General features: G+C 38.3%; 1 protein-coding gene and 1 long non-coding RNA gene across 3 annotated transcripts; both read left to right on the top strand.

The window, feature by feature from the left end:
* The first annotated feature begins 29201 nt into the window (after positions 1-29201).
* On the top strand, positions 29202-96708 carry LOC118698892 (uncharacterized). The gene is made up of 7 exons (XR_004981967.2): positions 29202-29304; positions 30046-30164; positions 31051-31248; positions 61520-61601; positions 77060-77156; positions 89273-89414; positions 96591-96708. It is a non-coding gene; the product is annotated as an uncharacterized LOC118698892 (long non-coding RNA).
* A 35069-nt stretch (positions 96709-131777) lies between these two features.
* EXOC2 (exocyst complex component 2) lies at positions 131778-279350 on the top strand. Of its 2 annotated transcripts, XM_036402437.2 has the most exons (31): positions 131778-131968; positions 132081-132202; positions 142248-142328; positions 148030-148064; positions 166794-166949; positions 171610-171786; positions 173236-173362; positions 183216-183329; positions 187546-187670; positions 199243-199323; positions 203157-203302; positions 203400-203481; positions 203972-204074; positions 207049-207167; positions 218704-218829; positions 221932-222056; positions 225390-225458; positions 225721-225878; positions 228910-229031; positions 232250-232311; positions 234583-234663; positions 235593-235652; positions 236489-236550; positions 237450-237516; positions 239469-239585; positions 243488-243629; positions 268453-268508; positions 271499-271621; positions 273886-273947; positions 275801-275860; positions 277772-279350. In XM_036402437.2, exons 5-31 carry the CDS (start codon positions 166832-166834, stop codon positions 277863-277865), a joined length of 2778 nt encoding a protein of 925 aa, XP_036258330.1. In that variant the 5' UTR covers positions 131778-131968; positions 132081-132202; positions 142248-142328; positions 148030-148064; positions 166794-166831; the 3' UTR covers positions 277866-279350. The 2 variants fall into 2 exon arrangements, with proteins under 2 accessions (XP_036258330.1, XP_036258337.1); XM_036402444.2 differs by lacking the exons at positions 131778-131968; positions 132081-132202; positions 142248-142328; positions 148030-148064 and adding an exon at positions 153036-153110.
* Positions 279351-288358: the final 9008 nt, after the last annotated feature.

Below are 288358 nucleotides of genomic sequence, written 5' to 3'. Positions count from 1 at the left end.
GTTTCAGTTGCCAGTTTGTGGTCATTACAGATAGGTAAGTGCCAGTGGGGGTACTTCTGTCACTTTGAGGTGCTTTGCAGCCATACAAATAAGGTCTTGTGTTGCACCAAGTAATATGCTGGCCACCTGTGTCTTGTACTTACAGAAGAACAGTTGTTTTCTGGTAATATTTTGAAGCTTAACTCTTAGAACAATTGATAATTGCTGGTTCAGACATTAGAATCTTATTTCCCTTATTTGTAGATGGTAAAATTTTCTTAGAAGGTCAGCACAGTCTGAGAGAAAAGATAAACAGGTTCACCTGAGTCTAAGGAGTCCACAGGTAGATAAAATGTATGATTTTCAGTAACCAAAGGAGCCATATGAAGTGGTATGGCCAGAAAAAGCTTAGGCTACATTTGATTCTTGAATATAAAAGTAACCATTTACAGGAGCATTGTTTTAAAGTAGTTTTGATGTGAGCTTATAATACACTGACTTCCAGCTGCTTAAACCTGCTTTACCTTGATATGTGCATAAAGTAATGTGAAAATACAGGTTTGGTGGTCATTATGATGATTTGCAATAACCCTTGAACTATTGAAAACAGAGTATATGGAAAATGTGAAATTTTTCTCTTGAAATTACTTCATCTTTTTCTGGTGTAATTATATTTTGTGCTGTTTTCATCTATTTGTACTCCAGCTCACTCTGGCAATAGCAAACCTTTTAAAAATAATAAAGACATAATAAAATAAAAGTAGCAATTTTTTAAATGCACAGGTAGTAGTGTGACTAGAATCATTAAACTATTCAGTTCCTTCAGCCTGACTTGTACTATTAGCAGCATATTTTAGTGTACAGCAAATAATGTGTTCTATTGTGTCATAGCCTACATGAGTGGAAAGAAAGAAGAAACACACAAGATGTACCTGGTGTTTTCAGAAGCAGGAGCAGGTGTGCAGAATCCCTTTTACAATTAGGCAGATGCTGTGAACTTTGTCAAGCTTCTTTCGTGTGTTCTGCCTGGGCTCAGGTTAGTGTTCATGGCTGCTACCATTAAAGTACAAAGCAGTTTTTTGCTGTCCACTAGATCAATCTATTAAATATGAATTAAAGAGAATATGTCAAGAGAATAGTAATGGAAACACCATGAATTTATTTCTGACTTGAACAGAACACAAAAATGAAGGCCTGGTTTAAAAATGGAGTAAAGCAAAAGCTATTCACATTAAAATCAAACACCAGGCCCTTCAAACCCTAACAAAAACCACCTCATAGATGTGTTGTGACTAAAAGAAGAACATTTGTCACCCATCCTTTAGGTCTTAGTCTTGGGGGTTAGAAAAAGTTGTTTGACTATGTAAACTCACTGAGGTCATCACAGATTTTTTTTTTAGATAAAGTTCTCAAATCCTTAATACTGAATTAGGAGTGAAAAAAAAAATCCAAGCAAAAAGACAAAGAGACAACCTTTCCTTTCCTCTGTCTGTATTTCAAATATCTGCTACTTACAGGAAATAAAATCACTTTTTTTTTTCTCTTAGGCAAGCTGGGTGTGGATTTTTCCAGATTGATCCTTGCTCCCTTGGCTACCAGCCAGGGTGGGGAGCAAACTTACTCCTGCACAGCACCCCAAGTTTAGAGCTGTGTTAAGAAGGTAAAATAAATGTTTGAGTGTAGCCTCTCCCAGTCTGGAGAAGATTGCTGCTGAGAGAAATCCCTACGTGAGCTGAATGCTCCTTTGCATGCATAGGCATGGTCAGCTGACCTACTTTAAATCTATGTAACTGTGAAGCTGGATGTGTTATCTTATTCTATAAAATTGATTTCGGATTGTCACATGTTGCCTCAGAATGACTCACCTCTGAAACAAATTAAGCAAATGTAAATTAATGTAACTCCACTAACAAAACTGTGTTGATTTATACCTACAATGCTATGGCCTTAAAGCATTTTTCCCTCGTTTTTTAAAGATGCTTAAGTTTCTTGCCTCCTCTCCAGACAGATTTGCCTGAAATTACCTTCAAAACATTAGATTATAAGGACTTGAGAAATCAGTTTAACAGTAGAACAGTGTGAAATTTCCATTACAATGGAGAAAATGTAAACATTTTATAGCTATTTTCATTACACAGATAGGTGTGGTTCTTATATTGCTGTTTCCCCGTGGGGAGAGGAAAAAGCTGCATAAGTTTTTTAACTACAGAACTATGAACATGTGCAGTGAAATCAGTTGAGAGATTTGAAATCCATTTTTTCTTTTATCTTTAAACAAAGCAATTAAATTAAACACATGTACATTAATATAAAGCTGAAGTTACAATTATGATCATGAGAGTCTTTGAAATCAGTGGCAGAATTCCCATTCTGTAATGATGAAAGGCAACACTCAGGATAAAAAGTAGCAACAGGCGACTTGGCAAAAATCTCTGTTTTCCTCTTGGGACTTTAAGAGGAAGCAGCCTGAAAGTGTTATCACTCTACAGCAATGATGGATAAAAGGCACGCTTATGCTTGCAATAATATGATGAATGATTTTTCTTTTGGAAGTGTTGTCTTATAGAAAATTGTTGCTTATTGCTGCCCCATTCCTTCAGTCCTGGATTTTGGTTTGGGTATGGGGTCTTTTTTTATTATTTTTTAATCCTCCATGAAAGATGTTCTGTATTTAATTTTTTTGTTTTGAACTGTTGTACTCATTGAGGACTTGATTTTTCTTTGGGAATTTGTAGCTTGTGAGATTCATAACCTTGTGTTCTTGGACGAATCAAGCACTTTTGTCATTGCACAGAGTGCTATCTCCATATCCAAGACCTAGTCTTCTTGGGAAGCTTGATCAGGGCTACAGAAAAGAGATGGGAGCAGTCTACTGGCTTCCTAAAATACAAGGATCAAATCTGCTCCTAAAAGTAGCTCTTTGCACTGACTAGAGAGGGAGCCTGGGCAGCTGGTTTAACCCAGGTATCTTTAAATGGCTAAAGCCAGGTGAGATGAGTTGAGTCCCACTATTAACCTCACCTGTATCTCTCCCTGTATGCCAGAGGGAATCCATTTAGTTGAAAAGCAGACTGCTATGAAGTAGGGAATGTGGTGGCTTGTGTGAGGGGACAGGGTCTGATTAACTAATGTTTCTGTACTGATATTTCCTGTGGGCTTCTTGGGAAGAGCGTTCACTCAAATTGTAGCTGGTTGTAGCAGACTGATGATGCAGAGGGGAATGTGGATAAAAGTGACACAGCACTGGATTTCTTGGCTTACTGCCCAGGGAAGAGCCTCAGTACCAGCCCTTTTTTAATGGTGTTTGGGTGAGTCAAACTAGACCAGTTTGATTTATTATTTGTTGCAAATTAACATCTACTCTGTGGTACCACCTTAAGGTCTGACCAGGTCAGGAACTCAGTGTGCTAATCATAAACATAGAGCAAATGACTTTCCTTGGTTCAAAGTCTCATTAGAAATTTTCAACAAATTCTTTCTTTGTGTTCCAGCTCTCCAGTGAGTGTTTACTGGCAGGAATGTTTAGGAAAGCTGTGAGTGTTTAGCACAGATGACGAATGCAGAACCATGAGTATTCCCACCAGCAGCCAACCTCTAGGATTTAATTCATCAGGGAAGAGAAGCATAACATTGCAGATGACCTGTATATACAGCTTGAATTACAAATACTAGCTAGTTAGAGCAAATTGTTCACATTGCTCTGTCTGAACAGGGCAGGGAATACTCATGTATAAACCACAGCCTGTTTGTGGGCAGACCAGGGTAAGAGGTAAAACCTAATCTAAATTTTCCCTATTTTATCACTTGATTATTCATTCATCCTAGATCTAAAAGAGAGAATGGTATGGTTTCAGTGTCCTTGGACACTTTTTACTGGCTTTTTGGTATTAAAAGACACAAAGAAACTGGGCAATAAGTTACAAAAGCCATAAGACCACAACTTGCTTTCTGTTGCCCTGTCCAGGGAAGATAGTGAAACTTTTTGTGCATCAGACAGAACATAACCCAAGGACTCTGTTAATTGTGACAGAGCAACCCTTGAGAAAACCCTAGAGTTTTCTGAACTCCAGAGTTAGGAAGGTTAAAGTTATGGTGAAGTTTTGGGGTTGCAGAACGTGCTATGTTTGATCTGCTGTCTAGGGGAGTAGGAGCAGTGACAGAGGTAGATACTGCTCTGCAGAGCTGGTCCCTGAGCTTCCAACCACTTGGGATTTCATGTTCTTAGAAAGAATTGCAGCATCATATGTAGGAGAGTATTCCAGGAGAGTAGGGTCTTTTAGGCAGTTAGTAGAGATTAGATGCAGATGCATTTTTATATATAATTTATGCCTGTTTAATTTATGCATATTTGCTATTTCCTCTCCCCCTCTCAATCTCACTATACCTTTTCTATGGTGTGTAGATTGCAGGTCAAATCTTTGGACTGAGTCTTGATCTGAATTTACAGTTTTGAACTTGTAACCTAATGCCATTACCCCAGTTTTCCACCAGTCTTTTTGTAGAGTCAGAAAGAGTCCTGGAGAGGTAGAACAGACATTTGTATGAGCTGTGTTTAGTGGAATGCATCTCTGAAGCAGTCCAAGGAGGATAGAATCATTCCATGATTGTATGAGCTGTTTTTGGTGGAAAGTACATCTGTGGAGTAGTCCAAGGATGATTAATACTAATTTACCACAGATTGAAGTTAATTCTTCTGTGTGTATCATAGCTGACCAAATGAAATGGTGTCAGTCTGTGTAAGTCCAGGAGATTGTGCTGTAGAGCTTGGAAAGCTATGGAACATGTAGAAGAGTTCATGCCTTGAAGAAACCTAGAGTATTTCTCTAGCTATTTCAAGCAGTTACAAACACTTCAGTCCTAGATGAATCTAGGCATAATCTATCAGTTTGCATAAAGATTTTAGGTTTTTACAAAATGTTTAAAATCTCTGCTGCTGAAAACCAGAGGATGGGTTTTCTACTAGAGCAGCCAATGTTAATATTTGTCTTTCTGTGGATGGTGAAATATTGCACATGTAAACAGTTCAGCTGAAAAGTAGTTCCTCCACATTGTCTTGGAATGCGTGCTGTGAAACACTGAGGCAAGGTGCCTCTGGAGCACATCATAGATGGTTAAGCAAGGCAGTGAATTTGGGTATTTAAATGTCTATTCCTCATCACTTACATGATTTTCTCTTTTTGATCTCTTGCATGGTACTCAGATACAAAACAGGACCTTTGCACATGAAGAGTAAATCCATGTACAAACTCACACATGTGTGATTTAGTTTTTCTCTTTTACAGAAAGCCAAACTAGAGCACAAGCTTATTCAAGTAATGATGGGCCAGTTTCTCTAAAAGCCTTCAGAAATGTATACCTTGAAATAAGTATTGGATACGTTAGAGAAATCTCTAATTAGACTTTGAAATTGGAGGTATTGCTGTATTTTTTTTTTAAACTGAGCAACTCAGTTTAAATTGTTTGTTCAAGAGTTTGAAATCTGGGAATTTAGACTCTCATTCTGCCTTGCTATATGTGTTTATAGTTTTCCCTCTGGTTTGAGTTAATGAGAATGCTGTATTAACATCCAAAGAACTTTGTTTTGTAGGGATTAAATCAGTAAGAAGGACCAGTTATTAGTTGTCATTTGAGTTAGTTTTCTATCTAGCCTGTGTTTCTGCCTATATAGTAATTTCACACATTCAATTAGCAGTGGAAGTCCTGCTGCCCTGCAACACTAAGTGGTTGTACTTTCTGGCACAATGCCACAATGCAAGATCTGCTCTGTTTCTGACAACCCTGTGTCAAGTAAAATGTTACAATAGGCTGCCTAATACCATGTCCAAGAAGGAATATACCACTATTTGACTTATTCAACATGATTGAAAAAATGGAGGAGTTAAACATTTAAAGATAATTTTTGCACATGCAAGAAAGAAGCACAGAGATCTGACTCTTCTCACTGAAAAACCTTGGGGATCATCTGTATGCTCGTGACTCATCCTGCTTGATATTAGACACTGTTTGTTTAAATTGCACAACATACTGATCCCACCATGTACCGACTGTTTCCTCGTGTTATCCGTCTGGATCTGCTGTCATGCCTCTTCATGCATGCATATTGAATAGTCAAGCCAAGTGACACTAATTGCTAATTCCATCCTCTCATTTGGCATGTCACTCCTATATTCTGGCTGTGAGAAAAAAAAATAATGTTAATTTCAGCCCATACCTTGTCAGCATGTTTAATGTTGTGGGTAAGCAGTTTGTGCCGGAACTTGATTGGGAGAAATTTTGTCTCGTTTCCTTGCTGATCAGACATGTGAATATTCTGCTTACCTGCTTTATTGAAAAAAACTTTTCTACCAGGGAGTAATAATCAGTCTTGATTCTCAGCTGTGTTCTCAGTACCAGGAGTGATAGGGGCTAGGAGGTACAGCTCAGTGCTGAGCAGGGGCCTGTTGTCAAACCTCATGGCACCCAAGTGTCTAAAACTCAGATCAAGCCAAAAGAAATTGAACCCCCGTGTCTAAAATGCCATTGGAGTTTCAGTGCCTGGAATCCATTGCCAAGCTATGTGGTGAGGGTTTAAGTGAGCAGGCCAAATTCTTCCCCTAGGTGCAAGAGGAACAGTAAGCCCACTGGAACTTGCATGCCTGTGTTCAGCACTGACAAAGTCCAGGTCACATCAGCTCCAGTTGCTAAGGACCTATTTCAATATTCAAGTAGACCAGTGCGTGTTTTTCTTTCTCTCTCCTTTGGAATAGAACCAAGCCTTGTGGAAAGCATTTTTCTCCCCTCTGAGTTTATGCTAGAAGTGTTACAATAATCCACATGCAATAAGGAAACATTATTGCATGAGAAACTACCCATGAAATAAAATCTTTGAAGTATATAAACTTGATGGTGTTAGCATGGAGAATCCAGAAAGTAACACTTCTTTCAACATGTGGCATCCACTAATTAGAATAATTAGAATTTTAACCATTAAGGACATTGCATTTTCTCTGTGCTGGTGAGAATACATTTATCATATCTTTAACAGACATCATGCTGTCTGTGTTACTTCTACTATATGTGACAGGCTAGTGAGCTTTGTGTACTGTAATCCTTGACTGAAATCAAATGGTACTCAGATTTTTTTGAGTCACTTTGTAAGTGTTTTCTTTTTGTTGTATACTTCGTCAGATGAGCATACAAAGTAGCAGGTTAATCCTCACTACATCAGAGAACAGGCATTCTTCAGTCTGCTGCAAATGTTTGGGATCTAAGTCCAGCTTGAACATGAAAGTGTGCTTGAAGTGAAGCCCTCCAAAAGCCATGCAGGTTTTGCCAAAATGATTTTAAGTCCTCTGCTTCTGCATTGAACTGTTCCAGATAGCAAACACACCAATGTCTCCTTCAGATAACTCAGTCCAAGAGTGAAATTGTTTTCATGCCCAGAAAAAATTCTTGATGTCTGGTCATTAGCATAGTTTGAAGCTGGAGCTGTTCTATAGATACTTAGCATTTGGAGCAGTGTGTGAAGCCAGTTGGGGATGAGAACACAATGTACTTGCAAAAAGAAATCTTTTTCTTAAGCAAAGGAGAAGTTAATTACTGGGAATTTCTTTACCAAATCCCAAGTGTTCTTTTTTTTTCCTTTCTTTCTTATTAAAATTACAGTCTCTTTAAATCTTAATATTAAAATGTTCATATCAGTGAAATTTCTGACTCAAATGTCAGTTATTTGTGCTTGGATGAGCAATTCTTGGTTGACTAAAAGGCCTCTGTAGGCTGCTACAATTTGTTTTAAAGTTGCTTGGTAGAGCAAGCTGATTAATATTTTCCTTGCTAAGGTCATTCTTAATTTCCTTTGCTGTTATATAAATGCAATACTGCTAATGCATTTATGTAATATGAATTGCATTTTGCAGTGGAATAGATATTTGTGCAATGTGTAACTGCACAAATGTGTAATGATATCCAACTTCTCTTTGGACTGGTTATTTGAACAGTAAAATAGAATCCCTCTTCATTGGCCTCACCTTGGTGAACCTGAGCTGAATTACAAGGCTGATGGTGAAGATGATGGCAATAACATTGAGGCTTATTATTAATTGGGTGGGAAAAATCTGACAACTGGAAAATTGGATCCACGTGACAGGACTCTGGGTTGTTGTGATGGCCTTCTCAAGAGGTGTCCTGAAGCAGAAGGTCATTTTGGGGACCTGCCTTGCAGGCTGTAGGGCTGTAGCCGTCTCTGTGTCCCAGATACATTCCCAGTCCTTCCCTGCCCTTCCTCAGGGACCATGCAAAGTGCCCAGCAGTCAGGGCAGAGTGGGCTTCCTAAAGAGCCCCTTCATAACTTCCAAGGGTGTGCAGACAGCCCAGCACAGGTATGATGGGGCTAAAGCAGCAGTTTAAATGCTGTATCTAGCTGTTGAGTTGGCATTTGTTCACCCAGTAATAAAATATCTCCCTTGAAACCATTGTTAAGGAGCAGCCTCCTTCCTCCATGTGGATCCTGTGTGACCAAGCTGTTGCCAGCTCATGGTGCTGAATACAGATGTTTTATCTCAAGAGTACCACTTGCTTTAGGCAAGTGACAGCTGTGGATATATTTGGTTTATCTTCAAAAAGAATATCAGGGATTAACTTCATCGTAGGATCATTTAGGTTGGAAAATACCTTTAAGATCATTGAGTCCAACCATTTACCCAGCACTGCCCAGTCCAACACTAAAGCCTGTCTCTAAGTGCCACAAACTCACATCTTTTAAAGGCCTTCACAGACTGTGATTGCACCACTAACCTGGGCAGCCTGTTCCAGTGCTTGATAAGCCTTTTAGTGAGATTTACAGGGAGGTTCACCCATGTGAGGAACCTATATTTTGGAATATTTCCCAGTTTGAAGTTTTTGGTCTCTGTTAGTGATTTGCCATGTGTTTGTCCCTTCACCACCTCAGTTTCCAATGCAGAGGTTAAACACACATCTGCCAGATGTGGTTTGGGCACTGCTGATACTGCTTAGATGAACTTTCATTTCATCCTGGGGGTCTCTCGCAGGGCTATTTCATCCCTGTGCTCTCTGATACTGTGACTTTCCAGGCTTAGTCTTATGAGCTTCTAAAAGTGTTTGAAGATTAATGGTTAGCAATGAAATTGCTACTTCCACAGAGCATTCAAGCAGCTGTGATACAATAGGATTGAAAATTGCCAGCAACTTATTGTATATTGAATTTAGAGAAAGTAAATTGCTTCTTGTAAACTTTACTGCTGTGTAATTGTCTAACAACTTTTAAAGAATGTCTCCTGAGAATGTAGAGTTGGGTTTTTCCTTTTTCAGTAAGCTAAACTAAAACTTCTTGATAAATTGCACAATACTAGTTACATAAGGCAACAAAATCCCCTTTTTAAAATTAATTTTATGTAAATAGTAGAAGTGTTGCAGAACATTGCCTGCCATAAGAGTCAAAGAAATAAAATACAGAAATGCTACTCATACTCAGCTGTCGAGGTTAATGCAGTTGGGGGACAATTCATTGAAAGGCTGTAGGACCCCTTGGCACAGCTGAAGCACAGCTCTGTTCGCAGGTGGTTGCCCAAAAGCTGGGGTTTCTTTTTCCCCAAAGAGGCTTGCTCTGTGTTACGTGACTTTGCTGTTCTTATCTGTGGTCCCCCCACCCCACTGTTGTTTAATCGGAGGTTTTCAGGTGAGGGCACGTTACCGTATCCACGAGAAATGTTTCGCTGCCATGTGATTTGGTAGTCAGTCATTACCTTACTATCAGATAAAGCCTATCTGATTTGAGCATTTTATTCACTGTTGAATAAACATTTCTGATAATTTTTTTCTTTTTAATGGGAATAACTGAAAGAGTAAAGCTCAGTTATTGCCCTTTGGAGGCATGCCACTTTAAAAGGCACCATTTATTTCCTTGCAGTTCTCCAGCAGGATTCAGGCTGAATTTCTTTCTGAAATCTTAGGGCAGTTCATGGCTGTTGCAGAGACACTTTTTCTTCTCTTTGTAGCTGGTTGCTCTGAGCTTATCAAAAGTGAGAAAGAGGTGTTACTGTGAGGGTCGATGTGGGCAAAATTAGGTCATGTTTCTATGCCTTTGAGCCAGGGCTCTAGTCAAATCAGAGGAAATAAAAGGAAGTGGAAAGTCTGTAGCACTGCTCTGCATGTCACCTGGAAGCTCTGCTCTTCCACAGAGGCACCAATTGCCAAATAACTCCAACCTGGTTTCCAGCTCTCTTCCTCCTGAAGAGAGCAATACCACAGTCCTTATTGAATATTCCTGGTTTTATGGAAAAAATGGACTGACATATCCAGCAAAAGCCAGGAAAAGCAGCACCAGTGGCCCTAAATCCTCTAACACACATCATCTTCGTGGGTGAGTTTGCAGTCAGTTGGAATTGAGACCCAGTTGTAGAATCACGCTGCTGTTTGCTCTGTCTGAGAGGCAGGGGCATTAGTTATGCAGTCTGGGGCTCAACAAGCAGGAGTTGATGGGAAGAGAGGTTTAAGCAGGATTTCCAAGCTGATACTGTGAATGGCCTTATCTTCTCTCCTCCTCCTCATATGCATCCCCAAGGATGCAGTGATCTCTCTGCTCTCCCAGGAGTGAGGAGGAGGGAATGTGTGCAAACTGAGGCACCGAAGCAAATTGTTAGAAGTGTGCTTAGGCATGAGGGAACATTTTTTCATTAAAAAAAAGGCAAAGTGACAGTGTCAAATTTTATTTCTGATGGGAAAAATATATATGAAGAAAGGCTCTTTCATTCTGTTGAAGGAATGATTTGGAAATTTATTACTTTTTCTTCCTTTCTAAGACATGTTTCTCAGGATTTGTCCTTTTGCCTTTTGTTGGGTTTTTTTTAATAACTGTGGTAAAAGAATTTAAGGAGATGAAAATACAAGTTTCCACTTTTGTTACATCTATCTATGTCTTTCCAACACCATTTTTCAGCAGGGGAAGGTGAAAAGAAGAGGAAATTTTTTTCTGCAATAATTCCTCTCTTTCAAGTCTCTTCTTTTACCTTTAGCTTTTTAAATATGGAAAATCTTTTAAAGGGGAAAACATTCTCTTTCTGGTAGGGTTTGACAGAAAGCCTTTAGCAATCTTTGGCTGGAATGACAAATATCATCATATAGCCAATGTTTCTTTTTTTCTTTATCCCCTGTAATTCTATCTGTGAGTCAGCTATTCTTTCAGCAACATTGCATTAACAGATGTTGCCAGCTTTTTCGTGTTCATGGTAGAGCTGCTCTCTTAATCTGATTTTCCTGGGATAATGGGCTAGTACAAGTATGGAGAGAAATCAAATAGAAAAATGTTTCAAGTAAACAACTTCATCAATAATTATAAAGGCTATAATGTTAACTGCACACAGAGTCCATCCTTTATTATTCACTGCACAAACTCCCCCCCAAGTTGCCTGGATGTTTTAATTCAAGCCCCTTCTCTTAGTTGGACATAATAATCCATAACTTGCACCCCATCCAACATCTTCCAGTCTTGATTCCAGTACAAATTCTCTATAATACCTGGAGTCTAATGCTTCCTTTTTCCATTCTCACAATCAAGCTGCAGTTCTTTTTTTCTTTCTGCCTTTTTAGTGCTGGTATGATGCAATGAAGTGATAATTTCTCTAGCACAGTTAGAAGGTATGTGGAAACACGTATAACAAATCCATTACACAGGACTGGAGACAGGAGTGAAGTGTTGACAAAGGGCAGGGCTTCATGACAGTGTTTGTGTTAGCTCATTCTGCTGCTGGTAAAATTTAGTTTGCCATTTCCATAAACTGGGGCTGAATCCAGGTTGGTGATTGCAATCAGGTTGGCTGGCATTAGCGCTGAAGTATTGTCTTTAGAGAGATAGGCTGGGCTGATTGTTCCATGGGATGGTTAAATTCAGGTTGGATAAACAAAGAGCCCTAAGGCAAGACAAGAGTGCTTGTGTTCTTTACTTCCTTTTTCTTTTTTACGTTTTCCATAAACTGTTGCAGCAGGTTTTTTTAGCATGTTGAATGTCCCATTATGAAAAAATTCCTGATCTCTGAATGAAGCTACTGAAAAAAGAAGCATTATTCAAAGGACATGTCTTCAAAAGAGTAGAAATGGCTTTGCAGTTATTTATGCAAAGGTTCTTAGTGGTATTTATCATTCAAAAAAATTTAAATACTTTAAAATATATTGAATATATTAAAGATTCACACTAGAGGGTGTTGAACTCTCCTGCATTCTCAGTTGCACCTCTAGGTTTTCTGTACCCCAGTTTTCTTGTCTGCTGAAGGGGCTAATGTTATTTGTTAGCTTCTACAAAGTGATTTGAGGTTGCTGTGAGCACACTAAATACACCAAGAGCACTGATCCAGCTAAAAATCCAAACTCTAAAATCTACTAAAATCACTCAATAAGATTTTTAAGACTGTATATAAAGAGGTGGTGAAATAAAAAGAAAACAAGCCAGTAAAAGGTTTGTTTCTACTCTGTGAGAGATTGCCTGGGAAATCTCCTTAATTGCTGCTCTTCAATGAAAATATTTCCAATATGTTTGTCTAACTCAGGCAGGTAGGAATGATGGTGATCTTTCTCTTACAAATGGTTCTTTGAAAGGTGATGGATGTTCCACTGAGGGACAAATCAGATAGGAATCTGAAGTCACATAGCAGCTTGCCTTAGAGTAATGAAGTCTGCTTTTGTTAACGTTCAGATTCTTGTGTAGTTCATCAGGTTGGGTCAAATGGATGTATCTGATCTCTAGCAGTGAAGAAGCATCTGCTCTGTGGTGACCAAACGGTAACAGGGGCTCTCATCAGGGGAGAGAGTGCTGGTGGGCAGGTGTTTTCCTGTGTCCTGCAACATCTTTAAACTCCAGGCCTCTCAAAGGTAGTTTACACAGAAGTTGCATACACAGATGGTTTTATTTTTTCTTTTCCCCCGTCAGCTCCTTTGGAAATCTTTCAAAGTATACCTATGAAGCTGGTAATGATGGTTTTCTGTTAGAACAGGTTTCCTTCTTCTCCTCTGCAGTTTAGCCTGCTCAAAGCCAGCAGTCTCTGTGTGTGTGTATATGTAGTTGTGTCTCCCAAAGATACAATTGAGTGTAAAATAGTTCCTTAACTAAACAGCCCCCTGCTACAAAAGGCAGGTATGCCAGAGGGCAAAAGGGTCATTTCTTTGTTAGATTTCCCCCATCCTACCCAGAATGGAAATTTCCTGTGTGAGATTTGCCTACATATGCATGCATATATATATATAGTGTAGCTTATTTTTTATATATAGTGTGAGGTAAAAATATGTGCATACTTGTATATGTACATATGTATTTGTTTGCTTATATATATGCATATATATATGGCTTTTTGAGCTAAACTATAGACAACCCCTGGTAGATGCAAACCAAACCAAACAACTTCCCAGACAGCCTTACAGGAATACAAAGCCTGTTATGTATTAAGTGGATGGAGTGGAAGAGGTCACAGTTTATTGTTTGCTCTTGGGTTGCTTGCTCAGTTTTGCCAGGGTGGAGGAGAGCAGTGGGGCAAAATTGAAGGTGAAGTAACTGGTAGAAAAGGTCCCTGGTAGAACATGAAATAGGGGTGAGCACCTTGGGATAGGTCTGTGAGCAAGGGAATTGGTTTTTGGTTTGTTTTTTTAGCAAAGGGATGTAAGCTTCTGGAGCATACCTTTCCTTGCAAACATAAGGGTGTGTTTAATGCCAGACTAGCTGCTTGAGAGAGCCAAAGGATTTTGCTGGGGGAACTGGATATGTGAAGAAAGTCCACTCTGGTATGCGCCCTCCACTCAATGCACCAGGAGGTTGTTTAGAAATCCTGAAGGAGGGGAAGGAGAGTTGCCTAAATCTGTGTAACAGCTACTTGGACAGCAGAGTCAGCTAGAAAGACAGGAAAGCAAGAGTGGTAAATTACATGAAATGAGCTTGTAAACATCTGTGTAGACATTTTCCTTAATATAAATGAGCAGTTATACCTGAAGAATTTAATCAAACCCAGTAAAGCTGGACTGCTCTGGCTGAGATCAGAGTTTAGCTCACTTGCTGAGGTATATCAGCTGACTAGGAGTTGTCAGAGAGGTAATCAGGTGAGCAGCTATGTGCACCCCTTCCCATCAGCACAGGACTCCTTTGCAAATATGTTTTATGTAATTCCTGCACGTTCAAGAAAAGATGGGAATGAGGCAGGGAAGCAGTGCTAGAAGTTGTGCTTTGTACAGGGACTTGCAGTAATCATATTTTCCAATTCAGCAGCTCAGGATAGAAGAGACAAGAGATTTTCATTCCTGTGGTGGCACATGCATAGCCTTTCCTTTTAGGAAGGAGTAGGTAGGTAGTCCTTTTTTTTTTTTTTTTTTAATTGCCAGAGGTAATTGCTGAAGATAGGAGATTTAATTGCTGGAGGTAGGAGATTTGTCTTGGCAGTTTAACCCCTGTAGGAAGTAAAAATCCAACAGAAAATCCAAATTGCAAAGGTGTTTTATTCCCCTCTTTCCTGCCACCCCCCCTGAACTTCATTTGTTATTGGGGGAAGCTGGGACACCCCCTATTGCCTCTCCAAAGGGCAACATGCACTGTGCACAGAGCACCTGCAAACCAAACATCTTCTCAGCATTTGGGCTCAGGACATCACCTGTAGCCACAAGATGATGAGGGAAAAGCACCCCATCACCTTTCAGCTCTGTTGTTGGTGTTTCTCACTCCTCCAGTTTGATCTGATATCCTTACTGGGGTGGATGCTGCTAAAGGCCAGAAAAGTTGTCTTCCCTCTGCCTATTTTCACTGCAGAATATTTCCAGTGATATCCCTTGAGTGAACAGGTCAGAGAGCATCTCTTTTGGGTAAGAATAGGGCAAAACCTCTCCGATTTGTCAGGTTATTTGGGAGTGTTGGCAAGGCTGGCACTTGTTGAGTAATATGAGAGAGTTAAGTATGACAGAGTTAAGTATGTGAGACTTCTCCATAGCAGTTTACTTCAAAACATAAATGTTTTTCTTTCAACATAACATCTGTGGTGGTGAAGAGGAAGATTACTCTGAATAAATCACTCTGAGTAGCACACAGGATCCCTTCTAAACTTTTACCAGTCAAAAACCTTGCTTTCATGACAAATTTAATGACATTGATTTCGAGTTATTCTTCATTTTCTGTGTAAATGAGAGAGGAATCAGAAGAACTTCCAATAATATCTTACTAAGTGAGTAGAAGGTAATAAAATATTGTGGATAAATGCCTTCAAAAGAATAAGAAATTGCTTATTGGATTGCCCATTGTTCTGGAAGAATCAAAAGCCTAGCAGCTGCCAGTGTCTGAAAGTTTTATCCAGGTACTTTTAAGATACAAACCGGAGAACATTTCAGTTTGAATTGGTGGACTGAACCTCAGAACAGCCTGAGGATACACTGGTCACCTCTTGATTCCTTCAAATCCAGATGTCAGAATACCTTCTAGAAAACATGAGTTAGTTAAAAGTAAACTTTTAATAATTGTAGAAATATAATTATTTGTGAGATACTGGAGATGGAAAGTAGTAATCTGGAAGGTTTTTTAGACATAAGGGCTATGCATCTGTGAATAAAATCTCAAGTCTGAGGCAGGCCAAAGTTAAACAAAATAAGAGGAAAATCATATTCAGCTTGAGAAGCAAAAACCTGAATTGTGTTATCCACATTCCCACTTAAAATCTGTGCAGTTTCTGTTGCTTGTCTGGATCCAAGGCTATGGTGAGTAAATCTTGCTCATTGTAGTGTCTTGTACCATCCAGTAAATTCCCAGTTCTTGTACAGGCAATTTGAAACCAGAGGTGTAACATTGGATAAGCAACACATATCAAAGAGCAGGGAAAATTCTTTGCAATGGCAGATAGATTCTAGTTTAGTATCAGACCAAATAATGGTTGGTGGCAAGATCAGCTCTCCCAGCTCCTTACAAAAACCAGGGTTGATAACAGACCTTCACCCAGCGATTTTAAGCTGATCCTGGTTATTCAGAAAAGGACATGGATGGGAGACCATGTGAGAGGCCCTGGAGACTCTCCATTGCTGCTAAGGGCTCCTTGCTCCTGCTGGTGCTGAGGAGAGCTGAGGACATGCATGTGCTTGCAAGTAGTCCCTCTTGATAGTGTTTGTTGCACATAGGGGCTCCTGGAGTGGCAGGACTTGTGTGTACAGAAGGCTTGATGCAGTCAGCCCCCTCTCTAATCACTGAGTCACTCACCTAAAAGCCTTTACCTTTCCTGTGATACAATGTGCAGACAACTGCAAGGACCTGCCAAATTCAGTTTATTAGGAAGGAAAATTTTAAGCAGTGTACAGGAAAGCACCACTGCTCCACATCAGAGAAATGTAAACAGAGAATAAGCTTCAAGGTTTTTTGGTATGGGAAGCCTGGAGATATGAAACATCCCTCAGTGACAACTACGAGTTGTTCATATGTAAGTGGGTTATTATAAGGCTGAAACGAGACTCCCGAGGCATCAAAATAACACCAAAAGCAATCTTGGAAAAGGTGGGAGTGGTGCTGTACACTCTCATCACTTTCACAAAAAAACACATCTTCAAGGAAGAGAATAAATTAAAAATTGCTGAGCCTTTGGAAGGAAGCAAGCAGCCTCAGGAGAAGTTTTACAAATGGAGCTCACTTGACAAGACAAAGTTGACTCTCCCACTTGACCCAAACAGGATATCACTATCTCAAATCATGTTACAGCAGCATGCTTTTCATAACCAACAGTATACTTTGCAGCATACTTTTACATTTAGAGGTGTCCCAGTTGCTGTCTGTATGCTCATCACCATAGTTCTGCTTTAATTACTTGTGGTGAGGACTTTAATGGGATCTCACCTGTTTGTCCCTGTAGAGAATTTCGCCTGTGGCTTTCACTCAGGACACTTGAAAGATTCTTTGAATCTGCTTTTGGGAGCTTGGAGTTTTAATTGCTGTGCTTTGAGTGGATTTACTGGAGGGTGAAGAACTCCAGGTTTTAAAGGTGAAGGCATCCTCCACCTGCTTAAATTAAAATACACAAGATGTGGTAACTCAGGAGCAATTAATTTCAATAATAATAATAACTAGTCATTTTAGAGTCAAATCTGGGGTGTAGTGTGCGTGTCAGATTGTGCAGCCATTCTTTGCCAAGTGCATACTTCTTCATCTGCATTCTGATGCAGAGGCTCAACAGATTTTTCTTTAGCTTGGCTAACTAGCATGGAACTGAAAATTTGGTATCTCCTGTGGTTTCTTCTTTGAAACCTCAGCTATACATTTGCTCAGCTGTGCTGGTTGTTTGTGCCTTTTCCTCTCATGTTCTTGCCACAGTCTTGCCTTCCCCATATCTGAACAAGACAGAGTACTCTCGTTGTAGGATAATGTTTGTGTACTTTACCAGCTCCAGAGTTTGATTTCCAACAGTAGGACACCCATTACTGCAGAGAGATTTCAGCAGTAAAAGTGAGATGTGTTTGAATTTACAACTCAGCTTAGAGTTGAAATTCATTTAAGTGGAAGCTTTTCCTGCCTGCCTCTTGTCCTACCTCTATCACACCTGTAAGCAGGAGAGTTTTTGCCTTCACTAGTGGTGGGTGGAGAATCTGACTCCCTTGCTCTCAGTAGGAAAAGGAGGGGTTTGCTTATCACTTCACCCCATCTACAAAGTCTGGCCCGCTAATGTTGTTGCTTATGAACTCGAGTGTGAGAATGTATTTCACAGCTCATACAAGAGTTTGCTGCTTTGACTCTTGAGTTCTTGTGGCTGCTGGTGATGCAATCATCTTGGGAAGGTGCAGCTCCAGGCAGAGCAACTTTTTCTTTGAACTCCTCCTGCTACAGCTATTAAAAATAGGTCAGGTAGAGAAAAAGTAGGTCTAGCTTTCAAAAATATATTAAGCTAATTTATCTCACATTTTAGACTGATACATGTTCAAGGCAGGAGCTTCAGAGCCAGCCTCACAAACAGTAACAATCTTACTCAAAACCAGTTGGATGTGCAAAATACTCTTTCATACAGTCAGTGGGAAGGGTAAAGAGTCTGATGTTTAATATAGCTATTTCCTTTTTTTTATGTTTCACCCTGTCAACCCCCCAAAAAAGAAAACAAACCCAGAAAGTGCACAAAACTCAAAACCCGAAAGGCCTGATTGCCAGCTTCTACCTTTCTTTAATGAAATACTTTGTTCAATGATAAATTAAAAAAGAAGTCACTCAATACCCAATCAAGATGAGCAGGTAAGAGGAGATTTCAGAGCTATAAAGGAGAATTATCATAAGCTAAACCAATGCATGAAAATGGTAAAACTGGATGGCAGAGAAATCAACTGTCTGGAGCTACTGTCTGAATGATATTAAGGATATTAATTAGCCAAAGTAATGTTTGGATAACTTCTGTGAGATTTTCACACAAGAAGAATTGAGTTTTTTATGTTCGGCTGTACTTTTTCCCTGTGCCAGATCAGTGTTAAATAAATGAATCCCACTTAATTTATTTCATATGTGTTTGTGGAAGAAGTATCTTACTGTTTCTGTATGTTTTACAGTGTCACAATCCAAAAGCCCAATTTTTTGGAAAAGCATCTAAGAAATGGGATCTGGAGACTTTTGTTATGAGACTTGTAAAAAACATGAGTTCCCATTTTTGAGGAAGATGCTTCAGGGTGGTGGAAGAGATTCCTGCTGGCTTCCATCTTGTTGTTTGCCCAAGCTAGTTAGAGTGGAAAAAAAAAACCAACAAAATTTCTGTCATCTTAATTGCATTCAAAAACTCTCCCTTGTGGCCTTGCATGTGCTTTTCCTGCTATGGGATCTATGACACAGACACAGAGGGAAGAAGGAGGTCATGTACTTTCGGATGGCTTTAGCTGTGTTATTTTGTGGCAGCTAGGGTAGCACTTCCCACAATCATGGATGAAAAGGAGGAGTTTAGGCCCTGATGAAAAGCTGGGTGACCCTTCTGTTTTCCAGAGGAATAGAAAATAAAACCTCTTCAGTGTTCATAAACAGTAAATACAGGTTTTCAGGGAATGGGATTGGCTCTTTGATTATCCTGGTGCTGATACAAAGTTACTCTTTCATGCTTGGTGGGTTTGTCTCAGAGTGAAGGAAGCGAGGAGGGAAGCCCAGTTTGGGGCCGTGTCAATATACCATTGGTGCTTTCATGAATCACTTTCAAACTTGGTGTTACATTTGGATGCACTCAGGTAACTTACAAAGCAGCCCTCTTCTTGACCATGTGCTTTGAACTGGTAATAAAAATACATATTTAATAATTTCTAGTTTATCACACTATTTTCCTTTCTAAATTTACAGCAGTTAGTGTAAAAAACCAAACAAACAAATGAAAAGCTAGTCCAAACACCCTTTCTCCCTGTACAACTACAGAACTTGTGTGGTTTTGGTAAGGATTTGTTTTGCTAGAAGCATAATCCAGAGGTACTTTCCAGAAATGTCGGCAGCTGTTTGACGCATTGCTTTAATTTGTTGTGGCCATTATGGTTGCTGTGATTTTCTTGAAGCTCCCAAGGGATGACCCTGACCTCTGTTTGAGCATGGCCAGTTCAGGCATCTTTTTGGTAGGTCTGGCAGAATTAAACTTTCTGGCCCAAGGTAAAAGAGCTAATGCCTGTCTGCTCCTGCCACCAAGCTGGGGAAGTGCCATGAAGAAAATCCAGGCTGGCTGCGCTCCTTATTTTGTATGATGAGAATCTGGGGAAAGTAACAACGGTTTCTGGGAGGCTGCTCTTTCCTCCATCAGCCCTTCATGGTGGTAATTCTGCACCCCCACTTCCTGCCCACAGCAGCAGCCTTGGCTTTCCCAGACTGCAGCATAGGCAGGAGCTGCCTTAAGCATCTTCCTTTATTACCTGGGCTGAGACAAAATGCTCACTAATCCTCACCACATCACACATGTCTTGAAATTATTTAGACAGGTTGTTTTGCTTAGTGTGATTGTATCCTGCCCCAGAAGCTTTGGTATCCCCATGTCTTCTCTCTCACCTTGCAAGGGGAGCAAAGAGGACACTTGTGCAGTGACTACGCTGTGGAAGAGATAAAACAGGGATTTTTATTCTATTTTCCAACTCCTGAGTTGGCCCAAAACATCATCACACCTTGGATGTCTGGGGAAAAGGGGAAGAAAACTGAGACACAAGTTTCCTGCCAGTAATTATTTTGCACAGTCTAAGCAGAGGAAAACTGGAAGGAGGGGAAGCCAGTACAGAGAATGATCTCACTGAGGCAAAAACAAAATGCAGAAGCTAGAGGTTTGCTTGGAGCCAGCTGGCCCCTTAGTTGGCCTGATGTAAGGGTGTCTCCAGATGAAAAGCAATCTGTTACTCTTCTCCCATTTTACTTGAGAAAAAGCAAGTGGCTGAATGTTGGATGGCATGGCAGGGGACTCATTTCCATTTTAGAGATTTAAGAGTGTGTCCAAGAACAGAAAAAGCATAACTTCTTCATCTCATGTGAAGGTTTGGCTGTGAAGGTTTGATTCTCTGGGGGCCTGTCTTCCAGGGACTTTCCAGCAGAAAATAAAATTATGAAGCAGAGCTGAACTTATTGGTTCTAAATGGAGCAGATCTCCCCTGGAATGAGTGGGTTGTTTACTGCTTTGCAGCCTGCAGAATTTGATCCAGCATTTGGACTCAGTTTGAAGAAAAAACAGAAAGAGAAGGAAAACAAACATGAATTGTAGAATCAATTTTGCGCTGAATTCTGCTCCCTAGTGTTTTTTTGTTTCAAGTGGATTGCAAACAAACAAGGAAATTTTCCTCATGCAAGAAGTTCTCACCCAGCATAGCATCTGCCTACCCAGCTCCTCTCTTCTTATGTCTCTGCAGCATCTCTTGTGTAGGATAGGAAAGAAGAAATGGAACTGATACATGGTGTGCTGGATACAAACAGAGCTTGACTGCCAGGCAGGTCTTTCAGAGGCAATTCCACCATCATCAGCTCTGAGATGGACAGATGATCTCCATGGACACATGGAGATCATAATTTCACAGTTTGGAAGTGGGATTAGATCTTTATAGCACTTAGGTGTTTGAATTTGTTGAGGATAATAAAGAAATGGCAGGTGAATAGAACAGAACTGGGGAAAACAAAATTTGCATGATCAAGCTAACACTAAGTTTTGCACAGAAAAGCTCTTCTTTGCACTGAAAATACAGATGAATGTGAGTCTGCCTGAAGCAGCTTGGTTTTGCTCTCATGACCACGAGAGTTCAAGTTCCCCGTTAACCCAAGCAATCTAGAAAGTAGGAAGCAGATAATGGAACATTTCTGTCACCACTAAGGAGGGCTCCCATTAAACTGCTTGTAGGTCTTTGAAAAGGTCAGTCAAAGCTTAAGCAACCCCCTGTTGTTTGACAACATCAGAGCTCAAACGCTGTGATTCTGGAGAGCTCTGCTCTTTGAAAGAGGGGGATGTTTAATTACCTTTTGAAAGCTGGCAGCAAGACAGGATGCAAGGATGTTTTCTTTCCTTTGTGTCAGTTGAACAACTTGCTATTTTGGGATATGAGAGCAACTAACCTACTGCACTAGAGGAGACTGTCCCTTCCTCTGGCCTGCTGTTGGGAGAAAAGCAAAGGCAAGAGGATATTAGTGAAGGTGAGCCTGCTGCAGGAAGGAAGCCTTGACACAAGAATGTTTGTGGAAGGGGAGGCAAAAGATCCTAATGCCTTTCTTAATGTTGTATCAATGTGTCAATTCTGTTTGCCTTAAAATATATACTTATTTATTGGTCTTGTTTTGCAGGATGACATTGGTGCAGTTGCAGGAAATCAACTGCTGTCACTTTAATGAAATTTGCTTTCATCATCAAAGGCACTGGCAAACTGTTTGCAGGAGTTTTAATTTTCAAAATTGCGTTGCATCTGCTCCCTCCCAGGGGCACTCTTTCACAGTGCTGGTTTTATGTTCTTCAACTATATGTATAGTTTTTTCTTTCCAATGGTTTGGATTTGTGGCATCTAAACAAGCTAAACAGAAACTATGCCTCAGGGAGAAACATCCTCTTAAGTAACTGAAAATAAACTTGGATGGCATGCTTTGTGTAATGTACAAATTCAGCTGTGCACATGGTGGGAACAGAGCATTAGACATGGTACCTGCCACTGTAAAAAGAACACAAAAATATGTGTAACATATGCTTGTGGTAAGCATAAAAGAGATGTAAGAGGAAAAGGGCATTTGGTTTGTGTATCTCCAGCTAAACCTGCCCAAGAGGCCAAGTATCCATAATTTTAATTTTATGTACAGTACATGAAGTAAAAACAAGTGCTTACTGTGCTAATTCTTCCTTCTAACAGCATTCACAGGAATTTGATGTTCCCTTGGTGGAAAGGCCGGGTTCACCAGGGCTAAGGGGTTATGGCTAAATACAAATTCCAAGGCAGATTTGTCTCACCCAGGACACGCTGCCTTCTCAGCAGGCATACCAGCTCAGTGAACAGGGAAGAATTTGTGCCCTTGCCCTACTGCCTCTTGGTAGCTGCTCAAATGCAGCCTTGTGCAGACTCAGTGTTCTGAGGAAATGAAGGACTGCCTGGGAATAAATGTTGATGCTGTAGATGTACAAGATCTTTATCCTTGGGGGGGATATAAACAACACCAGTATGGAAGAGTCACATCTAGGTTTGATGTAGGCATGGGTTTATCTCTTTATGGTGGGCAAAATATATGGTCTTCCTTTACACTCTTCTTCAGCTATTTACTAGTTTTGTCTGGCAAAGAGTTCATTTTGTTCATAGTAGCTTGTGCAGTGTTCTGTTTTGGATTTGAGGTGAAAGGGGTTGAAAACAGAGGAATGTTTTAGTTATTGCTGAACCATGCTTGCCCAGCATCAGGGCTTTTTCTGCCCTGCCATCTGCCCCAACAATGAGGAAGCTGGGAAAAGACACAGCCAGGACTGCTGACCCCACCTGCCCAAAGGGAGATCCCAGTACCACACAGCACCATGCCCAACAAGAAGGTCTTGCAAGAAAGGAAGAAGGTGGGGGGAACATTTTGAGCTAGGTCATTTGCTTTCCCGTGCAATTGTTATGTGTGGCAGAACCCTGCTCTTCTGGAGATGGCTGATGGGAAGTAGTGAATTAATTTCATATTTTGTTTTGCTTGTGGACACAGCTTTTGCTTTCCCTAGTAAACTGTTTTTATCTCAACCCATGAGGTTTTGCCCTTTTACCCTTCCAGTACACTTCCCCATTCCACAGTGGCTGTGTGGGGCTGAGCTGGGTTTAAACCACAAGGAGCTGGTAGACCACAGTGGTCACTGGCCTTTGCTAACCTTCTGGAGATCTATTTACACAGGTAGCCCAGAGCTCTTGTGCCTTCAGTAGCCATTGTCTCTGGTGCTAATGGTTAGCTTTGCTGTGGGCAGGCAAAGCAAGTGATTAAGGATTTAAGCAATAAGAGAGGTCAGCCATGCATCAGCTGTTCGTCATCCTTCGCTGTACTGTACACATGCAATGACCAGTCTCAGAAGCCCCAGGCATGATAGGTCTTGGCAGGCTGGACATAGCCACACCTGAGCTTGCTCAGCTGGGCTTCAAGGGCAGCCTTGAAACCCCTGCCCAAACAGCTGCTCATTAGGCTTGGAGGTGCTGGGTGTTCTGACTGAAAGCTGTTCTGCTGACAGTCGTGTTGGCTGGTATGAAGGGCTGGGTGGTTGGGCACTGCGTATCCCTGAACTGGAAATGTGGCATTTGCAATACTTGGGTGATTAGTTTTAATGCCACATATTAGGCAGAGGAATATTGGCTAAGACAGGTGAGCAGTGCTAATTACATGCTGAAAGAATGCTGCAATCCTAATAGGCGGAAGCAGGCATGTGTTATATCTCAAATCTGTTGTTGCTGCACAGTGTTAGTGCAGATTGATCCTTCTGGTACTGTGCAGCTTTGGCTTCACTCACCTGTGACAATGCAGCTCTCTTCATGTCCTCTGCAAATGTCACTGACAACAAAAAGAAAAATCTCAGCATCTGACTGTATATATTGGAATCCATATCAGGAGGTGGTGTAATTATGTAAGAGGTGTTGTCCTGTTGTATTTAAAACATTCTGTGTAACGCCTATTCTGGGTGTTACACACAAGTCTTCTATAAATCCTCACCCATTTTCCTCATCAGCTCAAGCCTAGCTGAACAGGAAGGTTTGCATGTTGATTACCCTGTGAACAAGGATATAACCCTCGTCCCATCCTTGCTGGAAATTCTTGCATTATAACTTGTTTCTGACAAAGTGAACATGTAACAAAAGTATTTTTTGCTTTGCCATGCACACCAACAATTTTGTGATGACTATGTTTGACAACTAATTGGCTTCTTACCAAAAGTGAAAACAATAGACACCTATTTTCAGCTGGGAAAGCCACACTCAGTATGTTCCCTGGCCAAGATAAAGCACTGAAGCAGCGTGACACAAAGTGCTCCAAGCTCCCTCCAAGGCTTTTCTTTTTTTAACAGATCTACTGATGAATTTGCCTTTTTTTCTCCCAGGTCTCCGCTGTTCTAGGGCATTGACTATTGATTGAAAGTATGTTTTCCTACAGTTAGGTTTTTCTTTTGCACTAGAACAAGTATCTAAGTGCATGTTGCTTCTTGTAGCTGTGTGTGTTACTAAAGGAGGTGTGCTCACAGACTTGGTGAGAGGTTGGAGAGTCCTGGCATGATGAAAATATGTTAGCTAGACTGAAAATGAAACCTTAGAAAAATGTTTGACATGGCTCTAGTTATTGTTTCCTTGGTGCATACTATTGCTGTGTTTAATATGTGGAAACTGGTGAGAATAAATCAGATTGCTAGACAGATTACTGATACTTGAAATGCTAGCTGGTCTAACTGACAGAGGAATGGTAACATATCTTTACATATGCCAGTGGCTAAAAGAGAACAGTCACTCAGCCTTTGAACATTTGCAGAGATGTTTCCAAAATATACTTCTCAGACATGACTAAAGTTGGAAAAGACTTCTCAAAATCTCTATTTGTGGAATAAAAATGTGTATGTTTTTTTCTAGGGTAGAATACAGTCTTCCATTTTACCTATTCTTTGTAAATGTGGCAATTTCTATTAAACTCAGTCGAGGCAGGATGTTTAAGTACAGAAACAAAAAACAAAATCAAAGTGGTTCCTGGTTCAAAGCATCTTTTGCAATACCTGTATGTTCTTGGAGTTCAGTTTCTTTCTCAGTACAACAGTCCTGATAGGTCATTTTTTTCCCCTTTGCCTTTCCTTTTGCTTGGTCTTCCCCATTGGTAACAGCACACAAGGCAGATACTTAAAATCTTCAGGGTCACAAGGTTCTAGGAGTATTCATAGCCATGAGTCTCTTGGTGGCATACCAGCATCTTTCTGAAGAAGGAGGCATAGCATAGATGAGAAGGAGCTGTGTAAGGAGCTGGATGGATCCCATTGCTGCTGGCTCCCTGGCAGGGGGGGAGAGCACCCACTGTCCCTGCATCCAGCTGTTTAGGATTGTTTATCTTTTGCTCCTGGTGTTTTGTTTAGTCAGTGATGATGCGTAAGATACAAACGGTTTTGACTTCCAGGTAGACAAAGTCCATGAAGCAACCAGGAGTCCCAAACATTTGTTGTTGGCAGAATGCTAAATACACAATAGCAACACCTACCTGTGTAGGTGGCAATTAATCACATCAATCAACCAGATCAGCTAGCAAAGCTTTTTTTTACCTTTTCTTTCCTTTTGTTCCTCGTCTCCTCCCACCTTCTTGTTTCCTGGTTGTTGCTCCTACTGGCAGTAGAGCTGGATTACTTAAACCCTGTGTCACCTCTTCTCTGATGGCCTGACCATTTAATGCTCTCAGCCCAGTTTATCAGGGGACACTCAGCCTACCTTTGAGCATGGATTTCTTCTCTTTCTGTATTTCTTAGAGAACTGACCCAAAACTACCCAAATATAAAAAAAAAATAAATCTCAAGATTAGAACAGTGCCCAGTTCTCCTTTCACATACGCTATTTCAGGTTCCTTCATTTTTTACCTCATAGTGGGATCCTAGGGCTGTTTTTTATCATAATATCTATGCTGCCATCTTTTCTGGAGCTGAATTCAACTCATTACTGATATCAAGAATTTGGCTGGTGATCTGGTGGGATCAACCTTTCCTCCAGCCCTGAATCCACTTGCATCTTTTACACCTCGTGGAAGAGCAACATAACAGGACTGACCTTTGAAGAAAAGAAAGTAAATAGTGTAAAAATGTCCTCCTGAAATTGTGCTCTCTTACACAAAGAAATGGCTGTGCCATGCCAGACTAAGTTTTCTTCTATCCCTGAACTCTGTCTCCAAAGGTTTTAAATGTGGATGTCTAAGGAAATAGTGTATGGAGAGGGCAAGCAGTGATAGGCTTCCAGCTTCCTGTGATTTGTGGTTGTGAGATTTCTGAACCAGAGATTAAGTCTTTGTACAATTATACAATGATATGAAAAAATCCAGTTGTAAAGGAGTATCTATTTGCATAATAAAACATTAATTAATTATCACTGCAATTCTCCTGTACTTGCCAGGGAAGAGCTGTTTTATCTCCCTGGTGGTAGTAATCAATTACCACATAATAGGCTAAGACATATGAGAACAAGGAAAAAAAAAACATGCAGGAAATGTGCAGGTGGGAGATTTTTGCCACTGTCTGTAGCAGGGCAGATAATTTATTTCCATGCAGATTACAAGTTTTGAGCAGTAGTATCTTGCATCTTTTGCATAAACTTAGGCCAGTTTTACAGTCAGCCTGATTTGTGGGTACTCAGAGAATGTAAAATCGTGGCTTTATGTGGTCCTTGTGTGAAGCTGAGGGAAGTGAAGAGCTTCACTTGGTGGTTCAAGTGCATAAGAACCTCATATTTAGGCTGGAAGGCTTGAGGTGCATGTTCCCACTCAGTGTGCAACCAAGGGAGGGTTTCAGGCTACCCTGATCTTCAGGTACTTGGTAAGACACAGGGTTGTCTTGAGGGGCAGCAGAAATTGTTTGTCAATAGCTCACAGGTTATTTTTGAAACTTAATCCATTTAATATCTTTAATGGCTTAGGCAGAAATTGACACTGCAGGACACTGTGGACTTGCAACACAGTATGCACTAGCTTTTAGTATATTAAATAGCTCATTTTAATTCCGTCCTAAAATGGAATCCTTTGCATCTTTCATGTTCATTACATAAGAAACAACCATAAACCATGACCTTAGTCCTTGACACTGGAAAGCATGTTGAATAAATATCTCTCTTCATTGTGGTCCTTGGCAATAACAGGTTTAATTTAGTTAATTTAGAGTTTAAGTTTATTTCTGTATAAGTTAGAACAAAGGCTGCATGTTTCTCAAAGCTTAAAACTTCACTACAAAAAAAAGAATTTCCTAGATTAGAATAGCTGATCCAAAGCATAGGAACCTCTTTGTCTATTGTATAGATTTTATAGTAGATCCAGTTAATGCTCCAGGGACAGATAACGTAGTCAGATGAAGAGTGATGAAGTAATAAAGACTAAAATGATGACATTCCAGGTTTTCATTTCTTCAATGATTGGTTAAAGTGTCAGTGGTTTTTCCAGTGATTTTTAAAATTTCAGTAATTTATTGCTCCATATCAAATCTCTAGCTCCACTTGAATGGCAGTGGCTTAAAAATTCATCATATTTTAGACTTACTCTGCTAACCAGAGTATAAGTAAAAAAAACCCCAAACCAACCCACCAAAAGAAAAACTAAAAAAAAAACAAACTCACCAGAAACACTAAAAAAAAAAACAAAAAACCAAAAAAACTCCAAAACCCCAAAATAAAAAACACTTGTAGAAGCCTTTATCTTAAGAATGACTTCAATCACACAAGGGCGCAGCTGCAGTTTTGAAGGAGTATTGCATCAATGTTTGGTAAAACACTTGCTGTCTAGTGTTGTAGTGTGTTTTTATATTTTGTAATACTTTGAAGTAGTTTTGTTTTGTATCCCCATATTTTTCCCAAATGGTTTATCCCAGACTGTACCCCCCTCCCTTTACCTGTGTTATCCCTCTCCCAGGATGAGATCATCCCCAAACCCTCACCCTGGCTCTCTGTCAATCACTCAGCATCCCACCCCTCCATCCAGAAGTTTTGGTCCAAGGTCGTCGAGTGATCAGCCAGAGGCCAGGGGTCAGTCCCCCAAGCCTTGTCCCATACAGCTGTCCTACATGTCTATCCCCCAGCACCCATCCCTTAGGGTCACTCATTGGTTGGTAAAATGTTATCTACTTTTGGTTTCCACCTCCCTTTAAATGTGACCTTGGCACATCTCCCGGCGCTCTCGGCAGGAGGCCCCTGAGGTGCAGGAGCTCCTTTGGGACTCCTAATAAAACCTTGGATTAACCCCTGCTAAGAGTCGGCCCTTTATCTTCTACCGATGTCTCTGGTGTCTCTTGTGCTGCAAAGACGCCAGCCCAGGTGCCCTCAGCACCCTCGGGGCACACACAGAGAGTGTCTCCCTGCCAGCCCAGGTGCCCTCAGCACCCTCGGGGCACACACAGAGAGTGTCTCCCTGCCAGCCCAGGTGCCCTCAGTACCCTCGGGGCACACACAGAGAGTGTCTCCCCACTGTCAGCCCAGGTGCCCTCAGCACCCTCGGGGCACACACAGAGAGTGTCTCCCTGCTGTCAGCCCAGGTGCCCTCAGCACCCTCGGGGCACACACACAGAGTGTCTCCCTGCCAGCCCAGGTGCCCTCAGCACCCTCGGGGCACACACAGAGAGTGTCTCCCTGCTGTCAGCCCAGGTGCCCTCAGTACCCTCGGGGCACACACAGAGAGTGTCTCCCTGCTGTCAGCCCAGGTGCCCTCAGCACCCTCGGGGCACACAGAGAGTGTCTCCCCGCTGTCAGCCATGTCGGGGCTGCCCCCCCCCCCCCCGGTGTCTGCCGACTCGGGACTGGCCCAGGGCTCCTGAGAGGCTCCCAGAGGGACTGAGACAGCAGAATTCATTATCAGCAAAATTTATAAAAGCACCCCCTTGACAATGCTTTAGCAGATTTTGTCCAGCAACTCTGCAGTCTCCTCCTGACTTTGATATGGAAGGCTACCAGAGGCACTCAGTGGTGAAGTTGGCCAGGTCAGCATGCCTACTACAGAGTCCCTGACTTGAAGCATCTTTCAAATACTTTGGGCTGTCATCTCCCTTTGCTCTTCACATCTATGTACTTTTTAAGGTTATTTGTAAACTGAAGAATTCAGAATCTCATGTCTGGAACTCAGCACAAGGGGCTGCCATACTGCTGAACTAGCTTTTTTGATACCCTTTTTTCTCTCTCCAGATTAGATGATGTTGCTTCCACTAAAAAGGTTGATTCACTTCAGTGATTGACAGGAAGGTGAGCAACAGATTTGAAAGCTTCAGAACAGAAATCCCTTTACTAAATCAGGGATGTTCTGCTTTTAACAAAATTAGGTCCTCCAGTTCTATCAGGGATTAACATTTTTGTAACTCAGAAGATGGTGTACGAAAAAAGAATTTTTTTTATGGTGTTGTTAACAGCTAGCAGTGCCAAAGTAGATTATGCCATTATTTGCTTAAAAGAAAAACAACACTTGAAATCTGACCTTAGTGAAGTATTTGTACTGTGTTCTACTGTTGAAACATAAGATCAGAACACAGCTATATAAGTGGTAAAATGGATAGCATTTATATCTTCTACCAGTTAATTACTGCTTGTGAATTTTGTAACAATTTTTTCTCCCTTAAATTCCAATAATTCAGTGCATTTCCATGTCAGAGTTTTGTCCACTGATCTAGCAGCAGTATTTCTATAGGAATATAAATGTGTTTTACTGATGTTCACAAAGGAAGGCTAAGAGAGTGCAGCTTGGTCTGAATAACCAGTGAGAAATGTGCTGCTTTTTCATTCTCTCCTCTCTCTCACCTTGTCCTCTAGCCCATCCCAGCAGAAGTAGCACTCCTTTTAAGCTCTCCACTCCTTGGCAAGATGTAGGACAGAAGTCTAATGCATATCTAGAGTCCCTTTAGGACAAATAATTTTTAAGTTATAAAGCTCTACCAACCACACAGCCAAGGAGCAAGGATCTCTCCAGTCTATCCATCTCTTTCTTTGTAGACTTGTAGAGAATCCTGAAGTCCATTCAGAGACCAAAGGGAGTGTGTTGTTGCTGGAAAAAGAGAGGAGATTCAAAGACAAGGAGCTTCATGATGCTGTGATTCTGGATGAACACAAAGGTAAGCATCTTGGCACTACCCGTGAGTTTTTTGTGTTCCCTGCTTCATCCTTTTGTTTTCTAGAACAGAGAAGGAGGAATATGCCCTCAAACCGTGTAAAGCATATCTTCCTAAACTCCTTGTCTCCTCCCACCATTTATTTCTTTCCTGCTTAAAATGCCCACACTTCTCTTCCTAGTGCATTCATGTTTAGAGGGTGACATTTCATTGTGTCTTATGTTTAAGAATTTTGTCTCTAAATGGATGCAAGATAATTTGTTGAGGAACACACCTCTTTCTGTTGGTTTGCATATTTTTCTTGTACATAAAAAAATCTGGGAATCATTTTCTTTGAAAAGATTATTTTTAAAGTGTCCTTCTCAAGATATTTTAGGCCTTAATTTTGAAAATGCCCTGGTGGACTTGCTTCAGAATTTTTATTGCTCTCTCCCTCATGTGACAGTCCCTCATGCAGACAAGCTTTCTGTATTTTTCCAAGTTCCCTTGATCTTCAAGAAAGATGGAACAAGTAGTGGAGTAACAAGGAGTTAGTTTGTGATATTTGCAGATGAGGAGTAAATGAGGAATTTCTGGTACCTGATGTTTAAGAAGGAATTGTGAGAATTCATAAAGCAATGAATTCTCTGATAGAAAGGTACTCTAGTTAGGTTTTGCAATGGGCACAAACTTCAAGCCTCAGTTTTATTATCTGCAACAGTTTTGATCAAATTTCTGAGAAAATACAGGTAAGATTTCTAATGACACAAACCCAAGGAAAGATATCACTGAAATGAGAACACCAAAATTTCCGTTTAGTCTAAAATGCCACCCAAAGATGCTTTTCCAAAGACTTTCTGGTTCTCTCTTGGAAACCTTACAAGCTTTTGTTTCCCCTCGGGACTTCTAGAATTTCCCTGTTTAGACTGGAGAGTCTCTGAAGCGGAGGCTGTTTTGATAAACTGTGTGTACAGCACCTTACACAATGGACCTCTGATCACAGCCTGCATCTCCACGTTTTGGCAATGCAAATAAATATATGAACAACTGTCCCTTGAACAGGAAGGAAAATAAAAATCAGATTCCCCAGAGAGTTGACGCATATATGGTAAGCAGTCTCCTATCATAATAATGTTGTATTTGTTGAAATCCAAGATTTACTAGATGTTCAACTTTCTTAGCATGGCAGAAGTACTCTCCCATTTTGTCTTATATCCTCGTGCAGAAGTTTTTTTCTTGTTTGCTTTTTGTCCTGTTTTGCCTGACAGTAGGGGAGACTTTGTTTTAGTAACATTTGTAGCCATCACTTTGATCTGCAGCAGGAAAGCTCAAGATCGGCTTCTTTGCCCATAGGGAAACAGATGAGATCAGAATATGCCAGTTTTAAAAACCTCACTAGATTGGCTCTAGAAGAACTAGTTCTTGTTCCTTAGTTAATTGCAAATTACATCTTTATTTTAACAAAAATGCTACGTTTTCTACACATGATTATTCATTTGTGAAAGCTGGAGGCCGATTTCCATTTATTCCTGACACACATGAGGTTCTTTGTTCCTTGTAAATAAAAGAAATAGTGTAGTTTCCAAAGTCTCATTTACTGCAGGTTTTTGTGCTTGCTTGTTTTCTAATGTTCCTCTGTCATAGTGTTTGTTAGCAAAATTGTCACTCTTGACAAGTACTTCCAAAAATGTATTGTTATAGGCCAGGGTAGCGTAATATCAGATTGGGTGTGGGTAGAAAAGGTTTCTTTGTTTCAGCTAGTGGTGTGCAGCTGCATCAGTGATGGTGACTAAGCTGATTTCAGACCAGCTTCCCTCTTTCCTAACAAGGGAGGAAGCGGGATTTATTCAAGGAGAATCAAGGGGAGGAATACCAGAGGAGCAGAAGAAGGCCATGCCAATTCTATCAGCGTCTCCTGCCACAGCCCTTGTGGTGACTGGGCGCAGAAGCACAGGCAACTGTGCTTTGCCCTCAGTGTTTAGCCTTTGGAGCAACGTGTGCTCCATCTCCTGCACCAGGATTTTGCAGTCACAGGAAGGGCTCAAGTAATGGTGTTTCTGTTAATCATTGAGTCTTCTGATGGGTAAAAAAGTCTGTATGTAAGTCTGAATGTGCTGAACTACCCAGCTCTTTGGTGGTAGCTGCAAGTGACTGGATATTGCAGCACACCTTAAGAAAAAGATGACTGTGTGGCTTGCCATAAAAATTGAATGTGCAAAACAGAGTGTGGTGGCTCAGCCCTATCCCCTGTGCACCCATCTGTGCTCGGCTGGGCCTGCAAGGCATTTCCCTGTTTCTACTTGTTTGCTCTGGAAATGGGGGGGAAAGTCTGTCCACATTCCTTCTCCCATACACTTTGACTATTCAAGGCAGCCTGGAGTTTCACATGATAGACACAAACGGCTGGAGAAGGATCCTCCTCATTGCCAGCTTTCCTCTTCCAGATATTTCCTCCTTGCCTCTACATGTGAAATGAGCAGTTTGCAGGAGTACAGAAAATTATATGGGCTATAAGGACTCAGCAGGTGCTGAGAAGAGTTTTACAGAAATACCTTTTTAAAGTTGAAAACAAATTTTCTTTGACCTTTTTAATGCCCTGTTTGTGCTTGTTTGCCACTGGTGTTCATGTTGGTGCAATTTGGGACTGGGGGGTATAGGAGTGGTCATAGAATAATAATTAAATTCGAGTATTTGCAGCAAGGCTTTTCATTAGCACCAGAGAAGTGACTGACTATAAGAGAGAACCTTAAGGCATCATGAAAGCAAAAACAAAACAGTTATGTCCAGTCAGAACAACTCCAGTTGTGAATTTAGATTTTAACAATCCTTACAAAGTGTTCAGTCATTATTAACAAAATGATGTAATAATAATAGTAATAATTTTGCTTGAATAAATATGAGAACTCTGGAGTAGGTGGCTGCCAACAGTAATATAGTCTTTTTCGTATTGTTCTTTCATCAAATGTTATCATATTGTGTATTAGCTGGTTACCAAGGTAATCTATGATTATAAACAGAAGAGTTTCTTGATCCCATCATAGGTAAAAAAGGAAGTTATTCATAATTGTCTTCACAATTTATGGACTATATAATGTGATGCGGTTGAAGCCCTCTAAGATAGTACCTTTCAGTCTTCTTTCCCCCAAAAGCATGTGCCAAACATTTAGATTTTTGTCGTGCTGGGAAACTACAGAACATACCCATGTGAGTCGCTCAGAAGAAGTACATCACTTTTCTTTGAAAGAACATTTGTGTTTGCTGGCAAACTTTGTCTTGAACAAACATTGTGAAACTTTGGTTTGGGCAGCCATTCAAGAATACCCCAAAATCTGTTCACTGGGAAAGATTCCTGTGTTCGTGCAGCAGTTTCTAGACCAATGCAGTCTCTCTCAAGAATGAGGGTATTTATGAAGGTAGCTTTAAAAAAAAAGAATCTATCTCAAAAGTCTAACTGTTCTAGTTCTAAAATCCAGAAAGCAAATAAGCCAGCTCTTAAGGAGTGTGCCTGGCAGGTACCAGTGAGTTAGATGGTAGCGTGACTTTCACATGAACTTCCTGTAGATAATTCAGCCTTACAGCAAATCCTATAATTCTCTCCTCTTATCCATCTCAAATATTGCAATAATTGCAAATATGACTTGGGCATTTCATGAGGCATTAATCATCTTTATCAGATATTTGGCTTCAGAAATTATTTTGTAATGCTGTTTACTTTGTTACTCAGAGATGAGTTATTATGGAGCAGTAGTGTTGGCCATGGGAAAAGGCTGAAAGGAGGTGAAAGGCTTTATCCTTTACATTAAGAAGCAATTTTGGAATGATTATGTGGCTAGGTGTGCACTTTCAAGGCAGCTATGCCTATTCCTTGCCATCAGACAGTGAATAACGGTCCCATGGTTTGTTGCTACATTTGGTTTTCCATCCAATTTTGCTTTCCACCAAAGTCAGGACACCTGCAAGGTGTAACTTCATTGGGAAAACTAGCACCCATCAGCCATGAGATGAATTTAAAAAAAAGGAATACAACTTATAACTTGGACTCTTGCATCCTGTGGTGTGTGCATATGATGCTTATGACTGACTCCAAATCCTGGCCTTGACTGGAGGTAGATGCAGAACAAATCCCAATTGTTCAAATCCCAGCCTGGGTGTCTGCCCTGCTGCAACTGCAAGGTTACTTAATTGAATTTAATGATGTTGTCCATATGCAGCACAGTTGGCAGATAGTTGCCAGAAGCATCTGGTGAGCTCTCCTGAAATTCTGCTCCATAGGGGCTGAGTTTCTGTCACCAGCAGTGGGTCAGGCTACCACAGAGCTTCTGTGTAGGAGGGTCACAAAGCATTGTTTCCCAGGGGAAAACCAACCTAACTCTCTGCTCTTGAAACAAACTAGTTAGCCAATTTGGAAGAGCTGTCCAGACTTCTCCCCAGATATCTGGATTTAAACCTAGCAGTTCAGCATGTTATATAGAGTTAATATCTCCTGCAACATGTGGGTGGAGTGTCCTCTGATTTTTGCTGTGATTGAGTAGACGGGCATATTGCAGCCCAGATGTGTTTAGCATTACTTTTTACATAGAACTTATGGCTGAGATTTCTAGCATTCTAGCAGTGAATTTAACTCTAGGAGAGTGTGGTTTATCCTCCATACTCACATAATCCTCCAGCAGTGTGTGGAAGCCATGAACTAGACAGTGAAGCAAAATCAGCTTCTTCTTCAGCCTGCATTCCTTCTCTGCCCCTGCCCTGCTCTGGATGAGTCTTTGAAAAATTAATTCCCCAGCAATTCCTCCCCAGATTAAACTGGTACTAAAACATGTTAAAAATAAAAGGAGCCATTTTTCCAATCCTCTAGAGATTAGTTATTAACCTATGTGATAGGTAAAGGCTAGAATACATGAGTGTTTTAATGTTTATGTGTGATTAGACTGAGAATATGAAGTGGGGTGGTTTGGTTTTGCTTTTTTTTTTTGTTTTTTCTTTTTTTAAAAGAAATGTTATCTAATCTTGTTTCAGAGTTTAAGAACAGCCACAGGGAAATGAGAAGCATATAACCTGCAGTTCTGAATATTTTATCACCTTAAAATAGAGATGGCTGGTTTCTACAGAATTTTTTGGTTTCACTTCAGGTGTCTTCAGAAATCCTTTGTAAAAAGGATTTCTCATTTTCTCATTCACTTTCTTTCTTGGTTTGTTATTAAAATAAAGTAAAATACATCTTTTTCACTGCTCTAACAGTTCTGTGTTGTTAAGAAAATGAAAACAACCTTGATGAATGAGCTTGGGAAATTGACAGACAGGGAAAAGCAAAGGCTGGTTTTGCTTTTGGGCCATGAGCTGGCCCTGCAAATCTGAGTGAACTTGCAGTGCTTTTCTTACAGTGGGACTTGCAAAGCTTAGCTGATTCTTATAAAATATTTCTTGCTCAGGGTTCATGGAAGATAAAGTTTGAAGAGAAGGTTCTTTAATTTAAAAAGTGTTATATTAAAGCATGAAACATTTGCAGTATCAAGAAGGTTCCTTCAGAATGATGGAAATTCCCCTGTCTCTCATCTTTGGGACCATCTTCTGTTGCTTAGGCTTGGGGAGTGTGTCTTTCAGGATCATTCCAATCAGAGGGGAACTACTGGAGAATCACTATGATTTTAGTATATTGGCTACATTAGTCTCTGTTCCAGAGAACCATGAGGCTTAGTTAGCAGCCTGGGAATACTTTCCTGTAAGAAACAGCATAGTTCTCATATCTATGTGTGCCTAGTGTCCTGCATTTGGGGATGATGAAGTATTTTCTGCCTCTGAGAAGAGATAGATGAATACCAAGCCCAGAGGGAAAGAAACATTCCAGAACTTGACTATGAGGGATAGTTGCAGAAAAAGGATGAAAAAGTGTGTCTGCAAATAGGAGAACTTCTAAAGGAAGAAATACATGCTTGTGCAAGAAACCTGCATATTGGAGAAAAGTAGATCACACAGAAAAAGGTGCAAAGAAACAGATATGGAAACAGAGCATATGGATTCTGCTAGCAAAATGGAAAAACTTTGTTTTTTTCCTTTGCATTTATGTATAATGCAGAGGGGAAACCCAAATATTTATATTTATATATATTAAAATATTTAGGACTATGACAAAGTCTGTAACAGAAGATGATAGGGGTGGTGTTTGCTTGGAGCAGAATGAAAGGCTGGAAGAAAGCAGGGCGAAAACTAGTGGGTGTAGTGCTGCCTCTCATTAGTTAAAGGGAGTTTTTCATTCTCTTTCTTGCTGCTCCTCCTTTTACAAATCATGTTGCCTTTCTAGGCTGTCTTGCATCATTTGGCTTCTTCTCACCACGTCTTGCTAGCCTATCAAATATTTGTATAAATTCTAAGTGCAATACTGCTGAAATTTCAATCCCCTGAGAAACTTGTGCCAGTGATGATCACAAGCCAATTATCAAAACTAGAACCTTGCAAGACAGGTAATTATTCCAACTTAAAAAAAAATTTTAAAATCTAGTTTTAAATTAAAAATCACTGCCCTACACTATTTAGCCAAGAAAGGGCTTCATACCTGTAGATTTCATTGGTAGTATGGTGTTTAAACAGAATTTAGGATTCTATTTACCTTTATCACAAGGTTCATCACTTTGTGACAATTAATGTTGTAATCATATGCTAAGTTTTTATCCCTTATTTTATAAGTGAAATTGGGAATTACTGATAAATAAATATTTCCATAAATATTTTTTCTTTTGAAGTTTTCCAATTGGGAAGTTGAAATTGATATGTAAAATGGAAGAAACATGGGTTGTTATAACAAAAATGGAAATCAATTTGAGCCAGTTTTGGTGAAGTTTATTTGCTCAGTATTGAAGCTGGAAACTTCTACACTTTCCATCTGGCTTCTTTCAACAGTTATGTGTTGTAGTAATCAAGTATTTTGACAGCTGAAATTCTATGAAAATCCTATCCATTCCCAACTGGATGAATAATACCAGGTATTTCATAAAACTTGAAAGGGTGATGTTTTCTTAAAACATCAGGATATAAGGGAGAGAACCAGAAGAGAAACAATAAAGGAAATTTCTGCCCCCTCTTTGATGGAAAGTTCCATATGTTCATCTCTAGAAGAAGCAGAGCACAGGTAAACTGGCCAGATTCTTATGTATTCTTGGAACATTTCTTGTTCCCATTCTCTGCTTTCAGAATTTGAAATTGTTCAGAGCCACTATTCTCATGTGAACAGAAAAGTTATTTTAATGTGTGTTTATTATAAACTATGATTTTTTAATTTTTATTTTTGCTCTTTCTTGCTTTTTTAAATTCATTGTTCCTCAGTGATCTGATCCTTCCTTCTCAGTAACGTTTGGTGTTGGGGCACTCAATTAATTATAGAGAAGCAGCACTTGCCAAGAAGAGTCAGGTATTGCCCAAAGGTGGTAGTACTGATTCAGAAAGTGGCTCTCCCTTGTGAGTCAGGATGCAAAAAGTCATTTTGTTGTTCATCCTTTGGATGAAAAAGAAGTTTCGATGTTTAAATGCAGCTAGATACAATTAACATCATAGTGCCCTTGAGGTGAAAGTGACTAATCTCTGTTTCAAAGGACTCCAGACATCTTGCACGGTGTGAAGGTGAAATAGGCATTGCAGCACTCACAGTGGGGTTAACATAGATGATTACCACAAAAAGGCACATGAAAGTTACTGCTTCTCTTCCCCCTCCCTCCAGCCTCCTCCTACATTGCAAATAGCACACAAAGGTCACCTGCAGAACATTGTGGCTGGGTTTGGGTTTGTTTGTTTGTTTGGGCTTTTAAATTATTATTTGTTTATTTGCTTTTCTGGATAGAAAAATTAAACAAGGAAGGAACATTGAGGGCAAAGGAGTTGAAATTCTTGGTTTCTGCCTGTTGCTGCTTTTGGTTTTTGAATCCCACTGGCAAAATTCCAAGGTCTGACTCCTACTTCTAAGCTCATGGTGAGCCCAAGTGTCCTTTCCAATATACTCTGCTTAGTAAAAGCTAAGTAGCTAAATGTCAAAGAACAAAGCTGTAGTTGTTTCCTATTAATTTTTTTTTTAATTTTTTAGTGCTAATTGGCCATTACTAGCCACCGTTATTTTTTTTGCTCTGTGTTTCTGATCATTTCTAAGATCCACCTTGGTAGGTTAGTTGAATTGTCTTACCCTGATTGCAGGTTAATTATGACTGAGGGTTATGGAATCAGTTGCCCAGCAGAACTTCAAATGTGCAGTCACTTCAATGTGCAGTGACTTCTAAAAGCCATATTTTCATCTAAAAGACATCTATTCATTGAAAAAGATTGAATAAATTAAAATGCCTTCTCCAGTTATTAACTGAATGCTGTCCTTAATTACTGAAATACTATTGTAAAACTATTTTCCAAAAATAAAGGAAGATCTTGCTCTCCAGAACAGTTTTACTAAGAAGTAGCTACACAGAGAGCCAGATACAGAGGGAGGGCTGATAGATTGGACTGGAGTAAAGATATTTTGTCAGCCCTTGTTACCACCACATTGCATGCTTGTTCAGTCCATATATACTTAAATACAGGACATCTTAATGTCATTCTGTACTGGCCAGAGCTACCAAGGCAACTATGAATGTGGCCAGAATATTTGGTACATCTATCCTCTCCCTTATTCATTATGGAGCTGTGATTGACAAAACCAGGAGAATTTCCACTGAAGCCGCACATGATAAAAGATGAATATGTGCTTTCCTCTGTGGAGTGGTTCTGAGCATGTGCAAATATTTCCAAAGGAAGTCCTATGGACTGCTTGGTCATCATTCCTAATCCTCTGTAAAAACACTCCTTCACTCTTTTCTTGAGGTGTTGGCATTTGTTGGCTTTCTACACATGGATGCATGGACTGGAGATGGGTACTCTTTCAGGCAAAGCATGGTTAGTTGTTTCTTGTTGATCAGCTGTTAGTTGTTGCATGTTGTTAGTTGTTTGGTGGTTTCTCTGGCCTGCAAACCCTTCTTTTCCTGCAGGATATTTGTAAACAGGTTGTGTCCTACTGTCAAAATGCAACAGCTTCCATGAGTAGAAGAGGCCCCCTTGCTTGCCCACAGCAGCCAGCATCCGTGCTGCAGAGGGGAGGGATGCACAACTGAGCTGGACTTGCATCGTGTCCTTTGGAACATTTATGTTCTTCTGGGCTGCTAAAGAGCAAGCTGTAACAATTTTTTCTTTCTAACAGATCTGGCTTGTACATTTATGCTGTCCTTTTAGCTTAAAACATGTTCTCAATGGCAGGGTTTCTTAACTCTCAGCTTTTGCAGGGCACAGTAGAGTTAACCAACCACACATCACACCCACAGTGGATATGGCATGCTCAAGGTGACTACAAAACCAGCATTGGCTCAGGCTATTTATAGTCTTTTCTACAGTGTGATATTTGCAATAGTTTGTACAAAATACAGGTGCAGAGTGGTTTCCTACTCCTGCTGTTAAAGGGATGAAAGCTCATGGGTATCAGCATCTATGGTAAAGTCAGCATGAAGCACTCTAGAAAAGAACCTTTGCTTTTGTCTGATTTCCACTGCTGTGTGATTCTCTGTTCTGTACTAACAAAAGGCACCATAAGCATGATGCCCAAAACTCCAAATATTTGGGTCTAGTAAAACAGCACAAGAAGCTGCAGCCAGCACAGGAAGCTGCAGCCAGCTAGAAATTCTGGAAGATGTGAAAACTGGGAGAAGCTTGTGGTAGCATTGCTAAAGGAGCTTCTTCAAATGGATAAAAAAATACCCAGCACTGGTCAGAAAAGGCTGCAAATAGTTAGTAGGAAGAAATAAAATTCCCAAGAATTGCAGATTAATAACTCCTGATTCAATCAAGTGTATTAGTCTGGCTCACAATTTTTAAGGGTTCACTTTTTATTTAAGGACCCATAATTCAAAAGTTTCAGTGTATGTATTGATGGGAATGGATGTGAGATGCTGCTCTCTAGGAACTGAAGATAAAAACATAATAAAGTTGCCAGCTATGAGTGGCAGAAGTTGTTCAGGGCTGTGTTTTTGGCTCCTGAAGAGGATTAAAATTCCATCACTTGATTCTGGTAAAGATAAAATATTTCAATCCAGATTGGCTTTGGTCTTCTTCTGCTGTGTGTTCCTTAACATGATATAAATCCCTCCACTACAGTTTAACCTAAAGACACTGGCAAGCTGCTGTTTTGTTGTACTCAGTGATGCTGAAGACTGACTTGGTGTCTGTACAGGAAAGCATTTGCATTTCTAACTTCAGTCCTCCAGGCCAGTAAATTTATGAGGAGAGGCAGCCCCAGCCTATCACAGATAATTGGAAAGCATTCAAAAGCAATGGTCAGTGTATAATTTTAGTGAACTCTTGACCTGGAATTTTTGCTGAGGACATCACTTTATAGCCACCTGTCATGAGGTGAAGCACCTGGTTCATGTAATTTAATAATTTTGACCATGCAATCTAGCCCTTTCTGCTTTTTATCAGAAAATGATGCTAAATAGCCACAAAAATATAATTAATTAATATGAGAAGGATATAGAGTTCTTGGTCTTCAGAGCAGTATCCTGCTAATGAAGCTTCAGGTACTGCCCAACCACAATTTCAACATAACTTTATTCTCCAGGGTTCATAAATAACCAGAATTGTTAATTTTCTTAAAGAAAAAAAAATAATGGTAAAGAGCATGGAAAGGAAAGAGCAAACAAAAATATAAGGTCTATCTAGGAATTCAGGTCAGGGAACAGTACATATTAGGCCAAAGTCAAGGAAGGAGCAGAAAACTGAAAGGAATTAAAGGATATAAGAGAAAGGAGTGCAGAAAAAAAAAAAGGCTGAAATGGAAAAATAATGAGAAAGCCACGGATACCCAGAAGTACTTTTGTAGTTCTGACTTTTGAAAAATCATTTCAGGTGCTGACCATCAGCTAGATTTTTTGACACATCTGTTTTCTGAGGGAAGTGTTTTATTCTAATTGCAGTCCTACTAGCAATTGTTTCTGACATGCCTGGCTCAACTTTCCTTTGCACTTTGGTTGGAATTATTTGCTACCCTTGTGCCACTGAGGGTAACTTCAGTACATCAGTAATAAAGTCTAACATGCTCTTATATAGCCAAAGGATTAGATTAGATCAGATCCACAGCTTCTTCTGTCTGTTTCTCTGAATAGTTTTACCCTGACAAATATCTAAATCTTCTTTTCATATCAACAGTAGTCAAGAAACAGTAACCCTAGTAACTACTTCTTCTAGCTCAATATTTTTTTCCAGTTTAAAAAAGTTCTCAGCAAGCTGAAACACAGAAGAGGTGACTGTACAACAGAGCCTAAGGCTAACCTTTGTAGGCATGTGTTAGCTTAGTCATGGAGAGACAGATTAGGAGTGAAAAAAAATGTAATTGGATGTGTTTTATTCTGTAATTTCATTTTGTTTTTAGAAGAAGGTTTCAGGCAAAATGATAATGACAGCAATTTATTCAATTTATCCAATGAAATATCTCAGATTGTATTAATAGGCTAAAGTGATGTTTACATGTGTAGTTTTAGGTAAAGTTTCCTATATAGACAAGCTCTTTAGGTCAGTAGTTAAGCTCCACCTAGATGCACTCTAATGAGATGGACATTGCAAAAACACAGGACTTGCATAATTTGTAATTTGGACTGGAATTTCTTCAAGAAACTGTGTTTTCCTTGGGATTACAAACTGGGACAGCCTCTTCTCTGGGGGACAGACCAGCTCTTGTTTGCCTAAATTAACACTTCTTACTCAAATAATGTTTTGGGAAATTTCATCTGGTTAAAATGACTCATTAGAATATTTTCAGGAAAAAATGTAATTGTGAATTTAAATTGATTTCCCCTTCTACCTAAACCAACAACAAAACAAAAAAAATGAAACTGACTGAGGAAATATAAATATTTTGAACTTGGGGCAATGATCATGCACTTTTTCCCCATCTTCCCTTTGGCTTCCTAATTCAGAAACTTGCTGAGGTGTTTTGTTCCCCACATTATGAAAGAGGATACCTTTCATAGAGTTTTATGATCTTTTAGGAAAAAGAAAATGTTGCTTTCTGGACTCTAGCAGTCAGAGCACAAAACTTGTTTTCTGTATGTAGCAATGCAGTGTATGTAAAGCATGCATGTCTTTCACAATGTAGCCTATTCTGGCTTGTGGTTGATGTGTAGCTACCTATCAGAGATGAGCTTGGGAAGAAACAGATTAGGAAATTTTATGCAGACTCACATTTTTTATTAGTTTATGTGGGCTTTTTTTCTTGTTGCATTTAGTTATATTGAGTGAAGACATAGGTGCTCCGTCAGTGGTTGGAAAGGAATAGCCCTGTTCCAGGCACCTGTACAGCTTTTCTAGGGCTTGACAGACTGTTAGAGCTGACTGTGTTTAGATGAAGCCCATAGAGTGTCTACATTTGCGTAGGCAAATGCCCATGCCAGTGGTACTTGCCCAACACCTCCCAGCTGTATGCACAGGTGACCTGCCTGGCAGCTCTAGTGATCTGCTTGTGCCACAGCCACTTACTTACATAGAGAATCCTGAGCACTGAAGTTCAGTGTCAGAGCTGGTCCATGAAAGTCCATGGAAATGCATGTGAACCCCAAAAAGCAGTTGGCAGGGAGAGAGACTGAAACCCTGCAGAGTCTCCCTGGGGTGTGGTGCCCTGTTGGATTGCTGGAGCAGCTCTTTGGAACCTATACTAACCTTACACCATACAGATGAAAATCCAGGAGGCATGAACTTTGATGTCTGGAACAGTACACTTTCACATATGTTATTTCAAGCTGGACTTGCAAATCCAAATTACTGTGAAGGCAATAAATGGTTTTATATATGTGGTATATATATATATTTATATATATATATATAAAATTTCAGTTCATGTTCCTCCTTTATAGCCATCCTTTCACACTTCCAGTGCCTTCAGCTTGTTTCTTTGGGGTGGAAATCATAGAGCCATAGAATGGTTGGGGTTGGAAAGGACCTTAAAAATCATCTAGTTCCAACCCCCCTACCATGAGCAGGGACACTTTTCACTGGATCAGGTTGCTAAAAAGTCCCCATCTAACCTGGCCTCCAGCACTGCCAGGGATGGGGCATCCACAGCTCCTCTGGGCAACTTGTCCGGTGCCTCAGCACCCTCACTGTAAATCATTTCTTCCTAAAATCTACCTAAAATCTTCCTACCCTCTTGCAGTTTATTGACATTACTCCTTGGAAAAATCTCGGTGCATAGGCCAGAAGAAGTAGCAGATGATGGGATGCTCCAAGAAAAATCCCCTGCATCCCAGTGTAGGTGCAGACACAACTAAATCTCCTTACAGCAGAAATACTTGTCACCTGCCAAGTAGAGATTCTTCTGCTTTGAATCACTAAATATTATTCTCACGAATTTTATTCCAGTTATCAAGGCTCTCTCCAATTTCCTTTAGGTTATTGATTTCTCTCAATATTCCCTTTCAGCACTGGATAGTCCCATATCCCCTATATCACCTTATCTGCATTATAATTCTGCTAATCCACATCTTCTCTAGTTTAAAAACAAGTTCCTCTATGCCACTACATCAGATGTCTTACAGGACTTGACATAAATCTATCACATTTCCAAGAAAATCAGAGAGAAAGATTAAAAGTCATGTCCCCATTTTAACCAACCCAAGCTGTATTTTATGCTATTCTCTATCTGCTTTGCATACAACAGCAGTCAGACTTACAGGTCTCTAGAGGCCATCATATTCCACCTTTCACTTTTTTTTCTTGCTGTTCTCCTCTCATATGGTTTTGTTTTGTTTCCAACATAGACACAGAGTATGGTAGATGTATTTAAAATAGGGAAAATCAGTAAGAGCTCAAATCCTGCAGGAGTTCTTTATGTGAATTTCCAAACTATTCAGGAGGAGTTTGTTACAGAAATCCTTTATGAAATTTATCAAGTTTGACATCAAGTCTGCCAAACTAGCAATTGCACCAATGTGTTCCTCAGCGCAATAATAATTCACTATGCAATGGCAACAAGGGTTTGTCTGTCCAAGTTTATTCCAAAAGCATACAATGTGGAGGGATTTAAAAGTTGGGGAGTGTTTTTAGTTCTGATCATGGTATCTCTAGGTTGCATTCTGTATCAACAAATTGGAAATAACATACCTTTAACAGCTTACTGTGCCAACTTTATTAGAGAGTATCAAAAAAAAGTTAAAAAAAATGTTAAGCAGGAGTTACCATAATTAATTATCATCACTCAAGAGACTTATATGGGACTTATTCAGAACAGAAGCGTGTGTGAGAATGCTAATAACAAAAATTTGTGGGCACTGTGGTGCCCCAGCCAGCAGACATGGCAAGAGCTGAGGTGACAGTCTGGACCCTGTGGTCACAGTCCTGGCTCTGGTCATGGCAATACACACAACTTTGGCTTGAAGCAAAGTGCATGACTATTTCTGTATAACTTCAGTTCATTGCAGTTGTTGATGCTGCAGCTCAAATCAGCATTTATTTGACTGAATGATGTTTAAGATGATGAAATGATCTCTAATTATAATGTGCTGAAAGAGCTCCTGAAAAATTGTCTCCTTTCTGCTTTTAATTTAGCTGGAGGCATTGGAAAAGAAATCCAGATGGTGGAAAAAATTTCTTAAGTCACAGTAAAGGATTCATATGTATTCTTCAGGAAACTTCCATGTCTTTTTTGGTGTCTTGGGCCCTGTTCTAGTACAGCACAGCAAGGTGCATTTGACCCCAAGGATATGGTACATCTTAGTGAGATCAGAGGAGCATGCGCACATCATATCAGTTTTGATTGTATTTGGAGCCAGGCAGATCCAAGTGTTAAACTTTTCATTCAGTCATTTTAAATTGTGTATCAGGCAAACCCATAAAAGTTTGTCTTCTTTTAACTTCTCCCTGTTTGCCCACAAGGTAGCAATTCCCAGATAAATGCTATAATCAAGTTCCTTTTGCCCAAATTATTTTGTGTCCATTCTGAGCAGTAGTATTTTAGTATGCACACCATAAAACTGTTCTGGATTATTTGCTCTGAGCCACAGCACATCAAAAATGCACATGTAGTTTGTTGTTTTCTCTCACTTCAAGCTTGCTACTACTGCTGGTGCTTGCCATTTTTCTTTTGACTTTTGTGCTTCCAGTGCTCTCACTGTCCTGTTCACCAAGTCTCCTCTATTTCATGCTCTTTCCAGGCTAGTGCCAACAATACATGTAATACACTGACTATTTCCTCTGCTAGGTCATAAATTGCATTCTCTGTCTTAGGATCCAGTCCTGCAGTGTCCTCAACAGTGTTCAGGCATGCAAGAGCATGCTGTGAGGAAAAAGTCACATTGGTTTGTACAGGGCTTTTTTAAATGGTGAAACCAAACACCTGCATGGGTCCCTTGCCATCTGGTCCATCAGGAATGGCCTTGAATGGTCGGCCATCACAGAGCTTGAGGGATGGGAGCAAGGTACCAGCTCCTCACTGTTCCCAGCCAGAAAACAATTTTCCCCTTCAGTGCAGAACTCAAGGAGCCCTGGTAGTGCTGAGCATGGCATTGTAATGCAGTCACTCCCCAAAAAGTCACTCCTGAGCTGCTTTCTCCACGGCTCAGCACTGAGCCTTTGAGAGGAGAGCCAAAACGCTGCCCCAGGAGGCTCTGAAGTTGTGTTGGCACAGGCAGTGTTGTGGAGGGAGCACTGGGGAGAAAGTGGTTTGCTGAGCCAGAGGGTAGGAAGAGAGAAGGGGTTGAGATGCAGGCTAATCCAGAAAAATGTGGGTACTTTCCACCTGAGAACTGGCATCTCACCAAAGGATCCTTGGGTCTGCTTGGAGAGGATATTACCCTTTCTTGCTGCAGGGTTCTTTGGCTCCTAGGTCATTTCCAGAGTTGTTATTGCAAAGTAATATTCACGAGAACTGATCTGGGAGGTAAAAAAAAAAATACTCTTTTCATCTGGGTGTGTGACCCATAATGAAGCTTAATCAGCTTTGTAAGGTAGCTTCTGTATCCTACTGTTTCCAATAAATAAAACTTCAGATGAAAATTAGGCATTTAAAGAGACCCTCTCAGTAGGTTTAGGTTTTTTTTCCTTCAATATCCATTCTATTTATAGCTTTTTATGATAAATGGCCACTGTATTGCCAAGCATTCAATAGAGTTTTTATTTGTGCATACTAGCATTTTATGTAAAATAAAGCAACCTAGACTTGCTTTTTGGTTAATTATTACCAGTAATTTCTGATCTTTTTAGAGGGGTGGGTGCTGACTTACTGCAACTTGCCTTGGTGTCTGTGAGTGTGTATTATGACATCCCACTTTACTTGCTTTTCTTTAGGAGAGTGGGACAGAAATCAAACCAAATAAAAGAATACTGAGAACATTTTGAGCAAGCTTGGATCCAGAGAGAGAATGTGGTGCTTGGATTGTCATTCTAAACGTGGGCAAACTGATATTTTTCTAAGTTTTGTTGAGTTCTTTTTATATAAAAAACACATCAAATATAACTGTTCATGTAATATAAAAAAATAATTGGAACACATTACTTATTTTGAGCATAGAGACACATACCATTCAAGAGAATAAGCCCATAAAATTCCTATTTGCATCTGCTCTAGATGTCTGAATGATATTTTCTGCTCTGTGTAATCTCTCAAGCTGCTGTGCTCCATGCCTCTCCTGTGCAGGCTGTGTGATTTTAGTGAGCTCTTTTTGTTTGCCAAGACTGCAAAAGCTGATTAGAGAGGGAGGGGTCTGCCCTGCCAGGACACCAGCAGGGATCTGATCCTGACAATTCTGTGCAAGCCAATATGTAACTCTGGCCATTTTCTAGCAAATTATATTTTGCCTGTAAGTTTGGTAGTATACTTTGCATTTATGGTCACTTAATGTCTCTCACTTTACTTTGGGGTATATTCTGTTGAGTTCTCATGTTATTTTATTCCTATATATTTGCAGCAACTCTTAACCACTAACACTTTCTGAAAATAATTTGCAGGTTTGCCAGTTAGGTGCTGAACTTCAACCACTTTTGTGCTCTATGTATGAAGTATATCATTATAAGAGGCTTTCTTAAAATGTCTTCTCTGAAATTTCAGACCATGTTTAATCTTGCTCACACATCCAGCACTGTAATTTCAAGTTCAGCTTGCAGTTTATAACTCTGCAATCCTTTTTTTGAAGAGCTGCTAACCAATTATTCTCCAACCTATGCGTGAAGAGTTGCATATTTGTGCCAAAACCATAATACTTTGTTCTTCTGTCTACTAAATAAAATGCTGGTTTTGAAGAGCATTTCTCCAATTTTCCTGCAGGCGTGCATATTAATAAAGTTGTGCCCCTAAATCAGCCTTAACCAAGTAATTTAACAAAGGTCAGGGTTGCTTAAATTGTAGTCACAGGAGTCCAAAGAAGTGAATAGATGCAGAGGGTAAAGAGGAGAGCTGTAATACAATAGCTAAAATCATGTTAGTTCAAGCTGTGAAAGCATTAATCCTGAGAATAATTAATCCCTGGAATAATGTTTGTGCTATTGTTGTACAGTTCTACAAGCAAGTATAAGAAATTATTATGTATTATTATGCCAATAAACACAATAATAATTCTTCTTTTGCTAATGACCTGAATACCCAGAATTAAATAATTTTGCAAATTAAGTGGTTTCACAAAATGACCAGCATGTATAATTATATTTTTATAGAGGTGCATACACATATATACTTTCTTTAAGAATTATGGACCTTTATTCCCAGTAAATCTTTAATTAGGTTTGTTCCATAATTTCTGTTCTTCTTTGTATATATGTGTGATGTATGCAATCAGTGGTTGGAAAAAAATTAGAAATCCCACGCGGTCTTATAGTCATGTCACTTCTCATTACAGGAAGTGACAGTGAATGTGTTTAAAAGTGCTGATGTGATCACTGGAATGACTGCTACAAAGCAGCCTAATTCATCTTTTCTAAGAAACCTGCATAAAGTCTGGGTGTTTTTCCTATGCGTGACAGTTAAAATCAGTACAGATAATTTTGGAATCATAAGAATTCTTCAGGCACAAGCCCAAGGAAGTTTTGCACATTTTCTTTGTGTGTATTTTCATCTACAGTAGGCCAGCTGTTAAAAAAATACAGTGCACAGAGAATACAAACACTAATGAGGAATATTAGACCAATTTGGCATGCTAATGTAATTCTTGCGGAAATTCCTCCCTTTCCTCTCCCCTCTTAATTTTTCAAGTGCATCTTCTCATAATCTACCCTGATTACTTGACTGCTGAGATACTATTAATTTCTTTTCTTTCCACAAGATTCCAAGATATTAAAGGTAGATGAAGATAATATTTTTCTATAGGTATAGAACAAACCATAAAACCATGTGATATGATTTCTGCATCAAGCCCAGCATGACTGTTTGAACTGTACCATCTTTTCAGAAAGTAAATCAGCCTCAACTTTAATCTGCAAGTGATGGCAAGTCTACTGCACCTACATTCAAGCTGACCCAGAATTTAGATTCTGATATTAATTTCTTCATTCTCAGTTTCAAAATGCAAACTACCATTGTGCTTTTATTTTCTACAGCCTTTAATGTTAAAAGAAGTTTGCTAGTGGAAATTTTTTAAAGTTTTCTTTAAGAGATTGCTTTATCAATTTTAGCAATGTCAAGATGTTTCCACACTTTTGTAACTCATCAGAATAATATGGCTAGTAAATATGTGTAAATACATTAGTTTGCTTCATTTAAAAGGAAGGAAAAAAAGAATTAAAATACTGGGTCATCTACCCTGTCCCATGCAGCCATGTACAGTTCTGACCTCAAATTTTACTCCTCTCTTCTCAAGTAGCATACCCTTAAAAGTAGTTATTGCTTAATTTTGAAGCTCTGAATGCAAGCTCAGAGAATGTCTTGTAACAGCATTGGGGTGCGCTCAAGTTGTGCTCTGTGCTCTGATCCTTACTTATAAGCTACATTTGTGTCTTGCAAGATCACTGCAAGATTCATCTGTGTTCATGAAGATAAGTCAAAACAGAGGCTATTAAAGCAGAAAGTTTTATTAATTAGTAATTAGATTAGTAAATGAACTGAGTAAGAAGAATTATTTAATTCTGCATGGAACCTATCTTTTCAAATACAGGATAGTTTCCTTACAGCAAAACCATACAAAAAAATTATAAAAAAAGTGCTAATTATACTCCTAGACTTGCTTACATGTCAAAACCATTTTTTTCAGTGTTGCTTCATTATTGAGGGTTAGTGTACTTCACCAGCAAGTGGCAGAACATGTCCTAAGCAGGGATTTTCCATTGCATGCCACAATTACAGACAATTGACATTTGATGATAATAACCAGAAAACTTTCATGAAATAAATGACACCTGAGTAAGCTTCATAACCATTTGCCTCACCCTCCCTTGGAATGCATCTGTGCTGTGTGAAGGCTAGGAGCAGTTCTCGTGATTGCAAGCACAATTATTAGAAGCCAGGGGAGCACAGAACATTTCCTGAGATAGGTTGCACTGGATAGTTTACACACTGCTTGTAGTGGATTTTAGAACTCTTTCTTGTGTGTAGGTCTGAGTGTGCTCCCAGGAACAAAATGGTAGTCTGTGCTGGGGATTATACACTTGCATCCTAAAGTTTCTGTGTTTCCTGAGCTTGGTTCAACCCTGTCTTGTATTTTTGCCAGCTCTCCGCTCATGTCACTGAACCCAAAGTAGAAATGATGCTGTCAAATCCAAATAGTTTGGTAGAGAAGTGCAAGAATGGTGCCACTTGTTTTTGGTGCCTGTGGTTTGAGCAGCAGCAGCAGGCAAAGCTGCTGGCCTGTGTGAACTCGTCACTTTGTTATGTAACACTCTCCTGTAACTTTGCTTGTTTCATGACCACGTCCAGCTAAACTGCTGAGAGCCCACAAACTGTGTGCCAAAAGCATGTGGGTTGCAGGTGTCTCTGGCCATGAGTAGTGATGTGTAAAACTGCAGTGCTGGGAAGATCCATAAAGGTACAACTCAGCAAGTGTGGTGGAATTCTATTCCCACAGACTGAGAGTTTCTGCTTGTGAAGCCCATCAGCAAACACACTTCTGTCACCTACATGGTGAGTAATGTGGAAGAAAAGTTTTCTTCATTCAAAGACCAAAAAGTGATGACTGAAAAAACAGATTTTTTTCCATCTTGATGCTAGCTGGAATGGGATATGCTACTGTCACATTATATAATTGGGACTTGTCATCTACATCATTGCCCTTCAGGACCCTCAAAACTACTCTACCTGTCCATCCCTCCTTCACATTCACCTGCTTATTGTCTGGATCCTACTCAGACTCAGGAGTACATCTAGAGTTGAGAAACCATCCTTCAGCCCTTCTTGCTCTTCTTCCATTCTGAGGGGGAGGAACAAACCTGGCAACTGCAGCAGTCCATTTGCATGTTGGGATCACAGAGTCAGTAAGATGTTTCACATACTTAATTGTTGCACAGTGTTGAGAACGCTTTTGCAGTGTAAACGAATGGTATTTGTCATGTTCCTAGGAATCCCATGAGTTTTGGCCCATTCTCAGTTTTGCAATTTTTCAACAAATGTTATTAGAATGTGGAGTTTTTTCATCTTAAATGCAGAGACCAACTTAACTGTTCTGACATCTGAACTTTAGAGAACCCTTAAGAACTCTTAATTGCTTAGCTTAAAAACAAGCCAAGGCCCAGCACAGAACAGATGTATAGTAATAAACTTATCTCATAATGTCAAATGATTAAACAGTGGATTCTTTTTTACATTTAAATATACAAGACTTTCCATTAAGGGACTTTGTTGACTCTGATAACAGTTTCACAACCATTAAGTTTATTTCTACAGCTATTTGTTAAAAGCCAATAGGGAAAATAATAGAAACTAATTGAAAAGCAAAGCAAACAAAGCAGAGCCTAGAATGTTTCAGTTAATAAGCAATAGAGATTGTATTGATTTCATTTTATAAACAACATTAATCCTCAATAACAATTAAAGTGCAGACAGGTTGCTTGTTTAAGTTATCAGATAAGACGGCCTTCTCAGGTAGATATCTCGGGTAGTAATTTGAAAAGGATATGAGGATTCAAGAATCTATTGATCTATCCATCATGAGCCTGTGTCATGAGAAATGTTCTTGGCAAGGTGCAGTAGTTCTTAAAACCTCAAAGACTGGCAGTGCAAAATTCTTGCTGCTGAAAACATTGCAAGCCTAAATGAAAATGGTACAGTTTCGAAAGTAGCTTTGTGTATTTTCCCCAAATTATGGAGATGAATGAAGTGAGGCATCAGATCTTGTGTGCTCTTTGTTGAAAGGCAGCAGAAGTGAATATGTGGAGCCTCAAAGCAGGATCTACATTCAAAACTCTGGGAAGCTTTGGTCCTGGGTATCCTCTGCTGGCAGAAAATTACCAAAGCTATTCCAGAGACATTTCTACTCCCAAATCAGGAGCAGATACAACACCTTTAGACAGTGGCTTAGAACTCTAAGGAAGGCTGGAAAAGAATTATGTGAGTGCAAATCTCTAAAAATACAAACAAAAGCCTCTGGCATTTTATACAAAGCAGTGCCATATTCAGAGCTCAGGTGTTGACAGGTATTTATTTGCACTTGTTCTGTGACTCTCTGTACTTGGTGGTGAATGAACGCTTCTCAAGGTATGTTGGTGTAGGTGGCTCTGGAGGTGCTCCTTTTGTTTTTCTGGTTCTGTGGCAGCAGCTGGGAAGAGCAGCAGGGCAGACTCCCTCTTTTAGTGTGGTGAGAAATCCAGAGGCTTACTTTTGATTGCTGGTCCCTGCTGAAGACCTGGCTTTGGCCAAGGGCCTCCAGCACAGTCAGACTAACCAGCAAATTGGTTCTTGGCTTGTGCTTAAGCCACTTGTGTGCTCATGAATGAGAGCTGCTCTCTTCAGCTCATGGTGGGCAGGGCCTGATCCAGTGGCTTGCTATCCAAGTCTGTGTGGAAAGGTTGCTTAGCAGGTTTGTGTTCAGTGCAGGGACCCATGGTCCTCCTCTGCCATGCAGAACTTCAAGGCTGTGTCTCGTTATATGTGATATTGGAGGTTGCTCAAAGCAATGTCTCAATATATGTGATACTGGATTGTTGCTCCCCATCTGACCCACTCTGGAACACTTCCAGGGATGGGGCATCCACAGCTCTTCTCTGGGTGACCTCTTGCAGTGTGTCTCCTCATCCTCCCAGCTGTTCTGCTGAAATTGGGCTGAATTTTATGGACTTGTTCAAAATCCATTAGATAAAAATGAAGGAAATTAAAATAAAGAAGGAGATTGAATGTGATTCTATGATCTCATGTTAACAGCACACATAGGAGAGAAGATACTTTGATGTCAGTTCCTGTTTTATTAAACATACCGCACAAAAGTGTGAAATAGGCAGTAGAACAGGGACTGACACGCTGATTTCCTTGATCCAGCTGAATGTCCAAGAGCACTCTCTCTGGCCAAGATAATATCTGGTTGTTCCAAGTAGTGTGGAATAGCTTTCATAGGAAAGAACATTGTTCCCAAACTGCCTTAGGGGTTCTTCAGGGAATTAATTCAAATTCTTTTATGGTGAGAAGGAGAATGAAGCCAATGAAGCCCATTCTTCTGTGGATATGGATGAGATCACTGGTTCTGAGCCAGCAGTGACCTCCTCTGGCTGTATATTTTGAAAAACAGACTGTCCTCCTACCCCAAACTGTATCGGGGTCCTACTTTACAACCAGGTTTTGAAATTCCTGCAGGGTGTCCTGTGTCCTAGGAAAAAAGTAGGGTTTAAGACAAGGTCTTCTCATAGCAGTTTCTCCTATCTGAGCTGAAGTGTTGTTTTTGGGATCAGGTTTATGACTCTGGAGAAGTAAAATCAAATAAGATCATGCTAGAAACTTGTACTTTAGTGTTCTTTGGTCAAGATAAGATGCATTGTACTGTATACAAATCACACTTTACAGTGGAGCAGTGTACTGCATATATTGGCATTCCTGTTTTTTTAATATAATAGAATGGGTTGGGTTGGGAGGGACATTAAAAATTGCCTAGTTTCAACCTCCCTGCAACATACAGGAACACCTTCCACTAGAACAGGCCTCTCAAAGTCCCATCCAGCCTGACCTTGAACACTTCCAGGGAAGGGCATTCACAGTTTCTGTGGGCAACCTGTTCCAGTGTCTCACCACCCTATTATCTAATCTAAACTCACCCTCTTCCAGTTCAACCCCACTACCTCTTGTCCCATCATCACAAGCTCTTGAAAAAAGTCCCATCTCTCCTGTAGGTCTTCTTTAGGTACTGCACCACACAGCTTGGCATGATTGGCAAACTCACTGAGGGTGCCCTTGATCCCACTGTCCATGTCACTGACAAAGACGTTGAACAGCACCAGTGCCTGGACCAACCCCAAGGAACTCCAGCTGTCACAGGTCTCTGCTTGGACCAGGGAGCCCTTGAAAACAACTCCTTGAGCCAGTTCCTTATCCACTGAGTGGTCCACCTCACAAATCCGTGTCTCTCCAAGGCTATCAGGTGGCACAGTGTCAAATGTTTTGTTCAAGTCCAGGTAGATGATGTCTGTCACTTATCTACTTCCCTTATCCACCAACACTGTAAACCCATCTTAGAAGGCCACCAAGTTTGTCAGGCTTGATCTGCTCTTAGCAAAGCTGGCTGTCACCAACCATCTTCTTATTTTCCTTCTGCCTCAGCATGGATTCCAGGCAGATCTGCTCCATAATCTTGCCAGGTCCAGAGGTGAGACTGACCAGCCTGTGGTTCCCTGGTTCTTTCATTTTTCTCTTTTGAAAAATAATGACAATGTTTCCTCTTTTCTTCACTGGATTGTCATGACATCTCAAATATGATGAGTAGTGGCTTACCCACTTCCTTGGCCAGTTCTTCAAGAACTGCAGATGTATCTTGTCACAAGTCCCATGGACTTGTGCACCTTAAGGTTTATTAGATGCCCTCCAATTTGATTTTCCAAGGTGGACAGTTTTTCCCTCTCCCAGTCCCTGCCTTTGGGTTCTACAGTTTGGGCAGGGTGGCCCAAATCACTTGCTTGTCAAGACTGAGGCTATCTCTGTATCCTGGGTAGCCAGGTCTTCTGTTTCCTTCTGGAAAGGGACTACATTTTCCCAAATCTTCCTTTTATGTACCTATAGAAGCTTCTCTTGTTGACCTTAATGTCCCTGGCTGAATTTAATTTTATCAGAGCTTTAACTTTCCTTACATGATCCTGTACAATATCTCTGTATTGCTCCCAGGCTACCTGTCCTTGCATCCACCCTTTATAGGTGGAAGCATATATTTATATAATTAAATAAAAAATTATATTATCATAATAAAATTATATTGAAATATAAGAAGAATAATAGGTATGATTAATTAAAGAAATCAATAGACTGTTGGAAGTAAGAGATAACTGAGAGATAAACTAAAAAAATTTGCATAAATGAAAGCATTTACTCCAAGCACATTTCTGTTTATGATAAGAGTCTTCGGATATAGCAGAGACTAAAAAAGATGGTAACAAAAAGGAACCAAAGAAACCTGCCTGTCTTAAGGCAGAAGCTTGCAGTTGCTTCAGGTAGAAATTTCCTGTTAACTTTTGTAGTCCTTGGAGAGTAGCCGACTGTCATCAATTCCTGGTCAATATTTGAGTAATGCTCTTTGGCAAGTCACACCATTTGCTATTTGCTCGATCAATGTATAATAGCCCAATGACTCAATATTATAAAACTCAATGACCTGTGAAACTTCAACATTTACATTTCTGTTAAAATCTCAAATAGTTCTTTATTAGTAGGAACTCAAGCTAAAATGCCAAAGAGATAAGCATGATGACAATTATTAGCTACTTTTCTTAGTCACACTGAGACAAATTCTAGTGCTTTTACTAAAACTAAACACTATGAAATGAATGAAACTGCTCCCAGGGAAAGTTAAAACTCATCACACATTTGAGGGATTAGAAGATGCAGAGGTCAGAATCTGTCCCGGGCATCCCACGTGAATTTTCTTGTTTTACTCATCCTACTTACTATGGCATGTTGTAACTGTACCCAAATGGGCATAAAATATTTACTGACTTGTAGTAGGAGTCTCCAGTGTTCCACAGGAACTCTCTGCATGAAACACCATCAATTATCTAGTTATCAAATGTCTGTGCAGTTTAGCAGGTTTTAGAGCGGTAAGTACATTATCAGATAAAATCCTGACCCAGTTGAAAACAATGGGACCATACCTCAGACCTGGTGGAGAACCTTCCATTTACAGCCTCCTAAAGTCTTGCAGTTGCAGCCCATTTCCCATACCCTCCCTGGCTCCTGGCAGCCCAGGAGCAGAGCAGAGAGGGCTGGGGCTGTTGCTGCCAGGCTGGGTGCTCCCGCAGACACCGTGTCTCCGTGCAGGGCTGCCAGCCTCTGCAAACACATTTCTGCTGACCAGGCACTCCCTGCGTGTCCCCGTGCAAAGTCAAACCTGGAAACTTGAACTGCACTGTGGGTGACTTACCTTGTTTAAAGCTGCATGTTTGACTGTCCTGAAAGCATCAAAAACACTGAGGTGGGCCAAGAAAGCATATCAGGATCTTGGTCCTTGTGTGGCTACAGCTCCCGTTAACACTCAGAGGTGAGTGAGATCAGCACTTCAGCTCATTTCAGTGCAAGATCAAATGGGTGAAGCTAAACTATTTACTGTCAAACAGAATTTGTAGACACCAAAGAGCAGGCAAAACAGAGATGCAAGCAAATGTCTGCCTCTCATCTGTTGTAATTCACAATCTCTAAGCTCAGACAGATGCCATGATGTTGTGAAAGTTCTGCATCAAATATGGGTGCTGATTTGACCCCCTGGCTTGAGGTAGAAAGTTCATATACTTTAATACTTCAGTGTTCCAGAGTTAGATCTAGAGTGGTGATTCTGTGTTGAAAAAGCAGACTTACATGCATTAGGGCATTGCCACAAACATAATTGCCTCTTTTTTATTTCTTTCCTTTCACTTTCCTTCAAATACAGTGGATTAAAGAATTGTCAACCAGCTAGCTCACAGACGTATTTGCCAGAATAACCATTTGGACAAACATTATTATTTATTTTTCCTATTAAGAAAATGTCCATCAAGCTATCAGGACTGGGTTCAGTTGCCAAGTGAAATCACTAATAAGAAAAGATAAAGATCTTAATAATAATCTGACCAAATTAGTGGTGAGAGCTGGTATAGGAAGTGCTCTGCTGACCTTTGAGGCACAGCACATGGGATATTTAAGGAAAGATGAAGCTAGCAGATGTGAGATAGGGTGAAAGAAACTCTCTACTGACCAAGGCTGTTTCCATGGCAGGTCAATGGAGCATGTGGAGGTACCCAAGTGTGCAGTGGTCACATCATGTAAAGTCCAGATTGGTGAGCCTCCACGTTTGCTCCCATACCTTGCTCCCCAAACCCTTGTGGAACAGGAACAGTTGATACAGGAGGCATTTCAAATAACACACATGAGAGAAAAATATTTTCTGGCTGCAGAAAGGAGAAGAAATATAAGATGTATGGCTGTCCTAATAGCTCTGAAGAGATTTTCCGATTTTCTGACAACTTTGGCAGATTCTGACTGTGTTCGTGTGGCACCTCTGTTCCAGCAGCCCCATGTGTCCCTGCCCTGGCACAGTGGGCTCTGTGTACCTTGCACTGTATGAACGCTCTGTAAACATACAGTGTGTATGTAAGTGCAGGTTGTTACACGCACTTACTACTTGAAGCAACTCAGAGCAGCTCTTGGGTCACTATTTGCATGAAGAATGTGTGTGGGTTTATCATTATGCAAAAGGTTTTAGACACACCTGCTAGAACAAATGAAACATTTCTAGAAAAAAATAAACCTGCCTTTTGCTGTATTGAATATCTGCAGTGTGTTCTCTTGCATATTACACCATTTCACCACACTGGAACGTCAGTACTCCCTTGGGAAGGCGTGTACCACCCCATTTCATTCAGCTCCTTAAACAAATGTTGGAGAAACAAATTAAATCTGAAGCAACATGAAACAGGATAAAGAGGGAAGATAGAGCACATCTAGCTAAGGAAAAATTAAGGTCATGTCAACACAGTACAGTGCTGCACAGAGCCAAGACATTAGTATTCCTAAGAAGTACTGTACATTTGGATGTAACAATATGAGGTAACTTCTTAAACTACCTCCATATGACAGGTGTTTTCTTGTCAGAGCCTGGTGGCAATGCAGCTTGGCATCATCACAGCAGTTCTTTGCCTTACGTGTAGCTTGCACTGTGTTTGTCCTGCCACATCTTTCTTTCAGATGTTTCAACAGCTTGGAGTTGTTTTTGATGGGAAGTAACATCTTCAGGCTGCCTGTGAACCCAGGCTCTCTTGTCCAGGAGATGCAAGTGCTCCTGGCTCCTGGCTTCCTCTGAGGGCAGCCCTCAGCAGGAGTCCCCACTGAGCTCTGGAGCACTCTGACCTCATTCTGCACCAAGGAACATTCCATGCTTTCCTTTCTCCCTTTCACATGCACAAATGGGAGTGTTTTTACTCTCCATTCTAGGAGTAAAAACATGCTTTGGAGGCTAAAGTTCAGTTTACCCTGCCTACCTTTTTTTACCCTTTTATTTATTCTGTTTGCTCTTTATTAAATGCAGCCTCACCCACAGAATGTGGGTATGTGAGGCTGTTGAGGCTTCTGCAAAAGCTCTGTTAATTGTGCTATGTTGAATAAAAAAAAGTGATCTATAGATCATATATGCATAAAAAGAATGAACAGTGCTCCCCTCTTTCATGTAAGCAATGAAAAAGCCAAGTCATATAGGAGGCAAACCACAAATGTTGTTGATTATCCTGATTATTTGAAGCATGTGAACAAGAAACTGCTTTAACATTGAACAAGTAGCAGTGACTATGAAATAAAAGGAATAGTGAAGCCATGAATGCCAGTTTACAGTAAGGTGCAGTAAATAGCCACATGTTAAATGTATTAATACAAGAGCTATAAAGAGTCCTGGCTTTCCTTATTGTTCAGTGTGTTGTTGGGCACTACAATTGTGGTGCATGGATGAAAGAGGGTCTAATAATGGACATGAACATAATAGATAATTTACTTGCAGCATTTCCATTGCAAAGGTAGGAATTAGCTCTGAACATTTGTGCATAACAGGTCTGAAATCTGTTTGCAGTGTTGTGAGAGAAATACACCTGCAGAGTCCTGAGTCTGTCAGAACAATCTGGTATTCTCAGTCAGTGCAGCAGTGATGTGCCAGGTCATCTTGGTTTACTCATCTGCATCACTTGCTATCTCCTTAAGCACACTTTGGCTTGGTTTGGTTTTGCTTCCCTGTGCCCCTGCCCCCACCCTCCTAAACTGTATTTGTGCTCAGACCTTTGGTGGAGAGAGAAAGACTTGAGTATAGTTTCTCAGTTTTTCCCTGGATTTTGTCATCATTGTGGACATCGTTAACCTGTGCTGTCAAAAAACAAGGCTTTTTGTTCATGTCGGGAAGAAGAATGAAGTAAGTGCCTTTATTCTTCATGGCAGGCTGATAAAATGTAACAGAAAGGGAGAGCGATGCTGCCAAGGTGAAGGAAAGAGTGCAGGCTTTCTGCATGCATATATCCCCTTACACCTGCACAAAAACCATGATATGTATTTAGTGAAATCATGCTTCTGTTTCCCAGGGGCATGAATGAATGAATAGGCAGGAAAGCCAATAAGCCAAGTGAATCTTTCAAGTCACTCCATTTAGGTCACCAGTTTTTGGCCAGTAGAGTGATCTCTCAAATGAATTGGTGCTTCTATTTTATTTATAAAAACAAAGACCAAGTCTTTCACCTGCTTTAGAACATTTAAGTAATCCTAAAGAATTGAGCATGATTCTTTGCATATTTTGTACCAGCAATTCTGGCAACCCCAATTGCTGCCAATACGTATCTACATATGAAAATAATTCATTGAATATCCATCCCTTTGTCTGAGAGGCAGTGTCATCTGCTCAGGAACTGGTTGGAAATACTATTGAAAGATGGTGATATAAGGAGAAATAAAGAACATGAAAAAATATGCAGTGCTACAAAAAGAAATACTAGAGATGAACTTAAGGAGAGATATTCAAGTGATACTGACAAATCATCAATTCTTGTCATCCTCTTTATATATTACAAAAGGAGGCTATACAGTAAAATTCAAAGTATACACTTAGAACCCTCAGAGTATGTCTTCTTTTCTTATTGTGCTTTTGTGGCCTGGCAGATATCTTTTCTACTGAAGCATCTAGCTAGGAAAGCAAATTAACTGTTCTTTTCTGTTTCTTGCCCCTCAAAGCAGGAGATAAAAGGAGCAGATACACACAGCTTAGCTAGCTGCTGGTGGTATTAGTGCAGTGTGTTTGTCCCTGAGGTTCCTGCCTGTCATATTGCACTCTCCACCCTTCGATTAATGGTATTCTGGAATGTCCAGAAAAGTCTGAAAGAATCACCTTGACTTTGTGAGACTGTTTAATGATGACTACATCAGCCTACATTTCTCTGTAGAAAGCAAAAAAATGGGTGGAAAGACAGAAAAAGGGAATCTTCCATTCTTCTTCCCTTGACATTCCAGCAGATGATACAAATAATGAAAAATAGCTGAATTCTTCCTTGCTGTTAGTCAATACCATTGACTACTTTCTAACAGCTAACTCCATTATAAAGTTTATATTTCATTTATCTAGCATAGATTTTTATGTACAGAGCCCTCAATGTTTAAATGTCTCTCACATTTTCTTAAAGTTAAATGTATGATCACTACAGGTTCACTCTGCACTTAGGAAGGTAGTAATGGGGCTTGGAAGTTCTGATGGAGTAATAGCCTCTGTTCAGATTACAAATAGTATTTTACCTTTGCTTATAAATGAAGTAAAGGATTATACTGGGGCATCTTTGTGGATGCATCACTAATTTGATGAGGGGTTGTTATATTTTTAACTACTCTGCTTCTCCTGTTACACAACTTGCCAGTGGCTTCTTAACAAATGTGAGACATTTTCCACTTGGCCATTTTGGTTCTAGCATGAGCAATCTCATTTACTAACAGTATGTTAGCTGTGGTTTCTTGTCTATGAATTGAGGACAAACCAATGTGGTCAACCTTTTTCATCACACGATAGAAGGATTTCTTTCTTTGACTCTTTCCATCTTCTCTCCAAATGATACCCTCCTACTTGCTCTTGATGGAAAGTTCTGCATCACTAGCTGAGTAAAGGGAAAATCCCAAGATGTGTGCACACACACAAGTACCAGAAGTGCCTTCTCAACAATGCTCTAAGGCACCTATTCTTAATGCAGAGCACACAGACTGAAATCATCCTCTCTTTTAGGCTTAATTACATCCCTTATATAAGTGGAGCCAGCTGGGGTTTTTTTCCCCCCAGCTTCTTCAATTCCTAGAAGGTTACTCTAGCACAGGGACTCTCAGGTTACTGTTGCCAAGGAGTTTACAGCTGTACTCAGAGAGGATAATATACTATCAGTCATCTCATCTGTATCACCTCATACAAACTTGGTTTCTTTTTTTAATTTTTTTTTTCATTTCTAATGTGCTGTTCTCCATCATCTGGGTGCTCTTGAAAGGAGGAAACTTACTCAAACTTGCCAAGTTCTTATACTCAAAAAAATTCCCTAATGGCTTAACTTTGGCAGTAATGAGGGATGGGGGAGGAGAATAGGGGTGAAGGGGCTTTTCTTCTGGCTGTGAGCCACCACCTGTGTAAAAAACATCCTCATGGTGTTTACAGGAAAGAAATGCATCTCATATTCCAGTTCTTTGTTATGCCAGTCATGTTGGGGGACTTCTTTTGAGCTATGGTAGGAAACCTCTTTTTTTCTATTCAACAGAGAGTGTTTAGACAGTTTGAAGAACTCTTGTCTCCCTTCCTCTATTTGAGCTCAAGTCTTCAATTAGATGTAATTGAAAAAGGTAGAGTAAATGGCAGGTGCCTGCCTCTTTGGAAGGCATAATTATGACTAGCTTGCAGACTTGGAATTTTGATGACTGAATAAATAGACAGATGTGTTTATGTACACACTGACATCAGTACTGACAGGATGACACAAGGACGTTTGTAGCTCTGTAGTCTGTAGGATGAGGAGGAAAATGAGGGGTTTGGGCTGCTTTCCCACCCTCTCATTTAGAAAATGAGAATTTGTTCTGTCTTAATATCTGTGGATGAGGTGTGCTATTGTGAAGCAATAGCTATTTGTGCCTATGAAAGATAATAACAGCTGGAGTTATGTCTTAGGCAGTGATTTGTGCTAGCTAGGGGGTTCCCATTCAACATATTCAATAAGAGATCTTATTTTGTTTCTCCTTCCACTTTTACTCTTGTTTATCTTCTCTATCTTCTCAGCATTCTACAGGTAAGAAATTGCCCTGAGTCTGAATAGAAATTGGAATGTGTTGCCAAGTAATCGTCTCTGCTGGACTCAAAGGTAGGTATTCTGAAAAAAAAAAAATAAAAGCTGTGCAAAGAACTTCAATTTCCTTCAAAGGCACTAAGCACTATCATAGCCATGTTGCTGTGTGGTAATCATTAAAAAAAAAAAAAAAGACAACCCAGGCAACTACTGCTTGGAGGGGAGCAGTAAAATCTTTGGGTAACCAAGGTCTTCACAAGGTCCTCATGCTCCCTCTGCCATGGCTTGTAGGTGGTGATACTGGGACAAACAAACCAGTTGTTATCTAATCTATAGCGTAATAAAATATTGGTGCTTCTAGGACATTAGCTATCTTTTCGTCATATGTTGTTAATCTGCCTATCATTATTGTGTCTGATATCAAAAAATGTTCTCAAAACACTGTTTAGTCAGCAGTCCTCTGTTTTTTCCCCATTGTCTTCTATGTTACAGATCAATGTAGTCATCTATTATGTCATTGTGTTCTTTGTACGCAATCAGAGCATGGTCACTGTTGAAAATGACTCACCATTTTTGAATTTGCAAAGGCTCAGTGAAAACTGTTGGGTATGTTCTTAACACACACCTTGAGCTAAGTTCAAGAATGATGTCTCAGTTTAGGATGATTTCTTTTACATTTGTTACGAAGATTTCATAAATGGTCTGATTTTGCTAGACCTACTCTGATGCCATGTGGAAGGAGTTCTACTTTGTTGTGTATCACAACTCTCTTCTCTTTCACTGATATGTTAATTTAAATTGCCAGTATGTTAATTAAAATAGTGTGATGATTATAGAAGCTTTGGTGGTGCAGGGCTGAGAGATCCCAATTTAAGGACTGGTGACACTAAGAGTGTCTTTATTTGCTCGTCAGTTGAGACTTTTTCTCTGTTGTAAATACAGTTTCTCTTGAACAGTGTCTGAAAAAGACCAAACAAAGGGTGGTTAGGAAATGGCTTTGCTTGTCTGTTTGTCCTGCAAAAAAACTCAATTGCCAGGAATATGCTTTTATTGCTCTCCAGGGAATAATGAAAGAAAATAAAATAACTGAACTAAGTGTAAAATATCTAAGTGAATAAGACATAGAACCAGATTTGAACAGTGTCTCTTCTTACATTAGGCTATTACAAAGTTTTTTAGATTGTGAGTTTCTTTAATTCAGCTATTCCCCATTAGCTCACATTTCTTTTATGTTTCCCTCATCTGTTCTGCTCACTGAAATAAATAACTTTGGTATCTGAGTATCTATGATATTGTGTACTCAGGTCCTTCAAAAAGAAAATACTTTCATACTTCTCTTTCTTTCAATCAAAACAAAGGCTCTCATCAGTGAGACATTGAAGTTATAATCTCTGTACCCACTAGTGTGGACTCCTTTGTTGTGTTTTATAGACCTGCAAAGTCTCATCTGCCTTTACATGCTTGCACAATGTGCATTGTTTGCTCCCACAAAGCTACATTCTCATACGTCCTGTTACTAGCACAGATCTGTCATTATTCCTCAAACAGCTTCCTCATGCCCTCTGCCAGCTTTACACCAAGTGTAGAAAGTCCTGGAGTGTATCAACATCCTGAGGTTTATTGTTGTGGAATTAAGCTCACTTCTGCTTGTATTGCTTTGGTCTTGCACCTCATGGGTGTTTTCTGTCTGCGCTCATTTTAACAAGTGCTGTGCAGGTGCTGCCTGTTTGGTGGGTATCACCCAGGTCATTGCTGTGAGAGCTTGGTTCTGCTCTTCACCAAATAAAGCAGCCACCTGTCCCATGTGCTGAGGTATAAAAACCTAGAAGATGGGAGCATGTGCTTAGAAATTTTCTGGTACCAATTCTTACTGGGAGCAGTCCTACTGGAAGCACTACAGCTAATATTTACCTTTAATTTTTTACATAGGAAATGAGGAATGGCTACATTTAATAAAAATAAAGTAATTTGCTGCCTGAGGTTATCTTCCTGCTTTTACTGGTGTGAAGTAACCCTGGGAAGTTCATTGCTAGAGGAGCTTTTCCTTATGATATAACTACATACATAGTAGCAACAGAGCATTTTTATTTGTATCATTTATTCTTTCTCCTGCTTCCTTTCATAAATTAAAAGAAAGCAACTCTTCCAATTTGCAAATAAAGCTGCCTCTGTGTCACAAACACAACAGCACAGTTCTCTTTGCCAATGGTTGTACCTCTTCACAACCCTTGCTGCTACCAGGACATCAGCTAAGCGTGTGATACAACAGTCTGAATCAAGGAAAATTGCATTGTGATGATTAAGAGAACAGCAAGGAAGAAGGAAAAGGACAAGCTCTTATTCAATTCCTCTATTTAATTTTAAAATAATTTTTCCTAAGATTAAGAAAAATTCAACATTGGGTTTTTTCCTCCATTTGGTCTGGTTAAGGAGAGAAAAAATAAGAAAATAGTTGCAAAATAACATTAGAAGTATTTAAAATATAAAGAATTGGGATACAGCAGTCAATGCACATTCATCTGTTGGGTGGAAGTTACGTATGTTGAATGTTAGAGGGGCTAGCCATGTTGTACAATTTGTAGAACTAGGCACTCTGAGAGAGAGCTGCAGGGGAGAGTTCACATAAGAAAGGAAACAAAGCTAAGGTCTCATGCCATGATATGCATTCCAGCTGTTGTCCTGGATCTGAGAGTCAGAAGTCACTCACTTTCATGAACAATTCTGTATTTTTATGAAATATTATGTAATATTTTGAAGAAAAATATTCCTATGTAAAAAAAATATTTTAAAAGCTAAAAAAAAATAGAAGTCACTCTTTGGATAGCAAGGAAGTTTGAATCTTCTGGAGTCTGAACAACTGCAAAGACCCAGATATATGAGCCACAGCTTAGGAAAGGGAGCATGACTTTGGTAAAAAGATTGCAGTTGGGCTAAAAGATACATTCCTCTGGCCCTTAAATGTGGCATGTCCATTTGCCCTTCAAGTCCATTTTGGGCTGATGATGTGGGCTGTTGTGTAAGAGTGGAGTGCACATAAGTACTCCTTGCTTCCCCAACAGACCTAGTCTGTATGCGCTGATAACACACATCTGTCCACAGACTCTGTCCACAGAAATTGAATTTCTGCCAGCAAAATCCCTCTTCTAGGGTGTTCATATAAAATACACCTCAAATGCACAGAAAATTGCCTTCAAAGTTAGAAGCATATATGCAGAAACTATTTAGTAGTGCCTCATCTGGAAGAAGTTAGGAAGTATTAAAAAATGAAAACTCATTATACAATACATTGGAATGAGGAACATTTAGAATTGTGCAACATGCACTGCAGTGAATGAGAATATTACAAACTGAATGTGACTGATATGACACAAATTATCATCAGTTTGAATGCAATTTGGAACCTTGCCAGTTACACTTTTGATTAAACACTTGATTCTGATGATGTTCTTATGCTGTACAAATATATACCCTATTATATGATATAAACTATGCATTGGTGTAGCTCATGTTACAAGAATGTGTCTCATGCTCCAATAATTACTTTAAATTGTCATGGGAATTCAATGTTTCCGTTGGAAGCTGGTGTTACAGTAGCTGTTCTCTCACATGCAATTACAAAATTTTTCACCTGAAATATTTTTGTCTGTGTAGTGTTAGAACTACTGCAAAAAGTAATCATTTTCAGTGGGAAAAGTATATTAATCTTCTGATTAAAAACAGCAAGCAAATAAACAAAGAGGAAAAGAGTGAGAGAAATGTTTTGATTTAATTACGAGTGAGTGGGAAAGGAAGTGGTCGGTACCTTCCCCCAAAATCCTGAACTGATGTGTCTGTCACATGCATACAAGCAGAGTGCCTCTAGTCACATTCAGGCACAAAATCACTGGTTTTGTACACAGACATTTCATGTTTCTGGGCCATTCCTCACTTCACTAACTACCCACTGCTCTATAATGGTCTGACTTAAAGTAATGAATAGTTGCTTCCTCAAGCAAGGTTTTTAAATACCTGAAAATGTCATTGATATCTGATGTAGAGAGCATATTTTATGTCCTTTGATTCACAGTGATGTTCTGCTTTTCATGCTTCTGGCATAGGCCTTCTACCTTCAAGGGTTAGTTTCTCATGTTTAGACAACAAACACGTAATTAATAATCCATGAAAGATTCCTTTTCTGTTTCATGTGATCTGTTGAGTACACACACATATGCTTCAGTTGTTATTAATTCTGTAGAATAGGAAAATCACTCTTTGGATGTCTAATAAAGCTGTTACATCCTGAACCCAATTTCTTTATTAAGATGTTTTGTGGGGTTGTTGTTCCCTCAGGTACTCTGCGGTGTTGCTACTCCTAGTCCTTGACAATCTCTGTCGAGATGCTTTCCTTCCCTTGCAAGGGCAACACCTGGCACCTCACTGGCAACCCCCATGCAGTACTATTTTTCTTGCAATATAGTTTCCCATCTCTTTGTTTCCTCTCAAACTCACAGAAATTTCAACTCTGGTATTTTCATTGTGCACTCTATTTTATTTCTGGGTTTGTTTTTTATTTTGTTTTATTTTATTTCCTGGAGTATTTTAACAAATTCTTAGGAGTTTTCTCTGCTTCAGCCATTGGCATAGCACAGCACTGCCCTGACAATGTGTCCACAGTCATTTCCTGTTCCAAGTACTGCTGTATCTCATATTATATCGCTATGCATAACTCTTGCCAGGAAAAAGGGGTCTCAAATTGATTTTTCACAGAAAAACACGGATATATTTATTTGGTTTGCTACTACAAATATTCTTTCTCTAGGTTGTGACCGGGTGAATTCCAGGCCCATTGAGGCCAATGGAAATCCGTCACTTGACTTCAGTGGAGACAGGATTTCCACCCAAATTTTTGCCTGTTTGGAGAATTAGAACTGACAGTGATTGCTGAAAAAAACCCTGGAACAACACAGCAATGTAAAAAAATAATAATAACAAGATTGTGCCACTTCTGGTAGTATCAAGTAATGACTTTTCAGCACTGTGTGTGAAAGCAATTAAGACAACTAAGCTTTATATTTTTGCTTGGCTTTTTTGTTTTAAACCATTCCCTGTTGTTATTTGTGTGTTGATAGGATCAAGGAGACTTAGCCACAGATAAGAACCTCAGTGTTGTATAAACAGAGAAAGAAAACAGAGCCTCCTTCAGGCTTGCCAAATAAGTGCTTACCAAGAGGTGAGGGAACATGGGGAAACAGTACATCTACACTGATGGTTGTTGTATGTTGGGCTGTGGAGCAGCGCCCTGAGAGCCTCTTCCCAGGTTTTCCTCTGTGCGATGGCAGAGGAGAGCTTTAGGAGGTGTTTTGAAGGACATAGAGTAGCTCTGTGCTGAGAATTACAGATTTCACTTTCAAAACATGAAGAAAAGAGAAAGGTGTATGAAATGTGAAGAAATGCTGGTAGGAGATTATGAGCTGCTGCCTTTAAGAACAGAAGTGAGGGGAAAAAAGGCTGGGAAGTGAAGGAAAAGCATCTGTGATGTGGTAAGGGCAGTAACAGCAGGACTGGAGAGGCTGGGTGGCCTTTCCTCAGGAGAGGAAGCTGACTCAATTCACCTCTCCCTTCTGTTAGTGTCCTTAACACATCTCTCTGGTATTTCTAGAGTTGTTTGTATTCACAATCCAAAATTCAGAGTCTCAAATAACATAACTGTCCATATCTAGATACTTTTCTCCCACCATCAGCAGTACTTTTGGAACTGGATGCAAACCAGCTGGAAATAAGATGAGGACAGATTTTCTTGAAAGATTTCTCATACAGACAGCTTTTAGCTGGGTTGGAAACATTTCAAAAGAAGTAATTTTTCATTCTATTCCAGCATTTCTTCATCCAGTTAAAGCCAGGGAGTGCAGAGATAATTTTAAAAGAGAAAGGGACTGAAGCCTAATTCCAAAACTACAGTAACTGACACAATAGAATTATGACTAGATTTTTTTTTAAAGAGTAATGGGATTTTCATAAAATCTATGACCTGAATGAAGACTCAAGCAGGCCACTCATTTGCAAGCTATGGTTCATCTCAATTTAATATACATGGCTCCAAAACAAATCCCTGCCCCTAAGTATTTTTAAACTTCAAGGCTCTTTGGAACCTGCATCTACACTGTATTTTCCATATATTGAGAGTTTGCAGCTCATCTAAAGTCAATACTCGCTAAATGCACACCACAATTTTGAAGCGCAGAAGTACCTGAGAAAGGCAACTCTGGAGACCATACTCCTGGTGAAACCAGGTCTTGGGGACTGCCTGGCCTTAGATACAGATGTGCTGCCCTCAGACACTATGCATGTAGCCCAGACCCTGCCTTTATAACTGCTGAGTGGAGTCTGTAGATCAAGGTAGGTGTCTGAAACATGGATTTGAATGCTGAGGCTTGTACCCCTCTGTGTTTGACTGACATCTCTCTTTTTCATCTCCAGTTAACTTTCTTCTCTTGAATCATGGTACATGTCTGCCTCTGCTCCTTCAGATTTTGATGTGCTTGATACTTTTCCTAAACCCTTCCTGTATGAGCACTTTGGTAGTGCAGACACTCTTTATTGAACCCTATATGTTTTTGACAGTGGTGGGAAGAGGAGATAAATTTTGTTCTTGCATGTGAACTTGAGTGTTATCGTGTACGTTCCTTTGACTGCTAACCATATTTCCTGCTGGCTTTGTTACCCACAGCAGTATGTAACTTTCCTTCCTTTGTCCCATTCAAACTCTTAAAAAAAGGAATAATTTCAGAAAGCAGTTATGGGTTCACATTTTCTAAATTTTCTCTTTTCCTCCTTTTTCCTTACCTCACTAGTAGATTCTTTCACTTTATGAGAATAAGCAATTACTTATCTGTGCCATTCCATAGATATTCAACATCTTCATTTTCCCAGCATGAATACTCCTGCTCTTTCTGACCATAGTACATTAAGTGTTTAAAAGGAGTGGTTCTGTGCTTGTGCAGCAGCTTGCTTGATGTTACTATGGCTAGTACTGGACCGGGAACTGCTTTCCTGTCCCCCAAATTGGTTTTGTAACCATGGCTTTCATCCCAATTGTAATCAGTTCAGAATTTTCCCCTTGGGCTGTGGACTTACTTTGCTACTATAACTACCAGGTAGATATGAAGATTTTTCAAACAACAATAAGTTAAAACTGAAATTACCATATGAGCTTTTTTTTTTTAACAAAATATTTTGTTGCTCTGGAAGCATTTTTGTTAATATTCTCTACATTGTGAAATTTATCTAAAGTGACTGTTTCCTGAAAAAAATAAAAAAACACCAGAAAAAACCAAATCAATAACTGGTTTTTGTTTTTTTTTTTTAAATTGGTGTTTTCTGACTGGAGAAGTTGTGTGAAGAAATTCTCATGTGGCTTCTTTACAAGTTTATCGGTTTAGAATACAGACACATTAGCTGCTTAACGAAATTTAATTTCGCTACTCAGTCAGAAGTAATACAGGTTTTATTTAAAGCATGATCCAAAACTTATTGTAGTCAGCCACTCTCTGCATTAAGTAGACTTCACACTCAGAAAAATCAGAACCATTGGCAGCTATCAGTAGCTTCATTTGGCATCTCTGTGGAACTCAAAAATTTTCTGTTTTCCAGCTGTTGAACATGAAGCCTGCTGAAGGCCGAGGCACTTGCCCAAGGACATGCTGTATGTCAGTGGTGAGATCCTGAACAGCAGCAGCATCTCAACACTAGACTTTGGCTTTCAGGCTGTAGGCTCTGAAGGCATATATAAAAGAACTTTCTCCCATATGCATTTTCAGCTTGCTCTGCCTAATGTTGACAACAGTCTCAGAGTCCCAACCCAGACCTGGAGTCTTTGACTGAGTAGCTTAAGCCTTTAAAACACAGTTCTCAGTCCCATGATTTCTTTTCAATGGAGTAATAGCACTTAAAACCCCAGCAACCCTATAGCTGTAACACAACCCACAGGCTGTTACACTCTCTCCGTGGGGTCACATCCTGAGCAGTTGTTCAAGCAAGAACACATTTCATGGTCCGTATTTCATCTAGACAAGGCTTTAAACTTAGATTGGCTCCCACCAAATTTAGTTTGTTACCCCAGACTTTCCTTGAAGGCTGAAATGCACTATCGGCCTCACTTAAATTTGCCTTGCAGATCATATGTTTGGTAGCTGGGAAAAAGTAAATATAGTTGTGCTTTTTTCAAAATGTGTGTCTGGCAAAGATAGTAGAGAGTTTACAGTCAATTTGAAGTTCATAAGGCTCCTACCAGTAAAAATATTAAATATTTTCAATTTGTGTCTTAAAATTGCAGCAGCCTTCTTTCCATCCTAGAGCTCCTGATGTCTCAAGCCATCAGTTGTCAGTTGTGACTGTATTTTGCTGCCAGAACTTGAACTAAAAACTTCCTTGAACAATTTAAATGTTATATTTTCTGATATATAAGCAGTTCTGGGAATTCTTTCATTCTTCCAGTGCTTCAACTTTTTACACTCTCACTGCTCCATCAGGCCATGAGCAACAAAGGAGCAACCAATGAGCAACAAACTTCCCAATACATATTTCATTATTCTGAGCAATATTTTTATTGCTTTTATTGCTTTTTATTGTCTTCTTTGTCTGTGAGAGATAGAACTCAATGGAAGTATCCTCCCTATCCTTACACAGACTCTCTCTTGTTATTGTCAATCTAGCACACCTTTTCTTTTCAAATCATGATCTTCCACTGGTTTTCCAATAGTGAGAAAATGCTGTTTATGTTGAACTTGGTGCCTGCTGTAGATCAAGCAATCTAAGCCCTTGCATGCTCAGATATAATTCTTGTGTCCTGAAATTAACCCAAGTGCAGCTTGAGGAAATCCTGTCATAGGAAGTGCTGCATATGCCTCGAGTTGTTGGGCAGGGTCATGGTAAGCACTGGCTGGCAAAGTGTTTCACATTACAGGGACCATCTCTTGTTGGATTCCAACTTAAACGGCCTTGCTGCCTTTTGCTCCCACTCTTTTGTCATCTCTCGGTTTTCTCAGATAGGCCCACTGCATTCTCATATTTGGGTAAATCTGAGCAAGTTTTCAAGGTTTGTTTATGTGTCCTCTAGTGTTCTGCCACAGGATACCCACAAACTGCGTTCAGTTGCAGACAGACTTTTTTTTTTCCCCCTTCTATTTGTATTCTCTGTTCAAGAATTGCCATCTCTTAAATCTAATTTTTCGCTGGAGTAGAGCCAGCTTCATATTTTTGCCATGTGATCTCACTTCTTGCTGTCTGGATTAATTGAAATCTAAAAATCTACCAGCTGCTTCAGAATCCACTGTTGTCAGAATTAAGAAGATATTCTGATTACTTCTTTTTCCTCTCAGATTCAAATACATTTTTGTACCTTTTCAAGTTCAGAAAAATCTCAGAGAGGCTCAGCCCCAATGGAGCCTCTGGTGGTCATTTTCCTACCAGCAAATGGTCTTCTCTCTTTCCTGTGGATAGACTCAAAGTCCAGTGAACTTTAATGTGCTTAAATTAGAACATGGAACATATGAGTCCTTTATTCTATGTCTGCTTCTATCTGCAGGCTGTAACAGGAGTTTGACAGAAGCTTGAAGAGACCCTCCTGGAAAACTAAAAGCACAAAGACAAAAGCCCCAGTAGGAAAAGGAATGGTTTAAGTGCCATTCACTAAAGGCATGAAAATCAGTCCAACCATTGGTGGCACCTGTGGAGAAGAAGTAGTTTGGAGATGTCATAAAAACCTCTGCAGTGGTGAGCCAGGAACATGTGCAGTTAGCTGGGGTGTATGGTGTCTCAGTTAAAATGGAGCCACGCTTCAGGAAAATGTATTTAAATTAACTTCATTGGGAAACAGTGATCATCCTAGAGTGCTGCTGGGTCTTACCTAGTCCAGTGCATTGCCTGTATCACTCCCACAGGGATGTTCTGTAAGAAGAATCTTAAAAATTTACTGCAGAAGCTTAAGCCACAGAAGAACAGGCAGGACTGACTTGTTACAGCCCATGGACAGCCCAGTGTCAATGTGACCCAGCACTGAGTTCTCTGCTTCATCTTGGAATCAGGTTACCTCTTTGACCCAATCCACAAAAAGACCTGCCATGTAAATCATGTATCCTGCATAATCCTTAGCCTCTGAGGAGAAGAAAGGGGCTTTCTTTGCCCCTTTCCACCTCTGTACTTCTGTTGCCAGGGCTGTTTAAAAATAACCTGTGCGTTGCGGCTTTGCATCCCACCTCCTGAATTTCGGATAGGGGCAGCTGCAGCCAGGACTGCAATGTGGAAGAGAGGGAAGGCAGACTGGCATAAGAGGGCAAAAAAGCTCTGTGGCTTAGCACATTGTGTGTGAAAGGGAGGTCTCATACCCCTAAAGGGAATTACTCTTTTGAACTCTCTCTGGGGTTAGAGCAGCAACATCCTAGCCATCAGATAAAAGATGGAGCAGGCAGATATCTGCTCCTGCACCAGCGTCAGTCTCCCAGCAGTCATGTGAAATCTCCTACTGGAATTTTCACACATTTGCCCAGAAGAAACTGAAGATGATGAGCACAAGATCTGTTGATTGTCACCACTAAAAGAGCTGTGGCAGCAAAACCTGCTAACAGGCAGTTCATACTCAGTCTCCCCAGTTTGGAAGACCAAGGGACAATGAGGATAGCAGCCTGGGGAAAGCATCTTCCAAGAGTAACTCATTATGCATGACACACCACGCAGCTCATTTCTTCACATACATTCACTTTGACATTACCTTCATTGTCAAGTGCATAGTTACGTACCTGTCTTGCAGGTGTCCTACCCCTGCCTATTTTCTACTACCAAAACATCTCTGGGACATAGTTCAACACACATCACAGTGTAACAGGCCTTCATATCATATCCTTCCTGGGGTGGAAAAAATGAATTCTCTCATTTATTTGCTCTATGCATATTGCAAAAATCCTACCAGTTATGTCTCCTGGGGCAGATGCTTTTCTTTGGCTCGCATTGATGTGTTGCTAAAAGCCCAGTGTTGTTAACAATATGGCAGGGACAGGATTCATGAGATTCAGGTGGGCCCGCTGTCTCCCTGCATTTCTTGCCATCCAGGTCTGGAGAGAAATAGGCTAGAACAAGTAGAAAGGCCAGATCTCAAAGAAATGAAAAGTGACAAAAGCCCAAGAATGAACATTTGGGAAAGTGATTCACTCATAACTATAGAAAAGCTCTAGGACTTATTCCTGAGTTTATATAACTATTTTTACACCATCTCTTAAATGGTTTGTAATTGGTCAGTTAAAATCAAGAGAATGCTGAAGTTAACTACCTGCAAGGCTCTGGAATATGGACAGCTTTGAAGTCCAAGAGAGGAGTAGGCATTGGTTTTACAGGATTTTAAATTCTTTGTGCCATGGGCCATTCTAACTTGCAGAGTAAAATACAAAGTTTTGATCAAGTTACTGGAGAACCAGCATTATTAAAAGCCTGCTTACTTGTTTATTTCAATACTGAACTTTTTTACTACTTCTCTTTTGATATGTTGATGTGATCTGTGTTTTGATGGAGAGCGCACCGTACCTGCTTTTCTGGCTGTAGGCACCTCACAGGCGCTCCAGCAAGCACATAGCTGTCATCCAAATGGGGTGTTTGAGACTGAGAGCAGAGTGCTGTGGGGCACAGGACAAAGCTTTTCCCCCAGGTCGATGAAAGGCCCACCCTTGGCTTCTGCTGGAATGCTGTAACGCTTCTGGAAAGGAGAGCAGTGAGATCAAAGGCAAAATAGCGCCAAAGAACGAAATTTAACAAAGATTCCTCACCCTGCCTAATTATCACATCACACTTTGAGTCAACATGCAAGGCTGCTGGTGCCAGCTGTGAAAAAGGCAATTAATAACTTTAAACCAAGCATAGCTTCAAACTCAAGAGGAGAAACTGTGAAGAGCTATGTACAAGTGGTAGAGCCACTGTTTTCATCCCTTGCCGAGATGCTGGTGAAGCATTTACAGCAGAAAATGCCTTTGAGAGACTTTGAGAAACATGGTAAAGTCTAGATGGATTTTAGAATGTCTCTGTCATTCCTAAAAAGATAGGGATGGCATTTCAAGATGATTAGACAAGTACTGCTCATCATCCAGGCTGGTGTGCTGCACTGCAAGTGCTGTGGGGTGAGTAGCAAGCAGTTTGTGTTCTGCTGTCCTCAGGTGAACTTCCCAAAGAGAATGTGTTGTTTACTAACGCTCCAAAAAGAATTTAAGTTGTTTGCAACTAGATTGAAGCTGGTGTTTGTCTGGGTTCAAAATCCCATCTCTGAGCCTGCGCTGGGGTTGTCACAAGAGGGCACTTTCTTGGCACTGGATGGCTCTGGCTCAGAGAGGAAGGCTATGGCTGGGGGAAGTCTGGGAGTCAGGAGTCTTCCTCTTGGTGCCAGTCCTTGAAACAGGACCTCTATTTCATGTTTTTAGCATGGGAATAACCTGTTCCAGATACCTTGTTGTACCTCTCACACCACACACTGAGCTTTTGCTATCAGTGGCAGGCCTGGGAGACAAAAGGGTGTTCCCCAGTACCTCAGGTATGGTTTGTGGAAAGCAGAATTTCATGACCAATTTCACTACACATTAAGGACAAAAAATTAATGCCCAAGCATGTTTTATATATACATCTAGGAAGAAATCTATGGTATTTCTGAAGTTGTTTCAAAGCCACCTTGTTTCAATTTGAGATTTTGCTATAAAATAAACCTCCTAAAAGCTGCATGTCATTATGTTTTGACTTAAAATTAAAGGAACATCGTAACTCCTTTTATTTTGCTAATATTCCAAAAATAAACATTTTTACTTATAAAGCTTTTAGGAAAATTCATTCCTGTTTACAGTCCCAGCACATGCACCGAGCTGGTTCCAATCCTGTCAGCCAAGCAGCTGTCCTGCCATTAACACTCTTTAGCAGCTGTGCTCTCTCCGCTACCTGGGGACCTGTTAGAAAGCGTTTACGGAGTTTCCTGTGGACAGGTGTCCCTGAAAAAGCCATGCTGCCTGCAAAGGAATGCAATAAGAGTGACCTCTCTCCCAGCACCCTCAGATATTTCAGATATTTTATTTCAGTAATAAAAGAGAAAAGCAAATTATGAAGGTGCTCCACCCACTTACCACTTAGATAATTAAAACGAGGAAGTTGTTGTATAAGTTGTACCATTGCAAAAGTGTCCCCTGGCACGTCTACTTCTCTTTGTTTCTACAGAAAGTGAGCTGAAAAGGTTGTAATGAATGAACCAGTGCAGCAGTGACACTGTACATCCCTGGCAGCTGCCTTTTGGTGTAGGCTTAAGCAACTGAAGTGTCTGCTTTCACACTCAGGTGCTTTGAAGACAGACACCACAGAGTATTTGCTCTCAGCTTTGGATACATAAACTGTCCTTTTGTTGGACAAAGGTATGCATACTATTCTCTGTCATATCTAAACACAAAAATATTTTCACTTATGTTAAAATCAATTCAGTTGCAGAACTGGGTGTGATTGTGGTCTTGAGAAAAATAATTCAGGTCATACCTCAGTGGTAACTGTGAACTAAATGTCAGCATTCATGAACATGTTAGTCAGGCCAGCTCACCAAATCTTCAAATGTGCAGAATTTCCAGAAACAGCATAAAAAGAAGCTACCTGCCAACATTTTCACTTATCAAAGGTCAAAGTTAGGTACCTCAACAAAAGTCAGACGTAGGCAATGCAGAACTGAGCTTGTTTGCTCACAGTCAGCGTGGCTTGCTGCTGTGCTATTGGCAAATTCTCCCTTTGATATTGGGAAATGAAGCTGTGGGTTTTTTTGTTTGTTCCTTGGTATAACTGGAAATCTTTCAGAGCCCAGTGACGTCTGCAAAGGTTCCTTGAGAGTGTGATGGGCACAAGTAAATCCGTGTTGTAACACCTCTGTTAATGCTCAAGTGTGTTGTGCATTATGACTTGTACATTTTGTGGTTGAAGAGTGTCATTGTGAGTGGTCTGGCAGAGGCTGCCAGCCACAAGCAAACTGGCAGAAAGCCTTCCAGTCAGGTTTGGCTACCTGTAGCTGAGCTAATAATGTTTTGCTGTGTCTGAGATAAGGAACAGTCTCTGAGGAAAGGTTTTGTCCCTACATGGTCCAAGTGCCTCGTGAAAGTCCTTAGTCCCTGCAGGGATCTCTCCCAAACCTGAGGGTGACCCATTGTGCCTGACAAGCAGGAGGACAGATGTGCACATTGCCAGAGCCTTTCTGTAGAGGTGGATGTAGGGCATGTTGGTGACATGTCTGCACAATACAGGCACCTGGGTAAGCTCCAAGACTGCCGATTTAGCAACCTCAGGCCTCAGATGCAGCACTGCACTCTCAGACTCCTCAGCCATGAGGAGCACTTGTGTGGGAAACAGGGAGTTTTGGTCCGGGCCTCTGTTCTGGACCTGAGAAAGGTAAAATCCAGAAAACATAGATGATATTACTGGAAACAGTCCCTGGTTTCTGGTCTGTTAGGTAACAGATCAGTAGAAACTTATTGTCTGGCTAGTCCGCCTCACATTTTTAACATTCTGGTATTTGAAAAAAAAATCATAAGTAGCTATATATCTAACTGTCTAGCCCTCTCTGCTGGGAAAAAAAGAAACCAATGGAGAAGGACAACCTTGGCAGTCATCCAGGAATGGGAGCTCTCTTCTTATCTGCATAAGACATAGACCACAGAAATCTTGGTTGACAGCAGCCTCTGGATTTCAGACCTCTGCTCTGACTTCACCACCAAAATCCTAACTTTATCTTATGGTTTAAGAAAGTAGTGTTATACTTTTGCTGGTGCTGTACAATCTCCTCACTTCTAGTTTTCTGCCTGACAGCTCCTCTGAAGAGTTACTCTCTTCTTGTCAGGCCTGTCCTGTTTCCATCAGCTTTACAATTTTTCTGGTTGGCTACAGTTAGATCCTCCTTTTATGTATCTCTGGAGTTGGCACATGGCAATGCAAATCTTCCCTTTGAAGATGGTGGGTACAACAAATGGAACACAGAAATTCAGGGAGAAAGGCAAAAATCATCACTTCACTGGCTTAGTGAGGCATCTGCAACTGGAAAAGGACTCATGCTGGCATAGCATGAATCCCCTTGGACAAATTTTTTCTCCTTAACTTTACTTCTAGGGTTAAAAATTTTCAGTTAAAGAAAAATAAACAAAAGTGGCCAGCATTGCTCTCACAGACGTGACCAAAGGGGTTTAACCAGTAAAGGAAATAAGGCCGAGAGATTATCTTAAACTTCTTTCCTATTAAAACAATTCATTTCATATATTGCCACAATGCAACAACTTTATCTGAACTTCCTTTCAACCTCTATAAACATGTCCTTAAAATGAAAGCTGTGAATTAATATTTGAAAAATACAGTCTCTGTATGACATTCGGCAACAATTTTTGAGTAGTAGTAGTAGTAGTAGAATTTGCTTCAAAATGAAGCATTGCATTATCAGATCAAAGAGAATTTAGTTGGAAAATATGCCTAGTGTGTAAACCAGCTATAAAATTAATGTAATTTTTTCTGTCTTTTAGTGAGCTTCATTGCATAAAAATGTGGTTTGGAACTGACACTTACTCTGGGGCAAAGAATCCATTGAAAGAGTTTGAAAAACTCCATTCAATAAGATAGGTAAGAAAAACTATATTTTTTAATTTATGCTACACTGAAGTGAACTGTAAAATCTTCTACTCAGGAATATCCCTTTTTGATACTCAGTCTCATTCTTTGGAAGGTGCAATGTTTTCAGAGAGTGATGAGAAAATAATGAATTGAGAGGCAAAGTGCCTGTTTTAGGCACCCACTCAGCAGAGTGACAAGAATGGTGCTGTCATTCAGCAAGGACAGCATTGTTTTGTTACTGCTGGGTTTATCTGCAGGAGGGCTCTGTGGGAGACTGTGAAAGAAGTTACAGAAGAGGAAGTTTCATATATGCATGACCCCAAAATGAATGAAGATAAATGAGATTGTGTATCTCTTTTTTTTTTTTTTTGAGCCTTTTTTTTTTTTGCGTTAACATTTAAAGCTCTGAAATAGGGATTCTCATATGATTCCTGCTACTATAATATGAGCATGGGTAATGAACCTGCTGCATTAGCTGGAGAAAAACATTCTGGGGAAACCATAGATACAACAGAAAATTTAAGACTTGAGGTCAAGGGAAGGACTATCAGGCCCCAGACCTTTCCCATGGCTTTTGCTCTCCATCTCTCGGCTCACTGCCCCTGTGTGGCTTCCTTCCCTTTCAAAGCTGTTTCATCATACTCCAAGCAGATTTGGCTGCATGGGGATAGGAAGGGTGTTTAAAGATTTTAAAATTGTTGCCTCATGGTCTGTAGTCCAGTTTCTTGTACCATAAATGGGTATCAGCGAATCAGTGTGGGTGAGAAAGCACTTCAGCGTGTTCTGGGTTGGGAACAAGGGGCAGACACAGGCAAGGCTTCTCAAGCCACCCAAGTGTTTGCAGAAGGGCTGCGCTCCTACGCAGCCACTTGTGTTTCCAGACAGTGAAGCGTTGTGGGTGCCCACCTTGATGTGCCATTAAGCAACAATTAGCCAAGAAGCAGGGTAAGAGTCACTGCTTTTGAAAGACTTTCACAAGGAGGCCTCACACCCAAGGCTCAGAGGGGCAAGGAAGAACCCTCAGTGTGTGGCAGACATCCACATACAGGGATGCTCAGGTGCACACAGGGGGATCTTGGCCAAACCCTGTAGTTGCAACAGCAAGCTCATCTTATTTCCAAGTGAGGGCTGGGTCCCACAGGGGACCCCACGCCTCCCACCCCACTCTCCCTTCTCTACCTGTGTGTTCTTTTCTTTCCTGAGGGGATTTTATTTCTTCCTTCCCCTGGCAACAGCTCCATGGCAGTTTTCCCCCGCCAACAGCAGCAGGCAGCAAATGCTTTGTACACCTTGAAACAATTTCTTTTACAGGCCACGCTGTGGAAGGAATCTGAGCAGCTGAGTTGCTGCATGCTGCAGGGGCATGGATCTGCCTAAATCCCACTGGCCTCAGCAGGAGATGGTTACATGTCTGGTTAGGGTTTTGGGGAAAGTTGTGAAAGGCACACAAGAGAATAGAGACCTAAATAGTGGGGATTTGGTGGAGAATTCTGAACTCCTGTGTTTTTGAATTTGAAAAAAATCACTTGAAATGCCAAGGTGAAAGTTGCTGGGGGATTTTTTGTTTTGTTTTGTATTTTTTGGGTTTGGGTTTTTTCTTTTTTTCTTTCAATTGTACTTATTTTGAACACATCCTGATTTGGGAAAGAGAGCTTTTGCTTCAGGAAAGCCAGGTATCCAGAGGAGTAGTTAGATCCCCAGAGTCAGTTTGGAAAATTCAGAGGCTCTTCTGGATGTCACCCCTCAAAGGACAATTTAGTTCGTGAAAACAGTCTGAACCAACTGCAAGACCTAAATTTTTCTGTGCTGTGAAGTTTGCATTTGAACCTGAAGAAACATAAAGAATGGAAACTAGAAACCAAGTTGTAGTAACCCATGTTTTTTGCCTGTGTTATTGCACAGGACTGTGGCATGCGGTCTCGCTGAGAGAGGAGGAAGAGGCTACCAGCATGATGGAAAAATCCTACAAACAGTAGGAAAACTTACAGAATAAAGGCCTTGAATTGAAACATGAAGTTTCAAATCTAAAATACTTGAATATAAGCTATATAGAGCAAGGTAGGGACAATTTCATCTTCAACAGCCACCTAAATTTCTTATGTACAATATTTAAAAATGCTCTCAAGATATTCGTCCCAAATTCCCCATAGAAGAAAGCACCACAGCCTTGCCTGGCAGAAGCACTGAAAAGAGTGTTGTTGCTGTGCTGTTACACATCTGCCTTTTCTGTGTCCCCATCAAAATTGATCTCCAAACCTGCCTGCCTGCCTGCACGCCTGCCTGCCAGGCATTCCGCCCTGGAAGATGACGGTACCTTCATGCTGGCGCTTACCTGGAGAAGCTCATTCTAATTTTCTGCTTATCTGCCAGAGCAGTGTGATCAGACGCGCCATTTGAAAGGTGTATTGGGGTTTCTAAGCCTCATGAAACAAGGCAGAGGTTAACCCAGGCAACCACCAGGCTGTAGTTGAAAATTGGCCTGCCTTCAGAGGATAAAAGAGCAGTGGGAGGGTCTCTTTAGGCAAACAGCTATCTAGTGAATTGCTAAAAAAAAAAAAAACCCAACAAAAAACCCTTGATCTTCAGGGTGCAGAAAGAAGGAGCTTTCTGAACTTGGAGAAGGTTGGTAAACAGGAGGTTGACAGCCAAATGTTGGTGCCCCCCCACATCGAGGGAATGGGGACTGTGTTGCATGGATACGTTCCAGTTGGAGGAGAGCTTTGCTCTGCGGAGATGCTCTTGGGTCAGGTGAAGACAGCAGGATTCTTGCAAACCAGATGGGTAAGTCAGCTCCTCAGAGCTGGATTTCAAATGAAATCTGGGCCCGTTCATTATTGCAGGGTGGAACCAGGAATTTCCATGGCTTTGATCAAAATCCTACAAAAGTAATAGTTGCGGAGATGGCTTGCTTTGAAGTTTTGAATTTGAATTTTGAGAGAATCCAAAATGCAAGCTACAGTAGGCTGAAATTTGTTTCAATAAAAACATTTGGAGAAAAAAATAAATAAAACCCAAACTCTGAACTCTCATGGAAATGAAGAGTTTCTTAAATACTCTTTCAAACTTGATGGAAAATGTACATCATGTTTGGAATCATCTTGGTGAAAAGATGGTAACAGTCTTAAAATGGAAAAACTGTAATATTTTCACAGAAGAGTAGACTGAATTTTACACATTATGTTTTCCCTCTTTTTTTAAAAAATATTTTAATTTCAGCAGAAAAAATACAATACAGACTCTCTTGTGATAATGCAGTGTTTTGAGGAGCAAGATTCGGAATTTTCTCCCTGTTTTCCAGTTTGAAAAAGTGTTGAAAAAGATAAATAAGCTCTCATTCATTCCCTGAACCTTCCTTTGGGAAAATCTTTCAACCTTCCAAACATTTTTTTCTTCCATAAAAATTCTTTTGAGCCAGAATTATAACTTGATATCAATCTCTAGTGCAAATGAAACATAAAATCACTTTGTACAAACACTGGTGATCAGAGACAGCTGACCTTAGCCCTACTCTGTTCCTTCTAGGGATTACTGTATTACTGTAACTGTGGTTATTGAGGAGGTAGGAGAAATATTTTAATGGTAGTCCAGATGTGGTTTGCATCCATGTGTATACATGAAAATATTAAATTTATATGTGTGTGTGTATATATAGGTACTGTGTGTGTGTGTGTGTGTGTGTGCGCGCGCGCGCGTATATAAATTACAGGGATTTGTGTTTTCCACGTTACCGGGAACTCATATTGAGACAGTGACATTTGATTGCATCCTGTGAGATGAATAGTTTACACATAGCTGAAGAACAGAGTCACTATTTAAGCTGTAAAATATTCTGGTTTGCGCCACTTTCATCTTGATAGACGTTAATGTAACTTTCTTTTGCCAAACTGAAGATAAACTGTTTGTCTTGCAGTCTCATTCCAAAATAGAGAAATTACTTAAGTGCCTCACCCCTAAAAGGAACAGTATGTGATGAAATAGAATATGCCTGAACTTATATTTAATTTTGCTGACAAATGTCTTTTGAGTGACTGACTGTTCCTCAGCTTCTTCTCCAGTCCTTTATTTTTATGAGTTTTTTAAAACACTGATCTTTCCACAAACTGGTGACACAATGACATTTCAAGATTGGAATTTGTCAGAACACATTTGATGAAATATATTTAAGTAAAATATGCTGCTTCTTGGATGCCAAAAGATTTTGCAGAGGTGCTGGTGTTGATGAATGGGGAGTTTTATGTATCCCAGGCTGAGGTCTCTGGTTATGTCTGATCTGAAAATTCAATCTCTCTAACTCAGAAATAGATGTTTCAACAAAATTCCACACCCTTCCATTTTAAAATTTCTTGTTTTCATTTCAAGACCATACAAAAAAATTGGAAAACCTGCTCAGTTTTGGAATGGACTTATTCCACTATCACCCAGCCAGCTCTGCTCAATACCTTCTCTCCCACAAATTACTTGTGCCAGGTTTCCAGAAATGGATGTGGGGCTACAGCTATAGGAGTTTTTTTTCCCAGAAGTCACCTGTCATCTCACTGTAGCTTGAGTTTTCACAGACTTCTTTTTTTCCACTGAGTCAGGCCATGAGAGCAGAGCACAAGCTCACTTGCAGCCAGGGCTGTGACTTGGCTGGTTGGCTCCGCGTTGCTGTTCCAGCTGTCCGGGCTGCTTTCAGCAGGGCCACCACTGTGGGTACATTTTTTAAACACAAACAAACAAAAAAAAGTTTACAAATGTTTGTCTTCAAATTCCTGCACAAGGGCAACTTATTTGAAACCCACACCTGGTTGAACAGGGTTAGGCTGTGCCAAAGAAAGCCTCTGTGCTTGTTTCATTTGAAACCAATGGAGGGGAAGATAGTTCGTTAAGTCTGCGGTTTCCAGAAATGTCTCTGATGTGGAGTTTAACTTCTTATGTTTTGAACTCTTGTTTTGTTAAATGAGTGCAATGTTAGTTGTACAGCCTGAATTTTTAATGACTTGTTTCTTGGTTAGAAGATGGAGTCGCATTTTCAACCTTTGAGGCTGTGGTTGGAGATTAGGTAGATAAGTTAAAAGCCTGACCAACTCCCCTAATTAGGTTTTGGTTCTTGCAGTATATGCTGAACTTTACAGGTCATGTTTCCACACACTGAACTCTCAGTCCATTTCCCAACACACCTTGAACTTAGAGTAAAACTTGAAATTTCTTATCAAAAGTATTTTTTCTTTGGATTTCCTGGAAGTCCTGGACTTGACTTGCAGAAAAATACTTTTTTTCTTTTTTCCTTTTCTTTTTCCCAAAATTAATGCATCCTTTGAAATGGTGAATAGTTTTGAAAAGTATCTCTCATGTGAGTCGAAGTAGTAACAGCAAATACCATGTTCTTCTGTGAAAAGAGTAGAAACTTCCATCACACTTCTTCCATAGAGGACATTGTGTTGCCATTCTCAGAAATACACAAGGGGCAAATTTTCCAGGAGGTCATAACCAGCCAACCATATCAGGAATCAAAAGTAAATAGTGCTTGGAGAGGTGGCCTTTGGAGAATGGAGAACTGGTACCTGTCTAACAGACTGTGGGCTCCTGATCCTCCAGGCCATGTGTGAAAATGGGACTTGGGGTGACCAAAGAGCCATAGAAGAATGACCTGCAGACCTTTGGGAGAGGCATCCTTGGGGATGGTCTGTGCAGATGGTTTGACACTGGTAGCTGTAAAATTTAGTCTGGCAGATTGTATGGGTTTTAGCAAGTTTAAACTACCTCGCATGTGTGCTCCACAGCTGGTGGGCAGGAATCAAAGAGGAGCTTATGGGGGATGTCACTGAGATGAATGCAGAACATTAAGGCAAAAACATCCAAGTCCACTTTCTCCAAGTAGGAATTTATCATCGTGCCTAGCTGTTACAGTGGGTGGTCTCTGTACTACTAATATGATGTAGCTGTTAGAAAGGTATTTCCATCTCTCATAATTTTCTAGTGTTTACTTACCCTTGCTGTGACACTGCTATTGACTCTGAAGTTGTAATTATAACTAATAATTCAGTAATCCTGATGATATATTGCAACAAATTGACCAACAATTACACAGAAAACAGTATTGTGGCAGTCAGCAGGGACTGCCTGGCATGAAATAACTTTAATTAGAGCTGACTTATACCTTATCCTGCCTCCAGGGTGCAGCGGATTTTGAGTGCTAAATGCTAACATTTCTATTAATTTATATGATCTTAGGAAATGTCAGTTTGCTAATTGCTCAAATAAAGGAGTCTCTTTTGCAGAAATGGTGTAGTTTACAGAACATGGAGGAAAATCATTTCAGTGACTATTAGCTGTAGCTGAAACCACCAGCATCCTGAGTTGCCAAGATCAATCAATTCTGTAGGGAGGAGAGGAAGCGCTTGCAGAAGTGTCTGGCTCTCCTACAGGCACTAACTTGAAATTTCTTCTTCCTGTATTCAGAAAATATTTTTAAATTCAAAATATGTGTGTAGCAATTTAAATTGGTTACCCAAAGAAGAACTATGCACATGAACTGGAAAGGAAGACCACCCTTCCCCACTCCAGCCTCTGCAAGGATGATGTTTCTATTCTGGTGAAACCTGTGGCATATGTCATTTCTTTTTTCAGTATATTAGTGAGATGCAACATGACAAGTTCTTGGGATTTATAGGCTACTTGTAAGGGATCTTTAAACCACAAATTAGGAAAAGACAGTCCTTATATTCTGTGTCCAACCTCAAAATACATATACATTTGCTTTAAAAAATGTGCAGTTTCCACAAGGGGAAATCACAGATTGCAACAAACACCACAGAAGAGATCATCAGATACCTACCTGTCTGTCATGTGGAGGGCTGCCATTCCAGGTATCCCTGTGCTTTCCTCCACAGCACCTCTAATATAGGCACTACCATAATCCCTGTCTTCCTCTTGAACTGCATTCCCAAATGTAGCTCTCTACAAAACTAGCCCCTCTGTGGTGGCTTCAGGGCAGTGGAAGAAATGCACTCAATTACATACACAAACATAACCATGCAAAGTAAAATGGGCTCAGCTTCTCCCGTACCTTTCTTATCTTGCTTGTTTCCTAAGCTTTGGAACAGGAGCCTTGTTTAAACATAAGTTAGCATAACATGCTAATTTTAAATATGGACCTGTAGGCAGCAGTATAACATAAGTGTTAATGCAATAACTTTGAATGCAGACCTTAGCTGAACCCTAGAGCCCTGGTGGTTCTGCAGTACAAATACAGTCATTCAGGGGTGATCCTTTGCTTGGATAAAATGCTTCCATTCAAAAGTAACGATAGTGTTTGAATTAATTAAGTTATAACTGAAGTTTTTCCATGATGCTATCTTAAAACAATAACCTAGCAGTGGTACCCACAGCCTAATCAAAATCAGGCTTTCTGGTTTTAGGTGATACACAAACACTTCTGTAGACCTGAGGTGAAAAATGTGGAGCATTTGTAAGGGAATTAAAAACCTCAAACTCACCTTCTGAAGTAATCTTGCTACTTAGGAGCAGCTTTTTCAAAGTGTTTATTGTCCCTTTCAACAGTAGCAAAGGGTAAATGATAAATAGAGAGCTGCAAGTCATGGGTAGGGATTTCAGCAAGCCTGAGGTACCAGTGCACACGTCTGCAGCTATTCACACCTATGTAATTCTAGAAACCCAAGCCTGGATACCTCCCTATCTTAAAAAAAAAAAAAAAAAAAAAGGGAATTAATACCACAAAGTCTAACCATGAACAGAGAAATGTGAGTCAGAATACCTTTAGAAAACAATTTTCAAAGGTATATTTTCCCCTCAAATTGTAAATAGGCTGCCTAGGAGAGTTTATTATATGAGGTTAGTTACAGCATTAACTTGACTCTAACAGGTCTGCTTAGCTCTGTTGTTTAGCAAACCCATAGTTAGGCTCCCAAGCCACTGTTGAAAATTGTCTTTAGAGTTGCCCTGAAGCACCTGTACTGTACCTGGGAAAGGAATGCACAAAGGAACAGAGCTGTTAAAAGCAAATACTTACAACAAAATAGGTCTTTTTATGTTAAAAGAAATCATACCCCTTGTGTAGTACGCCTTCAAAATGTTAGAAGCGTTTCTGTCTGAAGCATCCTGTGAAGTGAACAGAAGGTAGAAGGAGAGCTCTTTAAAGGCTCAGGCCCTCTTTGAGCTTTCACTGGTAGAATTGGGGTTTCACTGCTGTCTTGTATAAACTAATTTAATGTCATTTGTTTTGGAAGGACATGTTGTCTCTTGATATTATTGCTCACTGACACTTTTCTTTGTGTACCAGAGAGACAAGAAATCACACCATTTAAAAGAAAGAGGCAGCAAGGATTCTCCCTCTTGCAACAACTCCTCAGCCAAAGGAGTTTCTGTAAATTCTGTTTCACTTCTCCCCTCAGCTTCCCAGCACTGTCCTACAGTTCAGACTGTCACTATCACAACCGGGTTGAGGTGAGATTTTAATTAATCTGGTGGAATCAGGAAGAGGGCTTGAGCATGGCTGCGGTGTAAGATACAATTAAAAGAATTTTTTACTGTGTCTGAACCAAGCTTGAGTTAATCCTGAAGCTAATTTGAGATCAAAAGCACAGAGACTGTTTGAAATCTTATCTGAATCAGATTGCCAGATCATTTAAGGCAAACATTAAATAAGATTGCTTCAGTTACTCCAATCAGTCAATCTTGGTAACTGAGATTGAGTTCTTCAGTTCAGAGGCTGATCAACTACTGTTAGATTCAGGTAATAAATGGGGTAAATTAACTGGCATGTATCCCTTGGTGCTGTGGTGGGGCTTCTGGAAAGAGCTCCTCCACATTTGGACCACACCATGGCTGAGGCACAGCTTGGGTTCACAAGTCTGGGACTATTGTCTCCAGTATACAAAGGGCTCAGAGTCACAGTTTGGGTGTTGACCTACTGTCAGTTTAGGCACAAAAAATTTTTCACCTTTGCAGGGGCACTGCCTTTCTTAGTACACTTAGACCATTAGAAAAAGCAATACTGTATCACTCTGTGAAAATGGACTGGCCATAGGAGATGATCACTGCAATATGAGATAATTATTTAAAATGTTTTAACTGAACCTATAGTACACTGAAGTTCTGGCTGAAATCCAGACAAAATCTGCTCATTTTAAATGTACCTGTGTGTGAGGAGATTGGCTGTTTCACCTGCAGTGGTTTATGTTAGAAGGTAGATAGCTCAGATATCAGATCTCAGGTTATATGCACAGAATTTTGCAGATCTTTTTCCTAGCGGTGCTTTTTTTTTTCTTTTCTCTTTTCATGATTGGTTTTGGCTTGCAGTTCCTGTGGTTTAGAGTTCAGGTTGGGCAGCTGGAACTCAAAACTGGAAATGTGGGGCCAAGTTTCTGGCTTCTGCTTTCCAGTGCCTGCCCCAAGTAAGGTCCCTGGGTACATCCCAGCCTCTCTTCCCAGACTGTAAAATGACTGTCAAAGGGTTTGCCTGCCTCAAAAATGAGTTGAAGCCTCTGATCAACTGCACAGGGAAAAGGGCAAAAGGGCTTTTACTTGTCTCCCTGGTTTTAAGCTGTTTAGGACTTGTAACTCTTAGTTATATCTTTCATTTTGGTCATTCCCTTTCTTTTTTGGAGTAGGAAGAAAGCATAAAGTTGTTAAAAATATTTGTTTGTTTCATAAAAAGACCTGTTGCTCTGAATTACAGATTTTTAGCTCCCAAAACTATAAACTTGTGATTCAAACTAGGACCAGGCATAGGTATCTTCCTTTCCTTGCTATAAATGCAGCTATTTCTGTACCCAAAATGAGACTCAAGGTAAGACCAGCAGATTCCTTGGGCAGGGTCTGAATTCAGATGAAAGGCTGAGGCCCCGAGCCACCAAGTCACCTCCCATGTGAAGGAGGCCAGAGGAATCAATAACATATGTACTTTACAGCATGGCAGTAATAGTGGAATTTTATAGTGGCTTTCAGTTATAGCCTTGAAATTGATTTCTTTACCTTCTGTGTATTAACTATGCATAACACTTGCTGGGAGCAAACCAAGTGATGTGCATTAGATCCCAGTACATCAAACAAGCCCCAGAGTAATGTAGCCACCCATTTATTTTGGCTGCCTATGGTATATGGTAAGCTATGCAGTTCAAATATGCTTGCCTCTCTTTCCACATATACTTCACAAGTTCACAAGACATAGCTTTAATATTATTAGCATATTGTTATTTAAGAAAAAAAAAAGGCAAATTCTTTGGTAAACTTAATAAACATCTGGTTGTGATTGGGGAAGAGATTGCTATTTGAAGTCATTCTGAGAGGTTGATAATTCTTCTCCTGAAACTATCTACAAAATCCCCTCCCTCTCATGCCCCAAGGCCTAAAAATATGTATTTCTTTTCCCCTTTGATATCCTGACACTTTCTCTCAGGAAAGGTCTAGTAGGAAACAATGCTTAAGATCCAAGGGAAAAGTTCTTATCTATTGCCTCAAACTACAGCTTTTACCTGCTTAACACCTGTAGTTTGATTGATAACACTTTACAAGATGAGATAAAGACCCTAAATACCATTAGCAATATTCACACCCTGGCAATCTTTGCTCAGAGAAATGTGCATTAATGTTCTGTTATTACAGTAGTAGTTTCTATTTTCAGCTGCAAGCCAATTTATCGGGGTGTGCAAACTTTGCTGAGGACATGCAGTCCCAGCACAAATATGACCAAGCACATTCTTGTTTCATGATTAGATCTGTATGAAAATGAGGAGGCACTGCCTGCAGTTGCTTTGTGCTGTGAAGCAGCTGTAGACAAACCTGTTGCTGTGACAATGTGAGATAGCAGTTGGGAGATTTGGCACGTAAGCTCAGCCTGAAAATCTTCTCATTCCTGTCTGTGTCTTCTCAGATGTGACGTGCAGCCGGGTGAGATCCCACACGGATTTTCACACCAACCTTCCAACACCTTTGGGAAATGACAGATACTTTAGCAAAAGCACAACCCTGTACTTTGTTCTGCAGTTTTCTTAGTTCACAGCCCCAAATTTTGGAATGTCATGCTGGCTCAGAGATCCTGGTTTTCTCTGATCTAGCTTTTTGTGTTGTTACTGTTTGTTTTCACAAAATGAGTGTATGCTGCTCTGTAGTGGTGTACATGAATTCTCCCAGTTGCCAGGTAGAACAGCAGAGGTTCAAACTAATAAAAAGAAGCAAAGGAAAAAAGGGAAGGAAAATCAGAAAGCAGGATCATCTTAATGTCCCTTGGAGCAGCAGTAGGAAAAGAAAATTTCATCCTGGTGGATCTGGAAGAGAGGGATAGTTCAACACTATGGGACATCCAGAAGTTGAGGGCTATCACTTGGACTGCTGGCATTTAAGGGCAGACCTGCCAGATGAGGCTTAATAGCACTTACACCTACCAGCCTACAGGACAAGACGAGGAAGGATTAGTTCCAGGTCCTCTGAGCATGCCAGGTTTGTCTATATTTAGTCTTCTTCCAAGGTATTGCTGATCTCTGTGCCTCCATAGTGTCAAATCCCACCCTGCCAAAAATCTTTTCAGCCACTGGGGTTTTCTGTAGAAGGACACATCACCCTGATCAGCTCCTGCATTTAGGTTATTAAATAAACAAGTATTCCTACTCATTCCAGGTAAAATGGCAGGTGCCAGCTGGCTGGAGTTCTGTCCGTGGAAGAAGGAAGAGTCCACCCCTCTTTGCATCACAAAAAAAAAAAAAACAAAAAAAACCTTCAGGGGTTACAAAGACAGAGAATGTTTGTAAAGCTCTTCCTGATCACTAGTTCTGTAGGGAAGTGTTTTAAGACTTTTTTTTGGTGTGTGATAATTCTAAATAATAACATCGATGATCTTAGTAAATGACAGAAAGTGATGCCTTAAATACCTGTTCAAAAAGCAACTGTATTACGATCTCATCAGCAGGATAGTTGTGCTTTCTAATTGTTCACTTCCATTGCAGAGAGTTGCTAATTAAAGATGTCATGTAGACCCACACAGGAAGGAAAGAATTTCACAAAATATCCTGTTTCCCACCCATCGGATGGGAATAGAGTGGGGGGTGAGAGAATGAATCAAAGGATGAGCACAAGAATATAAAGTTAAAGCTGCAATAGTGACAATAAGGGTTTGTTCTTTTCCACAGGAGCCTGTCCCAAGAAAGGATTCCTGATGGGACATTTCCTGTTCACATTGCTGTCTTTCTCATGAGAATCCACTCTCAGACCCCATGCCTCCTCGTGGACTCTGACAGATGGTGGCATCCAAGTGGACCCTGACTGAGCAGAGTAAGGGAGAGTCAGTGACATGAGACAATACTGGTGCTGCTGGAGTGTGAGGCATAATCCACAGCCAACACTCCTGTTACAAGAACTGCAAAAAGAATAAAAAATACCTATGTGATTGCTTGTGGCCACTCCAAATGAAAACGTTGCAACAGATCTCAAGAATGCAAAGATGCTTCAAGAGATTTATTGCAATTTGCTTAATGCATGATAAATTATACCTATGGGGTCCTGTTCCTGCAAAAAGATTTCTTGGGAAGTGTTAAGCATATCTGATGCTTATCAAGAATGCTCAGGAATAATCAAATATATTTGATACTGTGTATAATTGCCCTTGGAATAGATTTTCTGCCAGTGGCCCTTTTGGTCTAAATTCCTACTCCCATCTGTCTTGAGGGTTTAAGAAAGCAATATTTGCTAAGTAGATATGCTAAGGATGCTGTTCAGCTGTGCACTGGCATGCTGTGCCTATGTAGTGTCACTCTGCACCTCTTCTTGAGAAACTGGAACTTTCCATTTGTAATTCATGCATTCTGGCCCTAGAAACCTCTGTCATTAACTTGGTACCTCTTGTAGAGGCCAGAAGAAACCTATCCAGACAACACCTGACCTATGGAAAACATTGAAGATTTTTTTTTTAACTGTTGGGTGGCCTCTGGGAAAGGGAATGAAAAAAAAAAAAAAACCAAACAAAAAAAAAAAAAAAAAAAAAAAAAAACAAAAAAAAACCCAAAAAAAACCAAAACCACAACTAAACAAAAAACCCAAAACCCAAACCAACCCAGACTTATTAACCAGATATCTAACTCCAAGTTTCAGAAGTTCAATAGACACCAATATGTGGAGAATATAACTGAGGCATAAAACCACTACAGAAAGCATGTGAGGCAGAAATAACAGTGAAATTTGATAGGTCTGATATAAAATCTAAGATGAATTTCCCTACTCAACAGGACTCTGTTGGTTCTATAGAATTAATCTAAAAGCCACTGAAAAAAAGCATTACTTTTTCCCCTAAAACAAAATTTCCACTTTTTGAAAGTACTTTTATTCCTTATAAGTTGGCAGAAACTTTAAGAAGAATTGATAAGAGAATGGCAGTGCTGTTCTTTAGACTGAGGTACCCTTGTCAAGTCATGGTGATGTCTGCCTGGCTGAGTGCAGCCAGTGAACCCTGTGGGTACCACATGAATAATAAATGCAAAGCCAGAGTCCTGTCCTGACAGAGAACACAGTCAGTGTTGCTGTGGAAAAAGCCTGAGACACAACCTTGGAATATTTGCTGGAAAATTTAATGTATCAAGGGGTTTATGAATTACTAATCTTAGTTTATACCATTATTGGATAATTAATGCAGATGGTGGAAAATTGTGAGAGGGTGGATTTTTGAAAACATCATCACATGCTCAAGTTTCCAGTTTTGTCCCTAGTGACACTGTCCAGAAAGCTGTGGCCTTGACAGGAGCGAAGGCTTGGCCATGCACTTCTATTTTGAATTTTCTTTAAATTTTTGGGCCTCTAGTGGTCTGTTTGGAAGGAGTTAGTAAGGGCTATAAAATAAAGATTTTCTTTGGAATACAAAAAAAAATAATCAAAGGCAATGTAGAACACAAACTTCCACAATTTTCTGTGGACCTGAGGTATTTGATATGTTCATTGCAGAGTTGCAGCAACACAGTTTAGCTGGTTTAAATACACTTAAATGCTCTCTATTACATCTGAAAGAACAATGCCAGAAGAAGTAAAATGGAGAGAGCTTTTTTTTTAGTAATTCCTCATCCAGAATGATGAATTGATGAATTCCTCATCCAGAATGAGAATAACTCTCCTACCACTGTTATTCAGGAATAGCTGTACACCCTATCAGTGATAGCACCCACTGGAGACAAACCTGCACTGCCTGACACCAAAAGGAATATCATACATTTCCTTATCATATCTGTGAATTGCCCATCAAGATCATCTCAAAAGGGAAGAGAAATTGCCTATGGGTTGTGAGAGATGACAGCAAGCATTACTAAAGGCAAGTCCAAGGGATTATGTGCCTCACTGAAAAAAGTTCACACTTGTAGTCTTGTATTTGAGTATTTTCAGTTCCAAATCCTACTCAGGAAAGGTGGTTTAATTTGTGGTTTGTTTTTTCTTTTTCTTTTCCTTTTCCTTTTGACTAATTGTTACTTTTTACCTGAAATCACTGTTTATATCACTCAGTAGTTTATCACCAAGAACACCTGTGTGGGAACTGGAGGTGATAAGGAAATTTTCAATATATCACTGTTTTCTATTAGCAAGGTGTGAGCATGTATAGAAGTTGCTATCTGTCTCCTATTTAAGTTAGATAAGGGAATTATGAAGTGGGGTGTGTCTTACCCATGGTTAATTTGTAAAATCCCACCTGAAGAGATAAACACTAGGAAGCTGTAAATTAAATGCAAAAACAATGTCTCAAAAATGTTCACTAAGGGATTTTATCATTCAGGTTTGTTCCAGGGCAAATCTTGTATTATTTTCTTATTTCTATAAAACTTGTTAACAGCCATGCCACAGAGAGGTATTCACTTACATCACACTTGGGAATTGTGTTTGGGCAGCTTCTGGGTGTTATACTGGATGAGTTGCAAGGTATATGGTTGAATACAAATATAGGGAGAATCCTTAATATAAGAGTTAGTCTTTATATTAAAGTTGCTTGGGGCAAACAAATTTTGAGGGGCTGTGCTGAGCAAATATGAGGGTTCATCTCTGTAACTTCACTGGAAGTAGAGAGGAAAGAGGATTTGTCCATGGAAAATACTTATTTGAAAACATTCTGAGCTGAGAAGGACACAAAGAATGAAGGATGGACTTTGTGGACAGCACTGGCCTGGGAATCAGGATACCTGTCATGTGTTTGCACATCTTTTTCTTTCCCTCACAGATAGAAAGTGCCTAAATAGTGCTGGATTCAGAAGCCTCAGTTCTTTTGTGGGTCTGTTAATTTCCTTCTTGTTTTTGAGTTCCCTGATAGAATACCAATGCCAACAAGCTTCTCACTTCCTTTAGACTGAAGGCTTCTAAACTGCTCTTGCCCTGTGCATATTCCTGTGACAGTGTAAGATTGATCTGCCTTACTCAGACTGATGCAGTTGAGTGCCTGTAGTCAATCCTTCACAGAGCTGAAAATCACAGAAACACTGTTGCCTAACCTGAGGCATTCTCCTACCTCCATGTTTAGTATGCAAATATGGAGTCTGGCTTTTCGATCTGTTGAGTGCCTAAAGCATCTTACCTCTCTTTGAAGAGTGGATTTGGCTTATCTTACTTTTTTGAAACTTCTCAAATATCTGCTTTTCTCCAGCATACGAGACAAGAATTCTCAAGGGCATGATGCAGACCTCCTAGTGTGCTAGCCCATCACTAGCTGGGCTTGGAAAACCTTGCCAGTCTTGTTCTGCACTGGTCAAGATTTATCACTGTAACTACACAGAGACTAGACAGAAGTCATGTTTCCTGTGACATGAAACAACCAGGAGGCTTTTGTCTAGCCCAGAGATCTTGACTCTGCTTCACTGATCAGCTCTATGTCAAAAAAGCCATCCTGCTGCTTTTTAAGGTTCTTCTCACAGCTCCCTTTGCTTCCAGTGTGACTCCCTGTCTTCTGGTACCAGGACTGACGAGTCTCCCTGGGTGAGCTTAGCTCTCTCTGCCCATGCCAGACAGGCTCCATTGCTAGCAGCTGCTTTGCTACATGAAGGGACTTAAGTGTTGCTTCCACTGAGCTGAAAAGACTGGACTTGGCAAGTTCCTTGGCTTAATGAGGTCTGCAAAGTGTCTTTGAATCCAAGACTCCCATGATGGTAATTGTTAGCACTTTTCAACAGAGCAGTCTTTATATGGAGTAAAATATTCAAAAGTGCTTAAGTGAAGGTCAATAAGACCTAGCTATTAAAATAAATAAATAAATAAACCCCGGACCCATAATTAACAGATGTTTGTGGTCCTGCAATAAGTGAAAATATTTTAACAGCGCTTTGGTAGAAACCAAATGCTGAAGTAACCCTTTGGTTAAAAAGCAGCATAACTGTGTAGCCTGGCAGGAAAGGCTCCTTCACTGAGAATAAAGAAGCCTCTGGGTTTGGGGAACAGCTTACTACACAGACAGACCAAAACAGAGCCAAAAGGAGGGTGCTTGGAAGAGCTTCCACCTGCAGAGCTGTACCTTGGGGGAGCATCTTGTCTGCAGCAGGACAACCTGCTGCTTTTGAGGCAGCTGGTTCAGGCAGTGACACCTCACCTCATTTCCCTGGGAGCTGCTTCCATGTCTGGGGCACCACAAAACAGGCAGCACAGAGAAAAGGTGCACAGCAGACTGGCTGCAGGGAAAGCCACAGCCTGGTGGTCCCCCTTAAGCTGAGGGATGATAAGTGGCATCTCCAGGGAATGGACATGGCAGCTTCAAAGACCTTGGAAACCAAAGAATTTGTCTCTTGCATACTGGTTACTGAATCGGAATGGGGAGAACACTGTTTCTTCCTTTATGAAATTTAGCCTTTTAATTTCCTTTGCTTTTACTATGTGTGTCCAAAAAACGAAGTGTTTCATTTTGGGGGTCAGAAGGAGTTTTTCAGTGCACGTGAGGCTGTCCTCTTTTCATTTCATGGAAAAAATTAAGAGCAGGGGAGAAAGGGAAGTTGCATCTGTTTAATGCAAGCTTCCAAAATATTTTGAATTCAGCAGTCACAGTGAAAATAAATGCAATTATTCACACAGCTCTACTCACTTTGCACACAGAAGCAGGGAGATGATTCACAACTAAAGATTCTTTTTTTTTTTTTTTTTAGCATTCATTTACACAGTGAAGTAGCAATATTGAGCATGGGAATATGTGTTTTGGATTCAAGACCTGGGTATGTGAGCATATATGATGGAAATGGAGTCAAAATCCTGCTTAGATTTGAGTTCCTCTTCCTGGTAAAGCCTGCAGCTTGTGCAGTCTATCTGATTGTTACTTGCTTTAGTAGTAATAACGTGGTGCAGGCTGGAATATAAGCTTTTCACAATAAACCTCAGCTCTACTAATCTGGCTAGCTTTGACCCAAGTATTAGACTGCTTTCTCCTGCAGGCTGTGGAGATATGGTGCAAAATGAGAGAATCATTTGCCTTTACGTTGAGCAAATGAAACCCAATTTATGGCAACAAAAACTTTGGAGGCTAACTTGCTGTCTCATTTATCCTTCTAAACGTAAATGAAAATCACATGTAAAATTTTATTAATAAAACAACTGTCACTTTTGGTTATTTTAAGCCTGAACTCTGCCAAATGCAAATACAATAAATAATTTTAGAGAGAAAACCGGGTAAGCCAGCCCAAAATCTGCTTTTGTATTTTTTATAGAGATGCCAAGACTGTTTGATCAGCATGGGAGAGCAATTTGTTGACTCATGAACCTAGCTCTCTCTGATTACTGCTTACATAGCACTTTGGAAAGGTTGGCCAAATACCTTCAAGTCAAGTACCTTGTTATTATGAACATGAGTGCCAGTAACAAAGAAAAAATAGCCTACATGTCATTGAATAATAAATCATGGAGGCAAATAAATGGCTTTTCTAAGAAATGCTCTGTTTACATTTTGTCACGTGATGTGGCTTTGCTTATGTTCGTGGATGTGATAACACTTGAAAGAATACTTCCTTTTCACTGCAGCATCTTGGCATCAATCATCTCAGGGCAACTGCAAATTCTGGGATCTGTTTGCAATCAGGGAAACGAAGCAACAAGGGGGATTTAGTGGTAAGACCAATTGTGAGTGCTGGAGCTGTGTGGGTAAATGTAGCTGGCCATGCTCAGCAGTCACAAACTACCTCCCTCACACGAGCCTTTGGCATAATTACTCATGCAGAACAGGTATTCATCCTCTCCAAGCACCACATAAATGAGGCCATGGTAAAGTTATGCAAAGGAAATATGTATCCAATCTGATAAGAAGTCCCTAATAATTGCTGGTATTTTCCATAATATTAGTTTAGGGCTAGAGCCACAAAAAAGGTTTAGGCATGTAAGCTCTGCCTAACTGCCTCATAGGCATTTGTGGCCAATATTTAGATCCTCAAAACCCTTGTTCAGCTACTGCCTAACCCTAGAGGCGTCTGAAGTCTGCAAGTGCCTATGCTCCTGCCAGTAAAATTCCCGAGGTGCCCAAAGGTCTGCTCCTGGGCATGCCTGGGACTGCCTCTGGTTTTTCTTTCTTCTTTTTTTCTTTTTTTTCTTCTCTTCCCTTCCTGAGCTCAGTAAGTAGATACTCAGCTTGTTTAACCCCTGATGACATCCACCAATGGGAGTTCTGACAACTATCCTTTGAGAAGCCCCAATAGTCCCTTGGCCACAAAAAAAGCCCCAACAAAAAAAAAACCACAACCCCAAAAGTAGTAGAGCTGCTGGAAATAGTAGTTCAACCTCAGTCTAAGCTCTCCACAGTGACAGGACACCTGACATCAGGTCCTTTCTCTGACAGAGAGGGGACACTTCCCCTTACTGCTGTGCTCCAAGCTAAAGGCAAGGATTTTTATCTCTCTAGGGCATCATGAGGGTTTTCCCAGATGAGGCTGAGGCTCTTTTGCAGGGTGCAGACCTGCCTCTCTTGGCTGTGCAAGGGATGTCCCTGGAGCTCTGCCCCAGCTGGCAAGTGTCCCTGTGCCCTGCTGTCCAGCCAGCAGTTCTGTTTCCCTGTCCCAGTTAACACCCTGGGGTGCCAGGCACACTGCCAGCTTCAGCAGGGAGGGCCTGGGAGCCCTGCAGCTTTCTGCCTCCAGCCTGGTGATCCAGGAATTTGGCAGGAATCTCAGGCTGTGCTTCCAATGGCCAAACCAGCCAAGAAGGGGGGGCCCTACTCCCTCACCCCACAGTCACGAGCCCTGCCCTCTCTTGTGGCTGTTCTGGCATCACTGGCCTCTGCTGAGGCAATCCAACTTCCTAAAATGCCCAAAAGGTTCCCCCCAACACCCTTGGCAGGTGTAGCCTTCTGCAGGTTTAGTGAGTTATGTCATCCCATGAAGGGATCCAGCCACCCCCAGAGCTGGCTGGGAGAAAGCCTTGTGAGCAGCCCTGCTGGTGGGGATGAGCTGGTGCCAGTTGCAGGAAAGGCTTTCTTCAGGCATCCCAGAAAACTAAGAAGCCTAACCTTTTTTCTTTCTTTTTCAGAGAAGAAGTTCATTGTCTGAACTGCAAAATCAGCCTGTGACCATCTTGCACAGGAGCTCATGTTCTCAAGAAGTGGCTAACGTGAGTACCCTACACCAAAAGAAGGTGGAAACCAACATCAGACAGCTACTTTTTTGCCAGCAAGATACTTCTTCTAGTGTCTTTTTAACTGTTTTCAGATAAATCATATGAAAGCAGGTGTGGAAATGTGCTCCAGAGTAATAAGAGTCAGGTGAATGGGATGGAGGTGTTTACCCCTTATGCTTCTCACCCTATCAAATGAGATCTTGGAGTTCAGCAATAAAGCAAATGCCCCATGGAGCAGGTAGGAGAGTCAGCAGAAGGAAGGTGAGATAAAAAGTCAGAATATAGCTGGGGTTAGGAGGGAGAAGGACGAGCTCATGGCTTTCCTGGTGTTTGCTGGATTTAGCATCTCACTGCTTCATAGTAAGTGGCCACCTCCACTTCCTCAGTTAAAAAAAAGCTAGAGAATCGCAAAGAAATTTTATTTATGTCCTTCCTCTTGGGCTTTTAGGAAGGACACCTCAGCCTGGGTGTAGCTGGGCACCAGCATTTAACAGGCCCAGATGGAGTGCAAATGACTCAGGTATGGAGCTGTGATTTGCCTTTCTCAACGTGCTAGGACTCTTTTGGATTCAAGTTCTTGTGCACAGGTAGGTGGCTACATAATTTCAAATCTGTCACTGATCCATCTTTTATTTTGTTGAAGAAGCAGCAGAAGAAATTTTTCTGTGTCCATCCAGACTTGGATGAATTGTGTGCATGCACACACACACACACACACACACACACATACACACATACATACTTGCCTGTACAGTTTCCAGTTCTCGGATGTGTTCTTTGACCATGGTTGTACTGGTAGCAGCAGGAGATGAATCCACAACTTTCCAACAGACAGCCCAATACATAGCAGAGGTTATGTTTGGACCAGAGGGTGGGTGGGCACTGGAACAGGCTTCCCAGGGCAGTGGTCACAGCACCAGCCTGAGAGAGTTCATTTGGACAATGAACATGATCCAACTCAGGATCATGATCCAACTCAGGTTATTGTAGGATTCTAAGGAACTGGGGCAGTTGGCTGGGATGGCTGGTGAGGTTTGACATTGAGAGCAGTGTTAAATGCACATGATGCAAGTTTGAGAAGGAGAAGACTTGCACTTCACATCTGCTGGTGGCTCCTTTGTTTAGTGCTAGTTCAACTATGTGGCATCTCTTATTTGGTCTCAAAAATAAATATTTTATTTCTTTGGCTTTTCAATATGTGGTCACTTCATATAAATATGATGACTTGGTAGATACACTAGAGAACAGCAGGATAATGCTCCCAACTTCTTTTCTGTCACGTGTATGTTTATCTTTTCTGTCAATGTTGAGTACTGTACATACTGAGCTGTACATATTGAGCCCTTCTGCATATCTGTGAATTCTTACAGCACCAAAGGCAGAGTCCCAACCACCTGGTTGTATATCACCAGGGGCTTCCTGGTGATATAGAATTGCAGAGTATTATTAACCAGCAGTGTGTTATATCCAGTAAGAAAACAAAAAAAAAAAAAACCAACCCACCCCCCCCTCAAAAAAAACAACAAACCAAACCAAAAAAAAAAAAAAACAACAACAACCAAAAAAGGTTTGCTGTTTAAGTGTCTGCTCCTTCCAGCTTCTACCATGTGGTGGGCTTAAAATACCTGGGATGCTTTTGCTCTGCTTTCTCCATATCTCACCCAGTTTCAAGCATGGTGTAAACCATGTTTTTTCTCAATTAAAGAATTAAATGCAGATTAAATAAATAGTGTTGTCAGCTTCTGCTGTCTTAAAACAGTTTGAATTTGAGACATGTATTATAGGAGGTGTCTGGTCTTCCTGCTCTCTCTCCTGCTCTCAGCTTTGCTACTTGGTCTGTGAGAAACTGTGTCCTCCTGGTAGTGCCATATTAGAAAGGAGGGGTGAGTGTTTCCTGTCTAGTGGAGCTATCATCAAGTTTCAGTCCAAATAAAGCTGAAAGAGTCTGCAGATTGGGAGGCTTTTCTGGTGAGATTTGCTCTGTACATTTGTTTTTATAGTACTATAGTTGCCAATCAAAGAAGCAAGCAAGTCACTGCTTAATCCAATGCAGACTAAACAGCAAGGGGACTGGTTATGGGAATTTGCTTACAAAGAGATTTCCTGTTCTGTTTGGAGGTCAGTCCCAGTAAAAATAAGATAGTAGATGCATTTACTTGGTCCCTCAATATATAAGTGTACAAGTAATCATCCCAGGTTAGCATGTGAAAAACATGGGCAGGGATCTGAAAAGTACCATCAGAGAGAGGCTTTTTCTTGATCGTATTGAGGGGGGACCCTTTCAAACTAACAAATGCCTTAGTATTGTCTTGGTTGCCTTAGTTTTCAGACCATTACAAGGGTGTAGATCCTTGAAAGACAAATTACAGCAGGTTATTCTTTTGCAGGTTAATCATACTGACAAGTTTCTCTCTTAGGGATGAACTAAACTGTTAACATGTTTTACAACCTCATTTTCTTTTGGTTATCCTGAATTTTCATGTAAATGAGGGAGTAGTCACAAAAATCCAGTCTCTAGGCATAATTTTAGAAATTAGTTAGAATATCAGATTGCTTCATCTGATGCAATCACACTCTTCCAAATGGGAATACTAGAGTAAGTTTGTCATTTGTATTGCCTTGGGGAACTCCAGGATGTTTTATGTAATCACACTGCCATACTATGGTGAAGTTAGAAAGATGCTGAGGTCAAATTCACAAACTTAGGACACCCCTGGGCAGCAGTGCCCAGTTCATAAAGAAGCACAGCCTGGGAACTTTTTCCATGAGGCAGTGAGAGTTTGTCCCTACCATTGCCTTCAGAAGAACTGAAGCTGCTTTTCCAAAGGGGCTTTAAATGAATATCCTCATTCTTCCTATACTGCATAATACAAGTTATACAAGAAGGAAGCTTCAAGGATGCTCAGATTGCATTTTTGCTTGGAAAATTCCTCATTGGAAAATTAACCAGTGACAATTTCTATGCAAGTTAGCTGGTGCACTGGGAGGGGCTATGGCTGTCCATTAGTATGGCTCATGAGTGATATAGTTGTTTGGTTTACTCACTCATAGGCCTTCCCATTTCTTCTGAGGAAGGGAGCAAAGATGGGCTTTTTCACACCTGCTCCTGGGTATGATAGTCCAGATGGGAATAGCGCAGGCAAGAGCTACATATTAAGGGCTGGACAAAGAATAGAGCTGCAGTTCTTAGTGACTTGAGGTGTTGGTACCTGCAGTTACTCCTGGCTATGAATTAACATAGAGGAAGGAGTTCACAGCAGTGGTCAGTAATGTCATAAGAACTACAATTACAGCCACTTCCCTATCAAAGCCCTTTTACTCTTCCTCTCATTTAGAAACAAATGTACCAGCAAGCATTTTTGAATTACTAGAGTCCAGTCATAGTTCATCTAAGCCTACATCACAGGAGAACCTTTCTTTTTAGATGTGCTACAGGCATGAGCATGGCCCCTGCCAGTCCAGTCTGTTTCTGGCTGCTCTCTGTCCTTTTTGTTATGAAGCCCCATGAATTTTCCTTGTGTTGAGTAATGTTTTTTGGCCCTGCCCCCCTATATATCCCTCTCTTAGCAGATGTTCTATATTCATTTTTCATGTATATGCTATAAATTTCCTCCTACTCTTCTGACTAACTTTTGGTTTTTAAGCCAACAGAATCACCCTTATGCTTGCCATGGTTTTGTTCCCTTAAATGTCTATTTGCTTTCAGAAGTGTACAGACACCTGTTTTTATCTCTGATGCATTTCCAGCCTTCACTTCCATATATCCAAATGGAAATGTTTGTTGAAAATCTGTAGTTTAGTTCTTAAGATACAGACTATTGATGAACAAATGCAGCTTACTCCAGTAAATTTAGTTGTTGCCTGTTGTGACACTACAATTCCTTTCACATTTTGAGATCCCTTCAATATTTCAAGATTTGTGCATTTAGGCTTAAGCTGAAGTCTGTGAGGATTCTTCTTTAAGGGTGAGGTGTGTGATGCTTGTAGTAGCTAATTTCTTTTCCAAATATGTTTATTGTTTTGCAACCTTGGCCAAAATCTTCATCTGTACTTGTGTGTATACCAAATTGTCAAGCACATGAGCTATATGTTATTATACTCACTGTTTCTGTGAGTCTCCTGGTGTAATGTTAAATCATGTGATACTTGTGTTGTGCTCATCTGCACTTTGTCTTAATAGTGACATGGATGGCAAAGCCAAACAAGAGCAATACAAGAAGGTGTCCTAGTTTGACAGTGAGGTTTGTGCTGCATTTCTTTAGCTGGCAGATTGAATCTTAATATCAGATTTTGCTCATATCAATTATCTTTGCTTATTTATGTTGATTTGGTCAGTAAGTGTCAATTTCTCCAGTTATTTGCTTTACTAAATCTTCCATTTCTTTATTTGGATATGAAATACAGTGCTTCATCATTCTGAGTGTTAATCTTGTTGTCTAAATCAATCCCTCCCTATGACATTGATCCTGAAAGCATTCTGCAGATCTCATAATCTCATTCATCCTTACTTGGAGTGCCCTCATATGAGAACAATTACAGTTTTAGCCAAACACACAATGCTGTCATGTGGAAAGAGCTGTGACATATCAATATTGATTGCTGGTGGTGATTCTAATTGTACTAACTCCAATTTGTTAGTGTTTTCTGTTTGAAATTACTGCACTTATGTTTGGTGAACCAGCTTGTTGCTATTAGCTTCCTTGGTGCTTCTTGGGTTGGCTGGCATTTTTTTGAAGTTAGAACTTCAATTTTTCCACATGTCAGTTAGAATAATTTCCCATTTCCTCTATAAACTTAGATCCTGTAAAGTTGATTCAGATTTCCCTCTATATCATAGGTTGGCTAATCTGATTGGTAGCAATTCTGCCCAGGGATTTCCATGCATGGATGCTATTGTTTGGCAGCATTTGTCTTCCAGTTGGGAAGCAAGACACCTGCCCCACTTCCAGCAGTTTTCCTAAATTCTGAGTCCACCCAGAGTAGCTTGAAGCCCAAGAGTAGGCAAAAATGCAAATTGCCCAGAGACATGCCAGGACCTGCACTTAACTCTGAGCTGAGAAAATAGAGGCACCACTCCTTCTGCCTCTTCCACAGGTGGGGAAGGCAAACACAAAGGCCATGGGAGACACCTGCCCCACAGGGAAGGGAGAGGGGAGGTTTCTGAGGGGACATTTGAGGGCTCTTAACAGAGCCCAGTCCTAGTCAACTCTTTGAAACAAGAGCTGGCAGAGGTGTCACCCCCTCCCCAGGAACAGTGCAGTCTCCCCAAGTGCCACACATCTCACAGAGTGCTCCTTCCTTTAGTCCTCAATCTTTCCTCTTCTCTTCTATGGACTCTGTTAGTGTGCACATTAAAATGGGCTGCTTTTGTTTAGGTTAGTTCTCCCTCACTGCACAAAGTTGAATTTTGTCCTAAGTAAAATACAGTTCTATGTAAACTAACAATAAAACTGCAAACTCTGGACTCATTCTTTCCTCAAGTGGCACAGTCTCTAGGTCTTTACTAAATTTATTGCACTCTATTCCATAAAGAACATTTTTTACTTTCAATTTTTTGTGTGCTTAAAGCAGGAAAATATTTCATGTGATGTTTGGAAGCAAGAGTAGCTATGCAATCTTTCATAAAAAAATCTCTTTTGACAATCTCCATAAGCTTTCTAATATATTTACTTTAAAATTATTTTAGATTCATTATATGTTTGCCACAAATTAAAGCTGATGCAGATCATGTGTTGAATTAAGTACTTGATCTCCCCCAGAAATTCAGTTACTTTTTACTCACTGGCCTGTCCAAACAATGAATTAGTTTCTTTGTTATCTGGATAAAAATGGCCAGCGAGAATGTGTTTTATCTTATTCTTTTGAAGTACTTTCTTAAAAGCTTACATTTCACTCTGAGGAGCTTTTTTTAAACTGGTAAAAATCTGAATGTAATTATGGAATTTTAAAAGATTTTAGTATTATCACTATTGTAGATTTTGTAACACACAGAACCAGAAACCTCAGTAAAACTCTGAAGTTAGGGGAATATTAAAAACCAACGTGTTCTTTTGCATGTAATTTTGCGCCATTCCCTGAAATAAATCACAGTAAAAAGTGTCAAAAAGTATAGCTTTGGCTACTAAAGAATGTTAGTGAATGCTCATATTAAAAGTTTGGTTCTGTTGATCAGAGTTTGAGTTATACAGAAAAACATGAGAGAGAGTTATGCAGAGAAACAGATATGTATGCAGAAATAAATAAAATTAACATTGTTGTTTAAATATGATTATAGAAAGTCAGACTTGTGAACATGAATTCTGGTAATTTTCAGTCTTCTGGAGTGGGAAGATTCAATAACAGCAAAATAGATGTTTTAAATATTACCTATGTCTAAGTATTGAAAAAATGTGCCATGAAATGTGCCACACTGTCATTATCATAATGCCATAAGTGAGCTGCCTCTCAACAAAGAAATATTTTGTGATGTACTGTGTATCCTAATGTGCAGACAATGCAAATGACAAATAGGAGTTAATGAAATATGGATGTTGTCCTAGAACAATATAGGATGCTAAAGCACAACAGATTTTGGAACAGCTGTCCTGTGACACAGAAGTCATGAAATGAGACTGAGGGCTTTTTCTGGTTTAGCTCAACCAAGTTTCAAAAATTTCTCACTGTATTGCCAGAATATGTTCTACTACGTATTTCTTGGTGAACTTTGTACATGTATGACCCCCAATCCTGCCAAGATGTTCTGAGACCTGCGTTATCTTCCACCTGAAAAGGGACAGTAAAAGGTTGTTTCTCAACTTTTAAAGGGAAGAAATTAAAGGTATGTAAAATAACAAGAGATAGAAAGAATTTAAATCTAGTTCTCCTGTTTGGTCCTTCATAACAGGAGGCTTAGAGAACACAGCCATGAACGGCAACAAGTTTGAACAGCTAGAAGACTTGTGTTGCTCTTTTAAAGAAAACACCAAAGCTACATTTTGAAAATACAGCCCTATTAGGTTGTCTTACCATTGAACTGTGAGACAGAGCAGTCAGTGTACTCCTAGAGATGGTCACACCACTTAAAACCAAAATTAATGGGTTGGATATGTTATGAGTCAGACATTATCTGATGAATTGTTTGGATGGTGGAAAGGGCTTTGGCAACAATTTCTTTGAAGAAAGCCCCTGATCATTATGGATAAACCTGCTGGAGAGAGGTAGCTGGGAAGAAAGAGATGTGTGAGGCTTACCTCAACAGCCCCTCATCAGCCGGGGTAGTCTGGGACGATAAATGGGCTAAAGCTGGGCATATCCTATCAGTTGCTGGGTGTGTCTGCCTCCACCTGCTTGTAAGTTGGCCACATATGCTGGAGGTGCATCAGGGGGCAATCCAAGTGTTCAGGGTCCCAGAAACCCTCACCAAACTTACCAGTGAGACTGCCCAAAGAGCCCAGTGTGGTTCATGTTTCAGCTCATGGGGTGGTAGGAAGCTTCTCTGAGAAAGTACAGATCATTGTGGTAGAAAAAGGGGACAACTTTGCCTGCAGCAGCTTGTTCTGACTTCACAAGTCTTTGGGTCCTCTTTCCTCCCACTCAACCATCAGAAATGGTGTGCCTGAATCCCCCTAACTGCATTGTGGTGGAAGTTCCCAGAAGGTGCATTTTGCAACATTTGTGGTTCCTCCATAGACCTTAGTCCTTCCATGGAAAGAGCTCAGGCAGTCCAGCATTTGGAGTGCCATTTGGAGAAAATGTGATGGTCAAACCACTTCAGAGAGACAGAGAAGGAAATTACACAGAAGGTGCTACCTAATCCACATTCAGGAGAAAATTGTTGTACCTCTTACAACCTCCCTTCAGTTTAGGGGGATAAAACTGCTGAACCACACCTCAGACTTCTCAGAAAAATCCTAAAAACCTGACAAGACAAACTTATTTATAAATGATTGGAACAAAATATATCATTAAACTAAAAGAAAAGATATAACAGTAGCCAAAGACAGACTTTTAGCCAACCTATCTGTAGATCGTTTTCTGACCACAGTGAAAATGTATCACATCTACTTTAAGCATTACTTTTTTCAATATAATAGTTCTTTCTTATTCATTTTTAAGCTGAAAAGATATATTATGAATGGAACAAAGGACTCCTACCACTATACTTCAACAGTACTCCATACAATTCACCTCTGACTTATTTTAAGAAGCTTCTGCCTTTCTATTACTTTATAGGTGTTATTTATTGTGAGGAATTACCTCTAATTTTAGGGAATAACTATGGATGTAACCACAACATACAGAACTTTTTTTGTGAAAATCTTCCTTTGTTTACAATAGCATAACTCTTACTAACCTCAGTTAATATGGAAAAAAATCAGGACATTTTAGAACTCATATTTGGATTTAAGATCTAAGTTTAGTTCAGTGAAAGTCCTAACTTTTTCCTATTTTAAGAATTTCTTTTGAAGTTACTGCTTTTGATTGGAGCCATCCGTTTAAATTCCTTTCAAAACTGTTAACCAATGTGATATGCTTTAAGTCACACTGTTAGAATCAGCGCCGAGGCTGGCCCTGGATCATTTTCTCCTGTTGATCTCTCTTCCTACCTGAGCTTTTAGACCTTTCTCCTGATGTTTAAACACTAATTGGTAACTATGCAGATGTTTTCACACTAAAGAAGTCTAACAAAAAAGCAAAGAATGTTTCTTTTTTGAATACCAGGTCAGCCAGTAATGCCTAACCAAGAAAGGCAAAGTGTGAATATTATATGATAGATACAGATATATACATATACAAATGGAAAATTTACCTTCTCACCCCTTCCTCAAGAGATGAAATGTTGCTCCATACATGACTCAAAAGCAAATAGAATCCTAATTACAGCTCTTGCAGAAAGCAAATTACAATCTATTTTAATTTTATCACTGATAACAAATACCATTTTGATGTTCAGAACTGCTAGTGCCTCCTTTTTCATCATGCTATTCTTTGCATCATGAAACAGTCCCAGCCCTTTCTCCAATCCCTTGGAAAGAATCAGCACCTGCATTTACAGGTGGAGAAGTTGTGGCAGAAGCTGTGCTGGAGCAGAGCAGGACAGTGCCAGGGAAGGTGTCCTAGCTGGGTGGCCCTTTCCTTGTCCTCACCCAGAGCACATGGGCTTCCTTCACACACAGCTGCTTGTGTGTCCTTAGAGCTGGGCTGTAACTCTGACAAGATTGCTGAAAAAGCCAAGTGTGCTTCCATAAATGGTATTTTGACTTTTATCACAACCCACAGTTCTTGTGGGTGTGGTAAAGCTCCTTTAAACACTTGGGCTTTGTTTCTGTTGCTAAATAAAATTTGTCCCCGGAGTATGTTTGGGCACTGACTTCTGAGCATCCATGCTGCCTAACTTTGAGTGTGGTCCCTGGTTGTTTTGAGCTGTGCTATATGGTGCTCTCTAAGGCAATACCTACTCCTGGCACTGGGAAAGCAGGGAGCAGCAATCAGTTTCAATAGAGAATACAGAAAAGCCTGATGCACATTTAAATGCCTCTTGCCAGGACAGACCTTTGAGGTTGAGCAGACTCTGCACCCTCCAACATCTCTGTGTGCTCACGAAACATATGTCATATGCATCAGGCTCATATGATCAAAGCACCATTTTGGTGGGCCTGCACATTATTTCAGGCACATTGGATAAAAAAAAACAAACAAAAAAACAAAAAAAAAACCAAAAAAACCAAAAACCCCAAACTAAAATTGTGTCTATGTCTTAGGGACACCATTGCACCATGCAAAGAACAAAGGTGAGGTGGTAGAAAGGACCAAGGCCAAATACAGCAGATGCAGTCAGACTGGCCTTCAGGCCAGGAATATCCCTGGATCTGATTTATTTAAAAGTCTTGACATAGCATTAGAACTTAAAAACAAGTTCTTCCTACTTTTAGGTTTAACTGTAGCAATTGCTAATACTTTTATTTTTTTCTGATTTCTTTAGACTTAAAATCCCTCTGCATCATGCCAGCAGACCTGCATAGAAGTCTTGGGGAAAATTAACCAGATCTAATGTAAAACACCAGTGGGAGTTTCATTATTAAGTTATTGCAATACATCATTATATTCAAACATTTAATATTTAATCAACATTTTTCAAATATTTAAGTAATGACAAAGAGTCAAATTTAATTTCTCTTGAGCTAGGATGATAAAATTTTCAAAATATTTTCTAATTTTTCTCTTTTTAATTTTTTCTGGCATTGCCAGTGCCTTGAAGATCACAGTCCAGAAATATATTTAAACCCCAGGAAAGCATATAGCACTTTAACTCTCTTAACACGTAATTTAAAAATAACAATCTTCATCATTCAGGCAAAACAAAGCTCTTCTGCCATTGATTTAAAGGTTGCAATGAAAGCATGATAGAAAACTAGGAGTGTTGCAGATCTGAGATTTCCTCCTATTACCCAGAATGCACCTTGAGAAAAGCTGTTCCTGTGCTTGTGGAATAGCTGCTGCTCCCAAAGTGGGAGGTGCTCATCTTCCTTCACCTTCTATCAAAAAGCAGAACTGCATCCAGCATGTAAATCTGCCAGCATCTTAGCCTGGTACATTCATAAATGCTCAAAAAGCACATGCATAGGCTTGGTACTTATTAGAACCAATGAGTTACTCATGTGCATCTGAAGGTAATTGAGATTCTTTTCTGAGGGTTTGTTCTCAGAGCCAAAAAGTTTTCTAAGTGATCTAATGGGACTTTGTAAAATAGGCTGGTGTTATAGAATTTTCTTGTCCTTTTGCCCAAAATCGCCCTGTAACTTCCTGAAATAAGTTTTCACCATTTGGGGTTTAAACCATGCCTTCCATTCCACTGCTGCACCAGAAATGTGGGCTTGACTATTCAATCTTGAGATGCCCACAACATCTGGTTCATGGAGCCTTGGAGCAAGCTGCAGATAAGTGCTGGGGACTTCATAGACCTGGGCCCAAAGAAATGTTAAATACTGCCTGAACCAGCTGATTCAGGATATATTTTGAGGTTTGGCATTCTCATAAAGAATATTTCATGAACAGAAAGAAACTTTAATGGAAATGTTTGGGAAGGCTGAAATATACTTTAATCAACTGTAGAAATTTATAAGAGAATAGAAGTAAGTGAAAGTCTGGGTCATAGCACCAAATATTCCAATTCTACACAATTCAATCTTGAAATCCATCTGAAATAATGAAAAGTTGGTTATCTCTGAGGTAAACCCTGACATTAATCAGTGTGTAAATTTCAGTTGTTTTGATTACTTTTAGTTGTTCTGGTGGGGTCTCTGGTTTTTTTTGATTGTTTTGTTGTTGCTGTTTCAATTAATTTTTGTTTCCAAAAGAACCCACATCAGTTCAAAAAAGCACAACACTAGACCTTTTTACTCTAAATCAGTTCAATGCTAATGTATTTCACAGAAAGGAGCATGCTTAGGTCAAGACTGTTAAATCACATTAAGTATTAAATGCAGTCTGTAATTCTACAATGAACAATACTAGCAATCACAGTTTAACATCTGTGGAATATGAATCAGAAATATTTTATTTTTCTGCCAAAGAAAATGTGCAGGAAAATTAATTTCTCTTATGGAGGCAAGAATTTTGAAATGGGAAGTTAAATGGCAAACTGTTTCTTATTTTGGAGTTTTTTCTTTTAAATATGAACATTAAATAAGAGCAAGTAGAGACAGTTTGAACATGTTTCAAAAGCCTCCTAGCTTGTCATCTGGCACAGCAGGTGTGTTCTTTGTTGACTGACTTTTTGAATGGGTCAACACCAAGTATCCTAAAGGTGGCAAGCTGAAAAAAGAAGACAGCGTTAAGGCTCTTTCCAATCTGTAATGCTGAAGTTCTTTGCTTCGTAGCTTCATTTCAAGACAAATATAAATATTTTTGTAACCGTGGAATTACCTACTGCAAAGCCCTAAACTCTCTATTTCTACCACAAGTTATTAAATTTCCTACAAAAATTATGAAGTCCTAGGGTTGCTGTTTTGCAGGAAAGCACTGTTGCTGATTGTGCTGTTGTCTTCTGGCCACAAATTTTCAAAGGCTTGAAAAGTTTCAGCTTGACAAACCCAGCCTAGGACATTTACACTCATTTCTCTGACCTGGCCTTTTTGTAAATGGCAACTTTATTTATGCACAGGAAAGGTGCTAGGGTAGATTAGGGGCTGTTTTCTGATTTCAATGTTTTTGTCTGCTATGATGTACTTCTACATTAAGCCCAGATGTTATGTAGTAGATTTAATATAAATAAAATAAATGTGTTTCAGCTTGCCCAGTATTGGATTCCCTAAGCTCTGTGCAGATGCCTTGGCATAGAGAGCAAAATCCTTTTTGTTAAATGTGGTCACAATGGATGTGATTTGCAGAGGTAAAATTATGTTTAGTTATGTTTCTGGGGACTATGAAGTGTATCAGAGACTTCCATCAATTTCAGTGGAGGTAGAATAATTAGGTCAACACAGATGGTTTCTGATGGACTGATCTTAAAGCAGTGGCTGTTTTCTGTAACAGGTCTAACCTTGCTGCCTTTGGTCAGAACTGGCTGTCATACTCTGAGTTACCTGTCAGCAGCCTAAAGGCTGCTTATTTTGAGGTATATTCTAGGACACTTAAGAACAAAAAGTGCTGTACCTACTGCACTGCTTTGCTTATGTAATTTGTTAAAAAGAACCTGTGAGGTAGCAACTACTGCTCATAGGGACAAAACTTTCCTGAAGCCATGGCCGAGTAATATGGTTTGTTAGACCCTGTGCCCTCATCCATTCATCTTCACTCCTGCACAGTACTGTTATGCCTAGACCCTTTGGAAGGGTTTAAAAACAAGAACAAAAGCAATATTTCTTTGTGTTGTCTTCAAACATATCCCCAGGCAATAGAAGGCATAAGTGAGCACCAAGGCCAGCTGCTTGATTGCTATGTATGCCCAGAGTTTCCTGTGAATGAGTATAGGTCAAAAATTAAGCCTGTTCTGGAATTTAATATCATGAGGTTCAGATGCAAACATCACCCCTGAATAGCAGGAGGGCTATTCCCCCCATTTAACAAGAATCAGACTTCAGTGCTCATTGTCCATCCAGCAAACCAAAACTACATGTACTACCTTCCATCCTCTTCAATAAGGTTCTCAAAATCAGGGCTGCATTGTGAGTAAAGTTTCAATGCTTTTTTTTTTTTCTTTTTTTTAGCTGCGCTTTTGCTGTCCATAAACTGGAAAGTATCAAAGCAATTCCTGAGTGTTTGTTAGGTTCCCTCCACACAAGCAGGGCAGCTCCTTTCACTCCCTCCTTAGTAGGGGCTAGTGTTTTGAAAGCTGAAGACTATTAGGAGTTCTGGTTGTACATGACTGGCTTGTGTGATGCCTGTTTGTACAACACGTGGCTATAGAGTCAGCCAACTCCATCTTGCCCAGAATGTTTTCCAGGCACAGATTGTGGAGGCCAGAACAATTTTCAGGTTAAAAAAAAAATAGGCTAACCTACTTTATAGAGCCTTTTACACAGCAAGATTTAGAGTTGCTCTCAATTCAGATTCTAATAATTTGAAACTCTGAAAAACTTTGTGTGAAGATCATATGAGGGGCTCAAATGCATCGAGGTCTAGAGGCACAACTTAGAAAACTTGCCATCCTTTTTTTTTCCATTTCTAAGGTATTTTAATGTCTCTGAAGGGGACTATTTTAAAATTCTTTTTCTTGCTACTCAAGCTTTCCTTGAAACTTATGAGTCAGAAGAGCAATTTTTGGAGAATCTGGAAATGTAATCATAAATATGCAAATGTAATCTAGAAGAATGGGAACATAAAACATGTTGCTCACTTAAATAAGACATGAGACAGAAATTTTCACTGTGCCAGTTTGAGAAAAATGTTGAAATAATGAATGGAAACTATTATTAATTTTTAAATTATTGTTTATCATTTTGATCAGCATGTTTACCTGTCTAGTTGCAGTTACTAAGGAGGATCCATTGAAGGTGTCTGCTGTGTCAAGGGCTGTGCAGGTGAAATGTGCATCCTGTATGGTAGTCTCTAGTCTAACCATATGATTTAAGACATCTCTTCATGTTATCCTAGAACACCTCTTAAAACCCATGGAGCTTCATAAAAACCTAACAGCTCAGGAGCTATAACACAAAATTCTGAGCTTGACAGGTCTCAGTGCTCTGTTTCTACCAACAAAAATTTCTACCTACCGATGGTTGGTGAGCTGCTAACTGTCTAAATAGTTATGGAAATAACTTATCCAGTGCTACTTACCTATTTCCATTTAAGGTTTAACAGCATTTAAGTTTCTAACCCTCTGAAATTATTCTTAGGCTTATGCTTGTTTTAATGTCAGCTCTCCAATAATTAACATCTAGGCATTTTGAATTAATAAAAACTGACTTTTTTTCTATCTCTGTTTCTCTGTTTACTTATACATAGACCCACAGTTTGTGTAAGTTAATAAAAAATCATATTGTTGCAAGGCAGACAATTGCTGCCCAGCTCTTGTGCTGCAGAACTCCCCACAGTGACCCTTGCAAGCTCAGGTTTCCCATGTTAACAGGGGCTGGGGCAGGCAATCGCACAGTATGAACTTTGCTCTGGCTGACTCCACCTGAAAAGGGCAGGGGCTCTTTCCTTCTGCCCCTTCCCCTCTCCACGGTAAATCTGTGTCTGTCAGTTGTTGATATAAAGTGCTGCAGGCTGTGCCATAGTGCCCCTCAGGTAAGAAACCTTATCAGAAATGCCAGGGTGGTTCTCTCCTGTTGCTGTTAATAATGCTGCTCACCTGTTCAGCAGTGCTGCAGAGAGCTATTCAAAGTGCAAATCAGAGGAGCAGATGGAATTTGGGTATTGTTTTAGTTCTTCTGGGTTCACATGGTTCCAGTGATCTTTGCAAGATCATGCAGGGGCTGAGGCTGGGACACGAGATATAGTGCCATGCTCCCTTGGAGATGTGGGCTCTGCCTTCTGGGAGCTCAGCCTCAGCATCCACCACCAAAGCACTGTGAGATGTACTTGGCACTAGACACGTCCAATTCCCAGCAAAGCATTTCAGCATGTGCTGAGGCATTGGGTGAACAGGGAAAGCATTTTAAGATTTCAGATGGAGTTGTGGGCTTTTTTTGAGTCAGGTTGTTGTTTTCTGCATGCTTTGTTCAGCTTGAGCCTGAGAGATTTTTAGAGATGTTGAGCACTTACTGCAGGAAAATTGAATAGGAGCAGCAAATGCAGGATGCTTTCAAAAATCAGACCTTTCCCAGAAAATAGAAAAAAAGAACTGGCATTTATAGATGCTTCTGTCCTTAATGAATAAAACAGAAACTGGAAAAAAGAAATGTAGCAAACTCTAGTCCTAGTATACCAACTGGCGTATCCCTGGTTTCAGCCAGACACAAATAAGCATAAGAGGATACAAATTTCCTTGAAGCTGACCTAGGAGAGCAAATGATTTATGATCATATTGAGGAAAAGTGGGTTTGAATGAGCTTCCATGAGCTGAGTCATCCTTTGGACTTGACTCGGGCCCTGCTGAGTTCAGAGGAAGCCTGAGTGACTCTCACCAGGTCAAATTCTCCTCTTACAGATGTTAATGGCAGTTTTGCCTGGGTGTAACTGGGAGCAGGTTCAGAGTTATCACCCATAGGAAAAGTTCCCCCCCTCCCACATATATATCATAGTATAAATACAATATCCAGTGGTTTAATTTCAGTATGTATTTCCCAGGTCTCAAACAATGCTCTTATAATAAAAAGCCCTAATAAGAAACAAATGTTTTTGTAAATATATAAATAAATTGCTGAAGTTACTCTTCAGCTTTGTTACATGACTTGTCCATTCTAGCACCCCACCTTTCCAGGAATTTTCCCCAATTAATTCAAAAGAAGGGTGAGGTACATAAAGCCCCAAAGGCCTTTTGTCCATAATAGCACACTGCTTTCAGTGGCAACCAAGGGTCCCAGATGTTGAGCTGTACTGGATACATTTCCCAAACAGCATCTGGCTGCCTGGCAGAACCCCCAACTTGTTGCACTGACAGCTGTTAAGTCCCTTGGAGATGCTTCATGCTCCAGCAGCAGCGTGGCTTTACTGTCTCTCTCAATAACCATGCTCACATGGATGCTACATGCCTTTGACCCTCGTAGTTTAGCTCTTGGTTGTTTTCTCCTTGGCTGTAGAAGTATCGATTGGTCTCCTGCAGGGATTCTTGGGCAGCAGTCTTAATGCACGAAACATTCCAGCAGTCACCATGTATGTGCTGGAGTGTCCTCTTTGTTGGGAAACTTTGCTTCAGCCCTATTAGCAGCATCTCTAAACACTAGTGCTAGCTTGCTTTCCTAACATCCAGATTGGAGAGAGGCACAATTCCTTACCCCAGCCCTGAGCAGCCATCAGGCAGGGTTTCTTTGTCAGGATGCTGGGAAGCCGAGGTCAGTCTGAAACACGGTTTTCTAGGAACACAGCTAGGAGCACTGACAGCAGAAAAGGAAGGGAGAAGAGCAAGGCAGCAGCTTTTAAAAAAAAAAATCCACACACACAAGCATGTATATGTATTTGTATTTGTGTGTGAGGCATTGCTGTTGTTGAACTGTGCACTTCTCCTGCTTCATAAAAGCTTTGGTCAGCTGAACTGTGGCCTTGAGCAAAAAGGAAAGTAGAATTGGCTGAAATTTTCCACTTCAGACCTCAACTGTTTTTTTTTGTTTGAAAGCTTCAGAGGTGTGTTTGCAATTCCTCTTTCCTCACCACATCTTTTTCACAATGAGCTATAAGGAGAAGGTATAACTACAAGGAACAGAAGCACTTCTGGGTGTGGAAGGAAGGGTTAAGAGAGCTGGGGTCTGAGAGGGAAGGTGTAAGGGAGTTGGAAGCAGAGCAGTGTGGAGAAGAGCCAACAGAATTCTCCAGTAGAAGAAAAAACTCATAATTTTTCCCAGTAGCAACTGATGTGTTTTGTGCCATGTTTAGGAAGAGAGGCACATTGCAGGCAGCAGATAGGAAGTGCTCCTCCCCAGCAGTGCTGCTGTGACCAAGCAGTTAAAATAAAAAAAACAAACTTCCTTCTTCAACCCTTCAGCTGCCTCTGAGCCCTGTTACAAACCCTGTGCACAGCAGTCTTGTTGAAATCTTGCTCTGGCACAAGTTTCTACACTGTCTTAAGTCCTCCAAAACTCCTAAAGTCTGCTTAATTTTATTTTAAAAGTTCCTCAATTTTGAGCCACTTCTTATGCAAGCAGTGTTTCCCAAAAAAGTTTTGAAGCTTCCCATGAAACATATCATTCTAAAAGTATTGTGATCATGTCCCTTGCCTTTGATGGAAAAAGGCAGGGTCTGTATGAAAAATAGCACTCTGATTTGGAACATATTTGAGTGAACCCACCTGCTGGTATTAATTGGCACAACCCCGTTGAACTGGCTCAGTCACTTATAGGAAAATGCCATCTAGACCTTGGTTTCTCAACATTGTTACTAGAACCGAAGATTTATGGCAGTGCTCCAAGGACCTTAGAGAGAGTGTCTTGTCTGCTAGAACATGAGATGCCCACATTTTCTGCCTGGGTCAAGAAACCTGAAGGTCATATTCTCCTCCTGGAAATTCACTGCCTTTATTTCTACAGCTGTGTAGCATAAAAACCTGTCCACATGTGCATTTGTGTCTAATGGGCAATGGCTATTGGAAGAAATCTGAATTTTCATATATTGCATTCAGTCCACAGTAACTTTAACACCTAGTGTCAACCCACTCTTTAATCTACTTAATGTGATTAGCTTTGAATTTATGTCCAGTCTTGGCAGGTCAATGCCTGGTCTATCTAATCCTACCTTTAGGCTGGCCATTGCTACATTGATAGAATTATGGCTGTGATTTTTTTCCCAGTCTTCTGTTGACAAATTCTGGATATAGTGTGGTGTGACTCAAATTTAGATCACAACCATTGCTCCTGAGGAACAGGCAGAAATGTTTCTGAATTACATCATTTATGAACACTTACAGAACTTCATAATCTGGAGGTCACCTTTTGTTGTCTCCAACACTGACATAAACAGTTCTAAAATAATTATATGACTGGTTTTTTAGTTAAGACAGAATAAAGCTATAACTGTGTTTCAGATAAATATGATATTATCCTGTACAGAGAAGCTGTATAACAAACAATGTTTTATTCAGACTAAGTAGTCATTATAACTGAGAGCAGGAAAAAAGGTTGAATGTGGAAAAGTTCATTATACTACAAGTATGTTATTATATTTACAGAGCTATTGCATTTAATAAGAAGAACAGTTTGTATCCCAGGAGGAGGGAATACATAAGTGTTCTAAATTGTGGTCAAAACATGCAAGTGAATTGCTTTTTCCAAGTACAAGCAATTATACAGTCAGTCAGAAAATTAGCAAAAAATATTAATTTTTTGCATTTAATTCATTTTTTTTCAATTTGCTTGATTATCAGAGACATTGTTTGTCTTATTATTTGTTCTGATAAAAAATTTTTAGGAAAGAAATCCTTCAAAAAACCCAATTACCCAATTATTTATGTAAGGCAAAAATTGCTTATGTTGGGGTATGTTTATAAGCTTATATTTTCTTTCCATGAAAAATAAAACCATCTGAATATTAATTAAAATAGCTTGATTATTAAAGTCCTCTAATCATTACCACAGACACTGGCTGGGGTTCAGGAAAGTGTTTAAATACATGCTGGTTTATATTTTTCTGTCTCAGGGACTTTCTTAGGTTCTAGTATGTGTCCATAAGCATTCTTCCCAATTTCAAGTCCTCTCCTTGAATTGGGGTTGCCAAACCCTTGTCTCCCTCCACGTGCAGACAAACCCAGGATTTGTGATGCAGGTTCAGGTACAGCACACAATTCTCATGCTCTGATTCTGCAGCTCTTGACTCGTGGAATATAAGACAGAGGTATTTACCTATTATGCAAAGTTGCACGTTTAGCCAGCTGTTTTTTTAACCCCCCTGGAAGCCTGAGACTGAAGTCTGTTTCCTTGCTGCTGCAGAAGCTTTGCTTTTCCATTGTGTGTGCGTCCTGGGTTGTTTTTGTAGGGTTGTGATCTCGGGCTGTTTGGCTAGCTGTGTTTCTTTTTTAGTTTTAGTTCAGTGAAGCATTTGATCTGGAAAAAAGTGAGCTACATGTGAACTGAATTCTTAAAAAAGCACAAATTTGGCACCTGGTATGACTATATCCATAATTCCTAGAATATTTTTTGTCTTGCTATATGTGTGACTTCTGAATAAGTTTCTGGATAATAGAGACACGTTCACCACAGAATCAGTTTTCTGACTGGTGGATTGCTTTGCTCCCAAAGTAGCAGCAGAAATACATCTCTCATGGGGGTATGAAAAAGCCCAAAAAAGTAAAAAACAAACCTTGCCGTGCTGTATCAGCACAAACTGAAACCCTTGCGAGTGGATACTGCAAGAGTAACCCTTGCTAGCGGAATCAGAGGGAATAAAATGCAGAGGGAATAAAAAGGATGCGTCAGTGCTCCGTGCAGGCAGCAGCCCGCGAAATAGCTGCAGAACAGGGTACCAAATCCCCGGCTCTGGGGATGGATTGTCACGGCCGCCCCCCCAGGGGCACCGAGCGCGGTTTGGGGAGGTCTCGGCTGACCCCTGGTGGCTGCGGGGCCGCTCCCGCCCCTCTGCCCTCCCCTGCATCCCTGCGCCTGCTCTGGGAATCCGCTTCCCCTTCCCCGCTCCATCATCTTCAGCAGGTTTAGATCTCAGCCTACCCCTGCATGAAAGGCGACTTAGAATCCTTGTGCAGCTTTTTCTTTTCCTGATAGAATCTTTGCTCGTTTAGTTTTGTTATTTTTTTTTAGTACTTTAAGAAAAAAGGGTTCCTATATACACAAAGAAAAACATTGAATGTTTAAAGAAACTCGTGTCTCCAAACTGTCACAGAAAAGCTAGCAATGCAACTACATGTCCACTCTTAAGAATCCCTATTGCATAAAATATATCTGCACCTTTTTCTTGGAAAAAATAGAGGAGAAATGCATATTTATAGCCTTTTAGCACACCTAACCTTTTGACTTTTCATACCTGAAGCTTTTCAGATTTTCAACAGGTATTGGGTTTGGTTTTTTATAAGAGCACAAAAGAAACTCGGTCAGTGTAAATTCTTCAACAGAAAGTGATTTTTGAGAGGTAGAAATCAATGCAAGTTCATTGAATCAGACAGACACTTGCTGCCTGGAAAAGAAGGCAGAGCAGCAGTTACAGCAAGGGAGAACAAATGAAAACAGAAGAGAGAAAATTTAGAACAAAGTAAGATTACTAATACATCTTAATACCAAGATTTGTTCTATGGATATATTCTGTGCAATCCTAAAGAAAGGATCTTATTCTGGTTTTTGAAGGGTTTTCTTCTGAGTAAGTCAGGAGTGAATAGATGTTACACAGAGTTGATATTACACAAATACTTCCAGATCCAGTCCTGACTTTGTACACAGACTTGAGCACATCTTTTGTGCATGTAACACTTGGTTTCAGTCTGACAAACACTAGCTTCAGTGGATTTGCCTTATGATTTACATGAGGTATGTATAAATGATAGAGGAATTAGGTCTTTTATTTGGGTTTGATTTTAATAGAGAAAATCTGCAGAACTAAACTAAACCCAGTGGAATGGCAGACTTGCACTTATGTGTTCTGCAAAAAGCATCTCCCCATTCTTTTTTTTTTTTTTAATTTCCATTCAGGGTTGCCAAGATACATACAGTACATGTAAGGAAGCCTTCTTCATCTGAATTAGCAGCACCAAGTTTTTATATCACAGTCTCCTATTTTTGAAGGGACTTGCTAAAAAAGAAATCCCACAATCTTGTCACATGTGTAAAGAGGAATAACATTCCTACTGGGCTCATTATCAAGGAGATCAGTGCAGTTGTATTCTCACATTCCCATTTCTTCTTTCAATGTATTCCAAGCTCTTTTCCTTTTTTTTTTCCATCTGAAAGTGTTGTTTATTTTTCATGAGACCTTTCTGACCAATTCCCACTAAATCAGAAGGGTGAAGTGAATATATCTGGCTATGTTACGAGCTTCTCCTAGTGGGCCCTTTGCAGAATATTTGCAGCCTTTGAAAAGAGGACTCTGTACTTGTTCCCATGTAGGTGTAAAACTGTTCATGAGAAGCAGCCAAAGCACAAAGCAGAGGCTAGAGGGTTTGATACAGGTTTTTTTTCCCTTTTTGTTCATTCTTCATGCCCTCTTGACACTTCTCTTTATACCAAGTGCCTCTACAGTAACCAACTCAACCAGTCATGTCACCTAAATGTAATCCAGAATTTGGCGTAAAACTAAATTATTGAATTAGACATCTTTTTTATTGGCAGTTTTTCCCTTATTGGTTTTTTAATTGTTTTCTTAAGAGATGGAGGAAGGCTCTCTGTCCCTGCAAATGATGGAGTTTCATTGCCTTCTTGAGGAATAATTCTTGTGGAACAAGGATGAAACTGAAACCCCACGGGTTCACCTCTGCAGGGGTTCCAGCTTTGTCCCTGTAAAGTGGATAGGCTGTTTGGGCAAGCATCTCTTATGGAATGTCATACTTGCATTGCAGATATGTGAAGGATATCATTGGACACTAAAATGCCAGTTTTATGGCATCTGCCTATCCTATTAGTTTTGAAGAATTGTGATCTTTGGTTTGTATTGCTCTGAATTGATTTTGCTTTATAAGGCAAGCTGAAGTCCATGACTCATGCCTTCCATGGACTGCAGCCTGGGGCACACAGCTGTGAACACCAGGCCATTTCATATCTGATGTAGACCAGGCTCTTTGCCTCAAGCAAGTCCAAAGCTGAATTAACAGGATAGTTGAGGAGTAGATGATTTGGCTGCACATAAGACCTCCAGATCCTTGCTAGGTTTTACCAAAAGTCTGATGTAGCTGTGGAGTGATGGACAGAATCAAAGATGACACAGACCTTTGTTTTAAACAAGTCTTCAAACAAAGTCTTCAAATAGTGGAGCGATTTTCTTGTTTGCTCTTGTAAGCAGCAGAATGTCTTGGATATTTAAAAAGGTTCCAATTCAGCCATTATTAGGTGAGGATCTGTAGAAGAGTATGAGGAAGTTCAGCTTTGGCTGACCAAAGTGTTTACCTTCTGGCCTTAAAAAGTGTGAGAATTTGTGTGCTCCCTGATGGTGTGTTGATGAACAAAGTTAATAGAATTTTTAATATAAGATGCAACCAGTGGATTCAAATCTACCACTGCTTTGAAATATGAAATAGATACTTGCCTCATAAAGCTAGAAAGCTTTTTGTTGGTAGCCATGGCAATTTACAGGTGTTAAATTAGCCACAATGGGACTAGCTAGTTCCCTGGTGCAACAGAAATATTTTGAGACTAACCACAAAAAAATTATTAAAGTCCTGCAATATAGAGAGTATAAAGTTCAAGCAAGAATGGAGAGTGCAAAGTTATATCTGTATTTCTATGAAATTTCATAAAATGGGATTTTACACTGCATAATACAACCTACTGCTTCAACCAAAATAAGGACCATAGTTTGATATTTTCATTAAATGCAAAGTATTTGTAGATACTGGTGGCAATTAGGTGTTGCAAATGTAGTCATCAGCTTGAAACTGAGCATATAAAATGGTATTTTAATAAAAAATACAGTCACCTTGGTACCTGAATCTACCCTTATTGTATTGCATGGCAGACACTCTTTGCATTCAACTGCAATCACAGGTTAACAAGAAGGGAAATTTCAAGGCATAGAATTAGCTACAGGAAAGTTCTCCCATTATTGAATGAATGCAATAAAGACACAGCAAAATTTACAAGGAAAAATTTAATAAAATGTTGACTATAAAGGCTACAACATTCTATGTCTGCTCCACAGCTTATACCCAAAACTGTGAGTGTTCAAAAGTCCATGCAAATTGGACTTAATTTACTTTGCTTCTATTTCCTTCTTCAGGAATATGAAGTGAGCACAATAATTTTCCTTTATTTTATCTATAAATGGTTTCCTATATAGAAGCTTATTAAAAAGGAGGCAGGGTTAGGCTGTCTAGGATGTTAGAGTGATTATGTCTTGGCAGCTCAAGAAGAGGCTGAGTCCAAGGCCCTGACTGTTTGCTAGAGCCTTGCCAACACTGTGGATTCCCCTGATCAGACTAAGAAATGTATGGACAGTGACAAGTGGACCCTTTCCCAGCTTTGTTTTTGTCATTGCTGCCAACTGACAGCTTTTGATATGATATTAATCTTTGGCTGTGTAGAGGGCAATTGGAATTTCCATGCCAAATTCTGCCATGGATCCCCAAGTTTCTCTGTTAAGTTTCCACATAAAAAAAGTTACTTTCACTGCAAATATTTCTATTGTGAAACAAGAGAGGGAAAAAGAGCGTTGCTAGGGAGGCTGTGCCTTCTGTCTTTTTTCCCAGGAAAAGCTCGTAAGGTGTAGGAGACACAAATGGCTGTTCTCCAGATGGCTTTTAAGAACATAAAGGTCCAATCCACAGACATAAGAATTAAGCTAATTTCTGTCACATCTCTTGGACCCCTAATAGATTTATCCAGATGTAGTTTACTAATTGGTAGGGTATTGAATTTTCTATTGCATTCTATGGCTGTTTATGGAACTGGACTGGAAATGGTTGTGAAAAACCAAGTTTGCCAGCTCCTGTCTCTGCACAGAAATTCTCTCAGTGTGCAGGTGTGACAGAGTCTCCTCCTCAGGCTCTCCTAGCAGGGAGTGCATCAGCACACCATACACCCCCTGAGCATCTGAAAGGATACATGTAAAGAGCTAAAGATCCATCCAAGTTGTCCCAGAGAGGTCTGGACAATGTTCCTACCGAAGGTTTACTCTGGGTTGCAGCTTTTCCCACGATCACAGTTTTCTGGAGAAATGGCCTATTAGGGCACCTGCACCTAGTTAATACCATCACAGGAAGGAACTTGCCAGCTAGAGATGGATAATGTGTTAGGGATAGTGGTAACCCTTTGTCTGCCGTGGGCCCAGATTTCAATGCCTTCTTCCAAAAAAAAAAACAAAAAACCTTGGAAGTCAAAGGAAAGTTCTGGCCCAAGGGAGGTGCTCTGTATGAAGTGTTTTGCAGTTTTACTTCTGCAATAGTGTAGAGATGAATGGGGGAACAACAGGGGCCAAGTTTATTATTTATGTGTAGTATGGTCCAACTGCTTCTCAACCTTATCTGCCATTTCTCTGCATCCTTGTTATCTTACTACCCATGGTGGTCCACAGTGAGTTTGCCTGTATCCTCAGCCAGTAGACAAAGTGACTCTTAGTTACTTTAAAACCTGTGGTGTTGGTGTGCCAGCATTGTCAGTGACTCCAGGTGGTGATTGAACACAGAAGTATTTTTCCCTACATTTATGAAACATAAAGATATTTGTTTTGATTCCATCACTGTCACCTCATTAGGCACCAGGAAAGTTAGGTTATACATTGAATCAGTTTTGCACTTGGTTTTGTTTACTTTTCATAAATTAACATGGTAATTCACTGTAATAAAATTCTTCGTTTACACAAAGATATCAAAAGGCATCGTCCATTATTCTCCTTAATGTTACAGCTTTAGAATGTGCCGTGAAAAGCTCTGTTTATATTGCAGCTGGATGGAGCACTTACCACAGAGCGTCACATCCCAGATATGCTCTGCTGCTCTGCAGCAGAGAAATGCCAAATCATGAAGGAAAGAAAAAAGGATCTCACACAACTATCACCACCCCCAAAAAAACACCTTCTCCATTAAAATATCTCTCATCTCACTGAATTAACTGTCCTAAACTCTGCCTATTTCCATTTGCATTCCTGTTTCTCAGTCTAGAGGTAGCAATGAGGTGCACTCCTAAAGCATGAGAAGGCTGAGTCCTATTACCTGCAGTGGTCACAAAGGCTGTTCAAAGTCATTAGAGCAAGAGCCATCTGCAGTGAAGGCAGAATTTGGACAAATTGTGCACTTTTACCATTGCAAATAATTGATCTTCTGCCATGAAAGGCACAAAATGCTCTTCAGTCCCTCTCTGCCTCAACAGATTTTGAATTCAAGGTGCCTTTCTCTACTGATCCAAAGTGGTTTGTTCTCTGAAGAAAAAATGGTTTGTACTGCCTCTAATTTCTGATGCTGCTTGGTGTTTGCAAACATGTTATTTCTTCCTGCTATGTAGCTTTGCTTTGGGGTTTAAGGCTATAGAAGAAAATACTGTTCACTTCTCACATGTGGAAGCGAGTTACTGAGAGCAAAACAAAGCCTAGCTTAAGCTTCTGTTTCTTCTTTTTTCTCTCTTTCCTTTTTAAGGACTGTTTATGTTTGCATGACCTGCAGGGGAACTGGAAGTGCACTAGATGATCTAGCAAAGCACAAAACCTCCACAAGTATGTGTGCTTTATTTTTGCCTCCTCTGAACTTTTTTTGGGAAAAAAAATAAGCAGGCAGAAAAAGAAAAGGATCTGATGGGTTAAAAATTCACTATTGTGCTTTACATCAGATAACATTCTGGCCTATATTTGCACCAGGCTCAGCTGATGTCACTGAATGGACTGCACAAAGCAAATGAGATCCAGCCACACTTTGCCACAGCACACAACAAAAGCACCCACAAGAAGAGATTTTCTTCTGGGCTTTCAACTTTGATTCTTTAAAAAACAGGAGGCATATTTTAAAAGACTATTTTTATGGACAAAACTTTCCCAGAAGTTTTATGAGCATGTATGGAGCATATACATTGAAAAATCTTCCAGATTTAATTTTTGGGATTAAAGAATAAAAATTATGGCACTTAGAAATAGGCTAATAATTAAACCTTTCATCTAAAATATACAAAAATCTTGTATCTTAGATGGATGGCATGATGACAAAGAGTAATTTTTAATAACTTTTGTATTATCATGCATTCAAAATAAGGGACAATAAATTAGCTGCGTCCTGGAAATCCACAGCTTAGAGAAAGGCTTCTCACACTGTTTCCAGCATGTGGTTTGTGGAGCACTGGATGCAGGTCAGCTACTTGCTGGTGCTCTTCTCCCAGCACACAGGAGAGGCTGTAATGCAGGATGGATCCTACCCCCATGGTAGACAGAAGTGGGCACAGCAGATATGGTGGGCTGACCTAGATCCTGCAGAGGAGCTGTCACTGCAGCCACTGCAGTTGTGGTGCAGGCAAGTGTTGAGCTGCAAGGGGAGGGAAATTGCCAAAAACTCATCTGAGATCTTCAGCCAGGTGAGGAAAAGCACAGAGCAAGAAGTGCTGGGATATGAGGGAGTAACAGTACCCAGGGAAAACTCTCAGCACAGCAAAGTGTTAATTGGTTTGGCAACATCTTCATGTGGAAGAAGTCTTCCTACTCCATGGGTTGTGTCCCCAGACTGCCCAGAAGCACGTTAACAGGTGCCTGGGGCCATCCTCCTCCTCACAGATGGTCGCTTGCCTCTCTCCCACTTCCTGAGAGACTCCTCTTGCCATGACGGCTTCTCATTGGACTTGATCCCAAATCCACACAGTTTATGGAAAGGTTTCTATGAAGGTCAACAGCTTTGGTTTGAGTCAGTGCACAGAGTCACTCTTGAATTTTGGGAGTTCAGAGTGGGTCGCTGAGGCTCCATCACATGTTGAGAGAGGAGAGGAGGATGGGGACAGGGGTGGCAATGCCTGTGAAGGGCCAGAGTGGCTTGAACTCATTCTCTACCTTCCCCCTCCTGCATTTTAGGGATTTTTTATGGAAAACACATTTGTAATGTATTCAATTGCATCTATGCAGTGGAGAATTAGATTGGCATAAAGGTAAACAACTGGCAAATTATTCATAACTCAAAATCTGCCCAATGTCTCTTTGTTCCAAAACTTTAGAAATTAGAGACTGTTCACCAGATGTTATAAAAGAAATTACTAATTTAACTGCTAAACTGCTAAAAGGCTCACTCTAGTAATATTTTCTTGCAGAAAATGTCTGTGTCTTGTTAAATGTTTATTGAATACTGTAATTATATTACATTTGCTGTTAAACGATATTGACATTTTTGAATGAAAAGGGGTTTTTTTTGTGTGTGTGGTTTTTTTTTTTTAATCCAAGCAGGATCTATAACATGAACATCTGGTTGCAACCTAACGTGTGGCATTGAAACAAAAAAAAACCTTCCCACCCTCAAAGAAAAAAGCCTTCTGCCAATGTTTTTCTCTGTGTATTATTTTTTCAAAGTAGCTCCAGCTTTTGTAGCACCAGCTATGATTAAGTACCAGGACTTTCTCACTATCAGCAAATGTTTAAAGGCAAGTAACCAGCAAAGCTTCAGCAAGCTGATGGCTGGTGGAATAAGGATATATTTAGCAATGAGACAGCTGTTTCTTGAGCAATAACCCAGCTGTTTGGCTTTGAAAATACCTGTTAGAGTTATTAATCATATTAAAAAGTAGAAAAAAATGCCCTGACTCTGGAAGGCATGGAACAGTCATTTTAAATGCCTTTTTTTCCTTAATAAAAAAGGTGGCTTTGTCACTCTAGCGAGTGTAAAGGAAAAAAAAAAATTAAAATATATGCACTTAATATTCCTGCCATCTGCCAATCAAGTTTCCTGTCATCATTTAATGGAATATGTTCTTGTGAAACTCTTTCAAAATGCTTTGTAGCACAGTAATTTCCCTATTTGTTTCCTTCCCCTACCTCTGTTGAATTACTGGGGAGGGTTCAGATGTGATGCTGACTAACTGCACCACTCTGGGTACATTTAATTTTTCCCATTTCCTGTTGGGTAATGGAGGACAAAAATTTGGCTTCCTTAGGCCTTGGGACCTATCCGTAACTCAAAGAATGTGATTTCTACTGGAGGCTAAGAGTAAGGAATATGTATAAAATTCTACCATCTAACTGGAATGTTAGAGACAGACTTTCTTTCATAGATTTTCCCTGTCATGCAGTAGATTTAATCAAGAGAACCAATTGCAGAGTGCTGGACCCAAACAGATGTGAGACACAACTCAAGTATTTAAATTGCAACTTTTGCTATTCATAAAGGTGTTGCTGGCTGGGAACATCTTCAAAAAACAAAAGTTTTCTTGTGTGTAGCTAGGACCCAATCCTGGCTGCTGTATATGCATAAAAAGTAATTCTAGTGTCTCCATTGTTATTCCAGGTGGTCCTGCACTGCACAGCTGGAACCACTGCAAGAAAGACCTATGTATGTACAAAGTACATGTTCTTTGGACAATGCATTAATTCACTAAAAAGTGGACAGATACATTTCTTTTGGCTAGGTTTTTGGATTTTCTGACTTAGGGTATTTGTGTTTTCTTTTGCTTTATGTCTTTTTAAAGAAGAAGTAAATAGAATAAAACTCATACTTACTAAACATCATAGACCTGAGCTACTTTTTTCAGCTGGAACTGAATATAACAGTTTTAAAGCAGAATGCTGTATTTTGACCTGTTAAAATTACATGTTTCATTTACAGGAATCTGAATTGGAGAAGCTATATATTTAATTTATATAACCACTTTTTATAAAATCACCCATATGAACAGAAAATGTATCTGTCAACGACGCAAATAGCTCAGACTTCCATCAAAGAATTAACTCATGCATTGAAGTCTGCATAGACTATCATAGCTAAAATCTGCTCCCATTTATCATGGTTTACATTTTTTGTATTAAGAGTAATCTGCCTGCTGTATAGCAGAATGACTTGAGGGTCTGGCACCATTCCCTCCCAGACTCACATGATAGAGGATGAATATGCACACTTTTGCCCTGGGGCTGGACATTCCCTTGCCTCACTGGATATAGGCTTACCTTTCTTCTTGCAATCCTGTCATTTCACCAGACTTGAGAAAGTTTTGGGAAGGAGGGAAATAATTAGGACACACATCATGACCGCTTTTTTGGCCACCCCCAGTATTAGCCTGCTAATGACACCATGACATCCAGAAAATAAACCACATCAGCAGTTAAGCATATTATAAAAATGTGTTTGGACTCAGTAAATATTATGCCAAGGTATCGTGTCCACATACACACAAACAGCTCACAGACCAACAAACTAGCACTAAGAGTATTTTGCCTATAAATGGAGTCATTCCTAGCTTGCAAAAGGTATTTTTGTTTTCAGAGTCTCCATTTCCCCCAGAACAACACCATGACCTAGCTTTCACTACAGGGGTTTCTTTTAAATCAAATTGAGGACAAAACTTAAGTTGCAGGCAACCAAATGCTCATATTATTTCAGGTGTGAATGGGTGGAGTTTAAGCCTGGTCCTTATCAGGATGCCAAAGAGTTGTGGTTTATTCTATAGTGATTTACATATACTGGCATTACAGTACATCCCTGAAGGCTAACAGAAATGACCCAGGGAAAAGGATTCCATAGAAAAGGTAGCACCCAGTGTGGGCTGAAGCCTGTCTCCATCACTCGCTGTGCTGCTCCACATCCCCTTGCAGGGTTGTGTGGTTTCACCTGAGCCTGGGGGCCCCTCAGAGAGGACAGAGAGGTGAATGGGCAGATGAGCTTTTGCAGTGGCTACTGGGTGCCCTGGTAGGCTCAGTGTGAGTCTCCTGCTGGCTTCTGGAAATGGCCTCAGCCTCAGAAATAGCAAAATTCCTCTCAAAGTGCCACCAATAGCAACAGGCCTGACATGTTGGCTGTTTGTCAATTTTTTTTCTCTCTCTTAGAAGAACATGAAATGTTGATTATAATTTAGCACTGCATATCATTATTAAACATTATAAAAATGACAGTACTATAATCACATTTATATTTTTATAAATTATATTCATAAATACACACATGCTCTAGATGTGTGTACATATTTCTCAGAAAGATAAACAGAAAATCTTGATAATATTATGTACCTAAAAAGGTTTAAAGAAAAAAAAAAAAGGAGCTAATTGCCCAAGTGTAATCCTTGAGAAAAAAAAAATTATTGCTTGTTGTTTCTGAGCATTTTCAACACTCTAGAGCACATGTAGATGTCCATTTTTTTTTGTGGAGATGATATGGTGTGAATTTTTAAAAAGTTCTCAAGAACACTTAAATGAGCCTAGTCATTGCTGAACAGCTATCAATGGGCCAAAGGAGAATTAACACACTTGCCAAGATTTGAAACAAATCTGACTAACAGCCTGCCAGATTTCCCAAAGGAGCCCTTCCCAAGTGCTGTTAACTCTTTCTCATTCATTGTATGGAAAACCACAGTTGTATATTGCAAAGGTGTATATTGTCATTTTGACTGCTCCTCATGGGATGGGTCCCAGAACCAGTGAGGAATGTCTGTGCTCATCTCCCATCCTAAAGCTGGATAGTCTGCAATTGTCTCTCCACATGCCAGTCTATCAAGATAAAAATGCTAAAAAATTAAAAGCTAATGACATAATCAATATTTTTTTATCATCTGCAAAATGCCATCTTTTCTGATGATAGTCATTCCAGAAAATAAACACTAGATAAATACATGAAAAAAAAAATTGAAATTATTAGTTTATCTGTAGTTTTAGCCATTTTTGTCCACACATTTCCAGGCTGATCACAATTTGCATTGTGATATTAATCATAAATTTGCAGAACTGCAGTATTTATGTATTGATTTCTAATGCATAACATTTGCCACTACCTTCTTTTTCAGTCATTGTTGGCTCATTGAGAGCACTGCTTCTCCTGCCTAGCCTGGATTAGTGTCCTTGTGAAATATTTGTGATCACATCTCTGTTAATGACACTAGAATGGGAACAGAATAGTGTCCAAACAGTAAGCATTTATTTTTAAGACTGTTCTTATGTACCATTTATTAAATCCTGCTTCTTCATCCAAATTCTAACTAATTTTATTAGTGTTCCTATTTATTTATTGACTTTTACAGAGCAAGGATACAGTTAGCTTTCAGGACACAAAGCTTTGTTTTATATACACTTACTAAGTGTAGCTGAATCCAAGAAAAAATATACTAGAAAGCAGAAGACGCCAACTGTTAAGAGCTTTTTTTTTTTTTTTGCTTGGATAGTTTTTATTCAGATATGTTTTTCTTTTCATGCAGAATTCAAATATGCTTGCTTGAGCAATGCCATCTGCAGGATTTATAAAGACAGTGATTCTGTTTTTCCAGGTCTCCTTTTTTCGAAGACTTAAATCCATCCTGAACACATGCATCAACCAGCAAGATGTATGTCTGCCTCCTAACCTGGCCCTGCATGTATAAAATACTGTCAAAAGCAGCCTGTCATGCATGAGGCTCAGAAAAGAGGAAAAACAGTCCTGTCCCTTACAGTGTCTGGGGACAGCAATCCCCAAACTTGTCTCAATCAGGAATCATAAAGGGTGCTCCTCTTGAACAGTGCAGATGATAGACAGGTTGCATGCCTCTTTCTCCCAGTAAGCCTGAACAAGGCCATTGACTGTCACCTTGTGTTCATCTCTTTCCACTGTTTAGCTTGACCCGTTTTTACGATCTTTTATTCCTTTTACCTGAAGAGAGATGGCATGTTCTAAATCTTGTCTATTTTTTCAACTATTTTAGTTTAATAAAAGACAATACCTCTCACTACTCATCTGGCCTTGGTTTTACCCTTGCACCATCATTGCTACAACACTACTTAGGAGAAACAATGCATCTAAAAATAATGTCCTTTTTTAAAAAAATCTTATCAAGTCTAAGTGAAATGTCAACATTTTCATAATCTATGAGTACCATGAGCAAAAGCAGGATGTAGAAATGCTGGTGGTCTGCTCCCTAATTGATTTAAAAGGCAATAAAGATAGATTGTTTCTTTTAAGACTCTGCACTTTCTTTTCCTAACTCATAATCCATGCTCTGCTCTACGCAGTGCTAATCTCTCTTACTGATAGTTCTGCATGGATCTCACTCCTTTAAAAGGTCCTTATAAGGCTTTGTATCTCCAAAACAGCTTTCTCTTAGTGCCTACGTGTTCTTGGAAAAATCTTTTTGTCATGTCACGCAAAGCAGAAAATTAAAGTCAATTCCTCTTTCTCAGCCATTATGTCTGTGAGCTAGAAGGATCCAGGCATGGATGATATATCATTAACTGTATGAGCATTGTAGTGTTATAAAGTGTAAATGACACACAGTCCTGGAAGTCAATGGAAGGACCACTGGGAGCCCAAAGGGGGCTAAGCTGTTTATCCATTTTCAGTTGTTTTGTATATGCTGTAGTTGAAGTACTGACAACTCATCTAAGGATAGAATTAAAATAAATCTGTGTTCCCTGGTTTAGGAACTTCAGGCATGAACACTAAACCTGACCTAACATTATCCCTGCCTCTGAAGGTTTAAATCATTCTGTGACTCTAAGTATCATCTTTTCACACTGAAATGTCTTTTGCTGCTCAGTTATAAAAATTTCTACCATGAGGGAAATCTACATTGCAAGGATTAGTTTTGTGCAGAAGTCTATAGGATGGAGAACTGTGCACTAACCTGACCAAATCTTATTTTGATATTTTATTGTGCATGCTCTGTATTGTAGAGCAGGGTTTTTTACATCTTGCAACCTTGGCAATTTCTTTCTGTACCTTTTTTTTCACCTCTTTTCTCATGTTCCTTTTACTTCATGTTGCATATGCACACACAAAATGAGCACCACTAACAATTCTTCATTACTAATTTTATTTACACATAGAGAGCTATCCATCAGTAATGTTCCTTCTTTATAAAAACACAACTGCAATCTTTAGGAAGCTAATGCTAACCCTAATTTCTTTCTTTCAAGGCTTAGAAGGACATATTGGGAGCTAGTAAAGACAACTTTTAGTCAGTATCAACCTGATGTGAATATTTCATGAAAAGCTATCAGCCCTCAAACCATTATGCTTACTGCTTGTTCTCTAATATTGCAAAGCTATGTTGACTAAAATACATGGAAAGCTATAAAAGTGCGTCTCACCTGATATTGTGATGTCTTCAGGCTCTTACATAGGAGGGTGATCTCATGGTTACAGCATGGGGCAGGAAGACCTTTCTTCATTGCCTGCCCCCACACAAATTTTCTGAAGGGCTTCAAATAAGTCATCAGAGCAGGTGGAACAGAATGGACAGTGTAGATTGTTGATCAGAGGTCAGCATGTCCAAACCTGCAAGGGTAAGAAATGAGTGAGGTAAAATTTTCTCTGCCTTGGGTACCTGCTCTCCTTGCCTTAAAGTAATGGGATGTACTTTTTTGTTTTAAATATATACTTAATATTTTATTATTATATAACTATAGTAAATGAATGTTTTCTAGATTGCACTGCATAGGGGTCTTTCTATGAACTTCTATAGATAAACACATATGCCTTTTCCTTGTCTTTTCTCCTCCTCTCCTTCTTTTCAGGTTATGCAGGAAGTTCTCAAGAATCAAACCAAATCAGTGTTTCACCATTGATAAAATGAGCCATGTTGTTATCAGATATTTACATAATTATTCATTGCTATTGCTCACACAAATATATACATGATTTTTTTTTTTGCAATGCTTTCATAAATCTCCAGATGAGGTTGATTCCTTCTGCTGAGAGATTTAATTGTTCGTATATGTTTTCCATGGGAATGATGAAAGCCAGCTAGAATTACTGCTGAGTGAACTAGAGCAATCCTGGATTATGATGAATGGAAGTAGTGAGTGATGTAAGCAAAACATTACTGAGTTTGAAGCACCTATAATTAGAGGGTCATGATATTTCAATTGAAAGTTGCCATGTCAAACATGGGACAAATACAATACTTGTCTTTTACTCCTGAAAGCTTTTGAGCAAGAAATTAGTTAATCACAAAATGGCATGTGGGTATTACATAGCAAGCTTGCATAACTTCGTCAGAACAGGTCTCATTTACATCAGGAACTAATTAAACAAGTGAGAGCTAAAACATTGGGAAATGTTCCTTTGGATCTTGAGCTGATCCTGGATACACAAAGTGCTGAAATCGCATTAAAAAAATTTAGTCTTGTCACTAATGAAAAGCTAAGTTTTTTTACTACAGCTTCTCATACCTGCTAGGCTCCTGGCTTAAATAAATCAGGAAACATTAATCTGGGTTCAGGTTGCTGCCTGGAAATTCCTTGTTTGACTCTTTTAATTTGAATCAATAGCTCATTTTTTTATTTGTTTGCCCCATAGAAGATTTGGCTCACAGACTACAGGGTGGTTACGTCAGGACATGTCAGGAGGCAGCTGGAAAGCTTACCTCTAAGGATAGTATTTACAGAGATGATGACTACTTAAAAGGATGTGACCCGTGTACAGGAAGTCATGGAGATAAAGTAGCCTTGTTTTTCTAGTAAAACTCATTTCTAATGAAATCTAAGAGTTTCTGAGACGTAACTCAAAACTGAGTGTGAGCAAGAGGAGGTTGTAAAAGAACATCACTTCTGGACAAGAAGCCAAGCAGGTCAAAATAACAGGCTTTAATTAGAGGAGACAGAAAGTGGACAGAACACTGGATTTTGCAGGCAAGACATCAGGGGTGCAGATCTTTGCCTCCTGTACAAAGCAGTGTGTATAACCAGACTCCTGGTGGCACACAGTGGACCTTAGGTTCACCTCAGTGCTCATTTCCTGAGGTTCTTTTGACACCATTGAAGTCTATTAAAGACAATCTTCTCTGGCAGTATTTCAAGAGAGAAGGGATATTATGAAATGCAGCAAGAGCAGAGAAAAATAAATTATCATCTGTAATGTCCTTTTAACATTGTGTATGTAGAGGGGGAGTGTGAGCATGTGCACACATGTAAGTAATCTGGATTTAAACTGATATTTAAATTAAATTCTGTCAGATGTGCAAAATTAACAGGAAAAAAAATGTTTCTATTCTGCATTGCCTGCATTTGGGTAAGCTTGACTGGTAATAGCTGTGAGTAAAGAGAAATAAGAGTAAAGCAATTCATAGTGGTGCTGCTGCTTTGGGAGAAAAAAACTGGTAACCATTTGTGGTGCTTCACACAGGCTTTGTTACATCTCTTTTCCTATGCCTCTCTAAAGGGAAATAGATCAGGGCCAGCACACTGTATATATTAGCAGGTTAACATACTGGGCTATACTTGCACTTTATTGTAAATGTTTTTGGTACTTCTTCTAAGTCTGTGTTTACCTTGGGTATTTTCTTAGTTCACACATGTGAAATAACAGCTGGGACTTGCCAAAATATAGCAGTCAAGTGCTGTACATGTAGTAGCTTTAAAACTAACACAGGTGTCCTAGATCCCTTACGCAGAATAAACAGAAGCACACGATCAAGAGTGTGTCTACCTCCTCTCTTCTGGAAATGACGTGTCTTGAAATGCTTGATCTGACAGTCGCGGCCTCTCAAGAAAGAAGTATCACAGAGGTGAAATGCTGTTGATTTCTACAAACAAGTCTGCTGTCTTTATTTTTTTTCATATAAATGCATCATCGTCATAACTTGGATCCATCTATTTCCACCCTTTTCTTTTTCAAAGGAAAGGCAAGTACATTTAATGAGCTCAGTTCACTGCTGGGTCACACCAGAGCAGAAGGACAAGACCTCCATTGCTGGAAAGACCACCCAGAGAGGAGGAAGCTGCGCTTGCCCAAGAGGGAGGTAAGACAAGAAAGTCCCAGAAATTTTCTTCCAGAGCCCAAGACATGAGCACCAGCAGCCTCACGAGCAGAATCTCTGGGGCCCTGGCCATTCAGAAGGGGTCTGTTTCTTTTCAGTGTGAGTCCACCTCACTTCCTTTGTGCTGGAGAGGCTGTCTGTGAACAAAACAATACCATTGCATTGAGCTGCTCAGCGTTTTTATGGCTTCGATTGTTTTTGTCTCCATGATTTTACACTTCACTCCTCTTTCTATATCTGAAAGAGAAATAAAATAGGATAGAGTACAGCAATGGTAGCTAATGTACACAGAGGAGGAACTTGCCATGAGCTTGTCCAGCTGTAGGCAACTACAATTGCGTAAATAATCAAGAATCCCACGGATAATGCACAGGAGTCATGGAAATTCAGGACAAAATTCAGGGAGGATGATATACACAAGCGTCACATTCCCATGGGAACATTTGTGGCATCTTGTTGCCTTCATAAAGGACTGAAGTAGATAAACAGGGTCAGGCAAATACAAGAAAGAATAGCAGCAGGTTGCTTCTCCCAAAGAGGTTCTGCTTTGCAAAGATGCTCATAGAGTAGCATTCAAAGTACTATAAGTGAAGACGTTCACTTGGAAAGTTCAGTCAACAGGAAGTTGCATTTTCCATAGTAATTCCATTGACCTACACTTTCTCATGAAAGAATGTGATTCATACTGTCTGTAAGAATAGAAATTGAGTCATTGGAAAAGGATCATTGGCCCTCTGGAATCAATGTACTCAGTTTAAAAATCTGTGAGACTGGACAGAGCCTTCCAATACTACAAATATAACTAATTTTGCATCTGCAAAATGTGTCTGCATTATTAGTTCTAGCATATAAATTCCTATGGGTTGCTCTAATAAAAATCAAAGCTGAAAATTTATTTCTAATTACACCATGAAAACGTTTTTCATAGAGAGTATAAAAAAATTATCTTAGTAAGGGTTATTTGTGTAAATTTCCAATGCTAAAATACTTTCTTTCACTGCGGGGCTAATCTAAACTAAATCTCTGATGTTGCCCATAGTTGCACTGGGTCTCTGTGCCTGAAATGTTGTCTGCTTTTTGCAGCTGGATCAGTTGATCTGATGAAAGATATTGCTTCTCCTTAGAGCTTACCTTGCTGTTTTTGTGGATATCATAAATCTTATAGAGTGTTTCATCCTGACCTTTCTGTAGAGGTGAAAGTGTCTTGGATTCAGATCTAGATTCCTGAATACTTTTCTTGTAGATAATGTGATACATTTAGTTTTCCACATTGTGCATGGCCAGCACAGGATTAGCATGGCATTAACTGATTGCAGGAGGATCAAGTAAGTGGATTAGAGCTGCTTCACAACCAAGAAAGTTGATGATCCTGAGTGTAAACTCCCTCAACTGGGGACATGAGATGAAGAGAAGAAAATTTAATGAACTGTTTTGAGAAATGGGAAAAGCCAGGCTATGTCCTTTTTTCCCAGTATATTCCAGTTATCTCTTGGGATAACTATTTTAATAGAATGCCAACTTTCTTTTTAATATGATCCTTGAAATTTCTTTTAAGCCACCTAAAATGTCATGGCTTTTTCCTTCATCAATCAAAACATATTTTTTTAACTGTGGGATGTTTATTCAGTAGAGCTCACTGTTTTTCTTTCATTGATTTTCTTTTTAACATGCAGTTGTTGAAAACTTAATTTTGAGTTTAGGCAGCTTTGTTCAAGATGCATTGCTATTCCAAGTAGAATTTGTGGTATGTTTTCTGCAGTCCAGTGTAAGGGATGTAAGGCATGATAGATGATGTTTGGAATGGAAAGATGAATGAATACAGCCATTACCAAAGCTGCTCTCTTGATCTGAATAGAGAAATCCATTTCTTTCTTACTTCTTGATAACGAATTTACACCAACACTTGTGCTGGAAAAAAATTGCATCTGAAAACCAATATTTTATTTAGACTTTGGACTAAGATGTGTTTCGTGGGTTTTGTCTTTTAAAAACCTTGTGAATATAAAAACATTTTAGAAGTGTTGGTGGAGTGTGCTCCTACTTCAACTTTATGGTAATTTATTAATCTTTCTATGCAAATTTGGCACATCTTCCTCTGGAAATTTTTTCTCCTATCTGTATTAGTGTTGCCCTCCCAATGTTAGTAAAAAGCAGTGGTAATTCCTGCTTTTTTATTCCTGCCTAGAAAGGTCCATTAAGTTCTCTGTCACAGTGTCAGGTTGGGGCAGACTGGCCAGGGTTCAAAACCCCCTGACCAGAAGTGGTACAGCTCTGTAACACCAGTATGGCAACACATGGGAATCTATACACACAGTTTATTTTCTTCACATTCCCTCTCAGTTCTGTGGGTGTATTTGGCCATGAAAAGCATCATAATATTTGAAAATGGAAGATACTAATGAAACAGTATCTTTCAACACCACATCCATTTGCATGCTTAATTTAAATACTGCAATTGTCTGCCCAGTGACTTAATTAGCATGGCATAAAACCAGCATGAAAACTGCAAGTCCCTGCTATAAAACAACTCAAACGCAGGATCTCTTCACAGCAAATACTTGTTATAAATTAGCTTGAATTGTCAGCCAGCATGAACCTGCATAGCCCCCTATTCCAGATGTGGCTTTACACCAGCTGAGAATCTGACTTTATGCTTCCTGTCCTAATGGTAAATGGTTCTTTACCACACAGCAAAGAAGCAATAATAGCCTTACAGGTAGGCAAAATATCAGGCATAATTCTGAAAATACAGTGACAAATGGGATAGTTAACTAACAGCTTCATTCTGAATTTTTGAGTGCAAGCAGATTTGGCCTCTGTACCTGCAGGTTAAGTTGTTAGCCAATGAGATTGCCTTGCTGATAGCACAGAAATCTCTGAGGGAACAAGTTGTGCCTGCACCACCACACAAAACCTGACAAGTCTCCCCTACACACACCTCTCCTCTCACATCCACACTCTCCTCCCCCTTTAACTTTCTTGATGCTCATTGCCTATGAGGGGTAGGAACACGTAACCTCTGCATCTCACACAAGGGGGTATCACAAAGACCTGGGAACTTCCCAGGCTGTGGCACTACTGGCTTGCCAGAGAAGCTTCTGACACAGTCACTGATTTTAGGAGGGTTCACTGTTGCTCTCCAAGAAACAGATCTCTAACCTTCATAGCTGTAGAGAAAAACGTTAAGTCTGAATTCCCAACAGATAAAAAAAGAAGAAAAAAAAAAAGAAGAAGGATAAAAGAAAGGAACTCCATTTTTTATGTTAATTTTTTTTTGTTTTACTTTCTTGTTTTCTCTCCAGCTGTGACTGAACCCACGGGCTGCTGCTCTGTGAGCAAGAGGCAGCAGCTGGTGCCAGCAAGGGAAACTGGGATGAGCCTCTCCTTTCTCTCCTCTTCCCTCTGTCTATCCACACCTGCAGGCAGGATATGGGGCAAGAAGCCCCCTTCCAGCCCCCCAGAGCTGAAGTGTGTCAGGGCAGAGAACTGGGGAGGTCAGTGTGGAGCTGTGCATGGCAGCACCATGGGGACTACAGGAATGTGACTGTAAGGTCTTGGCTGTGTGTCCTCAGAGAGGAGAACATGCTGCTTCCCAGAAGTTTGTCTTTGGTAAGCTTTTGTCCATGGTAAGCCCAATGCCCTGTTTCAGAAAAGGCTTTCAGACACATACCCTCAAAAAGGAAAAAGGAAGTTTTGAAAGGTGGGATCTGAGGAGAGGAAGTGACTCATGGGCTCAAAGAGAGATGGCCAGGCAGTGACAGCCGGCCAAGGCAGCAGAAGCGATCCCCAACTGTGCCGAGTCGTGGGAATGGGGGTGAGGAAGGAGGCTAAGGCTGGGGAAGCCGAGTTTCAGGAACCAGCTACAGTCCGACACTTGCCCCCTGGGCATAGGATTTTTAAGGCATCCCACCACAGCTGGCTCTCAGGCTCACCAACGTGCCTGGCTGCACTGTGCCTGTGCCTTGGAGGTGACTCCAGCTGCTGTCCCAGGCAGCAGAGCCCTGTTGGGCCCCACGAGGTGCCTGTAGCCCCTGGCATGCCCACCCTGGGGTGGCCACCCTGCTTTCCCCACCTGCATGGGCACATCACCACCTATCATGGCACTCCAGCCCTGGATGCAGCCCTTCTGGGAATGGTCCAAGGGGAGGAAGGTTATCTGCAATTTGCATGAAGAATGTGAGATTTTTGCCCTCTTTTTTCCATTTTGCAAAATTTTTGTCACACTAAAGCAGTAAGAACAGATGTAGATTGAGTTTTATGGGGTTCATCAGAGATGTGATACAAGAGTCATGTGTGGGGGTTTTGCATTGGTCCCTTGCAGAAAGATTTGTCAGGGTGGACTTAACCACCACTGATGCCCTTTTTTACCTGATGCAGGCATGAGCTTTTTTCCTTCATCCTCTTCTGCACCTTGTAATCTGTGTGCCCTCTGGTAGAGTAAGTTTTCTCTCCTAATGAGGAAGCTCTAGCGGTCAGGTCTTTGTGAACACTAAACAAGGAATTTCCTGGCTTTCAAACAATTTCCCCCCTTAATGATGATGTTCTAATAATATCCTCTTTTTTTTAATTAACTGATCTCTACTCGATCCCTCATCTGCAGAGTACTCAAATAATAAACTGGCTGCAATTCTGTGCCGTGTATCCTAAAAGGAAGTGAACCAGAGATAACATGATGTTACCTTTTGTTCCTTTTATTTATTTTTTACTTAAGCATCTTTAATGAGTTATACTATGGACCAAGTAAGGTAGATCAGATGGAGTGCTCATTTACTGTTGAATAAGACCCTTTGTTTTTTTTGAGAGCAGTAGTGTTACAGAACTCACTGGTGTAGTCAAGATGTGTGCGGCAGGAATATTACAAATCCAGGTTTTACTGGCTTTTGCTTTGTGGCATTGACCAGTCTATTTGTAATGTGCATGTAAACAGAACTGCATATTAGTCAGGCACTTCAGGCATTGCTTAAAGCAACTTCTTCCCCGGAGCACTACAGAGCTAAAACTGGGAAAGAACTATTTCCTCCATTGCTGAGGTCACAACAGTGAAACAAGTGGTAAGATTTGCTGTAATAGATGAAAATGATGCTCTATAGTTACATCTGTAAAAACTGTGGGCAATTACATTCATGTTCACCTCCAGAACCAGGGTTGAAGTTTGGTTTGAAAAATGTTGCAATTAAAACCTGTGACAATTCATCAAGGGAAAGATGTATACAGTATCACAGAATCACAGCATGGTTTGACTTGGAAAGGACCTAAAAGATCATCTAGACTCAACACCACTGCCATGGGCAGGGACACCTTCCATTAGACCAGGGTGCTCAAAGATGCTTTTCCTTCTATGCCCAAAATGAAAAGGAGTGTGTTGTAGAGCCTTTCCTGAGAGCTAATAAAGGTAAAGAATCAGTCCTTGGCACAGCAAATGCAGCTCATCTAATCTTCATTAATTTCACTTGGCTGTTCAAAGGAACAGTGTTTTCATGTGTCAGGTCCTGCTACCAGATCTTATCCCTTGTCCATCTTCCTCTTAAGCTTTTCTGCAAATTGAACTTTTAATTTTTTCCCATATCTATAAAATTAGGACATGCATCCTGAAAATACTGACCTGGAAAGGGGAAACAAATTATATGCCATTTCCTGTATCATCATGCCAAATTTCATGGGCTTTTCCTAGGATCTACTTTTGTTTTAGTCAGATATTTTTGAACCTTCTGGAAGAACCTTCATATAAGGTAATTGCAGCAAGAAATCATGACTTATTCTGGACATTTTTTGTTTTCTCTGGTAAGAGTGGTTGGTAAGCCCACTTGTACCATCCACATAGTTCCTTATATATTTTATTTTCTAGTCAAGGTAATGCTTAGCTGGATCAGTCAGTGACCAGCTGACGAAAAGCCAAATCAGTAGAAAGTCATACAGTATGTCAGTCTAGGTTTTGAAGTGCTTCTCTGTGATAGTCATGCAATCAAAACACTGTGCTCCTCACACTCTTATCCAAAGAATCAGCTTTTCCCCAGTGATTACCTTAGCCACCAGCTCTTATAAGGGAGTAAATAGTGGCAGTCATGAGAAGCAGCCCTGGGGCCATCTCATAAATAATTTCACTTTCGGTTTTTGCACCTGATAGTGTTAAACAGATGCAGCAGTGGAGCTCAAAAATATATTCCTAAATGATTATGTATTGTATGGTATATGGCTGCCTAAATAATTTCATCCTTAACTCTAATGTGTGTTTTTTGGCATGCTCAGACTATTCTGGGTTGTATTCATAATTGTCAGGACTAAATTTAAAATACTCTTCTAATATAGTTTTATGTGATTCATCCATCACTGTCCAGAACTTTTTCATCTATGTGGATTTTGGTGAACGAACAATTAGTGTGTTCCTTTGAAACCCAAAGACAGCTTAATTCTTACTCCATGTTTTTCATTGCTGACTCCAAAACGCCTTTACTCATATTTATGAGAGGTTTTGGGCTCCCTCTGGTGGTTTTTGAAAACCAGAAAGCTTAAACAGAACATAAATCAAATAAACAATAGTTATGTGCATGAGAAGTTCTTATAATTTGCAGAAGAAAGCTTGTCTAATTCCTCCTCTGGCTTTTACCACACTTAGTTTTGAGCTGGTTTTTTTAAGAGGTCTTTTGCTATGGTGATTCATCTTGAGAGAGGAGAAAGGCATAGTGATATATGAGAGAGCAGCAAAGTAGGTAATTCAGCCAAGGGGCTCTGCTTTCATTAATGGCTTCACAAACAAAAACTGCATGTGTCTGTTATCTTTTCACCTATTTCTCCTATTAATTCTTCAGCTCCTGCATTGGATTTGAAATTAGTCCAGCTATTTACTGTGGAAAAATATAGTTAAATCATTTCATTTTTGATGGCTACTGTGAAAATTAGGTATACCATAAATGGAAAGTCAGACCCCACTCTCAAATTTTCATTTTCTCAATTTAGCATTTACACCTGGAGGCTGAAAGGAAAGCAAAAATAATAAAACATTGACCTCAGCAACAGGTTTCTCTTTCTCCCCACGCTCAAATACATGGGTATGCCTCTTGCTGATGAAAAGAGAACTTGTATAGAAATGTTCCATGTTAATGTACATTAATTACAAGCATACAGAACACACAAGGTGAAAACTGTTTCTGATCATTCTCTACTTCTGCTGAAGTCACTGCTGGTTTGCAAGCAGCCTGGCAGTGGGCTAGGATTTCAGTGCAGGTGTATGCATGGGGGCTGTGGCCCAAAATCTGTAGCTGAGATGCTCAGGTGCTGGTTCTGCATCTGCTGCATTCTGCATTAATGCTGCAGGAGTGTGTGGGCAGCCAGGTGACTGCCAGAGCACAGGAATGTCTCCAGGACATTCCCCTCACCTTTTATTATCTAACCTTTTAAAGTTATTTTTGTTTTCCACAGAGCAATTGTATGATGGTCTGGACAGGAAAGCAGGAAAGTATCTTTGATATCCAGGAGTCCAGAGTTATTGTGGTTATACTTCCTCTCGATTTTCCTGCCTTCCTAAATAGAAGAGCTTTTCTTCCCTCTTTTTCTTTTTCCCGAATACTTGCAGGACAGGAAAGAAGGGACAAAGACATAGAATTAAGAAAGTTCTACCTGGGCAAAGGTGTGTGATTTTGTTCAAAATACCTCTAAATTGGTGTAAATTTTTGGATGACTGACTTGATCCTTCTGCCCCATTTGCTTAAAATTCAGGAAACAAATCAGTTGCATTAAAATAACATGACTTCTACCTTTTTTATTTTGATTGTATTAAGCAGATCTTATTGGATAATTTGGTCACTGGTCATAGGAAATTGCCATTTAACTTAATATTAGAGTCAAATTCAGAGTCAGAAGATGGTTCCAAATAAGCCTGTGTCACGTAAAAGGGATGCACAAAATGTTGGGCCCATGTCAAAAATGGAAATTTATCCCATTTTGTTCCATGGAACCAGATTTTTTACCCAAGTGACTTAACTAAAAGTCTTGTTCGACTTTATGCATATAATTATATTTCTGAAATCAGCTGGTAGATTCCATCAGGTGCTCCCCTTCTTCTCAGAGTGTTACAGGTGTTACTCACCTATTACAATTAGGAAATGTATTCTTTGGTTTTTTGTGCTGTTTTTGTGGGATTTTTAAAAACTTCTTTTTATTAATAATAACTTGTCCACATAAGGAATTTGTTCAGTGTTGAAAGTCTCTGTCCTGAGTGCCAACAAAGGGCTCAGTCTTGCAAGTTCCCATCCACCAAAGCACTTAGGCATATCTTTAATCTCAAATACGGGTCTCATCCCCAGGACTTCACCAAATAGAGGCTAAAGCCCCTGCAGATGTAACCCCCAAGCCTCCTCTCCATTGGTCTTCTGCAGAGCTTCCATAGATTTGTTATAGTAATATGGTAAGAATTAAGCCAATGGCATTTAAGGTATTGTTACAAAAATACTGCACAAAGATAATACACACTATATTGTACAGTGTATCAGTTTTCAAACCAGGCAATGGAGTTTTCTGCAAGCTTGAGCTCCTTTGTTTTTCGTACAAAAGGGAACACTCTTGTAGCATCTTATGTGGTTTTGATTATAGTATTTGTGATTCTTTAAATATTTATTCTTCAGCAGTTAAGAAACTCGGTGAAGGGGAACTTTATAAACATTTATTGTGGATTGAGTGTTCACGTGGAAAAAAAAATGAGGTGCTTTCTCCTATAAGGAAGAAGTACCTTTTCATAAAATCTGTGTCCTCTGTTCAGCAGAGCATCCTGTTCAGGACAATTATTGAGAATATATCCAGCCTTACACAGATATCCAAGTTTCTGTGAAAGTTGTCTAGACTCCCCAAAATGCATAAATTCTGCCCTAAATTGATGTCCATTCCACATGGCTGCCCACAGATCCCTTCAGCAGTGTTAGATGTGCCGTTTGGCATTCACAGCATGCAGCTCTCCAGAAGACAGGCAAGTAAATTCTCCCTTCAGCACCTGAAAGATTTATTTGCTTTGGGGTGATTGGCAGCAGTGTCATGTAAAGCACCACAGGGCAAATTCCATTTGATTAAATAATTATCACATATGACCAAACAATGTATCATTATGTGTGAACACAAATGCAAACTCCCAAAATTCCCACCACTTCCTCCCTTGCTCCGTTAATTTCTCTTTCACAGGCAACTGACACAATTACTGACTTTAAACTAAAGAGATTCCAGGGTAGGGATGGTACTCAGAACTTAAAATACTATGCCATGATTAAAATTTTTATACAGCTTATTTAAAACAGCTTCCCTGAGAAGAAGTGGAAAGTGCATCACTCAATGGACCCCGAGCAGTTTTCAGCAAATTCAATCCCACAGAATATTTCCAAGGGAGAGGCAGGGACTAGAAAAGGATTGTTTCTTCCTCCTACTGCAAATAATTATAATGGGTCTCTTTCTGTGGCCCAGTTTTTCCAGGATCTATCTGGGCAGATTTCCAGTGACTTTAGTGCAATTAAAACTGTTAAAAAGACTTGCAGCATGGGCTTCCAGTTCTCTGAGCAGTGAAAGACAATGAAACCAGTGTGCACCTCATAAATAAACATGATCAACCACTGGAGACACAGCCTGTGATTTAAGTGGGTGCAGGGCAGCACAGCTGGGCACCTCTGGCTGCTCGCTGTGCCATGGGATCATGCCTGCACTAGTGTAATGGTAGAAACATACCTGCTGATATTAAGATGGATAAACAGAAAAATCTAGGCCCCACAGATGCCAGTGAAAAACCCACTATCTCTTCCCCACTTCCACTGGTGTTTTTTGTGCTCCTGTGCCAGCCACCCTCTATAAAGACAGCAGAGGTAGAACATGGGTCTGGCTGAGGGGATGAGGGTCTTCTGTGATGCTGTAGTGCCACCCTCAGCTGACACTTGCAACATCAGTTGGAAAGAGTGACATAGGAGGACACTTGTAGGGAAAGCTTGGCTGGATTCTTTAGCTGGACTGGTCTTTCTCATAAAGTTTCTCTGGTTTATTAATTTTGCTCTTGTTTTAGGCACTTACTTTCAGGATGAAGGCCTGGCATAACATCTTCTGTCATCACTGGGAGCCCTTCCTCTGACTTGCAGAAAGAGAGGTAGTGTCTTCATTTGTGATTTTCAGTTCTTTGTTTTCTGAAGCGCTTTGTCCAACTCAGCCTTTCAGATACCTTCCAAATACCACTTTGTCTGCAAAGGCTGTGCTAAAGGAAAAGTGTTTGGTGCCTGATACTGTGTGTATCTGCTTGATTGGGCAGTAATTCTCGATTCCAGGCAGGTTTATTCTAAAAGTGGCATCACTCCATCTTGATCGGTATCTTTTGCTGGGATTACTCCAAACGAGCTTGACCTGTTGAAATGTAGTGTTTCTCATACTAGTTTCCCAAACTAGTGAGGCTGTTGCTATTTCAGGTGGCTTAAAAATATGTGCACAGTTTGTACTTTGAATGTTTAATAAGCTTAAAACATGAAATATATAATGCAGTTTGAACTTTCTAGTGTTATTTCATCACCAAAAAAGCAAAGTCTCGAGGCTCAGCAATTGCCTTTGTCAGAATGTAAATTCCAGCATGTAATACCCAGGCTGTATGTTTCAGGAAACCAGTATTAACCTATTAGTATGCAGTTTTCCTTGGAGAAGAGCCATCTTCACACTGAGCCTGTATTCCTGCTTCAAACCTTCCTGTCACTGTTCCGTATCCACGACCCAGCCTAAGGCTGCCTTTGACGGTTCTCCAGCCATTTCCTGCATACTGCACTAGCACTAATTGAAAATTTGGGTGGCCTTGCTTATTTATTTTCCTGGAATGCAGTGGGTTATATTTTCATGGCACTTTCTCAGCAGTGCAACGTTTCAATTTCAAAACCACTGCAATATGAGGAAAAGTAACCCCCAAAATAAAAAAAAAAACAATAAAAAGCAGCATATCTTTGATTAATTTTTACAGTAGTTCTTTTGTAAAAATATATAATGGAAAAAGAATTCAATGTTGCTTTTGTCTCTGAAGATCAGAGGCAAGAGAAGCAATTTAAATACATGTACAAGATGATCACATGCAGACACAATGAGGCATGAAACTTTAAATGTACAGATGCCATGGAAATGAAAAGATAATACAAAGTGTGTTCTTTGCAAGTCTTGCAGAGTTCAATAGCTACACACATAATGTGTGTGGAGAGAAAGAGAAACAGCCCCCCTGCACTCTCTAGGAAAATTCCAACTATGTCTGGATGTGCAATTGGCACTAGCATTGTGCTTTGCCCCCCTGGATTTCTGCAGGAATGTAATTCCACAGCAAACAGGGTTAGTATGTCATTGTTACCTCCCTGCTTGGAAATGAACATGCTTGGGCATGAGTACCTGTGGCAAATTTCAAGTTTTGATCAAAAAAATTCACTGATCCCTTGACAATATTTCAAGTCTACATAATTCTTTTCTCTTCATGCCTATTTTTTTTGTTTGATGGTGGTTTTTTATTGGGTGTGCAAAAATTAAAGGTTGGCATGATCCTGTTTGTTTTTATCCTGATATGCCAAGTGCAGCTATTGAAGTCTTTTGGGAATTATGTTTTGTTCCCAGAATTCAGGCATAAGGAAATGTTTAACAATAAATATAGAATTAAGCTGCTGATCTGTATCTCAGAAATTATTTGGAGGAAGAGTGAATTGGAGTTTTTACCTACAGGCACACATCTTTAGGATTACCCAACTATTTAAATTTATAAATGTTCCAGAATGGAGATAAAATTGGATGCTGAAAGGAAAAGAAATTTGAAAAAACTAAATGTCTCTCCTATTTCTGAGTTTTCAGGATGCTATTTTGGGATTTTATCTATAACTCTGACATTTGTAGACCTTTAAGTCAAGCAACAAAAATTTCTTGCAATTTAGTGAAGTAACAAAATAAGCAGGGTGGGATTTTCTGGTTGGTTGGTTTGTTGTGGTGTTTTGTTGTGCAGTTTTATTTTGGGGTTTTGTTGTTTGAGTTTTTTTTGTGGTTGTTGGGGGTTTGGGGGGGTTTTGGGTTTTTAACAGAAGCAATCTCAAATCAAAATGTCAGCCCAAGCATTCCTCAGATTATCATTTTCTTCTTTGAAAAGTCAAGATCTCCCCACTGGCGAAGTTCAGATTTTAACTGGGCCTTTCCAGCTGGTTCTGAATCCTATTTTCAAACTCCCTCATGATACATTTCCCAGTGAGCAAGTTGATTTTGGCAGTTAAAAAGTGCCCCAAGCTAAGGGTTGTGTAGCAATCGATCAAAGTGTATCTCGCATGCACATATTGTGCCTCATTACAATTACCAGAGAGTTTTGTTTCAGCTGGATATTACAAGTTCCCTGAGATGAATGGTTGAGAGAACTGGGATTGTTCTGCCTGAAAAAAGAAAGCTCCAGGGTGACCTAATTGCAGCCTTCCAGTACCTGAAGGGAACTTACAGGAAAGATGTGGCAACACTCTTTACAAGAGCATGTAGTGACAGGACAACAGGGAATGGGTTCAAATTAAAAGCTTTAGATTAGATATTAGGAAAAAATTCTTTACAATGGGAGTGGTGAGGCACTGGAACAGGTTGCCCAGGGAAGCTGTAGATGCCCCATCCCTAGAAGTGTTCAAGGCCAGACTGGATAGGGCTCTGTGAAACCTGGTCTAGTGAAAGATGTCCCTGGCCTTGGCAGGAGAGTTGAACCTAGGTGATATTTAAGGTCCCTTCCAACCCTAATCATTCCATGATTCTATGAAGGGCAACACAAGTGAGTAATTGAGGACTTCAATTTTTTATTTATAGCTGGTCAATTTTGCCTTGTAAATGAGAGCAGTAATCAATTGGGAAAAATGGGTTGAAATGGAAGACAGTGCCCCTCCAGCTCTATCTCTCCTCCATGAAGGTTTCTCTACCATGTTGAGGGTACAGTCACACCATCAGCTTGGCATTTGGCACAACTGAGACACAGCACAGAACAGGAGGGATCTTGTGGCGGGCATACGGGGCACTTTTAGCAGTGGGTTTGCTGCACATAGAGGTTGTATCTACTACAGAGCTGCACAATAACCAGTGATTGTCACATTCACAAATGACCTCTTCTAACTCCTCTAATTGTGATTTTGTCATTTTTTTCTGCAAATGCCTTTAGAGAAAACACCAGGATTTCTGTCAGATCACAACTGATGTCTTTCACTGCAGTTGATAGCTTTGGGAAATGGACAAATGGAATGGAAACTTCTCTAGCCAGTTTTCACATGCCCTCCTTTTTTTCTATGGCTAGAAATACTTATACAATAAAAAAAAAATTGTTTACTCCTGCTACTTGCTCACAACTGAATCATGACACAAGTCCTAAGTGGGCAAATGTAATGAAACCAGCATAGAAAGCCAGCCAGCAGCAAGAGCAAACACAAGCCTGATGTCAAAACTTAAAAGGTTCACAGAGCTAAAAGGCACCTTATGAATGTGCCTAGTACATCCTGCCTCTTAAGGAAGGACTATAGCTCCAGGAATAGAATTGTTCCTGGAGGTGCTTTAGCCACTTCTTAAAGTCTTCCAGTGAACAAGGTTCCAGGGATTCCCTAAACAATCTATACCAGTATTTCCTTGTTTTCAGTGTCACAGTTCTTCTGAATGCCTTTGCTATAGTGTGTCCTATTCATCATCCTGTCCCTCCCAGACACAGAAAACTAACTCTTAACCAGTACAGTGCAACTTTGATCCAGCTTTCAGAAGTGTATGATTATTTCCCACATGCAGGATTTGGGCATGCAAAACACTATTACTATTATTATTATTATTACTATTATTATTATTATTATTATTATTATTATTATTATTATTATTATTATTATTATTTTTATTTTTATTTTTATTTTTATTTTTATTTTTATTTTTATTTTTGTTATTATTATATAATAGCAACATAGAAACAGGACAGAATATTAATTATAAATGTATTTAAATATTGACCACATTTTGAAATGAATAAAGAATAAAGTGAGTCAGGGTCTCAGGTATGAGCTGACCTGAACTGGGGACTGTATAAGGCTAAGTCCAACAGTCTACTTAATGTGCATGCATAATTTTAAGTATTTGAGTTCAGTTCTCTTGCTAAAGTGAATAATAGACCTGAAAGTGTTTTCTACTTAATGGGAACTCATAAGTGCTTTCTTGGATCACAGCCCAAGAGCTCAGCACATTGCAAGGCTAAATACAGATTTAACAGTCTAAATTTAGGCCTCTGTGTTTTAAAACATTGGCTAACATTCTTCTCAGAAATTTCTGTGGAAATTGCTGAAGATCTGAAGTCAAGGCCAAACACCCCTTAAACTTCTGTGTCTAAGAATAAATGTTACTAAGAAACACTAAAGACTAGAACTGTAGTTCATTAAAATTAAATATTGTCATGTTTTTAACAGGTTTAAGATGATCTATACCTTTGATCATGCATTTAAGGCACAGACCAAGATTCACATTTTAATGTTAATTGCTTGTCTGAGATACTAAAATATTTTTTCTCTCTGAAAGGAACTTAATAATATATCTAAATGATGTAAAATGCAACCTGTTGCTAACAGCATAGTTGTGATACTAATCTGAATCTAAATTACCTAAAAAGTTAGTTTTGAAAAATTAATTATACTTGGCCCAGCTGCATAGTTTATCTATCTGCTTTTTACCATTCTCATCACCTTTTTCTGAACCCTATTTCATAATTTTCCTTTTCTTTTTCACCCTAAGAGACTTAGAGATCAGTTGGTTAGGAGAAACAGAAGAGGAATGAAGAAGAGAGAGACAGATAGGGAGAATAATGAAGAAAGAAAAAAAAAGTAAACAGAAGGTATTTAGTAATAAATGGAACCTTTATTTGTAATATTAAACACAAGAATTCCTGTATAATTTCCTTTAAAAAATACAGTTTTGCAGAGACACTGAATGGGGCAAATAAGGGAAACAAATTGGTTCCATCAAAATGACTCAAACTGATAATTAAATAATAGTTTTTTGTTACTCAAGTTGATTTTCACTAGGACACATTAGGAAGTGTTAGCTGCTACTGGAGCAGAGCTGTGCTCCCTTCCAGTGGAGTGGACCTGGGGTGCTCAGGCAGCAAGGAATGGTCCCATGAGTACAGTTCAGCTCACCACTGAGACCTGATCTCTGTGTTCACTCAACATGATTTCAGAAGTCTGAAAAAATATCTGATGAATAGCTTTTCCCTGCTTATTCCCAAAGTATGGAATTTAAAGCATTTGTGCCAGAGTTTGTTCTTGTGGAAAAGAGAAACAGAATCCCACCTGGAATTTGAAGGACAAAACCTGCCAAACAGCCTTTGAAGTGGGATATTTTTTTCCCTTTGAGAAAGAAAAGGGGCAAAATTTGAAGTTGGTTTCAATTTCAACTTCTCCCCTTCCATTTTTTTTTACAGTAACCACAGTACATAAAGGCTTGTCTCAAGAAGTATTAAAACTGATGCAACTTACTAGTGACACCCTTGACAGAGCTGTGGTATGCAGCATTCAGTATTTTTAGCTGCACAAAGTAATTTAGTAATTTGTTTCATTGGTGCTGTTTAGAGAAACAATGCCTCTGGGTCAGTAGTGCACAGATTCCTTGGATAAGTCTTGAAAGGGAAGAATTAGGGTGGGGTTAGCCAAGAAAGTAAAAGAGTGAGAGAATTTTGTGTACTGTTGGAAATGGTTGAAAGTGCAAAGACTGTATTTTTTGTTTGATGTGGAAAAAGTGATTGTGCGTGTTCTGGAAGAAAACTCAAAATATTGTGTGCATTAATTTATATGTTGTTTCTCTTGCAGCATACCAGAAATCATCTGGGAGAAAACACTGATCAGTAAGTTGTTTCTTTCTCTCTCGCCTTTCAGCAAAGATAAATATATTTAACTTCATAATGACAGTTTCTGGTGTAAGTTCACGGATAATAGCCAAATGCTGCCATGGTCAAAGAATTTATTTCTGTACCTATGTATTTAAAAAAGAAATAGAGCCATAAGATTTAAGTAAATCAGTTCCTGGATGCTGCTTTGACAACACAGACCCAGGTGATTTTCAGTTTAGGAGGAAGCAGAAAGCAGCTGGTCTTGGGAGCAGCATATAATGCAGGAAATCTGCTTGGAAATTGAAATAGCTATATGAATTTTTTATAAAATCTATGGGAACTTCTAGAAACCAACATCCACAGGGATGTTACATTGATGGTTCAAGGACATAAAGGGAAGTAGAACCAATGAGGTGAAGAAAGGCTGTGCAGTGATTACAGATTTGCTAGAGCAGTCAATGATGATTTGGGGTTCTTGGCTCTGCTCCTGGTTCTACTGCCATGGCTTTGGTGGGTTACTGATCTCCAGTTCAGAAGACACAACATGGTCATGGAAGCAGCCCTCTTAATTTCAAATAGGCTTTTGGTTATGTACACACAGGAAAATAGGAGGAGCTGGTGAGTTATAAATCAGATAGGTTCAGTTTGTGGCAATTATGAAGCATTTGAATTGTCTGTATGCATTACAAGACAGACAAATAATGATGACTATGGATTTGTCAAGAACAAATCCTATCAAACCAATAAGATCTCCTTTTAAAATAAGATAATAGGTGCTATACAAAGAAGAGAAGTATTAAAAAGTCATATATCTTCATTTTAGTAAGGCTTAAGTCAATGTTTCCTGTGCATAAGCAAAGACAATATGGTCCAAATTGAAAACCCCATGGTGTCAGAATAGGCAGGACCATTTCTGAGGAAGAGTTAGCAAAATGGGGCCATTATCAAAAGGAGAGATGTATAGAAAGAGGTTTCTCAAGGGTCTATCCTGTATCTGATACTCCTTATAAAACATTCAAAGAATGGAGTAGAGACCAAGCTTGATATATTGGAAGAGGACATGAAGAAGAGAGCAGATAAAAGAGTGTTAGAGAGCAGAATTAGTATTCAGAGGGAATTTTTCAAACTGGTTATGAGGGTTTTTATTAAGAAAAACACAAAAGATGGTATTCAATAGGTGCAATAGACATAGCATCATCAGTTCCCCAGATACAGGATGGGGAAAAGTTAAACAGGATTACAGCTGCCTGGAAAAAATGTAGAGTGAATCACAGGCTAAGCACGAGTCACCACTGTTGTGCTGTTGTAAAAAGGAAAATGCCATACAAATGGGATAGACACAGGAAAACAGCCTGCAAAATAGGCAAAGCAATTATTTTGCTCTGCTACCTCATGGTGAGGCTTAAATTTTAGTGTTATGTTGTTACTGGTTTTTTTTTTCAAGTTTTTCACCTGAATCATGCTTGGCTTGGGGAATTGTGTTTCCAGAATGACATTGGGTGTCTGCAGAAGAGTGCAGGGGAGTTAAAGCTTGATTACCAGTCCAGACAACATTAAATATCAGGATATTAATGGGACTGTTTGGAATAATGATGCAAAGAAGATAACAGGGCCTTTAAATATGGAAAAGACTGCTACAGGGAGGAAGCAAAGAGTCTGTTCTCCAGGCCAGCAAAGACAAACCTTTCACTAATGGACTGAAATTGCAGTAGGGGACATATTTAGAGCATACATTGGAAAAAAGACCTCTGGTGATAAGGGTAGAGAAACATTAGGAAAAATTGCCTGAGGTGATGGCAAAAGCACCATACTGGGAAGCCTTCAAGAACAAGATTGAAAAAACAGTTATGTTACAACAAAAGAGTAGTTGATCCTGTCTTGGGGCATGGAAAATAACTGGAAAGGGTGATTTCTTAAGGTCACTTTCAACCTTATGCTTCTTAGCATTTCTCTGTTCCTCAGATTTCCCTAGTTATAATACTCGCCTCACAAATTTAAACAGGAGCAGGAGAAGGTCTGGTTTGGAAGTCCACATGTCAAAAAAAGTTAGGGAATATCTCTAAGCTTGAAGGCATTCAGAAAACAGTTCTGCAAAGGCACTTACACAGTGCAGAATCAAAGCTAATCCATACAGTTTGTCAAGAGAAAGTGAAGGAGTAAATCTGCTGCATTTCACAAACATCTTCAAAAGGAAGATATTTCTGTTAACAAGAAGCAGGCTTGCAATGGACAGATGCTGCAGCTAGATGAATTTACCTTTTCAAACAACATTTATATTTCTATCAGGTTTTTTTGCACATTAAGGTAGTGTGGTACATGTTAGCATAACCACTGAGAAATCTTCAAAAGCAGAATGATTGATTTGCCATTTCTCCAAAATAAATAAATAACAAATTTTATTCTTTGAAATAAAATGAAGATGCCTTTTTTAAAAACAACTACAGAAACATCTTGATGTGGGAATTGCTGGAGGAAATTCTACAGCTTTCAATATTCAGGTTAGACAAGATGATCATAATAATCTCTCTGGCTTTCAAATCTGTTTACCCAACTTTGTAGAGAGATGTAATGTTTACAGATCACTGTCAAATCTGCATAAATGGATTAGAAAAAGGCATGAATGAGCAATTACTCTTGTGACCTCAATGAGGTATAACACTTACTATTTACCAGGTCATTACATTACAAATTGTCACTTCTTTCCTCGGTTTTAACTGCATAGATTAATCTCTTTAACAGCATCTGGAGTTCTATAGAGTAATATATTTATATTAGCAGCATTATATATGACAGCAAATATATACTATATATTATGATATATACATCGTAAGTTATATATATATGACAGATATATATATATATTTTTTAACCACACTAGTTTTCTTCCTTTTGTTCCAAAGAGATATGCACGGTGGTGTTTCTTCTCTCCAGAGGGTCACATCTGCAGTCAGTCACTGTCAGCTTTGTTCTGGAGTCACTGAAGGGGTAGATGATGGTCACTAAACATCAGCTGGGGAAACCACCCACCACAGATTGAACAAAGTGCACCACACAGGAAGTTCTGCACTGAGTGTTATCCAGGGCCCTATATATCATAAGATTCCTGGATGCTGCTTGTGGAAATAGGAGGATTTGCCTGTGTGGATGCCAGTGAAGAAAGTACACATGCCTTTTATAAGGTTTCTGTTCTTGCAGAGTTTAGCCTGGTTGTGCTGTTCTGAGAAATTCCCAAGGATCACAATCTGCGTAAAAATACTGCTGAGCAGCCTTTTAGAAACAGCAGCTTAAAATCCCTAAAGGCTAGGTGACATTTTCACAAGCAAAAGGTCTGTCAGCTTGTCCTCACTTAGGGGTTTAACACTGGGGAGGTTGACTCTTTTCAAGTTCAGGTTCCCTCTTCTTAATGATTCACCTATTTAGGATCTTTTACAGCAGAGGTGACTATTCAATCAAATCTGCAATCCAACTGCAATTTGGCACTGAAATGTATCACTTGAGCTAAACCTAAACTCATGGTTGTTTATTACTAAACCTTCTGGGTACACAGTTCCCTTTATGGAGTCCCAGAAAAGTTAATGGGCTTTTTGGCACAGGTCTCCCCTCTCAGAGGCCACTGGGCTGGGACCTAGGTACGCCGGGTGGGGCCTTCTGATCCCACCAACCTCTCAAGGAGCAGTTTTCTTTGGCACAGCTGATGACAAGCATTCAATGAGAGAATTCAAACAAGCTGTCATGGAGGAAAAATGAGGAATGGATTCTTCTTTTCTGTTTTGTTTTTTTGTTTTGGTTTGGTTTTTTGTTTTTGTTTGTTTGTTTGGGGGGTTTTTTTGGTTTTTTTTCTTTGTCTCATTGCTTTTCCTCTCCTTCCCTGTAAGATTTTTGTCTGAATTTGGTTTTTGCAACCAAATATTGAACAGTACCAGCAAAAAATGGAAAAGGAGATCTCCTGACTCTTTCCACAAGGAAAAGACCTTGTGTTCAGAATCCCCCCAGGCAGCCAATGGGTTTGAAAAGAAACATTTTTACTGGTTTATCATGAAAGGAGGACAGATTTACATCACCTGGGGCTGACAGCACTGCTTGAGTATTTTTGCCTGAGCTTTTGCCCCCCATCCATCCTTCTGCACCTCCCCTCACAGAGTCACTGAATGGTTGGGGTTGGAAGGAGCCTCCGGCGACTGGCCAGTCCAACCCCCCTGCCAAGGCAGGGTCACCCAGAGCAGGTGACACAGGAACACGTCCAGGTGGGTTTGGAATGTCTCCAGAGAGGGAGACTCCACGACCTCCCTCGGCAGCCTCCCTCGCACCTCAGGCTGGAGTCCCAACACTACTGCTGGGTGAGTTTCTGCCTGTAGGGACAGTGATGATAATGCTGGGAGCATTAATTATCTGCTTGGGAGCAGTTTAGTTATCATTTAGTACTGTTGTTCACTGAATCACAAAATGTGCTGAGCTGGAGGGGACCCACAAGGATCACTGAGGCCAACTCCTGGCCCTGCACAACACCATCCCCAGAGTCACACCATGCATCTGAGAGCATTGTACAAACACTTCTTGAGCTCTGCCAGGCTTGGTGCTGTGATCACTTCCCTGGGGATCCTGTTCCAGCACCCAAACACCCTCTGGGTGAAGAACCTTTCCCAGATACCCAACCTAAACCTGCCCTGGCACAACTTCAGGCCATTCCCTCGGGTCCTGTCATTGTTGTCCTTGCCGTACTCAGACTGTTATAATTAAGTTTGTATTTTTTCTTCTGCTCCTCACCCACGGCAGAACCAAAGCCCACTCCCCTCGGAGGCCTTCAGGGACCCCCGCTCAGTGTTAGGAGGAAGGGAGGCGGGGAAGGGGCGGGGTCTCCGTGAGGGGCGGGGTCTCCGTGAGGGGCGTGGCTCCCGGAGGGGCGCGGCTCAGGGCTTGGCGGCCCCCCCCGCCCGCCTCGGTGGCTCGGCGCTCGCTCGATGTGCTCGGGCGGCGGCTGGCGGCGCCTGGCGGCGACGGCGGGCGCGGGGCGCTGCCGGGAGCGGGGCGGCCGCAGGTGCCGGATGCGAGCGGCGGCGGGCGGTGAGTGACCGGCCTCGGCCCCCGCCCCGGCCCCCCTCGGGCGCTGCGGGGCAGCTCCGGCCCCTTCCCTTTCCCCCCCCTCCTGCCTCCCCGGGGCGGAGGCCGTCCCCCTCCCTTCGGCCTCCCCCCGCCTTCCGCTCCCCGGGCGGGGTCGAGCGTCCCCGCCCCGGCTCCGTGGGGACGGAGCTGTCGGCGATGGCTCTCGGGGCGCAGGGGGCGTCGCTGGGCTGCGGCCGTCTCCCCCCGGGTGACTTCCCGGCTGCAGCGGCTCTTCCTCCTCGCCAGCCCCCCGCCAGGACGCCGGGCGCTGCCGGCAGGGCGGGGGGTTCCTGCCGCCTGCGGCCTCCCCCGGGGACACACGGTGTCCCGCTGGGGGACGCTCCCTGGTCGGGCGAGGTCGGGCCCGGCGCTGGTGGCGCCGTCCCTGCGAGCCCGGCAGCTGCAGTGGCTCCGTGGCCTTTGCCTGTGTGTCCCATCTCTGACAGCGGCCCGGGGGAGCGCCGGTGCCCGCCGGGCTGCACGGGCTGGGCCAGAGCTGTGCGAAGTGCCAGAGTCAAATAGGCTGGAAAAGACTTCCGACATCATCCACTCCGACCCATGTGAAATGATGGGGTCGTTCGGCTCAGTGAAGTGTGGGTGTGCTGGGTGGGGGATAGAGGGAATAAGCAGGGTAGAAAGGCGAGTCTAAGCTGGTTACTTGTAGGACTTGCTGAAAAGCTGGTTATTTGCAGGACTGATTTTATTTTTTGTTTTAGTTTTTTTTTTCTTTTTTGTCTTTGCATTTAGTTGTGCCGTCAAGTTTCAGATACAACTCCCTAAAATGACTGAGTACCTAGGCAAGTGCAATAGGAAAATAACAGGGTAAGGAACGTGGGAGGAATTGAAATAACATGTTGGTTGAGAGATGGTTGCTTTCATCCATATCTGTCGGGAGATATTACGCTTCTCTGAGACTTGGGATTTTTTTTTCTTTAACTTCCTACCCAGTGCTACATTTCGGCCTCATTTGGACTGCCTTGCAGTCCACAAGTGTCCGTGAGCTGGGTGACCAAACATCTTTCCTCCCTGCCTCTTCAATATCCTAATTAAACCTGAAAATGTTCTCTTAGCAAGGCGTCGACATCTGAAATTTGGGATGATCTTGTTTCCAGAAGAGAGTTTCCCATTCTGTCCAGTTTTACTGTTTTTTTTAAATAGTCTTCCTCCTGCAATTTCTTCGCTTGTTGCAGGTACAGCTTCTAGCCATAGACTCAAAAGCTCTGAGTCAAAAGCCAATAGAATATTAAGCCATCCTAGCTCTGACAGAACATCAGATTAAACCTAAACTCCAAATATTCATTGTTTAAAATGTAGTTAAAATCATAATCTCACTTCAGTTTTCAGGTTTTCTGATCATTCTTACAGCAAGGAAATAGTCTCCTTTCTCCGTTAGTGATTTCTCTGTGTTTCACTGCTGTAAACTTTTTTGGTTTTGTTTTTGCTTTTGATGATTTGGTTTTGCTTATGATGAAGTTGTCAGAACAGTTAAAGGACTGTAAATAAACAAATCCGTGGCTTAGGAAAACAAGTCCCTTTTCTTCCTTTACATTTTGCTCACCTGAAGAAGGAATGCTCTATAATCCTTACTTCCCTATTTTTATTGTATCTTATCCCAGCTTGCACTGACCCAGCAATAAGCAGCAAGAGGCATGTCTTGTTGCTGATTTCTTTCCTATGGATAGCTTAGTTTACAATTCTTGTGGTTTATGCCGACTCCTTGGACAACAGTGTTTTTATTTAGGTGGAATTTCTGTTGTCTGCAACATCATTTAAAACAGATGCACTTATTTTCATTATACTGGTCGGACTTATCTCAGTGAAAATTATTTTAAGTTGTAATGGTAAGGGTGGTTTTCTTTATGGAAAACATATTTTACAATGTGTCAGAGGTGAAGCAATTTAATTAAAAGATTGCTATCCAACAAACTTATGCTGGCTTTTTAAAAAAAAATATAAAGTTGTGTTGTATTTTTTCTGATCTTCATTCAATAAATGAAAATGATTTTACAGACTTGATGGTTGAGTTGTTTTTAATGCTCTAATTGCTTCTTAATATTTTAGAGCTAAGTAGCAGTCTAGGTTAATGAAATTCCAAGTGAATTTAAAAAAAGTAAAGTTCTAAGTCATGAACAGTACAAGAAACCTAAAATTGCAGGATTTCTTGTGAGAGTGATCAAGGGTTTTATGCTAGCTGTTGAGAGCATTTGAGGCAAAACCGGACAGTGAAGACATTAAAATCTGTAATTCACCAGTTGTTTTCCTGAGAAATGAATTAGAATGAATGTATTAGAATGAAACTGTATCTACTGATGCAATCTATTCTGTATTACACTGCTCTTCCCAGAGAAGCTGGACTAAAGCAAAATAAGTAGGTTGTCTAGAAAGGCAGAGGCCACTGACCTCATTTATTAATCAAAACTTTCAGATATGTTATGTTGAACCATACTTAATCAATTTCTTCAATGTAGTGATATGTTTAGCTGTAAATTCAGAAAGCCTTAATCACTGTACTTGAAATGAAACATCAGTTGTGAGTTGTTTTAATGCTGTTTATTCTGCACTTTTTGGCTTTCTGACTTCACTTGAAAAGAAAAAAAAAACAACAAAGAATGAAAAGAAAAAAGTATTTATCTTGATGGGATGGTGACAGAAGACTGAATATAAAAGGTGTTCTTAAAACATAGATTCTGACAACTGTGGAAAATATCCATGAAATAGTACAGTTAGAGTTTTGTACATGAGGACAAAAGCTTGTGAAGCACTCAAAATACACTCCCTGCATGTATTTTGAATGCCTATAGGTCACTATTTATTTATACAAACAGGCAAAGAAAACCTTCTGCAAGAGAAGTGAGAAGTACTTCATTTTACTGTCAGGGACTGGAAAATAGTACTCAGAGAACTGTGGATGTTTCAGTGAATTTACTTGCTATGTGAGTTTTTCAGGCAGAGCAGAACCTACTGCTATACTTGAAGCCAGTTGAATGTTCAAAATCCAAAAGCAGCTGAATTAGTATCTTTTAGCAGAAGTCAGATGTTAGCTCTTCAGCTTAACTTTGACCTTCTGTCTTGGACCACCTACATTCTGTAAATCTGGGCTGTGCAACATTGTCTTTCACATTACTTTTCCCAGGGGAGAAATATGGTGTTTGGTAATGGAGGGAATCTTGTTTGTAAAGGTGCTTGGAGGATGAGGGATGATGAGACAGCACATGCACAGCGCAGTCACGTCAGATTTATTTTTCATCTTTTGTGCTGAACATGAAAGCAGAGGTCTGTGTTTACAGCTTGCATAGTGTGAGTTCAAAAATCTGGCTGCTAATAGATTTTGTGCTTTACTCTGAAAATTATTTTAGGGAATTTCCATCAGTATTTCTGTTCAAACACATGTGGATTATTCTCCCAGTGTTGAAAGTTATAAAGAGAAGGGACGGGCAGCAGGGAGAAAAAAATCATTCTTGTGATACCCTGGAGAAAAAAAAAAAAACCTCCAAACCCCCCTGAGCAACTTCCCTAGACAGCAAGTAATGACAGGAATGATTGCAAATAATTATTTATTGTGTGATTGCCGTGTTACAGGCTTTGCATAGGGAAAGGTAAGATACGTGTTTAGTATATTAAACAACACCAGGTCATACACTTCACTCCTCTGGAGAAAATCTTTGTAATTGTACTTTTTATATTATTTTGGAAGTATTTAATGATTTTTCTCCAAAAAGAACTTGGTCTGTGTAGCCTTTCCTTGACTACTGACGTTACTAATCTGCAGAAAGTATGTTCAGCATTTTCATTAGAAAATACTGTGATTACGTCTGGTGATGAGTGTGAAAGCCCATGTTTCCTTTCTAATTTTGCTTGCTTTGTTTTTAAGGAAAACAAAGTTTCTGAGACACCAAGTCCTTAAGGGGTCTGATTTTCCCTTGACCTTAACAGAACTGCAGATTCCCAGATTTTCAGTTTTATTCTTAAAGACTATGCTTAGGCTATATTGTGCAGAAACCAGTGGGGTCTCTGGCAGTGTAAAAGTGTCTGTGGATCGGATTACAGTATAAATCAAGGATTTTAGGTATATTTAGACTTGTATTTTTTTTTTCCTTTGACACTGTTGATAACGCAGAAGTGATGTACCCTCGTGTTTGGAAGTTCATCAAAAAGCCTGCATTAGTTAAAAATTAAGACTATTTTAAGTAAAAGTTCCTTTTTAGATAGCCACTTTTGCGTTGAGGATAAACTAAACTAATTTTTTTGAGATACTCATGAAATGTCTCAATTAAAAAAGCAATTACTTTCAGTTTTCTGTTTGGGAATTCTGTGAGTCTTGTGACATTTCAAATCTCACAGTGGTTTTAACAGGTATACCTTGGTTCTTGCTGGAAAACTGTGCATTGAATTTTTGGCAAAAAATTCAGAAGCTATGTATATAGCAGATGGGTTCTTTGCATGTTTCCTTACAAGAGAAGGCAGGGGAGATTGTGTTTCTCACAAGACAACCTCACTACTCTCTAAGTGTGATCACTCCATACAGGAGATGGGATTTTAGGCAGACAAGTAGAAATGAAGACCCATAAGGCAAAGAGAGGCTTTTGTTAGAAAAATACCTGTGCACACAGTCTTGTCAGGGAAGTATTGAGTGTGTGTTGGACCATGTAAATTGAGAAAAACGCTCTAGCATATGGCTTGAGTACATCCATGAGCAAAGGCCAGAAAGAGGTGTTGGGGAGAGAACATGAAAAATACTAGAATCTCAGTAACACAAGTGTATGTCTCATCTTTTAAATAGTTTTGAAACAAAAGGAACTGCTAAAATAGTCACACAGTAAGCGTAAGTGTTGCAGTCTTACATACAAGCATCCAAGTTAAAGCTTCGACCATGTGAACTGTGTAATTACAGTGGTTATATAGTGTTTTTATAAAGAATATTGTATATAGTTACAGGGCTTAGAAAAAAAATCTGTGGTGTCTTGTTTCTTTTTTCTAGAAAAAAAATTCATCCCTTTGGGATTCATTTAGTTTATTTTTCTGAACTTCTGGATCTTTCTGAATGCATTAGCATAAACATATTTGAAAGATTTTGATGCTTGAAGTATTGTTTTCAAATTTCTGCCTGTGAATAACATAAGATTAAATGATAATGAGATATTAAGATTTTTTACCATTTTCCTATTAATTAAATGATGTACAAAAAATTAATCATAACTTTGGAACAAAAGAGGAATGAATGGCTTAACTGGAAGAGAGTAGGATAATGACTTCTGGATGAAGCAAACATTGTGGAATGTTGGAGGTGGAAGCAGATGTAGGAAGATGTGCTTTGTGAGAATTTAGAAATTAATGGGAGATTTATGGCCATCTGTGATATGGTTTTGTATAAAGCTGAGTTGACTTTTATATATATATATGTTTATATATAGATGTTTAGGACTTTACAATGTTGCTAGATTGTAGTGATGTGTCACACAGTAAATACGGAAGCTTTTAACAAGTAGATGAATTAATTTCTGGGGAGTTGCAATGTAATTTATAAGGAAAGTAGCAGAAATTTTGGGGAGAAACATCTGTGTTCAAACTTTCTTTAATTATATTTCCTTCTATGCTATTGACCTTTTCTAGGCAAGCCAGTGTGACCAAAATAGACATTCAGAACACTTAAATTGGTTTGACTTGAGTCTTGGTAATGAATAGGTGCTGTTACATTGAATACATCAGCAAAACCATTCATTCAAGAACTGGTGTAAACCAGCATATTGACCTAATTAATGAATTAGATGAATAAATTATTTTCAGTGTGAAGTTACAGAACTTTGAAGCTAACATTTTTTAAAATGTATTTAGTAAGGCGAAATATTTTTTTGGATTTTCTTCTCAAGGTTTTTATAAACACAGATATATTCATCCAAGTTTATAAGGCTGTTACTGACATTTGGATTATTGCAGTTTTGATGGTTTTGTTTAGTAGTGGCACTTGGAGATTGTCATTGTCACTTAGGTAAAAAGATTTTGAACTGAGGTGAAAATGTGACTGTGGTTCTGGGCTGTCCAGATGTGTATGTATGAAATTAAATTTGTGTGCTGGTGAGCTTGATGGGGGAGGTATGTGTGTTCATGGTAGCAGAGCAGAGGGAAGGAAATCTTTTTTTAAAGTCGACTCAGTGAAATAGATTTTATGAGTCCTCAAACATTTTATTCCGCTTTCTCTGTTTGAACAGGTGACATAATTGGCAGATGAAATTATTTCTGAGCTTAAAGAAACAAAGAACTCCCCCTCCTTTTAAAAGTTTCTGTTCATCTGTATTATAGGCTATTGTTTGTTTTAATCTATTTTTAGTGTTTTGCTATTTTTACTTCTTGCTGCTGATGAGTTACAAAGTCAGTGTTATATGTTGGCTCATTAACTTCCTTCAGGTTGTTTATGGTATATGATGCTAACAAATAAAACTTCATTTTACAATGGAATGTTTTTGGAGAAAATTTAGCATTTTGATGTCATAATGTCATCTGTGTGGTTGATCTTTGTGGGGAATATCTCTCCCCTCTCCAAATAAATAACATCTCAGAAGTCCTGATGTAAAAATAGATCAATATATAGGTATTTTTCACATTGTAATTGACAGGATGCTGTAATTTAAAATGTACAAGGAAATGGATTTATTGTAGTCTAATTTTTTTTTTTGACATGTGATAGATAGAAGGTTAATTGATGTTAAATGGATGCTTTGTTAGCCCTTCATCAGCTACTAAACTAGTACAGGAGGAGTGCAAATCATTACTACAAAAGGCAAGGCCAGTGTGTTTTCTTAGCGAGCTTTATAGGTCTTTTTTCTTTTCCCTTCCTTCTTTCCCTCCTTCCCAAGCACACAAAACATAACCAGCTGTAATGATAGGAGGAGAGAGCAAGCAGTTTTTCTAAACACACACACACACACGGACACTCGCACTCCGGCCCCCCTCTCTCTCCCCTCCCCATACCCCAGCAGAGTGACAGCTTCTAGATGTTGCGTGCGAGTGAGTTCAGCTGGTGCTGTGTGGTCTGGGTGTGTGGTCTCCAGCTCAACCGAGAGGCTGCTAACAGGGTGGATGAGAGAGAGCAACACTGTTTACTTTAATTTATTTCGGATGCCGGAACTGTGCCCGGAGTTTCTCCCAAGCCGGGTTCCACCGTCAGCGGTGTCAATCCCTCGCAGCTGCAGCCCAGGCTGCGGCGGGCGGTGAGCTGCTCTGCCGCGGGCTCTCCCAGCATCTGCCCCGGGTCCGAGCGTTTTAATCCCTTGTGACTGAGAAATGGTAATGGCATCGCTGAGTGCTGTGATTGTTTTGCTTTCACTACGTCAAGATACATGGCCATGAAGATGTACCTTGCTGGGTTAAGGGACCTCTGGGATACTGAAGGGAATCTGCGAAGATGGTTGTGGTGAAAGCAAAACTGCTGCGCTCGTTCCTTGCCCACCCTAAAACTAAAATGTCTAGTGTACCCTTTGTGGCTGATTAGAATATTCAGGAGCCTTTTGAAAAAGCACAGAGTATCATATTATGTCATTTAATACTGCAAGTCTTCTTTGTTGTTGTTTGCCCTCTCCGTCACAAAACTTGCACATCTTCCCAAATTGGAACTGATTTTTGGCACGTAATGTTGTAGGTTAATATGTTTGTCAGTGTTAATATTGGCTTGAATCAACATGCCGGATATGACAGGGCAAGACAAATGAGGCTTTGTTTTTTCTGTGTGACAGTGAAATTATCCACTTTTTTATGTTTGTTCATCTTTTCATTATAAGTAGCTTAGTGGTGTTATGAAGAGTTTCTTTCCCCCTAAATGTAAGATTCGTGAGCGCTTCTTGTTTAAATTGACAAGTCTTCTTTTATTATTTAAATAAACATGCATAGATTCTTAATATCACTTGGAATTTCAGCATTGTTTAGCTTATTCACTTCCCAGTCTTTTCTGGCAGGCTTGCAGGAATGGACTTTATATTATTAATGCAGTGTTGAAGGCTGTGGCAATTCTAGGGCACTGAAGATCTCCAGAGGGGTTAATAAATGTCAGTTATTTTCACAGTGCTGCTTTTTGGATGCTTTTAATTCTTGGTTTATGTAGATTGTCTGCCTGAATTTATATTGTTGGGAAGATAAAGCACATAAAAGGTTGTAGTAGTGTTTTTCATCATTTTGTAATGGTTTTGAGTACAAACATCCAGGAAACATTTTGCTTTGTCGTTCTTCTTGGGGTCATTTGCCATGTCCCTTCACTGACTTTGTCATAGTGTGTTGTACTCAGGAGACTCTCTGGGTTTCCTAGTGAAAACAAATTATTAGATTTATGTACTAGAAGCACAAGTTTGTGTAGTTTAAGGTTAAAAGGCCATCACCTACATTCTGGAATCTGAGTATTTATTGCTTGTTTAAAAAGGCATGTCATAAATCTTTTCATTTGGGAATTATTCAATGCTGTGATGTTACTGTAACTCACTGTTTTCAGGTTGGTTTTCTTGTGTTTTTTGTTTTTGCTTTAAGTAAACAACATCTGAAGCATACTGTGATTTGCACATGGGTGATGCTTTGCTGTTCCTGCCTCACCATTTTTTAAATTGTATTCTGTCACATATATATGATTAAGAACAAATAAATATCTGATACCTGAAGGTTTAAACATTTTGTTGTAACTTAGACTTTCTCAATGATGACAAATTAGGTTTTTCTTCCCTCCCTTCTTGACAGCTTTGATTCCCTTTGCTAGATGACCATGAAACTTGGCATTGACTTTGAGTCTGCCTTCCTCCAAGAGAATCTTTTAAGTTCAGTGTCTGTAACAAAGTATCACTGAAAACTTTATTTAAATTGAATTTTGAGTCACTGGAACCATCTTGCTATTTTGTTTTAGAAGTCAGAAACTCTGTTTTAAAACACTTCAACTGCTAATTTTTCCCATTGGTGAAATTTGTAAGGTGGCAGCATACTGCTACTTGTCTTCAAAGTTCCATGCCTTCAAGATGTTTGTAGTTTCCCTTTGGGATTTGAAATTACCAGCCAATCTAATAACCTTCAATCTTGAACTTTGGTTGTTCATGTATTTCTTATTTTAGTGGTACTTCCAGAGTGTAGTAAAATGTAGAAAGTAGTTTGCTTTACAGAAGAGGTATGGTAGCTCTTGGCATTTTATTTTGGGTCCGTTCTGTGTTTGCCATTGGAAGTTGAATGAGGAAACCTATATAAGAACTCTCATTTCAAAACAACGTAAAACTGAAGGCTTACAATACTAGAAAAAAATCAAAACCAAGTAGACTTGTGCTTTCTCTTATACTGGGGCATATTTCATTGCTTCATTATTTATTTTCAAGTGGGTTTTCTTAGGATAAAGATGGAAGATGTCCTCTCTTTAGCAAGCTTTTAATGCTCAGAATTGTCTGGATTTTTTTTTTAACCAAACCTTTGTGAGAGGACACTTTATTTGAGAAACTGGTGCAAAGACAAAGATGTTGTTTATGAAAGGCATTTTTTCAAGAGGACTTTGTAGTAGGTGGTCTTTGCAGAGGTTTTCTAACTCCTTGTGCTTTTATAACACGAATTATGACAGAATAATAGAATAGTATGGGCAAGATCGTGGGAGCAGTCAATCAGATATCCACATTAAATTGTTGGGGAGATACTGAGAGGAAATTAGGTTAAAAAAAAGGATGGAGAGAAATAAAGAGGGAGAGAGAGCACTCTGCAAATGTAGAAGATTGTCCATTGTAAAAAACAGTCTTGTTGAAACCTCTTCAGTGAGCCTGGCTCCTGAGAGGAAAGATCTTGTATAGAAACTGTCTTTCTGTACCCTCCTTGTCTGCATGAGAATCAGTCTTTCAGGAAGAGGGCTGTTTTAATAAAATACTATTTTATGTGTAATGCATATTTTGTAAAGAATAGATTTTATCTTTAAGGAAGCATACACAATTGCAACAAAAGCTCAGAATTAGGTGGTTGTCATGTTCTGTGAAATGAAAAGTAATTCTTTGTCAGATTTGCCTTAAATATTTTTTAAGAAATTTAGGAACTTGCCACAGCAGTGTAGTGGCTAGGCTTCCCAGTAAGCACCTCAGTCATGTTAGCTATGGACATCTGTCCTAAGAAGGAGAGGAAATATTATAAATGAATTGAAGGCTCCCAAGCATTTTCTTGATATTTATAATAATGGCATATTACAAATAGTTCCACTCTTTGAAATAAATGAAAGCATTTGCTGTTTAAAAATAATAATCAGAGAGCATCTCAGTGTTGTAGTGCTTTGAAATGCGTTGAGATTTACTGTGGTATTCTCATTCCAGTGAGGTATTTTAAAGCAATTCTGCAGTAAGTATGGAAATACTTTAGAAGAAATACTAGATCTCAGGAGGCTCAGCGTTTTTATTACATTTATTTAGCTCATCATGAAGGGGGATCTAGTGCTGATTTCTGAAATCCAGAAAAAGATGTTGTAATATTACTTTTGAGTTTTGGTAGTGAGACAAGCCAATTACCTGTGTGCCTGGGTATTTTGAAAGCAAGAATAGCTGCAATCCAAGGGAACTATAACATTTGGGAGAGGGTCAACCAAACAATACCACACAAATAATACCACAGTAACTTCTATTTTACTTGTTTTTCTCAAGGTTTTTTCCTCTCCATATTACCTGATGTTCCTGAAGATGGCTTTTTTACATCAGTGTTACTGATTATTATTCCACATAAATATTTACAAGAAATTGCTCCAAAATAAAAGAGGTGTTTTATATTGACTAACTGATATCTAGACATGTGTTGCTTCCTGCAGAAGGTGGTTGTGTGCATGGAAGGGCCTAACACCACTGTTCCTTTACAGCTGTTTTGTATCCTTGACCTCTGCTGAGGATCTGTGAGAAAAGCTGCAAAGACTACATAGATGAGATTGTGAGGAATAGATGCAGCTTATTCTCCTCCCTCTTGGTAAAATTAGTTTTTCTCTAGCATCTTATTTCTATTGTGCTGCCCACTGTTTTGTTGGGCAGTGGTGTAGTTTTGAATGCAGCACAGATGAGAGGAAAGCTGGGCAAGCCTTATGACTCCCAAGATTAGGGATGTTGACAAAAGACAAGGTCTGTCTTTTTCATGTGTGCTGAGTAAGTGGATCAATAGTTGTGCAGATGATGTGTCTGGAAAAGAAGGCTTGGAGTAGGCAAAGCGAGGTAAGAGGAATTACCAAAGTGTCTGGATTTGAAAGGAGGATGGAATAGTAACACCCTTCTCCCTCCCTGCTTGAACTTACAGGTAAAAAGTCAGAGGGACAATCGACAGGATAGAGGCAGAAACAGTTTGTCTGCAAGATGAGGACCTGGCTTCAGTTTTGGGGTGAAGCAGGGACTGTCTCTGTGCGAGAGAGGAGGGGGAGGAAAAGCCAGTTCAGTGAAAGAAATGGGAGTAAGCCACTGGAACAGAGCACAGCCTTCTCTTCCATAGCCGGAGATGACTGTCAGCTGATTTCTTTGTAATCTGGTGATGCAGTTCTTTTCTTCAGTGCTGTTCTACCCTTATGGCCTACATCTGTTGACTACTTGCTTCTCCAGTTTCGTGTTGGTTTCATGTAAAATGTTCCAATAGTTTACATGTAAGACTCTTAAGAGCACCTATATAACTTAGTTCCTTTTTCATAAGTTGGTTGTTTGCAAAAAAACAGAGAAACCAATGATTTATTAAACACATTATGTAATTTTTAATGTCAAGAAGTATTATGAGGTTTGCCACGGAAAGATACAAAGCCAAACTAGATATGCATTGTGTGTGTTATCATGGGCCCTTACCAGCCTTCCTTCACTGCCATGTCCTACACTGGACATGGCTGACATAGTGCAATTTACTATGTTCTTGCTTGTTCAACATGAATTTACATCTGTTATTAATTGCACACTGTTCAGTGTGAAAAGCTCTCTGAAGATATTAATACTTCCGTTCAGGGTATCTAAATGTCTTTTCTTTGTTAATGAATTTGTTTTCAAAAGTAGCTTTTGAAATGAGTGATAGCATTCCTATTTTAAATACGTAAAACCAAGAAACAGACATTTGAAAACAGACATATTTATGGAATTGAGGTGGTTGTTTAGGACCTCAGTATTTCAGAACATTGTGCAGTATTCCCTATATTCAGAATGCATTTCACACTGACTTCAGGTGTGGCTGTGGGCTCTGAAGTTGGATCAGAATTCAGAGTTTTGTTATAGGTGACCTGCTATGCATCTTTGGTATGGACAGACAGAGACAGGTGACCCTGTCCTGAGGGTAGTATTTGATTACTTTTAGCATGAGATCTTCTTTCCAGTTCCTGCCTTGTCTATTTCCATCTTAATTTTCAGTGTGTGTTCCAACTTTGGAATGTGAAGAATGAAATCAGCTGGTGGGAGCTTCTTTGATTCTTGTGTCAGATCTAGATACTACCAGTGAAAAATGTGGGGAGGCTGTGTAGAAGCATGGGGTATCTTGGTACAATGAAAGTACTTTGTATATGCAGAAGCAGCTGAAACAAGTGTGTCTTAATTCTAGTATGTCTTAACTGCAGGTACTTGGAAACTGCAGTTTTGCTGCTATTTATTGTTAGAGATGGTTTAGAGAGCTTCTTGGTTTTATGGACTTGACATTTGCAAATAAAAGTAGAAAATACATTTTGGTTAAAAAAAACAATAGCGAAGAGGAGCCTTATGAAGCTTGACTTATATTCCACATATTTTTTACCAACCTGAACTTCCAAAATTGTTTACACTAAAGTGTTGTGTGTGTGTGTAACTGAGGTTTTGGAATGGTGGTGGTATTTAATAAGAGTTGTAATTCAGATTATACTGATCATATATATATACACTCAGCTTCTTATAGGCGTTTATAGCTGCAGAGCTACACAAAGGAAACTGCTAATAAAAAATATGCATTTGTGATCAGTTGCATAGTAAGCTAAATGTAGACCACATTACATCAGTACCATATTTGTGTGTGAGCTACAGAACTCATTAATGACAGAGTTAATTAAACTGGTCTGAGTTGACTCAATTTCAGGTGCAAAGGAGCACTCTTCTGGAAATGCTTCTTCAATAATTTTATGTACATTTTTGTTGATATGTTTGGGTATTGTTTGTTTTGTTGATGATCTCTGCTAGTGTAGTATTTGCAAGTCATGTTCTAATTTCTCAGTGCGTGTTAGCATTGATGCTTTATACAAATAAGTGCTGAGTGCTTCCTCACATGGGACTGTCTATGTCAGTAGGTCTTATTTTGATGGAGAAGTTGTCCAAAAATGTAATCATAGTCTATTACTTATCTTAGATTAACAGTTCTGAATACAATAATAATTTTCAAATAGAAGTTGTCAGAATTCAAATGAGTCTATTACATAAGTAATTTGAAGTCTGTGTCTACATCTTCGTTAAGCATTCAGAAAGTTTAATATTTCTCTGAATATACTTTTTCTTTCAGAAACCTATATTTAACTTTTTAAAAAGTGCAAAGAAGGTATAATTTTTCTTTATTGTTTTATGATTGTGTCAAAAAAGACTTTGAGTGGTGTTCTGTATTTACATTTGTATTTCCCTACAATTTTAGAAGAACAGGTTGAAATTATTTTAATAATTTTTATATAATTAATGGAGTTTTAATTTATTATTTCTTGATAAACAGATAAAAGCAGCTCAGGTTGCAGTAACTGAAAATTCATCATGTCTCGAGCACGGCAGCCCCCACTTGTAACTGGTATCTCTCCCAACGAAGGCATCGCATGGACAAAAGTGACAATTAGAGGAGAAAATTTGGGTACTGGACCTACAGACCTCCTAGGTAAGTTGAAAAATCACCCTTTTGGTATGGCAGAAGTTAACATTTTGGATATTATTAGAGATTAATTTTTTGCATGATAGAATCTGTGTTGAATGTAATGAGGAATGCCCTTTACACTAATATGCACTTGAATCCATAAATTCAGAGATACTACCCAATGTGTAACCAACCAGACTGACTCTACCTTTTTAGATGAACCCTTAATCTGAGTCAGCATCCTGTGCTGAACATGAAATGCTTTTTGCAGTATACTAGAAGAGGGTAGATGTAATGACATGCTCTTTTGTTACTTTCTCAGGAACTGAGAATTTCCTCTTTGAAATGTTCATGTCAGAAGTGTTTTCAGTGTATTCAGAAAGTCACTGGGGATTTTCTCCCATGTTTGCCTAAGCCAAGACGTTGCTATGCCTTGAGTTAAAGTCAGTTTGTGTATCTGCAGCAGTTATGATAAAGCAGGTTCAGTGATTTAGCTATACAATATGTGAAGAACCCTTTTCATTACTGTTTTGATTTTTAACATGGTAATTTCATTAGAATCGTTGTAGCTCCTGTGCTGGAGGAGGGGACAAGATCTTTTCACTGATTGTCCTGGTCACAGACCTTGTTCATTATTGCTCTCTTGCTTCCTTTTCAGGCTGAAATGTCTTAGCTTATTTAATATTTCTGCATGTATCCTTGGCCTTTCTTCTTGCTCTTCAGTGAATCTCTTTTACTTTCACTACCAGTCATGGGTGTCACATCTTGGTTGTGTGCACTGTTCAGGATGTGAATGTTCTGTGGCATAACACTGTACTTTCACTTTTGTTTTGTGTTTGGGCCGTAGAGTTCAGTTTTCTGTGTAACTCCTACTGAGAATCAAACTAATGTTTTTGTTGTTCTGCCTACTATAGTTCCATTATTAAATGCATGAGGATTAGTAGTCAGTTTGAGCCTGCTATCTATGAATTTAAGGTTTTGCCTGCGTGCATCTTGTCTTTGTTCAGTGAATTTCAGCCACTGTGTTATAATATCTACATTATAGTGCATTGCTCAGTCTAATAAGTTCTGGCTTGCATTTTTCTGAGGTTAATGGTCTTCACATTCTGAATAAATTAATATCATCAGCAAATTTTATCTTGTCATGTATAAGTGCACTGAACACAAGTGATCTTGGCATATACCGTGTGGAAACTTTCCTCAGTCAAAACACATCAAATACTGTAACCCTGTTTCTATGTCACTGAGCTATTTATCCATTAGCAGTTCGTATCCTATAGCTGCATCAGTTTCTTAAGCCTTTCAAGAAAGACTCAGTAAAGGCTCCTGGAAATCCAAGTTAACTGTAACTACTGGAATTTCCCTTATTTTTTTTGTAAGTCATGCATATGTGTACTTCAGTAGGCATGTTAGAGGCAATTTGTCTAATTTGTTGTGGAATCACGACTCCTCTGAAGGCCATTGGAATTTTGTTTGTCTTTGCTAGAAAAAATATTTCACTTCATGGCTATAAACCAAAGTTCACAAATTCCATTCATGGCCACCACAATGAGCTTTATGGCCAAGCATAAGCTACTACATTTTCCACTCCACTTCAGTTTGCTGTCTCTCAAAAGGAGAAATAGTATTTTCCTGAGCTGCTAGGTGAGGTTGCAGTACACTATAGAATTCATATTGAGAAATCCTCAAATAACTGATGATGTTAGGGGTGAGTATATTTCTGTGTATTTGTGTGGCTGATGTACTTCAATAGCCTCATTATCTCATTGGTATGATCCTCTTAGAAATGATCAGTGTAAGTTTTTGGAAGGAAGACATGTCCTGAGCTGTACTCGGTATTACAGCTGACCAGCTGCTGATATTTCTTCTTATATTTCTTTCAGAGTAATATTTGTAACACACAGCTGCTAATAATTTTATGCTTTGAGGTAAAAATAAATAATGCATTGCCTTATTTTCTCCTTAGTTCAGTTATCAGCTTTCTCCAGTAAGTGACTAAGGCTCCAGATAGGTAAAGATTTCTTTTAATGGTTAAATTAGTCACGTAAATACTCCCTGTTACTTGAATGGAAGTACTTGGAAAAGTGAGGCTTTGTAGGCATGAGAGTTAAGCAAGTTTGAGTGAGGTCTTTATAAAGTTTAAAAAGTTTGAGCTGCATTAGTGTAAAATGAAAAGCAAGAATTTTTTTTTCTGTATATAAACACAGTATCACATAGTAGAAGAACATTCTTTTGGTTTCATTTAAGAGAGAGCCTTCTAGTAATCTCTTTGTATCTTTGAAAGCAAATGAACTTTTTATTTGTAACTCTATAGCTCATGGAAAAAATGCCAGATCCAGGAGGTACCTGTAACATATGTGTTTTCATGGTTTAGCTTGTCTTTTAAGACATTTGTAGCTGTATTTTTTAGACATTGTAAAATTGTCCGTATATGAGCTTAACCAAAATCAGAAAGTCTCCACAAGAGTATTACTTATACCTATTTATAGAAAGGCACATAAAAACTGGAAGCTGAGAATGATGTTCTCAGAGATCTTTATACCATGCAATGGATTCAAATTAAGTTTTACTTAAAGGGAAGTTTCCTATTTCTGGAGAAAGAAATGTGGTAACTGTGCTATCAAAACTCCTCCCCCAACATGCCTTTATTTGTTTTAGAAATTGTGTTGTGCCATTACTGTTTCATGTGGTATATAAAATCTTCATAGAGACTTAAGCTCCTTTTGCATTTTTAAGATTTCCTACCATTTCAAAAGTATTGGACCTTGTATCTTGATGTCTTGAGAGCTTTTGGAACCTCTGATGAGTAGTCAATAATTTATACAAGGATCTTCAAACAGTTACTATAGCTTATTTCTGGATTTCAAAGTATTGCTCAATTGAACCATAAATTCAGAAAATACGGGGTGAAAACATCTTTATAAATTGTTTGGGCAAAGTATTTCAGTTAGTCTTAGTTCCTATCACAATCTTTTTTCTTTTAGAGAAGATGCAAGCATAAAGCTGTAAGAGATGTAATAATATAACAATATAACATAAGGTTATATTATTGCCTGTATGTAATATGCATCCTAATATATGGGGATTTTCTTTCCCCATGAAACTAAAACTTGACCTGATTTAAATTTTATGAGTAAATAAGCAAAATATTTTTTTAAGTCTTTCTGTTTGTATATACTATTTCATCCCACTCCCCCCCTTTTATTCAGAAAGGACAGTAGATTTGCTTCCTAAATATTCTCTCTCAAGTAAAATTAATTTCAGTTGTAATAAGATTCAGTGCCTTTCCATTTTCCATTTTTTTCATTTTTGGATTTCATTTTCAAAATAGTTTTTGGCAGGGAGTAATGCATTTTTATGTCTGACAGCCATGAAAACTGCCAAATTTCTCTGCTGTGTCATGTCAGAGACTTAAATTGTGAGAGAAAATAAGTGTGAAGCTTTGGTAGTAAGCCACATGTGCTGACCCTTTTCTGTCTCTAAGTATTTTCTAAATTGGTCAGAGCTTTCTAGAAACTAAAAACAAAAGTCAAGCCAGCAGGGGAGGAACTGCTCTGCCTGACTAATTTATACTCCAGTACAGCCAACACACTAGTACAGCCTTGTTCTTTTGGACATAAGGTAAAATGTTTCTGGCTAAGGGTGTTATTGAAGAAGAACCTAATGAAGTTGTTTACCAAATTGATACTAGAGCAGTTAGGATCTTGCCAGTTTTCCAGGACAGCAGAACTCCAGCCACGAATATGGACATAGTTCTTCTAGATCTGAAAAAATAATCCATCTATTCCAGCATCCAGAGTCCTGATCTGACTAGAACCAATCAGTTGATTGTGATCAGTTGATGATTGATTTGATTGATCAGACCAATTTGATGTGAAATCTCAGGAAGCCTTGGACCCTACATTAAGGTGCACCTTGGCTCTTAAGTCATGAGAGGTGTTCTTGAGCACTGAAGCTTGTAAGTCTTTTCCTATGAGAAAAGACTTCCTTGTATTTCATAGTTTGTCATCCTTCTTGTGAGAAAGTGTAGAATAGGGGATAGATGAGCATTACATGATTATTCTTTTATATAACAGGGCAGTTTATTAATCAGAATCAGTCTTGCATTGTGGATTTTTTATAGAAGATGTTGGGATGGAATATTTGTCAATTAATACTACTTCAGCCAAAACAGCCTTCTGTGTCCACTGAAGTACTGCTAAACAAATAAGGTTGAAGAAACATTGTTCATTGTAAATATTTTACAGAGAGTAGTCTTTTTTTTTCTGTGCAAAGTCATATAGACTGAACTTGTGAAAAGTTTGCTGTGTGCAGCTTTTAAGGGAGGTTTCACAGAAATGCAATACTGAACAGCAGTTCTCTAGTGTCTTGCAGACTGAAAATCTATTGTTCTATGTGAAATAAAAGTTGCAGTAGGCCAAAAGTGGTGGAAGAGATTAAATAAGTTTCAAACTGCACTGCTTGTATCTCATGAATTGTCACTGGGACAAAAGACCTGAAGTCACCTAGGAAACATCTGAAAAATGTATTTGTGTTTCCTTGACTGTAATTGACTGTAGGGGACTGGTGAAGGATTATATATTTATGTAAAACATATATAGCATCATAAATGAATTTGCATTGCAGAATTTCAAAAGATACTTCTATTAACAGAATTATATTTCTTTTTTTTTCTTCTTCCCAGGTTTAACAATCTGTGGGCACAACTGTCTCCTCACTGCAGAATGGATGTCTGCCAGTAAAATTGTGTGTCGAGTTGGACAAGCTAAAAATGACAAGGGAGACATTATTGTTACTACAAAGTCTGGTGGCAAAGGAACTTCAACTGTTTCCTTCAAACTACTTAAACCTGAAAAAATAGGTATATTTCTTGTTCAAATCCATATCTATTTTCTTTGCTAAAAAAATATATTACTGAATGCCTCTTTGTATAAAAGGTATGTTTGAAATGGATCCACCTCAGGACAATTTTCAGTTGTTTAGAAAATGCAGAGTACATAAATGAAATATCCATATATATATAGAGAGAGAGATAGAAACTCAGAGTATAGGTAAAATTATTCCTTTCTCAATATCTTGATAAAATCCTTAGCGATGAAGGATCTTTATCCTTTTCTTTATGGAATAGCTCTAAACTTCTGAAATTTTAGAAAACTTAATAACAGATCTAGTAATTACTCCTAAGTGTAGTAAATAAATACAAAGTCTGGACCAGCTCATGAGCTTTACACCTAAATCCTGAGCTGACAATTAATCCTTTAAAGGAAGTGGAGTCCTCAGTGACATTTCTTATTTGTAATTCAAACCATCCTGCAAGACAAAGTCTTAAGTATTTCTCATGAGATGCTTAACCATTGAAATTATTTTGCCAAGCAGTCTAGGACCTTTGCTTAACCTAGAAATCAGTCTAAATACCCTGTGGATTGAAAATGTTTCTCTCAGAACCCCTCATTGATGAGCTGGATAGTTACCTTTCCTAACAAGATAGGAAAGATAACAGTTCCCACAAGAGCTGTTTAAGGTTCTTATTCTCAGCCCTTCAGTGACTGTTAAATAACGTGTGATTTCTCCCAAGCTGCACCAATATCTTAATAATAGAAAGGTGAAATGTGTAAGTGCAAATGTTACAAAGTGGAGCTTTTGCTGATGTAAGAGAAGAATTCATATTTGAAAATATGGGAAAATGTGGGGATGGAGTAATTTCTGGTGTTGCATCTGATGGGTATGTTAAAGGAGGGCAAGGCCAAGGGTATGGCTGGCTCCATTTTCAGCTGAGATTCCAGGACATATTGTGCCTCACCTTTATGCATTGTCTGTGCTAAGGCACTTGAAGCAAAGTCAGTTCTGTGTCCTTGAAGTCATTTATCTTGGCATGTGGCCAAAGTTCAGTTACCTTTTGGACAGGAAATGGGACAGAAAAGGAATCTTCCCTAAAATATGCAAATGAGAAGACTTTCAGTAATTGCTCTTTTGAAAGTAGCAGATAACAAGGTTTGGACAGAAACCAAAATACTTGCAGGAATGAAAATACTAATACTTTGTGGTCAGGAAAAAGCTTCTAATGTACGTGAAGCTGTGCACTCTGCAAAGGCATAATGTTTGATGCCCAGCCATGAATAGCTTTTCAGCAGCTATAATAAAATAATTTAGCATAATTGCATCCAGGTTGTTTTGCCATGTATCTTTCAATATATTACCTAGGCATGCATTTTATATTTATCAGGATTTTTCAAATTAATTCAGTATGTTAGAAGTTGATGGTGCTGGACTGCCCTTGTTGGTTTAAGGATCTGTGCTTTGTTTTCTCTAGGTATCTTGGATCAGTCTGCTGTCTGGGTGGATGAAATGAACTATTATGACATGCGCACTGACAGGAACAAAGGGATTCCCCCTTTGTCCTTACGTCCAGCTAATCCGCTCGGTATTGAGATAGACAAGTGAGTACCAAATGCCTTTAATCCACTTCTTTAGTGCTTTTCTCTATATGTGTCTTTGTGAATTCCAGGGAAGTTTAATGGTTTGCAGGGCAGGGAAAGATTTAAAAACACATATATCTATTAGCTGCTAGTATTCGAGTTGGTACTCTGAGTTGTTAGTGGGAGTTGTATCCTACTTGATAATCCTCTATTTTGGATCATCAATTAGAACTGTAGATAATCTAAAAGCCTGATATAGAACCCCAGTGATGTTTAGATTTTCAGGATTGGTAAATAACCTAAGGCTTCAGATTTATTCATTGTAGTTACAGAATACCTACTGTTGCATTTGAGTTTCACGGGGCTTTTAAGGATATTAGATTGCTATCTGTTGCTAAAATTGCACTGTAAAATGTGATTTATTATACCACATCAGCTAGTTTATTTTATTGAAATACTAATACTGTTTTCCAGCACACAGTCTTCTTTACTTTAGTTCTTAAGTACGGTGTAATTTATGACATTTTTGTCTGAAATAGTAACTTATAGTGAATGATAAAGGGAATTAGGGGTCTTTAAATGGGACACTCTTCAAACCTGCACAACTCTTAGAAATAGCATCAGGAGTACTTTTCTCAATCAAGATGCCAGCTCTACCAAACATAAGGCAATTTAAAATTAAACTATTACTAAGGTCTCATCTGCTGAATACTCTTGTTTGTGAGGGAGAGTGTGTTGGAAAAAATCTGCAGTGTCCATTGTTACCTTGTTCTGATGACAAAGCTGCACTTTCCCAAAATCCATATGGGATTTCTAGCAGATCCACACCACCTTGCAGCCTCTGGCTGTGCATTTCTTTCCTAGTTTGAATATATATTTTTCTTTCTTTTCAAAGTCCTAACCCAGTTTTTTTAATAAGCTGGAGATTTTGTCTCTTAAAGTATTTTTCTTTAGCCTTTGGTGTAACTTCTGACAGGTAATTCTTTCATGTTCCTCAGTTTTCCAAACCCTTGCAAAATGTAGACCTTCATACTATGGACAGTATTCCAATGTGTTACTAGGAGATTTTCTGTCACTCTTTCACTCTCCCTCACCTTATTGTAAATTAAAAACCCCATAACAATCCTTTTTACCACTGTGCTACACAGCAGCTAGCAGTGAGTGCTTTGTTAGCTGATTCTCTTGAGTCGCTTCTTACAGTTAAGACATTGTCCATATGATAGATTAAGAATTATCATAGAGAAACTTAAACTGCATCAGTTTAGGATTTGCTAAATTTAGAGTTGTCTGTTTGGATGTTTGTTCAATAGAAAACCAATCATGTTATATTTTAAATGTTTTTTCCTGAAAACATTAGAAAATGTATTACTGAAACCTAAACTTTTCAAGTTTCATTTGAAAAGAAATAAATCAGAAACATATAGATACAGCTAGGAAATAATCTTTCATAGAGGGAGGGACTTAGGAAATCTTTGGGCAAGCATATCGAGCCTCATTCACTGTTCTTGATCTCCCAGGTTCATTGCAGGAGAAGCAGGAAGATTATGGCAAGCACCAGTTTGAGAGATGTATCACTGAGCAGTTAAACAAGTAGTTGTGTGGAGCAATTGAGGGGTTACATTGTGCAGAGGGGAAAGAGAGGAAAAACCTGGTCTGCCCTCCTGCTATGGTTGACAGCACAGTTCTGACTATAGATGAACATTCTGGGTTTAATTAAAGAATGCCTTCTCAATGGAAAATCTTCCATAATTTTCTTGATAAATTGGAGCAATGTGAGGTTTATTTCTATAAAATAAACTTTAATACCATATAGTTTAGCTAAACTCACATTTGCAAATGAAATAGATAAGTATTGAGAAGTTGTACAAGGTAGTGAAAAAAGGCAATTGTAAACTAAGAAAGAGAGTGAATAAGCAAAAAATTAGCAATAGCCATTACTAGATACAGGAATATTTGTCACTAGAAGTGATAAAAGCTGTTAGGATGCTCTAAAATAAAAGATGTCCTGATATGATCCTAATAATACTGTTGTGTATACAGAAAGGCTCTGCAACATTATGGATCTCTCTTTTATTCAAGAGAGATTTTATTCAAACCTTTGGTTTTTTTAAATGTTTTCTTTAAACATGTGCAAATTGATAAGTGTTCTACTTTTGAAGCTGAAGCATTTGACATTGGTCTGACTTGTTGGGATTTACAACCCTTGCAGCCTGATGGCTGAGAAGGAAGGGAAAGGAGTGCCTTGTGTTGATTATGCAAATAGTGGTAAACAAAAGAAACATTAATTGAGAAGCTCAGGGAGAAAAGCAGTGAAAAACAGATGTGATAAAATGGAATAGGAATGTGAAGTATATAGGAGTACACTAAAGAGAAGGCAGAGGAAGGTGATTAGACTACAAACTGCAAGAGAAAAAGGCCCTCCCTGTAGAAAGTGATTATCAGGCATTAGCAAATGATACAGAAAAGACAAGCTGCAGCGTGGGAATGATTTAGGGGTTTTTTGGAGTGATTTTGTTGTTTTGGTTTGGTTTTTTATATGGGTTATGCTTGGCTTTAAAAGTTCCTTTTGTGGCTTTTTAAAACATTTTTATAGTACTTTTTCCAATTAAAATCTGTACTTTTTTATAGCACTTTGTCCAATTAAAATCTGTTTTAAAATTCAAAAATTTTACCCATTTTGGTTAACCATTTTGAACCATTTTTGAACCATTCAGGTGGATACTTTCAAGGTGCTGCAAATGAGACCTTGAAATAAGAGAAAAAAAGACCTTGTACGTAATGAAAAGAAGAGATTCACTACAGCAGTTTGCTAAATTATTAGGCATGGACAGGGACAAAAAATTATTCAGACTCAGCAGATAGAAAATTGGAGTTTAATTGGGAGTGACGGAGATTTAGGTGAACAAAAGGTTTGAACTATGAATTAAGGGAAACATGTAATAGTGAGTCTTTCTCTTAATAATTAGAATACTGCCTATAGATGTATTGTAGGAGTAACATAGATATATACTCAGAATATGCACTAGAATTGTCCTTTCATATTCAAATTCAAATGTTGCAAGGATGCAAAAAAGACAATGATGTATATACAGTCATCCTCCTGGCTGTTCTTTTACATGATCAAGATATTTTAAATGTTATATGTGTAGTCAAGATATTTTAACTTCACGTGTATACATAATGTTCAGGCTATCATCTTTCAGCCTGCAGGTTTAGGAAGTAGTAAATATACCTAATTGCTGCCTGATAAGTTCTTCACATTTTCCAAGTATTAATTGCAGTTCCTGTGTCATGTAACTAAGAATCTCACTTGCTAATAAACACAATCAAGTATATTGTAATGAAACTTGAACTTGCTGGTCCATGTGTTTTAGTGGTGGTGATCTTTGAAGTCACAAATGTATTTGCAGAAGAGTGTTTACACACTTTTGTTCTCCTCCCTTCCTAAAAGTTGTTCATTCATCTTCTAAAACACAGAGCTGATCCAGTCAGGTAAGGGGTTTTTGGCATTGATGTAACTTAGTGCCTATTGTGTGTATGCTGTGAGATAGTCAATTCCCACCAGAAAATAGGTATTTAAAATACTTAATCTTTGAATTCTGGTTTTTAATATTTAGTATAGGATTTAGTGTCCTATCACTACCTTTACGCACACTTTCAGTTCGGAGCAGGTCTGTGCCACCTTCCTCCCCAGGGAGTATTCCTGGCTATGATGTTATGCAGATATAGCCAGGAATCCTTACAGAAACATTGAATCATAGAATAGAATCACAGAATTGTTACTGTTGAAGAAAATTCTCAAAGTCATTGAGTCTAACTTTTGACCAGTCCCCATCTTGTCAACTGAACTATATCCCCAAGTGCCACATGCAGCCATTTCTTGAACACCGCCAGGGGCAGTGACTCTACCACCTCCCCTGGGCAGCCCATCCCAATGCCTTATGATCCTTTCAGGAATAAATTCTTCCTGATGTCCAACCTGAACCTCATCTGGCTGTATCCTTTTGTCCTGTCGCTGGTTGCTTGGGTGAAAAGGCCATCTCCCATCTGGCTACACACCCTCCTTCCAGACAGCTGTAGAGAGTCATAAGGTCACCCCTGAGCCTCCTTTTCTCCAGACTAAACACGCCCAGCTCCTTCAGCTGTGTCTCACAAAAGTTGCTCTCTAGACCCTTCACCAGCTCATTTGCCCTTCTTAGTATGTGCTCCAGCATCTCAAATCTTCTTGAGTCAAGGAGCCCAGAACTGGACACAGCACTCAAGGATGTGGCCTCACCAGTGCCGAGTTAGAGGGGGACAGTCACTCCCCTGGTCCTGCTGGCCACACAAGTGCTGACACAGGTCAGGATGCCGTTGGCCTTCTTGCCCATATGGGCACACACTGGCTCATGTTCAGCTGCTGTCAGCCAGCACCCTCAGGTTCTTTTCTGCCAGGCTGCTGCACAGCCACTCTGCCCCCAGCCTGTAGCTGCCTGGGGTTGTTGTGGCACAAGCAAGATTAAGCCTTGTTGAACCTTATGCAGCTGGCCTTAGCCCATCAATCCAGCCTGTCCAGATCCCTCTGCAGAGTCTCCCTACCCTCCAGCAGATCAATAGCCCTACCCAACTTGTTGTCATCTGCAAACTTAAGAGTACACTCAATCCCATTGTCCAGATAATTGATAGAGATTCTGAACCACACTGGCCCCAGTACTGACCATCCAACAGCTGGAGGTATCTCCATCACCACTCTCTAGGCATGGCCATCCAGTTTTTAATCCAGCAAAGGGTACACCTGTCCAAGCATTAGGTTGCCAGCTTTTCCAGGATAGGTTGCAGGAAGCAAAACAAGTATGCAGAGTAGTTGTCTCAGTATGAGAAATGTGGAATTTGGTGTGAAAATTCTGACCTTAGCAGCAATGTGGCAGTACTTTGATTGGTTTTAACAATTTAGAGCTGTTACAAAAGCAGGTTGGTAACACAAGATGATTCAGAATTCTGTATGGTTCTGGGAGAGAACCATATGTCTCGTAGACACCGGTAAAATATGTTGATGGAAAATTTAGATCTACATGATAATTGTGAATGAATCGCTTGTTCCGATGTACCACATACTTCTTCCTCCTGCATGACAAGTCCTTGTTTAACCAAGGGTTCCCTGACTCCTCTAACTACTCTGTCAGACTAAGAAAATTAATTCTCTGCAAAACAGTAACATCAGTCAGACCTAGTGGTGGTTAGAAAATTTTTGAATAGTGTTTGTTGTTTTGCATGTAGCAGAGGTCACTCTGGTGGATCCATCTCGTACATGAAAGCAAAGGCTGACATGCTAAGTACATTCCACATACTTCTGTATCCACCCACTCAATACAGATGCTTCCCTCTTCCCACGCCAGCTTCCAAAACAGTTCATTTGGGAGAAGGAAACAGATGATCTTGCGCTGCCACCTAATGGTGAACGTCAGCTTGCTACCACGAGATAGGAAAATACTTTCTGGAGGCTGAGATGTTTATTTTCAAATGGCTTGTATGGAAATGCAGTAAATTTCATCATTGAATGCGATGGGCGTGTGGAAACTTGATCACAGAGATGCATGCAAAAAAATTCTGAAAGCTGCAAAAGAGAGTTACAGTATAGTCCTAGCTTTGTGATATTAAAAAATAAAGTAGCACTTACTGTTTCTTAGATTGATGCATCAGCTGCAGCACCCAGCCTATAATCTCTTAGTAGATTTCTCTTACCACATTCTGCCAGTTCTAAAATACAGTTGCCACTTTGTTTTCATATTTCTAATGAGTCCAATGCTACTAGGAAGGAATTGCCAGAGTACCCTTGCCTTGTTGCTATTGGAGAGACCTTTGTTAACACCTTCTGATTTGTTGTGTTTAGTCTACACCAGTGTCCCTTACGCTGATCTTTTTGCATGCATTATTAACACAGTACAGCTGGTACAAAGCCAGCTTCAAGGAGTCTGACTGGTACCAGACAGAGGGGGGAGTGTACAGCAGCTCTAGCTGGAGCTTGTTTATGGCTGATTGCTATTCAGAATCTGTGTTTATCTGAAGTTGCTCCTTTTGACCTTTTAGAAACTCCTATGGAACTGAGCTTCAATTTACCTTTTGGTGTCTATATCTTGCTTTGGGATGCACACTTAATCTGCAAATATGGTCATATATGCTGAAATTATGACTATAAGATTCTGAAGTTCTGGGAACTAAACAAATTTTACAGAAAAATTACTACTTACTAAACTGTGTTCATTGTCAGGCTTTGTTAATCAGTATCTGTTGTATCCTGTTGTTCTTATTTGATTGTGACTGCTTCGAGGCTGTGATTACCCATGGAGATTTCCAGCTAATCTCTGGAGAATGTAAATGCTGTGTATGGACACAAGTTCTGTAGATTTGTAAGAGCCCATGTATCCTGTACTGTTAAATTAGGTTTATTGCTATTAGTCTATACAGAACCTGAAGTTTGGAGTAGTGCAAGGAGGGACTTCTATTGATAGGCACTTGTGGTACAAGTGAATTGAACACATGTTTTGAATCCAAAACAAATGTGCATGACCTTTACATGGAAGCAAGGACCACTACATCTAACACTGTATGATGCTATTAACTGTACTCAGCATGTGTTTGAGGGAAGTGAAAGTGTATCGTGGCTTGTAACCAAATGTATTTTTATTATACTTCTCATTAATATAACCACTATGTGAAATCTCAAATTCTTTTGTATTTAAAATTGTTGCTGAAGCATTAATAAGACTATATTAAAATGTTAACTATAGATCTAGTATCAGATCTGGTTCTATTCTAGGTAAATTGTGTGCCAAGCAGAAAATACTAGTATACATATCCAGTATGTGTATGTTTGCTGAAATAGTAAAGGTACTGTAATACTTACGGTTGTCAAGGGTGGTAAGCTTCACTCTTCCTTTTCTGAAGTTTTCTGGATTCAGTTTGTGGTTCCCAGTATCTCTTACAATGATGACTTCTTCATGAAGTGATTCTTGATAATGAGCAAATCAACAGAGAAATGATTTACAGTTTAATTGCATGCCATCATGATCTAAGCTTTTGCTACTGGTTCATCTTCACCCTGTAATGTTGAAAAGAATAAACCAGAAATACTTTCTCAAGTCATAAATGGGCTTGTTTATAAGTAAATGGTAAGCAAGTTTTCATGAGAAAAACTTCCAAAACCTGACTTATTTAATTTACTAATGGAAGTAAATGAAACAAACTTGTGTGTACGTGGAGTCAGTCTCTTTTTAGATGCATCTGGCCAGACATTCTACAAATATAGTTGCTTTCAGTTTGAGCATTTTAGTATGCACTTCATTTTGAAGACAGCTGTAGCAAGTCTGTATGTAGCAAGCTGTAACATATCTGCTAGTGGGAAAACTACTGGTAAAATGTATGATAAAAATAAGGGTACTAAACCGTACAGTATAACATATTGTTAACATACCTCACACATTCACGTTCATGTTTCTAGTCTGTTGTGACTATAAATAATGACTGTGCAGACTAAAATATGTCTGCACAGATAAAAGCATCGTTAATTTATGGTTTTATACAAGTACATCTGCTGTAAAAAAACCCTCCTATAACTTTTCAAGGCAGCCAAACATCAAATTGAAAAAAAATCCTTATTTGTGTCCCTCTGTCTGTAGACAAGATTCATTTGCAGTAATTCATTACAAGTCTCTCTTGGTATTGGTATATTTGAGTGTGTGTGCTTTTTGTGTTATATCTGTCTCTTTTGGTTTTGGAGAACATACATGGAAATTCTGAAAAAATGAGTGAAATTCCACCTCTGTATTGATTGCATTCACTTAAATAGTGCTTGCACAGAATGTCCAAGTCTCTCGTGAAACCTCAAATTTGTTTTCATGATTTTGTTTTTTAGCATTAAAAATGCAGCTGTCCACAAAGATGTCCTCATGTGTGGATCTAATATAAATGCTTTTTTGTACAGTTGTACTGTGTATCACATGTGAAGTACTATCCTTCAAGTTCATGTTCCTTCTGGGCACTCTTGACTAATTTGAAGGCAAAATAAAGTATCTTAAATTGTCTTTAAATGAAGAATCAATTGAAACTTTCTTCTTACACCCATCAGCATTTTCTGTTTACTGTCATTCATGAAATTTAAGGTCATTGAAAATCCTGAATCTTACTACTTATGTCCTAAAGTTTTATTGCAACATCATCACTTTTTCATTGAACACAGGCAAATGTTGGGACCCTCATTTTCTTGCTGCAGTTGTTTCTCACACTATTTTCCCTGTATCTCTACTTTTCATATCTGTCATCACTTTTCCTTGAATCTCATTTGATTTTTTTTCTGGTTTTTAAAAAGTATTGTTCAATGCCCCTGCTGTAATCAGGTGCTACTGATGAAAGACTTCTGTACCATGTCATTATGTACGTAGGTCCTTTGTACCTGCTTGTGCTAATGGCCATTTGGATATGAAAAGAAACTTCCAGGAAACAACTCCTCTCTATATAATTGTACTTTTTAATGTGCCCGCCTTTAGATTTGTTTCACTTAATCTGCTGTTTGCTTTTTGTAATAAAAACAGCTTTAGCTATCTTGAAACATGTTTAGATTACAAAAAAAACCTAAAACTAACAAATCACTGCTTTTGTGTCCATTTAAATGGCTTTTCCTGTGTATTAAATGTAATTTTTATAACTGACTCTGGATTGCTACTCCCACTCAAGTTTGCTCTCAAATGCAAAGAATGGCAGATTTTCATTTGCTTACCGTATACTTTGTATAGCAAAGCTCACCTAACTTGTGAGCATCAGAGAGGGACTTCATTGTCTTTTGAGCTGGATGTTGTGATCCAAAAATGAAAAATTTTACTGGAAAACAGTACATTTTTGGAATAGATGAGAATATTTCACTTGAAAGGGACATAAGTCCATCTAGTCCAACTGACTGACCCATTTAGGGCTGGCCACAAGTGAATTTGTTTGCTACAATTAGTCTCGGAAGACGGGATGCAGCTGGTGGTGAAGATGAGAGGAGGGAGTGCACCTGGTGATGTATTGAGTGCATAGTGGAATGAACATGGCCAAGTGTTGAGTGTGTGTCCAGACCGAGGGATAAAGGTTGTCGTGTTTTCATCAAAAAGTGCTTTAAATATTTTTGTTACGCAGACTTAAAGTAAATGGAATAAATCTTCTGGATGAGTATCTTAGAAATTACTTATAGTTTTAAAAATGCTGTTGTAGAGAATCTGTTTTCACAAGGAATTGGCTCACATGGTTTCTTCATTTGTAGAAAGTAAGACTGAGTAAAAACTTAGAGAACCTGCTGACTGCCTCTTCAGATAAGTCTGTTTTTCCTTTGTTTTGTGTATGGTGACAGATCAGTGTCACCACACACAAACAGATCAGTGCGTTCTGTTTTGCAAGAGAATTATTTTAACTCAGTATTATACTTTTTCCAGTATTTGTATATAATGGAAGTATATTCTGTGTATCTCCCTTTCATGTTTCTCTGACTTCTGCTGCTCAGGAATCAATAGACAATAATTGTGTGAGATAATTTACAAGCTGCCAAACTTCTCATGCCCTGCCATTTTAAAGTTAAATAGAAGCATTTTGTACAGACAACATTTCTGTCTTATGTGTAATAGTGAAATCAAAATTGTGAAATTAGTTTTAATTAGAATAGATTTAATTAGATAGTCTCTCCCAGTCACGTTACGTGTGTCAGTAATAGCAGGTTTAATTTCAAGGTGAGTTACAAGTTAATGTTCCCATCTTATAGGGAGGTGATTTGGTATTTGTTGTTAGTTTGGGGTTTTTTGTGAATGTTTTAATTGTAAACTGTTTACAAGGCTATGTTTCACTGAAGAAATGAATATTCATTTTTCAGGGGCAGATTTCCTCAAAAAGATTTAGAGTTGCTGTTTCCTGGGATGAGTGCTGATTTCACAAGTGAAAACTTTTCTGCTGCCTGGTACCTGATAGAGAATCATTCAACAACAAGGTTTGTTGCTGTCATATAAGTAATTGCTTTAAATGCAAGTCACTGATGGTATTTCATTATGCAGTAGATGTGTCAGTGGTGGTTTGCATTTACATCACATAGTCACAGTTGTTTCTGGGGTGTCTGCTTGGCCTGAAACTTGAATCAACCAATTTGCTTAATCTGCTTCTAAGACCTTGTTTTTAACCAGACCTAATTTATGATTGGGTGGTTTTTTTTTTTATCCCCAACCCCCAATATCAGATGGAAGCTGTCTTTCTTCAAACTTTAGAAATCAAGAAGTTAGCATGGTCTTGAGTGGAAGCTCCAGGTGTTAAGTCATGAACAGAGACACAGGTTATGGGCACTGAACAGATTACTAAAATTGTTTGTATCAATTAAGTTGTAGTTAACACTTCTGGAAAATGTTACAGTAGGATCTTTGAGGTAAATCCCTTAAAATCTTGGCAATTAAGATCTTAATTTAGAAATACAGTTCACAGTATGTACTTACATTAATGTGTTATATAAATATGTTTTTGCATGTACCACTGAATTCCAAAACTTTTATCTGCTATGTATTGACATAATACTGGAAGCCATTTTTAATAGAGAAAATGAGCTTCTTTTCTTGTTTTCAGCTAGATGCTCCAATTGGTATTTTAAAGGGAAATATGACTTTACAAATTGTTTTAGTTTTGTTTCCTACTAGTAAGGTAGGTATTGGTTTTGGGGGTGGGAGGATACTTGGTTTTTAAAGCTCCAGAAACAACCATTACTCTGCTTGGGAAATACTTGAATTTCCTCTCAAAATGGTGGTACTCTAAAGGGCCAGAACAGCAAGAGAACATGATTGCCTAATACACAGTATAGTGACAGGATCTTTTGAAATCAAGTAACTAAGAGGAGTCATTCCAAATTAATTATGTCTGTCAGAATCTGATAACTTTGGGGATCATCAAGTTTTTAAAAAAATTAGGAGATAAAGTGATAAAGAGTAAACAATTTTTGATGTAGGTCTTTGTAAAAAAATTTCTCCATGTTTGGCCCTTAGACTGTTTCCACTTTGTTGCTCATCCATGTGGGCACCAGTGACACTGCCCAGAGAGATACAGAACAGATCACAAGTGATTGCAGACTGGGGACAACAGTGAAAAATGTTGGAGCCTAGGTATTCCCTTTGATTTATGTGTGAAGAGGAAAGCTTCAGGTAATAGGGATGCATCCTGTAGATTCGCAGATGGCTATACCCCTCATTTCAAAAGCAGCACTTTTTTCTTCTGTAGCTGGGTCCATGACTAAAGAAAAAAGACTGCTAGTGAGAAATGAAATTAATTTGAAAAAGTGGGGTGGGAGAATGGGAGCGTCTTAAGTGCCTTTACACACTTATGTGCTCTCTGAGAAGCAAGAGACATGTGGAATTAGACAAACATACTACTGGAATAAAGTGGAATAGCTGATGTACCTAGTATTTTGGGATGGATAGCAAGAGGATACCTGAAGAAGATACCCAGGAAAAAAGAGAGGGACTTGACCTTCATGTGAAGAACAGCTGGAATAAATATATGGGCCCTGTTATGGAGCAGGATGGTTGAGATCTTGTTCAGCAGTCTGGAATGGGTGACATTGCAGTGGCATGAGGAAGTGAACAAAATCTTCCTTAAGCAACTTGGGGAAGTTTCCAGAGAGCAGACCCTGATTTTTGTACAAGATTTTAATACCCTTCATATTTACAGGAGGGGCAGCAATCCTAGGAGGCTTGTGAGCAGCTCTGGGAATGATTTCTAACATAGCTGCAGTGTGGGCCTTCAGGGGTGCTACTCTTCTGAGTAGGATCCTGCAGACAAGGCAGGGGATGTGATAACCAGTGGCAGCCGTGGCTGTAGCAATTGTGAAATAGTTGAATTCAAGACTCAAAGGGGTGTGGGGAAGGCAGACAGGAGAGTACACACCTGGGATTGGAAAGCAGTCATACAGAAGACAATCCAGTGTTTGTAAAAGTTGACTGTCTAGTGCAAATCACCTTCTGGGGTGTATCACCAGCAATGTGTTAGGTAAGATATGAGATTATTCTGCTTGGCATTGTTGAAGCTGCAGTTGAAGTGCTCTGCCCACCTATGACCGCTGCTGTAAGAAAGATGTGAGAGCTGAGCCACAAGCTCAGAAGAGGATAAATATTGGTGGCCATACAGCTTGAATGAGTTAGGTGCTTTTAGAAAAGAAAAACCATTTTTAACACTTTGTCTAGTATCAGCTTAAGTATTTCATTCTTCTGCTGAAAAAATCCCATCAATTTGTGTCTTTGCATGTCAACAGTTTCAAGTAATGATCTCCTCCATCCAATGGCACAAAAAGTGTTAACTTGTACTTTTAAATGAAAGCTGGAGTTTTTTGCATATTAACTCCATTTATATTGGTTTATAAAATCCAAATCTTAGTGTTGAGGGTCCAAGAGCAGTGTAAAACTCAGCAGGGATCAACAGGCTCAGAGGGTAGGGTGAATCCAGTTATGTTTTGAATCTAACTATAAGTATCTCTTTAAATAAGAAAGCAGCAAAACTGTTTTGGTTACTTTTCTTTTTTTCCCAATTCAACATGTGTAGTCTTAAAAATATTCTGGAATTGTATAAGTATCATCCCATATAATTTGTGCTGTTTTTCTGGAAACACAGCAGGGGTTTAGTTCTTGTCCTCTACATAACCTTAGCTATTGGAAATGGTAAATGTGTGGTGCACTGACATTTTGGTTAGCTTACATCTGTTTTTTCATTGCAGGATATTCTTTTTAAGAAATCAGTATAACATCCTTTTTACTAATTCTTTTAATCCTGGCAATATCCTGTTAAATAAAAATAAACTATTTTGACATGCTGTGAGATCATCAGGTAACATGAAACAGTGCTTAAAAGGAGAACTGTACAGATTTTCATTATTTTGAAAATGCTTCTGGTAAGTTCTTCACATATGCCCAAGTGGACCAATCCAGGTAATGAGTAATGTTATTTCTGTCCAGCAGATGGAAACAGAAAATTAGGCAAAATTTTGTGACATCATCAGTATAAAAAGAAAAGCACTTTTAAATGCACCAGTGTGCTTTGTCTCCCAGCAGGTGGTGATAGCCTTCTCATTGCCTGGGCTAAAATTTGGTTTGTTCCCTTAATGTGTGTTTTTGTATACCAGCTCATTTTAAAATGGGCAGAATATTGATGGAATTGTCTTATGTCTTAGTTTTCTACTTCCTTGATCCCTCTCCTCACAGAAGTGTAGTGCAGTTTTTTGTTCCCTTTTTTTTGTATTAGTGAGATAGCTTTGGCTGGCAGCTAGGAAGAAAGACTTTAAGTATGAAAATCATGTGCTATATTTGAATTTCTGAGCTTGTTCATTGTGGTGTTTTTATAGTTAATGAAGTAATATAACTACTGAGGTCATATTAATCATTATCAACCCAAAAAAATTATATACAATTTTTTAATAAAGACTTATTCACAAGATAAGACTTCTCAATTAATTGCAGGTGCTTGCAAAAAGTAAAGATGTGAAATCAAATGTAAACAGGCAAAAATGAAGAAATATTAGGAAAATCAAATAAAAAAGAAAGCTACCACACAACAACAATGATGAGTTGGCAATTAATATTGCCCTATGAAATGTCTTTCAAAAATATTTCAGCAGATTGCATATCAAACCATACCTTCATAAAGCAGGAATCTTTTTAGCTTTTCTTTTTTTTTTGAACTAATATTGTATTCAGTTCTGAATTGTATGTCTAAACCAACATAAAAATATTGAATGAATTCAGAAACAAAAGTGAGAAAGGATTGTGAGTAAAGCTGCAGAATTAAACAAATGCCATTATTAAAGAGACTTGTAACATCTGTTGTTAATCTACTGTGTACTATGTGTAGTGAATTCTACTGTCACCTATTTAATATAGTACTGTTAAGTAAGAGCAATGTTGCATGTTTAGAAGAAACATCTTGACCAGGTTGTTATTATGAAGAAATCTCTTCCATCACAACTGATAGGAGCCCTCCTGTTTAGGGTTGAAATCAAAATACCGAGATCTTTAGACTAAGAATCAACTCTCATTATTGAAATGCACACTCATTAGCAATTATTTTGCCCCTACTAGTTGTTCTGAAAGTAAGTGGCTTTATTTTCTGAGTAGTTTGTTCTGTTTATTTATTAGCTGACCTTATTGTTTAAATGTCTCTGAGGTTTTCTTGTTTGTTTTCAGTTTTGATCAGCTCAAAACAGCTGTTGTGAATTTGAAGAAACAAGCCAATAAGAAAAACGAAGGGAGTCTAGCTTATGTCAAAGGAGGTCTCAGCACATTTTTTGAAGCACAAGATGCTCTGTCAGGTAAAGATGCTTTGCACTTACTAAGTACAGTATAAAGGAAAATATGTGCATATATGTTTGAATTTAATACTAAAAATACTGTTTCTTTTCACGGTCTGTACTAAAACTGTATAATGAGCCCAAAATCTGTGCTGTGTTGGTCACAAGCTAGAACTGGCTAGCTGATTGATGTGGTTTATTTGCAAAAGATGTCAAATTGCTTAGCACACAAATGCAAGAAAGAAGTGTTAAACTGGAGTTAATATTATGATGGCTTGCAAACTGTAGCAAGAGAAAAGATTTGGATTTTATGATGCCTTTTTCAACAATGAGATGCTAATATTTATATCAATATCCAGACACTTGTTACTTTGGGAAATCAGAGCCTTTCTGTTCTGCTTGCCATTGGCAGAATGCAGCACACTAGTGAGATGATCACAGTTGCCATTTATATGTACATATGTTTACTGTACATAGACACACACAGGCATACTCTTAAAGCATCAAATGTCTCGCAGGTTGAACCTCATTTTGGGCTACTGTAGTCCTGTCTAGTGAGGCTCTGGTCTGGGTGAGAGAGCAGCAGTGCCCAGGAAACCATCCCCAATAGGTCTGTCATTTACCACTATGCTGATTATTCATCCTGGTCATTGACCCCTTTGGCCAAAATCTTAACAAGGTTCAGTAACAAAAGTATTGAAGAATTTAGCAGAAAATCTGAAGAATGTGGTGGTACTCATAGGAAAAGACTCTAAGAAGAACCATTACTTGGCATTGTTTCACCTTTTTAAGCTGAGTTTTCATTAAATGCTAGGAAAAAATAATAGGCTTTCCTTGTAATTCATATACATCTTGAAAATACTGAAATTCTGTTTTTTTTTCTTAAATTGTCTCAAACATAATCCCAAATAAATATTGAAATGTGGCTTGTTTTTCACAACCAAATCTGCTTTGCATGTGGAATATCACATATGCTGAAAGACTGAGAGTTCTGTTCTCAAGAAGCTGCTACTATGGAGAAAAAGTAGTGGTAACAGTATTACCTTATAAGATTATTTTTTGGGTCAGCAAATAGTAGTAGGATTTGAAGAAACATAAGGCAAACCGTAAATGTTGTGAGGTTTTAGAAAAGCTGAGCACAATTAAGTAATTTTCTTTTGTTCCACCTCTTAGTAGCATTTTGCCTTTGGAGACTGATTTTTTGATAAATTAGGAGGTCAACAAGCAAGTAGTGAGAAATATTAATAAAAGAATGGTAGGGAAAGCAAGCTCATTTATTTCATTAGCTACTATAGTCTCAATTTTAAAAAAATTATAAGCTGTAATATTGTTTTTCGTCTTTTACCTTTATCAGTGTTATTTTTACCTAAAATCAGGGCTTATCAGTGCAGTCCTTTAGCTAAATTATGAACTTAAACATGGGATGACTCGAGTGGTTCTCGATGTCACTTTTTGTCTGTGACCATACCAATATGGCTTGGCTTTGGCTTGCCCTCAGTAATCTCCCCTTAGTGCTTAAAAGGAAGCAGACTTTCAGCTTATACAGTGAATTAAAGTGGTATCATGGAAGAATGGCCTTGATACTGTTGATGAACACTTAATGAGGATGCAGTATGGGTCACAGCTGCCTTCTCTAGCATTTTAATACACATTTCTCTGTTGAAATGTCATCCTAAGTACATGTGCAGAAGGGTTTTTGCTTCTTTTCAGTCAATAAAGCCACTCTTATTGCATATGAATTTCAGTTTTGAATGCAGAACTATGTATTTGCCTGTTCTTCCTGATGCAGGATATTTTTGGAAGAATATAGCTGGAAAAATTGCATAACTTTTTTAAGACTTGAACTTGTGATAGGTACAATCAACTGTTCAGCTGGATTTTGCTTCCAGTAGCAGGAAGAAAAAAAGGACTTCTTTGGTGCCATCATCCAGCCCTATTGCCAAATGTCAAAGCTTTCTCCAGAACATTTGATTACTATAGTTTTCTCAAATGAAAGATGCTGAGCATTAAGAGTAAGCATTATTAGCATTGTTCTAGAGAAACAGCTCAGATGTAGAGTTTAAAGAACCAACAACAACAAACCACCGAACAAAAACCCCCAAGCAAACAAACCGCCCGTTAATTGTTCATTATGCAGTTATCAAATTCAAGCTTTTTAACAAAAGAACAATACATTAAAAATATAATCTGGCTAGACAGTGATTGTGCAAGATGATGTGATGGCACTTTTTTGCCCTTACACACCTAAGGGTGAATTTTTATGTCTTATTTTCTCTTTAAAAAGTGTAACTAGATTTTGTATGGGTTTCAACAAAGCTGAAGTGAGTAGTAGTTTATATTTGAAAGCTGAACAATTGTTTCAGCACAGACTCTTAAGGACATAGCCATTGTTCTGCAAACTTTTGTTATTTGATGCTGAGCATACAACTGTCACAGATGAAAAGTGACTTAAGGGAAAACCCTTTCTGAATACATTTTGTCTGTCTTCCAATATGATTTAAATTTTCTGAGCTAGTTCATTTTGGTTTAGATATTTTTTAACTCTCTTGCTTTAGGAAGATTTCTAAAATCTAATTTATTTTCTAAAGATATGGTTTTTTGAGGGCAAAAATTTAGAGTCTTAATGTTCCCCTTCATATATCTTAGAACACATCTTCTAACCTCAGTGGTTATGCTTCATAAAATGCTGGTCTGTTGCACTGTAGTTATAGAACAGAGCTACTTGTGAGCAGTTATTTCTCTTAAGTCTCCCGAAATTAGTACAGGATAACTTCTCATAGGAGGATCACATTAGGAGGTATAACACTTGCTTCTCCAATTACTTCATACTCGCCTACACCTTTTATACGTGCTTTTTAAAACTCATATACATTTAACAGTGTTTGTTGCAAATGTATATTTATCTTGATTAAGGAAACCCTGAACTACTGATTATTGTGCAGCTTTTTTCATTAGTTAGGATGAGTAAATTCTGTCTGATCTTAAGTTCACTATCAGACTCTATTACACATTTAAATGACTATTAATATTTTCATAAATAAGCAACGGAAAGCATAAAAAACAGTCCTTAGATGTTTATTGTATTTTGTGATTTAGAAGCTGTTTGCTAAGAAAATAAGAGCTCGAATAGACCAGAACCCATCCTTGTTTGGTTTAATTTCTGGGAAAATAGAATAACCTTATCAGATCCCCATGTCTCTCTGCCTGTTAGCTTGGCTGACAGTTTGACAGTGACTCTGCAGAGGAGATGTTCAACAGGAAGTTTGTTTCGTCAGCTGAAGGGAGCTGTAAACTGAGCTGAGGGGAGCAGGGTTTATCTCAACTTGACCTACTTGTCAGTGTCGGGGAGTTCAGCTGGTTCATTTCCTGTAACTCTAATTGCAGCCTAGAAAGTAGCATTCCTAAAAGGGTGCCTGTTTAAGTGTTTTTAGTCAAGACATATTTTACCATCATGAGCAAATCAGGTCCCACACAGAAGTTGTTAGGAAAGTCAGCAAATTAATTTTTTTTCAGTATATTTTTTTCTGAAATGCTCTTTGCAATGAACCTAAGGCTGCAGTTTCTTCTTATTTAAATGACAGGAAAAAAATAGTGAAATGACTACTCCAGTCACTCACTTATACAAAACATGTAAGTACGACATCTCTCTTGGCAGGTAAAGAAGATGGTGAAATGTCTTTAAAACACAGATATTGTGAGCCAATTTGAGGTTTAGATTTGGCTCTCTAGTTTGCCTTGGCAACAGTCTTTTTTGCAATTACAACTACAAACACATTTTTTGTGATTTTCAGAAAGAAGTCCGTACAAAAGAAGCACTGCTGACTATTAGAGCACTGTTCCTTTTGTCCCTTTCTTACTCCCATTCAGATACATGGCCTGTGGGAATACCTGCATGATAGGGACCTTGGACTATAGTTGGCCTTTTGTCTTCTACCTTTCTTAATACATAAGCTAGGATGGTGTGGCTGAAATGATCCTAATCTGGCCAATGCCTGCTTCTTTTAGTTGGTTTTGTTTTTTTTCTTTCTGTAGACTATTTTTACAGTTCATTCCCTAAGGCTCATTCTAGTATGAGCATGTTAGTGATCCAGGGTTGGATTCAGGCTGTGCTGCTGCTATTATGTCTGTTAAATTCATTTTCTCCTAAAGTAAAACAAAAAAATCACCTAAACTATATTCAATTCTGAGTCAGACTGGAAAATTGAGAAGCTAAAAACTGATGCTAGTCTGTCATAAATGTGTCCCTTCACTTCAAACTTTTGAGGAATTTTGTTATATTTGAATTTAAAGAGATTATATAGAGCCAACCCAATTTTTCATTAGGGATTCTGTTTGCAAACTAGATTGATGATTAATTTTGAAATGGTTTTCTTTTTTCCAATTAAAAAAGCCATGCAGGCTAGTGCATGACTGGTTTTGCTTGGTAACATGGGATTGGGATGGTATACCAGGTTTTGCTGTTGTCACATTGCTGTTTTGTAGCAAATCTAATTCACACTTTTGCTTTACTTTACTCTCATGTATATTTTTTCAAATAGTATGGATTTTTGGTAATCTGAGTAAATCAAATGTGATTGCTACCTAAATGTTGTACAGGTGACTTGAAATGTCTGGAATAGTTGTGTTTCTACTTCTCTGTGTGATGTGTGTCTATTAATGTTATCCTCCTCCTCCTACTTCAAGTGATAGAATATTGTCTTTGCAGGGTAAGAATATTCTGCTGTTACAGCTAATGATTTCAAAGATGAACATTTTTAGAGCATAAGAAAGAATAGGGCCATGGAAACAAGCTGGCAAAAAAATGATGCTGCATGTATCAGATACATATCTGAGAGCATACCAGTCACTTCAGAGTAGCAGTTCCCCTGCATGTGTGTGCCCCACAGCAGGTGCAAATTACATTATTTCAAGTTAAGAATTATGATCATGCCTCCATGTAGTCATCATGAAGCAATAGCTGATATGCTCTCTGCTCACTGTCCAGCTTTCCAAGTGGGTCTTCCTATCTGAATACTTGAATCATCTTTGTGCTACCCTTAGAGACAAAAGCTGAATGAGAAGGATAAATACTGTCATTGCTTCATATTTTTCCTTACATTTATAGACCTTCTCAGCATTCAAACTGAAAAAATAGATGTGCTAAATTAGGCATTCTAAAAATAGCCATGCTAAATTAAACTAATTTAATTTTGCTTGTTGAAAACTTGTGTTCTGATCTTTCACCACTAGATAGCAAGAGAAACATTAAAATGAGAAATGTATTCTTAGAGAAAGATGACCTGACAAAGGGGTGCCATAAAGTATGTAAGTGGTTGTAGATAGTTTAGTCTCGGGTGAACGCTTCCTCTTCGTGCAGTTCTTAGGGTCAATTTTTGTAGCACACCGGTTGTTACCTTAATGCAGTTTTATAAAAGGAAAAGTCATCACAGTTGATAAAAGACTCAGCTTTCCTTTGGTGCAGATCCTAGCATGGTATTGTGTAGGGAGTTGGGGTATTTTTGTCTCAAGCAAGAGAAAATTTGATTAGAAAATGTGGGAAACAGCAGCTATTGTCACAGGTCATAGCGAAAATTCTCTGCCCAAGCTCTGCTTTTATGCTGGCTGCTCATGTATCTTCTTCATCAGTTACTGTTTTAGAGATGTGAGCTAATTACTGGCAGAATTTCTCTAAAGGTATGTAATTTTGAGGGCTTATAGTTACTGTGTGGCTGTCATATTTTATGAACTTGTTTGTTTTTTTTTAGGTAGGTTAACTCTTTTGTTTGAATTTGAAAAATAGTAAAGCATGTAGAAAGAGAAATACATTTTGCAATTCCAATTTTCAAACAGCTAATTCTACAATTGATTGCAAGCGTGCAAAAAAGTTATCTATGATTAAATTTGATCCAGATTTATCCTGCAAGCCATGAAACCCCCTTATTTCATACTACATTATTCCGTTTTGATTTCCATACCACCTTTTAAATGCAACATTTAAAAACTTCTTTTTTTTTACTATTTTTACATTTCACAGAGGCAGAAAGTTAGAAAGTAAAGAGAGAATAGCATTTTCTGTACTGTTTAATTCTGAAGTGTTCTGGCAAAGGCCTGGATCCAGTCTTGGAATTCTTAGTGCATCCATAGGCAGAATAATAAGCCACATTTTCCTGCCTATTTCCAAGATATTTGCCCAGAGAAATCAGACTTGCTTTAATATAAATCTATCTGAGAACAAGTTTTCTGGTCTCATCATGTTTTTAGACTAAAATTTTTGGGGTTTATATATTAATAAAGCCTCCCTTCCTAGCACTGTGCTTCAATTACCTTAAAATATCATGTTAATTCTGTCCATTTTCTTCAATTTTTTCCACTGTGTTAAATAAACAAGCTTGAGGAAGTAAATGCTATAGAAACAAAACACAAAAAGGCAGCTTAAGACAATACTGCATTTAGTTCAATATTTTGTCATTTTTGCTAGGATTAATAACGTTAACCAAAACAAAGCTGAGTTTGCTATGCCAATACAAAAATACCTAGAATTCTCAAGGGGCACTGCAGGAATGACCAAATCGAACTTAGACTTAGCGCTATTAACCAGTGGCCAAAGGAAAAAAACTACTACTTTTTTTTTTTTTTTTAGATTTTCATAGAGTAATGTATTAGGACCTACATTCATGGCATGCTGTCTCTATTGCTTTCCTCTTTATATGCAGTCCTGCAGTCCTGTTAAATTCATTCAGAACAGATTTTACCTTACATAGGGATGCTCTCCTCATCAATGACCTTCTTATATTTTGCTATAATTACAAAACATTGTTAATTTTCCCATAAAGGAAACGAAAGGCATTTTTATTCATGCATTAGGCATGAATCCTGGCTATGTTCTGACATGTTCTTCATTCCTCCATTACTGTTCTTTGGTGCCAGGTTCTTAGTTACCACATCAGATCTTAAATACTTTTCTGAGTTGGCCTTGCACTTCTTGTATTTTTCCCCTCCTGATTTCTTCATCTGACTAAAAGGATGTGATTTATTTCAAGTACTTTTTTCTTTAACTGTGATTCTATGAAAATGAGTAAGATTTTCAGATATGCCAAATGCATTTCTAGTCATCCTTTAGTCAGAAAATGGTAGAAAATGTTCATCTGTGTTTCTTTGAGCTGAGAGGCTGAGGAACTTTTGAGAATGCCAAGCCTGGTGCCTATCTCAAAATACATTTTAAAAATGTCTAATAAGGAAATCAAGTATGAAATTTGCAAATGAAAAGCTGTGTGATCCTGGCAAGTGTGGTTTAATTTACTAGATTCACGGTTACCATAAATCTAACAAAAAACCCCATAGCCTTTCTTAGATTAAATAAGATTGTTTTCAACACAAGTAGCAATGAATTAATTGCAGTTTATTTTAATACAAAGCCTGTATATTGGCTTATTTACCAGATTAAACCTTGCATGTGTTCTGGTGTATTTAGTTGCAGTTAGAGGTTATGAGTTTTGAACTTAGTTTCTGCACTATTTTTAATCAGTATCTGCCTGCAGCTGTGAAGTTTGCAAGCCTTTAAATATCCTGACTTAGGGAAATGTGAACACTTACTGGCAAAGATGATACAAAATTCAGTTAATTATCTGGCCTTAGTTGAAGCATCCAGATGTAGCCTTTCCTCATTTTTATTTATTGTATGCTTCTTACAGTAAAGCTCCTAAAAACAGATGCTCCTAGGTTTCCAACTGCTTTTCTGGTAAATCTGGTGTCAGGTAAATCCAGGGTAACTGGCAGTTCAAGAAAAATCCCATCCATCCTTTACTTCAAGCCTTCAAAGACCTAAAATTTTCTCCTTACTCTTCTTATTGCAGCCACTGATGAGTTGAGAGTAAGAAGTTGCATTTGGAGGTAATCTCAAGTACTGGTAGTGTGGAAAGAATAGGATGTCTTTCCACCTTCCCTTGGCCATATGCACCTTTCCTTATACTGCAGTGCTCCCACTGAGGCAAGCTCACTGATCAGTAAAGCAACATTTCTTCCTTACTGAGTTAGTTTTGCACCAGATTATCTCACTGCAGCTGCCCTGCAGCTGTGTGACTGCTAGATCCAGCAAAAGGAAGCGCTTTGGGTACAGGAGAGCAGGTTGTCCCAAACACTATCTTCCCATTATTAGATGGATTTAGTGCTTTCAGAGAAAAAAATAACTTGATTATCTCTAGATTCCTTTCAAAGATGAGGTCTACAGATACTTTTCTTGACTGCATAGAGTTTCACTTGTCTAAACTTCTAAATCAACGACTTTTTGTCTGGCCTCCATGGAACGAACATGCACTTTCAAAATCATTTGATGCAGATGGAGTAAGCTCAGACTTTATTAGAAAGCCTTTTTCACTGTGGAAACTTAAGACTTTTTTTTCTTTTGTAACTCAGCCTTGGAACACAATGAATGTGCTCTCTATTGCTTAATCGGAATATCATGTGTAAAAATAATTACAGTAAACAAAGTAGCTTAAACATGTAGAAGGAAATATAACAAATTTATTGTGTGAACACAGAGTAATTTAAGTAGGTTTAGACTTTACAGAATGTCCTAAAATACCTTATTTCAGACAATGGTTCAAAAATGCCTTTTTTTTACACTCCTAGCTATATGCTTAATATGCCTTTATCTGTACTCTGCAGTGCTTTCCACATTTCTGAAACTCAACACCTTGGTTTATTTTATTTTTTTTTCCCCACTGACATACTTTTCTCTCTCTGAAAGTGCATTTTGAACTGATTTAATAGAACCATTCTTCCTGGGTTTACAACATCAAAATTTTCAAACTAAGATTCTTGAATACTGTTTTCCAGGTTGCTATGCAGAATAGCTACCAATATGAAAAGAAATTACTTTCTGCCTTCTAAAAGGAAGAGGAGGGAGTAGTATTTGCTATTGTATGTTCTTTTCTGAAGGAGATGAGAAAGAGAATTGCTTTCAGCAACTGGTTAAAGATCATGATATTTTAATATCATCATAATTTCTAAATAAGCTGCCTTCATAATAAGAAGCTACATATTAAGACTTTTTGAAGGTACTAACATGGTAGATAGTGCTCTTCCAAAACTTATGTATGAGGAAAAAGTCCTCATCATGTTTTAACTTTTGTTGCCAGTATGTATGCTTTGATAGAGGTTTAGATATTACAGTTCATTTTTGGAAATGCTTAGGTGTGCCCCCTTCAGAAGCTACATGATATTGCATTGGTCAGCAATTAATGGTATGTAATTAATGGTTCCAAAATGCTAAATTTTAAAAACCTCTAACCTGTGTAACTTAGATTTTTATCCATGTCTATTTTTAAAGTATCTTTCAAAAGTATGTTTCATAGAATGACTTCAAAATATGTAAATTTAAATCATTACAGTTTGATGTGATTCCAATAGTACTTGCAACATTTGGCTTTAAAATGTCTGTTTATGTTGTGGTTGCTGTTCTGCTGAACTTGCTTTTCAGTATGTAAAGTTAATTGCACTACAATAATTGGCTGCCTCTGACTGAAAATGATATATAGAATTGGAATCATGTCAGTAGAGCCACTAATGCTTTTGTTACAAAATTGTAGAAGTATTCTTGTTGGTAAGTGCTGTCCCCATTGCACACAAAATATGTGCAGCTAACAGCACAGCATTTTCTAAGATAGATAGATAGATCTCTGCCCCAAAAATCTGTCAGTTTCATTTCAGCATTGATTATCTTAATAAATATGGTGTCCTAATTAGATTTTTTTCCCCTCTGATGACTTTAAGAATGAAAATAGAGTTGCTCTTGTATTTTCATGAGAGCAAGACTTCCTGTAATTCTTTTTGTAGGATCAAGGGATTTAAGGGTCAAATTTGGGTGTTTGAGAATAATGTAATTTTCCTTCTTTTATCTCTTTTCTTTTTTTTTTTTTTTTAATTACACACTGGTTTTACACACCTGTCTCCTCTACCTCCCCCCAATGGAAATTCCTCATTTGAAAGAGGCTGGAGACTATAAAGGGCCATTCTCTTTCAGAATAGCCACCCTCGCTCACTCCTTACAGTAGGACTGATGCCCCAGGGTTTCTGTCCATGTTGACTTGTTTGCTTGCATCTACATGGCATGAGCAAACAGGGATGGCACTGGAGAGGAAACCAGTTGGCAATGGCATCTCTGTATGCATGGTATGTGCAGTTTATGGCAATATTTCAGATCTAGTTCAAACTTCACCCAGTGGATTGAATTCCAGGTATCTCTTTGAGCACATCAGATGTAGTCTTGGAGTTCTTCTTCTAATGTTGTTTGACCTTAAAAGAATCCAGCTGAGGAGTTTAGGTTGCTCTGCCATACAAACTGGAGCAAGATAAACTGGAACAATTGAGAGGCTGCTTTCAGAACTGTATCTGTGTTTTGAACTAAAATATATCATTACTTGTTTTTTTTCAAAGCACTGGGTATCATTGTTTTCAAGGGTAGTTTAGCTTCAGTCCATTCTACTGAGAACCAGCAGAAAGCAGTAGGAGGTTTTTATAAGCCTCAAATATATCTGAAGCAATAGCAGCTGATGGCTATTTGATAGAGCAAATTTTACACGTTATCAGATTAAAAACTTGAAAGGGAAATCTTATTTTATATGTGCTGCATATATACAGGAATAATACTTTAAAAGAGAAAAATACTGGTTTGTGCTGGTTATGCTGAACAGTAGAAGAGGGAAGGAGGTCTGTGTGGGAAGGAGGTCTGTGTGATAGAGGGGAAATAGAAAAAAGGACTACCTACGCTACATTCACTGTTCATATTTTCAGAATAAGATAGTGTCATTAGGCTGTGCTAGTAAGTCTCCCCCTCTCTGTGAAAGAGAGTAAATTATAGTAAAATAATAAATCAGTGCTGGCACTGTGCATTTCTTCCTCCATTAGTAATACCACACAGAAATAAGAAATCGGGATTTTGGCATTTTAGAACAGGAGAAAAATAGCATCTTAAAACAAAAACCATAATAAAAAAAATAAACCTCTCCTCTGTTTTCCTGTTGTTTTGAGCAAAATTACACAGAAACATTGTGATAATGGTGAATGCTTCAAGAAACTCTTAAATTGTATTTTAGGAGTGCCTTTTTATAGATGAAGAGAAGTGATGGGGGAATGTTCTAGCACTTGATTTTGGGATCATCCAGATTCCCAGTGACTCCCTTTCTACCCTTAAATTATTGGTAATTTCTTTTTGGGACATCTGTGACTTACAAAGCAGAAGTATTATGTGTTTAAATGGTACTTTTCACAATACAAATTTTAATTAATACCTGTACAAGATGGCTAATTTAGATTATAATAACTAACAGATTATTCTGTCCATATGTTTGTGGGTTTTTCCCTTAAGCATTACTGTCTTGCTCAAGAAGATACAGGAAGTCTGTGTCAAAGTAATGGTTAAAATTCTGCAGTGTCTGGCTCTAAGCCTGTCTTCCACTAGGCTCTGCTGCCATGAAGCATGTTTGTATTTTTTTGTGTCTAAAGAGAAAAATAACACTTTATTTTTAATTTTAAAAATGTTTAAAAGTGTCACTTTGATGTAATGTGTTCCCACCTATTAAAATGTTCTGCATTTTAACTAGACTCTTTATTCTAGCAATCCATCAAAAACTGGAAGCGGATGGAACGGAAAAAGTAGAAGGATCCATGACGCAAAAACTGGAGAATGTCCTGAACAGTGAGTTTTGTCCTTCCAGCAGCAACTATTTATGGACTTTGGACTTTCTAACAGGCTTTAATATTTTCCTAGGAATATTGTAAAAAGTAGAAAACAGTCTCTCGTCCCTTCCCTGTTTGGTGATAGTGGTTCCAAGGTGTGATATTTTAAAAGATGCATTAAGTAGAAGCGGTTGCCAAGACTTTTGGCAGTGTTGGTGATAACAAAGCAAATAAATGTCAAAATAAAGATGTTCTTAAGTGTTTACTTTCTATTAATTTTGGTTGGCTTGTGATTTTGAGTGGATGAGGAAAACAGAGGAACTACATGGATAGACAGAAGTGTAGAAGGATGAGCTGAGCTAAATACCTGGATTGTGAGATGTTCAAGTAAAGGAAGAAAAAAACCCAGTTATAAGATATTTGCAGAAACAAGGTCTATTGACAGGATATTTTTCACTTAATGTGCTGGCATTTAGACTATTTGGCATAAGCATTCTTTCTAGAAACCATGAAAAGCTGTCAGTATGTTGTTTTCTCTTTCTCTGTATTAGCTGTAAGGTTGCATTGAGAGAGATGGCTTGAATTTGCTGCAGTTTGGTATGTGTTTCATCAGATCAAAAAAGTTTCTTTTTTTTTTTAATTCTGGGACTTCTGCCAAGATAATTTTACTTTGTTTCATTGTGATTTTTTTCACAGAGGAAGGGATGTTTCCCTTAGTGCTGTATCAATAAGCAGGAATGACATGCAGATAGCTGACTCAGTGTTGGAAAGTCTGACTGTGTTTTATGAAATCAAGAAAGTGACATGGAAGTTCACTGTTTTTCTTCTCTTGTATGAAGAAAGCAGTGACTGTATGTGTGTTTGTGTGGGGAGCACAAAGAAAGCAGGGGGTTTTGTGAACAGCTTTAGCCCTTTTCAGTCAGGATTCCTTGATGCTCACAATAAAGGTGCAGTTTGAACATTGTTATTCCCTCATCTTGATGCCTGAAATGAAAAAAAAACAAACTGCCAAAAAATTTAAAAATCACCAAAAAACACAGCATAAAGCCTCACACCTCTATACAAAGACTGTAGCATGTGTCTGTGTGCAGAATATTTGGTACATCTAGGTAGGAGAACGGAACCATTTGTTGAAATTTTCCAGTGCAATCCTTAGTGCTCTGTATTTAGGCCATGTCATGCTCCAAGCATAGATTCCTTGGAGTGCACTTTCCCTTGTACTAAATCATGTAACAGATTTTAAATAAAAAAGCAAAAATGTAGGTTTGTGTTATTTTCCTATATGCACTTATATAAGACAAATTTACCTATAATATATAATTACTGTTTCATTTGATAAATGGTGGCTGAACTCTGTATGTAGACAATGCAAGCTGTCTTTTTCAAGCTGGAACGGTAGAGGAACTTGTGCCAGACACTTCAGAGTGGTTTGAAGTTTCGCTCTGCTATAAAAAGAATTGGCTGCTTTTCCTCACGATACTTTGCAAGTCATGATGGGTGGGAGGCAGGGAAGTAGAAATACAAAGATTTAAAAAGAGTAAATAATATTATGCAAAGTAGTTTAGGATCAAAGCTTTGTTTCTTGCCTGACCATTGAAAAGCTTCCATAATCCATGAGTAGCAGAGACGGCTTTCAAAGATGACTTTAATTCTTTAGTTGAATTGTGCATTTTATGGACTGTAGGTGCATGTTTTGAGAGACAACTGCTGTTGTGTGAGCTGGGTTACAAACCCTTAAAAATGAGCATGTTTTCCATAGCATCTAAATGCATGTTAAGAGGGTTCCAAATTCTTGAATTGATGTGGCTTGTTATAGTAAAAGAACAGTTTGGTGTTTTAGCTGGAATTATAGATGTTTGGAATTTTTGCTCAATTTAATTACTAAACAAGCTGTTAAAATTTTTTTATTAAAAACATACAGTGCCATATAATTAATTTAATGAAGAATTGTATATTAAGGGAGGTAAATCAAATTCCTTTATGTAGAATTTTTGTCAGGCTCTAAGACAGACAACTGTTAAATAACTAGAGATTTATTTTGAAGTAAAAAAATTCATGCACTGTAGATGAATCATCCGTTTTGAAAACATAATAGTCAATATAAGAACTGAAACTTTATCCATGGATGGTTCATCAGTAATCAAGAGATAAAGATTGTTATTGTAGAAAGAATTTGGAGGGATGAGGAGGGAAGAAATTTTACAATATTTTAATTCTAAAAAGATAGACTTGTTTGACATGAAGTATTGAATTTCATTAATACATTATTAAGTAATTTGATATATTTCAATTCCTTATAAAACAGAAAAAGTACCCCTAAAAAAAAGTAGAATCATTTACCTGAATTGAGAATTTCATAAGGAGATGAAAATAGAATTCACTGTGATCTTCCTGCAGTTGCCAATTACCTTTTAAAAAAGGTTTACATTAAATCAGGAAAAAAAACCAAAAAACTTTGTGAATATAACATCAATTCACAGGTATGGCATGTTGCTCCTGGGCTGTTAAAAGAATGCACAAGAAACATATAAAATCAAACAAACAAAATGTTTTTTACTAGAAGGATTTACAAAACAATCATTTCTTATAACCTTGAGAAAAATCATACTTTAACCGTGATCTGTATTTAAATGTGCAGCTAACTGTTTTCATTGTGCATTTCTACTTAATGGATTAAAGTATTCTATGCTGAATAGTATGTGGTGGAAATAGATGTCCTGACAAAACTTTTTTTACATCAAGGCTTCAAAATTTCAACAAAGTTTAAACATTATTTAGATATAACAATTATTTTACAAAGACTACTTTTAACATGAGCAGGCCACCCACAGTGTTGACTAGAGAAAATGGCATGCAAGCCACCCAGCGAGACTGATGTAATTTTTTTCATCTTTGCTTGAAGTATAGTCACTAGACCAGATAATGTAGAAACTTCTACATGCAATGATCAAAAAGGCTAAAACAGTTCCCCCTTTTTTGTTTTGTTTTGGTTAATTAAAAGTAAGTCATAAGTTGAAAAATGCAAATATTCATATGCAGTGTAAGTCTTCTCTGCTAAAAATGAAATTTTATTATTCTGTGTTAGGAAACAATCTTTATTAGAAAATAGAAGGCTTTTTAGTTTGGATAGAAAAAGTTTTAGGACCATATTTAATGCATTTATTGAAGAGTATTCGTGGATAGCATAGAGACTTAAATACATGAATTTATTGACTAAGGCTTCATCCTCTGTGTGATGAAGCCAGTAAGAGTTTTAATGCAATGTGAAGATAATTTCTACTCATTCTGTTACAGTGACCAGCTAGTTAGACTCTTTTAGTCATAATGTTGTCTTTGTCTTGACCATCGATACTTTTAAGTGGCTGAAATATTGTTAATAATTTTAAAGACTTGACTTAAAAACATTAAAAAATTGTTTGCAACTCCAGTGACCACTTTAGAAGCTCTGACATTAATTACCAAAATGTAATTATACTTATTTTAAATGTAAAGCTTTCTATGACTTTTTCTATATCCTGAGATGCATAATTTGGTTGTAAAATGTACATCTGGAGCCAAAGCAAACTATAAAATATCTGCAGCAAAGCTAAGCATTTGAAATAGGAAAGAGTGATTGTTTTTAATCGCACAGGGGTCTTACCACATTAAAATGCTAAGTGGTTCACTTTGAAATAGAATTTCAGCAGTTGTAAAATGTTAACACAGTTGAACAAAAAAGTATGAAAATCAGCAATAATTACTCATTTGCTCTAAAAACACCTTGAATAACTCATTAAAATGAAGAAAATCTGTTTGTGATTTCAACTGATTACTTACTCTACTTTTTCTTACTGTCACCATTTTTTGAAATAGGAGCCAGTAACACAGCAGATACCTTATTTCAAGAAGTGCTGGGTCGCAAGGACAAAGCTGATTCAACGAGAAATGCGCTTAATGTTCTTCAGCGCTTTAAATTTCTTTTCAATCTTCCCTTAAACATTGAAAGAAATATCCAGAAGGTATAATACTTTAAAAATAATTTTCTGTTTGCTGAAAGTAGCCTTTTGACATTGGTCTTTTTCTTGACAAATGTAAATGCTTGCTTTTGTTTTTAAGGGCGATTATGATGTGGTTATTAATGACTACGAAAAAGCCAAGTCCCTCTTCGGAAAGACAGAGGTTCAAGTGTTCAAAAAATGTAAGATGCGCATTCTGTTATTTAGTGGTTTTGGGGTTTTTTAGCTTTAAGGCTAAAAAGCACATAGGAGACCAAAGAGCTTTATGTGGTTTTGATACAGATTTTCATCTGTACAAATTATGGATTTATAGGAGCCAATTACTCTAGGCAAGTTTTCTGAGTGAGGTGTATACTGCAAAATGTGGAATCACGGCCAATTTTATTTATTTATTTAGGCTTGGTATTACTGGACATAAAAAAAGATTACAGCAATTAAAATGTGACTTTGAGTATCTTTCTCACATACTGTTGAAAAGACTTGAAAGTCTAATTCTCTGGTTTTGTAAAACTGTCATGTATAATATGTTCAGATATGGCTTGTTATAAAATGATTTATATTCATTTCCACATTAGCTCCAGAAGTGTCTGATACCCTAGGAAAATAATGTAATTTTCAGTTCATGACGCTGCTTAAGGACACATTGGATTTATTCCTGCTCCCTACTCCTAGATTATGCTGAAGTTGAAACCAGAATTGAAGCTTTACGAGAACTTTTGTTGGATAAGCTGCTTGAAACTCCATCAACTTTGCATGATCAGAAACGTTATATAAGGTAATCATTTGCCTAGTGGCTTCATCAGACATATGGTGTTTAATGTGTATTTAAATGTTTCCTAAATAGGGTAGTGACTAGTTTTACTATGGTTTAAATACTGATTTTAAAGATGTGAGTATTTTGAGACTTCATGATTATATAAATAATGGCAATAGAATGGTACTGGATTGTTTATTGAAGGACTGAAAACCAGTTCTTGAATGAGAACAATTTAATGCAGCATAATTGAGATTTGAATTTAATTTTTTAAATCTAGAAGGCATGTTGAGATTTTGTTGCATTCTCTAAACCCACATATTGCAAGCTGTGTTTGAAATGAGCAGTCCTAGTCTGAATACCTCAAAATAGATTCCTTATTAACTTGTCTTACGCTTCAGTTTGACTTGACATTGAAATGGAATCGTCCTGAGTCAGATGACAGGGAGGCTCTAATCCAGACTGTTCTGTCGTTTGAAAGTGATATTGGCTCTTTTATTGCTCAGGCTTAACAATGAAGTTCCTTTGTATTTCATGAACATGAGCCAGTTGCCCAGTTTTCATTAACATTTACAGATTATCTACTTTTCACAAAACTGATGTCTTTTGTAGGGCTGCTGAGATGAGCTGATGCTTCAGCCTTTCAGTCGTTGGTGCCAAACTTTAGAGTGCTCTGGAACATTTGATGGCGTTATTTAGAAAGCTTTTGAGATTTGGACGCTACCTGGGCTCCTAGCGTGTCTTCACAATCTCAGTGTTTTTATCAGTTATTGTAAAAGAAACAGACCAAATGTGCTGTGCAGGAAGCATTTGTAAAATTCAGACACATGCACAAGGTCTTGAGTGTTCTGTGTGTGTACAGGCCCAAATGTGCTGTTGGTGTCTTAGGTCCCTTTGCATCATGTGAGTTTATGACTACAGTGACCTGTGTGAATTTATGCAGAGTGCTTCTCATTCTTCTGGATGCTCTGTAAATATTGCCTGTTCATTGGAATTTATTTTAAGATGAATAGTTCAGCGTTTTATGTCTGTGAAGGTGGCACTGGCCATTCCTTTTCTCTGTGACACTTGAAAACTTTAAAGAGCAGCTGTTTAACCTAAGCCAAGTCTTAGGACCTTTTCTAAGGGTTCTTTGAAACACTTATAGTTGTACATGTGCTTGATTCTGGTTTTTCGTTTGAGGTTTCTTGTGGGGTTTTTTTTGGTTGGTTGTGTTTTATTGATTCTTGCTTGAGTTTTTGGGGTTGGTTGTTTTGGTTGATTATTTTTAAGGTGTTTTCTTTTCTAGCCACTCACCCTGAACTATTGAATCTTTAAAAATACCCAAGCCTATGTTAAAGCAGACTGTGTTAATGTAACAAAATGTATTCCACATGTAGAAGTATAATAAAGAAGAGCAGGGAGTGGATGAATGTGGAATAATTCAGTTGTAATGAATCAACAGAATCCCAGCCTACAAAATTGTTAAATTATTTTCACTACTCTAATATACATGGGTATATTAGTGTAAATTTTCTGAATTCAAGGTATGAAGTAAATTTTCTTCAGAGGACTATAGCAAAAATGAAACTAACAAAATCCAAATTGTAAAATAGTTTGCATAAATCCTGCCCTTTTTATGAGGGTTTTTTCTTCCTTGATACACTTGTTTTATATGTCTCTGAATTTGAAGATGGACCAAGACCTAAAAAACGACCTACTGTCATTTTCTTCTTCAGATATTTAATGTTTATAATTAGGCTACAATTCAATATTTTCCTCTCATTGTATTAGGGTATTCACACTGTTAATTGTATTATACTGTTCAGAAATAGTTTACCATAGCACTTAGCATCCAAGTAGATGTATGTATTTCAAGACCAGTGGTAATTCTTTTTTTAGTTTTGTGCCTAAGACTGAAGTCCCCCATAACATTGAAAAGGACTTGAGCTCATAATTTATAAATGTCACCCTGTCAAAATGGTTAGCTGTGTAATTTTCTCATCCATCCAACCAGTCCTACTTTGACAGTTTATTTTTTCTTCAAGTGCTGCAGACTTTCGTCAAAAAAGACAGAATTCAGCACAGTCCTAATTAACATTAGGTATTATTGCAGTAAAACAGATTTTGTGAGGGAGTAAATATTCCCTGCGCTGCTTAAGATAATTTATCAGTATAGTTCACCTTAAGCATCTTGACTTTTTTTAATCTGTCCCAAGGCTCATTAATGCAAAATCTAAGAGTGCCTCAAACAGTAGAGCAGCCAGCACTTTTTGAAAGAAGTCCTGTTGTCAGATAGTCTTGAATGCCATACACAAGGCTACATTCTTTTTCTATTCTCTTCGAAATCACAACAGCTGGCTTCTAATACTCCTCTCTCCCTAAAGACAGACAGTATTTTGCTTCTGCACTTTAGAAGCCACAATCCTTTTTGTTATCTCCCTCACTTCTTTTTTTTCAGACTGTGCGTGGACTAAAAACCACCAGACCAAAATAAACAGAGACAGCCCAGGAGCTTGATTTACATATGTTTGTGCATGCATGTGCTGAAATTAATGAGCTGCCAGAAATTAATTCCTTCTGTAATTACTTGTTAAAATTACATGATGATACAATCATATAATATCAATAGGAAGAAAAATACTATATTTTTTGTGCTTGAGATAGCATCACTGGTTTCCCTCAAATCTGAAGGACTAAACTGCAACCTTGCAGATAAAGAGTTTGGTTTCCTGCATACTTTACTAGAGACATAACTGGAAATACATATTAATATGATATTAAAGGGTTTTTTATCTAAAAATTTTTTTGGTGGAATCTTTTTCCTCACTAATTGAAGAAGGGCAAATGCAAAACTTCTGTTTGCAGTGGATGTGAGCATATCTTAATACATATTTTTGAATTTTTAAAATTATGTAAAAAAAGTAGAAGTATTTCCTAGTACATGCTTGGTCTGTTTTAATGAGGCCTTCAGTGTGTCAAGTCAGAACTGTGATTTTTGGACTGGATTTTACAGATATCTTTCTGATCTTCATGCGCCTGGGGACCCAGCTTGGCAGTGCATTGGCGCTCAACATCAGTGGATTCTGCAGCTCATGCACAACTGTAAGGAGAGCTATGTTAAAGAACATAAAGGTAAGGATACATTTTTATTTTATCTTTATATATATATGTGTATATATACACATTGACATTTAGGAATTTGTCATTGCCTTTTATTTGATTCTAGTGTACAGAGGATATTTTAGGTTTTCCCCATCAATTTAGATAGCTTTTTACAAAGCTGAATACTGACTTAATTTTTTTTCTTTTTTCTGTTATAGACACAAAACAGCAGTTGGAGTTTTCTTTTTGCTTAATTTATCACTTTTAAGCTCTTTACATGGGAAAAGCATTAAATTTCAATCATTTATCCATGGTTTACTGTTCTCTTGAAACATTTCTTTGAGGTCATATCAAGTTTGGATTGTTCTGTTAATCTGCTGGTTAGATTACTTTGTCACAAGATATTCTATTAGTATATGGATACCTGGGATATTGGGGCACAGTGGAATAATGCTTAATTCCTTGACATGTAGTGAATGATATTATGGAGTCCTCTTCTTCTTTGTTTGTATGCAGTTTCAAAATTCAGATTGCACTGAATCTGCACAGACCTGGGAGCTGGAAAAAAGGGGTATTTACGCAAAGTTATTATTTAGACCAATATGAATACATAGTTATATTCTGTCTTTGACAGCGTTGCTCCTCAAAGAAACGTGTAGGTATTGCTTGCAGGTGTTGCTGCAATTTAGCTACAAATTAACAAGATCTATCACATTGGCCTACATATAAAAAGCCTCCAGCAGGTGGAAGGCTGCTGGCCTGACATTTCTAGTAGTAAAGTCTGAAAACTGGATTTTCAAATTAGGAAATAGAAGCAGTACCTTGTTTCTTAAGAAGTCTTACAGAGTTTACTGCCAGTTCTGAAATGAATAGGCATATTGGAATCTGGCATCCCTTGGCTTACAGGTAACTCCCATGTTTAGTGTTAGTGCATGCATATCCCAAACCAAATAAGGTCTTTTTTTCTGAGAAACCACAACAGTTTTACTGAGTTGGAGCTGCTGTAGAAATGTGCTGTAAATTTTCTGCAGAGGCTTTAACTCTCTGTTGCACAGGTTGTGACATGAGATAAGGAGTTCACAGGGTGCATCACTTGTGACAGCAGTGTCAGTAAGTTTTAGCTTAAAAGTGTGCACATACCATCGTTGTTCTACTACACAGTGTGAAGTGCCATGGAACCAGCTGGAATGCCACACTGTTTTCCTGGCATCTTGGTCAAAATTTAGAATGTTTCCAAACCCCCCATCTTCTTTCCTTGTCAAAAGCCCTCATGAGGCACTGCTACCTTCCTCACAACATGAAGTTACCAGGAGCAAAACTCACTTGTGAAAACAGCGTGGTTAATAATTCTAAGCTTCCTTCTTTTCTCACTTAAAAAATTTTGTATGGCCATTTTCCAGCTTTTTAGCAAGACAAATAGAGAAATGATGATACTTAGTGCTTGACACTTTTTGTTTTAGTAGTCTATGTAATTTTGATATGCAGGCTCCAGTGAATGAGTGGAAAAAGTGTCTAAATTCCTATATTTGTCTTGAAAAATCTCAACATGTTTGGTATTTTTCTTGCAACAAAACTGCTTACCTCAGCCATCATGCCAGAGGGGCCGTTATGATACAGTTTTGTTTGACTCATAGAAGAGAGAAGTTAAATAACTTGAGTGCCCAGCAAATACAAGTATCAATACTTAATATTTTGTGCATGTATGAAAGAAATGCTAACAGCTCATTGAATGGCAATCATTTTCTTCCAGCCTTCTATGTGGTGTTCCACTGATAATAGCTTTTGTACAGATTTTAAAATACTCAAGAATCAATCCTAGCTGATTGAATTTCCGGCTTAGTATTTAGTAGGACAAAAGAAAGTTACTGAGCACGATTTTTACTTTCCATAAATGTTTAATTTTGGCATACACCAGGTGGGAGTTGGAAAAAAGAGAACTCAGAAGGATTGATTTTAACTGCCAAGTAGAACAATGATGGTTGTGATCAGAGGCATGGCATGCATTTTAATCTACTTTAATAGGTGTATGCTTTTCAAACAGGGAAGGTATGGAGATTTGCTCAGTTTGGTTATACAAGACTGTGGGATCTAATCAACTCAAACAAGTTAGAAATGTTATTTATATGTTCATAAATTCATAGGCCCTTTTTAAGATAAAATTATAATAAATTTTCAAACATTTAAGTCATCCACTTAACACATGCTTCAAAAAAAGATTTAGTTTTTGTTTATCAAGCATTTGGAGGAAGAGATGGGTCATAAGACTGGTATTCTTACAAAAATAATAGGTTTCCATTGTTTCTAGCAAATGGCAGTTTTCATATTATGGATGCTGAAACAAGCAGACAGCAATAATAGTTCTACCTTGGGCATTCCGGCTATTTCTGGCCATTCTTACCTTCGTTCTTTTGCCAACTGAATCTGTGGGTTCAAACTGATTGAGTCAAAACTTTTCAGCACAGTAAACTTAAACCTCAGTAGCAGATTGTATCTATTTTTACATTTCTGCGAAATTTTTCACCTTTCAGCTGAGCTTTTGCCAAAGTATTTTTCTACTATTTTATTAGTTTTGAAAGGAGAACTGTGCTCTGAGTCATTACACATGACTTCTACTACTTTAAATAGGTTTTGAATTAGACAAAGTCTCTGCTTTTCTTACCTGGATGTGGTTGGGGTTTTTTAAACCATAAGACATTTTGGACAGGATATTTGCAGATGATTGTCAAACTGCAAATATTCTCAAAGAATTTATTTACTGGCCATGATGTATTCAGGAAGGGAAGGCTTGCACTGCAATTATTTGTTAAACAAGGTAAAACACAATCCTAAGCAAATTGAAGAACTTACTCCAATTTAGTCACTAGTACAAGTCAACACTGTATTATATGGGACAAAATTGTTCCAGTTGTCTCCACACAACAGGAAGGCTGACCCATTAGTCATTACATCTGAAATAATTTCATTTTCTTATATAGAAATAGCATCTTCTCCTGTTGTCTGTAAGAGATTTTGCCTTATCCAGGACAATAGTAATGGCAGTCAGGAAAAATCCCCAGTACTGGCAAGAAGTAGTCTAGTTTTCTACATCTTCTCTAGGGTCCTCACCTGATGATTGCGTTCTTGTTAATAACTTCCAAGGGTCTTCAAATTGACGGACAGGAGTGAGCTAATTTAGATGCCAAGGTATGGTAATGTGCTATCAGAACTCTGTGTATTAAAGATATATTTAAATACGTGTTTGTTTTAGGTTGATAACGAGGTATGTATTTTTGATCTAAGTGTGAATCCTTCACTATTATCACAGATTTAAAAAAAAAAAAAAACTCTGGGCTTGTATATTACTAGAGATAAACTCCATTTTGTAAGAAATACTCAGCAATTGGAATTATGTCCTAGATGTGCAAAGTATCATTTAATATCATATCATGGTGCAGTCTCTGATGCAACCTGAAAGAAGAAACCGTGGCAAGTTTACATGACTGTAATGAACCTGGAGTTCTTTCTCATATTTTATTTCAGGGGTCAGCAGAAATCCTGTATATTTCCAATACTGTCTGTTTCCACTTAATCCAACTTGTGTTAATATTATTTCCAAAAACTGAAAGAGCATATCCAGCTGTGCTAAGCTTTGTCAAATAATTGGCATTGTGACTTAAAAAGCTGACAACTGCCAACAGCAAATTGTTTAATTGAATCTTTTCTTTGATTTTAATAGACATTGATCATCTATTATAATCTGATCATTAGTTAATTAGTTGTATTTATTTCAATGGGTACAAGTAGGATGGGGAATTCTCTCAAGTCCTGTGTATGAAGTACTTCACAGCAGCATTTTGGAGTGTATTATTTCCCTTGAGGAATAACTCTGTATGTGTATGGATGTAGTGTTTCCCCTCAGTCTAAACAACCCTGTTGGTTTGCTGATTAATCTTGCATTATGTAGATGAATGTTTCATTATGTATTAAAATATGGCTGTTGTTACTCACCCATCATTGCCTTTAGCCTATTTGTTTCTTGCTATAGCAGACCTTCCTCATTTGTGAGGGGAAAAAAATGCAGGCATGGGATATTTGTATTGTGAGAAACTGCTTGACTCCAAGCCCATATGTTTTAAGGAGTCAGTGAAAGTGCAGATAAGAGAGCAGATCACAATTCCTCCTGTGCTGAAGTATAAGTAGCCAGGACAAAGAGACCAAACAGCATTGCCAAAAGCATAGTGAGGTAGTACAGGGGATGCCTGAATCATTAAGCTCCCATGCTCCTGTCTTTGTATTAAGGCATTCTCCTGCTTCTCTGATAGTCAGATTCTTTCATTAATGGTGCAGTTGAAGATGTGGGACCCATGTGCAATTGGCTAGAGCTCTGGCTCTGCTTATGTAGTAGTGCTTCTAAATATATGGATTTATTGCATTATATAGAAAACTTAAAATGCTATCTGCCTTACTCATGGAATAGGCAGTTTTGCTCCTTTGTTGTTTTTGAAACTTTTTAATGGTTATGAAGTTTTCCTGAAGCATAGATTAATTAGTGTTATCTATCTAGTCGTATCCCACTGTTCTGTCCCCTGGGAGGACTTCAAGTAGGTAAAGCCAGTTTGCTGCTGTTACTTAGTATGTAGATATCTTAAGGAGATGCATGAGACAGAAAACAAATGGAAAAAGAGTAGTTTTTCAAGCCATGAACCGTGGTACAGCATATACTCACCCAAAAGTGTGTTTATTAGATCTCTAGTAAGAAATATTTGAATGGTAAACTGATTTGTGCTGGTATTTTATGCCTTGTATTGGCTAAAGGCCAAACTGCTGCTTTTGACATGTGATCTTCTGATTTGCAGACATCTAGGGACTTTCAGATCTGGTACCTGGATACTAAATGGTTTCCTTCAGTTAAGATTTTACATATTTTTAGATTGCAACTATACTTGGCAATTTATTATTAAATCATAATTGTAGTTTTTCACTATGGTTTATGCTTCCCAGATTTGTTGGAGTGCAAGAAACATGGAGAACATAATGACATAAGATGACATGAAAATAAATGTAAATAGTTGAGGTTTAGTTTAAAATTTTCCTGAGGCACTGGGCAGATAGCCAAAAGGAGTTAAGCAATGGGATTCTTAATGCAAGTATAAGGGATAGAAGCTGTGGAGGTTAAGACTATTTTCTGTGTGGCCAGTGGTTATTTGCTTAGAGTTTAATAGTGGCTTAGTAGGTTTCATGATCCTTTGAACTAAAATGGGTATGGACTGCCATCCAGTTATCATTAAACTGGCTGGGAAATCTTTAATTTCTTAACAGGTTGTTGCAAGCTTTGTCAAGTCTCACTCCTACAAATTCTTATTAAAACCACTTTTGCCAATACCATTGATGGTGATTCTTTGAGTGACGTAAATCACACATCTGTGATGCAAATCTTTGAGATTTCATGTAATATTATTGAAAATAAGCTACCTGTTAATAGCTAACCTGATTAGAAACTAAAGCTGTAAATGGAAACACTGACATGGTTGTAGTGTGATCTTTCTGCTGCCCTTTGCTTTGCAAAATATATAATACACAGCCTGTTAAAGTTCCCAATGTAGAGCTAGCTCTCCAAACAGGAGTATGATAGTAGAGTCTCTGTGATTTTTGTTTTATTATAATTTTTTTTTAGTTCTTATTGCTGAAAAAACTGTAATTTTTGCAGCACTGAGTATGATGCTCAGCTCTCCAGATAGTGCAAAAAATTCTGCAGGGTTTTTCTGTGCCAGAGTAACAGCAGCTGTACTTGGTGTGAAAGAGAGAAATGGATGCTTAGACCATGTTGCTCTTTTTTTCTGTGCCACACTGAGATTCTATTCACCTTGCAATGAATGATCCATCTTTGTTAGATCAGACAGGCCGGCAAGGCTTGTGTCAAAAGGGCCTTTTCAATTTGTTATCCTAGCAGCTGGTTCTCTTCCATTGCCTTTGCTTACTGTACATCTGGAAGAAGAATTCTTGCAGCTGGGAGCCATTTCATGTCTAAACCACATCCCCTGTCCATAGCAGAAATACCCTTTTGACAGCAGATGTCAAGCAAACCCTTAATGGGTTATTAATTAAAAAAAAAAAAAAAAGTGGGAGAGAATAGAAATTGATCAGTACAAAAATGGATAGCAGACTCATTTTCCTCCCTTACTACCTGTATTTGTAAGTTTGCTGTAATTTAGAAATTTTAGTAGAATCCAGCATGTTCAGAAGTTCAGGGGGCATTCTTATTTTATTTGATACTTTAAATAATATTAAAGTACTATAAAGAGAGTAACTGTTGGGATTAAGAAGCAACACAGGTAGCTTAAAACCGAAATTTTAATTATTATGAATGAAGATAGATTAAAACTCTTCAGTGGCCAGAATTTTACCTTTGTGTCTGCTCCAGTCTTCAGTACTTTTCCAGGAGGAAAAGTGACTTTTTCCAGAAGTGCTGATGATCTTAATCTCTGCTGGAGCTAGTAAAATGAAGTAATCTTTATTTATCTGCTGAACTTGAATGCTTGGCTCTTGTTTCTGAATTTTTTGGTCTGAAGGGCTGACAATAAGGCATATCCTTAGGCTGTGAAATACTTAGAACACCACTAGAATAGGCCCAGTTACCCTTATTGTAGTAAAATGGAAAGCAGTTTAATTATAAACACATTTACAGTAATGAAGACTAGCCTTAAGATTTAAAAAAACATTAAATTCTAAATATCTCCCAAAACCATTTTTTCTATCAATTTTAATTTTCTATGCTCATCTCTTTTCTAGAAAAACAGTCCGTTGTCTTCTTGATCACTATAAAATGTAAGGTGAGAAAGTAAAAGGGCTTAAGAAAAAGAATAAAATGCTATTCATCTGCTGAATAATAATAAATGTTATTCATCTGCTTAGCAGGTTCATTTTTCAGTAATTTCTCCTGCTCGCCTAATTTCTAGCCTAGACAAATGGAAATTCTCACCGCGGTGTCCTTGAAAGGAATCTTATCCTGGTTGTGTCAGTGCGGGCTCCAGGCATGGTGTGTTTGGTCAACAAGCAACAGTGGGTGGTCAGGCTGTAGCACAGGACAAGGGCCTGCTGTGCACAGGAAAAAGTGTTCAAAGGTGTTTGAGGCTGGTGAGGAAGTCTGCCACCCTTCAGAGAGTCAGGAGGCTGCAGATCAGCCTTCCCTCACTATTGTAGCCTGTGAGAAAATTCACTGTAAGAGTCATAATGGGTGGGAAAACACAGTAGCTGTATTCACCTGGTTGCTCATCTTGTCGGGTCTTTTTCTTTTTTTAATTAATCTTGCTCACGTACATCATGTTTGTGTTGTATCTACATGTACGTGTTGTATATGAGCAAGTCTGTGTAATGACTGACATTTGACTTAGCATGGAAAATCTCACTTAAAAATTACTTAACCTAAGATTGGTCACTTGTTAACAATTTTCTTTGTCCCTGAAGGAAGTACTGCACAATATTAATCCCCTGATCACCAGTAGCTTTTGTAAAAATCTTTACTGGAAGTCATGTAATTGGTGCACTGGGCTGGCAGAATTGCAGAGTGGCTGAGGCTGGATTATTGAGGGAGGCGAGAGATCTGTGACTCCTTCAAGAAACCTCTGCCTGCCAGACCTCAGAGCGGGGAAAAAACCCAGGCAGTTGTGGAGCAATGGATATTGCAGAACAATTTTTACACTCAGTTTGGTAATAATTTAGGAATATGAAGGTAAAACAGCTTTTAAAATTTTAAATCATTTACTGGTTTGCATATCGTTGAAAAATTTATTTTAGGCAAATTTCTTGTCAATTGTCTTTTTAATGGAGGTTGTAACACACTGCTTGCCAAGATCTTGCGGGTAACAATTCAAAAAATGGTGTCGAGGTTTTTACTGTACTGGTTGTTTGGTACTGTAGGAACCTATAGTATGATAAACCTTCAGTGCAGGTGGCTTTTGATTTACAGAGAGTTAGAGAAAAATATCAAAAAGAATTGTACTTTTACTGTGTTCTTTAGATTCTTATTTTGGTGAGATCTTACTGCACTAGAAGAGGAGTGAACAAAACCACTGAAATACTTTTATTTCTCATAGCCTCTAAATGCGCACCTTCAAAATACCTGTGCACAAAAAGTTGAAACCCACTGAAATCCTTTAAAAAATAAAATTAAAGCAGTACTGAGATCCTTAAAAGTTCATATTTGATCTACTCATGATTATATAGTTGTAAATGTAATAAGCTGTTAATTATCCTTCTGTTTTGTCATTACTGCTGGGTAGAAGAAGATAATGTAGTACTTTTTTTCCCTATGTTTCCTTGGTTAAATATACACTCGGCACTGGAGTCACTCACAGATAATGCTCCATGTACATGCTGTATTTTGGAACAAAGTACTTTTGTAGTTTCAAAGATACAGTGTATTTTTTAAAAGTAAGGATCTACCGGGATTATTTTTTCATGTTGTTTATACTTCTTGAAACCTGTTAGCACAGTAAAAAGTTAATTTCTCAAAACTTTGCATTGTTGCTGTCCTACATTCAGGATCTAGGAATGTAAAAATAGTACACAAATCAAATACTGAGTGGGCAGTAAATTAGTATTTTGTTAGTTTATTTAGGTTTATAAATATTATTGTCTGCAGTCCATACTACTATTAATTCATTCTATTGCATTACACTGCTAAATTTAAGCTGCTGGCTCCAGAGAGAGAACGACTTGGGATAGAAGAAAAATTGTTTGTAAGTTAGCTCTCACTGTTTTTTACGAGATTTATGTGTTAGTGTGCAGTCTTCATGCGCTATCTTCTGGTAGGGTGAGAGCAAGATCAGCTTTGCTAATGTAGTCCAGATGTTTATTAGTCCTGAGGGTATATGTGCTGTTGTAGTTCCCTGCTGCTGTGTTATACTTGCTTGTAATGCTAGACAACCAATTAAGAAATTAGTTCATGTTAAACTTTCTTTTCCTGGTATGCCAGCAAACTGATGATGTGGTTTTTCTGGTGGAACAAGAGAGTATTCTTTACATGTTTTCTGTTACATGGTGAATATATAAACCATTCAGGCTGCATGGGTTTAGTGCATCAGCAGCAATACAATTACCTCAAGCAAGTGGTTTTAATTGAGCTAATTCACATTAAGGTGTTTTGGTGAGTGTCTGTTTTTCTTAATTCCGAGGTTTAATTGGCACTGTCATGTTTAGAGACCATCTGTTTACAAGGCATTCTTTATATTAACACGCTGTCTGAAATCTGAGAACTTAAATTGTATGCAGAGAAATCAGGAATTTTTTGTTGTATTTTTTGTGAAAATAATGCTGCTACACTCTTGCCAGTGTTTTTTTATTTTTTAACGAAATATGTTTTAAATAGAAATGCCTGTGACAATTTTGACATACTTTCTTTTTTTTTCCAAATAAAATGCAAATATGTTCAATCTCACTCAAATGTTCCTGAAATCTCAGGAATTGTGTTAGACACTTAAATTTTCTCAGGGTCTTCTACAATTTTCTTTTCATTCAGTGTAGAATTTCTGTAAGATAATGAATTTTTTTTTTTTTTTTAGTCTGAAGAGGCATTAATTTGTTTTGGTTTTACTTAATTCTGTAAGATGGATGGGTTGTTTCCCTGGATGCTGATTACTGCAGAGCTTTGGTTTTTTGCTTTTTCATTATTGTGCATTTTTAATTCTTTCGAAAGGGAAAATCTTTCCACAAATTCTTGTTCAAACTCTTGAACAAGATCTACATACTATAGAACATACTGTAGATCTTGCGGTGACAGTGGATAATCCACCTAAATCACTGCAGCAGATTCTGTGTTGCTGAAAACTCATCAGTTTTAAAGCTGATAAAGATGAGCTGTGTTTAATAAGTGGTGTAGGAATTATGCAGTGAACAGCATCATAACACAGCCTACAGACAGGGAGGCTGAGTCCACCGAGTCAGTTAATCTGTGTGTCAATCACAATTGTGTCAATCACAATTGTGAATGATATAGTAAATTGGATCTATTTACTTATGTGTCTTATACTATGCACAGTAAGATGATGCGTGGAAGAACGCATGACAGTTATTTTGGTAATGATAATGCTGCTGTGAAAGGCCATAGGAAATTTCTTTAAAAGCCTTTAAAGAATTATAAGAGAACTTCTTTCAAAATGAACTAAAACCCAATACTGTCACCTATTGGAAGTTTGTGATAAGTTTCACAATACTTTATATTGCTCTTTAAGTCCCAGCTGTTAAAAGGATTAGATGTATCTTTTCTGCCATGCTGCTTTGACACTCAAATAAATGTGCTTTGAATAGTTTTTGCTTTGTGTTACTCCTGAATCTGAGTATTTCAGTGTTACAGCTGGTGGTCATCATCTGTGACCTTCCTGTTATTTTAAGTGAATGTAGGAATCAATGGAAAAGAGCAACAGTATAAACTCAAATGCTGAGATTCTCACTACAAAATTCAGGATTAATTACCAGGGACGGTTTCATCTCAGTATAAGAAAATATTTTTTTGCATTGAGAACAATCAATCACTGAAGTAAGCTCCCCAGTGACATTGTAAAGCTGCCATCACTGGAGGTTTTCAACAGTGAACTGGACAGAGTGCTAGATAATCTCACCCTGGCCCCCTTTCCCATGAAAGGTTGGACTAAATGGTCTTCTGAGATCCTTTACAACCTGGGATGTTCTATAATTCTGGGAATTTTGATTGATTTTAAGTTTACTTGTTACAGCTCAGTTGAGCAATGCTGAAGTAGCTTTTAATGACTACTTTCAGAAATGTCTCTACAAGGTGAAATGCATAAAGCAGAAATTTAGACTTTTAAAAAGTTATTGGCAGTGTCACAGTACATTAAAAAATTATCATAATCCTCTTGTTTTTCTCTTAAATGGCTGTTTTTCAAAATGCATGTTAGACTCCAAGTATTTACCTCCATCAGATAGGATCTTAACTTAGACTTGTAAATAGGGACCCACATGTGGACAGGCACCCAAAGTAAAAAAAAAAGTTTGATACACTGAAAAATATTTAGTGGGTTTGTAGTTATGTATAAATAAGAACATTTACAAAGGAAACGTGCCATTAGTTCCTCTGATTTCTGATGGATGGATTCTCTCCACCTGAACTTCATAGAGGCAAAACAGCTAAGTAATAGTTGAACACTCTGCCTTTAACCGCTTCAGCTAGACACAAAAGAAACTTCTGCTGTTGAAAAGTGTATTTAGGACATACACCAGAAAAAAAACATGGGCAATGTCACTAATGGCATAAATACATTTTTATCTATGGCTTTCAAGCAACTTGTTAATTTACTTGTTAATTGTAGGGCATTATTTATAAACAGAGAAAGATACAGTCCAAAGAATGCCATGGTACTTGTGGTTTTGGCTTTGCTACAGGAGTCAGTAGTGGTATTGAATAGCATTGATACAGATGAACAGAGAGTCTAAATAAAGCAAGATTAAGAATGTTTTTGTAAGATAACATTTGTATCACTGAATTAAATTAGAATTCCACATGCAGCATGCACATTCATGTCAACTGATGTGCAAAATTTTTCTAACTTTTGGGTTTTTCCCCTCTCCTCAGGCAGTGCATTGCTCCACAGCCCCATGCTGGACCTGGACAGTGATGTGCGTCCATCGCCCATCGGCCATCTCAGTCAAACTGCTTCACTGAAAAGGGGCAGCAGCTTTCAGTCTGGCCGTGATGATGGTAGGCATCTGTTCTGTTTGAAAAAAAAGCTGCAGGCCCCACTGTCCACTGTGTGGTGTAGTCAAAAAGCCCAAAGAAAAACCCACACATTGTGTGTTTGTTTTGGGTTGTTACAAAATACATTTCTTTCTTCTTATACACCATTGTTGCTTACTGAAGAAGTCCTCCATGTTTTCTGCAAGCAAAGAGCAGTTCATAAAATTCAAGTTCAAGGTTTGCTTCTTAGAATGTAGTTAAAGTAGTAAAAGTATTTTTTTCTACAAGACCAGATCTTTTCTCTGTGTGCATGGCCACTTACTGCCTACTACATTTTGCTTGTTGTACCTTTTGTGTATGTTTGCCAAGATGGTTCTCTTTGCAATTGCACCTTCTGTGTCTTCACATATCTGGCTCTCTGATTCTTTAAACCCAAAAAGGGAAACAAAATATTTGACTAAGGTCAAGCAGTCTGTCTATCCACAACCAGTTGAGGCCTGCTGTGTTGTGTCATCAATACCCTTGTCCAAACAACTTCTTCTCAGGAATCTTTCAGTGGTGACATCACAGGAGACAGAATAGATCATTCCTTACTGAAATAGCTGTCTTACTTTTACCCTTGTAATTTCTCAGCCTAAAACCTTTCATGGAGGTGATCAACAAGTATTACAAAGCAAAACACTAAGTTGATGGTTGTTTTTGAATGCCATCCACTAATAATAAGAATGCCACACTTAATGTAGTAAGCAACACCCAAAACCCAGTTTATTTTAAAGTTGTTTGAATTCTTTTGCATGAGAAGGGACTTAATTGCATATGTGGCTGACAATTCCACTTCAGTTATTTTGCTTTTAAAGTCTTAGTTATGGATCTGTTACCTTTTACGAACTGAAAAAAGTAAAATTTCAGTAGGTTTTGCTTATTCTCTAGACACCAATTTAAAAAGGAAAACTGGAGAATTGGAGCACTTTAAAAATCCATCCCAATAATAGGTGCCTCTGATGTGAGTTCCTTGGTGTGCTTAGGTGCACATGACCACTGATAATTCTGCCATCCTTGTTCTCTCTGGCTGAAGAGACAAAGCAAACCTACAGTTTAGGATGCCTGTGCAAGAGCTGCCATTCCAAATGTGCTGTGATGTGTTCTGTCTTCAGTTTGTTTGTGGATCTTTTTAGTCTTTGGTAAAATTAAGGAATGGCATCTCTGGGCTTTTTTTGTGATTTGGTGTGTTTGGAGTTTTTTTCTCCAATGTGTTTGACAGTGATTGTCCAAGATATTGATTAAATAAATTACTATGAATTCAAAACTGCAGTGTTCAAGTAACATTCAGCTCTTGCTTGAGCATATGTTCATGAGAATATGTAAATAATAGCTCTAGTTTCCTCTTTAGAATAGTATAGCAAAGGTTATAATAAAATCAATGGAATAAAATATAGATTACAGCTTTATCTAGTAACAAAGTAAAAATATCCTGAATTTATGGCCATAACCATTTGATATGATGTGCAGTAGCTTATTTGAAGAGGTATCTACTGTCTGCAGGCTTGGGACTAAGCCTGAAATATGCTTCCTCGAGGGGAAAAGAATTTTGTAGATGAAGTAAATCTTGCCAGTATGTTTCCAGTTACCAACAGACATCCCTGGTTATAACCTTGAATTGGTACTGGAGCTTTTGGCACAGATGAAGTGGTTTCTCAAAGGAACTGAATATTTCTCATTAGAAGTTGGAGTCTGCAGAAGTTCCAAAGCCTCTGCTGCTATAGCTCTGTTGGCACAGCTTCCTGACATAGTCACAGCTTGTTAATGAAAGTTTTTCTGCCACTGAGTCTAGACCAGTTCTCTGGCAGTCATAACCAAGCTGGTGAAAGTATCTTATCTGTGTCCACACTAGGAGCTTTTCTAGTAGAGCTTTGATGTTTTCATGACTCCTAAATAGATACATCCCTCTCAGCACAGTTGCGCTTGAGTTATGTCAGACCCGCTTTCCAAATTTTGAGCTTCCATTATGATTTTATTTTCAAATACTAATTCAAAATGCCTAAACTTTTTGGCCATGAGAAGAAATGGGTAGGGCAGATGTTCTATTCTCCAGTAAAGAAGTAGAGCAATAAGTGATCCAAACCTCAACAAATGGAAGCTGCTGAAGACATGCTGTACTTCAACGCGATTCAGGACTGTCTACCAATACCATAAAATAGTGAGGCTCTGGTGAAGCTTACTAGTATGTAATGTGCTATTTCTGCCTAACTCATGAATTCATGTTGTGTGTAGGCAACATTCTGTAGCAAAGTAGATACAAAAAGTGCTATTTCATGCAACATTTTACTGCATTTCCACAGTGTTACATAGGCTGATATCATATTCTTAAATGTATCTTATTTGTACAAGACCTGAGTTTATACATAAAAAAACACCACATCAACAACCATGTCATTTTAAAGTGTTTTGGGGGCTTTGGTGATTTGTTTTGGGGTTTTTCAAAAAATATGATTTCTTTGTCCAAGTGCCCCAAAGCAGACTGTAGTTCCTGAATTGAAATACAAGTCTCTTATCACTGTTGTGCTGATACCCTGTTGTGTTAAACCACTGTAATCATGAAGGTTTCAACGGAGAACATAGATTATTATGGAAGAGTATTTCACAGGGTTTCCTTTATTTCTGTGTTTAGGACTTCATCTGCCTCTGTTCAGCTTTCTATTTACCCCCTTTCACCCATTGCAGAGGAAACTGAAAAAAGTAATTTGTTACCAAGATTTCATTTGAAACTTTTCTAATGTCTTGGTTACTTTCACATTACCTAACATTTTAAAGTGGTTTGAAGACAGAAGACCTGAATGGATTTTTACATGGATTGCCTTAGATACTCCCACAAGGGGAACTATTCTGTAGATACTGTCATAATGCCGGCACCTTGTAAGCATACGAGAGGAGAAGAAAGAGCTTGTATGTGTACAGATTGTGTACACATATTTGGACTAGGCTTTCATTTTTTTATTTTTACCCAAATGGTTTTATATATACTGTATAGTCACTTGTGAAATACAGTGCAGCAGCAAGCTAGTAGTTCATTCTTGTTATTTTTTTAAATGTTAATGTTGCTTTTTCCATCGCCTCTCTCCCTTTTAGCTTGGCGATACAAAGCTCCTCAGCAAGTTGTATTTGTTGAAAAGTTGACAAAACTTGTTGTAAGTCAGCTGCCCAACTTCTGGAAGCTCTGGGTTTCCTATGTGAATGGAAGTTTATTCAGTGAGGTATGGATTCTTCTATATAAAGGACTTATAAGTAACAAAGGTCTGTAATAATTATATTTGAAATATTTCACTGGTAGAAGTAATGACATATTTTAGTAAGAGATTTTTCTTTTTAAAAGAACGTAAGCATAGAGTGGAATTACCTTAAATTCTGACAGTGGGGATTGTGTGTTGCTGTGTCTGTGTTCCAGTTGCTGGACTCAATAATATCTGAGTACTTTCAACTCTTACTCATAGCTGGCCCTTCACTGGTGATCTGAAGAATTAACACATTGCATGAAAGGTAGAGATATGTAAAAAGCAGAGTCATACAGAAAAAATATTGCTTCCTTTCTTTGGAAAAGGAGTACTCATTTCTTGAGTTTTAAGTATTTGGAAGTGAGGTTAGGTGCAAGATCAGAGATGCATAATAACCAAGGCACTTAGCAGAATTCACAGACATATTATAGGGAGTCTAGTCTGGAAGGTTAGTCAGCTGCAACTACCTGTACTAGTACTCCTTCTTGCTCAGATGATATGATTTTTCCAAATCATCCTGATTTGAAAGGGGAAAAGCAAAAGTAATGATTTATGATGCATGCTCTTTTTATATGCACACTCCTAACAGATTTTAAACGGGTATCTCTCAAAATTAATTTTTATAAATTAATTAATTTGTTGTATACTATGTTCTGCTGTGTTTAAATTCTGAAGTCATCATGTCTATCTACTATTCTTTGCAGCTTTAGTACGAAAAACAAAAGCCTTTGAGAAAGAACATTTGGAAGCTTATGTTCTTATTTTCCAAAGAATTAATTTATCTATTTATTGCTACTGTTTATAAATCAATATACTATTCTCATATGATGATACTAATAGATACTATAGCCCTTTACATGTTGAAACAATGTACAGAGCATTCTAGCTTCAGTGACATAGATGCTTAGGTGTGATCCTCATTTTACATTATAAAATTCAAAAGAAAGATATGACATTTACATCTAATGTTCAGTGAAGGAAGTAAAACCAAGAATAAACCTTAGTACTGTTGACTTTCACAAAAATAATTTATTTCATGAGGGAAATTACAACCTGTCTTTTTGACACCAGTACTATTGAAAATTAAACTTTACGAATTCACTTCGTAATGTTAAGTTTACTGTGACTTCTTTTTCCTGTGTACAATGAAATAGAAAGCAGTTTCTAGAGAAATGAAGACTTGAACTGTAAACAAGGTTAAGAAGTCCTGCTCATGAACATGACTGCAAGTGTAAAATGTAGCGATCTTCTGTCTTGCCTGAACAAAACATTGTTTCAATGTATTAAAAAAACAGAAGAGGTAGTTTTGTTAGTCTGTAAGGAACATATGTTCTTCTATGTCTGGGCCTAATTTTGAACTTCTGATAAATTAATCCCCATACATTTGATTTCTTCCACACCTTTGGTCCTTACAGAAGCCCCACAAGGTCTTGGGGAGATAGGAAGGAGTCTATTCCTCCTGTGTGCTCTGCATGCCACAGTCAATTGAGGATGGATGCAAGGAGGGGGTGGCATAAGCTGGAAGACTTGTAGAGCACCTAAGAGTATCTGTCATCACAGTGCATCCAAGACTGAGAGTTTGTGTTTTGCTGTCAGAAACAGTACAAATTTTAGTTGTCCACGAAGAAAATTCTTTTACCATGTTGCATGGTATATATCATCATTCAGGAAGCAAGGCAATTGCTACACTTTTTAAGAAACATCTTATAGAAAATTGTATACAGGGTTATTTCAGTTAGCTTATTTAAGTCTTCAAGACATTTAAAAAAATGTAGAAAGAAAATCTCCACATATGCATTTCAAGATGTATTTTATGTTGTTTAGTGTGTAGGGTTTTGTCAGGGATGGGGTTCTTTTTAGCTCTGAAAGATTAGCTGCATGCCTTAAAATATTGTCAGTTAAGATGTGTGTGGTATTTCAACAGTTTGAAAAGTTGTGTTCTTTGAATCACTCTAGGTGAAGTCACAAATGTGAGTAGTAACCGTTGATCTTACCACAAGATAGTTTTGGTCTGTCTGTGCAGGAAAGGTTTAAGGTTGGTCTTCAGCAAAACCACTGAAAAAAAAAAAAATTGTATCAAGGATCTATGAATTGCTCTGTTTAATCCAGCTGCTAATCAGTGTGAATTTCAAGTTGCTATCTGAAGTTTCAAGGAATACAACTTACTTTCTTTTTAATGCTTTAGAAGAGAGAAGTGGGAGTTAAATGCAGCAATAATTTGAAGGTTATTGTCCTTGTCTAAAATAGTTTAATTCAGAGCTTTAATGTACAAGAATTGTATAGCTATGTATTTTCCAAAACAAAGAACTGTCCAAAAATCAAACTGTTAAGCAGCTTGATTTTTCTCTAATTTTTGCTCACTTTGAATTATTTATTTTATTTTAAAAAATCTTAAATGCTTTAACTAAAGAAGGATTTTGAAAAACACAGCATTTGAAATTAATCATTTGCAAGTAAACTGATTGTCTTTGAGGACACTTCTATCATGTTATTGCACTTCTTGTCCAGTAGATGTTGCTGTACAAACATAAAATAGGAGATTTTCTAAGTATAAAATTCGACATCTGCACTTCACCTAGGATTTGAAATAACTTTTTCAATGCAATTTACTGAGATCTCAGTACTCTTCACAGAAGGGTAGAACTACAAACAGGAAGACTATTAGTCAAATCATGTTTTTCTTCAACTGTAACTGTCTCATGCAAAGTGTACTCATGTTCCACTGTTCTCAAAGAAGTGACAATAAAGGTGCTGCTTATTTTGCAGTCTCTTTTACAATTAGTTGAATTATTTAAAGAGCATTGTTAAAAAGTACAGTTCCTAAACTAAACAAAAACCCTGCAGCCCTCCCCTTCACATCATGTATTTCCAAAATTGCCTTCATTCCAAAATTTGTCTCCCACTTCACATTGATGTCTTTCTCTGGTCAGCTTCCACACTAAAAAAATACAGTTTCTTCATGTAATCTTGATGCAAAAATTTACTATATATGTTTTAGATCTCACTAACACTGCAGTGAGAAAACTTTAACCTCAGGAAGTTTGTACTGCTTGAGCTGCTCTTATGACTTGTCTGTGACTTTGTCTTAAGCACACATTTTTCCTCAGAGTTAAACATAAGGGTACTTATCTACAGCAAGTTGAGTTTATTGAGATATATATAGTCTTTGCTTACTGAAATGCCCTGAGTTCATTTTTATAATTACATCATAAGCTCACCAGTTTTCACTTCTTCACTTTGAAACCCCCTTTTTCAGAATTATTTTAACAGTGGTTATAAGATACTTACACTTTTCAATTTTCTCATTTTCACAAGACTGCTGAAAAATCTGGCCAAATGGAAAGATCGAAGAAAAATGCTAGGCAAAGACAAAATGATTTCAAGGTAAGTAGTTGAGGGAGATGTGATGGGGAGAGCCCTAATTTCTTTCATTTGTCCTTTGTGGCAAGATATTTTAGTGTCACCTTGAAAAAAAAGATTTCCTAAATAATTTGTGTATCCTCATACCTCCTTTTCCTCCCTTCTCTACCATATGGAGCCCCTGTAAATCTAGCATTTCTTCCTGTTGTATATAGCAAGTAGGTTGCTGCTTAAGCATCTTGGTAGAGATTTTTCCTTGATTTTTCTTCCCCTTCTTCTGATGCAGAAAATGATTCAGGAAGTTATGCACTCTCTGGTAAAACTTATACGTGGAGCCTTGCTTCCATTCAGCCTCAGAGAAGGAGAATTAAGACAGTATGGTGGCTGGGAGATGAAATCTGAACTTTCTGGCCAGTGGCTAACACATGTTATCCAGACTGTAAGGTAAATGCATCTCTGGACCCATAAAATCCTTCTATTAATGGAATATGTGTGCTTTAAGACAAAATGTTTTGTTCATTGTGTTAAATACCCTGAATTTTGAGAATGTTAACATTTTCAAAAATAGGATTACAAAAAAAATTGCTTATGTCAGATTTAGGATTCTATGTGCAAGTGTAATTATCAATGTCTCATGGTATAGTCTTATTACATAATATATTCATTTCTTCCCATAGCATCTTATGAAAAAGTTTGAACAAAATATTTGCCTGGCACAGCACAGAGCATAGGCACTCAGTGAATGAAACACAATTTAATTCTTTAGGGTATAAAGCAATTATTTGCTGCATTTGCTATACGTCTTCCTGTCTTTGCCAAAATGGATGAAAATATCATGGTTTTTACTGTAGTTATTCTTAGATCACAATTTACCATTACAGTTGTTTAATGGAAGGTGATATTCCTGCTTATAATGTCATTCAGCTTATTTTTTTTATAAAATTAATGATGTACATTTCATTAATTGCAAAATGACTCACTAATATACTAAAATTTGCTTGCATTTGTCTGTGGGGCCTACAAGAATTGTCATTACCTTTTAAAAAGTAACTAATCCTTTTGAGTAATACCTGGGTATGATATTGTACTTTTTATCTTGAGTTTTCAAAGCAGGTAACAGCACAGATGAAGAAAAGAAAGGGGTATAATCATGTATAGATATTCTTAGTGCAGATGGGGTGATACACACCTGTTGTCAGGTCTGTTTGACACTTTCTGTCACTCTGTTGTCACTTAAATTATCTGCACTCTAACCACATAGAAAAATATTTCCATCTGAAGTTTGTTATTCTGGCTGAGTTTTATGGAATGCTTTCAATTTAAGAAGGAACTGACTTGATGAAAAGATATAAAGGGGCACCCTTTTATGAGAAGCAAGCCATGAGTTTCCCTCAAATTATAAAATTATAGACTTTAGCACTTGCACATCTGTCATACTGGCTTGGAAATGTAAGCGATGATTCTCTAAAGGTTAGCTGTGCTCCTGCCATCTGAGATAAGATCCTGGCTGAGGCTACAGACTATGAAGACTCTCTTTCAGAGAATCTCCTTTTGCTTTCCAGGCACTACGCTTGTAATGAACAACTGAACTGAGAGCTGGGGAAATCCTCTCTCCCTCCTACTCCTTTCCCCACCTTGTTTTCTTAGTGATGGCACTTGAGCAAAGTGGGCTAGACTTTACTGCAAAGTGATCAAATGTATGTAAAGAATAAAAGGGGCATCTGGAGAAGAGGAATGGAACATGTCATCATAGAGTACTGATCAGTTGTGACCAGGTCAGATGTTTGTGCAAGTACTGCAAAAGCAGGTTAATTTTCAAGTCCCCACACTTTGACAGCCTGACAAAATTCTTGTGACTCACTATTGATGAAGGTGGGCTGTTCCCAAGAGGAGTCTACACATTGTCTAAGGCCTTTATTTGTTGCAAAGTTACATAATAGCTTAAGCCTTATTTTCACAGTTCATAACTAAAAGTCATTGTGAAGCACATGATAGAATTTTACTCTTTTCTGTCATCTCACAAATGATTTACTGTTTTCTGCTTGTATTTAAGAGTGGTAGAACTCACAGCATTAGATAACAAGGATTTGTCATTACATCTGTGTGATCTTAATTTTTCTGCTCCTTTCTATGTCTCACACAGCTGATATCACACATACATATTTGTGTGTATCACACAGGTGGTAGCACAGTCTTTCTCTTGTACCTCATCCTCTCATTGCCCAGTATGAATAGGTTCCAGAGAATAAATTAGAGCTATGCAATCAAGTGAGCCATTGCTGATAAGATTTTTGTCTTAGTATAAAGGTATGAAAGGTATGTATTTGTTAGGGTATATTGTAAGAGAAAAAGGATGATCTAAGAGATCAGCTGTGTGCTTAGTGGAATAAACTCTAAAATACAGGGCTTCTGTGCAGTCTAAAGTAACTTAAATTTGTCACAGATGGGTATTTACATTCGGTTTTCTGGCTGGCTGAGATAGTACAGATTTTTCTAATCTACTAATTCAGTAGTTGTGCTGGGTGAGGAGCAGCCTCATTAATGGCGGGAGTTCGGTGGTTTGTGCCCAATGCCAGAGGCATGGAACTGGAGCCTACAGGTGGAAGATTGGAAATGTTCCACCTGTTTGCTTTGTGCCTTCCTATTCCTCCACTTTGGCACTTCCTATTACCTGTACTTTCCTCAGTATTAGCAGTAGGGCAGATGGCAGTGACTGTCTTTGAATTGTGCTTGCTTACATATCCAGGAGTTGGATAAAAGCAGTGAACAACCCTCTGTGTCCCTAAGTCTGAGTGCAGCTGCAGCTTTTTAGTTGAAAGCTGAAATGCTAATTCTTGCAAGTAGCTGCTGTGTTACTATTTCTAAAGGAAAAAAAACCAGAAATTAATGTCTCCATCCTCACCTGTAGTACCAGTGTTTTGTGCCTGGTGAGAGCTGGAAGCAAAACAGTGAATTAATTTACTCTGCCTATGATGCAGTAGCTGTATTTTGTCTCCTTGAATATGTATATTCTTAGCAATCTGATGCACAGCCACATCACCATTCCTGGCAGCCTAATTTTGGTTACTGTTTTCATGCAAGTAAAAAAATATCTCAGAAACCCAGTTGTGGATTTTGTATTTGACCTAGGCATTCATCTAAAAACAACAAAAAAAAGTTGTTTCTCCTCCAAAAGGATTATTCTTGCATCATAGGACAGGAGATCAAGCAGGGAAGTGCAAGAAGACAGTAGAAAAAGGTGACATGTTGCTGTGATGACATTATTGTAATCTTAGAGAAAAATAAATCTGCATTTACAATCTTCTTATTTAAAAAAATAATCTTCTCAGAATGGGATAGTTTGTTTTCAAAGATACACTGAGAATGGAGCCGTTGTATTTATATATGCAGAAAATGTCTGAAAAATTCAATGTAGTCATATCAGCTTAAAAAACCTTCAGATTTACACTTCCACCTAACTTTATTTCTTTTCTAGGCTTAGTTCTGAGTCTCTTACTGCACTTGAGATACCCAATGACATGCTTCAGATCATCCAGGACCTTATTCTGGACCTTCGTGTACGTTGCATTATCGTGACCTTACAGCACACAGCTGAAGGTAATGGGAGGCTGCAGGTCCCCTTGCTCACTGTCATTCTTTGTGCCCCTAATGAGGCCAAACCATGGTCTGATAGATAACTGTGTTTGTTACGGATGTTGTAGTGGCAGTGCACTCATCTGATTCTGTAGTCTCTCACAAGGGTTACTCAGATACCTGATTTTTCTGCCAGAAATAAGTAATGAGTATTTTCTTCCCTCAGTCTAATAAATAAAGTAGGTTACACTTGTTTCTTTTGGGTTGAGACAGTTCTACAATGCAAATGATTTATTTCACGATGCAGCTTTTCCATGTTGGAAATAAAATTTATTTTCTTTCTTGAGAATTCTTCTAACACGAAGAATTAAATAAGCAGTGTCTCATCCCCAAGGACAAAAAAAAAGCCCAAACAAACAATCCACAGCCCTTTTAATTTAGTTGTGGGGTTTCCAGGGCTTTTTACTAACATTGTAATCCCCAGGTGTCCTGCTGTGTACACAACTTTTGCCATAAAGGTCTGGATTGTGAAAGCCAGTAACACATTTTTAGATCTAGTATGACTCTATACCATCAGAGGCTATTCTTCTTGCTGTCTTGTATTCAACTCTGAAACTTAAATTTCAATTAAGTAGATCTCCTAGAAAAAAATGTCTCTCCTAAAATTGGGGCAGATTGATCTACTAATTCTCTTAGCAGGCCCAAGGGATTTTTTTCCAAAAGACTACTTACCCTCAATGGTAAAAAAAATTATGGCTTTTTAATATTACAATTTAGTCACTTTTAATCTTTGGCATATGATTCTATGTAGGCTAAGAGTTTTACTCTAGGCTTAACTATGCCAAGCATAGGTGGCTATATGAAGCAAGTTTTTAAACTTTTGGTGACAACAAATCATTAGTTATCTATGGTTTATTTGTTGCAGTATTGATATGAATTGCATTCTTGGCTCTTGTTTTATTAAATCCCATTCCAAAATTAACTTTTTTTTCTGCATTAATATCAAGCGAGCTGGCTGAACAAGTTTATACATTGTCTTGTCTCCTTAAAACTCTGTAAAGTACTATCACTATTTCAGGTTTCACATAAAGTATGAGAAAGTCTTTTTTGCTTTTCAGCCCTTAGCACAATTGAGTTCAATTATTTTTTCTTAAAGGTGTATGAGATTTTTTTTCCTTTTAATTGTGATATGAGGATGATCTTATTGGACTGACTTCTGTCTGGGAACTGTGAGGGAGTCCTCAGATGTCCTGCTGTTTCAAAGGAAGGAAGTATTTAGCTCTCAACCGTTTTCTTGACAGTCCTCAGCTTATCCAATCTCTGAGCTACCTACCTAGCTTCTCCAGCACGGTGCAGAGAGCTCAAATATGTGGCCAATGATGAAAAAAACTGTTGTTTGACTGGTTTTACCTACTTGTTGCACCAAGGCAATAGCCCAGTTCTTTGTTCACATGCAGAGTTTCTGCTCCTTTTTTTTGTTCTTTGCCTACTAAAGAAAATTGTACTTCTGGAATGTATTTAAAATAGTGGGGATTTTTTTCTGCACATGACCAGGTTAACTGGGCCCTTTAATAAGAAACTCATATTATTGGGGAACGAGTGAAAGTACAGGTAATGGATATTCTTATGGAGCTATGTACATGTATCTCAGAAGTAGCTATATCTGCAATATGTAGGTCAAAAAGTCAGCTCCTGGACTTGAATTTCACCTCTCTAATAACTCTGAAATATGAGTAAAGTGCTGATATAAACTTCAGTTTCATCTCTTGCTGCATGTTGTAAGTTGGTAAAGGCATTCAGATGTAGTTAGAATATTCAGATGTAGTTAAAATACTCATTAGAGCACTTTAGCTTTTCAAATATGATAAACCTGCCCACACACAGGAGTTTTTTTGTTGTCTTATGATAAACACCATGTACACACACTGGCCCTGTGAGGCAGTCTGTGTTCTTTCCCTCCTGTATGTGGTCACTGGTCATAAAGGTCATGAAAGACAAATTATGTGAATGCCAGACTAGACAGTGAGTTTACATGAATGTATTTGACTGGAATTTGATGAGCAGTGAGGTATGAGAAAGAATTTGGTGGATTTTATATTTGTATTAGCTAAGAGCAGAATGCAAAGTGAGCAGCCACAAAAACATGTAAAGGCTGCCCAGTGCAATCTAAGCCCTTAGAAGAATATCAATTGAATTAAGTAGAAAAGTGAACAGAGTCATTATTCTACACAGTCCCTTAATGCCTTTTATCCTTATTGAGCCTATACTTGTGTGAGTGTTGCAGAGTATGACACTATAACTAAGCTTCTTAATTTAGCTACAGAAAGCAGTAAAATTTTGAAGATAACTTTTAGCATGCATTAGTTATTCTCTTTTCTTGGATTTTTAGAAGAGATGGTAATTCACTGAAATTTTTATTCATTTAAAAGTGAGTTGCACGATATGCAGGCACTTCTGATGAGCAATTTCTGTATAGGAAAACTGTATGTCAAAGCCCTGCAAATTGCACACAGGTCATCTTTGTTCTGTTTACACTTCAATTAAGCCCAAAACACAGTGATGATGCATGATGCATGCCATCCACAGAAGAATTGTTTTATAGTGCATAAGTTTTGCATTCACATCCTAATAAATAGTTAAGTAGTAAGCCTGTATAAGTTAACACCTTCTGGGTAGTGGGAGAGAGTGCTTTTTGCATATTTGTTCATGAACTTTTGAAGAAAATCTTGCACCATGGATCCTTGACCCTGAGTTGGGACCCTGTGCCTCTTTTAGAGTTCTGAATATGAATTATATGCTGTTCTTTCTGTCTTTGCTAAAATGCTAGGCAGTTTTTCTTTCATTTTAAATGCTAGAGCGTTACAGGCTAGAGACTTGGATTCTTAGTTGGAGTATTTTATATTGTGATTAAAAATTTACAAAACAAAAACAAACCCAAAGCCTTTGCAATATTCCTTTAATTCTAAGCTTTCCAGAAAACTATGTGCTTCATGCAAGTCCTGCCATGTATCATAGATGTGCTTCTCTGTGTGGTGTCAGCAGACCATGTGTGAGTTCCATTCTTAGTCATTTGAGAGTACTGAAGGCTTTGAAGCTTATAGTGCTATTGGCTTGTATGCCTAGTCATTGCAGTTCCAGTGTCTGTGGTTTCTTTTCAAGTTCAAGAGTTTTTAATAATTAAAATTTATACCTTCTCTCCCCACCCACCCATCCCATGTTTCCCCTATTATTCTGTTCTACAGATATAAAGAGATTAGCTGAAAAGGAGGACTGGGTTGTTGATAATGAAGGTTTGACATCGTTGGTGGGTATACTTGGTGTCTTGTAGGCACTTCCATTGCCGGATTTTTTCTTTCTTTTGCATCTGTAATGAAAGTGATTTCTACATTCTCCAAAATTTAAATTACTTTGGACTTTATCCGTGTATGCATAGTGTCTATAGTTTTATTAAAATATGGGAGGCTAATTTTTTTTTAATTGTTTGAATGGTTACGTCTTTGAATGGTTTACTGGAGTAAAAAATCATACTTGAGGTCACAAGTTCAGTTCACATCAAAATGCTTCATAACTTAGTAGGCACACTACCATGGAATTGGTCTGTAGCTGAATAAATAGGTCACTTATATGTTATAATGAGAAATTGAACTGAGAAGCAACTAATTTAGGGTATTGCCTACATGCAAACAACCAATGACTTGAAACCAAATTCAGGTAAATTAGCAAGACGCTTGCTGGAAATAAACAGTAATGAGTAATGCCTAAAACACAGCAAGCGCGCTGTAGGTGTGACTTAAATACAATCTGCGAAAGCAGAAAAGGCCTGTGGGAGGGACAGTTCCTTTGTGTATGTTATCTAAGGGAATGCTCCACAGACTTTTTAGTTCTTCTTATTTGCTTCTATTAATACATGTTTGAAGTTGAGTAGGAGGACGTTAAGCAGTCACAATATGCATACCGTAGGAAGGAGTGTTGTTGTCAATTGTAGTACTATAACCAGATTTACAGCTTCTGGTCTTGATTTCAGTTGCTGCTGCTATGGGCAAGTCCCTATAACTTTTCTGTTTTTCACTGTGTTTATCTGCTGAATGAAGGCAGGGGGGAAGTTCTTCCACAGAAGTGTTGTTTCTTTATGCTTGTGCTGTAGCCTAACCCATCTTTATTAAAAAACTGTTCAAGTGATTTTTGTGCTTTGAAATCACCCATTCATTCCTTGTATACTGTACTTTACTAGATACCTTTTGAGTAGGTTTCAACCATGGTTCAAACATGCCAAATTTTAATGGTGGAAGCTGACTGTGTTTTGTCATAGAGAGACAGTTTACCTACTAAAGTATAGTTCATTGGGGTAATGTTAGAGCACTGGTCAACCACTATAAAAAAGGACCAGGCAGTCTCTTTGGAGACATTTTAGGCTTGAGGTAGAAATTGTATTTTAAGTTTGTAGAAAAGGTTGAAGACCTCTCTAGCATTTATATTCCAGATAAAAGATACAGTGTGATACAGAACCAAGTTTTTTCAGCCTCATAATATCCAAAGTATCATATATCTAAACAACTTTCCTGTCCTGAGAGGTGATGTTTTATAGTGTGGAAGTGAAAACCCAAGAGCACTTTACTGCTGGCTTTCTTCTTTTAAGGGATCCAAAAATACTAAATAGAGATTGTCTTAGTGGCTTTTTCATGATTTTCATTATGCCATGTGAGCATCAGTTTCCCTATCCACCTCCATAATTTACAGAAATAAAAATTATTCCGAAGCCTAAGGTTGGTGACGTGCCATAAACTATCTAATGAATGAAAAACAACTTTACAGGACTTAAAAGCATTTTTGTCCACTTCTTTGACTCAAATCCAGTAAGATGATGTCTCGTTTTTCTGGAGCAGTGACTGCTTTATGTTGCCCTGCAGAACAGGTTCATGCCCAATACCAGCAGACAGATGCATTAAAAAAATTAGGTGTGGCTTATCAGAGAAGAGAGAAAGGCAAGGAAAAAGTGACTAATAACTTTTCTGTGAACTTGTTTGCACTTTCAGGATGAAATTGATACATGTTATCCATACACTCAAATTCAGGTTTGGAAACCTGAAGGTAACAGTAGCCTCTCAAAACATTTTTTGTTCCATTTGAAACAAATTTCAGTCTGATTTTTTTAGAAACTTTTTGCTGAAATACCATGCAGAAATATTGGACATCCCAGGTGAAATTCTATTGCATCTTGGCTCAAGAAGTGTAGGAGGGAGTGTGTCAATAGGCATCGGTAATGCTACAACAAAAAACTCTAAAAATATTTCCTAAGCCTTTTATACGAGGCTGGTATAAAAATCTCTCATTTAGAGAAAAAAATGTACATTGATCTATGGTAATAATTCTGTAGATAATTTACATACAAAAGAGTATCACTCTGAAAGGATCCTCTGGTAATACATGAAGTGTGATTTTTTTTTTTTTCCCTCCACCCCTTATTTGGGATAATTTGGGAATAAAGAGCTTACTACACAGCTTGTAAGTTTTTATCTATTTGTGTACTGTATATTTAACATGCTTATCTACAGCTAACAACTCGTTTGACTTTCAGCCATCCCAGTTTGAGCAGTGCATTATTCGTTCCTTGCAATCTCTTAAAACTGTGTTGGACTGCAAACCTGGAGAAGCCAGTGTAAGTTTTGATTGATGTTTTCATTTTTGTTCTTCTTCTGAAAACCAATAGTAATTTACATGAAAAGAACTTCCAGAGAATGATACAAGGGTATAACTTTCCTCTGTATTTGTTTCTCATGTACACATTTTCACTTGTGCTAGCTTTTAGACTTCTGATTTTGCTTCATTTGTTATGGGTAATTTGTGGTTATGGGGCAGATGGAATTTGTATTTAAATCCTTAAAGCTGTTCTTCTGGAAAAAAAATGCTACTTACATACTATTCAGATAGCAGTAGACGTTACATCTGAAATAAAAATGGGAGAGGCCATTCCTAGGAGTTACTCTTCACTCACTGTTAGATCCAAATTACTTGAAGAACTTAAATTCAATTTTTAGTCCCCATCTACTCAGTACCTTGAGGCCCTGATTGATTGAAACATTGATATTTCTTTCTTAGGGAGTTTAACACTTTTCCAACACTTTTCCACTCTCTTGGGGACCTATGTATAGATATTGTTTCTCTCACCTCATTTACATTAATCTTTCTGACTAGCTCGTCTGTTTTCTTAATGAACATTTATTCAAAAGAATCTGCAGTGAATTCACCTGCACGATGAGTCCTTCTTTTTAGGACATGAAGGCCTTGAAATATCCTGGGAACTTTTGCTGCCATTCCATTAGCCAGCAATGACACTCACCGCATGTGCTAGGATTTTCTTCCTTTTACTGTATTATCTCCTCATGTTTATCAAACTGTTTACTGGGACTTGTATTTTCTCTCCCATTTTTAGGATGGAGAAAAATTGAAATTGATCCATAAGAAAACAGTGTCCCAGCAGCCATTCCTTTAATTGTGTCATCTCTTTAGGGCTGAGTTACTCAAGTCTTCTTTGAAAATAAGGCCATGTGAAGTTGTTCTGCTGAAATAATATGCTTGCATCCTCAGGTTTTCCAGCAGCAGAAAACACAGGAGGATGTGTGCCAACTAAGCATTGGGATCATGCAGGTATCTTGATCACTTTGAAGTATGAAATTGTCAACACCAGTGACAATCAAAATGTGTGCGTTGTACCTTACCCACCTCCCAAAAGGTAGCTTAAGTTGATGACTCTGTTATTCCTGTGGTGCACTCAGGGATTCTGAGAAATGTTTGACTTAAAAGTAGGTAGTGCTGACTAGCTCAATCCAGCGATGGCAAATCCTGAGAGAGTAAGTGACATATTCAAGTATTTTACTGAATGTGATTTTTCAAGATTTTATTGACAATGATGCTTCCTGAGCTGATGCCATCTAACATCTATATACTGCAGTCAGAGGAGAAATGCTGGTTTTCATCAGCTGAGGATCTGGCTTTTAATTTCTGTAGCAGAAAACAGTGTTCGTTGTAACAATATCTGATTTTTTTAAAATTTAGTAATAGCATTCTTTAGGTTTTTGAACCATTTTAATAGTCTCCTCGAATAAGACATGGGGAGCCAAAGCAGCAAAAGGATTATAGTGAGGCTTCTGCAATTTTTACTTGGAATCCACTGTTCAGATTGAGCACATAAAAACTGTTAACCATGCTATTCAGCAGATTATCACTGCATAATTTTAAGCATGTATCATGAAAATTACTTATCAGGGTTAAAAATTACTATGTTTTCCTAAAAGTACACTATGATGCATGCAAAATAGAAAATATGCATTCAAAAGCTGTAACTAAACGTTACTGGTTTTATGTAAGGTTTAAGACAAAACCAGGTGATGATTGCTCTGCTTTTATTGAGTGTAGTAAAAGTGAATTTGAGAACGCTTTTTAGTTCTGGCAGAAAATTTAGATCTTGCTTTATTATTTCCTAGGGCTTTATAGATTGTTTGGAACAACTGAGCACCAAACCTGATGGTGACATAGATACATCACAGTAAGTAAAAAGAAATAAGATTTATGTGTAGTATTCTGCAATTGTGTGTGCAAGTCTTACATTTCACCAGGGTTGTGGTTTTATCCCTTCTGTATTTCATATTTCTTGTGAATACTTTGCCTCTGAATAGTGATGCTTTGAAATAAGAGCAGGTACTTTTTATGTCAAAATGTTGTGTGGCATCATGTAATAAAGTTCATATAAGATAATTAATAATACATTATTTATACTGTTTTTTCAGTGACACAAGTTGTGTGCTGCTGTTGAAGCAGATGTGTTGGTTTTGACATGACTTTACATGTAATCAGTCGTACTTGTCGCTAAGTAATGTCCAGTCATGGTGAAACATCCCCTGCCTTTGTTTTCTTCCCTTCTATTTTTTTACTAATTATATTGGTATTTCTGCTAAATTCATGAAAATTGTTTGTTCAATAAATTCTTATGAGCCACTTATTTTAGAGACCAAAACAAGTCGGAGTAGCCTGAGCCTCCAAGAGTTACAAACATTCGTGAAAAGTCAGAGATTTGGCAAATATAGCAATATGCATTGGAAAGGCAAATTAGCTCTGGTTTTTCTTCCTATTCAGATTACCATTGGCTGGATAGGTGTAAAAACAGAATATGTGGTGAAACAGAGAAATTTTATTAAAGATAAATGCTTTAGGAAGAAAAGAAAAGGTTTGTAGCTAGAATACTACTATCAGACCACCAACCTCCTCCTGCAGGCTTTGTGGGCATCTTGGAAAAACTGAACAACGTGGACTGCTTTGTTATCTGGTGTAAGGGGGGTATTGAAACAGGATTGCATTTCATTCCTTTTGATTGAATCCACCATGTATCACATAATCAAAAGCACTATAGTTTTGTATATACTTACTTTTTAAACAATATATTCCTAGTCTTTCAGTTGATGTTTCATCTCCAGATTTGTTTGGAAGCATTCATGAAGAATCAAGTCTTTCTTCAGTAAGTTTGGCTTCTACATCTAAAAGTTGATGTGAAAATATTTCTCAAAGATACAGGAATGTGGCTCTTTTTTATTGTTGCAATATTGTAAATACTGTTTATTTTGTTTTCTTTTTTTATAGAGAATAATTTTGTATTCTGTAGGCATTTCTCTTGTTGAAAGCACTGGTTTTTATGGTATCTTAGTGTACCATGTTAAGGTAACTCATTAAAGTGATTTTTAAAAACAAGTCCTCAGAAACTAAAATGGCATCACAGAAATCAGTGAAAATAGCACTGGTGTTAAGTCAGCTGAGGATCTGACTTTTGATTTATTACCTTGTTTTAGATTAGAATCAGTCTAATTATTAGTTCCCTTTTGAAACCCACAAAGATACAGATATTCAATAATGCTATAATGCTTCTTTCCCACAGAAAATTTACTGAGAATAAGTATTGGTTATTTGTTTGGCTTGTTTGATTTTGGATTTTTAGGAAGTTGGAAAAATATTTTTAATATTCTTGATGCTTTGGTTAATGTACTTTCTTCCGTTTAAGCAGCTGATGAAAAAATGTAGGTTTTACCTGCAAGAAACCTACTGAGAACCTCTAGTGAAATGAATATTCCTTAGTACAGGTTTTAAATGTTGTCAGAAGCCCAGGTTTGCCTAATTTACAAGAGTAGTAAGCATTTCTGCTACAATAAAGAATCACAGATTGCCAAACTGGGGCAAGTTTCTGAATTGTAGACTATAATAACTCGTTCTTTATATAATTTTATTCTTGCAACACACAGATTTGGTATCAGTTGTTGACTTGTGGCTTCTTCCAAATGCTGAAAAAAAAAGAAATCATCATTTTAGGCAATGTATGACTTCTATGGTTCCATGGTATTCTTTTCTTATGTAAATCACAAGACATTTTGTCTTCTCTTTCTTGAATGAGAACAGAGCAAGTGAGTGATTGGAGTAAGATTGGTCACCATATTTTTTGAATTCTCATTTTTCGAATAGTTTGCATACTGCCTGATTATAACTTAAAGTAGAAGGCAACTCTCAGTCCTAGTCATTGTATTACTGAAATGCAAAACTGTCAGGAGTTCTGGGTCTGAAAACCAATACCATTTTTAATCAGATCAGTGCTGTTATGGTGACTTTACTGTCAAATAATTTTGTTTTCAAAATATTTGCTCAGTTGATTTTCAACTTTCATCTGAGGTAGAAAAATAGTTTGAAATGAAAAGGAGGCGGGGGGAAAGGGAAGACCCAGTCTATTTAAATAGTAGTTTTGTCTTGTTTGGTTCTTTGTTTGGAAGCTATATCTTATATCATGATCAAGGACAGGCAGTTGTAGTATCTCAACTCCAGAATGTATTTGACTCTCTTATAGTTAAAAAAGTCATTGAAGAACAGACATAAGTTATAACCACCTAGAATTTCTTCAAACTGCTGAAATTATATAATGTAGTTCAGAACCCTCTAGTATTTTAGAGTTGGTGAGGGCATTTGTTCAGTACCTGCTTCCCTTGTTTTAGCCAGCTTCATGGGAAAGTGAAGATGATCTTCAGTTGATTTTTATGATGGCCATAATTCTTAGTATATTTATGATGGTCATAATTCTTAGTATATTTCTTGAAACAAAGTAAAATCCAGAAACAGCTTCCTGGAAAGCCGTCCAAACCTAATTTTTGTAAAGTCTTAACCACAGTTCTGTATTAGTCATAACTATTCCAATGAATGCTCTGGATCATATAAGAGGACCTATAAGAGGAAGCATCATGTTCAATCATCATACCTAATATTCATTCATTTCTCAGTAGTTTGTTGACAAAAGTATTTGTAAACACTTCTTTATTTATGAGAATGTTTATTATGCACAGAGAGTCAGTAAAATACTCTATATACATTTACATTGTTGGTTATGATGATACTTCTTTTTTCAACTGTTATGATCTTTCTTCTCTTAATTTTTAGGAGCAGAGACTTTTAATTGCACTCAGTAACTGCCGTTACCTGGAGCGCCATACCTTCCTAAATATAGCTGAACACTTTGAGAAACATGGCTTCCAAGGTGTTGATAAAATAACTCAAGTAAGTGAGAGCCCTGGAATGAAGCATCATTGCTTTAAGATTTTTATTTGTTTGACCTTCTCTGAAAAGTAGGTGCAAGTGTCCAGACATCCAGAATGACTCCTGAGTGAGCCTTCCACGAATAGGTGGGACTCCAAGCATTGGTTGGACATAGCAACAACAAGGATATGGTTCTGTGTGTTCATACAGGACTTGAGCAGCTGGGATAGAAAATGTGAGCTCTTGTTCAGGACTTGTGTATTCAATGGCAGAGCTTATCTGATTTCTCAGTAACGCTGTTTAATGTCACTGTGTTCTCTCAATGTAGAGAGTAAAAGATTGTTATCTCAGGAATATACTTGATAAATTATTTCATCTGGAAATCTGCATTACTGATAGCTCTTGTTCGTAAACTAGTTCATGGTTTTTTTGTTGTGTTTTGAGGGGGGGGAGGGTTTTGTTGTTTTTTCTTTTTCAAAGAACGAAAATGTCAAAGTGGGTGGCAGTAGCTGTCTCATTTTCCTGCCTTTTTGTAAAGATTAATCACTTCTTATGAGAAATGTTGTGACTTAATCCTTAGGACCATAAACCTAGTTTATTTACAGAAATATTTGTTGGTTGGAAGTAAAATGTTATCTTTTCCAGTACCAAGTACAGTATTTCACTCAAACTGATTGTTCAACTATGTAGTACATCCTTAGTCCCATTATGCCTGAATGTTGCTTGAATTTCTACAGCCTAAGTAGTTTTGAATAGCATTTGAAAGGGATTGCTATGATTTGTGGGGTTAGTACAATATAGAAAATTACTCTGGATATTACAAATTTTTTGCTACTCAGAGTTGAGCTCAGTACAGTTAGAATCAGCTAAGACATCTGAGACCATTATGTATGTGTTGAACACCCTGCCTTGCACAGCTACATCAAAGTATTGCCACTAAAAGTTTGATACACTTATAAATTACCAAATTCAGATGTTGAAGGGGCAGATTAATTTCCAATCTGTGTTAACCCTTTGAAAACTCTGACTGATGCAATACTGCATGTATGGGACACATCAATGGGTCATTCCAGCTGGGGGGATTTGGATAATTAGATAGTCATCATAAGAGGGCAATTTTTGAGCCCTTTATTAATTTTAAATGAGGATGGAAGCTCACAGTTGTTTAGAGGGGTGAATTGATTGTTTCAGTTTTTTATTCTGTCACCTAAACTTCTGAAAGTTTAAATTTATTTAAATATTAGATTAAAAATTGTGATAAAGAATTGGCAATTTTTTAAAAGACTAGTTTTTATCTGAAAATACTGAAACTAAATCATACTTTTAAATTTTGTCAGCTTTATAAATCTAATTTTAAAGTGAGTTTGGTAGTGTGTTTTAGTAAAAAACTATCTGTTCTTAAACTGGGCTATTTTTCTTAAAGTTGCCTTCATTAGTAGGGAAATCATTATTATCTAATATTCTGAAGTACCAAAATTATAAATGATAGCCAAGAACATTTCCTTACATTCTATATGAAAATTATTTCACTATTTTTTCTTAGTCTGCCAAATATAAAATTGCATAAAGCAACCAAACATTACACTGTGCTTTTAGCACATGCTACCTTGGCACATACTCATGACTCTTGCACTTCTCTGTGGAGATTCTTTAATTCAACTTATCAGTGTAGTCATTTAGGAAGTAGAAAAAAAAATGTATCCCATAAAATTCATCTAGCTTATTGATTAAGCTTCTGAATAAAGTTGTTGCCACAGTTCTGATAATTAGATAACCTTAAAAAGTAGAGGCTCAAAATGGCTTTATGCAAGAATTGAAAACTGTAGTCACAGGGATGTTCATATTAGAAAGGCAACAATGTGAGAATTGTCTATTTTTGTAAGCATTTAGCCCACTTGAGGATCAGGGATATGGGTATACACAGGGGATGTTAAGGACTTCTGCTCTGCTTACTTCCCCCAATCCTGGGCTCAAAGTTACTTTCAGATTAATTGTTCAGTCTTTCTTGCAGTCTTTCCACCATCTGAAAAACCAGGTTACCACAATATTATTGTGTATTGAACTTGAAACAGGTTGAAGAGAACTTGTATGAAACTAAAAAACCTGTATTGAATGTGCAGATGATCTTTTGTACTGAACGACTGCAAAAGTGGAAGGTCAAATTACTTAATTCTAAAATGCTTTGCTGAGGAACACTGAAGCAGTTGTTTCACAGATTATTTGAATGGGTGCATATTTGCAGGGACTTTGCACTCAAACTTACTTTTACCTCGTTTCAAGCTAAATAGGTATGATCTAAGGGTTGTTATTCTCCCTAATCATAAGAAATTGAAGTGAAAATGTCTTAAAGTATGTGTAAGAGGAAAAAAGTGTGATATGTCTTTACCTTTTTAAATATGTTCTATTTAAAAATAGACAGTCAAGTAGAAGGAAAAGAGGAACAAAATAGCCTTGATCTTCTTATGCCTTATAGAGAGCTTTCCTTTGGGATAGAGATCCTCTTGTGACAAATCAAAGAATGTTCATCACCTAGAAAAGCAGGAAAGTCGTGGTGTCTCTTCTCTCTGAGCACCAGCTTCACCATCCCAACTTTCCTAACATTAGCCTTGGCCTCAATAACAACTGTTTTCCCTTAGACTTGTGATCTCCTTCCTGAAAGCTTCTCTGTTTCTGTTCCTGACTCAAATATTGCAGTTCCTTTTTCTCTTTTTTTAACAATGTAGGCATACCAGAGTAGTGTACAACTTAGAGACATCCCTCTAGCGAATAAGGTTCAGCCCTTATTCTACAGTTTGCAGTATTAAATCCTTAGAAAGGGATGATAAGGAGTCCTTTCTTTTTCTGAAATCCCAGTCTGATCTAGAGACCTGCTTTTAAAGCAGAACTCATTTTTAAACCCCTTTACTTCTGGAAATTATTATCCATTCATACATATGTGTGTGTGTGTGCCTTTTCCCCTAATTGTTGAGGAAAATGAACACTAGTTTAAAAGCTTTATTTTTGTGTTGCTTAAGCTCTTATTTATAAAGGTAAATACATTTCAGCAGAAGTCACATGAGATTTTGATCTTAATTTTCATTTCATTTTATTTGCATTTAGCATCCATTACCATGTTTAGATACTAGTGTTCTGCTTAAACATTTTGTGATATGCATTATGTTATAGAATCATTGTAGAAGCTATAATTACAAGGGGCACCTCTGTTTAATAAAAAGCCGTGTATAAAATTTAAAGTTGTTCAGATACAGTGAACAAACTGTCCATATCCCCTTAGCCTTCAGTGTGGCTAAGTTGTGTGAATTACAGAGAGGTGCATGGAGAGCTGTTAAAGAGAAGAGTTCTACAGATGCTAATGAGCTGCAGCTTTTGCTTCTGTTGTACAAACACTTGTTGAAGTAGACAGGGAAAGTCCATAGGTTCAATTTCAGAAGACAGAGACTTCTAAATAAATAATGTATTTTTAATAATATAGTGAGAAATTGTAAAAGTAAAATTGATACATTCAAAGTATTATAGAAAAATCTTCATGTTTAGGGATTGAAATTTTTATGGGTATATTTTAAAGCATTCACAAAATTCAGTTGTTTAGTTTGCAAGATAAGACCTCCTGACACGCAGGAAAAAAATCATGCCAGTAGACAGTTACTGAATGATCTGCCTGCTTAGGCATTCCTTGTATTTTTCATGAAAATGTCTACTGCTGAATACAATCAGGAAAAAAATTATACTGGGTAGGATGGACAGATAATATGGAAGTTTTGAAGATTTTATATACATAATTATGAATTGAAATATGTCAGTAATTGCTGCTTTTTGCTGAAATTAAGGAAGACATTATTTTTTGGGTAGGTGATTAAATTCTTTTAGTTAATGACTATTTACTATGTTCTTTCTCTTTCCTTTTTTTTTGTTTAATTTTTTAGGTTAGTATGGAATCCTTGAAAGAGCTGGATCAAAGACTGTTTGAAATGTACATTGAATTCAAGGCAGATCCAATAGTTGGGTCATTAGAACCTGGCATTTATGCAGGATATTTTGATTGGAAAGATTGTCTCATTCCAACAGGTAAATATCTGCTTATTAAACTCAAATGATTTTAACAGTGATTGATAGGACCTAAAATTTACTGTACAATTAAAAACTTTTTTCTAGTCTGTGTTTTTAACTTTTGACATGTTCTCATTATGAGTTCTTTCTCACAGACTTTACTTAATTCCTAAATCATTTTTCAAATACCCCCAAATTATTAAAGCTGCTTTCATTATTGATAATCTCTTTAATACTTGTTTTTTGTGATTATTTTGCTTCATTGCTTGTATATAATAGAAGGAATTATAAAAGCCATCTTTGCTTTTTTCTTATGAAATTCCCTGAGGTTGTTTGGGACATTTTCCAATAGAATCTGGCTATTTTGATAATAGATGTAATTATAGTTCTCAAAAGGTAAAATTATGAGAAAATGCATATTATAACAGTAGTTCAGCAAAGAATGGTAAACCATCGAAGGGCAGGTATAAGATGTTTAAAATGACTGAGATGTTAGTCATTATTGAAATGCTTTAATGTCCTCTGTTTCGAGGGAGCATAATATATAAATGGGTCTGCCTTTTTCTTTTTTTGCTGTGGTGAATAGTGTGCACACTTAGGTCCTTTGAACACGTAATTTGTCCTATGCAAAATTGATACAGTTGAATTCCTTATCACATAAATGCCTGGTTAATACCAAGTAGAAATTAGTTACAGTGACATAGTACATGGCATTTGGAAGGTGATCTTGTCCTAATCAATTTGTACATTCTTGTTTTGATTTTTTCATGGAGTTGTATGTGGCAGACTTAGTAAAAATTCTGTGGTACTTAAAAACTAGATATGGAAGTAATTACACTGGTAATCTGTAAATCAGGAGCTGAAGGTGCTTGTTTGCTCAAAAGCAAAAGGATCTTAGAGTTTATGACTTTAGATAAAAGTGTGTCTTCCATCTCTTGTTAATACTTTTGTGCTCAGAATATATGCTGTGATACAACGTACTGCGGAAATAACTTAGATACTCATCTTGCACATTCAAAAACGTTTCTGAATAATACATAACTTGTCATCATATTTGAAGTATGTTTTCACTTGGCACATTTGGATTACTACCAGCTAACCAAGACCAAGACATTGTGTCAGCTTTTTATATGCTCATTTTCTTGATCTAGTGCATTGGCATGTACTTTCTAGGCTCACATTGCCTTTAGGATAATTCTGCAGTCTTTTCTTTGTTTAAAGGGAATAGTGCATTTCTGATACAGATAGGCCTCAGCCTTCTTGTTGTCCAATTTATTTTTGGTTTAATGTACTTTCTCGGTAACTTTGTGGCAAAAATTGAAGTGAAGACAGTGAATATTAGAGACACCTCTTCAGGTTGCATATCATAGTGTTGACCAATTTAAAATAGTAGAAAAGTTGTTTGGGGTTACCTGCTAGCTAGACATGTTAAAAAGGAACATGTAGACACTACTTCTGTACTTCTCCACCTTGATGATTAATTACCTTTCCAATTAATTAACCTCTGTTAAATGTTAACTCTGTTGACTACTGGTATAGAAGTATCATGATTTAACATAAACCGGCAACTAAGCATCACACAGCTGCTCTCCTGCGCTGGTGGCATGAGGGAAAAAATCAGAAGGGTAAAAGTAAAAAAAACAGATGTGTTGGGATAAGGACAGTTTAATAATTGAAATAAAATAATAATAATAAATTCTAATGAAAAGGAAAATAACAAAGAGATAAATAAACCACAAGGAAGAAGAAAGAAAAACAAGTGATGCAAGTGAAAAATAGTCATTCACCAGTAAGTGACCGATGCCCAGCTTGTCCCCAGCCAGCTTTCCCCCTAGTTTACGTGTTGTCCTGTGGTATGGAATATCCTTTGGCCAGTCAGGGAAAGCTGCCCAGCTCTGTCTCTTCCCAGAGTCTCATGGATTTCCTCCCCCCCGCTTGCTGGCAGGGCAGCATGAGAAACTGAAGTCCTTGACTTAGTGTAAGCATTGCTCAGCAGCACCTGAGTCACAGATGTGTTATCAACATTATTCTCATAGTAAATACCATAAATACTAAACTAGCTACTAGGAAGAAGATTGACTCTATCCCAGCCAAAACCCAGACAGAGTAGCTTTGAGGACCTTCAGTTTGTTTGATTGTAGCAAGAGTTCATTGACCCTGGAAATATTTGGTGCTCTGAAGATAAAATTAAGTGATTAATTGGTAACCTCTTCATGAAGGTAGAGGAACTTCGTAATTGAAAAGGACTGGATGAAAAAAAGCCTTTTTGTGGGGCAAATTAGAATCAGATTTTTTCCAGTATTCAATCAAAATAAAGATCACCCAAGAGCCATATAATTAATTTTTTTTTCAATAAACTGGTATTCACAAACAACTTTAAATTGTACAGTAAGATTTTAATTGAGAAAATATACATAATCTAAACAATGCAGTTAATACTGCAGTAGACATGCTATCTTTTTTATTTTCCTTCTAGGAAAACCCAAAACAAACAAAGCTGTATGTTACACTTAATCTCCAACAGCATTGAAAATACCTACTTTATTAAACTGAAATCCCATACATATGATGAGGAGTGGGTCTAACTTGAGTCAAACACATTGTTCGCTCAAGGATTTGTTAAACAGCAACATACTGATTTGTTAAGAAAAAATTGTATATTGGAAATTATTATCTGTTTTCAGTAATGTTTATGTCTGCAAATTGTAAAGATTTGCATTGTTTCATTTTCCTGGTTTGGATTTTGACTTTCAAAATCTTAATTTGTAAAAAAAAAAAAATAGAAGAAATCATGGCAAGGCAAACTATTTATGCCTCAGTTGTGTCCCTGAGTGATGCTATCAGTGATGTGTAGTGTTGTATCCTTACTGGATGATTGCCAGGACATCAGCTTTTGGCGTGAAGTTTTTTGTGCTGTTTCTGCATCAGCTTTCAAATAGCACTAGTGATGATAGTAAAAAGGCAAATTTTGACAAGAACAGGTTTTTTTCTAAAGGGAAATAAGAGATCAAAACATCAATTTGCCCATATGTAAAAGATAAGGAAAAGGTAAATTACTTCCCTGATTCAGTCTGAAACTTTCAAGCCATCTAGCTATTGAAAATCTGACCAGAACTGGGGGCATGTTGATGCCGTGATGCATCTTTTGTAAAGGACATTTTTGAAAATGTGTGTATGAAAGCACTCCTGATTTGGTTAGGAACAAGATGAAAAATTTTCTGGTGGTGAATTTCCTGTCCAGTCCAGAGCTTCAAGACTACAGCTGTTTCTGAACAGTTCTCTGCAGAAGCCACCTGATCTGGACTATTGCAAGTAATGCTTTTGGGTAGATGGAATTATTCAGGAGGAAGATGGTAATGCTGAGATAGGAAATAATGTAACTGCAAGAGAGGGAGAGACTGGAACAAAAAACTTCTGATGAAGACTGGTATCAAGCAAGGAATGGATGTGGAGCAAGGTGGGAAACCAGGACTGAATGAGCAAGTTAAAAACTTAAATTAGGATAGGATTTAGAAAATAAATTAAATAGAATTAACCCATTTTTATTTAGAAATGTAAATGGATTGCACGGGATTATTCAAACAAGAGACAGGCTTGAAGTGCAGATAAAAGGACAGAGAAATCTGATACTCGCTAGACAAGTGAGCTTACCAGAGGCTGCTGTATAATTTAAGAAATCCCCTCAATCTTGCACTTTCATTCTCTAGGGGTAACAGCCTATTAATATTACTGATTACTTTCCTTGCACAGCTAACAGAAGTTCTGTATGAATCACTGTATACTCGGAGTACACTACAGGCAATGCTGTATATGGGCAATACCACTGGGTAGCACAGCAGTTACCTCAATGTTTTGCCTTGACAGTGTTATCAACATTGTTTCTTTCTGAGAATCAGGGCTTCAAAAGTCAAGGTCTACATCATGAACAAAATGAATAAAATCCACATGAATTTCCTGTACAGAAATTTCATGTCTCTATTGCCAATATTGTTGCTGAGCCATGTAGACCAATGCAGTTAGAGAATTTTCTGTTTTCCAATCTGATTTTTGGTTTGTTTCCTTTTCCATATCAGTAAAAATCATGCACAAAGAAAAACTACACAAATGCAATAATTTATAATTCCATCTTTAAATAATATTTTTTTCCCACATGACTGCACTTGATTTGCTTCATAAAATGACAGCTGATTTGGAAATACAACTGGTTTTTATATTAAGTGGAACTGATACAGGCAAAAATCTATCCTGAGCTGTTACAGAATTTAAGAAGTGAGTGAAGCATAATCTGGGTGGGGACAAAAGGTACAGGTAGGTTTCTGTCCACAGAGTTCGCTATGTCACGTAAATAACTCACTTAAGCATTTTTCTCTTTATATTTAAACCGCCGCCTTTGAATCCTGTCTGTTTGAACATTCATTGTTAATTTGACTAGCTAAAGTCTTGGAAGTTATAGAACATTCAGAAAAATCTTATCCAGAAACCTTGACACTATTTATCATTGGCAGCTCTGCAAGCATCTGGCTGTAAGTACTGGGGACAGCAATTTCTTGCATCATAGGAAAATACAAATATGAGAAGAACTGTATTAAATGAATGGTTCTGAAGAAGAATTTTGAAAAAAATTAAGAAGCCTGCCTTTTGAGCAAGCTTTGAAAAATATATACTATTTAAGTGTGGTATCCTGCTTCTGTCAGTGTGGAAGAAGCTTATGCCTTGTTCATTTAAGCAATTGTCCTATAATTATTAAATATTTCCTAATACATATGCTTTTTGTTACAGTTTTAAATATAGAAAAGGATAAATTGTTTGCATGGGGCAAACTTTCATTTAGCCTATGTGCTAAAACATTTACTGTTTAGTTTTTCAACATGCATGTGCTTTTCAGTAAGAAAGATCTGAATCTCAGAACTTGTGCACAAAGCGATTTTATGTTTGGCTCTTTATTTTGATCTAAGGTGTGACTGCTAGTGTTAGAAGGCAGTTTTATTAACTTAATTAGATTTATTGTTAATAAATAACTCATTAAAGTTTTCACTTTAATCTCAATGTAGACTTCTGAGTCTTTACAAGACAGACTTGAATTTTAACATGCAGCAGCAGTGAAATCTAGTTTAGTTCTTTTCTCTTGTTTGAAACATTGTTCTGATTTATTCTACATTATTAACATAATTAAAAGAGATGAAAGGAACAATAGGAAACATAGTGTTAATCAGTTGCCAAGGGTGTATTTAGATTGTTTTTTGTGTATACTGGTCAATCTGATAGTTTAACCTACAAGGGGTTTTTTTGTTCCTGTTCATACATCTCTGTTTTGGTAGTAAATTGTGTTTTGTTGTGAGTTTTTTATTTCTAATTTAAAATGCATAAGTCATGTCTTAGGCAGCTTTTTTATTTATGTTTTTGCATGATTTTTTATATTTAAAAAATTGATTTTTTTCACTTGCAAGGCTATAGACTTTTGGAGAGAAAATGAGGTGGTTGCACTGAATTTGGATGGAAAGTATTTCTGTGTATTAAAGTTTGTGTAATACAAGCAAAGATAGTTGTATATGGGTATTTAGTCTTTTAGAATATTAATGTAAGCTTTTCCATGCAAATGGCAAATTACTTTTCAAATTATGGCAAGTTTGATTATATTTCATTTGTTTACATATGCAGCTACTGTATTAATTTCTGTAAGACAGTAGTATGTGAGGATTTGTTTACCACAAAAAAGGTCAATGTTCATTTATTTTTCTGAACAATTCAGATAATGGTGATATCTCTTTATAATTTGCTTTTGAAATGCTGGCTGCTGTGCAATCTAGCCAGCATTCACTCAGAATTCAAAAGCATACAGATTTTCAGCTGCTATTCTAACAGTCTTTTTTAAATATGTGTCTTCTGTGTTTCACTTGTCTTGTCAGATATTCGGGGGGGTTGAGGTGTTTAAAATTTCACATTGCTTTGAAAGTTTTAGGTGATTTTGCACTTTCAACTGAAAGGTGATTGTGGTTTTTAGATATTCATTCTGTACTTGGCATGAATTGAATATAGTCAAGTTATATCTGAATTTCTTCCTTTTTGGTGTGTTAAGAGATCATTGTTTGAAACATTTCAAATATATGAAATGCCACTATCACAGTAAAAGATTAAGTGCGTCACATCTGCTAAATCAGATTTTTTATACTTGTCACATCTTTTATCTGTTATTTGTCTAATTTAATAATCTAATAAAAAACTTCTAATGGCAATAGCCTGATGAAAAGGTACTCAACAGTTAAAAATTAAATATCAAAAGGCATATTTAATTTGTAGTTACGCAGCGACATACTTGTCAACCCTAACTTTTCTTCTTTTGTTTAATTTAGGGCACTAGCACCCTGCTTACGTGAAAGATGACAAGTGCATTTACATCTTAAAAACATTTGGATATAGTACAAATCATTTTCTTTTTCTTTCTTTCCTTTTTTTTTTGTTAGAAATAAGTAATTACTTTTTGACTGAAATGTGCAAAATAGTTTTGTTGGAAATCTCTGTAACCCTTTAGATTTCTCCTAATCATGTAAAAGGACGGCTTCAGAATTATCTTACTTACATCAGGTAGATGATTTTGAACTCTAGCAGTCCTCAAATTGTTGCTGTCCTGTCTTTAGGAATTATCTGAATTTTTATGCTTTAGTAAGGCCAAATTCTGATTCCTGCATTTTCATGCAGGGAAATGATGTGCCATGTATGTGAACATGAAGAAAATTATGTTTTGCAGGTGTGTTGCATATAATATAAGGGAAAAAAGTCTTCTGTACTGGCAAATGAAGTTGCTAAAGGACTTGTCAGTTTGGGGGTTTTTGTTACAAAATGCTAGTAGTTTGTTTATGACACAAGAGGGTTCTTATACACAGCAGTCTTTAAATAGTCTAGTTAAAATGTGCTGGTTTTCATTTAAGCTAACTGCTCTTACAACATACATTAGTAAATTGATGTTTTGTGCTTCTGGTAAGGAAATAACAACTATATAACAATCAAATTTGTATTAGGATGAATTGAATTCATCTTTAAATGACCCATTCAATCATCAAGTGTGACAATCCATACATTGAATGACTACAGTCCTTGCATTTGTTTTATTACACCTAATTCTTCGCAGAATGGAATCATGTACCAAAATTGTAATGTCAGGGGCCCTCATATTGCAGCCTTGTCATTTTTTGTATAAAATTAATTTGTTGCTTGAAACATAAGCACGAATTTCAATGTATGTTTCAAAACACTTTCACTTGTGTAATTTCATTTTAACCTGAAATTTTTCTACAATTTCACTTTGAGGCATTTAGGTTTCATTCTATTTCTCACTTCTCACAAGATTGTATTGTCATACTATATTCATGTCTGAATTTAAAATGTTAAGGGTTATTGTAGCTGATGAAAGGGAATGCACATTGTCCTTGCATAAGATGGCAACAGAAGAAGGCAATGGCCCTTCAGCTTCCTGTAGTTTCTGCCAACATGTTACCTTTAATTTCTGACTATTATAGAAATCCCATTAGAAACCATCCTGGAGAGACATCACATTTTTCAGTTCCTACTTGCTACACATTGAGTTGCACTTGTATGTTGACTTTATATCTTGTGCTTCTCCAGCTTCTTGCATGCAAGATTTTCTGCTGCTAATTGTGATTTTTGTTGGCTGGTCTCAGCAGCCTCTAGACTCCGCATGTATAAGCATTCAGTAGAGGTTATCTGCATCTTATCTCATTTATACCTTATGCTTCCTCTTGCTTTTTACATTTTCTCCCTCACTCACAGTTCTGATTTTATGGCATTTTCTTCTATTAAGCCTACCAGTAGGTGTTTACTAGACTGCTATCCATCATTCTTCCAGCTTCTCTTTGGCTTTACCTGTCAAACTTCTTGCTAGGGTGCCTTGTGGCATTTCTGACTGTGTCTGTGCCTTGCTAAAGACTAAAGACTTCTAAAATGAAGTCTTGATGTGATTCCTTGGTCAGACAGCAGCTTGATCTTGTAGCTTGAGAATTGTCTGCTCAAGTACCTGTTCTAACTGATGATATGACAAGTCACTCTAATACCTGCATGAGATTACAGTTACTGCAACTTGAGAGGATTTACTTATCAGGCACGTCCGACAAGTCAGAAGTCTCTTCTGACTTATCTTCTGTTGACTAGCCAGTTGTAGAAAGTTGTATGATCCTTGTCATCAGTTCAGCATTTTCTTGTTTATACTGTCAGCCTCTGTCATGTGAGGACATGGTGTTAATGTCAATTACCTTTGTTTTGTTTTGGTTTTGATTTTGTTACAAGGAGACTCAAATTTTTTTAGCTCCTCAAGCATACTCTTTGAGAAACACTTAAAATCTTCTAATATCATTTTGTATTTTTGACTGTGTTTGGTAATAGCATCTAATCCCTGCATTGCTCAAAGCAGAAAACTAATTGGAGATTGGAATCAATGCATAGAGGAGAAAGGGCAAGCATTCTTTCCTCCCTTTTCCAGCACTCCTTATTTGCAAGCACGAATGAGGGTATATCCACACAAGTTTTGTACTGTCTCAGCCCTTTCAATAAAACAAAAGTAGTAATAAATTGTGTCATCAACAAAACAATACTCCATGGTCTAGCTTGTTGGCATAGTGAATGCTTTCATGTTTCTGTTGCATTTGATATGCATAAATGGCATCTTTATTTTCCCTGTCCAATTTACTGAATTCTGTGGGTGCCCCAATGTTAAGGAATGATGCAGTTTTGGAGCACAGGCAGGTTGGGTTTGCGGGTTAGACAACTGAGCAGAAATGAATGAATAGAAGTGTATGAGAAGAAGAACTCATTGGGGTTGGTTCAGATAGATTTGGAAGCCAGAGCTGAAGTCTAGGGAGGTGAGGGAGGTATGAGAAGATCATAGGCAAAAAAGCTTAGCATTCCAAGTCAATAGTCACTATTACTACTACTTGGTTTTATACTACTTGGTTTTATTTCATTACTAGTTGGATTATAAGCCAAAATAAATTCAAAGCATGGGTGTGAATGAGGTGTTTGAGTGACCTATGTTGGACTGCTCCTTCAATTGTTACTCTTAGAGACCAGATTGTTTATTTTCTTGGTAATGCTTAAGGTAGTTTCTGTGGCAATGTTTAACAAACTGATGTGTAATGAAACTACTGGAGTGGCAGAAGTAAGTCACATGAAAAGTAAAATTACCTGTAGTCCCAAACTATGATATCAGATCTCTTCTGGAGTTCCTGTTAGGCTTTTTTGCTTGGATTTATTATCTTCCTTCAGAGATTTATTTCCACAGATGTGCTAATTGTAAGCACTTTTCTCTTTCTCAGAATATGCAGCTGAGTAGTGTTAGCTGCTAAAAGGTCTTGTGACTGCTCTCTTCTACCCAGAACTGCTTCCAAGTCCCTCTGGCAATCTTTACCCAGATCTTACTGGGGTCATCATCACAGTTTCAGAAGGCATGGGAACACTGTGAGATCAAGAAGCATTTACAGGTTACGATTAATATTAGTGAAACTTATTTGTGTTGTTGTTACCTATTCATAGTTGAATGTGGCTCCCATTTAAGGTTGATCTGTAGGAGAGGTTGGTGTGCTGGTGTTTGTAGCTAAGTCACAGACCTCTAGCTGAGGTTATAAAGGATCAGGGATTTGTGTGTGATATTTAGATGGAAAGTCCCAGGTTAAAACCTGGGTATTGGTCCAAATAAACTCAGCTCTGTCAAAATTACCCAACTTTTCTGTGCATGGAGCTGCCTGTGTAGTTCCTATAATTCACATTGTCCTGCTTAGAGAATGGTTTTGTCTTGATAACCTTTAGCATGTAGGTGCTCTTTAGAAACAATCCATAACAGTGAGTGATCTCTCCTGATAAAGGTGCTTAGTGTCTTGTGGTGGAGATTCATCAAGGGCCATATAAAATCCAGCATTATACTACCTTCTGTGCAGATGCAGACAATCATCTTAAAACATCTTGAATTTGCCCCAGACAGCACAGCAGAGGAGGTCCAATAGCCTTGAGGCCCTTAGTGAACCCACTGGTCAGTTCACATTCTCAGTTATGGTTTGAAGTTGTGCGTAAGGGGTCTATGGTCAAGCATAAAATAATACTGATTTCAAGATGAAGGAGGAGTAGTAAAAAACTATTATTTTCTAAACCCTGAATGTATGCAGTAGTTAAGGATGCTGTTGTTTTTAACATTTTAAAAGCACTGATGAAAATAGTCTCCAAAATGAACATTGCAACTGGCCAGACTTGCAGAGTCCTGCTAGGACAGTGGGGAAAAGCTGTCTCCTCTGTACTTCATAACACTTTCTGCCCAAGGGTGTGTGCGTGTTTTTAAGTTAAAAATTTTAGTGTAAAAAAAATGCCTCAGCTTTCTCTATACAAAACTTCTATACAAAATTCAGCCTGGAGCATATTCTCTCAGTAGCCAAGTTATCAAGCCCTTGAACTCTTACTTTTTAAGTAGGAAAATATGATTGGCTTCTAACAGTACAGCAGATCCATTGTAATAAAAAACATTTCATTAGCTTAAAATTTCTTTACACAACGAATAGCAATTTAAATTTAATGAAACACTTAAACTTTATTGATGTGTGGATGAAATTAGTGTTGGGCTTGTTCAGCAGTTGAAGTAATTCAAAAATATTAAAAGCCTTTACTTTGAACTGTGAAAAGTCTTAAGCTTTCCAGTTATTGTGGGTCACTCCTGAGTCAAGATAGCTTCCAAATGTTGATTTTGGATTAAATAATTTTTAAGAATCTATTGTTCAGATCATGCAGAAACATTCTTCATTTCAAATCCATGCCCTTTTCAAAATGCTATAGGGATTCAGTAAAGCTTGGAAGTGAAAAACAGTGGAATAGTCAGACTGGAAGTCAGTGCAATTTCTCACCTTCACACTAATAAATAGGATTAATATGTGATCTCATAGAATACTGTATGTTTCCTACAACAATTTTCTCTCATTTTCTCTTTTTTCATAGCAGACTAGAAGATAGTAAGGTGTGGGGGGGTTTTTTGTTTTGATTGTTGGGGTTTTGGTTGATTTCTTTCTGCAGTAACACCTCTAAAACCTGCTGTTATCTGGTTCCAGCTCACTGGTTATTTCAGCAGACAGATATGTAAAGCTATACATAAAATTCAGCTTAGGACAATTTTTGCCATAAATTGAAGGTATACTCTTGATATGTTGATCTATGTGCATTTGACTGCAGTACGTGTTGCAGGTTTTAAATACATACATTGGTAGAAGTAAGAGCTGGCTGAAAGGCAAAATGGTGATTACCCCTTCAAGGTCATCCCAAATTACCAAATCTATGGAAAAAAAAAAACAAACAACCACCAGATTTTGCCATAGAAATCAAATTTGAGCATTTGGTGAAAAGAAGCAGAGCACAACCTCCTACCACATTTTCCAAAAAATCCACTGAATCTGTAATCAAAGTCCCTTTCTTCAGTCAACTTTTTCCCATGACTCGATACTTCCATCCTGCCTACTAAATACTGCTCCCTATTAGTGTTTGTAAGTTAATACAGTGGCTTTGATTTGGTTGCCAATTTGCTGAATTTAGTTACTAAAGACAAATAAAAATTTCATATACTTTCATGCATTTCATGAAACATGAACAATTGGTACACAAAGCAATTTGGAAGAAAGTATGTAAAAATATTAAGAACTGGTTCTGTGCTTTTTTTCAGTGTGGTGACTGCTTGCATTTTTTGAGTTAAGAACACTCACAGATCTTTGCAGAATCAGGTTCCAGAAGTATTGGGGTTTTTATATTATTCATTGCCACCTGCTTGTTATCATTATGCATTTGTATAATTCAATAGAAATAGGAAATTTCAAAAAAATCATCAATTTTAATAACAAAACATACTGTAAAACCATGAAAATTGTGCATCGTAGTGCTGCTCATAAGCTTTTTTTCAAAGCACCACTTTTGAAGTTGCTTACTTTAAAAAAAGTCTTTTAAAAGGTCTATACTTTCTCTTGCCAGTTTTGCCTTTTCTTTTACTTACCCAAGTATATCTGTTGTAAGTCACTCTAATAAATGCAGGACATGTTTCATGGGTAATTAAATTTTTTTCAGTAACTTGAAGGTTAGAGACATGCAGAGCAAAACTGGGCACTAAAATTATTAGTGTCTGTATTGTTCCAAACACTTTATTTGTGAAATTAGTCTCTTTTGGATCAGTTGACTTCAGTTTTCTCATTTCTTATGACAATAATATTTGAGTGACAACCAAAGTAAATTCATAAACATAGTATATCTCTAAGCCCATTCTTCATTTATGAAATTGCTGTCATTTTGCATTTGACAGGCTATTATTACAGTACCAGTGACTTAAGGAATTATGAGAAGAACACACAGTTTCCTGAGTGAGACTGTGTTTTGAAAGGTTTTAATAATTTTAGGTTTTATAAAATCATGAAAGGACACCTTCAGGGTGCCTTAAAATTGATGTGTTTGAAAGAATAAATGAATATTCTTGCCGACTATGCTTGGTTTGTGTTAATGAAAGGAAATACTGCTTGAGATTTTTGGATTCAACTGTTCTCAGTTTTGATAGAGATGTTGGTTTTTAGTCTACCTTACAATTAAAGGAGTGACTGGCTTTTCCTGTTGAATTGGTCATCCTGTATCTTTATGGGGTGAATACAGCTACACACTTTTATCTGTGGAACACCTTTTTAAATTGGCATTCTTACCATTACATAAGTGCACATGAGTCTTCCTGTGTGGGGACCTCTGGGGGCAGCGAGAAGGGGTTTGTCCGTGTTGCTGGCTTTGACCCCAGCTGACACCATGGTACGCGTGACTTCTCTTCTGTAAAGTGAGAGAAGTCTGGGAGTGGCAAGGACCCCCAAGTGTGATGAGTTACCACACTCTGACTTTTGGAAGCCTATGTCAAAGTTGTCAAGGGGTAGTACTGTTTGGGTTTTTTTCTTAAGAGGCTCACTTGTGAAGAATTTGGAAAATAAATGGCAAGCAAGGTTACAGTACTGGAAATTACGTGAGTGCCAGGCTTAAGAGTATGTAGGCACTAGTTTTACAAGATGATGATGATCTTCATTTGTCTACCACCTACCAGCTGGTCTATTTCACATTTTCTCAATTATTCTTAGATCTGAAAAAAAAAACAGGAAGACAGCTTTTAAGCAGCAGAGCAGTTTATTGGTCAGCATAATCTAACTTTATTTCATGAAAAAACTGTTGATGCACACAGGTATTTGAAAATATGTCCAATACATAGCAAATATTTATATACATTTTGTAGTCTGTTCCCTCTTATGTGCAATATAGTGTTTTCCCTCAGTGTTTCTTTCGCCTACAAATCTTGGAAACTTAAGAATGTTCTGTGACCAGAAAAGAGCCATTAAGTTTCCACTCTGCTACATTTCCTGGACACACACAGGGACACACACAGAAGGATCACAGTCCTGTCTTACAAATTGCTAAAATCAGTAGGAACCTAGTCATACCAGGGACATGTGCCCTGTTTTCAGCACACTGTTTTTACCTGTTGGCTATAAGTAGTCTCTGTTTTATTGTAAGAAAATACTTTAGCACTAAAATTATTTTTATAGTGGAAAGTAGTGATAGATACATACTTAGATACATATGACCTTTATATGCTGAAAATGAAGGGGGGAAGAGGGAAGAAATTGGTTACAAATTTTTCTTCTGGAAAATGAAGCAGCATTCTACAGCAAATGGATTGCTGGTAGATAAAGTTCAGGTAATACTGAGTCATCCTTAGATGTATTCATTTTCATGTCAAGAAGGAGTGTTTGTTATATCTGAGTGTCTCACGCATAAATTTCATTCTTCAGAACCTGGGGTTTTTTTACATTCAGGAAGAAAAATGGGTTTAGTTTAGATGTTTTGTTTTAGTTGGGTGAAATGTCTTTTCTTGTGCAATTTTTTTTTCATCTTCTTCAAACCACCTACTTTAATATCTAATAGTTGTAATTAATTTCTACTGTTGGGTTTTCCCTTCAGTCAAACATACCCACTTTAATTCAGCAATGACAAAAAAAAGACTCAACATCCACAAAGCTGTTAATGCTGAAGTAGAAATGGTAAGGTATTTTTTAAGTAATGCTAAATCTATAGAGCAACACACTGCTGGCTGTGAAGAGTTTATGTTCTTGTTCTGACACCAGGTTGCTTTTATGGGTTACAGCCACACATTGGTGCTTGCACTTGTAGAGCACTGTAAAAGCTGTAACTCTGCCAGACCATGTTGTTCTTATTTAAATGACAACAACAAAAGACAAATTTCTGTGGGTCATGTATCTCAAGTACTGAGTTCATCTAATGATCATCAATGCATTTCTTTACCAGTGGGGAGTGAGCTGAAACCAGTGTATGCTTAGATGGAGAGGTATGAATGGCTATAGCCTCTGAAGTTGTATTTTTTTTTTTTTTTACATTTGGGGTTTGGAGCTTTTTTGTTTGTTGTTCTTTCACCATTTATATTCTTTGTTACCTGATTAGTAGATTGAAATTTGGCTGATTGTACAATAATTTGAGTAATTTGAGAGTCTTCATGATTCAATTCTAAGTATGACATGCAGCATCTTTTGCTCAAGGCCTTCATGCCTGCATTAATAAAATGCCCTTTATGCTTTGTTACTGTGTTTGGAGGAAGAAGTGAAGATAAATCCATCTCTGAACAAAATCCTTGCAAGAACATGCATACATATCAAATCAGCCACCTGCTCTTCTTTTAAATATTTGATGCTAGCAAACACCTCTCCTTCCCAAGTGAAGCACTGTTGGGTTTTGCATTTTCTGTTGTAGTCTTTCACATTTACAGATTTTGCTCCTTCTTAATAATAAAGGAAACTGTATTCTATCCTATCCCAGAAGTAGTGGAGTTTAATATCTGTAAGGAAAGCAGCAGTATTGGGTAGACCTCTTCAACAGTCCCTCAGATCATTCTGTGGTTTTTGAATGGGGTAGCAGAAAGTTCAGAAGAGTCTCAGCAGCTTCAATTTTAAAGATATCTCAGTTTGGGCTATGCAGGAAGGCACAGAACCAGTGTTATTCTCTTGGTGTTTTCCTCTTGTAGACTGAAGTTAATGCATAGACAAAGATATTAATCAAAGTTTTGGCAATCTTTAGAGCTCCTGCCTACTCCAAGGCAGCTGAAGCACAGAAACTTTCAGGTTCTTTGAATGTTATGACATAATTTCAATTGATTGAATTAAAATAGTTCAAAAACTATAACTATAGGTAACATAAGTCTGAAAAGCCTTCACATTTTAATATTTTTAGAAATTAGTTTTGTGGCTACTTGTGTCAGGTCCTTCAAATGACATTCACTGTGTTAGGTCAACACACTACCACGGCTGAAACTAAGTGCAAGGTAACTAATTCAATGATGTAGCATTCAGGCCTTCAGATCTCAAAATATTTTGAAAGGTTATGACTTTTTGTGATCAGCCTCTTCCCTTGCTTCAGTACTGTTGTTTGTAAAAGCACTTTGTCACATAGGTTACCAGTAATTTCTTGATTAAATTTCAATTATTGATAGCTATTTTTTAGGTCACTATTAGTTCTCGGGACTTTTTCTCAGATTCCTAAGGCACTCTATATTTATAATTACCATGAGCTATGCAGACAAGAATTTCAAGAAAACATTAATCTGATTCACAGTTTAATTAGTATGGAGCTAGTAAGAACAATAGATTTATCAAAACATTTTCAGTTTTACTGAGAAAAACCTGCTAATGAACTATTTATAGCACACTTGTATCTATTTTTGTCAGTAGTCTAAGGAGTGACTTAGGACAAATGGGTTAAAAAACAGGAAATGTGGTTAAATAAGTGGGTAATCTCTCCAGAGAGTTTCCAGTTTGCCTACACGTTCACATTTTCTTCTTAATGTACTTTCAAAACAACATTCAGTACAGTACCTTGAAATCCATCTCCGTTTAAAGGAGGGAATGTTTCCAGCAATAGCAGGAAGTGGCCTAGTGAGAAATTTCACATTCTTGTTTAAATTGAAATGAGATTCTGGAGTCCCTGTTTTTAAGTGGGTTTTTCTTCTTTAATGACAGTGGAGCAGTTGTGTGACATTTAACTTGGCTCAGGTGTATCATATGGATCCATAAAATTCTGTGAATGCTGTAATTATGTCTTTCATTCTAGACTGGTTTTAAATAATTACTTTCCTCTAACTTACCTTTTTTATGGTATTTCTTTTTAATGGTATTATGGTATTATCTGTATTTGTTTGTTAATATACTATGCACATATTTTTAAAAATATTTATAATCATGTTCAAAGGTTATAAAAACCTTCGAGCATGATTATAAAAATTGTGAAAAATTATTGTAAAAATAGTGCTATTAATCAGACTGCATAAATCTTACTGTGAAGTAAGGAATTTACTGAATGTGATAATGTCCATTTAATTCTCTAGAATTAAGAGGTGGTGTCTGTATTTCTTTGGGCAAACAGAAGCAATAAGTAAATGGAAGCCATTATTTGCACCGCTTATTGTTTGGTTTTTGACAGCTACTAATTATTAACTTTTTTTAAATCAAGTTGAAAAATACTAGTGAGTCAAACAAGGAGGGAATATAATAAACAAATAAGGCCACCTAGTTGGTGGTAAAGGTTGTGACCTGGTGGATCTCCTGTATTTTGAGAGCTACTGCCAGATATGTGTTCTGCGCTTAGCATCTTACAAGCGGTTTTCTGGAAATGTTTTTATTCAGGGCAAACAACAAAGCAGGATAGCAAATGTATTTTTAGTAATTAGGAAGAAACAAGCAGGCTTGTCTAGCTGCTTTAATTTAGCAAACAGGCCACTGGTAGTACCGTTAGCTGAAGCTGATTTCCTATCAACTGTCTTTTAAGGGAGAAACCTTTGTGCTGCTGTAAAGTATAAAGGTGAGCTGTTTTGTTATGTCCATGGGGAAATTCCAAGTCACGTCTCTACTTTTTTTAATATATATATTTTTTTTAGCATCTGTGGGGTGTCAGGTTAGATGATATCACTGTGTGGGTGGGGGCACTTCAGTAAAATAGCGTGAAATACTCATATACCAGTGCTGTAGTTCATGGAAGGTTTATGCATGCAAACAAGTTAGGTTTCTGTCTATTCCTATAGGTTAGGGAACTATCTTGCAAGGTGCAGGCTCCTTGGAAATTAAAAGACTACTTTTCTAAATGGAGTATCACATTTACTCTAGAAATTGGAAATAGTTGCTGGCTTTCAAAATAATTTTCCAGAAACATTAAATAATTTAGGGCATTTTCTAATGAGGCAAATACAGTTTGTTGTTCTGGGAACATACAAGGTTAAACAGACTATCAGTCACATTAAACTTTCCCTGGTTATAAATATTAGATTTCTGAATAGTTGTGAGGGCCAACACCTTTCTTCAAATGCATTTAATGCAGCCTCAGGCATGCTGTGCTGTTGGTTCTCGTAGATAGATGTCAGTCTTTTTCATGTCATCCTGGGCACTTCATTCTAAATCCAAATTGGTCTATTTTTTTCAAATCCAAGTTAAATGCTCTTAAAAATTCAAGTAATAAGTTTATTCCTTCATATAAGGAATATTCCTTCATAAGTACCTTCCCAATACCAACATAATGTAAACTGGTTTTTGCTATATGTACCTCACAGTCCAGTACCCCGAGTCTCTGAAATGGTTTACATGTAAGGTGCATTATAAGTCATGTTTATTTGGAATTCTGCAGCCTAAAAATAAAAATATTTTGGTGTTCATCTGAATTTTCACTTTTAGTCTGTGCTGCTTCCTGTTCATTTCTTGGGATAAGGTTGTTGATAGGTCTTTGCATGCACTGGAGGTGTCAGGCAGTGATCCGTAAGTATGGGAAGCCTGGAGTTATCTGTAGATCTTGTAAATTAAAATTTTTCTACCAAGACACCTCTACACATTTAACCTTTTTTTAAAATTGTTCCAGCAGCTTTTGCATGGAGGCAGTGCTGACTGACCTGTTGTGACCTCAGACAGTGTTTTACTCTGTAGAGCCTCTTCCCCCTCCCACCCATTCTGCCTTACCCGTGTAAATGTTTGGGGTTTGGAAAGAGATTACTTGATTTTAGGTGGAAGTTATTGTTTAGGTTAGATTGAAAAGTGAAATTCTGTGGGGTGTGTGTGGGGCAGCTTGGTTTATCAGGAGGCATCCATCTAAGCTTGAAACTCCCACGTGGACTGCACGGGCAGGACAGGGCTCACTTGGTGTGTTGCAGAGCACAGACTGCCTTTCAAGAGTTGCAGAAATGCAAATTATTGTCTCTGCCATCCCAAAAGGAATCCTGCTAGCCCCTAGCACTGCTTCTGTAACAGGAGCTGCATTGGGGAAGAATGTGACCACTCTAGAAATTGTGCCAGGATAATTTTAGTTAAAGCAGGCATCAAATACTGCTGTTGCAGCTGCAGTGCAGCCAGAACCTAGAGGAAACTTGACAGTTAAAATCAGACTGTTTAAAGAAGTTACATCCACATGGCTTTGGATACCATTCATTAGTTTCTTTTTTAATGTGCACTACGCAGCACTGATTAACGACTTGCAGGAGATGTGTGCAGCTTTTTTTTCCCAACAGTTTCACATAGCAGATTAAAAACTTACAGAAGAGCTGCAGGAGCTTAACTGACATACAGTTCAGAACACTTTGAGTGTGACTTGCTGAAAAGTTTGGCATGGTATATCTGAAGCTTAGAAATTAACATTTCCAATACCATTTTGCTTAAATTTGGCAGTAGGATGTAATGTAACTAAAAAGAATATATATCAAAAAAATTTAAAAACCAGTTCCTTTGTTAGAACAGAGCAGATTAAATCATTTTTTTGCATTCACCCTCCTTTAGCAAATGAAATGTCCAGGAACAGGCCATTATTGTTGTTCTGCAGCTAGGTATAAAAAATATTAATCTCTTTGGATCACCAAATTCTGTACGTTATTTTTTTTTTGAAAGTTTTCATTAAAAACTAATCAGGAAAAAGGTTTCAGACTGATTGACTGTTACTGGCGTAACCCACCAAGCAGAACAATAAATTGTAAAAACTACTGCATACAATTGGATGTGTCTTAAAATGCAAAATTTCAGACTCCCAGGCATCAGTTTTCCTATCTCTACCAAGTCATGCTCAAGCCTCAAGGCCAACAAATTTAGTGCTCTCTTTTCAGAAGCACTAGGAAACATTGCTACCACCAGCAGCAGTTGTTTGCCCAGTTAAGTATTGACCTCCTACAGAATGGTCTCAGAATGGTCTCTGTTGTTCCCTAAATTGGTGGCTCTGTGCCTACCCAACACTCATTTCTGAGCTTAGGTTTCTAATAAGTCAGTCAACTCAGTCATGAAACAGGACTGGTAGCTTAGTCAACATATTAAGAGCTGTTCACTCTTCTCTGCTTTATTTAAAATTAAAAAAAAAAAAAAATTGGCAGCTGTCAAACTGTAGAATTGCCTGTGGATGGCTTTTCTAGCTCCTCCAGAAAGGAACAGTAGCTTTCAGTATTCCTGCATGATTTCTCTTTAACTAAATTTGCCTTTTTTCTTTTTTTTTTTTTTTTTTTTGATTCTTCATATCCTCTCATCCTCATGTCTGGTTTACTGCTAATAAGCAGAGGTACCTGCTGACATCACCTGCTTTTTCTAAACAGTTATGTGCATTTATCCTCTCCTCCTCCTTTTTGCACAAGAGGCAAGCTAAAAGGTTGGTTTGGTGAGAGGCAGCAGCAAGGCTGGATTCCCAGCTGTCCATCTCAAATGAGGTTCCAATCTCACAAAAGTTAAAAGTGTGTCAAGCCCCATCTGCCTGGGTTAATATTTCCTGTGTGTTTCAGTTGTCCTCACTGAACTTGAGCTCATTCTTTGAACTTGAGTCTGCAGAGGGCTTAAAAAATGTTTGAAGCTCATATCATCCTTCACACTATCAATGTACTGTAGAAGGACTGGGAACATTTGAAGACCCAAGTTAGCTTCTGTCACAGAAGGAGCAGCCAGATGAGTTCTGTTTTGCTGTGTGTGCAACCTTTGCTCTTTTCTTGCATGCAAGTTTTTGTAGCCTCTCTGTGTTTTAGAATTACACATGTGGTATATGAGTCCCAGCTCTTTCATGCTTATTCAGTCACTTTGGGGGTTTCGTAGTATAACGATGTCATATAAGTACTTGGGGGAAACATATCTCTGAGAACTAACTACAAGTGGGACAACTGGTAGCACTACACCATCTGAAGATCTCCTGAATGACTCCTGTATTGGCAAGCTAAAAGTTTGGTTTCTGTTACTCCTCAGAACCACAAACCTTTTTCCCTTCTGCTTTTCCCATCATTCACACAGTCATCCATGCTACAGCTTTACAGTGTTGCTAAAATTGCTTTGAAATGTAGACTGACACATTTAAGTTGTAAACAAAATAAATAAATAAATAAAATTAATAGATGCTGTAAACTGGAGATTAATGGATAATTTTGTTATATGTTTCTCTGGTAAAAAGTACAGTGAAGAGTCCAAAATTGGAAGATGCTGTTTTAAAGTTTCTGTCAGCCATTGTGATGTTGATGGCTGAAATTGTCCTTCATTTTTATTTCTTAAGTCTTCCCATTCATTTTTCTTTAAAGCAATGCTGGGGCTTTGTTAGTGGCAGCTAGAATTCCAGCAAGTCAGTCTTTGGTATTAAGAATAGAGTGGGAGTGGAATGCATTTATGTTGTAACAGAATAATAACATTTTCCTCAGAGAAATTGCAAGGGCTTGTTGAGACTTTCTGTAACACATTTCTGTCAGAAGCAGTGGAAAGGCATTGTATTTGTCCTTCAATATGCTAAATAAGAGGTATTTTAGACTTAAGAATGTTATGTTTCACTTGATTAGCCTAATAGTTGCAATCTACAGTTGCATGGTGCATTAGCTTTCACTGCTATATAATAGGACTGGCAGCATGGTGTCCCAAAAACTGTAATTGCGTGGGCCGCTGAACAGTTGTAGAGAAAGCTGCACAAAAATTCTATTCTAGACAGATTTTTTTCATTTTGAAATGAATTTCACAACAAATTCACAGTTGGATGCTGAGGCTTGTGTTTCCAGTGAATCATATTCCAGAAAAGTAATACTTTGCTTCAGCAAAGCCTGCCACAAACAGTAGTGATATAAATCAGAAACGGGATATTTTTTAATTGTAACATTTCAAAATATAGTACAGTTATTAACTATGCCTGCAGGTCTTGACATTCCGATATGTTTGGCTTTGTCCCCACATCCAAAAATTAAATCCTTCACAAAAAAGACAAAAGGGAGGGCTGGGGGGAAATGCCCTTTTTACTTATGTTCTATTTGTGGTAGGAAAATGACCCCCACCAACATCAATGATTGTCATAAAACCACATCTTTCATAGCTCAGTTAGAGTAAACCTTTACACAGTGACCTGTAATTTCCAGCCTAAGTTCACTGATGGCCAGTTCATTTATACCTTCCTTCTTTCTTTCTTGTGCCTATGTTATTCTTCACCTTGCACAGTTCTCCCTTCTTTCCCTGTCTGGTTCACTAACTTGAATTTTTAGAGTGCAATTGCATGTTCTTTCTGGTTTTGGTTTGTTTAGCTTACCAAGACAAGGTCTTCCATGTTATTAAATGCTGCAATTAAGGCAACTGCAGTTTGATATACATAGACTGTCTCTAAACTGCATAGCTTTGCACAGTTTGTGCTGAATTATCTGCTCTTAAATTGTAAAACCTGTTGAAGAAACAGAGGAAATATTTGTGCTGGTATTGAGTTCCCTGATCTTGCAGTCATTGCAGGACTGAGCCTGCTATGAAAGGTCAGGAACACCTAATTATTTCCTGCAATCCCAGTAGCACTTATCTCCTTTAAGTTCTTAGCTCACCCATTCGTCCTTGTGCATGGTACAAGGAGGGGAGATAAAATAGGTCTGCTTATGCCCTTTCACTGAGTTTAAGTTAACAATTTTGTCCTGCAGCTGGGATAGGCTAACAATATGCTATACTAAACTAGTCTCACTTCATTTTTACCATAGCTTCCATCTCCATTCCATTTACTGAATTGATTCTGAGCTCTGACATAAATGACCATTTTACCTTAGCTGAGAACCATCAGGCAATGGTGTTCAATACCTGGTGCTAATGTTTCTGATATTGGTATTTCATGCTTTTAGAAATTAACAGTACATAGGTAGTTATAGCAGTGATGGCAACTTGGTAACTCACTCTTCATGAAATATGTTATGGAAAGTTTCTGCAGATATAGTGATAGGCAACTTTTACTAGCACAGTCAAAAGCTGTTTAATTTGAGTGCTTGCAGCAGCAGACAGAATTAGCAGCTCCTACCCTGAGCCAAGTTGCACAAATGTGTGAGAAGAGGTTCACTACCTCGGGGGTTTAGGTGGGATAGGTGGGAAATGAGGATTCTTCCTTGGAACCACATCACCCTCTTACACAACCCATTTCAGTCTATCCACTCCAATTTTTCACTCACCTCCTTGATAACACTTCTTCCCAGCTCAGCATGCTGGCCACCTCTGCAGGAGACACACGTGCCCTCTCTGTTTGACATGGCAGCCCCCTCTCTGTACTTTCCTTACTGCTCCCCAGCAGTAGCAGGGTTTGAGTGAGATACTTCATTAGGGAACACCCGTTGGGTCAAAGAAATGCTGCTTAGGTCACAACTGAAATTTTGATTGACTAAGGAACGTGCCATGGCAGTGCTCAGGTATCCCTAGAGAAGGGAGACTGTCAAAGTCTTAATCTTGTGCAGCATTTGTGCAAAAGTAAAATCAAAGTTTCCACATGAAAGATCCTACTGTCACAAGATGAGGCTGGGAGGCAGCCAAAAGCTGAATACCGCATAGGTTGGCAGACCAAAAGCAACACTTTGCACCCAGAGGTTCACTGCAAACCAGCTCCCAAATTCACCCTGATGTGATATACATACCATTGTTCAGTCTCTGGTCAAGTTGTATTTGTTTCTGGGGTGTGATAGAAATTTTGAACTCTGTGATATGAAGTATGCAGAGGATTTAAACAAGGGCAGAGTGAAGTAAAAGAAGGAAAACAGTACAAGAGGAAAAAGGAAGGGGGTGTTGCATTTCCACATATACCTGTGATCTTTTGGTGTGGTTTGAGTATTGGTGTGTAACATTCTTGCTTTGTTTTGCAAGGTTAGAGGGCAGGAGAAAAATTCAGTTTCATAAAATTTTTGGTGTTGCTTTATTCCTCCCTCACTTCCTCACTAAGATGAAAGAAATTTTAGGTTTGCAAGCTGGTATACAACACTGTTTGACTTGTCTTTGGGTTAATATAAACAGAACAAAAAAAGCTACTGAGATTTTCAAGGGGAAGAATAAAGGTAATGAGAAAAGGCACTAGAGATGTTTTGGAATGTGTGGAGAAAGGCTTGTATTTTTCTGACATCCAGGCTGCATCCCTAGATGCTTGCTCCTCATGCAAGAGAGTCCTGTGCTGCCAAGGACAGGTCATCATTGTGTCCTGCTTTTATAAAAGTTTTATCCCTAATTGTCTAACAAATAAAAAGTGTCACCTTCTTAGATCTTGAGGCAAGTTCTGGGATCAATGGTTAAAGACATGAGCATGACTGAGGTGGCAATAGTGAGATACTACTCTTCTCACAGAATAGCTCATTTTGATGAGCTCAGGTAACCCCTTCTAAAGCTGCTTTTTGTAGCAAGACTAAGTTTCTGCAATGGTGTTATCTGAGGAAAGGTGGAGCAAGATGAACTGATTAAAGGTTCACTTCATAATTTTTATAGCATTAGCCTTAATCACACTGTGATCTCTGAGCTGTGTGGTCTCACTAGTCTTTGTCCATGATTCTTGTATTTTACTGTCAATTGACTATATTGAAGGGAGGGATGGGTCATTGCGCTTGCTCTTGACTCGTGGTAGACTAATCAAAATCAGAAGCTGAGGTCATGTGGATCACTAACCCTCTCTCGTTACTTTGTACTTACAGCATTTGTACATACTTTAATGAGCTGAATTCTTTCTAATTTTCCTTTGGCTAGAGTGAATTTGCCATACAAAAAAAGTGAGGCAATTTTAGATTTTTGCCTATTTTAAATCTTAGATGACTGGAGTACAGGCTGGGAAAGTTACAGAATTACAGCAGCAGAGAGTACTAAGAGCCTGTCCTAACTAAAGCACATGCTGCTGGATGTTCTGTTTAGAATTCACTTCTTAGTGTAATTTGACAAGTGTTTCATAAGCTTGGCAAGAAAATGCTTATTTAACTTCTCCACCTTCCCCAAAAGGAAATTTCTACTAAGGCATGACATCTCCTATAAACTGCCATGAGTAATATATTCTGAACCGCTTTCAGATAAACAAGAGACCTTGCTATTCCTATCTGTAATAATTCACAGATAGAGAAGCTGATAAAGTAGTAAGAGCTTGAAGACTGTTATACAAACAAAACCTCTTGACTTTGTTCTTTAGAACTTATCAACTGTGGTGCATGTTCTGTGCCATGGTGTGTGTATTCTAGCAAAGCATCCAGAATGTATTTTTTAATAATGCTATTTTTTTATTAAATTGCAAAGTTGGTGAAATTATCTTGCTAGAGAAGAATACTAAAACAGGAACCTACTGGCTTTTTTTAACCTTCTGCTGTAAGGAAATGTGCCTTTCTCCATTTGATTTGAAAAAGGAAATAGTCTGGTGGTGTGGCTATAGAACTTTCTCTTTCTGCCTCTGATTGCAAAAGTAGTAGTAAAAAAATGAAAATAAAAAGTACAGTATTGAACAGCAGAATATTATGGTGGTGTTGAGACAACAGAATGAAAGTAATTATTTGTTTCTCTTGTTTCAGGTGTCAGAAATTACTTGAAAGAAGCATTAGTGAATATCATTGCTGTGCATGCAGAGGTGAGGAGAAACTTCAGATCATTTCATGCTTAAATTCATATGATTTCAGTGTACTTTTGCTGGTAAATCCCAGATTTTTTTTTATTGAAGTGTCTTTGTTATAGATATGGTTTAGATTAGATTTAGCCAACCTGTTATGCAACTGTTAACTTTTTTTATGGGCAGAAGGAGATGAGTAGTTCCTGTTTATCCTCTCTAACACTCCATTACACCTTTTTGTCTCCATTATCTGATAAAGAGGAAAGCCAAATGCTAAAGTTAAATTCTCCCTTTCCATGCAAATAATATATAGATATATAGCTAGTTATGATGCTCTCTTTCTCTGATTACCTTTTTTTTTTCCAAAACATCTGTAAATTACCTTCTGTTTCACCTTGAAGGAACTGTTCAACACATGCCACTCAGAGTGAAAAGCCAAGATATGTCAGTCTTTTACATACAATAGGAAAGCTAAACACAGAAACTTTTATAGTTCCTGTAAGCACAAATACTGTTTGAAATACCTAAGTAGTTAATGGCTACCTAGGCTAGGAAGTACATGTTAAAACATTGCTTATAACATAATAAACTCGGAGGGGCTGCAATTATTTAGCCTTTTGGGATTGTATGGAGGAATTTTCTATGGTTCTTTAAGTTAGAGCCTGTGTTTTACATAATCACTCTTCTAATCATCAAGAGTGTTAACAGATTACAGTTGCTCCTGGTAGAAGCATTGGTAGTAATATTTCTCTTACCTTCCAAAATACCATAAGTATGGCTGCTCTACCTTTTCCCTGTAATTAAAATATAATGAGATTCACTTGAGGCTTTTACTTATCTTATTCCTTCTTAAATTACAAGGATTCATATAAATTAAAATATTTTCAGGAACTTCAAATTTGACTTGCAGTATTTTTTATTCTATTTCAGTGTTAAATTATAGCAGAAGCATTTCCACAGAAGCATTGTGATTTTACCAAATGCTTCCAAATGAGGAAATAAGAAACACTAAAAACATATACCAACATGATAACAATTTTAATAATGTTTTTCAGTGTAGTGAAAATTGATTAAAATGGAAATTAGAGGTTTTGCTTTAAAAAATTCAAAGTAATTTGTGACTTATTGAGGTAGGCTTGTAAGCATGCATACTTGTTAAAATGCTGCAGCAAAGGGTGCATTGCTGTGCTCTCTTCATTGAGACCGATACCGATTCTGGCCTAAATAGCATTGCCTCTTAAATTTCTAGATGTGAAATATACAGAAACACGAGAAGGTGTGTCAAGACGAAACTCCCATTTCCACTGGTGAAATTCTGTTAAGCTGGGTCAGGTTTAAGTTTAGTTAGCTAGGCAGCAAGTTTCTGTATTTTGAAACAGCAAAAATTAACTATCAGATGAATAGCAAGGATAGACTGAAATGGAAAGAAAATTGTTTCTCTACCTTTGAATTCAAATTTAGCTGAAATCAAAATAAGGGCTTCAAATTTGTGATGAGTCACCCTTGCTGACAATTATTTTTCCTGGATTCTGTAAAGTAACTTCAGGAGTGCTCTTTGCAGGCAGAAATACTCTCTTCTCAGTAGAAGATCTTAGGACATGTTCCTGGTATGTTTGTGTTGAATTGATCAGCAGTGTTTGGTGCTGAATAAGATGACCTCTTTCCAGCACTGGTAACAGCTGGTAGCTGCCATTTATGGAGTCACTGTGCTTGGCCTGTGGTGCAGACCTGCCTTTTGGAATGATCAGCCTTATGGAATGCCTGCTACACAATTCTTTATTTAAATCACTGAAAACTCTGTAGGAATCTTTCTTTCTTTGTTTTTTTTTCTTGTTGATTTTTACACATATATATTAATATCTTCTGTCAGTTACTAATTTTCTTTGTCAGACATGGGATCTAAACTTTGTGTAAAAGCAAAGGTATTCCAGCAAAACAATCCACTACTTAATTCTTTAGAATCTTTCAAAACAGAAAGTGTGGAAATGTTTCAAAACTTTATACATCTCATTTTCCTTCTTGTACCACTCCAGTCACAAACTTAAGCTTACATAAACCACTCCAACTTCATGTGTCATCTTCTTTCCCAGCCCTGTGCAGTTTAATGCAGCTTTATCATCACCTTTAAGCTTTGACACGAGTTTGGTGTGTCTAACCTATAATCTCACTTCCTCCTATATTCCAACCTCTTGGCCTGCATTTTCCTGAATTCATTATAGAAAATCATACTTTCTTGTTTTTTAAATCCACAACAATTTCTCAGTTCTGTAAAACTCCCTTTAAGGAAAATTGGTATCTTCATACTTCGCTTCAAGCATAGATTTAATAACTTTGTGATGCAGTTACTATTCTGAATATGCAACTTTTACAAGTTATACAAATAAGTGGTTATAAAGATTGTTTTGATGCATGGGAAAACCAGTAAGGTTTAAATTTTTTTGCCAGGGAACTAATAAATGGCAGGAGTGGCAGAATCTAAATGAAAATCCATTGACACCCTCATACTCACACAGGCTGTCAAATGTTTATCTCTGCCACCGAGTATAACAACACTAGCCATTGGACAGTGGTCAAATATAAAGGAGTCTAGAAGAAATAGCAAAATATATGATGGGTAAACAGTGGCTGAATGTGTAACTGTCAGTCAGACACACAAATCTGAATTAAAGGTGCTATCTACAAGACGGCTGTCTGTTACAGAAACCTGACTACCTACAACCATCAGCCAAAGGTACATATTTTGAAGTTTAGCTGCTTTTTTGTATAGCAAGAAGGTTATCACAAATCACATAGCCAAATTTGCTGCTAACAGAGGGGACTGGTCAAAGTGCCGGGCAAGCATCAAAAGACATCCTTCATATTCAAGTTTCTTTTGAATTTTTGGTATGTTGATAAAAATAAGTGAGATCTTTCAGTCAAAGATGTTTATGTTTTTTATTGAAATTTTAGTTTTTAAAATACTTCTGTTAATGCAGGTGTTGTGCTCATGGTTCTTCTTTCATTAAACTTAGGTGTTTACCATTTCTAAAGACTTGGTTCCTCGGGTAATGTCAAGGGTTGTAGAAGCAGTCTCTGAAGAACTGAGTCGACTGATGCAGTGTGTTTCATCCTTCAGCAAAAATGGAGCTCTACAGGTACCTGAATACTTTGTACTGTCAAACATCTGAATGTAGAAAACTGAGAATAACAGACAGAGGTATAATCTGGGCATTCGATTTATTGTAGCAGTGAAAGCAAGGAGATAAAAAGGATTCGTTACAACCTATTTCAGATTTATGAATGAATACCCTTTGGGATACTGGTTCTTGGGTTTATTATATTTAGGCTTATCTTTGTGTTAGACAGCATTAAAAGGCTACCTATATTCTATGAAATAAAAAGCATCATAGTGATATCTCTTTGAAATGTTGTCAAATACTCTCTTGGCCTGACATAAAAAATCACTTTAAAAGCAAAAAACAATGTAGTAATATTTTGAGATTTAAAAATCCCTAAAACAGAATGCAGTAGGATCTTGTAGGACTTTGCAGGACTAGTCACTTGTTTGTTTTACTCTCTCTAAAATACCATGTTGTTGTAACATGGGCAGAATAGCTTTGCTGTCTTTATTTACAGCTGGATTGGTGTTGCTATTGGGTAAGCTTTAAAAGACTCTAAGAAAAACACTTTTTTATAAAAAATCCCTTTGAGTCAGATTGCTATGGCTGTAACAGAAAAAGAGCAAACTCCCTATTTTCGTTGTACGTGACAGCATTCTTGCATTATGATGGGAAAATAATATCCAGTGGTAAGCCTTGTTTTCCAATTGCTGCTAGTAATGGCATTGGAGAGAGAATTAGTATAGGAAGATCACAGCCAAGTAAGATTGACTCTGTATTTAAACCAAATCTATGAATAACAACAAAGCTATGCCTATATCCTTTTTGTCCGATTAAACAACTGTAGGGACTTGCTGCCTAAGCCTGTAATTGAAAGGCTTTTTTCTCCTTACTGTAAGTTTGTCACTTATGGTCATTTTCTGTTCCTCTGAACGTGGAAAATCCTGTCTAACAGACAGCAGCAGTGTGAGAGTCATCCAAGCCTTGCTAGACTGAACAAAAAATTCTCATTCAAGCCTCACTCTGTATTCCTACATCCCACGACCCACAGTTTTGCAGGGCTTGCCCTTCCACCAGGTTCACTTAGGCTGTGATACTTGAGAAGGGGGGTACTGGTACCTCCTAAAATGTAGAAAAGACTCCAGAATCTTAGGCATAGGACTTCAAAAAGTCCACAACTCCTGAGCTTGGAGCACTATATAAAAAGAGGTAAAATACTGTGTGTTGAGAAAAGCATTTCTGATGAGTATAAAATTTGAGGTGGCTATGTTATATTTTGTGCCAGAAAGTTCTAGCTCTAAAAAAGCATACATTTTACTGGTCTTCCTACCTAGAGGAGGGGTGAGGTAGATAGCTAAAAGCCAAAGGCTTCCATTAGATGTGGAATTAGTTGTCTGTGTTGCATTGTTAAATGTTCTGTTTTGGAAGATTAACGTTGTGTGTGCATGTAGATCAGTTACTGTAATGTCTAACTGGATTAAATTTCATATTTATGCTTAAAAGAACAAAATGTTATTTTTTATGAAGTTCACTTTGTATTTTTAAATGAAATTATTTCATGGTCTACCAGAATGTTTCTATTTCATATAAAAGTTGTGATGATAGTGCTTACTTTTCAAACACCAATAGAGGATCTATGAAGTTTGTTTAATCTGAGAGTTGAGTTTCCTCCACAGTTTGCCTAAGTGAAAATTAATACCTGGGCATACAGTACAGTGCAGGAATAAAATCCCGAAGCTCTTGTGCCTGCCATGTGACACAAAAGAAACAAAGTACAATCATTCTGCTTCCTCATCTGATGAAAAAAAAAATTAATTCACCAGAAGAACCAAGCACAAAATGTGTATTGGCAGATTTTTGTACTTTTGTGTTTCCTTTCTCCCTGGCTAAGCAGTGCTGTGAGAAGTTAAGCTCACTGTATTTAATTTTTTAAAAAAAGAAGAAAAAAGTTGCATCTGTCTTGCTATCACAGTACAGAAAGGTGAAACAGAACTGAAGATTTGTTACTGTTACTGAGAGACAAACCAGTGTTTTTTAACTACTACACAGTGACCATGTAAACAGTTTGACTTGAATCAAAAGTATGAAATTGTTCCTTTGAGCAGTCTCCTGACAGTGTAGCATGGCAACAAAGAATACAGGAAATAAACTGTTAGAAGCCAAGGCTGCTTACAAGGGCAGCGTGCAATAGTGTTTGCCTCTCAAGAAGGTGAAGCTTTGGGATACTTGTATCCACTTGGTGAAAGGGCATTGTGTCGTCATTGTTTCAATATTTTCAATACTTGTATTTCTGTCTTTAGGCAAAACTTGAAATCTGTGCATTGAGGGATACCGTGGCCATATACCTAACACCTGAAAGCAAGTAAGATGTGCTGTAATGTCACTTTTTGCAGAGTAATGGAATCCTTGGTAAACATGCAAAAACACATACTGTAAATTTAGAATGAGGGAATTTTGCTTCAAATAGAATATGTGATCTGCTGTGTGAATATACAAAAACCAGAAGCCTAGCAAGATTTTATCAGTTGAAAGAAAATAGGGGGTTTTTTGTTGTTTTTTACTTAGACTTTTAGACACAAACCAGTATTTGCCACCAAAAACAAATTGTAAAACTTCTTAACAGCAGTACAACTGGTGAGGATAATTATGCTAAAGCCAGACACAAGCAGATCTTGATGAGTTGTATCCATTTTTTCGCAGCAATCTCATAAAACATAAATAACCTGCCAGATTGATCAGAGGGTCTACAGATCCAGCTACTGGCAGGGCCCCCTTATAGGGATATGGAGAATTAGGGCTCTCCATAAGGCTTATACAATACCCTGCTCCTTCTCCACACGCTAATCAGGGAAAGGGAATTCAGCTTCACACTGTCTCCTAGAGTCAATGCCTTTAAAAAGAGGTAAAGGCTTTCAGCAATTTACCATTTCTCACTGAGGCAAGACCAAAGATAAATAGTGTGGGGGACACTCACACACATTAATATAGAGGGAGAAGGAAAAGCATTAGCACCATCAATGGTTGATGCAGCCAAGGCATGTAAAAACAGGCTATCATAGCTTTCAGCAGTTTTGAGTAAAGCTGATTGATTGAAATTTCTAGGTGATTATGGTGGGGATTGGATATGGGCAGATTCATTCATTATTTTAATTACCTTCACATCTTTTAAGATTGGCATTATATGTCTCTGCAGGTGGTAATTTGATCATCTTACAAATCAACAGTTTTGTAGGAGACATTGCCGTCTTAATGTGTCTTCATAGAGTCACACATAGTGTCCCCTGGTGTCACTGCATTCCAATTCAGAGTACTCACTTCCCTATTCTGATAGTGACAAAGGCCTCTAAAAGAAAAACTACTAAAAGAAAACTACTGGGCAGTGGCTCAAATTGGATAAAATTGAAATTATATTGTCTGTCATAGGGCAAAGTACAGTGAACCCTTAAAGCCAGAGCTTCATGGAGGTGTTTTTTATTGCTGGACTTGTAAATAGTAGTAGTTGCCATAAGTCACCATATTAATCTTTTGCTGACAAGATTCTACCTATCTGTGCAGGTCCTGCATTGTTCCCTCATTTCTGTTCCACTCCTGTTGCCCAGAGCGGGGTGGGAACCCCATCTTTGGAGTTACTCAACACTTGACTGGATAATGGCCCAAAGAAACCTCCTCTAACCTTGAAATCAGCCCTGCTTTGAGATCAGGGTGGACGGTTGGACCTAAAGTCCCTTCCAACCTAAAATATTCTACGACTATGTTACCTCAGTGCAAACCCACTGGAATACTCTTTGTAGGCACTCTTGTGTAAGGCGGAATGCAGTGGTCTGTCTACTAAGCACAGAGAGACAAAATCAGTGTTTTATCTGTTCTTCATATACTGATTGATGGTCACTTAGTTTTAGGCAGAAGGCAGGCTAGCCTCTACCTGTTAATTTTTGAACAGTCCAGGACGTGACAGTCTTCAGTGAGCTGCTGATTAAACATTTCCTGTTGATGTATGATGTACATCACATTAGGAATATCAAGACACATGCTTGACCCCATGACTATTTTATATTCAATTTGCATATGCATATCAGGTCTCAGGTAAATATTTTGTCAATTTATTGAAATAAAGGATGGATAAAATATAGCATCTTTCCATAGGATTTATAGAGAGAAGCTGTAAATGCTGAGTCTTGTACTAGCAGAATATGAGTATTTTTGTTTTCCTTGTAGATCAAGCTTTAAGCAAGCTTTGGAAGCCTTGCCTCAGCTCTCAAGTGGAACTGACAGAAAGTGAGTATATTGCAACCTGTTGTTTCCTTTATGGTCTTTGGAGCCATTGCTTTTTACTCTTGTAAGAAAACCCTGATATAAAAGGATTAACTTTCACCATATTTGACCCTTCTGAATTACAGAGCAGAAGCCTTTTTGGACAGAGCCTGTGAAAAAGCTCAGTCCTTGCCTTGTTCATGGCCTGTTAAATTACCCAGAGGAGCCAATGGCTTTGTGACATATCCTGCTTGCCCATCCTATCTTCTCAGTTCAGTGTAGCTTTGTATTTGTCTTGTAGTATCTGTCTTCTTTACTCTTCCTTGATAATCTTAAGGTTTCTGTGAGTTCCATTGTATTGTTTTACTGAATTAAGTAGCAATTAAAAAAATGGCCAAGAACAAAGTTCAGGCTTTTGCAAGCTGATGTATGGGGAACTCATAAAACTGGCATGTTTCCTTTAAAAAACAAATAAAGAGGGTCTGTGGCTCTTTCTTAACATCAGGAGGAGGAATTTTGGATTCTTCCTTTTCCACCACCACGACCTTTGACAAACAGCCAGATACTTGATAGTCTATTTTACAACCACAGCATAATGAAGAGTACAACTAGGACAGATTTGTAATGAGTAGAGTAGTAAGTAAGTACAGATGGCTTGAACTAGAGATTGGTTTCATTGTACTTTCCTGCATCAAATCAGTTTGCACTTAGCAGTCAAAATTTAGAATATTTTGTAGACACATAAAGAGACTGTGCAGCTAATGGTCTGTGGTCTGTGCCTTCTTCCAGAAGTCCTCTGTCTATGTAGTCAAACCTGCTCTTCTCTAGTCACAACAAGTCTCAAGATACCTCCTCATCTTACTTAGATCTTACGCTTCATTAAAGTTAAAAATCAGTTTTGAGTAAGGAGAGATCTTTTAACTCAAATTTTCCAAAACACCTGTAGAAATTTTTTTTTCACTTAGTCACAAGCATCTGAGCTTCCTGAGACAAATGAGAATCAAGAATTTCATCATTATTACTTCTGCCTCAGTGTTTTGAGCCCCAGACAGTGCAGAATTTGTTCTGTTTCCCAGGTCACTACACGGCAATTGTCATTTTTCCAGGCAGGTGATTGTAATCTACATGTATTTGTGTAAAATAATATATTTATGCTCTCACTGAGAGCTGTTTGTGTGCTCATTCACAATCACTAGTATGATGCTAAATTATTACATGGACATGATCCTTTTCCTGAGGACCCGCTGAGGAAGCAGATACTGATTTTCTGGTTTAAGTTGCTATTCTTGGACTCGTTTGTTTTTTTTAACACACACTGTAATTTTGTTTTTTCTGTTACTGGGCTGTTCAGTAATGCTGCATGCCAAAAAGTTCAGGTGATACATGTCTGCCCTATATGGCTCGCATTTGAAATAGGGCAGAAAATTCAGAGATCACATTATTCCCTAGATTAAGGAGAGAGTAAAAGACCCAGCCAAGACTGTAAAACAACTTAAAGCATCTCCAGTGTTACAATCAATATTTTCTACAGCAGGCCCATCAACACCATTGCTCCCACATCTGTGGTTTGTGGATTATAGTAGATACTATCCCCTGCACGAGGTATTTTCTTGACAGCTGGGTAGATGTAAATTAACTATTGTTATGTCCCCAAATGAACTCATACACAGTTTGTCTGTTAGGGACAAAACAACATGACTGTGGTGAATTAACGTTTCTCCTGGAACAGTAAAAATATCTCTGATCTTTCAATCATAATACTTAAGAGAAATCTACAAATACCTTCCAAAGACAAGGCTGAGAACCCAAATTTGCAATTCAGCTACACAAGAAAAGCAGACAGGATACCTGAAGTCTCAGACAGAATAATCAAAACTTGTAGTAATTGTTCCCTTTCCAGAATTTTCTAAAGTTGTAACTGTTTTCCCTTTACAGGTTACTAGAAGAGCTGCTAAACAAATTCAAAAGCAGCATGCACTTGCAGCTTACCTGTTTCCAAGCTTCTTCATCAGCCATGATGAAAACATAGACAACAACACAATACAGACAAATGTGTTTAAACATTGTACATTTTTCTGGACTACTTCAATTCCTTTGAACACCCTAAAAAAGCTAAAAAGAATTCCACTGGAAAATAAATTGAGATACAACTTTCTCAGTAATGTTATGGGGTGTCCTGCTGAGTGAGACTTGTGTTCCTACATACTTTGATAAAATGATTTTCTGTCTACTGTATTTCACTCTGTGGAGGGAATTAAGTCAATTTTGTTTACATACATTTGCTCATGAAGAAATATTCATTACTGTTCTGTAGTCTCAGTTTCACTTGTTAAAAATACATTGAAATGTATTTTTAGCAAATGTCAAATTTGAGTATTAGTCATATTGTTCAGTGTATCAATTTAATTTCTAGGTGTAGAGTGATACTGAAGTGACTGGAAGACACAAATTCTATAAAGTATTGAAAAGTATGTAATAAGCGTTGCCCCCTAGAGCTGACTAATTAATGTCCAGATACCGTATTAAGTACACTGCTTCTTTTGCATTTAAAAATGGTAACTTTTTTTTTTTTTTTTTTTTTCTGTTCTCATCTATAGTTTTGGTGTTTGTAAGTCTGATTTCTTGGGGGTTTTTATTCTCTTAACTATTTTTAACTAAACATGTTACCGCCTTTCATGTTTCTCCCTTCTATTTGAGTATTGATAGTAACCTTCACATCTGAAATCTACTTTCATTGGCAATTAACACAAAAGCACTCAGAGTTTATAAGATCAGTAGAAAAAATGTCCGGGTAAAATACTCTTTGGTGTTAAGGAGTAGAATAGTTAATAGCTTCTCACATAGTAAGGAGGAGCACAATACATCGTTCATTTTGCTTCTTCCTTCTTACTCTTCTTGTCTTTCCTTGCTCTTACAGGCTTACTACCACCATCTTCCTCTTGTTAGTCAGTCCTCTTTTCCTATTTGCTCCACTAGTTATTGGATTTGTATGGGGGGAAATAGGGATTCAGGAGAGAAGAACAATTTTGCTGCCATTGTTTTGGGGGGTAACAAATGGGTTTAATTTTATAATTGATATCATGGCTTAGAATTAAATAATGCAGTAAGAATATATTCTTTCTGTAATTACAGTCATTTTGGGTGAATCATTTCAGGAATATTGCACAGTTTTCAAACAATTTCTTAGTGTCAGCTCATTTATTCTGCCAGTTCAATTATGTGCTTTAAAAATGCAGTGTACAATTCCTATAAAATGTAATTTTGGAGAAAGTTTGATACATACGTAGTTACTTGTTAAAAAGTTTTGTTTAAGTAGTAGAAGCATGTTAAATGGAAGTATCAGGCTTCAAATATATGTTATTATCATTAAGCACCTGGAGCAATGTTGTTTTGTTAAGTGTTGTCCATTCTGCGGTGGTCATAGTCTCAACTGCTGATATTAACTGAAATAGTCATCCAGTTCTGTAAAATATGTCACTTCAGAATAATAAAATATTAAGAGATATGGTCAAAAGCTCTTCTTGAATTCCTCATTTTTCCAAGAAATATTATTTCTTGCCAGTCTACAATTTCTGTATTCATATCAGACATGTTCTAAGTATTGAAAACCTATTCTGTTATCTGTACTGTCTTAATACATATTCAGACATCTCTTTATTGTAAGATCATTCTCTTACTCATCTTTTACTGCAGCAGCTTGTTGCTTGTCTTTAAAACCTGAAGTCAGACTTTTGTTTAGGTGCTTCTCTGAAGTAACTTACGCTTCGGAACATCTCGTTGACGGCAACAAGAATAATGTGGAATCGATCAAAACGTTCCTTGAATCCCATCTGATATGACTGAATGTTCACAGTCAAGTCAGAGCACTGCTTTTGAATAAATCCACTTTGTGGATTAAGGAAGTCAGTGAGCATCATGCTGCAACAGGAGGTATTGGAATCCCTTTGCATGGAGGGGATGCTGGGACTGCTGAGGCTTCATAGCCAATGTACAGCAGGCTGCAGTTCCTCTGAAAAGAACATTAAAAAAACAAGAAGTGGTCAGTGTGGGTTTTGCAATAAAAAACTGTTAGAAGATACAATTGAGTTTAAAAAGGGTTGTTGAAAGTGGGAAAAGACAGGGAGACCACACCAGAATACACCATCAGTTACAGCTTGCAGAGAAGAGACACAGCAAGGAAATCAAAGTAACAGAAGTGAAAGGCTCTGACATTTAAAGCAAGGTAAATGCTGAAAACAGTACAAGGGAAAATAAAGTGGATTATTACATGAACCTTGAACCTCTAGAAAGATCTAAAATGGATACAAACTAGAAAAATTGTCACTGAATTAAAAACCTAGAGTGCTTTATTTCTTGCATAAGTGAAAAATATAGAAAGTAATAAGGCTGTAAAATATATCTGACTTAAAGACTTACAGGAAAACACAACCATAATATGCTGTGTTGAGATATTCAGCCTCTGGAGATGCTGAGGCATTCTTCTATTACTGTATTTTGACATTTATTTTGAATAGCCATGAGTAGCTCAGGAGGTAGGCAAAGAGGAAATAAAAAACAAATGCTGCATCAATGTAATTAGGGAACAACACAAGAAAAAAAGTTTTAATCCCCCTGTCAAGTGATGGGGGAAAAAAAATGCATAAATATAGGGAAAAGTCATTACATATCTGGGGGTTGACTTAATGGAATAACTCAAATAAGTAGCATGAAAGAATGAAGAAATCCTGTTCGTTCTCACTCACAAAAGGTTTTTTTAGTTGACGTTCTTTAGAGCATTTATGAAATGTGCTCATAGTGTGTCATTGTCCAAATTTAACATGTTCCTATAGCTTTTTAAAATCCACATGGTTTATTAATATAGAAAGAACCACAGTCCTGCTACTTTTCATGGCTGTGCTGAATTTTAAGGATAAGAAAAGGCATGAGATGACTGAGGATCAGGCAGGTTGAATTCTGTGTGCTAAACCCCTTACATATTCCCAGGACTCTGACCAGTTTAATTGCACTGTATGGCAACAGAGGAGGAAATAAGAAGCAGTTGTGCTTTGCAGGGGGCTTTTGGCTGCTCCATAACGTGTGACTGTTGGCCTTATAAAATAGGTCCAGTCTCTCTCAACCTTTGCCAGAACTATTGCATCTCCCTGAAGAGAGGGTATTTTATGGTGAAGGTGAGATTGATTTTTTTATTTTTTGTTTTCTACCCAGGCAGCCTTTCTCCATCCAGAACCAAAAAAACATTTCTGATGCACTAGCATGTTTCCCTGCTCTATTGGTAAGTAGTGAGATACAGATAGAACAGGCCTATGTATGTTCAGGGGAAAAAAAACAAGAATTGTTGCTGTAAAAGGCAGAGGTAATGGCAATATTCTCAGATATCATGATAGAAGAATTTCATGGAGCTCTTTCACTGTTGAGCCTGAGAAGCAAAAAATCCCTCACCTGCAAAAGTCTAATACTTAGCTAAGCGATGCCCTAAGAAATTTACCTTAAAAGTATTCACAAACTCAACTCCTTTTTAACATTGAATGTATTCAAATCCAACTCCTTTTTAATGTTGAAGGTACAGATAGGCATTTTCTGTTTCTAATCTAAGAGAAGGTAGAAGATTGCGGTTTCCTAGATACAGTTTTGGCGCCATGAAGAAGGAAACTTCAAGAATCTTTTGCCATGGTTATCATGATCATCAGAGACAGTCCTGCACAGGGGATTTATACTTCTAAACCTACTGCCAGACCACATTCAAGTCAACTCCAGACCACAGCCTTGGATGTGTCCAGCTAAAATACTCTTGGCTGTATTTTTCCTGAGGATATTAAATATTGATTGTATCAATGGGATGCAAATACTGATCTTTGTATCCAAACAGATTTGTGGACTCACTAGAAATGAGGGGGTTGACATGTTTTACACACTTTAAACATGACTGTTATTTCGCTCTTATCATTGCATAATATCTATAAAAATTAGAAGGAAAATATCTTTAACCTCATCAGAACACACTGAAACTGAAAATTGAATGCAGTGTTCCTGCTGAAGCCTGAGATTCAGAATTCACATCTGGATCTTTAACCTTGTAAATCTTTGGCTCTCTGGATCTGATTGATGAGATGCATCTTATCCAGGGATAGAAGGAGAGACGCCTGAGGATATCTAGCATCTGCAATCTGCTTCTAGTTCTTAGGAACTGTACTTCCTGTACGGCACTTAAAACTTTAGCATTAGTCAGGAGTTAGTAATAGACTGACTACTGTCAAAATAAGCCCCAGCACATGCATTATTTAAGTAGTAAGATGCAAATATGATTTGAATTAGTCAGCCTTCCAGACAGGTTGAAATATTTGGGAATTTGTTTAACTTGATGATAGACTTCAACTAGGTCTTCAGTCCTTTGGCATTTCTGGCCTAGCTGTGTAACTGGGGGAGTTCTGGGCGACTATGCTCCTCTGAAAATAAAAATAATTGTAACTTGTAAATTCCTTTAAAAGATTTTTAGGAGAGAATTTGGTGTGTTTACCATTCAAAGATAGAAACATCCTTATTTACATTCCAGCCTGTCCATATAGTGATAAAGAGATGCTCCAATTTACCTGCCATGGCCTCAATAGCAGTTCTCCTGTTTTTCTGTATCAAACATTAATGCCAAGTGTGCACACATGAGTTTGCCATACCTAGAAATGCTTCTACAGTGCTAACACAGGACACTTGGCTTCTTTCAATATTCTTAGAGAGCCATAAAAAAGGGAGCTAGATGGTTAATTATCGGCAAAAATAATTTTGCACAAGCTGTGTTACGTGGTAAGAGTACTTTGGCTTCATGTGGTTGACAGGCTGTTTTCTGACTTAGCATCACTTACTAGAGTTCTTTTGGCATGAAATGAAAGGCAAAACTGGGAGTAACAGGGAACACCGTTTTCGTAACAGAACACAATAGCCATTTCTGTCTTCACCTTTTTTAAGTTCTGGTTTTATATAGTGGTGCCAAGGATTAAAGGTGAGATATGTGCAATTCAGTTCCATTTCTCTTGTGCTGTTTTGAGCTGCAGAGATCTGAAATCTTGTCTTTAAGGTATTAAGAGAGTGGGTCCAAAATGGTGTATTTATTTCAGAACAAGGTGTTTATCATGTAAATTGTATACTCCTTTCAGTATTACGTGACAACCCAAGGGGGCTTTCCTTTGGAGAATCACCCGTGCAACCTTGAAGTCTTTTAAAACAATGCCTTGGTGAGAAATGCCACGGTTTGTGGCATTTATCACTGCCCAGAACAGCTTTTGGAGCAGCTGCATTGACAGATCTGCTGCAGGATTTTTTGGGGAGCAAAAGGGGGAACTGGATGGGCTTCTTTGTTGTACCTAATTGCTCTAGTCTGAACATCCTAGAAGACAGCTGTATTCCTTTCCTCTCACAACCCCACTATTTAAAGGCTTGTAGTAGGTTCTGTATGACTCTTCTGCAAGCAGCCCTCCTTGAGCTCAAGACCAAGTAAGAGAAATCTTCAGCCAAATTCCTTTTGAATTGGAAAATTTAAGCAACTTGAGGAAAAAGGAGTAAGACAATGGAAAGTGGAATCCAGCCTTATTTGTAACAGATGCTATTAACACATGCTTAGTTTTATAGCCTATTCTGGCAGCCTTTCACCTCTTTCTTGTGAAAAAAACTTTTAATATTAAAATTTCATTGCCAGTCCCAGGCAAAAGTGCACAAATAAAATGGTCTCAATATAGCTCAATATAGCTGATGGTCTCAATATAGTTCATGAAAAATGCATTAAATACCAGTTAAGGATTAAGAATTATCTTTTCATTCATTTCATCTTTTCCTTTATTCCTGAAATGGGGTGCAAGTAGGGGAAAGGAAAGCTTTGCTGCATGCTTCCGTGCTTTGATGACACCTGTGTGGTGAAATTACTGCAGTTCTGATGTGACTGCAGATAACCAGGGGGCTCAGCATAAACTCAGACCTGAAGCCTGGCGTACTCAGTTATTTCTAAATACACAGCAATCTAAAAACAACCATGAGAGTCTTCAGTTTGGTAGCACAGGGTTTCGTGCTGCAGTACTAATGCAGCAATATTTTTGCAGCTACAGATTCTGTTTTGACCAAGTGGAGTACATGCCTTGCTTTTCTTGGTACATAGGCAGATTTTTAGCACAGAATGTCAAATCAGATAATTTATAAAGTAAAATTAGCGAAATGAGACAGTTTTTCTCACTGCTCATTACTCATTTTTTCTGATAAATTTCACTCATTTTAACTAGATTGTACTTCTGCTTACAGAGGGGCTTCCCGTTCCACCTTATCTTTTTAGATATTCAACAGATAATTCAAATTCAAAATGTGAACGGTGCCACTTATTTTTAGAACCTGACATAAATATAGGCAGACATAGGTTTGAAAATAAGTTAGGAGAGACCAGAGAATTCTGAACCATTTGGGTAAAAAATGTTGGTAGACACCTGTTCTAGCTCTCTTTGGTACAGCCTGCACAGGAAAGGGAATCTCTGTCCCCATCTCTTCAGACATCTCCACCTACTCATGCTGGAGAACAGGAGAATGTGATATCATGGTACAGAAGGTGAGATGATCCTTTGTAATAACTAAAAGTGCTACAAAACTGAATAGAATGAACTCCAGCAAAATTTTCTGTCTGACAAAGATAAAACCTACTCTACATTTTGAAATTTCCAAAATGAGCAGCACAACTGGACTAGTTCCGATACCATCTCTGAGGAAGACATCTCTTGCAGGCATGTTTTATCCTTTTGTTGCAGTGTTGCCCAGGTTGACCTTTTTGGGTCATTATTTAAGTGTTGAGTCAAATGGGGAAACTAATTTCTAGCTCTTGTAGTCAGTTTGAGCTTTACAAGCCCAGGTGGTTCAGGGGTTAGCTCATGGGCAAAATAAACAATTTTTCTTAGGGTCCCATATTTGTGAATATTGAAACTTTCTAAACTCTGATAAACTTGTCTCTCTGGGGACCCTGTGTGCCAGTGGCAATATATTCTGTGTGTGGTTTTCTGCTCCTGAGAGTACTCATTGCACAGACCCACCTGAGTTGTGTTAGTCCATACTTCAGTCCTGCCTCCTGAATGTACTTGGGGACCTCCCCCATAGCAGATCCAGGACTTGTGTGTCTACTTTTCCAGTACCAATCCCATTGTTGTTTGCACCCAGCTACACAAGCAGATATTGACACCTAAGATGAGATGTAGGCTGCTGTAGGTTGCGCTATGGTAAGGAGTCCCAATTCCCACGGTTTAAGCTGTGCAGGAAGGAACTGGTAGATAAGAAGCTCCTGCAATGTCTGCTCACAGCCCAGAAAGCCAACTGTGTTCTGGGCTGCATCCAAAGCAGCTTGACCAGCAGAGCAAGGGAGGGAATTCTGCCCCTCTGCTCTTCTGAGATCCCACCTGCAGTGCTGCATCCAGCTCTGGGGCCCTCAACACAAGATATGGACCTGTTAGAGCAAATCCAGAGGAGGACCACCAAGATGATCAGAGGGCTCCTCTGAGAGCACTTCTCCTATGAAGACAGGCTCAGATAGTTGGGGTTGTCCAGCCTGGAGGAAAGAAGGCTCTGAGGAAACCATCTAGCATCTTGCAGTACCTTAAGTGGGCCTGCAAGAGAGCTGAACATTCTACAAGGATGTATAGTAGTAGGACAAGGGGGAATGGCTTAAAAATGAATGAGGAGAGGTTTAGATTAGATATTAGGAAGAAAGTCTTTACTGTGAGGGTGGTTAGACACTGGAAGAGGTTGCCCAGAGAGGTTTTGGATGCTCCATTTCTGAAAGTGTTCAAGGCCAGGTTGGATTGGGCTTTGACCAACCTGGTCTAGTGAAAACTGTCCCATGGCAGGGGGGCTGGAACTAGATGAGACCTAAAGTCTCTTCCAGCCTAAACATTCTATGATTGGGTCCACAAATTCAAGATTTCTTTGGTCAGAAAAAAGGAGCCAAGTGGTGTTTTGTTGCTGAAAGTGAGAATTGAGGACAGGTGAAGATCAACGTCTCAGTTTCGAAGACTGATGAAGTGTTGCAACTAAGGACTGTTTAAATATGAACTTCTGACTTCTAACAACTTGTGTAGGTGCCTCTTCATGCAGCTGATGTGCTCGAGGCACACTTGTGCTTTTCTTACGATGTTCAGAGTGGATTCTGCTGTGGGACTGAGGAACTGCAAAGCTGGAAATATCTGGCTCTGAGGAGTGTGAGGCTGCTGCATCACTCCTCTGGCCAAGCACTCCACCTTTGCATCGAATTCATCATCTGTGGCATCAGACCACTGAGCAGATGATTGCCAAACACAAGGGCTGAAACAAGGAAGAGTGTAGGGACAAAGAATGCACGGTCTAGGGCTGGAAGGGTCAAAAGCAGCCCCGCTTGAGGTGGGACAAAGTATCCAAGGTTCCCCTCCTGACATGAGATCAGCCTTGGTGACTCCCCTGTGGCCACATGCATTGATGCAAGAGCAGAGACATGAATCTGAAGTCCTCCTGGAGCAGAGTCATGGTACATCTGGGTGGCTCATACGTGACAAGCCATGCTTGATGCTACAGTGAAAGCAGAGGTGCTCTCACTCCTCTGCCACCCTCACATGCAATCTATGAACATACTAAAAAATTCGATTTACAAATCCAGCCTAGCTTCTTGTGGCACTGTCTGACACCTTTGATCTCTGACTCCGAGTGCAATTTGCAGGGCTGACCACCAGAACTTGTGAAAGCCAACAGACACCACCCATTGGCTTTGACAGCCCCCAAGCCATGTGCCTGGCCCTGGCTGTCTTTAATAGCAGAGCTGTCCCACCAGGTGTGCCATCACATCCCCAGGAGCTGTGGAGCCAGGAGGTGACTCACCCCCAGCATCCAGCGAATCAGTGCCAATGGCAGGGATGGAAGTGAGATACTCAAAACCCTGGGCCTCTGCTCTACCCAGCAGACCGCACCCTCCAGGGTTTCCTGCCTGTGGTGAATTGTGTCGGGTTTTATCTGTAAGACAGGCTTAAAAGCAAAAAACAAAAGAAAGAAAAAATAAAAGCGCCCAAAAACAAGCAAACAAACAAACAAACAGTAAAACCAACTCAGTTCTCATGAATGAAAAACTACTCAGGCTTCAAAAGCTTTCTCAGCCTTTTGGGGAGCAGCGTGTCACTCAAATAACTGAAGAAATGTTGTGGGTTTCCTCTATTTCTTATGACCTTCAGTCTGACTAGCGAGCTTTTACCAATGATAGTGAGTGGTAAACACTCACTGATAAAAATGGTTCCACCTTTCTGGGGAGCCTTTTTATCAGGTTGCCCACTTTGGGAAGAACAGCTCAGAGATTCTAGTCTAGCTGACTACTCAACTGTGCTATCGAAATGAAGGGCGAGTCAGACACACATCCCCTCTCGCTCATACACGCCTATATTTAAGAAAAGTAAAATTGATACACTGGGGCTGTAATAATCAGACTTGTACATGACATGGTCAGCCACAACTGACCACATGGTGGTAAACACTCATCTAGAAATAGGTGTCTGAGGCTTGCTGGGAGGTGTTATCTGTATTCATAGTGTCACATTCTCTCTAATGGAGTGTTTTTCCCATCAGCCAGATCCAAAATGAAGTGTGCTTGCAAGATCAGTCTGGTTGCTTTACACATGTTGTTCATATTTTTTTGTTTCAGCTTATACAAATATGAGTGAATCTCACTAAATGACTCTCCTTTGAAAGTGGCCAATGGCCAATTTGCCATCAAACATCCTTCCTGTGCTTTTATCATGCTGCAGAGAGCAGGGAGGAGAACAAAGACACAGTGGGCTGGTGGAGCATCATCTGAAGTGACTCATACCACAAAGTGTGGGCTCTTTGGAATGATGCCCTGAGTGTTTATTTCCTTCTATTCTTCATCTTGTTGGGGTGTTTTTGTGTTTTCTTCCCACTTCCCATATCTGCATTTTGTTTGGGTTTACATCTATTGAGTTCCTCATATTCTAATAAAACCCAGTTGCTGCCATTTTGTCAGAGTCTTGGGGCTGGTTGGTCTTTTTGGTGTTTGTTTTTCATATGTTTTGCTTGGTCTTTTATTGGGAAGAGGTTTTTTATATATTTGATTTATTGGAAGGGGCTGTTACCTGAGGGGGATTTTGCAGTGGCAATGTATTTTCTTTCTTAAAAAAAATTTACTCTTTTCACCAATGTAATATTTCAGCTTAGCTTCAACGTAACAAAGGTTTTCTCTGTGGCAAAACAGAATCTGTTTGACAAATCCTGTTATATCACATTTGAAATTGTGCCATTATGGCCCTGGGAAGGAAGAGGAGGTGTGGTGGGACTAACACCAGCAGGAGTTAAGGGTGAGCAAAGGTTCAGTCTCCTCAGACCTGTCCGTTAGTAGATCTACCCCTGCTCGCAGACACAAATATATATCCTTTTGCTTTTATGTTGGTTCCACAGGATGAAAACTGAAACTAGGACTGCTCTAAAAGGCACAATGCCTTCCTGAGTGTGAGGAGTAAGCTCTCCAGCTTCACAGTACAT

This window comes from Molothrus ater, chromosome 1, assembly GCF_012460135.2.
Source record: "Molothrus ater isolate BHLD 08-10-18 breed brown headed cowbird chromosome 1, BPBGC_Mater_1.1, whole genome shotgun sequence".
Lineage (NCBI taxonomy): Eukaryota > Metazoa > Chordata > Aves > Passeriformes > Icteridae > Molothrus > Molothrus ater.
Note: the sequence above shows the minus strand (reverse complement) of the source record. Positions and strands in the feature narration are given on the sequence as shown.

Excerpts from the sequence above, each read along its gene's own strand:
- EXOC2 (XM_036402437.2), top strand. The coding sequence starts at position 166,832 with ATGTCTCGAGCACGGCAGCCCCCACTTGTAACTGGTATCTCTCCCAAC. Across the intron at positions 166,950-171,609 it reads TGGACCTACAGACCTCCTAG|GTTTAACAATCTGTGGGCAC; the intron begins GTAAGTTGAAAA and ends TCTTCTTCCCAG. Across the intron at positions 225,459-225,720 it reads AAAGACAAAATGATTTCAAG|AAAATGATTCAGGAAGTTAT; the intron begins GTAAGTAGTTGA and ends CTTCTGATGCAG.